Source organism: Oncorhynchus tshawytscha, linkage group LG08 (genome assembly GCF_018296145.1).
Source record: "Oncorhynchus tshawytscha isolate Ot180627B linkage group LG08, Otsh_v2.0, whole genome shotgun sequence".
In the NCBI taxonomy this organism is placed as follows: domain Eukaryota; kingdom Metazoa; phylum Chordata; class Actinopteri; order Salmoniformes; family Salmonidae; genus Oncorhynchus; species Oncorhynchus tshawytscha.
Window position 1 is genome coordinate 36,383,879 of NC_056436.1, and position 247,563 is coordinate 36,631,441.

Consider the following 247,563-nt stretch of genomic DNA (forward strand, 5'->3'; position numbering starts at 1 on the left):
ATCTGTATTGTGTTTTGGAAACAACACTAGATGAGAAATGTGTCCAGGAAAGTGTCTGCAAACTGCCCATCTACTCTTTTTCATTTCCAGTGCTGGGGCCCAAAGTGACACAGTCTGTTCCAACCTCATCCACAGAGTGACACAGACATGTTTTCAGTTCCATGATCAATCCTCAATCTATGGGGGCATCGTTACTGTCGCTCACAACATCCTTCAAATACCCAGCGATGATCCAAGGGTCCTTGTTTTGTCTTGCAGGCTTCTAAGCAATAGAAATTTATGCGAAAACCCTTCAATGCATCCACTGATACGGTACATATTCCGTAAGGTTTAAACTTGTCATAACCATCCCCGTGCCAAACATAATTTGTGCCACGACCGTTAAATACTCACCTTCTTAGGCGCATCCTTGCTCGCTGGTTGACACCGACGTTGACGGACAGTTTCCTTGTCGGTAACTATTCCGGCCTTTCAACAATTTTGGTGCATCCACCAGTAGTCATGTTGTCGACCTGACGTTTGAAGCTGCTTTTGCATGAAAGAGAGCACCTCTGCATCATCTGTTTGGTTTTTAACCCGCCAGAGCTGCTTCCTACTTAGAACTCTCTTCGGGGGTCCTAATACTTCTTGTTATGTTGTGTGATTCCTCCAAAAACATCAACAGTCCATTGTTTGTGAATCCACGGCGGACGCAGTCATCAACGATATTGTCCATTGCCTGTAGAACCATGTAGAACAATAGACACGTGGGTCTTAAGATGGAATAAGTAGGTACACCTCCTCTAATTACACATATTATTACAACACAATAACAGCTAAGCCATGGAAAAGAATAACCCACTTTATCATAAAAAGAACCACAATATTATGAACTCAGTCAGATAACATATACATCTTTATATTTATTGTCCAAAACAGGACACACACACACACACACAATCACACACACGCAGAAACATTTTCTAGCCTAATTGACTATAGCAGTGGTTACCAAACACTTCATAGTCCCTTACCCCTTCAAACATTCAACCTCCAGCTGCGTACCCCATCTAGCACCAGGGTCAGCGCACTCTCAAATGTTGTTTTTTGCCATCATTGTAAGCCTGCCACACACACACTATACGAGACATTTATTAAACATAAGATTGAGTGTGAGTTTTTGTCACAACCCGGCTCATGGGAAGTGACAAAGAGCTCTTATAGGACCAGGGCACAAATAATAATATAATAATAATCAATCATTTTGCTCTTTATTTAACCATCTTACATAGAAAATCTTATTTGTTAATCGAAAATTGTGAATAACTCACCACAGGTTAATGAGAAGGGTGTGCTTGAAAGGATGCACATAACTTTCCAATGTTTGGTTGTATTGGAGAGAGTCTCAGTCTTAAATCATTTTCCACACACAGTCTATGCCTGTATTTAGTTTTCATGCTAGTGAGGGCCGAGAATCCACACTCACATAGGTACATGTTTGCTAAAGGCATGAGTGTCTTAACAGCGCGATTCGCCAAGGCAGGATACTCTGAGTGCATGCCAATCCAGAAATATGTCAGTGGTTTCTGATTAAATTCAATTTTCACAGAACCGCTTGTTGCAATTTCGATGAGACTCTCTTGTTCAGATATCGGCAAGTGGACTGGAGGCAGGGCATGAAAGGTATAACGAATCCAGTTGTTTGTGTCATCTCTTTCGGGAAAGTACCTTCGTAATTGCTCACCCAACTCACTCAGGTGATTCTCTATATCACATTTGACATTGTCCGTAAGCTTAAGTTCATTTGCACACCAAAAAATCATACAATGATGGAAAGACCTGTGTTGTCCTTGTTAATGCAGACAGAGAAGAGCTCCAACTTCTTAATCATAGCCTCAATTTTGTCCCGCACATTGAATATAGTTGCCGAGACTCCCTGTAATCCTAGATTCAGATCATTCAGGTGAGAAAAAACATCACCCAGATAGGCCAGTCGTGTGAGAAACTTGTCATCATGCAAGCGGTCAGACAAGTGACAATTATGGTCAGTAAAGAAAACTTTAAGCTTGTCTCTCAATTTTTAAAAAAATGTGTCAATACTTTGCCCCTTGATAACCAGCACAGTTCTGTATGTTGTAAAAGCGTTTCATGGTCGCTGCCCATATCATTACATTGTGCAGAAAATACACGAGAGTTCAGGGGCCTTGCTTTAACAAAGTTAACCATTTTCACTGTAGTGTCCAAAATGTCTTTCAAGCTGTCAGCCATTCCCTTGGCAGCAAGAGCCTCTCAGTGGATGCTGCAGCGTACCCAAGTGGCGTCGGGTGCAACTGCTTGCACGCGCGTTACCACTCCACTATGTCTCCCTGTCATGACTTTTGCGACATCAGTACAGATCCCAACATGAGCAGCAGCTATGTTTGGCTACATACGGCCCGTTAGTGGAATTCCCGTGAGAGAGTAACGTTTAATGAGAGTAATTAGGCTACATGTATTTGACCTTTTGTTGTTATTTCGCTGAACACTAGATGGTTTCATTTTATTTTTGACAGTGATACAAGGCTACTCATGTGAGAACCTCTCCCAAATGTATAGCCCCGTTGGAAAATATAAATGGACTGTTTGAAAATGTGAAGAAAAAGTGTTACATTTTTTTATTTATTTGTATTCATCACATTTTTATATGGCGTACCCCCGACGGCATTGCGCGTACCCCAGTTTGGGAATACCTGGACTATAGCATGTCTTACCTGGAAGGTTTTTGCTGTGCTGATCTCTGCCACATAAATAGATGGAAATCACCACACAATTCTACAAATGAAGAAACATATCCTATGTCTCGAAATATTCTGATAGTATCTACACATTTTTTTAGAGTAAACTCAGCAAAAAAATAAATGTCCCTTTATCGATTTGGAGGTGGAGGGTCCGTCATGGTCTGGGGACGTTGTGCCACAGCATCATCGGACTGAGCTTGTTGTCATTGCAGGCAATCTTAGCACTGTGCGTTACTGGGAAGACATCCTCGCTCCCTCATGTGGTACCCTTCCTGCAGGCTCATCCTGACATGACCCTCCAGCATGACAACGCCACCAGTCATACTGCCTGGATCTCAATCCCATTGAGCACATCTGGGACATGTTAGATCAGAGGGTGAGGGCTAGGGCCATTCCCCCCAGAAATGTCCGGGAACTTGCAGGTGTCTTGGTGGTAGAGTGGGGTAACATCTCACAGCAAGAACTGGCAAATCTGATGCAGTCCACGAGGAGGAGATGCACTGCAGTACTTATTGCAGCTGGTGGCCACACCAGATACTGACTGTTACTTTTGATTTGAACCCCCCTTTGTTCAGGGACACATTATTCCTTTTCTGATTGTCACGTCTGTGAAACTTTTCATTTTATGTCTCAGTTGTTGAATCTTATGTTCATACAAATATTTACACATGTTAAGTTTGCTGAAAATAAACGCAGTTGACAGTGAGAGAACGTTTCTTTTTTTGCTGAGTTGATCTTTAAATTTCGAGATTTATAGTATCTATACTATCTAAAAGTTTCAAGATTTCAGGATATGGAAATCAAAATGTCGAGATAGTTTAAGTACTTACATTTCTTTTAGATACTAACCCACACTTTCAAGATACTAGAACATACATTACATATAGGTGTTTCTTCATTTGTAGTATTATGTGACAATTTCCAGTGGTGTAAAAATACTTTAAAGTACTACTCGTTTTTTTGTATATGCACTTTACTTTATTATTGTCACGCCCGGACCTTAGAGATCCTTTTTATGTCTCTATTTTGGTTTGGTCAGGGTGTGGGCGATTAGTCCTGGCTCGCAGTCAGCGTTCCATTTCATCCCAAAGGTGTTGGGATTGAGGTCAGGTCACTGTGCAGGTCTGTCACGTTTTTCCATACAGATTTCAACAAACCATTTCTGTATGGACCTTGCGTTGTGCAAGGGGGAATTGTCATGCTGAAACAGGAAAGGACCTTCCCCAAATTGTTGCCACAAAGTTGGAAGCACACAATCGTGTAGAATGTCATTGTATACTGTATTGTTAAGATTTCCCTTCACTGGAAAAAAATAACACACACACAAAAAACCGCCCCAGATACATTATTCCTCATCCACCAAACTTTACAGTTGGCACTATGCATTGGGGCAGGTAGCGTTCTCCTAGCATGTGCTAAACCCAGATTTGTCTGTCGGGACTGCCAGATGGTGAAGCGTGATTCATCACTCCAGAAAACGCGTTTCCACTGTGCCTATGACAGCGAGCTTTACACCACTCCAGCCGAAGCATGGCATTGCGTATAGTGATCTTAGGCTTGTGTGTGTGCGGCTGCACGGCCATGGAAACCCATTTCAAGAATCTCCCAGCGAACAGTTGTTTTGCTGACATTGCTTCCAGAGGCAGTTTGGAACTCGGTAGTGACGATTTTTACGCGCTATGTGCTATGTGCTTCAATGGTCGTGTTCTGTGAGCTTGTTTGACCTACCACTTCGCGGCTGAGCCATTATTGCTCCTAGAGGTGACCCTCCTCTTTACCCAAAATAATAATTAGAAGATAAAATGGATAGCAGATAACATGCCTACCATTTACCCTCACTCCTATGACATACCAGAGCTTTCGAAATGTAGTGTTAGAAACTTTCCAAACATTGTAAAGTAGCCACAAGGGTGTGGGCTCACAAACCACTGTGGACAAGGGTAGGGGTGAAAAGATCTCCATTATAATAAAAGTATTGCATGAATCTATCTTCCTTTGTACGGTCTGAGGAAAAATGGCCTTTTATAAACTCCAAGAGTGTGCAAAGCTGTCATCAAGGCAGAGGTTGGCTACTTTAAAACATCTCCAATATAAAATATATTTAGATTTTTTTTACACGGTTTTGGTTATTACATGATTCCATATGTGTTATTTCATAGTTTTGATGTCTTCACTATTATTCTACAATGTAGAAAAAGTCTAAATAAAGAAAAACCCTTGAATGAGTAGGTGTGTCTGGTACAGCTGATGCTCTGAAAGAGCTGCAAAATCTGGATCCCTACAAATCAGCTGGGCTAGACAATCTGGACCCTCTCTTCCTAAAATGATTCGCTGCCATTGTTGCAACCCCTATTACTAGTCTGGTCAAACTCTCTTTCGTATCGTCTGAGATTCCTAAAGACTGGAAAGAGGCCGCGGTCATCCCCCTCTTCAAAAGGGAAGATACTCTAGACCCAAACTGTTACAGATCTATATCCATCCTGCCCTGCCTTTCTAAAGTCTTTGAAAGCCAAGTGAACAAACAGATCACCAACCATTTCGAATCGCACTGTACCTTCTCCGCTATGCAATCTAGTTTCCGAGCTGGTCACGTGTGCACCTCAGCCACGCTCAAGGTCCTAAACGATATCATAACCGCCATCGATAAAAGACAGTACTGTGCAGCCGTCTTCATCGACCTGGCCAAGGCTTTCGACTCTGTCAATCACCGTATTGATTGCCTCGCCTGGTTCACTAACTACTTCTCAGATAGAGTTCAGTGTGTCAAATTGGAGGGTCTGTTGTCCGGACCTCTGGCAGTCTCTATGGGGGTGCCACAGGGTTCAATTCTCGGGCCGACTCTTCTCTCTGTATATATCAATGACACTATTCTGTATACATCTGGCCCTTCTTTGGACACTGTGTTAACAAACCTCCAAACGAGCTTCAACACCATACAACTCTCCTTCCGTGGCCTCCAACTGCTCTTAAATGCTAGTAAAACTAAATGCATGCTCTTCAACCGATCACTGCCCGCACCTGCCCACCCGACTAGCATCACTACTCTGGACGGTTCTGACTTAGAATATTTGGACAACTATAAATACCTAGGTGTCTGGCTAGACTGTAAACTCTCCTTCCAGACTCACATTAAGCATCTCCAATCCAATGTTAAATCTAGAATTGGCTTCCTATTTCGCAACAAAAAAACAAAACAAAGCCTCCTTCACTCATGCTGCCAAACATACTCTAGTAAAACTGACTACCCTACCGATCCTTGACTTCGGGGATGTCATTTACAAAATAGCCTCCAACACTCTACTCAGCAAATTGGATGCAGTCTATCACAGTGCCATCCGTTTTGTCACCAAAGCCCCATATACTCCCCATATACTACCCACCACTGCGACCTGTATGCTCTCGTTGGCTGGTCCTAGCTACATATTCGTTGCCAAACCCACTGGCTCCAGGTCATCTATAAGTCTTTGCCAAGTAAATCTCCGCCTTATCTCAGCTCACTGGTCACTATAGCAACACCCACCCGTAGCACACGCTCCAGCAGGTATATTTCACTGGTCATCCCCAAAGTCAACACCCCCTTTGGCCGCCTTTCCTTCCAGTTCTCTGCTGCCAATGACTGGAACAAATTGCAAAAATCACTGAAGTTATAGACTCATATCTCCCTCACTAACTTTAAGCGTCAGCTGTCAGAGCAGCTTACCGATCGTTGCAGCTGTACACAGCCCATCTGTAAATAGCCCATCCAACCAACTACCTACCTCATCCCCATATTTGTTTTTGTTTTTCTGCTCTTTTGCACACCAGTATTTCTACTTGCACATCCTCATCGACACATATTTCACTCCAGTGTAAATTGCTAAATTGTAATTACTTCGCTACTATTGGCCTATTTATTGCATTACCTCCTTACTTCATTTTGCACACACTGTATACAGATTTTTCTATTGTATGTTTGTTTATCCCATGTGTAACTTTGCGCTGTTGTTTTTGTCGCACTGCTCTGCTTTATCTTGGCCAGGTCGCAGTTGTAAATGAGAACTTGTTCTCAACTGGCCTACCTGGTTAAATAAAGGTGAAAAGAAAGAAAAGAAAGATGGTTGGCAGGAGTAGTGCATTTTTATCATAAGGAGACGTATACTTGGAAGAAAGAGGAGGAATGGAGGGAAAAAGAGAGGGAGAGGAGGTCTAAGAGAGAGAGGGAAGAAGAGGGTGAGTTTGAGGATAAAAATGGTGGATAAAAGGGAGATGGTTTGTTAAGACAGGAGGAGAAATGGAAGTGAATGAGGGTGAAGTATTGGAGACCAAGGTATGCATCAGGATCAGGAAAAAGAATAGTGGAGTAGGGTGGTGTTCATTTTATTTTAAATAATTGTGAAGTTAGTGAGTATAGTGTTAGATGCAATGGTATTTATTTAGTCCATTTTTATTTTTCAAGCTAAGTATAAGGGAGGACTCCAGCCTAGTAGGTGGCGGTAATGCAACAAATTCAATGCCAACCGCCGTTAAACCTCATAGAAGAAGAAGAAGAAGAAGAAGAAGAGAGGCACAATCAATGCGGAAGATAAGTTTGTGTGTGTCGACGCGGTGTGCGCTGTGGAGTGGGGTTCCCCAAAACACCAGTCAGCACATTGTACCGCCTGAAATATCTCTCTATGCCGGACAGTAGCCTAAACAGAAGAACACCTATTGCAGTATTGGAAAATACACTGAAAGTTGCACTCAAAAATAGTCCTGTAATTGAGATAACCACGTTTGACGGAGTGCGGTAAAATTCAATTGTAGCGCCCTACAATTTTGGATTACACGGTGTCGGTTGTGCACACTCCCGCCCGTACATCAGTCGAATGCCGAAGGAGAGGGAGAAGAGGCGAAAGACCTCCAAGGAGGCAGGGCTGTCTGGCGCTGGGATTGGTGAAGGGTTTTGTAAAGAGCGCAGAACAAGCTGCAAAGCATCTGAGAATTGCGATGAACTGTGCCAGATGACAGAAGTTAGGTTGCCTGAGGTTAACGCTGTTCCAGCGCAATCTAGTATGATGGAGGTGCGCCGTGTACCACAGGTGACAATAACCCCAGATGGAGGCTGCTCGCAGGAGATGGAACAGGAGGACTGGGCTGATGTGGACGGTCCTCTGCGACGGAATATGTCAAACTCCTCTATCTCCTCAACAGGTTCCTCCATAGAGTCAGAGGATGACATTCTGAGTGACAACGAGAAAAAGAGCAAGGGGAATATCACATTAGAACATTTGTGTGAGCACACGGGAGAAGTGAGTACAGACTATTCTTTATTCAATTAAAGTCTTCTTGTTATTGGGTCGTTCCACAAAAAGAGTGCCTTTGGGTCCTTTTCATATTTTAATGAGATTGTGCACCAATATAGAATTTTAAAAGCCTGTTATAGTAAATGAATGAATTGCCCTTTAATAAAGCTGGGTTGAGAAACTTTGTAACCTTTAATATAGACCACATGGAGAATTCAATAAATCAGCTTTTTTTAAATGAGGACTTGTGGCAACAAACAACAAGTGCCAACATTTTGCATTTTCATTGCATTCCAGGCACCCTCTGTGACTTCTAGGAAGATTTTAACCCACTTAACTCCAAATGTATCCAGGTTTTCACCGTCATGTAGTTAAGCTCAAGTTCTGACAGTTATTTCTGAAGATGATTTTTTAAATTTCATGTGATTAGTGATTCATTTACATATGTACCTCATTTTAAGGCCAACCCTGTTAAAGCTGCAATATTTACAATTTTGGAGCGACCTGACAAAATTCATTGACAGCAAGTCTAAGAAGCGGTAGCTCTGTTCTATGTGCGCATTTTCTATGGTTCCCGTTCTTAACTTTCGTTTTTGCAGTCTATTACTTTTGTCAACCCTGTTACCCATAGATACAGGCTAGAAATGTTTAGTCTACTAGTATATCTCAGATCTGGCAGTCATTTTGATATTATGACTGAGAACTCTGTCCTGTAATAGGGCTAGATTTTTTTCCCCCCTATGTACTGTACAGTACCAGTCCAAGGTTTGGACACACCTACTCATTCCAGGGTTTTTCTTAATTGTTTACTATTTTCTACATTGTATAATAATAGTGAATACATCAAAACTATGAAATAACACGCATGGAATCATGTAGAAACCAAAAAAGTGTTAAACAAATCCAAATATATTTGAGATTCTTCAAAGTAGCCACCCTTTTGCCTTGACAGCTTTGCACACATATATTTAACAGTGGTTTAAATGATAGAATGATTCTCTACACTATACTTGCTTGTTTTGTCATGTGAACTAGAATTTTAGCAACCAAGAAATGGCGGAGCGATTTCTGCGTAGTTCATCTTTCATGGATGTGAGCTTTCTGATGAATTTACTAAACATCCTTTCCTTAATGTATTAATTAATCTGTTAGAAACCCTTTCATACACAAGACCATTAAGCAACATACAGTACATGTGATACTGGTATAATCAGTTGTTTTTGAGGGTCTTTATAATGTTTTCTCATTTATAGTGCAGTAACGATGAATCACTGAGTGAAAAACAGGACATTTTCGTATCTAATCAACAGCCAAGTGATCAGTTAGCGCTAATTACAGACACTCTTCAAATGGTTTATTTCGTCTTGATTGGGATCATGTCAGATAGGCCTATAGTTAGCCATCTTAAAGGTCATTTCCTCTTTTGCGGTGCACTTCTGTGAGACAACACAGAAGTGGAAAGGATTTAGTTTACCCCCCCAATCTTAATTGAGTTAACTTGCTTCATGTCTGATGGACCCTGGTCTGAAGCAGCCATTTTGTTTTAGCCACGTCTTATAGTACATAATACAGGCGCTGCTGTTTGCTTGGCCTACAGTATAATTTAGGAGGGCTGAGGATGGTGTTGTATTTGACTTCAACACGCTTGATTGATGACCTGCTGTAGAAAATAGTGGCACAGTTGTGTTTGTCAGGACAGTACAGTAGTTTTAGATCCTCAAACTTAAAAGTAGCCGTGAATACCTAATATGATGATCCAACAAAGTTTCCAAACAATGTCACTTGCGAATGTAAAAGCACAATTCAATGTTTGACTTCTAAGGCCTCTCTGTTTCTCTACACCACTGGCTGAAAATTCTGTACGAAGTGAATAATAATCAACTTGTCAGAAGCCATATTTGACTTTGTCTCTGACAAAGGAGATCTGTGCCTCTGTGTAGCTCGTCAGAGCTCAGCCATCTCCATAGAAGGCTCTTAGCTGTCAGCTTCCTTTAAACACACTGCATACACATTGCCTGGCCCTGCAGGAAGGGATGGCTGGGCTGTGTACACTGCATAGTGGTTCACAGTGCTCTCCAACTGGGCCAGGTCAGTATGACAGGCCACTTGAAAGCTCTCATACTCAACCATTTTTATTGATCTTTCCAGTTATTGAAAACAAAAAAATGGTCATGGAAAAGGTTCCTCCCCGTTTATGAAAATAGAGATTTCATTACCTCGCTAACCTTTTTAAATGGTAGATGAAGTCTCCAGTCAGCCCCCACACTTACATTACAAGACACCCCCATAGTCTTATGACTTATGTGCACATTTGAGCCACATTGACATTTAGTTATTGCCCTTTCAACACAGAAAGAAAACTACTACTTTGTACACTAGGTTACCCATTCTGTGTTTTTCCAGTAGGGGAGAGTGAGGTAAGTAGATGATTTTTATTTTTTTACCCTTTAGCATTATTCCGTCAAGGGAAATATAGTATTCTTTCTAACAAAGATATCTACATATATTTCAAGATGTTGTGTATCCCTGGAAATATTCAGAGGCCATGGAAAAATTACAGTTTGAAAACATAGACAAGCTATCTAACACTTTTAACATAGGCCCTGTTGTTAGCTCATATACCAGCAATAATTCCTTGCATTACGCCTGGGAAGACAACACTTCAATTTGCTCAACTTGCCATTGGCTCAACTTACCCCAAGGCAAACATTTTGACTATATTAGCCCACACAGCTACAGTTGAAGTCGGAAGTTTACATACACTTAGGTTGGAGGCATTAAAACAACTAGTTTTCAAACACTCCACAAATTTCTTGTTAACAAACTATAATTTTGGCAAGTCGGTTAGGACATCTACTTTGTGCATGACTTTGTGCTTTTCGAACAATTGTTTACAGAAAGATTATTTCACTTATAATTCACTGTATCATAATTCCATTGGGCAGAATGGAACACTAAGTTAACTGTGCCTTTAAACAGCTTGGAAATTTTCAGAAAATGATGTCATGGCTTTAGAAGCTTCTGATAGGCTAATTGACATAATTTGAGTCAATTGGAGGTGTACCTGTGGATGTATTTCAAGGCCTACCTTCAAACTCGGTGCCTCTTTGCTTGACATCATGGGAAACTCAAAAGAAATCAGCCAAGACCTCCACAAGTCTGGTTCATCCTTGGGAGCAATTTCCAAATGTCTGAAGGTACAATGTTCACCTGTACAAACAATAGTATGCAAGTATAAACACCATGGGACCACGCAGCCATCATACCGCTCAGGAAGGAGACGCGTTCTGTCTCCTAGAGATGAACGTACTTTGGTGCAAAAAGTGCAAATCAATCCCAGAACAACAGCAAAGGACCTTGTGAAGATGTTGGAGGAAACACGTACAAAAGTATCTATATCCACAGTAAAACAAGTCCTATATTGACATAACTTGTAAGGCTGCTCAGCAAGAAAGAAGCCACTGCTCCAAAACCATCATAAAAAAGCCAGACTGCAGTTCGCAACTGCACATGGGGACAAAGATCGTACTTTTTGGAGAAATGTCCTCTGGTCTGATGAAACAAAAAACAGAACTGTTTGGCCATAATGACCATCGTTATGTTTGGAGGAAAAAGGGTGAGGCTTGTAAGCCGAAGAACACCATCCCAACCGTGAAGCATGTGGGTTGTAGCATTATGTTGTGGGGTTGCTTTGCTGCAGGAGGGACTGGTGCACTTCACAAAATAGATGGCATCTTGAGGTAGGAAAATTGTGGATATATTGAAGCCACACCTCAATGACTTTAGTCAGGAAGTTAAAGCTTGGTCGCAAATGTGTCTTCCAAATGGACAATGACCCCAAGCACACTTCCAAAGCAAACGGGCTTAACGACAACAAAGTCAAGGTATTGGAGTGTCCATCACAAGCCCTGACCTCAATTTTGTAGAAAATTTGTGGGCAGAACTGAAAAAGCGTGTGCGAGCAAGGAGGCCTACAAATCTGACTGTTACGCCAGCTCTGTCAGGAGGAATGGGCCAAAATTCACCCAACTTATAGTGGGAAGCTTGTGGAAGGCTACCCAAAACGTTTGACCCAAGCTAAACAATTTAAAGGCAATGCTACCAAATACTAATTGAGTGTATGTGAACTTCTTTACCCACTGGGAATGTGATGAAAGAAATAAAAGCTGAAATATATCCTTCACTCTACTATTATTCTGACATTTCACATTCTAAAATAAAGTGGTGATCCTAACTGACTTAAGATAGGGAATTCTAGGTTTAGGACCTCATTTTGAAGCTCATTGAGACCCCCGCTGATGTATAGAACATTCTTAAAATGATCTTCTTTGGTTTAGATGGAGCTTTCATGATGCTTCTAACACAATAAATTCATTTGACTTGGTGACAATCTTTAAAAAATTACCTAACTTGCTTACCACTTTTTCAATGTGGTTTCTTCATTCACAAACTCCATGAAATTATGACGTCTTCCTAAATATTTGGTCAAATTATTCATTTTGTGTATGGTTTACCCCTTTGGCTGAACTTACCCCACCCTCCCCTATGACAATTACTTGTAGTGAAAAAGAGGAATGAACATTGTCATCACATCAATTGGCAAAAAAAATAAATAAAACAAATGGTATGTTAATGATTGCTCATATTCAAATCTGCCAGGTTGAGAAACTGTTGCAAGTTAAATGAACAGCTTGAGTGAATCATTCAGTATTGTCACTCCCTTGTTCCAGTTCTTGTTTGCTGTTATGTCATTTTATAATTGGTCAAGTCAAAGTGTAGTGGGCTTTATTTGCAGCTGATCCCAAGAGCATTATTTTCCATCAGTCTGACAACCACACTAGGCACGGCTTTACATAGAGATGTGTCCCAGAACTCAACAGGAATGTATTAATAAAAGGTTAAAGAAGCAACAATGTTCACAAACATGAAGTGATTGTAGTTTGTGTGAGAGCGCGCCCCATACGGTTATGGAAATGTTGCAATCTTTTTTTTTGAATGAATTGAAATACCTACTACAATGTTGAAATTCAGACTAGCTTTTACATTACATCTATAGAATTGTGTGTAGCCACAAATGAAATGAACACAGACCTATCTCCTTGTCTTGACAGATGACATGGCTTTATTAAATACATGTTCATTTAATATGTCACTGTACACTGTTGGCAATGATGTGTTTGCGAGAGAGTTGAAGGACTGTGTGGACATATGACACCCACATAGCTGGCTATACCAACAAAGTCCATTTCATATGCCACATAAACAACACCAGCAAGTGTCACTTGACATTTCAGAGTGCCTGTCTGTGAGTTCTGTTACTTGTTTCCAGTGTATACAATCAATAGAATGAGTTAGTGTTCTTTCACTGCGGCCAATGATTAGGGCTTCACTTCCTTTTACTGCAATCTCAGCATACTGCATTGTGACCTCCGACCTCTGTTTCATTGCTTACCCTAAATTGTCAGTGTCACTGGATTTACAGTGCATTCGGAAAGTATTCAGGCCCCTTGACTTTTCCACGTTTTGTTACAGTACAGCCTTACTCTAAAATTGATTCAATTGTTGTTTCCCCCCTCAATCTACACACAATACCGCATGATGACAAAGAATAAAGCTGAGATTTTCTAAATAACAAAACGGAAATATCACATTTACATAAGTATTCAGACCCTTTATTCAGTACTTTGTTGAAGCACCAAGTACAGCCTTGAGTCTTCTTGGGTATGATGCTACAAGCTTAGCACACCTGTATTTGGGGATTTTCTCCCACCCTTCTCTGCAGATCCTCTCAAGGTCTGTCAGTTTGGATGGGGAGCATTGCTGCTCAGCTATTTTCAGGTCTCTCGAGAACCCTCCAAAGGGTTCAAGTCCAGGCTCAGGCTGGGCCACTCAGGACATTCAGAGACTTGTCCCGAAGCCACTCCTGCATTGTCTTGGCTGTGTGCTTAGGGTTGTTGTCCTATTGGAAGGTGAACCTTCCCCCCCAGTCTGAGGTCCTGAGCGCTCTGGAGTAGGTTTTAATCAAGGATCTCACTGTACTTTGCTCCGTTCATCTTTCCCTCGATCCTGACTAGTCTCCAAGTCCCTGCCGCTGAAAAAACATCCTCACAGCATGATGCTGCCACCACCATGCTTCACCGTAGGGATGGTGTCAGGTTTCCTCCAGACGTGACGCTTGGCATTCAGGCCAAAGAGTTTCATCAGACCCAATATTTTTTTATTCTCACGGTCAGGCTTTAGGTGCCTTTTGTCAAACTCCAAGTGGGCTGTCATGTGCCTTCTACTGAGGAGTGGCTTCCGTCTGGCCACTATATCATAAAGGCCTGTTTGGTGGAGTGCTGCAGAGATGTTTGTCCTTTTGGAAGGTTCTCCCATCTCCACAGAGGAACTCTGGAGCTCTGTCCAAGTGATCATTGGGTTCTTGGTCATCTTCCTGGTCAGCTCTAGGAATATTCTTGGTGCTTCCAAACTTCTTCAATTTAAGAATGATTGGGGCCACTGTGTTCTTGGGGATCTTCAATCCTGCAGACATTTTTTGATACCCTTCCCCAGATCTGTGCCTCGACACAATCCTGTCTCTATGGACAATTCCTTTGACCTCATGGCTTGGTTTTTGCTCTGACATGCACTGTCAACTATGGGACCTTTTATATAGACAGATGTGTGCCTTTCCAAATCATGTCCAATCAATTGAATTTACCACAGGGGGACTCCAATTTAAGTTCTAGAAACATCTCAAGGATGGTCAATGGAAACAGGATGCATCTGAGCTCAATTTGGAGTCTCATAGCAAAGGGTATGTATTCTTATGTAAATATTCTTATGTAAATAAGAATACATTTTTCATATATTTGGTATCTTGTGTAAATTGAGGGGGGAAATGATTTAATCCTGTTTAGAATGAGGCTGTAATGTAACAAAGTGGGAAAAAGTCAAGGGGTCTGAATACTTTCCGAATGCACTGTATCTCAGTACTTTACAAAAATATATGGTTTTACTTGTATTTATTCAGGGGATCCCTGAAACTAGAGGAGGATTTACCTAAATTGGTCGAGACCAGAGGGACCTCGAGTTAACCCATTCGCAGGGATGGTTTGGTAGCTCATTCTTTTATACTTTAGTAGCACAGTTAGGTAAGTTGGAAGCTTGTGTAGTCGAGCTTTGTAAACAATCTGCTTCCTGCTACTTACAGTGCCTTGCGAAAGTATTCGCCCCCCTTGAACTTTGCGACCTTTTGCCACATTTCAGGCTTCAAACATAAAGATATAAAACTGTATTTTTTTGTGAAGAATCAACAACAAGTGGGACACAATCATGAAGTGGAACGACATTTATTGGATATTTCAAACTTTTTTAACAAATCAAAAACTGAAAAATTGGGCATGCAAAATTATTCAGCCCCTTTAAGTTAATACTTTGTAGCGCCACCTTTTGCTGCGATTACAGCTGTAAGTCGCTTGGGGTATGTCTCTATCAGTTTTGCACATCGAGAGACTGAAATTTTTTCCCATTCCTCCTTGCAAAACAGCTCGAGCTCAGTGAGCTTGGATGGAGAGCATTTGTGAACAGCAGTTTTCAGTTCTTTCCACAGATTCTCGATTGGATTCAGGTCTGGACTTTGACTTGGCCATTCTAACACCTGGAGATGTTTATTTTTGAACCATTCCATTGTAGATTTTGCTTTATGTTTTGGATCATTGTCTTGTTGGAAGACAAATCTCCGTCCCAGTCTCAGGTCTTTTGCAGACTCCATCAGGTTTTCTTCCAGAATGGTCCTGTATTTGGCTCCATCCATCTTCCCATCAATTTTAACCATCTTCCCTGTCCCTGCTGAAGAAAAGCAGGCCCAAACCATGATGCTGCCACCACCATGTTTGACAGTGGGGATGGTGTGTTCAGGGTGATGAGCTGTGTTGCTTTTACGCCAAACATAACGTTTTGCATTGTTGCCAAAAAGTTCAATTTTGGTTTCACCTGACCAGAGCACCTTCTTCCACATGTTTGGTGTGTCTCCCAGGTGGCTTGTGGCAAACTTTAAACGACACTTTTTATGGATATCTTTAAGAAATGGCTTTCTTCTTGCCACTCTTCCATAAAGGCCAGATTTGTGCAATATACGACTGATTGTTGTCCTATGGACAGAGTCTCCCACCTCAGCTGTAGATCTCTGCAGTTCATCCAGAGTGATCATGGGCCTCTTGGTTGCATCTCTGATCAGTCTTCTCCTTGTATGAGCTGAAAGTTTAGAGGGACGGCCAGGTCTTGGTAGATTTGCAGTGGTCTGATACTCCTTCCATTTCAATATTATTGCTTGCACAGTGCTCCTTGGGATGTTTAAAGCTTGGGAAATCTTTTTGTATCCAAATCCGGCTTTAAACTTCTTCACAACAGTATCTCGTACCTGCCTGGTGTGTTCCTTGTTCTTCATGATGCTCTCTGCGCTTTTAACGGACCTCTGAGACTATCACAGTGCAGGTGCATTTATACGGAGACTTGATTACACACAGGTGGATTGTATTTATCATCATTAGTCATTTAGGTCAACATTGGATCATTCAGAGATCCTCACTGAACTTCTGGAGAGAGTTTGCTCTACTGAAAGTAAAGGGGCTGAATAATTTTGCACGCCCAATTTTTCAGTTTTTGATTTGTTAAAAAAGTTTGAAATATCCAATAAATGTCGTTCCACTTCATGATTGTGTCCCACTTGTTGTTGATTCTTCACAAACAAATACAGTTTTATATCTTTATGTTTGAAGCCTGAAATGTGGCAAAAGGTCGCAAAGTTCAAGGGGGCCGAATACTTTCGCAAGGCACTGTAGGGAGAGGCAATATCTATTTCTGAAAAATAAGCCCACTTTAAATATTTTTAACTCGCACATCTGTATATATATTTTTTAAAGCATGAAATCTTTGTCAATCCAAATGCCCAGATATTTATAGGTGGTGACCCGATCAACGGGAGAACCATTGAATTAATAAATATGTAGTCCAGCCCCCCAAATTTTACGAGATTAAGAGAACAACATATATTTGGTCTTGCCCGCATTAAGTATACGTTTTAAACCTACCGGAACATTTTTTGCAAGGCAACCAGGCCAGATTGCAGCTCTTACACAGCCTGGTTGTCAGTTGGGGCAATGGCATAGATACGTGTCGTCTGCATACAGCTGAACATTATAAAAACATGTATCTCGAAAACTAGACTTAACACCATTTAGAAATCACACACTGTGTCTTGTGTGACCGATAATTCTCAAACCACACGCAAGAAGCCTGATCCAGGCCTATGTCATTCAACCTTGGGATGGTCAACAGTGTTCGGTCTATAAAGAAGGCAGCATAATGATTTTTATAATCGAAGCAATTTAACACATCAGCTGAAACGGTGCCATGTCCATGGTCTTAAACCGGATTGGTGTGGAAATGTTTCCTTTTAGAGTGTAATAAAAGAATGTCTCACCTCTGTGTCATCAAGCCAGTGCTAAGACTGTGTAGCAGTTCTGCTGTGAACATGCTGTGTGACTCACTCAACGTCTCATCACAGATAGAGAACCAAAGTTGTCACGTCTCTGCCTGAATCATCCACATCTCGTTGAACAAGATCTCCATGACTGTCTTAATGCAAATCACATGGAAACAGAAAGCCAGTCAGGTGTGACAGTACACAACAGCTGGTAGTGAAATTTGTAAGTTCCACAGAAATGACAATATATAGCAAAGAAACTAATATGTTTGCAGATGAGGCCAAGGTTAGTGTTTCAAGTAATGGGTTAGGGGTAATGGCTAGGTTTTTATTTATTTTTATCAAAACTTTATTTAACTAGGCAAGTCGGTTAAGAACAAATACTTATTTACAATGATGGCCTACCAAAAGGCCTCCTGCGGGGACGGGGCCTGGGATTCAAAATAAAAATGTGGGATAAAACACACACACACATTACAACAAGAGACAACACTACATAAAGAGAGACCAAAGACAACACAGCATGGCAGCAGCACAACATGACAACACGGTAGCTGCACAAACAGGCTACAAAATTTTTGGACACAGACAACAGCACAAAAAGGCAGAAAGGGAGAGACAACAATGCATCACGTGAAGGATTAAGGTTTAGGGTTGAGCAAGAATGGGGCCATGAAGCTAGGGTTAGATTTGAGGTTTGAATTCGAGTTGAGCCGCGATAAGGATATGAAGCTACGGTTAGTGACTTAGATACATTGAAGCAAATAACCAAAGTCACAGTGGCCAAGTGATTATGACAGCTGTCCCTCGTATTTGAGTCAAATCATGATCATTATCGTTATACAACTTAATTGACGTCCACCCGACTGGTGAGCGCTGGCTTGAGGAGGACAGTGACTCTGCCTGGTTGATAATGAACCAGATACTCCAACGAGGTAAAGCTGACTGTTACTGTGCTTGGTCTTCTTTCCTCAGAGCATTCCCTGGTGGACGCTAAAGAATATTGTCGTCAACTGGCCTTTTGTTGGCTCCCAGAGAAGAAACCTGTCCTGGGTTCAACTAGCTGGACACAAAGGTAAAGCACAGTCATCATGGTCATGACCCCTCACCGATCAGAGCAGCGTACCACGAACCAATCACTAATGATACATACAGTGCACATTCCACACAAAATAAAGCACACGAGGCACAGACTACTGTATGCTATTAGTCACACACAACTGCAAATTCCATCTGAAACAATCTTCTTGACCCTAACCAGCTTCAAGACGGGTCACTCAGCTGAGACCGCTCTCCGCACTACCAAAGCTGACTCTCTCTCCTCATCCTCCTAGATCTGTCCGTTGCCTTCAACACTAAACCGTCAGATCCTCCTCTCCACCCTCTCAGGGCTGGGCATCTCAGGATCTCCACACTCTTGGTTTGCATCCTACCTGGCTGGCTGCTCCTACCAGGTGACGTGGAGAGGATCTCTGCACCATGTCCTCTCACTACTGGTGTCCCCCAGGGCTCCGTCCTAGGCCCTCTTCTCTCTATACACCAAGTCACTTGGCTCCGTCACATCCTCACATGGTCTCTCCTATCACGGATGACACTCAATTACTTTTCTACTTCCCCCTTTTGACACCCAGGTGGCGACAGGCATCTCTGCATGCCAGGCAGACATCTCAGCTTGGATATTGGCCCACCACCTCAAGCTCAACCTCAACAAGAAGGCCTGCCCGCTCCAAGACCTCTCCATCACGGTTGACTAACTCTACGATGTCTTCCTCCCAGAATGCAAAGAACCTTGGCATGATCCTGGACAACACCCTATCGTTCTTTGCAAACATCAAAGCAGTAACTCACTCCTGCAGGTTCATGCTCTACAACATCCGTAGAGTATGACCCTAGTACTTCACACAGGAAATGGCTCAGGTCCTAATCCAGGCACTTGTCATCTCCCATCTGGACTGCTGCAACTCGCTGTTGGCTGGGCTCCCTGCTTGTGCCATAAAACCCCTGCAACTTATCCAGATCTCCGCAGCCTGCCTGATGTTCAACCATCCCAAGTTCTACCATGTCACCCCGTACCTCCGCACACCCCACTGGCTTCCAGTCGAAGCTCGCATCCATTACAAAATCAAGGTGCTTACCTATGGAGCAACAAAGGGAACTGCTCCTCTACCTAGCTATATTCAAACCCTACACCCAACCCGAGCACTCCGTTCTGCCACCTCTGGTCTCTTAGTCCTCCCACCCTACAGAAGGTCCGCTCCTGCTCAGCCCAGTCCAAGCTCTTCTCTGTCCTGGCACTCAAGTGGTGGAACGAGTTCCACCTGAAGCTAGGACAGCAGAGTCTCTGCCCATCTTCTGACAACAACTAAAAACGTACTACCTCTTAAAAGATGATCTTAAATACAGTGCCTTCACAAAATATTTATACTCCTTGACTTATTACACATTTGTTGTTACAGCATAAAATGGATTCAATGTATTGTTTCCACTCATTTACACACAATATCCCATAATGACAAAGTGAAAACATGTTTTTAGAAATGTTTGCAAATGTATTATAAATGAAATACAGAAATATATAATTTACATAAGTATTCCCACCCCGGACTTAATCCATGTTAGAATCAGCTTTGGTAGTGATTACAGCTGTAAGTCTTTCTGGGTAAATCTCTTAAGAGCTTTGCACACCTGCATTGTACAATATTTGCACATGATTCTATTTCAAATTCTTCAAGCTCTGTCAAGTTGGTTGTTTATCATTGCTAGACAGCCATTTAAGTCTTACCATAGTTTTGACTTAAATCGATTTGAAAATAAAGCCACTCAGGAACATTCAATGTTGTCTTCGTAACCAACTCCAGTGTATATTTGGCCTTGTGCTTTAGGATATTGTTCTGCTGAAAGGTGAAATGGTCTCCTAGTATCTGGTGGAAAGCAGACTGAACCAGGTTTTCCTCTAGGTGCTTAGCTCTCTTTTGTTTCTTTCTATCCTAAAACAACTCCGTAGTCCTTGCCGATGACGAGCATACCCATACCCATTCAGCCACCTCCGTGCTTGAAAATATGATGAGTGGTACTCAGTGATGTGTTGTGTTGGATTTGCCCCAAACAGAACACTTTGTATTCAGGGCATGAAGTTCATTACTTTTACACACTTTTTTTTTTGCAGTTTTACTTGAGTGCCTTATTGTTGAATATTTTTATTCTTTACAGGCTCCCTTCTTTTCACTGTCATTTTAGGTTAGTATTGTGGACTAACTACAATGTTGATCCATCCTCAGTTTTCTCCTATCACAGCCATTAAATCTCTAACTGTGTGATGTCATTTCAGGGCCTAAGTATTTTCTGTCTTCGTGCTAGACTGCCGCTTGTCCCTGGTACATGTTTCTCCTAACAGTGTTGACTTGTTAACTTCGATTTGTTAGCTCTTAATTGTTCTGTTTTTTTGTCTACTTTTCAGCCTGTTTTTGTCCACTTGCCTTGCATGCTGGACTTTTACAACCTTGCTTTATTAGAGCTTGTTAGCTGTTAGTCTACCTCTGAAAAGGTTCTGCATGGTCAATCTGTGGTCTGTGCAGTGGCTGTACAGCATTTACTGCTGATACAGACGGTGCAGAAGTCAGCGCAAATGTTCTTTTTGCGCTTCACGGAGCTGTTGTCAAATAAAATACAATTATATTAGTCACATACACATGGTTAGCAGATGTTATTGCGAGTGTAGCGACATGCTTGTGCCTCTAGTTCCGACAGTGCAGCAATATCTAACAATTCCACAACAACTACCTAATACACTGAGTTTGTGTCTTATACAGGACCTCCCGTCCCCACCCACCATCAACCAATCATGCCAATACGGAGTCCTCCACATTGTTGCAAAATGTGAGAGGCACACAGCGATGTGGTACGGAGCTTGATTTGGCCTTTGCGTGCCTCTGGCAGCTCTGCAATTGTCACACCCGCCATACAAAGCCTCCAACCATGATTTTGGATCAAGCATAAATTGGATTTGAGTCTGGACTGCGCTGCTGTGACTTCCACCTGCCTGGGTTCTTCCTCTGATCGCTGGCCTGCTGCTTCACACCTGGCCTCCTATCAGATTACCCTCTTGACTCTCGCTGCCGGGTATGGCTTCCGCCTCCCCCTGATTATTTGCCGGTAAGTTCTATGGCAGCGGTCACTGACCATAAAGGCTTACACTCCTTTTTTTTTGTGCGAGTTGCGCTGTTGTTGGTAGTTGCATTTGATTCAGAAGCCCTGCGCAGGCAAAGTGTTCCCATTTTTGAACAATTTATTTTGTCTGAAAAGACAAACTCCGCCTACCAGGCAGTCCGGGAGATCTGTGGTTAAATTGAGTGTGCCTACTGCGCCAGCCAATTTGGATAGCTCAAATCACTTTGTCTACAGCTTCCCCAGCCACAAAGTTTGATGCTAGCCTCCATGAGGTTTCATAAGTTTTAAAACCATGACCAGAGAGACTCAAAGAACACATCAAAGAGCTGCTGTTTTTATGAGTGAGTTCATGTCTGCTTTTATTTGACACTATTATAAAACGGGCCTCTCCCAACTTCTCCCACTGCAATGAATGAGTAGCCAAGTCTATCGATAGCCCTGCATATGACTTATTATTAGCAGTTTGTTGTCTTTTATTAATAATGAGGACTTTCTCTGGTCATAGGAACAGCAGGAATTTGTGCTTGAGAAAGATGAGTTTCGCCATCAGGTGGAAGACCGTGTCCCCTCTTTCTGCTCAGTCTCACTGGAGGAAAGGAAGGAGAGAGCAGGGACGGTGAGAGGGGGAACCTCTGCTGCTCTCTCCTTCCCTCTGCTGATCAAGACAACTGGGAACTCTGGCAAAAACGAGATCTGACTGGTAACAATAGTTTGAACGGTCATTCAACTCAGAATTCCAAGTTGGAAACTCTAGAGCTCCGACTTTCCGTCCTGAAGATCATTGACGTCACGATTTGACCCCCCCGGGTCCCAGTTGTCATAAAAGCACCATTACCATTGGATGCAGGTACCATCAGTCCAGGAACAAAGCTAATCATTTCAATTTATGCTCAGCTGTTCCTTGCAAGTGCTACACCAACTGATCTATTTGTTATCAAATCTCGAGTTTTGAAATATAATATGGTCTGAGAAGAATATTGGCAAGCCAGGCCCACAGCCAATATGCTTTAGGTTTGGGCCTAGTGCACAAACCTCATTCCTACAGAACTGTTTTCATTAGGTTAATGCTACATTTTAAGTCCTGTTGAGAAAATATTACGAGCGGTAGAACTCTGCATGCTTTTTGACTGCAAAGGTTGGTGACCACTTCGCTACGGCCTTTCCCCTGAAGCGCCTCTTTCCCTGGCTCTGGTAACCCAGCCTCGACTCTTTTGCCATTGTGTGGGCCCCAGTCGTCAATCTCATTGAGTAAGCCTCTGCTAGCAAAGGTTTTGTTTCTGACTGTGGGTTATAGTGCTAGCTGGTTTAGAGTAGGCTAGTAGGGCTTTGGCTTGCTGCTTTGCCGACCATGGCGGTTTCCTTCCTCTACGGCAACTGAGTTAGGAAGGACGCCTGTATCTTTGTAGTGATTGCTGGGTGTAATTACACAAGGTGTAATTAATAACTTTTTCATGCTTAAAGAAATATTCAATGTCTGCATTTTTGTGGTCCTGTATGGCTCAGTTGATAGAGCATGGAGCTTGTGACGCCAGGATTGTGAGTTCAATTCCCATGTCTACTCACACATAAAAACGTGTATGCATGATTGTTATTCACTTTGGATAAAAGCATCTGCTAAATGACATTTATTATAATAATTATTAATTATTATATACAAAAAAATACCAATAGGTGCCCTTCTTTGCGAGGTATTGGAAAACCTCCCTGGTCTTTGGTTGAAATCTGTTTGAAGTCCACTGCTCGACTGAGGGACTTTACAATTATCTGTATGTGTGTGTGGGGTACAGAGATGAGGTAGTCTTTCAAACATCATGTTAAACACTATTATTGTGCACAGAGTGAGTCCATGCAACTTATAATGTGACTTGTTAAGCAAATCTTCACTCCTGAATTTATTTAGGCTTGCTATAACAAAGGGGTTGAATACTTATTGACTACATTTCAGCTTTCATTTTTAATTAATTTGTACAAATTTCTAAAAACATAATTCCACTTTGACATTACGGGGGTATTGTTTGTAGATGGTGTCACTCTCATTTTAATACATTTTTAAATTTAGGCTGTAACACAAAAATGTGGAAAAAGTCTAGGGGTGTGAATACGTTCAGAAGTCACTAAGTCATATGTCTTATTTCCCCCCTAAAATGTCAATATAAACTGTCAGTCATGAGTGGTTTGCTGTGGAATGTCAGTGTGTCTGTGCTGCTCTTTTCCAGGTAATTTCAAAGCTGGCGGCAAAGGCACCATTCTGAAGAAGTTCTCTGAGAATGAGAAGCTGTGCTTTGAGAGATTGCAGGGTGACGTTCTCCAGGGCTTTGTGCCAGGATACCATGGGGTGGTGGAGAGGGATGGGGAGCCCTTCCTACATATGACTGATCTACTGGTCAACTTTGATGAACCCAGTGTTATGGACTGCAAGATGGGAGTGAGGTAAGGTAGCAGCAGTAGGTCTGTTCCATAATAATGTGCAGAATACTACATGTCTGGCCCTTTAGGAGGGTTGGGTGAAAGGTGGTATTAAGCAATGTTGAGAAAATGGTGAACGAATCACGGTTGGAGTTATATAATTTAGCAGTATCAGAGAGCATTTTCCATCTTACACTTCAGTGCTCCTGATAGCAGAACATACACACTGTAAACTTGTTTCTTTTTCTCTTGATTAAAAAAAAAACAAAAACTGTTTCTGTGAGGATTTCCTGCCACAGTTGGTGGGGGTGTCATGTCACACAGAGGCCCTCACGTTTCCTGTACATAGACAAAGAACCACATACAAACGCACACACGGGGGGTTGCAGGCACAGGTTTCCCCTGGAGACTCCCTTCTGACAAACATACAATCCAATTCGTTACCCAAGCTCTCTCACTGTCAGCTAACACACCCTGTCACACAGTTAAACTAACAATCAGGCTGTGTACCCTGGAGTCTCCTCCTGACTTCCTCCTTTTATACAGAGGAAGTTCCATTAGCAGAATGAAACTGACCTTCATACATTGACTTTGCTTCTCTTTTTGTCTACCAAGTAAGACTTTGCATGCCGTTGTCTGTAGTGCCACCACACCAACTCCACTCTCATCATACACGACAAGACAATGACAAGTCACTTAGCTGTGAGGATTGTAAACCGTGTCATACGCCGCTCAGTGCGTTTTCGTTCTGTTGTTTTCCTCTCAGGACGTATCTGGAGGAGGAGCTGGTGCGAGCTCGGGAGCGGCCTAAGCTCCGTAGGGATCTGTATGACAAGATGCTGGAGGTGGACAGTGAGGCCCCCAGCCCACAGGAGCACCTCCAGAGGGCCGTCACCAAACCCTGCTACATGCAGTGGAGAGAGACCCTCAGCTCCACACACACCCTGGGGTTCCGCATCGAGGGCATCAAGGCAAGTACCAGTGTGTCAACATAAAAGAAGGAATTTGGTCAGTTTTCACTCAAAACGCCACCATAGAGATCCTTTCCCATTTAAACCAGAAAAGGTTTTTATTGACCCCCCCCCGTCCCCATTAACCGATTTTTAATGGTTAATGTTGCTCATAAGTTTTTTTTATTTGTAGTTCACTCCATATTCAATTTAGTCATGTTGTCTGTTCCTTCTCACAGAAAGCTGACGGTACATGTCATACGGATTTCAAGAAGACCCGGTCTAAGGAGGAGGTCACACAGGTCTTCAGGGACTTTTCCGGAGGCAATACAAACATCGTAGTAGGTTGACAGCTACGAGTCCTACCTGTTATGGTGTTACAGCCGCATTCATTTGCATGTTCTGCTGATTCATAGACAAATGGAGACATGCCTTGTCTCATGTAAAAGGCCATGCTTGAACAGTCAAACAAATTGGTTTACCTGTCTCGTGTAAGATCACATGAAAAGTAATACACACATTGGTAAATATTTGGATAGGATGAGAAACCCACATGGCAATATGAACTATAGTAGATCCTGTTGGAACGACAGCTGGCAAATGGAATTGAGCTACCTGTACACATAACCTCTTAATTTAATGGATTTATCAGGGGAGGCTCCCAAGTCTCAACTCTACAGCCAGAATTATCACATTGCCCCCTATTCTCTCCCTCTCATACAGAATTCATACCTCAGCAAACTAGCAAAAATTCAACAAGCCCTGAAGTCATCTGAATTCTTCAAGAGACATGAGGTGAATAGAGGAGCTTTAGTTCATCAGCACGTGTTTTCTATTGAAATTTGTTCATCACATTGTACAGTCGTGGCCAAAAGTTTTGAGAATGATACAAATATACATTTTCAAAGTCTGTTGCCTCAGTTTGTATGATGGCAATCTGCATATACTCCAGAATGTTATGAAGAGTGATCAGATGAATTGCAATGAATTGCAAAGTCCCTCTTTTCCATGCAAATTAACTGAATCCCCCCAAAACATTTCCACTGCATTTCAGCCCTGCCACAAAAGGACCAGCTGACATCATGTCAGTGATTCTCTAGTTAGCACAGGTGTGAGTGTTGACAAGGACAAGGACGCGGCTGGAGATCACTCTGTCATGATTGAGTTCGAATAACAGAATGGAAGCTTCAAAAGGAGGGTGGTGTATGGAATCATTGTTCTTCCTCTGTCAACCATGGTTACCTGCAAGGAAACACGTGCCGTCACCATTGCTTTGCACAAAAAGGGCTTCACAGGCAGGGATATTGCTGCCAGTAAGATTGCACCTAAATCAACCATTTATTGGATCATCATGAAATTCAAGGAGAGTGGTTCAATTGTTGTGAAGAAGGCTTCAGGGCGCCCAAGAAAGTCCAGCAAGCGCCAGGACCGTCTCCTGTTCAAGTTGATTCAGCAGCGGGATTGGGGCACCACCAGTAAAGAGCTTGCTCAGGAATGGCAGCAGGCAGGTGTGAGTGCATCTGCACACACAGTGTGGCGAAGACTTTTGGAGGATGGCCTGGTGTCAAGAAGGGCAGCAAAGAAGACACTTCTCTCCAGGAAAAACATCAGGGACAGAATGATATTCTGCAAAAGGTATAGGGATTGGACTGCTGAGGACTGGGGAAAAGTCATTTTCTCTGATGAATCCCCTTTCCGATTGTTTGGGGCATCCGGAAAAAAGCTTGTCCGGAGAAGACAAGGCGAGCGCTACCATCAGTCCTGTGTCATGCCAACAGTAAAGCATCCTGAGACCATTCATGTGTGGGGTTGCTTCTCAGCCAAGGGAGTGGGCTCACTCACAATTTTGCCTAATAACACAGCCGTGAATTAAGAATGGTACCAACACATCCTCTGAGAGCAACTTCTCCCAACCATCCAGGAACAGTTTGGTGGTGAACAATGCCTTTTCCAGCATGATGGAGCATCTTGCCATAAGGCAAAAGTGATAACTAAGTAGCTCGGGGAACAAAACATCGATATTTTGGGTCCGTGGCCAGAACTCCCCAGACCTTAATCCCATTGAGAACTTGTGGTCAATCCTCAAGAGGCAGGTGGACAAACAAAACCGCACAACTTCTGACAAACTCCAAGCATTGATTATGCAAGAATGGGCTGCCATCAGTCAGGATGTGGCCCAGAAGTTAATTGACAGCATGCCAGGGCAGAATGCAGAGGTCTTGAAAAAGAAGGGTCAACACTGCAAATATTGACTCTTTGCATCAACTTTATGTAATTGTCAATAAAAGCCTTTGACACTTGTGAAATGCTTGTAATTATACTTCAGTATTCCATAGTAACATCTGACAAATCTCTAAAGACACTGAAGCAGCAAACTTTGTAGAAATTAATGTGTCATTCTCAACTTTTGGCCACGACCGTATATATTAAACACAGCGAAGAGCTTTTGTGAGGCATACCAGTGAACAATATCAATGATTATATTGTAATGAGTACTAGTCTTTTTCTCCAAGGTGATTGGGAGCTCCCTCCTCTTCATCCACGACCACACTGAGCGAGCTGAGGTTTGGCTCATTGACTTTGGTAAGACCACAGGGTTACCTGAAGGACAGACTCTGGACCACTGCATACCCTGGCAGGAGGGCAACCGAGAGGACGGATACATGTGGGGACTGGACAACCTGATGAGGACACTGGGCTCTTTGACCAATGAATGCAATAGTGAAGGAACTAGTCAATTGACTAGTGAGTGAACTAGTGAGTGCCTCTTAGCTATGGCCACCCGGAAGGGAGATGGATTTTACATCATTCTAGCAGTTAGAGGACCCCGGGCGGTATTCTACAGTCTCTCAAGGGTCCTCTGTCAAAGTATACCTACTGTATGAATCACACTTACAGCTTACCTACCTACTGTATTCAGCACAACCAATTGTATCGCTGAATAAGTATTGTTGTAAGTATAATACAGTATTGTTGAAGCTATTGCAGCATGGAGGTAAGAGGAAGGTTTTTTTTTTTTTTTAGCATATCTGTGCCTGTTGAACCAATGAATATACAGAAACTTGATATTGTAAAGCCTGTACATTCTAGATGAGGCATTACATTACTGCTTACATAAGGGACAGTATTGCATAGAAATCTAACACGCTCCATATTCCAAGGTATCATTAGATATGATTGATTGAACTATTTGATAATCAAGCATGTCTTTTTTGGTTTCAAACGTTATTTAAGTAAATTGGGCATACTTTATTCTAATACAGTTACACACAGCCGTTTGTATTTAGGATCATATCATGGTGAAAGATGAATTTAAAATGAGTCTTTCTAGTATTGTATTTTGATAGTCCATGAGACTAACCTCAAAAACGCTATTGCCTTGCGTGAATGGGTTAGCAATGGTTGTGTATTGGGATTTCATATGTTAAAGTAAACATCTGTAATGCTGTATTATAAAACACATTAAATCGTTCATTTGTGTGGGGCAGAGAGATACAAGTTTTTAGTGTTTGTTCTTCTGTGTAGAGGCCCATATGAATATGGGCCTCTACATATGAAACCAATGTCTGCGGAAATTTTGAAAAAACGTTTTCAGACTGTTTTATAATTTTTTATTTTGGTTGGGGAAGATTGTATTTTACCAGGTAGAGTCAGGTGAAAGTGGGTTTCTTCACTGTAATTAATATATAGGCTTCAAGGCTTGTCCACTTGTCCACAAAGTGTCACTGTGTTTGACTGTAGCCTACATCATTGGAAACACAGGACATTATCGTAACCTAAAATATCCAGTCAACGATGTTTATTTCAGTGTAATAAGCTAACATGTACATCAGCAACCGTACCACTAACTGCAGCTCATAACATAAATACTGAGAAATCAAAAAAGGAAATGGCAAACAAGCCCTCAACTATTTGGTATTTCATATGAGGATGCTGACCCCTGCTGGGTGTAGGAGGTACAGTACAAACATAAATACACTTCAAATGTACGAAGTTAGTCCAGGTTAAGGAATTCCAATGTCAAATAATAGTATATCATATTTTGGTGTTGCCAAGGTGAAATTCAGTAGTATGGACACAGAGGAATTCCTACCACATGATCTGCTGTAGGTTTCTCTAAAACCCTCAGTAAAAAGTGAGAATAGCCACCATTTGATTAAATGCACGTAGAGAGGGTAAAGTATTAGTAGACGATAGTATTAAGAAAATAAGTGTGGAAATTACTACATTTAAACACTATCTACAAAATAACTGACAATACTAAACGAGATGACATTGGTCATGCACCTTGTAGGTGACAAGTCATTATAATTATCGCAAGGAGCTCCTACACTAGTCTAGACTGTACCCGTCATAGCATCCTCGCACAATGTAATTCTCCTTTCTGCCTTGCCATCACCTGCACAGGGGAACCAGAGATTCTTATGTCTTCACAGTATTGATTTAGCAGTCAATCCCAGTGTAAACCTACAATACAACTTTATTATCCATCGTTTCAGTGACGAACCAAACACTCCCCCCCCACAAGTCACACAGACGCACCGTTGAGAGGCGCACAGGGTCAAGCTGTAGTGCTCTCTCTGGATGGAGAGCATGTTATGGGCTCAAGGGTAGAGGATTGTTGTTGGGATAAAAAAGGTAATGGTAGAAACAGAGAAGAAAGGAATGGACTAACAAAAGAGCCCCGAAGCAGAGGAGACTGTGCAGATGAATCCAGCAAGGGCCTAGAAACCCACTGAGGCTTGGATGTGATTCTGTGCCAGTGACAGCCTTCATGGGATGTGTCATATTCCACATCAGGAAGAGAACATACCACCTGTCTCCTGGCAATGCAGCATCTCTTCCGGTCTGTAAACTCTTGTGTTTTCCTGCTACTGTGCCTTTCATATAATTCTCTCATTGCCTACGCTAACTAGAATGTATCAGTTGCACCAAAACTGTATAAAATAAAACAATGAATAGACAAAAGGGAGTGAAAATTATTTGGTCAAAATGGCTGCCGTCTCCAGTAGTGTGTTCCTGTGCGTGGCCATTGATCTGTGCGGTCTGTTCCGGGGTTCTGCTTCTCCCCCCCAGGAGCCACAGTTAGACAGGGGTGACGCTCAGGTCCTCCGACAGGGAGAAGCCTGAGTCTCTGTCCCGGGTGGGTTTCTCAGGTTTGGTGTGCTTCCTCACATCCTCATGTCCATAGCTGGCGTGGCGCTTCAGTAGCAGTTTGGGCATACAAGAGGAGGCTGCACCCAGGCCTGCCCCTGAGCAGGAGGAGAAAGAGCCGCTGGGGGCACAGCTGGTGCTGGGGCAGGGCTCTGGGCTTTTGGGCACCACCAGGGGCAGTCTCTCCACCTCGTAGCTCTGCTCATCGTAGGCATAGTTGACGTTGCCACAGGGGAAGCTCTGCAGCTTAGCCAGGTCCACTGCCTGGCCCCCACTGGCGCCTCCTGCTGGGCCCTTCCGGGAGGACACCAGGCTGAGGCTGGGTGCACCCTGGGGCGCAGAAAGGGTCTGGCAGGACGAGGAGGGGGATGAGGAGCACAGGCTGCTGGGGGCAGGGAGGCCGAGGCTGCCATCGCACCCAGAGTCGGTGCACTCGGAGGTAGGGGGTGCTGCCTGGAGGGCAGAGCAGCTGCTGGACAGGGGCATGGACTGGGTATGAGACAGTGCTGTCTTCCCCTGACCAAAGCTCTCCAGCACCCACGAGCCATAGGTTGGGTTCCACAGGTTCTTGGTCTTGTTTTTGAGCCTCTGGCTGCCTGAGAAGGAGCTGTTCCTGGAGCAAGGCTGGAGGAGGGGCTCAGGTTGGAGCCAGGCCCCAGGGCAGACCCCTGGAGCAGGGACAGGCTCAGCCCAGCAGGGCTCCAGGGCCTCACGGTATGAGGCCACCTCCTGAGGCAGCTGCTGGGGCCTATGTAGCAGCAGACGGGGCTTGTGTGGTTGGGGCAGCGGGGTGGGACCAATGCCCAGACCCAGGCTGCTGAGCTGGGGAGAGACCTCCTGGGAGGGGGCCACCAGCAGAGGGGTCAGACTGCCTGAGGTGTCAGGGCAGATCACAGTGGTCAAGTCCTCCTCTATTGTGGGGCCATACTCCACAGGCAGGGGTGTGTTGATCACATCAGGGTCCTGGGTGGGAGAGCAAGAATATAAATGGTAAATATAAAATGGTGTGTTATAAAGGAAATGCATCCCTGGCTGCCAGTGGGTCAGTACCTGAGTGCAGTAGTTGATCCTCTCCAGAATGGTGGAGAAATTGGGTCTGTGTTCAGGGCAGTGCTGCCAGCACTGAGTCATGATCCGGTAACTACAGAAGGGAAAGGGAGAAAAAAAACTCAATATCATGGATTTAAGTCTAAAATTGCATATAGGCCTTGCAACAACAGTAAATGCATTATAAATTCCCACCAAGAGTCAACTCTCCATCAGCTCAATCTGATCTACTCACACAGGCCCGGGACAGCTCTTCGGGGGGTCCATCCTCCCCCCACTCGTCACAAACTCCAGAACCTCTTGGTTGGTCTTGCAGGGGTAAGGCATGTAGCCAAGAGAGAAAATCTCCCAGAGCAATACTCCAAATGACCTGCAGAGGGAGAACAGAGCTCAGTTTAAAAAGTTGCTAAGAGAAATCAGTTGCTGTCCCATTTACACTGGCCGTATGTACTTATACCACTCATTCAACTTTGGATACATCAACTTTGGATCATGTAGAAGAGTAAACTGGTTACCAGGTGTCAGTTTTGCAGGTGAAGATGCCCTCCATGAAGGCCTCTGGCGGCATCCACTTGACGGGCAGCATGGCACGGCCACCCTTTCTGTAGTAGCTGGCCCTATGGGGGAGAATGAGTCATGGTTAGTGTCTCAAACTCCTCTAGGTATATAACTCAATGGGAATAGTGAGTCTTCATCACTGCATGGAGCGAGACCAGACTGATCCTACAGATACGTTGAGATTTCAACTAGGAAAAAAAAGAATAGAGTAATTAAAACAGCTCATGTCATGAAGATCAAGAGGCTTGGTAGATGCCGATTGTGCTATCGGGACAGATACTACTAGTGGTTTAAGTGTACCTGTATATATCACGCGCCATTCCAAAGTCCCCTATCTTAGCCACTCTGTCTGGCCCAGGGCAGGTCAGCAAACAATTCCTGGCAGCTATGTCTCTGAAACACACAACATTGAATACCTCTTAATGTAATATGAATACCGCATGCAAAAAGGTCATGCTTAGGTTGTGGTAGGAGGACATAGTAACCTGTGGATGAAGTGGTTCTCCTCCAAGTAACGGCAGCCGAAGGCGATGTCTCTGGCCACGTGTAACAGCTCCAGCATGGTGAGGGAGGAGCTCTGACTCTGAAAAGACACCATACAAAACCATTACTGCTGGCTTTTACCTACACAGACCTACAGGGCTGTTTAACAGTTGAGAGACACTCCACTTCTGACGGTTTTGGGTCAGTTCTGTCTAAGGGAGCTAATGATCGTTTTGTTTCTGTTCTGTCTCAGGAAGCTACTGACCGTTTTGGGTCTGTTCTGTCTCAGGAAGCTCTTCATATCTCCTCCAGTCATCAGCTCAAGGAGGATGAAGCGGGGCAGGATCTGCAGACTCACCCCGATGCAGCGCACTATGTTCTGGTGGCTGAACTTACTGTGGACACACAAGGACAGTGGTGGTGAATACACTGCCTCAGGCCAGACACCAGCTGTAATATCTTCAGGGTACACAGGATCCGGCACCATTCCGTTTTGGACTGTTTCATTCCTGAAACTATTTGGCCAGATCCGGTACCTCTTGGCAAAAAATAAACGTAATATGAAAAAGTAGATTTTCAGCCCTTACCTAATATTCTAAGAGTTGATTGGGGTACAGCCGGCCTGGGTTTATGGTTTGAGCAACATTATGTTTGAGACCAACGTGTGGCTGTGTGAGAAGCATGGCTTCATCGCTCACAGAACTAGAATGAGATTCATTTTCTATGATCTCTCTGCCTCTCTCTGATAGACATGAGCCTGCAACTCTCTGCTCTCCAGCGTTGTACTTAATTTATTTACATATATAATCACAACCACGAGAAGGGTTCTGGAGGAGCTGGAGCACCCCTGATTAATTCAAATACATTTGAAAAAGTTATAGAATTACTGCTGTTTGTCCAGAAATAAATGAAATAATTTAGAGTAGCCTACTAATTTAGCCACAGAGGATCAATAGCTTCTTTAAAAATGAAAAATAAATAGCCTAGCTGTGGATTGTGTATAGTAGCCCATTAACGAGGCATAGCCTACAAGTCGAGAACGCTCGGCAAATCTGTCATTTGCAATTTGTCAATTGCATGGAATTTGTTTATTGAAAGGCCACATTTTCCCCCAGACCCTAGGATACTAAAAATGTTCCCCATGTGTGCAACTTCTGGAAGTGCCTCTACTCTACTGCTCTATGTCACCACACAAATAAAATGTGATTACATGCAAGCCAGGCTTTATTATACAGGTGATGTGTTTTTTTCGCATGCGTTCCGGTACCTTAGAGCTCCCCAGCTCACCCACTAATTTTTTTGTTCCGACACCTCCCGATTTCCAAATTAAGCACGGATTGTTACAAAAGTATGTGTGATGTTGTGTGGTGGTGTCTACATTCATGCGTCTGTGTTTACATCTGTATGTCTAGGGTTATTTCATGGCCAGGAAACACTCCGGGTCCCAATTTACCCCAAGCTGCTTATTATGTACTCTGTTATGCCTGCTTTAGCCCGACAGCATCTGCTCGACAGATATGCTTTTTAATGCTTTCAGCAGAGCTCCATTTGGAGGAGAGACGAGGTTCTTCTGGCAACCAGCTGCTGTCTCCTCGATAGGGATGAATTACCTGACTCACTATGATAAATAGCTGGGGAGCTGGTTAACCAAACAAGCAGCACACAAAACAGGGCAGCAGACTAGCCTGCTGAGCGCTAAGTGATGGCATGACAGTGTTTGGGTCTCATCCGCCTGCCTCATGGTACGCTATGTTACAGTATGCATCCTGTGTGTGTGTGTGTGTGTGTGTGTGGTGCAGGAGGAAGTGGATGGGGCCGTGTGTTCCAGCCCAATGCACCTCATAATCAGGGCCTCCATCAGGAAATCCATCTCGTCCTGTTCAGAGCAGATCTCTGGAAGAGTCTGTGGAGCAGAGAGGTAACAATAGGCAGTCAGGCCAATCAGGTCCTATTCAGAGCAGAGCAGTGAGAGACACACCCAATGGCACAAATGTGTTTACGTCCCTGTTAGTGAGCATTTCTCCTTTACCAAGGTAATCAAACCACCTGACAGGTGTGGCATATTAAGAAGTTGATTAAACAGCATGATCCTTACACAGGTGCACCTTGTGCTGGGGACAATCAAAAGGCCACTAAAATGTGCAGTTTTGTCACAACACAATGCCACAGATGTCTCAAGTTTTGAGAGAGCGTGCAATTGGCATGCTGACTGCAGGAATATGCAACAGAGCTGATGTCAGAGAATGTCATGTTCATTTCTCTACCATAAGCTGCCTCCAACGTCGTTTTAGAGAATTTGGCAGTACATCGAATCGGCCTCACAACCGCAGACCATGTGTAATTACACCAGCCCAGGACCTCCACATCTAGCTTCTTCACCTGTGGGATCGTCTGAGGGGGAGTGCTGAGGAGTATTTCTGTCTGTAATAAAGTCCTTTTTCTGGAGAAAAAAAAACTAATTCTGATTGGCTCAGCCTGGCTCCCCGGTGAGTGGGTCTGCCTCCGAGTGGGTCTGCCTCCCAAGTGGGTGGGCCTGCCTCCCAGACCCACCCATAGCTGTGCCCCTGCCCAGTCATGTGACATCCATTTTTGAGGGCCTAATGAAGTTATTTAAACTCACTGATTTCCTTCTATGAACTGTATGTTACTCAGTAAAATCGTTGAAAATGTTGCATGTTGCGTTTATATTTTTGTTCAGCAGACATTGTTTACCGGGGGGCAGGGCTACCGAGATAAAGGCTAATCTGAAGATGGTGCTGGCTGAGGTTAAAACTGGTGAGTGTAGATGGTATAGGGATATTGTTATCCACATCAGCACAAATTAGGCTGAAACAGTCAGAGGTCATCAAGTGCAACATAACTTCAGCGTGTAATTTAACAAGAAATATATATTGGCATTGAATAATTGTCTCTGGCCCCCTCCCAGTAAAGGGGAGTGATGAGCTCTACAGCAGACTCACAAATGAATCAGTGGTTGAAAACGTATTTCTGTCCCTCACAAAAGATAGCACAGTCAGCTCAATTTTCTCCATTGAGACTGGGTATGTGCCTCAATCTAGGTCTGGTAAAACTAAACATGGCAGTGTTTGCCTTAGCAATCTCCCTGGAATAAAGACTTCCTCCATTCCTGTGATTATTGAAAGAGAGTGAAAATACCTCATCTCAAAATAGGACTACTTAATGTTAGATCCCTCACTTCCAAGGCAGTCATAGTCAATGAATCATAAACTTGAGGTGATTGGCTTGACTGAAACATGGCTCAAGCCTGATCAATTGACTGTGTAAAAGGAAGCCTATCCTTCTGGTTACTCTAATGACCATATCCATTGCGCATCCCGCAAAAGGCAGAGGTATTGCAAACATTTGACAGCAAATTTCAATTTACAGGAGGGAAAAAAAGGACTGCGTCTTTGTCTTTTGAGGTTCTAGTCATGAAATCTATGCAGACTTCTCAATTACTTTTTATAGCTACTGTTTACAGGCCTCCTGTGCCGTATACAGCGTTCCTCACCGAGTTCCCTGAATTCCTATCGGACCTCGTAGTCATAATAGTCCACAGACACTACAAAGGCTTTCAGAGCCATCGACTCAGTGGGTTTTGTGCAACATGTCTCGGGACCTACACAATGTCACAATCATACCCTGGATCTAGTTTTGAAGGAGGTCCACCTCCCATCTCCTGTGGAATAGATAGTGTATCTAAATGTTTTTCCTCATAATCTTAAACTATTGGACCACCAATTTTATTTGCCCAGACCCCTACCAAGGATTAACAAGAGCCACCCTATAGGTTCTCTGATAACGCAAAGATTCCTAGATGCCCTTTCAGACTCCACCTACCCAAGTACAAAAATCAGTTAACCACCTAACCTAGGATCTAAACTTAACTTTGCGTAATATCCTAGATCCAGTCACGTCACTGAAAACAAAAAAACATTTGTCACAAGAAACTAGCTCCCTGGTATACACAAAATACCGGAGCCCTGAAACAAGCTTCCAGAAAATTGGAATGGAAATGGAGGTCCACTAAATTGGAAGTCTTCCGACTAGCTTGGACGGACATTATCGAAAAAGCCCTCACTGCTGCTCGATCAGCCTACTTTTCAAAATTGATTGAGAAAAATTAAAATACTGACGCAACGCAAACTAAAAACAAGCATTCCCCAAGTGATAATGGCCTTCACTTCAGCAGTGATGAATTCATGAACTTCTTTGACGAAAAAATCATGAGCATTAGAAAGATAATTGCAGTCTCCTCTTTGAATATGTGTATTTCTCCAAAACCCAGTTGTCCTCAGTCTGTACAGAACTGCCAGGACCTTGGATCAATTGAGAGACTCAGGTTTTTTAAATCCTGTATTTCAACACATTCCACAGCAATAGTAATGGACTCTAAACCTTCCAGCTGCCTAATATAACCTCTTCCTACTAAACTACTGAAAGAGCTATTTCCTGTACTTAGCCCTCCTATGTTGAATATAATAAATGGCTCCCTGTCCTCCGGATGTGTACCAAACTCACTAAAAGTGGCAGTAATGAAGTACCTTCAGGCATTTGGAAATTGCTCCCAAGGATGAACCAGACTTGTGGAGGTCTACTATTATTTTCTGAGGTCTTGGCAGATTTTGTTTGATTTTCCCATGATGTCAAGCAAAGAGGCAATGAGTTTGAAGGTAGGCCTTGAAATACATCCACAGGTACACCTCCCATTGACTCAAATTATGTCAATCAGCCTATCAGAAGCTTCTAAAGCCATGACATCATTTTCTGGAATTTTCCGAGCTGTTTAAAGGCACAGTCAACATAATGTATGGAAATTTCTGACCCACTGGAATTGTGATACAGTGAATTATAAGTGAAATAATCTGTCTGTAAACAATTGTTGGAAAATTACTTGTGTCATGCACAAAGTAGATGTCCTAACCGACTTGCCAGAACTATAGTTTGTTAACAAGAAATTTGTCGAGTGGTTGAAAAACGAGTTTTCATGACTCTGATGTAAACTTCCGACTTCAACTGTACATGTACAGTAATGGCCAAAAGTTTTGAGAATGACACAAATATTAATTTTCACAAAGTCTGCTGCCTCAGTTTGTATGATGGCAATTTGCATATACTCTAGAATGTTATGAAGAGTGATTAGATGAATTGCAAATAATTGGAAAGTCCCTCTTTGCCATGCAAATGAGCTGAATCCCCCCAAAAACATTTCCACTGCATTTCAGCCCCGCCACAAAAGGACCAGCTGACATCATGTCAGTGATTCTCTTGTTTACACAGGTGTGAGTGTTGACGAGGACAAGGCTGGAGATCACTCTGTCATGCTGATTGAGTTCGAATAACAGACTGGAAGCTTCAAAAAGAGGGTGGTGCTTGGAATCATTGTTCTTCCTCTGTCAACCATGGTTACCTGCAAGAAACACGTGCCGTCATCATTGCTTGCACAAAAAGGGCTTCACAGGCAAGGATATTTCTGCAAAAAAAACACGCAAAAAAGGATATGGCTTTTTTAGTAAGATTGCATCTAAATCAACCATTTATCAGATCATCAAGAACTTCAAGGAGAGCGGTTCAATTGTTGTGAAGAAGGCTTCAGGGCACGCAAGAAAGTCCAGCAAGCGCCAGGACCGTCTCCTAAAGTTGATTCAGCTGCGGGATCGGGGCACCACCAGTACAGAGCTTGCTCAGGAATGCAGCAGGCAGGTGTGAGTGCATCTACACACACAGTGAGGCAAAGACTTTTGGAGGATGGCCTGGTGTCAAGAAGGGCAGCAAAGAAGACACTTCTCTCCAGGAAAAACATCAGGGACAGACTGATATTCTGCAAAAGGTACAGGGATTGGACTGCTGAGAACTGGGGAAAAGTAATTTTCTCTGATGAATCCCCTTTCCGATTGTTTGGGGCATCCGGAAAAAAGCTTGTCCGGAGAAGACAAGGTGAGCGCTACCATCAGTCCTGTGTTATGCCAACAGTAAAGCATCCTGAGACCATTCATGTGTGGGGTTGCTTCTCAGCCAAGGGAGTGGGCTCACTCACAATTTTGCCTCAGAACACAGCCATGAATTAAGAATGGTACCAACACATCCTCTGAGAACAACTTCTCCCAACCATCCAGGGACAGTTTGGTGACGAACAATGCATTTCCAGCATGTTGGAGCAATAAGTGGCTCGGGGAACAAAACATCGATATTTTGGGTCAGGAAACTCCCCATACCTTAATCCCATTGAGAACTTGTGGTCAATCCTCAAGAGGTGGGTGGACAAAAAAAAAACACAAATTCTGACAAACTCCAAGCATGGATTATGCAAGAATGGGCTGCCATCAGTCAGGATGTGGCCCAGAAGTTAATTGACAGCGTGCCAGGGCGGAATGCAGAGGTCTTGAAAAAGAAGGGTCAACACTGCAAATATTGACTCTTTGCATCAACTTCATGTAATTGTCAATAAAAGCCTTTGACACGTATGAAATGCTTGTAATTATACTTCAGTATTCCATAGTAATATCTGACAAAAATATCTAAAGACACTGAAGCAGCAAACTTTGTGGAAATTAATATTTGTGTCATTCTCCAAACTTTTGGCCACAACTGTACTCTTATAATCTCCACCGGCACAGCCAGAAGAGGACTGGCCACCCCTCAGAGCCTGGATCCTTTCTAGGTTTTTTCCTAGGTTCATGCCTTTCTGGGGAGTTTTTCCTAGCCACTGTGCATCTACATCTGCATTGCTTGCTGTTTGGAGTTTTAGGCTGGGTTTCTGTATTGCACTTTGTGACATCGGCTGATGTAAAAAGGGCTTCATAAATACATTTTATTGATTGATTTTCACACCCTGTTTTCTCGGAAAATCAATGAATTCATTAATATATGTAGCTGAATTAATTAATTCATTAATGTCAACGTCTATGGTATGTGTGATGCAATTATGTTACATTTCCCCTAATTGGAGAGGGCTGGATTGTGGTAATAGCTGGAGCGGAATAAGTGTAACGTTATCAAATACATCTTAACATATGGTTTCCATGGCTTCCATGTGTTTTGATGCCATTGCATTTGCTCCGTTCCAGCCATTATTATGAGCCGTCCTCCCCTTCAGCAGCCTCCACTGATTTTAACCCTACTCTTAAATGATCACGTAATCGCGCATTGTTTGACTTGCATCATGCATTTTTCCAAGCAGAAGCAATACATACAGACATGTTGTGTCACAGCGAAACAGAGAGACTAATAGAACGACATTTAGATCCGTGTTGAAGTCTATTTAAAGGTCACGAGCACAATCTCCTTTGTTCGATTACAGGTCTGCACGTCATTGTTGCTTACAACACAGAGGCAAAAAGGGGACCTTGTTATTGTCGACATCCAGACAGTTCTCAATGCAACAGACCAGCAGTACATATAATGAAGAAAATGTCAAGGAAAACTACCATAGAGGAATATATTTTTGGTCAAAAAGGTTACCAATATTCTCTCTACTCCTGTTTTTAAGACATTCAGTCATATGCACGGCCAAAAGCAATTACTTCATTTCAACTGCTATGTGCTAATGTGCTTCAAGTCATGGACGAGTACCGGAGACGGAGGAAGAGGAACTGACCTTTATGGCCACTTGCATGGCTGTGTTCTCGCCATTCATCCCTAGAACCTGGCCCTCATACACCTCCCCAAATGCTCCATGGCCCAACGCCCTGCAAACACACACCAAGCCAGACAGATGACAAAGAGCTTAATTCCAGAGTCCAGTCAAAACCTGAAGTGACTTGAACATAGCACACTACTACAAATAAATGATCATGTAATGCACTTAATAGCTTATAGGTCTCTGCTGTGTCAGCCTCGCTGTGTGTGTGGACTACCTGAGGAGGGTGATGTTCTTGCGTGGTACTTCCTTCAGCTCGCTCAGTGAAGCAGCCTTGCCAGCAAAGCAGTAGTTTGGGTTGTAGTCTGTCATGATGGTGGATGACCGGATCTTACTCAGCTTGTACTCTGGACTCTGGAGACGCAGCCTGACCGCATGCAGCTGGTTCTTCTTACGGTAGTATACTGTAGGGGAGAGAGAGACCAGGAAGATGGGGTTGGTTACTGTGATACAGCCCTCGGCTTCAAACTGTTGCTATACTGTAACTATCAGAGACAACATCCCACTAGCGCTGCATTAGACACACTACCCTGATGTCTGTCTGTCCTCTAACCTCTGGCCTCTGGCCCTGGTCCAGTCAGTGACTAGCTAACAGTCTGTGAGTTGAGGACCGAGGACTCACCCTCCGTGGAGGCGGCCCGCGGCCTCGATGCAGGTTGGTAGTCTGCCTGGAGGGCTGGGTGGGGGCCCTGGGGGGGCGATGCGTGGAGGTGAGAGGTGCCCTCTGCTGTGATGTCGAGCTGCAGGTGCAGACAGACGCGACACTCGGGGGAGGAGTGGGGGGCCCGTGGACAGACTACCAACCTACAATGGGGGAGAGCTCAGGTGAAGAGACACTGTTAAGTGTCTGAGGTCTGTCTCCACCCTGGAAGGGCCCTCTCCATGGGCCACTGTGGGGCTGCATAAACCATCTGGCCCAGGGCTAAGGATTTTGTGTTGGGTTGAGTGTGTATGTGTTGTATGTTGTGTGTTACGCATGTTGTGTGTTTAGGATATAGGGAAACTATTTACTGACACTGTACAGTATGTTTTCTGAATTAATAGCTCCGACATCACTTCCTCTGAGGCTCATGGGAACGTTCTGTCGTCAGATCCAGAGGGACTTTCACTTCACGGTGAAACTTTGTGTTAATTACGGGTTTTATTTATTTAGCATTGGGGGGGAAAGTACAGTTACACTTCAGTCATGGCACAGTGTGTTACAGTTCGTGCACAAGTCAAACTCTAAATATCTGTATCTCATACTGACATAGATGGATGGTTTGTTGCCTTCACGGACAACAGTAATCACATAGTTAATCGTTCATATCCCGACACTCTATTGTTATTGGTAGTATTAACTCCTCCGCGGTTGAGAGATGTACACTATATGAGAGAGGTATAGGGGATTAGAGAAGATCATTTCGCAGCAAAGCAGTAATGCTTGGATCCTGACAGGGCATATGCATAGTGATGAGTCACCACCACAGTGCTTTTAAAGCTTAAAAGTTGACATTCTGCCATGGTAAGACACTCCATGGTTAGACACTCCTTTAAAATCAGCACTGTCTGGAAAAGAAGTCTTCCACGTACAGAGCTGACCTCCGCTCTTACCGCAGCACACGGACAGAGCTGACCTCCGCTCTTACCGCAGCACACGGACAGAGCTGACCTCCGCTCTTACCGCAGCACACGGACAGAGCTGACCTCCGCTCTTACCGCAGCACACGGACAGAGCTGACCTCCGCTCTTACCGCAGCACACGGGCGTCAAAAAGGGGGCAGTGCAAACAGAAACATCCGATAATCCCTCACTGTCCTACATTTCTAGCCCCCCCAAAAAATAATAAGACAATTGGTTAAAAAAAAAAAATGTTTGCATGCGCACACATTAAGTACACACATAACACGGTAGCAGCATTCAATATGATATGGATCATTGCCTATTGGCAAGACAAAGTTAGACACTAATATTAGGAGAATCGATGATTATTCTCTCTTTCACTCTTCAAAGCAGAATAATCAAAGGTACAATTTAAAGGTTCATATCAGTCCTTTTCCTAATTCCCTAATCGTTCCTTTTAGCAGGGTAATTGTGCAATCATTAGCATTAAGCGGTGAAGCCATGTTTCACCTTGAATGTGATTATAAAACAAGTATACAGTAGAGGGTAAGAATTGTTACTGGAGATATGTCCAATGCGCCCTTTGAAGCATGAATAGATATACAGTATATGTTATTGCACGCAATCAGGACCATCAATCCCAATGTGCCACACAACTAACTGAATACTTAGCTAACCCCTTCACTCCAACATAAATGTCTTAGATTGTGTGGTCTGAAATAGTGTAAGAGTGAATGGTGGTTAGTCTCACTGTAATCCCTTAAGCCCCTCCAAAATGATGTGTATCACAGTTCAAATATGTCTAGTCTCCACCAGGCTTGAAATCTGAAATAAAGATAATGCCCAAGGGCTTGCAAGACAAACCCATTATTGTCACTGTGGAAAATGATAAGCCTACATTCCTAAAAGGCCACCTCATGTACTCTTTCTGTCAAGTCTCTGAGTTATTTTATATTCAAGCTCTGCCTTTCTCTACAATTAAGTATCTTGCTGGTTTTTGACTGCTGTGTTGAATCGTGGACTTCTGCCATTCACTCTCATCCAATGTCACATTTCCCTCAAATAGAACACATTAAACCACAGCTTGGTTTAAAATGCTAAGCGTCCTGCCTTTTTAGGATGCTTTCATTCTGAAAGTTAAATACAGTATCGTCGGCATGGAGAGAAGCTCACAGCTCACAGGCGGTGAAAGGTGGAGGGCACAGAGTCCACACAGAACTGGAAGAGTCTCTTACTGATGGTGAGGCTGGCGCAGGTCAGGACGATGCCCGTCACCACGATAGATGCCACCACGGCCAGGATGAGGGACAGGGACAGCTGGCCTTTTGGGGTGAGGCCCTGAGGGGCTGCTGGGGGGGGTCAGAGGTCAGGGTTAGCAGGGGAAGATGGAGAACCACTAAGATTATAAGAATGTTTCAAAGACAATGGAAATACTAGTGAGGTCGTTAACAACCATGCATTCCATTCCTCCGTGTATTTTATTCGATGATTGTACCATTTAATAAGAAACAGATTGGCAGAAATTCTCAAGGACTCATTTTTTAAATTTTGCATTCATGATCCCAAAACACATCCAGTAAATTAGGGTATTTCCATGACTGTACAGAAGTTACCTGTGCAGGTGACATTGTCACTGGCCAGCACCTCCTCGTTGTGACAGAGGCAGAGGATGAGCCGAGTGTCCTCGTCTCGTTTGCAGCTCTGGGTCTGGCAGTGACTGCAATTGAGCTGCACCTTGATCTCACATTCTCCATGGCTCTCCATGGCTGAGTGGAGAGGATGACAGAGGACATTACATCACCACATGAATCTCACAAGAACAATGCTGTAGCACAAGCACTGGTCAACCTAGCCATATGTATGACTAAAAAGAGATGACGTTTAACAATCTTTGTATCTTTGTATCTCTTCTTCATAACATCGTCAAACACTGGAGTTAAATTCTTAGCTATGGTCAACTAAACCTAATCATGTTTTCACTGTAATGTCGATACTGCATGACCATGGATCAATTGATCTGTTTTAGTTTGTGTTTTTGTCATGTCTTTCACTACAAAGAGAACTGCTTTGTATTCCGGGCAGCATTGGCAGCACATGCTTTGGCCACAAATGACATTGTCATGCCGTAAAGAATTGATTGGCTGCCTGTTTTTCAGCGGCTAAAAAGAAGACAGCATGGCGCCAGGATCAACAAGATCCGTGAGGCTATCAATTAGGTCACCGGTGTCTGAGGATTGAGGCGCCCTTCCCTACTTCTCCCACTGAATCAGTCAGGTGATAGAGACACACAGACCTCTGTTACGGCCAGGGCTCTTTCCTTGCGCCCTCCTGGCTTCCAGTGACACTGATGTAGTAGGAGAAAGCCTTACCTGCCAGCGGCTGGAGAAATATCTCCCCCATGGGATGAACAAAGGAGATGCCATCCTGACCGCCCGCTGTGATGTCATCAGTCAGCGCGGCATCGCCTCCTTGATTTAGATTAAACACGATATTAAAGATAAGTGCATGTTTGAGCTAATAATAATGGCTTATTATTGTCTGCACATCTGCTAACAAGTGGCAATCTTCCTTTTGAACAAAAAAGGTCTGGGTAGAGGGAGAGTATGTATGGTATATTAACGATGCTGAAAGAAATCAAATGTCTCTCAATCAATCTGTTCATATCTTGATCATTCAACCAATTCGGTGCCTTTTGAAAAGTGTCATTTGGTTTAAAAAATGTTTTCATAAAGAACACGTTCAACTTCATAAAAACGTTTTCCCATCTCAAGAGGTTACATTTTTAAAAATACGATAGTAAATGTCTATTAAGTACCAAATAAAGTAGCAGCATTGACCAATACAGGTTAATTATCAAATCAGCCATAAAGCCCCTTTTGACAGAGGGTATTGAATGTAAAAATCCAATAGTTGGCCTAATTTCAGTTTATGTGACAAAACAAGCAAGTATAGTGTAGAGAATCAATTTACCATCTAAACTGTGAAATATATTTTCCATAATCAAACATTTTGTAGTTTCAGCTGTTTGAAACTGGTGTACAAAACATCAAAGTAAAAGACACAAAAACATAGAAATAGCGCATATAGAACAGATCTACCGCTTTTTAGACTTGCTTTCAATGAGAATGACATACACTACATCACCAAAAGTATGTGGACAAGCCTTCAAATTAGTGGATTCAGCTATTTCAGCCACACCCTTTGCTGACGAGTGTATAAAATCGAGCACACAGCCTTGCAATCTCCAGAGACAAACATTGGCAGTAGAATGTCCGGTAATGAAGAGTTCAGTGACTTTCAACGTGACACTCTCATAGGATGCCACCTTTCCAAAGAATCAGTTCGCCAAATCTCTGCCCTGCTAGTCCTGCCTCGGTCAACTGAAAGTGCTGTTATTGTGAAGTGGAAACATCTAAGAGCAACAATGGCTTAGTCGCGAAGTGGTAGGCCACACAAGCTCACAGAACGGGACTGCCGAGTGCTGAAGTGCGTAACACGTAAAAATCATCAGTCCTCGGTTGCAACACTCACTAGCGAGTTCCAAACTGACTCTGGAAGCAATGTCAGCACAAAAACTGTTCGTTGGGAGCTTCATGAAATGGGTTTCCATAGCCGAGCAGCCGCACACCAGTCTAAGATCACCACGCACAATGCCAAGTATAGGCTGGAGTGGTGTAAAGCTCGCCACCATTGTAATCTGGAGCAGTGGAAATGCGTTCTCTGGAGTAATGAAGCACGCTTCACCATCTGGCAGTCTGACGGACTAATCTGTGTTTGTTGGATGCTAGGAGATTGCTACCTGCCCCAATGGATAGTGCCAAGTGTAAAGTTTGGAGGAGGAGGAATAATGGTCTGGGGCTGTTTTTCATGGTTCAGGCTAGACCCTTAGTTCCAATGAAGGGAAATCTTAACACTTCAGCATGCAATGACATTCTAGACTATTCTGTGCTTCCAACTTTGTGGCAACGGTTTGGGGAAGGCCCTTTCCTGTTTCAGCACGACAATGCCCACGTGCACAAAGCGAGGTCCATACAGAATGGTTTGTCGAGATCAATGTGGAAGAACTTGCCTGGTCTGCACAGCCCTGACCTCAACCCCATTGAACACCTTTGGGATGAATTGGAACGCTGACTGCGAGCCAGGTCGAAACGCCCAAATTCAGTGCCCGACCTCACTTATGCTCTTTTGGCTGAATGGAAGCAAGTCCCCGCAGCAATGTTCCAACATCTAGTGGAAAGTCTTCCCATAAGAGTGGAGGCTGTTATAGCAGCAAAGCAGGAACCAACTCCATATTAATGCCCATGATTTTGGAATGAGATGTTTGACAAGCAGGTGTCCATATACTTTTGATCATGTAGTGTAACATTTAATAAATAATATTCTTCAGAAATGACTTTGTCAAAATAACAAAATTAACAGGGCTTTATATTCATAGTGTATGTTGGAAAACGTATGTGAACCCCTAGGCTAATAATTTATCCAAAAGCTAATTGGAGTCAGGAGTCAGCTAACCTGGATTCAAATCAAATCAAATTTTATTTGTCACATACACATGGTTAGCAGATGTTAATGTGAGTGTAGCGAAATGCTTGTGCTTCTAGTTCCGACAAAGCAGTAATAACCAACAAGTAATCTAGCTAACAATTCCAAAACTACTACCTTATAGACACAAGTGTAAGGGGATAAAGAATATGTACATAAAGATATATGAATGAGTGATGGTACAGAGCGGCATAGGCAATAGTACAGTAGATGGTATTGAGTACAGTATATACATATGAGATGAGTATGTAAACAAAGTGGCATAGTTAAAGTGGCTAGTGATACATGTATTACATAAAGATGCAGTAGATGATATAGAGTACAGTATATACGTATACATATGAGCTGAATAATGTAGGGTATGTAAACATTATATTAGGTAGCATTGTTTAAAGTGGCTAGTGATATATTTTGATATATATATGAGACGAGAATGGAGATGTTGGTTAGAGCTGCCTTGCCCTATAAAAAAAACACTCATAAAATTTGAGTTTGCTATTCACAAGAAGCATTGCCTGATGTGAACCATGCCTCGAACAAAGAGATTGCAGAAGACATAAGAATTGTTGACTTGTATAAAGCTGGAAAGGGCTACAAAAGTATCTCTAAAAGCCTTGATGTTCATCAGTCTACGGTAAGACAAATTGTCTATAAATCGAGTAGGTTCAGCACTGTTACTACTCTCCCTAGGAGTGGCCGTCCTGCAAAGATGATTGCAAGAGCACAGCACGGAATGCTCAATGAGGTTAAGAAGAATCCTAGAGTGTCAGCTAAAGACTTACAGAAATCTCTGAAACATGCCAACATCTCTGTTGACGAGTCTACGATACGTAAAACACTAAACAAGAAGGATGTTCATGGGAGGACACCACGGAAGAAGCCACTGCTGTCCCAAAAAAAACATTGCTGCACGTCTTAAGTTTGCAGAAGTGCACCTGGATGTTCCACAGCGCTACTGGCAAAATATTCTGTGGACAGATGAAACTACAGTTGAGTTGCTTGGGAAGGAACACACAACACTATGTGAGGAGAAAAAAGGCACACCACCTCAAAACCTCATCCCAACTGTAAAGTATGGTGGAGGGAGCATCATGGTTTGGGGCCGATTTAGATGTTGTGGCATGACCTCAATAAAGCAGTTCACACCAGACATCCTAAGAATATTGCTGAACTGAAACAGTTTTGTAAAGAGGAATAGTCCAAAATTCCTCCTGACCATTGTGCAGGTCTGATCAGCAACTACAGAAACAGTTTGGTTGAGGTTATTGCTTCCAAAGGAGGGTCAACCAGTTATTAAATCCAAGGGTGTCACATAATTTTCCCACACTGCACCATGAATTTTTACACGGTGTGTTCAATAAAGACATGAGAACATATAATTGTCTGTGTGTTATTAGTTGAAGCAGACTGTGTTTGTCTATTGTTGTGACCGAGATGAAGATCAGATCAAATTTTATGACCAATTTATGCAGAAATCCAGGTATTTCCAAAGGGTTCACATACCTTTTCTTGCCACTGTACAGTTTGTGTGTGTATCCTAACTACTCATTTTTGTTTGCAGGACATCACCTGTGAAATCTCATGTAAAAAATATAAAGGTTATGTGATCACATGTGAAAATCCAAGTGAAACTTCATGTGAAATATCATCACGTGAAGTGTTCCAAAAACACATAGTTTGACATGATTTCACACAGGCCAAACATGGACATTCCACATGTGAAATCATGTGGTTTTTCCGTAAGGGATGAAACAAGTCTTTATTGATTTAAAAAATGAGACCTCATTTAATATGACAGGCTTTTAAAATGCAATATTGCTGCACAACATCTACTTAAAATATCAAAGGCATTCTTTCATGGAACGACCCATCTCCTCTCAATCATGTTTTGCAGAGGAGCCAAGTGGAACACCCAATCTTATCAATCAATGAAATAGAACGTTCTTTAAACTGTCTCATAATATCAGTACATTCAAAACGGCCAGTGAGTTATGTCACCAATCCACAACTAGTAAATCATACTAGATAAAGACCGAAAAGCAGTGAATGTTATCAATGTGCCCATTTCCTTGGGGCCAATGGAAATTCTCCAGCATAAATATCTTGTCAGATTCATCCTATAATAACAGTATAGTACAACACATAGGAAAGCAGTAAATAAATATTAGTATTATTAGTGTGTGTGTGTGTGTGTGTGTGTGTGTGTGTGTGTGTGTGTGTGTGTGTGTGTGTGTGTGTGTGTGTGTGTGTGTGTGTGTGTGTGAGCTTACCTCTGTATCCGCCGCCTCCTCCTCCAGCAGTGCAGGCTCCCCCTCCCCCTCCAAACCCCCCGAAGGTGGCCCAGGACAGTTTGGATAAGGCTTGGGGACAGGAGGAACCCCCCTCGGCCCCCTCCAGGAGAGACTTCCCTGCCCACAAGTGGCTGGAGGAGTCCTTCCAACCTCCACCTCCCCCTGCAACACACACACACGCAGGCACGCACACACACCCCTTATTTAGCCATCACGCTCTCTAAACACTTCTTCCATCAATGTTTGCATAAGATGTGTCGATAATAGCTCCATAAGACCCTGCTGGTCAAAGGTGATTTACTGGGAATGTTCCATGAAGCTTTTCCAAGAACACTGACATTGTACTGCCATATACAGTATGCCGTTTCTCCCTTTTCAACAGTTGTATAAGTCAAAAGGCTGCAACCAAGATTATAAGCAGACCCAATGGATAACCAGTCCAGACACAGGGCCAGCTTCTTGATACAAACACATGCACTCCTGCCCTTTCTCTGACACACTCTTGTCCTGTCTCCTGAAGACACTCAAGTAGGAGCTTTAGCAGTCAGAGGAATGAAAGCCATATGTTTTCAGGGAGCAGATCGCCAGCTCTGTGAAGAGAATCAGGGGAAGGGCCACATGGAGGGGGTGAGGTAAAGGCAACCCTACCAACCTGCTGCCCCAGTCTTGCCGTTGGAGCTGGCGGCCACTGTGTCATTCTCATACTGCTCCAGAGGAATCTGGTCCAAGCTGCTCTCTGGGTCCTCCAGGTAGGCTTTACCTCCACCACCAGCTGCTATGAGTAGAGGCACCAGTACTCCACCCTCCATCTGGCAGGGGTCACAGTCAATCACAGTAAAAGCTTTCAGAGCACCCCTCTACCCTCTGTCATAGTCCATCATGCAACTTAGGGGTCAGTCCAGCATTACAAAGACATACAACTTCTAGGTTAAAGGGCTCTTGTGATACAAACCAGTTAACATAACCTCTGATCTCTACTGCTTGTAACTACATCTGTAGAGAAAGACCATGATAAATTATCTTTTAGAATTCCTTCAGAACTGTTTTGAAGCTTACAAATCGGTTCATATCTAGCAGCTACAGTACATCTGCTGCTGATGGACAACATTGTGGCTTTCATTTTGTGTAGATGAGGTAAAGGCGGAAAAGAGTTGAATCAAGTTATGTTGAGATTAGGGACTCCTTTTAGGGACTCTTACGTTGTAAATATAGGTGGCTCCTCCGCCGCCTCCTCCACCACCTGCCCAATCATCACCAGTGAACTCATCTTCTATCACTGAGGATTCCCCCAGGCAGATCTTCTGTGTCAGAGGATTTCTCTACAGAGAACAAATGGATATGGTCAGATCAGAGAGAGAGAGAGTGGCTGCTACTCTGAAATTATATTTTCCTACCATCAGGAGGAAAATACTCTCTGGATGGCACCCGAGGTACCAGGAAGTAATCAAACGTTGAAAGAAAACTAAACACTTTGAAGAGCAGGTGATCCATCCATAATATCAGGTGGCCTAACTCTCCATTCTAACACTCACCCCTGGACAGGCATCCTCCCCTTGATGTCCCACCAGTATATAGACGATGTCTCCCTTCTCCAGGGGGAAGATGGCTGAGATGAAGACCCCGTGGGAACGCTTGTTGTGGTTCTTTGCTCCTTTGCCACCTGCAGCTCCATAGGCTGAGATCCTGAGGAGGGCACAGTAAACATGTGATGGGGCCACTGAAGGCCATTTTTGGTGCTTGGGTGACCTTATAACAGTGGCTACTCAATTAAGTAAAAGTGAGCATTGCAGAAAGGAGGCAAAAAAGCCATGTTGGTTTGGTCTCTATAGTGCATCAGACTGGCAATACCAAGGCTTTGCCTGACTGACTTGTATCATCAGCTTGTATCATCAGATGAAATCAGGGTGAATATTCTGTAGTTTTACTGTAATCAGAGCTCAGCTGAGCCCCCCGACAACAACATACCAATGCTAACAAAGAAGAGCAGAGAACTGATACCCACTTCTTGTCTTTCTGTACCCCTTTTATCATCTAGCGTTATGGAGCTCATTGTAAATGCCCCCATGACTAGACCAGCAACTACAATAAATGAGTTCAAAGCCCTGGCTTGGCAGGGGCCAGATTAGGAAGAGAGAGTGAGCAGTGAGCACAGACAGACTAATCTATGCCTCCAGCTGGTGAGTCACGCTTCTCACTCTGCCTCAGTCTTACAAACACACACACACACGGTCTGATCCCATGTAAGACCCCCCTCTCCTAACCTGGATAATGTAGAAATCAATCTTGACACTACAGAGACTTGCCTATATTCTATAGGTCTAGCGGATACGTGACATGAATGTGATACATGGTAGTATTTAACCTGTATTCATTCAGTTGACTGATGTCTCAGGCAAGGCTGCTTCCTGCCAGCTGTCAATACTGATGTGCAGATGCAATCATTGGTCAGGGGGCTTGTTTCAAGCATCTTTACCTGAGGGTTTAGTCTAGCGCAAGAGTGTTCCGATTGCAAAAACAGCTTTCATATTTCTACAAGATTAGAATAACAGCCAAATGTGCACCCACATGTATCTGTTGGTGGCTGGTACTCTCCAGGTCTGCACTCCTTTGAACGGACCCTCCTTGCCCACTGTGACACTGACATTGGTGTTGCGGTATGCGCTGTCACACTGGGCCTGGGTGGGACCTCGGGGGCCACTGGCCCCACAGGATGTGAACCACCAGGTCATCAGGGACACCTCTGAGGAGAGGAGACAGACACATGAGTCACATGTCAGTCTAACAAACAAACTCCCTGTGTTGCATGGAAAGGAGAGAGACATACATATAGTGGAGCAGCTGCGCAGGAAATCAAAGGAAATTACTTTAATGGATGCACCTGGTGTATTTTGCCAAATTGAGGGGAAAAGCTCTACGAAAATCAAATTGCAAAGGCCATTGGTCATAGAAAGGCGAAAGATATTCCATTAGAACAGCTGGTAGTGTACCTGAGGCAGAGGGCTCTGGGAGGGGGCTGAAGAAATCCAGTTCACTGATGGAGTCCATTTCATGGAGGAATCTGTGTCCGAGCAGCAGGGAGTTGAGATCTGAGAGGAGGGAGACAGACACATTTATCTCTACAGTCTACAGACGGACCTGAAAAGCATTCTCTTTCATACGACGTCTATTAATTATGGTTTCTTCAAAGACGGAGACAGAGATAGGATTTAGAGCATAGATGTGTTTTTGTGAGGGCAGGATACAGTCCAGTTGAGTATATAAAGAGGCATGAGGTGCAGGATTGAGGAGATAGAATAAGAAAGACAGACAGACTTGTGGAGAAAGACCAAGGCTTCAGGAGATAAGTAATAATTGTGAGGGAGGACATCGTGAAACTCTTAGCAGGAGACAATATAAGGGAGGTTATGACTTAGGAGCTGTAATTAGCTGTGGAATTCTGGAGATGTGCTACAGTAAAACGTAATAGGGCCGATAAATCTGCGTGCCGATCATAGCACGCCCAACTGGTGCCTGTCTGGCGTCGACAACCCGCAGCCACCAGAACCATTTGCCTTGCACCAGACTCTGCAAGCCCTCCCGCCTCTCTCCCAACATTTACCTAACCGCATTGTCAATTCCTATCAAATTAAACTAATGTTGGCAGGCTTCTCCAGAGTTCGGACCAAAGAGTTTCATGGTAGAGAAGAATCGATGGAGCGAAGAAGATGTGTCCTCGAGCGTGACAATAACTTGACACTGGAACCCATTGTTGGCGTACAATTTTATTGTCGGATTGCAGATTTCGAATCCCGGGGAGATGCATTCTACGTCGGTTTCCCTCTTTCAGAAGCAATCAGCCAGTGTGTGGATCATTGGGCCTCCTGGGGAGCACTCCAGCTGCGTTGGAAACCGTGGTTAGCCATCGCATCTGTGTGCATCATTCTTCGGTTAAGACTCCTCTCTGTCTTTGACTGTGCTTCAACAGCTCTATTGTTTCCAGTCATAAGAAATGCTCCATCAGCCGCAGGGCTCTCCAGAGGGTGGTGCGGTCTGCCCAACGCATCACCGGGGGCATACTACCTGCCCTCGAGGACATCTACAGCACCCAATGTCACAGGAAGGCCAAAAAGATCATCAAGGACAACAACCACCCGAGCCACTGCCTGTTCACCCCGCTGTCATCCAGAAGGCGAGGCCAGTACAGGTGCATCAAAGCTGGGACCAAGAGACTGAAAAACAGCTTCTATCTCAAGGCCATCAGACTGTTAAATAGCCATCACTGTGCGGCTTCCACACGGTTACGTAACCCTACACCTTAGAGGCTTCTGCCCTATATACATAGATTTGGAATCACTGGCCACTTAATAATGGAACACTAGTCACTTTAATAATGTTTACATATTTTTGCTTTACTCATTTCATATGTGTGTACTGGATTCTATTCTACTGTATTTTAGACTATGCCACTCCGACATTGCTCATTATATATTCCTTAATTCCATTCTTTTACTTTTAAGTTTGTGTGTATTGTGTGTATTGTTGTGAACTGTTAGTATTACTGCACTGTTGGAGTTAGAAACACAAGCATTTAGCTACACTGCTAAACATGTGCTAAACATGTGAATGTGGCCAATAAAATATTATTGGATTTGATAAAAGGTCTCATTTGCAACTTCATGGGGATGCATCAGTAGTTCTAATAGGGCGTTGCTCTCCACTGAATGTCCTTCCTAGAACTAGACACACATGCTTTGGACTGTATTCAGCTGCTCCTATCCAAACTTCATGGCATCCCTCAGGTGAATGCTACACTTCAGTGATATTGGCAATATGAGCTTATAGCCAACATCCAGTTGGCCTTTAACCCCCTAGAGTCGATGTCCGCGCCCCCTGTGTAAATCTAATTAGCATAACAAAAAATCCCCATCAAAATGTGGCAGTTTAAGCTCGAGATATCTGTTGTTGTTTTTTGCATTCGATGCGTCTCAATCCACCGCATCCGCCGATGTCGCACTTCCACATCTGGGGTGAAAGGTGACAGAACTGGAGTGGTGTTTGTCAGACCATGAGACATCTGGGGTGAAAGGTGACAGAGCTGGAGTGGTGTTTGTCAGACCATGAGACATCTCGGGTGAAAGGTGACAGAGCTGGAGCGGTGTTTGTCAGACCATGAGACATCTAGGTTGGGTGAAAGGTGACAGACATCTGACAGAGCTGGTGTTTGTCAGACCATGAGACATCTGGGGTGGGTGAAAGGTGACAGAGACATCTGACAGAGCTGGAGCGGTGTTTGTCAGACCATGAGACATCTAGGTTGAAAGGTGACAGAGCTGGAGCTGTGTTTGTCAGACCATGAGACATCTGGGGTGAAAGGTGACAGAGCTGGAGCGGTGTTTGTCAGACCATTCTCCCAAAATCATCTGTAGCGTCTGAACAATTTGCCCTACGAACAATTTGGAAAGGTGCGACTCTCACGAACAGGCACATGTCGGTTGCTCGTCTGAAGGTCCCCCGGTACCAGTAGAAAAAACAAATGTAAAAAAGTGTTAGAAAACATTAGGAACACCTGCTCTTTCCATGACTTAGACTGACCAGGTGAATCCAGGTGAAAGCTATGATCCCTTATTGATGTCACTTGTTAAATCCACTTCAATCAGTGTAGATGAAAGGGAGGAGACAGGATAAAGAAAGATTATTAAGCCTTGAGACAATTGAGTCATGGATTGTGTATGTGTGCCATTCAGAGGGTGAATGGGCAAGACACAAGATTTACAGTAAGCGCCTTTGAACGGGGTATGGTAGTAGGTGCCAGGCGCACCGGTTTGTGTCAAGAACCGCAACGCTGCTGGGTTTTTCACGCTCAACAGTTTCCCATGTGTCTACCACCCAAAGGACATCCAGCCAACTTGACACAACTGCGGGAAGAATTGGAGTCAACATGGAACAGCATCCAGGTGGAACGCTTTCGACACCTTGTTGAGTTGGTGCCCCGATGAATTGCCGCTATTCTGAGGGCAAAAGGGGGGTGCAACTCAATACTAGGAAGGTGCCCATAATGTTTGGTATACTCATTGTATGTAGAGACTGTTTAGTGACAAAAATAAGGGGTTGAATGTAAAAATATATAAATATATATACAAATGTTTCCGGATGTTTCTTAAATCTCTCAGACACTTCAGAGCAAACTTCCTTTTTTTGGGACTGTTGTTCCATGTAGTGAATCCTTTTCTATACTTCAAGGGGTCTTAAAATACACATTCAAATAGCTAAACGATCCTTGGTATGACCTCCTGAAAACTATTGAATACAGCTTAGTAATGGGTTAAGGAATCGTATTAGCTAAATGAAAGAGGCCCCTCTCAATCAGTATGTAATCTTAAGACATTTAGGGAGTTTTACTCTTTTCACTGTTTGTTTGAGAGATTATTCAATGACGTGCTAGGAGCCCTCCAAATGGTTGCCCACTGTACTCTAGCCACACAGTATGCTACCGTATCTATAATGAGAGCTGCCTTTGTTTTGTGTACAGATTGTGTTACATGGAGGGCTACCTGTGTCAAAGCATGCTGCCCCCAGGGCGATGTCATCTAGGGCGATGTCAGCATTGGAGCCTGGTCCCCACAGAGCCTTCACCTTGAGGTGGAACCTGGGGGAACACAGATCACAATGAATGGAGGGAAACACAGAGTGGCATTATTTTCATATTAGTTTAAGTACCAAAAAGTACCTTCAATTCTTTCACATATCAGCCTATGCATTTCCTATACAGTATACTACAAAAATATATTTTGTACTAACACAGTCATCATTTATTACTGAACTACAATCACTCAAGAAACAAACTTTGAGCTTTTATGTGCTCTATGTTTGACAATTCTGGTCAGTAATTTAGCAGTAAATGATGGCACTGTACCCATTGCGGAGGGCAGGTAGCTGCAGAGTGATGTCCTGCCAGTTGTCTTTCCACTGTCCAGACCTCTCCCACACCAACGGGGATGCAACAGTACTGTTATCCTCTAGCGACAGCAGCACGGTGCCATTAAACTCCCCATAGAGATACAGGGAGAAATGCAACTGCAGGCAGAGACATCGAGAACAGACGTTACGGTGAATTTCTTGACATACTATTTCAAGACTTGAATATGGCTTAACTGTATGATGTTTAATATTCTGCGTGTGGTACTAGAGGACTGCTCTTTGTTATAATCGACCCGCTGTGACCACCTGACTAATTACAAAAAATGTAAGACTTGGCTACGGTTGTGAGATTCTGGCATCTTTGAGGGTGTTTCTAAAACTTCCTTAGTGAGAACTCATCCGAGAGTCATCAGTGAGCATGTAGTTAGTAGGAGAGATTGCAAGGACGCCATTGGTGGAAAGATATGTCTATTTTTCTCACCTGACAGGCTATGGTAGAGACCGGTCGGGGGAATGAGGAACTACGGACAGACGCTTTAATACTGGAACTGTTCCCTCTCACCGCCAGGAACAGGAAGTGCCCTTGGGGGGAGACAATAACCGCAACACTGAGGGGAGTGAACACTGACATAATTTTGCACCACTCGAAAAGGCATGACTGATAGAGCTCTGAAGAGAACAGCCTTTCAGTCCTCATCAGCAAAACAATATATATTGCCTTGGTGCAGTGCTTGTCAGTTTGGAATGAAACCAATTGGAGCTATAAACTGAAATGCAGAAGTCAGTGACAGGAAATCAATTCTGCAGAAACATGGCACGTTTTACCTCACACCACATCATGCTGGGCTAGATAGAACGTATTCAAGTATTATAACTGATTGTAAATCATCTACAAACTTTCCAAAGGATGTTATTCAAATATATTCAGTGATAACCCCATAGGGCAGGATTATTCAACACTTACCCTACGAGGTCTGGAGCCTGCTGGCAGGAGTATTCAACTCTTACCCTATGAGGTCTGGAGCCTGCTGGCAGGAGTATTCAACTCTTACCCTACGAGGTCTGGAGCCTGCTGGCAGGAGTATTCAACATTTACCCTACGAGGTCTGGAGCCTGCTGGCAGGAGTATTCAACATTTACCCTACGAGGTCTGGAGCCTGCTGGCAGGAGTATTCAACTCTTACCCTATGAGGTCTGGAGCCTGCTGGCAGGAGTATTCAACTCTTACCCTACGAGGTCTGGCACCTGCTGGCAGGAGTATTCAACTCTTACCCTATGAGTTCTGGAGCCTGCTGGCAGGAGTATTCAACTCTTACCCTACGAGGTCTGGAGCCTGCTGGCAGGAGTATTCAACATTTACCCTACGAGGTCTGGAGCCTGCTGGCAGGAGTATTCAACTCTTACCCTACGAGGTCTGGCACCTGCTGGCAGGAGTATTCAACTCTTACCCTACGAGGTCTGGAGCCTGCTGGCAGGAGTATTCAACATTTACCCTACGAGGTCTGGAGCCTGCTGGCAGGAGTATTCAACTCTTACCCTACGAGGTCTGGCACCTGCTGGCAGGAGTATTCAACTCTTACCCTACGAGGTCTGGAGCCTGCTGGCAGGAGTATTCAACTCTTACCCTACGAGGTCTGGAGCCTGCTGGCAGGAGTATTCAACTCTTACCCTACGAGGTCTGGAGCCTGCTGGCAGGACTATTCAACTCTTACCCTATGAGGTCTGGAGCCTGCTGGCAGGAGTATTCAACTCTTACCCTATGTGGTCTGGAGCCTGCTGGCAGGAGTATTCAACTCTTACCCTATGAGGTCTGGATCCTGCTTGCAGGTGTATTCAACTCTTACCCTACGTGGTCTGGAGCCTGCTGGCAGGACTATTCAACTCTTACCCTACGAGGTCTGGAGCCTGCTGGCAGGAGTATTCAACTCTTACCCTACGAGGTCTGGAGCCTGCTGGCAGGAGTATTCAACTCTTACCCTACGAGGTCTGGAGCCTGCTGGCAGGACTATTCAACTCTTACCCTATGAGGTCTGGAGCCTGCTGGCAGGAGTATTCAACTCTTACCCTATGTGGTCTGGAGCCTGCTGGCAGGAGTATTCAACTCTTACCCTATGAGGTCTGGATCCTGCTGGCAGGAGTATTCAACTCTTACCCTATGTGGTCTGGAGCCTGCTGGCAGGACTATTCAACTCTTACGCTACGAGGTCTGGAGCCTGCTGGCAGGAGTATTCAACTCTTACCCTACGAGGTCTGGAGCCTGCTGGCAGGAGTATTCAACTCTTACCCTACGAGGTCTGGAGCCTGCTGGCAGGAGTATTCAACTCTTACCCTACGAGGTCTGGAGCCTGCTGGCAGGACTATTCAACTCTTACCCTATGAGGTCTGGAGCCTGCTGGCAGGAGTATTCAACTCTTACCCTATGTGGTCTGGAGCCTGCTGGCAGGATTATTCAACTCTTACTCTATGAGTGTCACGGATCCCTCCAGTACTTTCATTACACACACACCTGTCCTCTATTCCCACTGATTAGTAATTGAATAAGTGTGCCCTTGGTTTACCAGTGTCCTGTTGATTATTGTTACAATGTCCATTGGTTCGTGTGAGTACCTGTGCTGTCTGTTTTGGCTTTCGTGTCATTGTGGATTGCGCAGATGATTACGGGTCTCGTCCCGTGTGTTAATCATTGTGCGCGTGTGTTATTATTCGAGGTACTCCTCGCTCTTTTGTTTTGGTTTCAACCCTGTGTTTTGTATAGTGTTTGTTTGGTCTTCGCCACTGTGCCTTTACACGGCACGCTGTCATTTGAGCATAATTTTAAAAACCATTACGCATTCCTGCGCCTGTCTCCCAAAACCTTTATACCAACGTGACAACGAGGTCTGGAGCCTGCTGGTTTTCTATTCTTCCTAATAATTAATTGCACCCACCTGGTGTACCAGGTCTAATCATTCCCTGAATAGAGGGGAAAAGCAGTGGAACTTGACTGACTAAGCCAGTGTTTGCCAAACTCGGTTCTGGGGTACCCCAAGGGGTGCAAGTTTTGGGTTTTGCCCTAACACTAGACAGCTGATTTAAATAATCAAAGTTTAATGATGAGTTGGTTATTTGAATCATCTGTGTAGTGCTACGGGCAAAAAACTAAATGTGCACTCCTTGGGTTCCCCAGGATCGAGTTTGGGAAATACTGTTGTCATGACGTTGGCCTGGGGGTAGGTTTATGACAGTCATAAATACCTCTTCCCCCCTTTTTCCTCTCTCTACCCTACTGATGTTACATTTGCAAACCCTTGGTTAACATAGAGATTCTGGGAACATCAGAAGGTGGGGGAAAATGAACAATATTCTGGTAATCCGACCAATTTAACATATGCGGTGGTACTTAATGAATATGATGTCAGTTCGGTTGTCATCTGAGACATTCTCATCAATGATAAGATGACAAACTCTACAGTGGAAAGTCTACACATCAGAGTTATCGGATTCAATTTAAATGTTTGAATATGAAATTATTCGTGATTCGTGATTTGGGTTTTCATAAGGTAGGGCTCTGCTCAATCAGTGGCCCGCCCCTGTGAAGGGACATGGGCTATACAACTTTTCAAACACGCCCTCCTCTCCCTTCCTATATAATGCCTTGATGACAATATAACCTCCTGTTCCGAGGACGTGAGGATGACGGTCCGATGTCAGAATGGTTCAGATAATAACTACAGAACAAAGCCAACATCAGCGTGAGCTTTGGTTGCGAATGGTATGAACTTTGAACTCTTATTCACTACGGAAGTGATACCTCCTAGCCGTTGAGTTAGCAACAGCCCCTGCAAACAAGGGTTAGGAAGGAACAGACAGAGTATTCTCTCTATCACACAACGACGTTACTACAACGTATCCAATTGACAACCAGAGACATTCTTCAAAGGACTCGGTTGGGCAACACGGCCTTCCATCTACCACCAACCTACCGAAGCGCAACTCAGAGTAAAAATTTATTGCATTTTCCTTTTCCAAATGGCAGGTAATTTAGAATGCATAAGATACTGTATTTACGATAGCACAGCTTCGCCCTTTGTTCCTCAGTCTTCCCGCTCTTTCACTCAAACCCAGCCCCTTTTCTTTTGTGTAACAAGTTGTCATATCTGTTTCGCCCGCTAGGGACGTTTTCCTTTAATACGTAATTTGTAATCAAGTTATGATTTAATTATGTGTATGTGTAATTCTGTGTGATTAGTTAGGTATTTAGTAAATAAATTATTAAACCCAATTTTGTATTGCTGGTTCAACTTGTTAGCCAGGGTTTGTGCAGATAACCAAGAATTTACAACTTTCAGATGAGACTGAATTAAGTTTACGATTAATATTGACTGCTATTGATGTAAAATATTACTAGGTCTTTAAGAGTTTATTCGGAAGATAACAGCTCTATAAATATTATTTTGTGGTGTCCGACTCTCTAGTTAATTACATTTACATGATTAGCTCAATCAGGTAATATCAATTACGGAGAAATTATTTTATAGAATAGCATGTCATATCACTTAATCCGGCATAGCCAAAGACACGACACTGTACTAAGCCATTAGATTCCCAATACTCTGAAAACAATACTCAATTTACAGGATGAGGACCAGTCTAGAGTAAAATTGATACTTTATACAGCACAATGCAATACCCAACCTCTATTTATGTCTAGCCTGATAAAGGTGCCATGTATACCCCCTTCAAATAAAGGGTTAGCCAGCCATTTTAGGACTGGTACCCTTTGAGTGACCTGGTGTGTTTTGCACCATTTACCTTGGGTGTTTTGCAGAGCTGTCCCCAGCATGTCTTTACTGTGTTCCAGTTCCTCCCCACTGACCCTCCTCCAAGAGGACAGCTCACTGGACGTTGACCAGCCACAGGACCCAGGCTCAAAGGAACAGTGGGCTCCATAAGGCAGAGTGTCTGCAAGGGGACACAGTGGCTCATTCAGTACCCTATACTCTTATAAATTCAGATACAGCTTATACAAATGAAAGCTTCTAGAAAATTATAAACATAGGACATAGTGACTAGGTCCACAGACTCCCCTTTTCAAAGGCCACCTTGTACACCAATTTGAGCACTCCCAGCACATGATCTTTTCTTCTCAGAATGTAGTGGCTCTTGAGTATGCAAAAGAAAGGCTATTCTACTGTGCTGAACCCACAGTGTCTCCTCAGGGTCACACTATTTAATAGGTCTTATTAGGTCTAAGCAGGGTAGTGTGAACAGACTTGCCCAACATTCATACAATAGAAATACTAGTAGCAGAGCAATGCTTTTGAAACAGCTGAAATGTACGGCCATTTTCAGGATATTTGAGACTTGTTTTAATTGAGTTTTCACCTGAAATTGCAGTAACAGCTTACAGTTACATTCTGATATTGTCAACAAAGCTTTAAGAAAGGAAACCTCCAATGTGTTTTCACTATACTTTCAACCATCTAAAAGCACAACCAAATTCCAATGGAAAAACAATGTCTGGTTTTTGATTTAGTTGGCACCCAAATGTCTAACTGCGCTTTCATCCATTTAAAGGGATACTTTGAGATTTTGGCAATGAATCCCTTTATCTACTTCCCCTGAGTCGGATTAACTCATGGATACCATTTTTATGTCTCTGCATCCAGTATGAAGGAAGTTGGAGGTAGTTTCGTGAGCTAATGCTATCTAGCGTATTAACGCAATGACTGGAAGTCTATGGTATCTACTAGCATGCTAACAGCTACCATGCACTTTAAGTCATTGCGCTAACGATAGTTAGCAATTGTGCTAGTTAGTGACTTCCTTCAAACTGCACGCAGAGACATAAAAACTGTATCCACCAGTTCATCTGACTCGGGGGGGGGAAGTAGATAAATGGCTTAATTGCCAAAATCCTGAAGTATCCCTCTAAAAGCACACTAAAGTTCATGGGAATACAATGTCAGATATTTTGTTTATTTATATATCAGGTGAATCTGTTATTGCTGCACTTCGTCTAATGACAGATGCAAATGACCTGGATTGCAGTTGAGATTACATTAAAAGTACATGGTGCAAGTGATCAATGCAGTTCGAGATGCTGCACAGAATTTAACAGCAATTGTGAAGATCTCTACTGACCTGTGATGACCTATCTTGAACATCCACGCTTTATATACAGTAATAACATAAGAAGAAATGTATAGTTAGAGTAACCTCAAAACATGGCCATAGATGTGTTACTAATTTCAAAGTTGAATGTTACATTAGTTTGTTAGATAACCTTAACTTTAGGCTATTTAATATATTACAAAATGAGTATTGAATTGTGTTTGGTTGAGAACACAACCAAATATCAACTTTTAAATTAGATATATATCTACTGCTCAACCAAAAATACAAATTAAAGAATGGGATTAAGCCAGTGGCTCAGATGGATCTAACCAGCAGCCTCCACTGATGTACATATTATGTCAATTGAAATCTTGTCACGCTGCCTCTCCTTAAATGTTTGTCAATGAGAATAGCCTCTTAATTACCTACTGGAGGTACAAGTTGTATTCTCCATGTCTGAACCATTCTTTGCATTGAGTGTGTTCTGATAGGGCTTTTATGACTAATGGTGTTGATGTGAGCATTGATGCAACGGCTGCAAGCGTTGACTGCTACCTTCAACTAATCAATTCCCTTTGTATACATTCACAAAGCTGCCGTTTAAACGAGCATTTACATTCAAATGCCAGTTGAATAATGGTATTTCAGTTCCAAGTGGTGTCTTGGAGAAACAGTGCATGTATTAAACCCGCAGAGAATGGTCCAAAGAAAAATACTAGCCTTAGTGGAAGGACTCTTTTGGCACATTTCTGTCTCTTAATGCAATGTGGTTGCACAGTAGAGAGAATGAACTGACTGAGACACACAGAGAGAAGGAACTGACTGAGACACACAGTAGAGAGAAGGAACTGACTGAGACACACAGTAGAGATAATGAACTGACTGAGACACACAGAGAGAAGGAACTGACTGAGACACAGCAGAGAGAAGGAACTGACTGAGACACACAGTAGAGAGATAATGAACTGACTGAGACACACAGAGAGAAGGAACTGACTGAGACACAGTAGAGAGAAGGAACTGACTGAGACACACAGAGAGAAGGAACTGACTGAGACACACAGAGAGAAGGAACTGACTGAGACACACAGAGAGAAGGAACTGACTGAGACACACAGAGAGAAGGAACTGACTGAGACACACAGAGAGAAGGAACTGACTGAGACACACAGCAGAGAAGGAACTGACTGAGACACACAGAGAGAAGGAACTGACTGAGACACACAGAGAGAAGGAACTGACTGAGACACACAGAGATAAGGAACTGACTGAGACACACAGTAGAGAGAAGGAACTGACTGAGACACACAGAGATAAGGAACTGACTGAGACACACAGAGAGAAGGAACTGACTGAGACACACAGTAGAGAGAAGGAACTGACTGAGACACACAGTAGAGAGAAGGAACTGACTGAGACACACAGAGAGAAGGAACTGACTGAGACACACAGAGAGAAGGAAACTGAGACACACTAGAGAGAAGGAGACTGAGACACAGTAGAGAGAAGGAACTGACTGAGACACAGTAGAGAGAAGGAACTGACTGAGACACACAGAGAGAAGGAACTGACTGAGACACACAGTAGAGAGAAGGAACTGACTGAGACACAGTAGAGAGAAGGAACTGACTGAGACACAGTAGAGAGAAGGAACTGACTGAGACACACAGTAGAGAGAAGGAACTGACTGAGACACAGTAGAGAGAAGGAACTGACTGAGACACACAGTAGAGAGAAGGAACTGACTGAGACACACAGTAGAGAGAAGGAACTGACTGAGACACACAGTAGAGAGAAGGAACTGACTGAGACACACAGTAGAGAGAAGGAACTGACTGAGACACACAGTAGAGAGAAGGAACTGACTGAGACACACAGTAGAGAGAAGGAACTGACTGAGACACACAGAGAGAAGGAACTGACTGAGACACACAGTAGAGAGAAGGAACTGACTGAGACACACAGTAGAGAGAAGGAACTGACTGAGACACACAGTAGAGAGAAGGAACTGACTGAGACACACAGTAGAGAGAAGGAACTGACTGAGACACACAGTAGAGAGAAGGAACTGACTGAGACACACAGTAGAGAGAAGGAACTGACTGAGACACACAGTAGAGAGAAGGAACTGACTGAGACACACAGAGAGAAGGAACTGACTGAGACACACAGAGAGAAGGAACTGACTGAGACACACAGTAGAGAGAAGGAACTGACTGAGACACACAGTAGAGAGAAGGAACTGACTGAGACACACAGTAGAGAGAAGGAACTGACTGAGACACACAGTAGAGAGAAGGAACTGACTGAGACACACAGTAGAGAGAAGGAACTGACTGAGACACAGTAGAGAGAAGGAACTGACTGAGACACACAGTAGAGAGAAGGAAACTGAGACACACAGAGAGAAGGAACTGACTGAGACACACAGTAGAGAGAAGGAACTGACTGAGACACACAGAGAGAAGGAACTGACTGAGACACACAGTAGAGAGAAGGAACTGACTGAGACACACAGTAGAGAGAAGGAACTGACTGAGACACACAGAGAGAAGGAACTGACTGAGACACACAGAGAGAAGGAACTGACTGAGACACACAGTAGAGAGAAGGAACTGACTGACACACAGTAGAGAGAAGGAACTGACTGAGACACACAGTAGAGAGAAGGAACTGACTGAGACACACAGTAGAGAGAAGGAACTGACTGAGACACACAGAGAGAAGGAACTGACTGAGACACACAGTAGAGAGAAGGAACTGACTGAGACACACAGTAGAGAGAAGGAACTGACTGAGACACACAGTAGAGAGAAGGAACTGACTGAGACACACAGAGAGAAGGAACTGACTGAGACACAGTAGAGAGAAGGAACTGACTGAGACACACAGAGAGAAGGAACTGACTGAGACACACAGAGAGAAGGAACTGACTGAGACACAGTAGAGAGAAGGAACTGACTGAGACACACAGTAGAGAGAAGGAACTGACTGAGACACACAGAGAGAAGGAACTGACTGAGACACAGTAGAGAGAAGGAACTGACTGAGACACACAGTAGAGAGAAGGAACTGACTGAGAGAGAGAAGGAACTGACTGAGACACACAGTAGAGAAGGAACTGACTGAGACACACAGAGAGAAGGAACTGACTGAGACACACAGAGAGAAGGAACTGACTGAGACACACAGTAGAGAGAAGGAACTGACTGAGACACACAGTAGAGAGAAGGAACTGACTGAGACACACAGTAGAGAGAAGGAACTGACTGAGACACACAGTAGAGAGAAGGAACTGACTGAGACACACAGAACTGAGAGACACAGAGAGAGAAGGAACTGACTGAGACACAGTAGAGAGAAGGAACTGACTGAGACACACAGAGAGAAGGAACTGACTGAGACACACAGAGAGAAGGAACTGACTGAGACACACAGTAGAGAGAAGGAACTGACTGAGACACACAGTAGAGAGAAGGAACTGACTGAGACACACAGTAGAGAGAAGGAACTGACTGAGACACACAGTAGAGAGAAGGAACTGACTGAGACACACAGTAGAGAGAAGGAACTGACTGAGACACACAGTAGAGAGAAGGAACTGACTGAGACACACAGTAGAGAGAAGGAACTGACTGACACACTAGAGAGAAGGAACTGACTGAGACACACAGTAGAGAGAAGGAACTGACTGAGACACACAGTAGAGAGAAGGAACTGACTGAGACACAGTAGAGAGAAGGAACTGACTGAGACACACAGTAGAGAGAAGGAACTGACTGAGACACACAGTAGAGAGAAGGAACTGACTGAGACACAGTAGAGAGAAGGAACTGACTGAGACACACAGTAGAGAGAAGGAACTGACTGAGACACACAGAGAGAAGGAATTGACTGAGACACACAGTAGAGAGGGAACTGACTGAGACACACAGTAGAGAGAAGGAACTGACTGAGACACACAGTAGAGAGAAGGAACTGACTGAGACACACAGTAGAGAGAAGGAACTGACTGAGACACACAGTAGAGAGAAGGAACTGACTGAGACACAGTAGAGAGAAGGAACTGACTGAGACACACAGAGAGAAGGAACTGACTGAGACACACAGTAGAGAGAAGGAACTGACTGAGACACACAGAGAGAAGGAACTGACTGAGACACAGTAGAGAGAAGGAACTGACTGAGACACAGTAGAGAGAAGGAACTGACTGAGACACAGTAGAGAGAAGGAACTGACTGAGACACACAGTAGAGAGAAGGAACTGACTGAGACACAGTAGAGAGAAGGAACTGACTGAGACACACAGTAGAGAGAAGGAACTGACTGAGAGACACAGTAGAGAGAAGGAACTGACTGAGACACACAGTAGAGAGAAGGAACTGACTGAGACACACAGTAGAGAGAAGGAACTGACTGAGACACACAGTAGAGAGAAGGAACTGACTGAGACACACAGAGAGAAGGAACTGACTGAGACACACAGTAGAGAGAAGGAACTGACTGAGACAGTAGAGAGAAGAACTGACTGAGACACAGAGAGAAGGAACTGACTGAGACACAGTAGAGAGAAGGAACTGACTGAGACACACAGTAGAGAAGGAACTGACTGAGACACAGTAGAGAGAAGGAACTGACTGAGACACACAGTAGAGAGAAGGAACTGACTGAGACACACAGTAGAGAGAAGGAACTGACTGAGACACACAGTAGAGAGAAGGAACTGACTGACACACAGTAGAGAGAAGGAACTGACTGAGACACACAGAGAGAAGGAACTGACTGAGACACACAGTAGAGAGAAGGAACTGACTGAGACACAGTAGAGAGAAGGAACTGACTGAGACACAGTAGAGAGAAGGAACTGACTGAGACACACAGTAGAGAGAAGGAACTGACTGAGACACACAGTAGAGAGAAGGAACTGACTGAGACACACAGTAGAGAGAAGGAACTGACTGAGACACAGTAGAGAGAAGGAACTGACTGAGACACACAGTAGAGAGAAGGAACTGACTGAGACACACAGTAGAGAGAAGGAACTGACTGAGACACAGTAGAGAGAAGGAACTGACTGAGACACACAGTAGAGAGAAGGAACTGACTGAGACACACAGTAGAGAGAAGGAACTGACTGAGACACACAGTAGAGAGAAGGAACTGACTGAGACACACAGTAGAGAGAAGGAACTGACTGAGACACAGTAGAGAGAAGGAACTGACTGAGACACACAGTAGAGAGAAGGAACTGACTGAGACACACAGTAGAGAGAAGGAACTGACTGAGACACACAGTAGAGAGAAGGAACTGACTGAGACACAGTAGAGAGAAGGAACTGACTGAGACACACAGTAGAGAGAAGGAACTGACTGAGACACACAGTAGAGAAGGAACTGACTGAGACACACAGTAGAGAGAAGGAACTGACTGAGACACACAGAGAGAAGGAACTGACTGAGACACAGTAGAGAGAAGGAACTGACTGAGACACAGTAGAGAGAAGGAACTGACTGAGACACACAGTAGAGAGAAGGAACTGACTGAGACACACAGTAGAGAGAAGGAACTGACTGAGACACAGTAGAGAGAAGGAACTGACTGAGACACACAGTAGAGAGAAGGAACTGACTGAGACACACAGTAGAGAGAAGGAACTGACTGAGACACACAGTAGAGAGAAGGAACTGACTGAGACACACAGAGAGAAGGAACTGACTGAGACACACAGAGAGAAGGAACTGACTGAGACACACAGAGAGAAGGAACTGACTGAGACACACAGTAGAGAGAAGGAACTGACTGAGACACACAGAGAGAAGGAACTGACTGAGACACAGTAGAGAGAAGGAACTGACTGAGACACACAGTAGAGAGAAGGAACTGACTGAGACACACAGACACACAGTAGAGAGAAGGAACTGACTGAGACACACAGTAGAGAGAAGGAACTGACTGAGACACAGTAGAGAGAAGGAACTGACTGAGACACACAGTAGAGAGAAGGAACTGACTGAGACACACAGTAGAGAGAAGGAACTGACTGAGACACAGTAGAGAGAAGGAACTGACTGAGACACAGAGAGAAGGAACTGACTGAGACACACAGTAGAGAGAAGGAACTGACTGAGACACACAGTAGAGAGAAGGAACTGACTGAGACACAGTAGAGAGAAGGAACTGACTGAGACACACTAGAGAGAAGGACTGAGACACACAGAGAGAGAAGGAACTGACTGAGACACAGTAGAGAGAAGGAACTGACTGAGACACAGTAGAGAGAAGGAACTGACTGAGACACACAGTAGAGAGAAGGAACTGACTGAGACACAGTAGAGAGAAGGAACTGACTGAGACACACAGTAGAGAGAAGGAACTGACTGAGACACAGTAGAGAGAAGGAACTGACTGAGACACACAGTAGAGAGAAGGAACTGACTGAGACACACAGTAGAGAGAAGGAACTGACTGAGACACACAGTAGAGAGAAGGAACTGACTGAGACACACAGTAGAGAGAAGGAACTGACTGAGACACACAGTAGAGAGAAGGAACTGACTGAGACACACAGTAGAGAGAAGGAACTGACTGAGACACAGTAGAGAGAAGGAACTGACTGAGACACAGTAGAGAGAAGGAACTGACTGAGACACACAGTAGAGAGAAGGAACTGACTGAGACACAGTAGAGAGAAGGAACTGACTGAGACACACAGAGAAGGAACTGACTGAGACACAGTAGAGAGAAGGAACTGACTGAGACACACAGTAGAGAGAAGGAACTGACTGAGACACACAGTAGAGAGAGAAGGAAGGAACTGACTGACACACAGTAGAGAGAAGGAACTGACTGAGACACACAGTAGAGAGAAGGAACTGACTGAGACACAGTAGAGAGAAGGAACTGACTGAGACACAGTAGAGAGAAGGAACTGACTGAGACACAGTAGAGAGAAGGAACTGACTGAGACACAGTAGAGAAGGAACTGACTGAGACACACAGAGAGAAGGAACTGACTGAGACACAGTAGAGAGAAGGAACTGACTGAGACACAGTAGAGAGAAGGAACTGACTGAGACACACAGTAGAGAGAAGGAACTGACTGAGACACACAGTAGAGAGAAGGAACTGACTGAGACACACAGTAGAGAAGGACCTGACTGAGACACAGTAGAGAGAAGGACCTGACTGAGACACACAGAGAGAAGGACCTGACTGAGACAGACAGAGAGAAGGAACTGACTGAGACTCACAGAGAGAAGGAACTGACTGAGACACAGTAGAGAGAAGGAACTGACTGAGACACACAGTAGAGAGAAGGAACTGACTGAGACACACAGTAGAGAGAAGGAACTGACTGAGACACACAGTAGAGAGAAGGAACTGACTGAGACACAGTAGAGAGAAGGAACTGACTGAGACACACAGTAGAGAGAAGGAACTGACTGAGACACACAGTAGAGAGAAGGAACTGACTGAGACACACAGTAGAGAGAAGGAACTGACTGAGACACAGTAGAGAGAAGGAACTGACTGAGACACACAGTAGAGAGAAGGAACTGACTGAGACACAGTAGAGAGAAGGAACTGACTGAGACACACAGAGAGAAGGAACTGACTGAGACACACAGAGAGAAGGAACTGACTGAGACACACAGTAGAGAGAAGGAACTGACTGAGACACACAGAGAGAAGGAACTGACTGAGACACAGTAGAGAGAAGGAACTGACTGAGACACACAGTAGAGAGAAGGAAGACTGAGACACACAGTAGAGAGAAGGAACTGACTGAGACACACAGTAGAGAGAAGGAACTGACTGAGACACACAGTAGAGAGAAGGAACTGACTGAGACACACAGTAGAGAGAAGGAACTGACTGAGACACAGTAGAGAGAAGGAACTGACTGAGACACAGAGAGAAGGAACTGACTGAGACACAGTAGAGAGAAGGAACTGACTGAGACACACAGTAGAGAGAAGGAACTGACTGAGACACACAGTAGAGAGAAGGAACTGACTGAGACACAGTAGAGAGAAGGAACTGACTGAGACACACAGAGAGAAGGAACTGACTGAGACACACAGTAGAGAGAAGGAACTGACTGAGACACAGTAGAGAGAAGGAACTGACTGAGACACACAGTAGAGAGAAGGAACTGACTGAGACACAGTAGAGAGAAGGAACTGACTGAGACACACAGTAGAGAGAAGGAACTGACTGAGACACACAGAGAGAAGGAACTGACTGAGACACACAGAGAGAAGGAACTGACTGAGACACAGTAGAGAGAAGGAACTGACTGAGACACAGTAGAGAGAAGGAACTGAATGAGACACAGTAGAGAGAAGGAACTGACTGAGACACACAGAGAGAAGGAACTGACTGAGACACACAGTAGAGAGAAGGAACTGACTGAGACACACAGTAGAGAGAAGGAACTGACTGAGACACACAGTAGAGAGAAGGAACTGACTGAGACACACAGTAGAGAGAAGGAACTGACTGAGACACACAGTAGAGAGAAGGAACTGACTGAGACACACAGAGAGAAGGAACTGACTGAGACACAGACTGAGACACACAGAGAGAAGGAACTGACTGAGACACACAGTAGAGAGAAGGAACTGACTGAGACACACAGAGAGAAGGAACTGACTGAGACACACAGTAGAGAGAAGGAACTGACTGAGACACAGTAGAGAGAAGGAACTGACTGAGACACACAGTAGAGAGAAGGAACTGACTGAGACACACAGTAGAGAGAAGGAACTGACTGAGACACACAGTAGAGAGAAGGAACTGACTGAGACACACAGTAGAGAGAAGGAACTGACTGAGACACAGTAGAGAGAAGGAACTGACTGAGACACACAGTAGAGAGAAGGAACTGACTGAGACACAGTAGAGAGAAGGAACTGACTGAGACACACAGAGAGAAGGAACTGACTGAGACACACAGTAGAGAGAAGGAACTGACTGAGACACACAGTAGAGAGAAGGAACTGACTGAGACACAGTAGAGAGAAGGAACTGACTGAGACACAGTAGAGAGAAGGAACTGACTGAGACACACAGAGAGAAGGAACTGACTGAGACACACAGAGAGAAGGAACTGACTGAGACACACAGTAGAGAGAGGAACTGACTGAGACACACAGTAGAGAGAAGGAACTGACTGAGACACACAGTAGAGAGAAGGAACTGACTGAGACACAGTAGAGAGAAGGAACTGACTGAGACACACAGTAGAGAGAAGGAACTGACTGAGACACACAGAACTGACTGAGACACACAGAGAGAAGGAACTGACTGAGACACACAGTAGAGAGAAGGAACTGACTGAGACACAGTAGAGAGAAGGAACTGACTGAGACACACAGTAGAGAGAAGGAACTGACTGAGACACAGTAGAGAGAAGGAACTGACTGAGACACAGTAGAGAGAAGGAACTGACTGAGACACAGGAACTGAGAGAGAGAGAAGGAACTGACTGAGACACACAGTAGAGAGAAGGAACTGACTGAGACACACAGTAGAGAGAAGGAACTGACTGAGACACACAGAGAGAAGGAACTGACTGAGACACACAGTAGAGAGAAGGAACTGACTGAGACACACAGTAGAGAGAAGGAACTGACTGAGACACACAGTAGAGAGAAGGAACTGACTGAGACACAGTAGAGAGAAGGAACTGACTGAGACACACAGTAGAGAGAAGGAACTGACTGAGACACACAGAGAGAAGGAACTGACTGAGACACAGTAGAGAGAAGGAACTGACTGAGACACAGTAGAGAGAAGGAACTGACTGAGACACACAGTAGAGAGAAGGAACTGACTGAGACACACAGTAGAGAGAAGGAACTGACTGAGACACACAGTAGAGAGAAGGAACTGACTGAGACACACAGAGAGAAGGAACTGACTGAGACACAGTAGAGAGAAGGAACTGACTGAGACACAGTAGAGAGAAGGAACTGACTGAGACACAGAGAGAGAAGGAACTGACTGAGACACACAGTAGAGAGAAGGAACTGACTGAGACACACAGTAGAGAGAAGGAACTGACTGAGACACAGTAGAGAGAAGGAACTGACTGAGACACACAGTAGAGAGAAGGAACTGACTGAGACACACAGTAGAGAGAAGGAACTGACTGAGACACACAGTAGAGAGAAGGAACTGACTGAGACACAGTAGAGACAGAACTGACTGAGACACAGAAGGAACTGACTGAGACACAGTAGAGAGAAGGAACTGACTGAGACACAGTAGAGAGAAGGAACTGACTGAGACACAGTAGAGAGAAGGAACTGACTGAGACACACAGAGAGAAGGAACTGACTGAGACACACAGTAGAGAGAAGGAACTGACTGAGACACAGTAGAGAGAAGGAACTGACTGAGACACAGTAGAGAGAAGGAACTGACTGAGACACACAGAGAGAAGGAACTGACTGAGACACACAGTAGAGAGAAGGAACTGACTGAGACACAGTAGAGAGAAGGAACTTACTGAGACACACAGAGAGAAGGAACTGACTGAGACACACAGTAGAGAGAAGGAACTGACTGAGACACAGTAGAGAGAAGGAACTGACTGAGACACACAGTAGAGAGAAGGAACTGACTGAGACACAGACACACAGAGAGAAGGAACTGACTGAGACACAGTAGAGAGAAGGAACTGACTGAGACACACAGTAGAGAGAAGGAACTGACTGAGACACACAGAGAGAAGGAACTGACTGAGAAGGAACTGACTGAGACACACAGAGAGAAGGAACTGACTGAGACACAGTAGAGAGAAGGAACTGACTGAGACACACAGTAGAGAGAAGGAACTGACTGAGACACACAGTAGAGAGAAGGAACTGACTGAGACACAGTAGAGAGAAGGAACTGACTGAGACACAGTAGAGAGAAGGAACTGACTGAGACACACAGTAGAGAGAAGGAACTGACTGAGACACAGAGAGAAGGAACTGACTGAGACACACAGAGAGAAGGAACTGACTGAGACACACAGTAGAGAGAAGGAACTGACTGAGACACAGTAGAGAGAAGGAACACTGAGACACACAGTAGAGAGAAGGAACTGACTGAGACACAGTAGAGAGAAGGAAGACTGAGACACACAGTAGAGAGAAGGAACTGACTGAGACACACAGAGAGAAGGAACTGACTGAGACACACAGTAGAGAGAAGGAACTGACTGAGACACACAGTAGAGAGAAGGAACTGACTGAGACACACAGTAGAGAGAAGGAGCTGACTGAGACACAGTAGAGAGAAGGAACTGACTGAGACACAGTAGAGAGAAGGAACTGAATGAGACACACAGTAGAGAGAAGGAACTGACTGAGACACAGTAGAGAGAAGGAACTGACTGAGACACACAGAGAGAAGGAACTGACTGAGACACACAGAGAGAAGGAACTGACTGAGACACAGTAGAGAGAAGGAACTGACTGAGACACACAGTAGAGAGAAGGAACTGACTGAGACACACAGTAGAGAGAAGGAACTGACTGAGACACACAGTAGAGAGAAGGAACTGACTGAGACACACAGAGAGAAGGAACTGACTGAGACACAGAGAGAAGGAACTGACTGAGACACACAGAGAGAAGGAACTGACTGAGACACACAGAGAGAAGGAACTGACTGAGACACACAGTAGAGAGAAGGAACTGACTGAGACACACAGTAGAGAGAAGGAACTGACTGAGACACAGTAGAGAGAAGGAACTGACTGAGACACAGTAGAGAGAAGGAACTGACTGAGACACAGTAGAGAGAAGGAACTGACTGAGACACACAGAGAGAAGGAACTGACTGAGAGACACAGTAGAGAGAAGGAACTGACTGAGACACACAGTAGAGAGAAGGAACTGACTGACACACAGTAGAGAGAAGGAACTGACTGAGACACAGTAGAGAGAAGGAACTGACTGAGACACACAGTAGAGAGAAGGAACTGACTGAGACACAGTAGAGAGAAGGAACTGACTGAGACACAGTAGAGAGAAGGAACTGACTGAGACACACAGTAGAGAGAAGGAACTGACTGAGACACAGTAGAGAGAAGGAACTGACTGACACACAGTAGAGAGAAGGAACTGACTGAGACACACAGTAGAGAGAAGGAACTGACTGAGACACAGTAGAGAGAAGGAACTGACTGAGACACAGTAGAGAGAAGGAACTGACTGAGACACAGTAGAGAGAAGGAACTGACTGAGACACACAGTAGAGAGAAGGAACTGACTGAGACACACAGTAGAGAGAAGGAACTGACTGAGACACAGTAGAGAGAAGGAACTGACTGAGACACAGTAGAGAGAAGGAACTGACTGAGACACACAGAGAGAAGGAACTGACTGAGACACACAGTAGAGAGAAGGAACTGACTGAGACACAGTAGAGAGAAGGAACTGACTGAGACACACAGTAGAGAGAAGGAACTGACTGAGACACAGTAGAGAGAAGGAACTGACTGAGACACACAGAGAGAAGGAAGAGACACACAGAGAGAAGGAACTGACTGAGACACACAGAGAGAAGGAACTGACTGAGACACACAGTAGAGAGAAGGAACTGACTGAGACACACAGTAGAGAGAAGGAACTGACTGAGACACAGTAGAGAGAAGGAACTGACTGAGACACAGTAGAGAGAAGGAACTGACTGAGACACACAGTAGAGAGAAGGAACTGACTGAGACACACAGTAGAGAGAAGGAACTGACTGAGACACAGTAGAGAGAAGGAACTGACTGAGACACACAGAGAGAAGGAACTGACTGAGACACACAGTAGAGAGAAGGAACTGACTGAGACACAGTAGAGAGAAGGAACTGACTGAGACACACAGTAGAGAGAAGGAACTGACTGAGACACAGTAGAGAGAAGGAACTGACTGAGACACAGTAGAGAGAAGGAACTGACTGAGACACACAGAGAGAAGGACCTGACTGAGACACAGTAGAGAGAAGGACCTGACTGAGACACACAGAGAGAAGGACCTGACTGAGACAGACAGAGAGAAGGAACTGACTGAGACACACAGAGAGAAGGAACTGACTGAGACACACAGTAGAGAGAAGGAACTGACTGAGAGACACACAGAGAGAAGGAACTGACTGAGACACACAGTAGAGAGAAGGAACTGACTGAGACACAGTAGAGAGAAGGAACTGACTGAGACACACAGAAGGAACTGACTGAGACACACAGTAGAGAAGGAACTGACTGAGACACACAGTAGAGAGAAGGAACTGACTGAGACACACAGAGAGAAGGAACTGACTGAGACACAGTAGAGAGAAGGAACTGACTGAGACACACAGAGAGAAGGAACTGACTGAGACAGAGAGAAGGAACTGACTGAGACACACAGAGAGAAGGAACTGACTGAGACACAGTAGAGAGAAGGAACTGACTGAGACACACACAGAGAGAAGGAACTGACTGAGACACACAGTAGAGAGAAGGAACTGACTGAGACACAGTAGAGAGAAGGAACTGACTGAGACACAGTAGAGAGAAGGAACTGACTGAGACACACAGAGAGAAGGAACTGACTGAGACACACAGAGAGAAGGAACTGACTGAGACACAGTAGAGAGAAGGAACTGACTGAGACACACAGTAGAGAGAAGGAACTGACTGAGACACACAGTAGAGAGAAGGAACTGACTGAGACACACAGGAACTGACTGAGACACACAGAAGAGAAGGAACTGACTGAGACACACAGTAGAGAGAAGGAACTGACTGAGACACACAGAGAGAAGGAACTGACTGAGACACACAGTAGAGAGAAGGAACTGACTGAGACACACAGTAGAGAGAAGGAAACTGACTAGAGAGAAGGAACACAGAGAGAAGGAACTGACTGAGACACAGTAGAGAGAAGGAACTGACTGAGACACACAGTAGAGAGAAGGAACTGACTGAGACACAGTAGAGAGAAGGAACTGACTGAGACACACAGTAGAGAGAAGGAACTGACTGAGACACACAGAGAGAAGGAAAGGACAGTAGAGAGAAGGAACTGACTGAGACACACAGTAGAGAGAAGGAACTGACTGAGACACAGTAGAGAGAAGGAACTGACTGAGACACACAGAGAGAAGGAACTGACTGAGACACAGTAGAGAGAAGGAACTGACTGAGACACAGTAGAGAGAAGGAACTGACTGAGACACACAGAGAGAAGGAACTGACTGAGACACACAGTAGAGAGAAGGAACTGACTGAGACACAGTAGAGAGAAGGAACTGACTGAGACACACAGTAGAGAGAAGGAACTGACTGAGACACAGTAGAGAGAAGGAACTGACTGAGACACACAGTAGAGAGAAGGAACTGACTGAGACACACAGTAGAGAGAAGGAACCTACTGAGACACAGTAGAGAGAAGGAACTGACTGAGACACAGTAGAGAGAAGGAACTGACTGAGACACACAGAGAGAAGGAACTGACTGAGACACAGTAGAGAGAAGGAACTGACTGAGACACACAGTAGAGAGAAGGAACTGACTGAGACACAGTAGAGAGAAGGAACTGACTGAGACACAGTAGAGAGAAGGAACTGACTGAGACACAGTAGAGAGAAGGAACTGACTGAGACACACAGTAGAGAGAAGGAACTGACTGAGACACAGTAGAGAGAAGGAACTGACTGAGACACACAGTAGAGAGAAGGAACTGACTGAGACACAGTAGAGAGAAGGAACTGACTGAGACACAGTAGAGAGAAGGAACTGACTGAGACACACAGAGAGAAGGACCTGACTGAGACACAGTAGAGAGAAGGAACTGACTGAGACACACAGTAGAGAGAAGGAACTGACTGAGACACAGTAGAGAGAAGGAACTGACTGAGACACACAGTAGAGAGAAGGAACTGACTGAGACACAAGAGAAGGAACTGACTGAGACACACAGTAGAGAGAAGGAACTGACTGACACACAGTAGAGAGAAGGAACTGACTGAGACACAGTAGAGAGAAGGAACTGACTGAGACACAGTAGAGAGAAGGAACTGACTGAGACACAGAGAGAAGGAACTGACTGAGACACACAGAGAGAAGGAACTGACTGAGACACAGTAGAGAGAAGGAACTGACTGAGACACACAGTAGAGAGAAGGAACTGACTGAGACACAGTAGAGAGAAGGAACTGACTGAGACACACACAGAGAGAAGGAACTGACTGAGACACACAGTAGAGAGAAGGAACTGACTGAGACACACAGTAGAGAGAAGGAAACTGAGACTGAAGGAACTGACTGAGACACACAGTAGAGAGAAGGAACTGACTGAGACACAGTAGAGAGAAGGAACTGACTGAGACACAGTAGAGAGAAGGAACTGACTGAGACACAGTAGAGAGAAGGAACTGACTGAGACACACAGTAGAGAGAAGGAACTGACTGAGACACAGTAGAGAGAAGGAACTGACTGAGACACACAGTAGAGAGAAGGAACTGACTGAGACACACAGTAGAGAGAAGGAACTGACTGAGACACACAGTAGAGAGAAGGAACTGACTGAGACACAGTAGAGAGAAGGAACTGACTGAGACACACAGTAGAGAGAAGGAACTGACTGAGACACACAGTAGAGAGAAGGAACTGACTGAGACACAGTAGAGAGAAGGAACTGACTGAGACACAGTAGAGAGAAGGAACTGACTGAGACACAGTAGAGAGAAGGAACTGACTGAGACACAGTAGAGAGAAGGAACTGACTGAGACACACAGAGAGAAGGAACTGACTGAGACACACAGTAGAGAGAAGGAACTGACTGAGACACAGTAGAGAGAAGGAACTGACTGAGACACAGTAGAGAGAAGGAACTGACTGAGACACACAGTAGAGAGAAGGAACTGACTGAGACACAGTAGAGAGAAGGAACTGACTGAGACACACAGTAGAGAGAAGGAACTGACTGAGACACACAGAGAGAAGGAACTGACTGAGACACACAGTAGAGAGAAGGAACTGACTGAGACACACAGAGAGAAGGAACTGACTGAGACACACAGTAGAGAGAAGGAACTGACTGAGACACAGTAGAGAGAAGGAACTGACTGAGACACACAGAGAGAAGGAACTGACTGAGACACACAGAGAGAAGGAACTGACTGAGACACACAGAGAGAAGGAACTGACTGAGACACACAGTAGAGAGGAAGGAACTGACTGAGACAGTAGAGAGAAGGAACTGACTGAGACACAGTAGAGAGAAGGAACTGACTGAGACACAGTAGAGAGAAGGAACTGACTGAGACACACAGTAGAGAGAAGGAACTGACTGAGACACAGTAGAGAGAAGGAACTGACTGAGACACACAGTAGAGAGAAGGAACTGACTGAGACACACAGTAGAGAGAAGGAACTGACTGAGACACACAGTAGAGAGAAGGAACTGACTGAGACACAGTAGAGAGAAGGAACTGACTGAGACACACAGTAGAGAGAAGGAACTGACTGAGACACAGTAGAGAGAAGGAACTGACTGAGACACAGTAGAGAGAAGGAACTGACTGAGACACAGTAGAGAGAAGGAACTGACTGAGACTGAGACACAGTAGAGAGAAGGAACTGACTGAGACACACAGAGAGAAGGAACTGACTGAGACACAGTAGAGAGAAGGAACTGACTGAGACACAGTAGAGAGAAGGAACTGACTGAGACACACAGAGAGAGAAGGAACTGACTGAGACACACAGAGAGAAGGAACTGACTGAGACACACAGAGAGAAGGAACTGACTGAGACACACAGTAGAGAGAAGGAACTGACTGAGACACACAGTAGAGAGAAGGAACTGACTGAGACACACAGTAGAGAGAAGGAACTGACTGAGACACAGTAGAGAGAAGGAACTGACTGAGACACAGTAGAGAGAAGGAACTGACTGAGACACACAGTAGAGAGAAGGAACTGACTGACACACTAGAGAGAAGGAACTGACTGAGACACACAGTAGAGAGAAGGAACTGACTGAGACACAGAGAGAGAAGGAACTGACTGAGACACACAGTAGAGAGAAGGAACTGACTGAGACACAGTAGAGAGAAGGAACTGACTGAGACACAGTAGAGAGAAGGAACTGACTGAGACACAGTAGAGAGAAGGAACTGACTGAGACACACAGTAGAGAGAAGGAACTGACTGAGACACAGTAGAGAGAAGGAACTGACTGAGACACACAGTAGAGAAGGAAGGAACACACAGAGAGAAGGAAGACTGAGACACAGTAGAGAGAAGGAACTGACTGAGACACACAGTAGAGAGAAGGAACTGACTGAGACACACAGTAGAGAGAAGGAACTGAGAGACACACAGTAGAGAGAAACTGACTGAGACACACAGACTAGAGAGAAGGAACTGACTGAGACACACAGTAGAGAGAAGGAACTTACTGAGACACACAGAGAGAAGGAACTGACTGAGACACACAGTAGAGAGAAGGAACTGACTGAGACACAGTAGAGAGAAGGAACTGACTGAGACACACAGTAGAGAGAAGGAACTGACTGAGACACACAGTAGAGAGAAGGAACTGACTGAGACACACAGTAGAGAGAAGGAACTGACTGAGACACAGTAGAGAGAAGGAACTGACTGAGACACACAGAGAGAAGGAACTGACTAAGACACACAGAGAGAAGGAACTGAGAGAGAGAGAAGGAACTGACTGAGACACACAGAGAGAAGGAACTGACTGAGACACACAGTAGAGAGAAGGAACTGACTGAGACACACAGTAGAGAGAAGGAACTGACTGAGACACACAGTAGAGAGAAGGAACTGACTGAGACACACAGTAGAGAGAAGGAACTGACTGAGACACAGTAGAGAGAAGGAACTGACTGAGACACAGTAGAGAGAAGGAGAGACACAGTAGAGAGAAGGAACTGACTGAGACACAGTAGAGAGAAGGAACTGACTGAGACACACAGAGAGAAGGAACTGACTGAGACACACAGTAGAGAGAAGGAACTGACTGAGACACAGTAGAGAGAAGGAACTGACTGAGACACAGTAGAGAGAAGGAACTGACTGAGACACAGAGAGAAGGAACTGACTGAGACACAGAGAGAAGGAACTGACTGAGACACACAGAGAGAAGGAACTGACAGACACACAGAGAGAAGGAACTGACTGAGACACACAGAGAGAAGGAACTGACTGAGACACACAGTAGAGAGAAGGAACTGACTGAGAGAGAGAAGGAACTGACTGAGACACAGTAGAGAGAAGGAACTGACTGAGACACAGTAGAGAGAAGGAACTGACTGAGACACACAGTAGAGAGAAGGAACTGACTGAGACACACAGAGAGAAGGAACTGACTGAGAGACACAGACTGAGACACACAGAGAGAAGGAACTGACTGAGACACACAGTAGAGAGAAGGAACTGACTGAGACACACAGAGAGAAGGAACTGACTGAGACACACAGTAGAGAGAAGGAACTGACTGAGACACACAGAGAGAAGGAACTGACTGAGACACAGAGAGAGAAGGAACTGACTGAGACACACAGTAGAGAGAAGGAACTGACTGAGACACAGTAGAGAGAAGGAACTGACTGAGACACACAGAGAGAAGGAACTGACTGAGACACACAGTAGAGAGAAGGAAACTGAGACTGAAGGACTGAGACACAGTAGAGAGAAGGAACTGACTGAGACACACAGTAGAGAGAAGGAACTGACTGAGACACAGAGAGAAGGAACTGACTGAGACACACAGTAGAGAGAAGGAACTGACTGAGACACACAGTAGAGAGAAGGAACTGACTGAGACACACAGTAGAGAGAAGGAACTGACTGAGACACACAGTAGAGAGAAGGAACTGACTGAGACACAGTAGAGAGAAGGAACTGACTGAGACACACAGTAGAGAGAAGGAACTGACTGACACACAGTAGAGAGAAGGAACTGACTGAGACACACAGTAGAGAGAAGGAACTGACTGAGACACACAGTAGAGAGAAGGAAGAGAGAAGAAGGAACTGACTGAGACACACAGTAGAGAGAAGGAACTGACTGAGACACACAGAGAGAAGGAACTGACTGAGACACAGTAGAGAGAAGGAACTGACTGAGACACAGTAGAGAGAAGGAACTGACTGAGACACAGTAGAGAGAAGGAACTGACTGAGACACACAGAGAGAAGGAACTGACTGAGACACACAGAGAGAAGGAACTGACTGAGACACACAGAGAGAAGGAACTGACTGAGACACAGTAGAGAGAAGGAACTGACAGACACACAGTAGAGAGAAGGAACTGACTGAGACACACAGTAGAGAGAAGGAACTGACTGAGACACACAGTAGAGAGAAGGAACTGACTGAGACACACAGAGAGAAGGAACTGACTGAGACACAGTAGAGAGAAGGAACTGACTGAGACACAGTAGAGAGAAGGAACTGACTGAGACACACAGTAGAGAGAAGGAACTGACTGAGACACACAGTAGAGAGAAGGAACTGACTGAGACACAGTAGAGAGAAGGAACTGACTGAGACACACAGTAGAGAGAAGGAACTGACTGAGACACACAGTAGAGAGAAGGAACTGACTGAGACACACAGAGAGAAGGAACTGACTGAGACACAGTAGAGAGAAGGAACTGACTGAGACACACAGTAGAGAGAAGGAACTGACTGAGACACAGTAGAGAGAAGGAACTGACTGAGACACACAGAGAGAAGGAACTGACTGAGACACACAGTAGAGAGAAGGAACTGACTGAGACACACAGTAGAGAGAAGGAACTGACTGAGACACAGTAGAGAGAAGGAACTGACTGAGACACAGTAGAGAGAAGGAACTGACTGAGACACACAGTAGAGAGAAGGAACTGACTGAGACACAGTAGAGAGAAGGAACTGACTGAGACACACAGTAGAGAGAAGGAACTGACTGAGACACACAGTAGAGAGAAGGAACTGACTGAGACACAGTAGAGAGAAGGAACTGACTGAGACACAGTAGAGAGAAGGAACTGACTGAGACACACAGTAGAGAGAAGGAACTGACTGAGACACACAGTAGAGAGAAGGAACTGACTGAGACACAGTAGAGAGAAGGAACTGACTGAGACACACAGTAGAGAGAAGGAACTGACTGAGACACACAGTAGAGAGAAGGAACTGACTGAGACACAGTAGAGAGAAGGAACTGACTGAGACACAGTAGAGAGAAGGAACTGACTGAGACACACAGAGAGAAGGACTGAGACACAGTAGAGAGAAGGAACTGACTGAGACACAGTAGAGAGAAGGAACTGACTGAGACACACAGAGAGAAGGAACTGACTGAGACACACAGTAGAGAGAAGGAACTGACTGAGACACACAGAGAGAAGGAACTGACTGAGACACACAGAGAGAAGGAACTGACTGAGACACAGTAGAGAGAAGGAACTGACTGAGACACACAGTAGAGAGAAGGAACTGACTGAGACACAGTAGAGAGAAGGAACTGACTGAGACACACAGAGAGAAGGAACTGACTGAGACACACAGTAGAGAGAAGGAACTGACTGAGACACACAGTAGAGAGAAGGAACTGACTGAGACACAGTAGAGAGAAGGAACTGACTGAGACACACAGAGAGAAGGAACTGACTGAGACACACAGTAGAGAGAAGGAACTGACTGAGACACACAGTAGAGAGAAGGAACTGACTGAGACACACAGTAGAGAGAAGGAACTGACTGAGACACACAGTAGAGAGAAGGAACTGAGAGACACACAGTAGAGAGAAGGAACTGACTGAGACACAGTAGAGAGAAGGAACTGACTGAGACACAGTAGAGAGAAGGAACTGACTGAGACACACAGTAGAGAGAAGGAACTGACTGAGACACAGTAGAGAGAAGGAACTGACTGAGACACACAGAGAGAAGGAACTGACTGAGACACACAGTAGAGAGAAGGAACTGACTGAGACACAGTAGAGAGAAGGAACTGACTGAGACACACAGTAGAGAGAAGGAACTGACTGAGACACACAGTAGAGAGAAGGAACTGACTGAGACACAGTAGAGAGAAGGAACTGACTGAGACACACAGTAGAGAGAAGGAACTGACTGAGACACACAGTAGAGAGAAGGAACTGACTGAGACACACAGTAGAGAAGGAACTGACTGAGACACACAGAGAGAAGGAACTGACTGAGACACACAGAGAGAAGGAACTGACTGAGACACAGTAGAGAGAAGGAACTGACTGAGACACACAGAGAGAAGGACTGACTGAGACACAGTAGAGAGAAGGAACTGACTGAGACACACAGTAGAGAGAAGGAACTGACTGAGACACAGTAGAGAGAAGGAACTGACTGAGGACACACAGTAGAGAGAAGGAACTGACTGAGACACACAGTAGAGAGAAGGAACTGACTGAGACACACAGAGAGAAGGAACTGACTGGACACACAGTAGAGAGAAGGAACTGACTGAGACACAGTAGAGAGAAGGAACTGACTGAGACACACACAGAGAGAAGGAACTGACTGAGACACACAGTAGAGAGAAGGAACTGACTGAGACACACAGTAGAGAGAAGGAACTGACTGAGACACACAGTAGAGAGAAGGAACTGACTGAGACACACAGTAGAGAGAAGGAACTGACTGAGACACACAGTAGAGAAGGAACTGACTGAGACACAGTAGAGAGAAGGAACTGACTGAGACACACAGTAGAGAGAAGGAACTGACTGAGACACAGTAGAGAGAAGGAACTGACTGAGACACAGTAGAGAGAAGGAACTGACTGAGACACAGTAGAGAGAAGGAACTGACTGAGACACAGTAGAGAGAAGGAACTGACTGAGAGAGAAGGAACTGACTGAGACACAGTAGAGAGAAGGAACTGACTGAGACACACAGAGAGAAGGAACTGACTGAGACACACAGAGAGAAGGAACTGACTGAGGACACAGAGAGAAGGAACTGACTGAGACACACAGTAGAGAGAAGGAACTGACTGACACACAGTAGAGAGAAGGACTGACTGAGGACACAGTAGAGAGAAGGAACTGACTGAGACACACAGAGAGAAGGAAACTGACTGAGGACTGAGACACACAGAGAGAAGGAACTGACTGAGACACAGTAGAGAAGGAACTGACTGAGACACACAGTAGAGAGAAGGAACTGACTGAGACACAGTAGAGAGAAGGAACTGACTGAGACACACAGTAGAGAGAAGGAACTGACTGAGACACACAGTAGAGAGAAGGAACTGACTGAGACACAGTAGAGAGAAGGAACTGACTGAGACACAGTAGAGAGAAGGAACTGACTGAGACACAGTAGAGAGAAGGAACTGACTGAGACACACAGTAGAGAGAAGGAACTGACTGAGACACACAGTAGAGAGAAGGAACTGACTGAGACACAGTAGAGAGAAGGAACTGACTGAGACACAGTAGAGAGAAGGAAACTGAGACACTAGAGAGAAGGAACTGACTGAGACACACAGAGAGAAGGAACTGACTGAGACACACAGTAGAGAGAAGGAAACTGAGACACACAGTAGAGAAGGAACTGACTGAGACACAGTAGAGAGAAGGAACTGACTGAGACACAGTAGAGAGAAGGAACTGACTGAGACACACAGAGAGAAGGAACTGACTGAGACACACAGTAGAGAGAAGGAACTGACTGAGACACACAGTAGAGAAGGAACTGACTGAGACACAGTAGAGAGAAGGAACTGACTGAGACACACAGTAGAGAGAAGGAACTGACTGAGACACACAGTAGAGAGAAGGAACTGACTGAGACACAGTAGAGAGAAGGAACTGACTGAGACACACAGAGAGAAGGAACTGACTGAGACACAAGAGAGAAGGAACTGACTGAGACACACAGAGAGAAGGAACTGACTGAGACACACAGAGAGAAGGAACTGACTGAGACACACAGTAGAGAAGGAAGGAACTGACTGAGACACACAGTAGAGAGAAGGAACTGACTGAGACACACAGTAGAGAGAAGGAACTGACTGAGACACAGTAGAGAGAAGGAACTGACTGAGACACACAGAGAGAAGGAGACACACAGAAGAAACTGACTGAGACACACAGAGAGAAGGAACTGACTGAGACACAGTAGAGAGAAGGAACTGACTGAGACACACAGTAGAGAGAAGGAACTGACTGAGACACAGTAGAGAGAAGGAACTGACTGAGACACACAGAGAGAAGGAACTGACTGAGACACACAGAGAGAAGGAACTGACTGACACTAGAGAGAAGGAACTGACTGAGACACAGTAGAGAGAAGGAACTGACTGAGACACACAGAGAGAAGGAACTGACTGAGACACACAGTAGAGAGAAGGAACTGACTGAGACACACAGAGAGAAGGAACTGACTGAGACACACAGAGAGAAGGAACTGACTGAGACACACAGTAGAGAGAAGGAACTGACTGAGACAGTAGAGAGAAGGAACTGACTGAGACACACAGTAGAGAGAAGGAACTGACTGAGACACACAGTAGAGAGAAGGAACTGACTGAGACACAGTAGAGAGAAGGACTGAAGACACAGTAGAGAGAAGGAACTGACTGAGACACAGAGAGAAGGAACTGACTGAGACACACAGAGAGAAGGAACTGACTGAGACACACAGTAGAGAGAAGGAACTGACTGAGACACACAGAGAGAAGGAACTGACTGAGACACACAGTAGAGAGAAGGAACTGACTGAGACACACAGTAGAGAGAAGGAACTGACTGAGACACACAGAGAGAAGGAACTGAAGGACACAGTAGAGAAGGAACTGACTGAGACACACAGAGAGAAGGAACTGACTGAGACACACAGAGAGAAGGAACTGACTGAGGACACACAGAGAGAAGGAACTGACTGAGACACACAGAGAGAAGGAACTGACTGAGACACAGTAGAGAGAAGGAACTGACTGAGACACACAGTAGAGAGAAGGAACTGACTGAGACACACAGTAGAGAGAAGGAACTGACTGAGACACACAGTAGAGAGAAGGAACTGACTGAGACACACAGAGAGAAGGAACTGACTGAGACACACAGTAGAGAAGGAACTGACTGAGACACACAGAGAGAAGGAACTGACTGAGACACACAGTAGAGAGAAGGAACTGACTGAGACACTAGAGAGAAGGAACTGACTGAGACACACAGTAGAGAGAAGGAACTGACTGAGACACACAGAGAGAAGGAACTGACTGAGACACAGTAGAGAGAAGGAACTGACTGAGACACAGAGAGAAGGAACTGACTGAGACACACAGAGAGAAGGAACTGACTGAGACACACAGTGACACACAGAGAGAAGGAACTGACTGAGAGACACACTGAGACACAGAGAGAAGGAACTGACTGAGACACAGAGAGAAGGAACTGACAGACACACAGAGAGAAGGAACTGACTGAGACACACAGACTGAGACACACAGAGAGAAGGAACTGACTGAGACACACAGTAGAGAGAAGGAACTGACTGAGGACACAGTAGAGAGAAGGAACTGACTGAGACACACAGAGAGAAGGAACTGACTGAGACACACAGAGAGGAACTGACTGGAGGACTGACTGAGACACACAGTAGAGAGAAGGACTGACTGAGACACAGTAGAGAGAAGGAACTGACTGAGACACAGTAGAGAGAAGGAACTGACTGAGACACAGTAGAGAGAAGGAACTGACTGAGACACAGTAGAGAGAAGGAACTGACTGAGACACACAGTAGAGAGAAGGAACTGACTGAGACACACAGAGAGAAGGAGAGAGAAGGAACAGAGAGAAGGAACTGACTGAGACACACTGACTGAGACACACAGAGAGAAGGAACTGACACACTGAGGACACAGACACAGAGAGAGAAGGAACTGACTGAGACACACAGTAGAGAGAAGGAACTGACTGAGACACAGTAGAGAGAAGGAACTGACTGAGACACACAGTAGAGAAGGAACTGACAGAGAGAAGGACTGAGACACAGTAGAGAGAAGGAACTGACTGAGACACACAGTAGAGAAGGAAGGAGAGAAGGAACTGACTGAGACACACAGTAGAGAGAAGGAACTGACTGAGACACAGTAGAGAGAAGGAACTGACTGGACACACAGTAGAGAGAAGGAACTGACTGAGACACACAGTAGAGAGAAGGAACTGACTGAGACACAGTAGAGAGAAGGAACTGACTGAGACACACAGACTGAGACACACAGAGAGAAGGAACTGACTGAGACACAGTAGAGAGAAGGAACTGACTGAGACACACAGTAGAGAGAAGGAACTGACTGAGACACACAGAGAAGGAACTGACTGAGACACAGTAGAGAGAAGGAACTGACTGAGACACACAGTAGAGAGAAGGAACTGACTGAGACACAGTAGAGAGAAGGAACTGACTGAGACACACAGTAGAGAGAAGGAACTGACTGAGACACAGAGAGAGAAGGAACTGACTGAGACACACAGTAGAGAGAAGGAACTGACTGAGACACAGTAGAGAGAAGGAACTGACTGAGACACACAGTAGAGAGAAGGAACTGACTGAGACACACAGTAGAGAGAAGGAACTGACTGAGACACACAGTAGAGAGAAGGAACTGACTGAGACACACAGAGAGAAGGAACTGACACACTGAGACTAGGACACACAGTAGAGAGAAGGAACTGACTGAGACACACAGTAGAGAGAAGGAACTGACTGAGACACAGTAGAGAGAAGGAACTGACTGAGACACAGTAGAGAGAAGGAACTGACAGACACACAGAGAGAAGGAACTGACTGAGACACAGTAGAGAGAAGGAACTGACTGAGACACAGACAGAGAGAAGGAACTGACTGAGACACAGTAGAGAGAAGGAACTGACTGAGACACACAGTGAGAGAAGGAACTGAAGGACACAGAGAGAAGGAACTGACTGAGACACAGTAGAGAGAAGGAACTGACTGAGGACACAGTAGAGAGAAGGAACTGACTGAGACACAGTAGAGAGAAGGAACTGACTAGGAGACACAGTAGAGAGAAGGAACTGACTGAGACACACAGTAGAGAGAAGGAACTGACTGAGACACACAGTAGAGAGAAGGAACTGACTGAGACACAGTAGAGAGAAGGAACTGACTGAGACACACAGAGAAGGAAAGGAACTGACTGAGACACAGTAGAGAGAAGGAACTGACAGAGAGAAGGACACACAGTAGAGAGAAGGAACTGAGACACAGAGAGAAGGAACTGACTGAGACACAGTAGAGAGAAGGAACTGACTGAGACACACAGAGAGACAGACTGAGACACAGTAGAGAGAAGGAACTGACTGAGGACACAGAGAGAAGGAACTGACTGAGGACACACAGTAGAGAGAAGGAACTGACTGAGGACACAGTAGAGAGAAGGAACTGACTGAGACACACAGTAGAGAGAAGGAACTGACTGAGGACACAGAGAGAAGGAACTGACTGAGACACAGTAGAGAGAAGGAACTGACTGAGACACACAGAGAGAAGGAACTGACTGACACACAGTAGAGAGAAGGAACTGACTGAGACACACAGAGAAGGAACTGACTGAGACACACAGAGAGAAGGAACTGACTGAGACACACAGTAGAGAGAAGGAACTGACTGAGACACAGTAGAGAGAAGGAACTGACAGAGAGAAGGAACTGACTAGACACACAGAGAAGGAACTGACTGAGGACACACAGTAGAGAGAAGGAACTGACTGACACACAGTAGAGAGAAGGAACTGACTGAGACACAGTAGAGAAGGAACTGACTGAGACACAGTAGAGAGAAGGAACTGACTGAGACACACAGAGAGAAGGAACTGACTGAGACACACAGTAGAGAGAAGGAACTGACTGAGACACAGTAGAGAGAAGGAACTGAAGGACTGAGACACAGTAGAGAGAAGGAACTGACTGAGACACAGTAGAGAGAAGGAACTGACTAGGACACACACAGAGAAGGAACTGACTGAGGACACACAGTAGAGAGAAGGAACTGACTGAGACACACAGAGAGAAGGAACTGACTGAGACACACAGTAGAGAAGGAACACAGACACACAGAGAGAAGGAACTGACTGAGACACACAGTAGAGAGAAGGAACTGACTGAGACACACAGTAGAGAGAAGGAACTGACTGAGACACACAGAGAGAAGGAACTGACTGAGACACACAGTAGAGAGAAGGAACTGACTGAGACACAGTAGAGAGAAGGAACTGACTGAGACACACAGTAGAGAGAAGGAACTAGGACACACTAGAGAGAAGGAACTGACACACAGAGAGAAGGAACTGACTGAGACACACAGTAGAGAGAAGGAACTGACTGAGACACACAGAGAGAAGGAACTGACTGAGACACAGTAGAGAAGGAACTGAAGGAACTGACTAGAGACACACAGTAGAGAGAAGGAACTGACTGAGACACAGTAGAGAGAAGGAACTGAGGACACACAGAGAGAAGGAACTGACTGAGACACAGTAGAGAGAAGGAACTGACTGAGACACACAGAGAGAAGGAACTGACTGAGACACAGTAGAGAAGGAACTGAAGGACACACAGAGAGAAGGAACTGACTGAGACACACAGTAGAGAGAAGGAACTGACTGAGACACAGTAGAGAGAAGGAACTGACTGAGACACACAGTAGAGAGAAGGAACTGACTGAGACACACAGTAGAGAGAAGGAACTGACTGAGACACAGTAGAGAGAGAAGGAACTGACTGAGACACAGTAGAGAGAAGGAACTGACTGAGACACAGTAGAGAGAAGGAACTGACTGAGACACACAGTAGAGAGAAGGAACTGACTGAGACACACAGTAGAGAGAAGGAACTGACTGAGACACAGTAGAGAGAAGGAACTGAGAGACACACAGAGAGAAGGAACTGACTGAGGACACAGACACACAGAGAGAAGGAACTGACTGAGACACACAGAGAGAAGGAACTGACTGAGACACACAGAGAGAAGGAACTGACTGAGACACAGTAGAGAGAAGGAACTGACTGAGGACACACAGAGAGAAGGAACTGACTGAGACACACAGTAGAGAGAAGGAACTGACTGAGGACACAGTAGAGAGAAGGAACTGACTGGACACACAGTAGAGAGAAGGAACTGACTGAGACACACAGTAGAGAGAAGGAACTGACTGAGACACACAGAGAGAAGGAACTGACTGAGACACACAGTAGAGAGAAGGAACTGACTGAGACACAGTAGAGAGAAGGAACTGACTGAGACACAGTAGAGAAGAAGGAAGAGAGACACAGAGAAGGAACTGACTGAGACACAGTAGAGAGAAGGAACTGACTGAGACACAGAGAGAAGGAACTGACTGAGACACACAGTAGAGAGAAGGAACTGACTGAGACACACAGTAGAGAGAAGGAACTGACTGACACTAGAGAGAAGGACACTAAGGAGACACACAGTAGAGAGAAGGAACTGACTGAGGACACAGTAGAGAGAAGGAACTGACTGAGACACACAGTAGAGAGAAGGAACTGACTGAGACACACAGCAGAGATAAGGAACTGACTGAGATACACAGTAGAGAGAAGGAACTGACTGAGACACACAGTAGAGAGAAGGAACTGACTGAGACACACAGAGAGAAGGAACTGACTGAGACACACAGTAGAGAGAAGGAACTGACTGAGACACAGTAGAGAGAAGGAACTGACTGAGACACAGTAGAGAGAATGAACTGACTGAGACACAGTAGAGAGAAGGAACTGACTGAGATACACAGTAGAGAGAATGAACTGACTGAGACAGCGTAGAGAGAAGGAACTGACTGAGACACACAGTAGAGAGAAGGAACTGACTGAGACACACAGTAGAGAGAAGGAACTGACTGAGACACACAGAGAGAAGGAACTGACTGAGACACAGTAGAGAGAAGGAACTGACTGAGGACACACAGTAGAGAGAAGGAACTGACTGAGACACACAGTAGAGAGAAGGAACTGACTGAGACACACAGAGAGAAGGAACTGACTGAGACACACAGTAGAGAGAAGGAACTGACTGAGACACACAGTAGAGAAGGAACTGACTGAGACACAGTAGAGAGAAGGAACTGACTGAGACACACAGAGAGAAGGAACTGACTGAGACACAGTAGAGAGAAGGAACTGACTGAGACACACAGAGAGAAGGAACTGACTGAGACACACAGTAGAGAGAAGGAACTGACTGAGACACAGTAGAGAGAAGGAACTGACTGAGACACAGTAGAGAGAAGGAACTGACTGAGACACACAGTAGAGAGAAAGAACTGACTGAGACACAGTAGAGAGAAGGAACTGACTGAGACACAGTAGAGAGAAGGAACTGACTGAGACACACAGTAGAGAGAAGGAACTGACTGAGACACAGTAGAGAGAAGGAACTGACTGAGACACACAGTAGAGAGAAGGAACTGACTGAGACACACAGAGAGAAGGAACTACCTGAGACACACAGAGAGAAGGAATTGACTAAGAGACACAGTAGAGAGAAGGAACTGACTGAGACACACAGTAGAGAAGGAACTGACTGAGACACACAGAGAGAAAGAAGTGACTAAGACACACAGTAGAGAGAAGGAACTGACTGAGACACACAGTACAGAGAAGGAACTGACTGAGACACACAGTAGAGAGAAGGAACTGACTGAGACACACAGTAGAGAGAAGGAACTGACTGAGACACAGTAGAGAGAAGGAACTGACTGAGACACACAGAGAGAAGGAACTGACTGAGACACACAGTAGAGAGAAGGAACTGACTGAGGACACACAGAGAGAAGGAACTGACACACACAGAGAGAAGGAACTGACTGAGACACAGTAGAGAGAAGGAACTGACTGAGACACAGTAGAGAGAAGGAACTGACTGAGACACAGTAGAGAGAAGGAACTGACTGAGACACAGTAGAGAGAAGGAACTGACTGAGACACACAGAGAGAAGGAACTGACTGAGACCCACAGTAGAGAGAAGGAACTGACTGAGACACAGTAGAGAGAAGGAACTTACTGAGACACACAGAGAGAAGGAACTGACTGAGACACACAGTAGAGAAGGAACACTGAGACACACAGAGAGAAGGAACTGACTGAGACACAGTAGAGAGAAGGAACTGACTGAGGACACACAGTAGAGAGAAGGAACTGAGACACACAGAGAGAAGGAACTGACTGAGACACACAGAGAGAAGGAACTGACTGAGACACACAGAGAGAAGGAACTGACTGAGGACACACAGTAGAGAGAAGGAACTGACTGAGACACAGTAGAGAGAAGGAACTGACTGAGACACAGTAGAGAGAAGGAACTGACTGAGACACACAGTAGAGAGAAGGAACTGACTGAGACACACAGTAGAGAGAAGGAACTGACTGAGACACACAGTAGAGAGAAGGAACTGAGAGACACAGTAGAGAGAAGGAACTGACTGAGACACACAGAGAGAAGGAACTGACTGAGACACAGTAGAGAGAAGGAACTGACTGAGACACACAGTAGAGAGAAGGAACTGACTGAGACACACAGTAGAGAGAAGGAACTGACTGAGACACACAGTAGAGAGAAGGAACTGACTGAGACACAGTAGAGAGAAGGAACTGACGAGACACAGTAGAGAGAAGGAACTGACTGAGACACACAGAGAGAAGGAACTGACTGAGACACAGTAGAGAGAAGGAACTGACTGAGACACACAGTAGAGAAGGAACTGACTGAGACAGTAGAGAGAAGGAACTGACTGAGACACACAGAGAGAAGGAACTGACTGAGACACAGTAGAGAGAAGGAACTGACTGAGACACACAGTAGAGAGAAGGAACTGACTGAGACACACAGAGAGAAGGAATTGACTGAGACACACAGAGAGAAGGAACTGACTGAGACACACAGAGAGAAGGAACTGACTGAGACACACAGTAGAGAGAAGGAACTGACTGAGACACACAGTAGAGAGAAGGAACTGACTGAGGACACACAGTAGAGAGAAGGAACTGACTGAGACACAGTAGAGAGAAGGAACTGACTGAGACACACAGAGAGAAGGAACTGACTGAGACACAGTAGAGAGAAGGAACTGACTGAGACACACAGAGAGGAAGGAACTGACTGAGACACACAGAGAGAAGGAACTGACTGAGAGAGAAGGAACTGACTGAGACACACAGAGAGAAGGAACTGACTGAGGACACACAGTAGAGAGAAGGAACTGACTGAGACACAGTAGAGAGAAGGAACTGACTGAGACACAGTAGAGAGAAGGAACTGACTGAGACACACAGTAGAGAGAAGGAACTGACTGAGACACAGTAGAGAGAAGGAACTGACTGAGACACACAGTAGAGAGAAGGAACTGACTGAGACACACAGTAGAGAGAAGGAACTGACTGAGACACACAGTAGAGAGAAGGAACTGAGGACACAGAGAGAAGGAACTGACTGAGACACACAGAGAGAAGGAACTGACTGAGACACACAGTAGAGAGAAGGAACTGACTGAGACACAGTAGAGAGAAGGAACTGACTGAGACACACAGAGAGAAGGAACTGACTGAGACACAGTAGAGAGAAGGAACTGACTGAGACACAGTAGAGAGAAGGAACTGACTGAGACACACAGTAGAGAGAAGGAACTGACTGAGACACACAGTAGAGAGAAGGAACTGACTGAGACACACAGAGAGAAGGAACTGACTGAGACACAGTAGAGAGAAGGAACTGACTGAGACACACAGAGAGAAGGAACTGACTGAGACACAGTAGAGAGAAGGAACTGACTGAGACACAGTAGAGAGAAGGAACTGACTGAGACACACAGAGAGAAGGAACTGACTGAGACACACAGTAGAGAGAAGGAACTGACTGAGACACAGTAGAGAGAAGGACTGACTGAGACACAGTAGAGAGAAGGAACTGACTGAGACACACAGAGAGAAGGAACTGACTGAGACACAGTAGAGAGAAGGAACTGACTGAGACACACAGAGAGAGAAGGAACTGACTGAGACACACAGTAGAGAGAAGGAACTGACTGAGACACACAGTAGAGAGAAGGAACTGACTGACTGGACACACAGAGAGAAGGAACTGACTGAGACACACAGTAGAGAGAAGGAACTGACTGAGACACAGTAGAGAGAAGGAACTGACTGAGACACACAGTAGAGAGAAGGAACTGACTGAGACACAGTAGAGAGAAGGAACTGACTGAGACACACAGAGAGAAGGAACTGACTGAGACACACAGTAGAGAAGGACCTGACTGAGACACAGTAGAGAGAAGGACCTGACTGAGACACACAGAGAGAAGGACCTGACTGAGACAGACAGAGAGAAGGAACTGACTGAGACTCACAGAGAGAAGGAACTGACTGAGACACAGTAGAGAGAAGGAACTGACTGAGACACACAGTAGAGAGAAGGAACTGACTGAGACACACAGTAGAGAGAAGGAACTGACTGGACACACAGAGAGAAGGAACTGACTGAGACACACAGTAGAGAGAAGGAACTGACTGAGACACACAGAGAGAAGGAACTGACTGAGACACACAGTAGAGAGAAGGAACTGACTGAGACACACAGAGAGAAGGAACTGACTGAGACACACAGTAGAGAAGGAACTGACTGAGACACACAGTAGAGAGAAGGAACTGACTGAGACACACAGAGAGAGAAGGAACTGACTGAGACACAGTAGAGAGAAGGAACTGACTGAGACACAGTAGAGAGAAGGAACTGACTGAGACACAGTAGAGAGAAGGAACTGACTGAGACACAGTAGAGAGAAGGAACTGACTGAGACACAGTAGAGAGAAGGAACTGACTGAGACACACAGTAGAGAGAAGGAACTGACTGAGACACACAGAGAGAAGGAACTGACTGAGACACAGTAGAGAGAAGGAACTGACTGAGACACAGTAGAGAGAAGGAACTGACTGAGACACAGTAGAGAGAAGGAACTGACTGAGACACACAGTAGAGAGAAGGAAACTGACACACTAGAGAGAAGGACACAGACACAGTAGAGAGAAGGAACTGAAGGACACACAGAGAGAGAAGGAACTGACTAGACACAGTAGAGAGAAGGAACTGACTGAGACACACAGAGAGAAGGAACTGACTGAGACACACAGAGAGAAGGAACTGACTGAGACACACAGTAGAGAGAAGGAACTGACTGAGACACACAGAGAGAAGGAACTGACTGAGACACACAGAGAAGGAAGGAACTGACTGAGACACAGACACACAGAGAAGGAACAGACTGAGAGAGAGAAGGAACTGACTGAGACACACAGTAGAGAAGGAACTGACTGAGACACACAGAGAGAAGGAACTGACTAAGACACACAGTAGAGAGAAGGAACTGACTGAGACACACAGAGAGAAGGAACTGACTGAGACACACAGAGAGAAGGAACTGACTGAGACACAGTAGAGAGAAGGAACTGACTGAGACACAGTAGAGAGAAGGAACTGACTGAGACACAGTAGAGAGAAGGAACTGACTGAGACACACAGAGAGAAGGAACTGACTGAGACCCACAGTAGAGAGAAGGAACTGACTGAGACACAGTAGAGAGAAGGAACTTACTGAGACACACAGAGAGAAGGAACTGACTGAGACACACAGTAGAGAGAAGGAACTGACTGAGACACAGTAGAGAGAAGGAACTGACTGAGACACACAGTAGAGAGAAGGAACTGACTGAGACACACAGTAGAGAGAAGGAACTGACTGAGACACACAGTAGAGAGAAGGAACTGACTGAGACACAGTAGAGAGAAGGAACTGACTGAGACACACAGAGAGAAGGAACTGACTAAGACACACAGTAGAGAGAAGGAACTGACTGAGACACACAGAGAGAAGGAACTGACTGAGACACACAGAGAGAAGGAACTGACTGAGACACACAGAGAGAAGGAACTGACTGAGACACAGAGAGAAGGAACTGACTGAGACACACAGAAGGGAGAAACTGACTGAGACACACAACAGAGAGAAGGAACTGACTGAGACACACAGAGAGAAGGAACTGACTGAGACACACAGTAGAGAGAAGGAACTGACTGAGACACAGTAGAGAGAAGGAACTGACTGAGACACAGTAGAGAGAAGGAACTGACTGAGACACAGTAGAGAGAAGGAACTGACTGAGACACAGTAGAGAGAAGGAACTGACTGAGACACACAGAGAGAAGGAACTGACTGAGACACACAGTAGAGAGAAGGACTGACTGAGACACACAGAGAGAAGGAACTGACTGAGACACACAGAGAGAAGGAACTGACTGAGACACAGACACACAGTAGAGAGAAGGAACTGACTGAGACACACAGAGAGAAGGAACTGACTGAGACACACAGTAGAGAGAAGGAACTGACTGAGACACACAGTAGAGAGAAGGAACTGACTGAGACACACAGTAGAGAGAAGGAACTGACTGAGACACACAGAGAGAGGAACACAGTAGAGAGAAGGAACTGACTGAGACACACAGTAGAGAGAAGGAACTGACTGAGACACACAGAGAGAAGGAACTGACTGGAACACTGAGAGAGAGGAACTGACTGAGAGTAGAGAAGGAACTGACTGAGACACACAGAGAGAAGGAACTGACTGAGACACACAGTAGAGAGAAGGAACTGACTGAGACACACAGAGAGAAGGAACTGACTGAGACACACAGTAGAGAGAAGGAACTGACTGAGACACACAGTAGAGAGAAGGAACTGACTGAGACACACAGTAGAGAGAAGGAACTGACACTAGAGAGAAGGAACTGACTGAGACACACAGAGAGAAGGAACTGACTAAGACACACAGTAGAGAGAAGGAACTGACTGACACACAGAGAGAAGGAACTGACTGACACACAGAGAGAAGGAACTGACTGAGACACACAGTAGAGAGAAGGAACTGACTGAGACACAGTAGAGAGAAGGAACTGACTGAGACACACAGAGAGAAGGAACTGACTGAGACACACAGAGAGAAGGAACTGACTGAGACACACAGTAGAGAGAAGGAACTGACTGAGACACAGAGAGAAGGAACTGACTGAGACACACAGTAGAGAGAAGGAACTGACTGAGACACACAGAGAGAAGGAACTGACTGAGACACAGTAGAGAGAAGGAACTGACTGAGACACAGTAGAGAGAAGGAACTGACTGAGACACACAGAGAGAAGGAACTGACTGAGACACACAGTAGAGAGAAGGACTGAGAGACACAGTAGAGAGAAGGAACTGACTGAGACACACAGTAGAGAGAAGGAAGACTGAGACACTGTAGAGAGAAGGAACTGAGACACAGTAGAGAGAAGGAACTGACTGAGACACACAGTAGAGAGAAGGAACTGACTGAGACACACAGTAGAGAGAAGGAACTGACTGAGACACACAGTAGAGAAGGAACTGACTGAGACACACAGAGAGAAGGAACTGACTGAGACACACAGAGAGAAGGAACTGACTGAGACACAGACAGACTGAGAGAGAAGGAACTGACTGAGACACAGTAGAGAGAAGGAACTGACTGAGACACACAGTAGAGAGAAGGAACTGACTGAGACACACAGAGAGAAGGAACTGACTGAGACACACAGAGAGAAGGAACTGACTGAGACACACAGTAGAGAGAAGGAACTGACTGAGACACACAGAGAGAAGGAACTGACTGAGACACACAGTAGAGAGAAGGAACTGACTGAGACACACAGAGAGAAGGAACTGACTGAGACACACAGAGAGAAGGAACTGACTGAGACACACAGTAGAGAGAAGGAACTGACTGAGACACAGTAGAGAGAAGGAACTGACTGAGACACACAGAGAGAAGGAACTGACTGAGACACAGTAGAGAGAAGGACTGACTGAGACACAGTAGAGAAGGACTGACTGAGACACACAGAGAGAAGGAACTGACTGAGACACACAGAGAGAAGGAACTGACTGAGACACACAGTAGAGAGAAGGAACTGACTGAGACACACAGTAGAGAGAAGGAACTGACTGAGACACAGAGAGAAGGAACTGACTGAGACACACAGTAGAGAGAAGGAACTGACTGAGGACACTGACTGACTGAGACACACAGAGAGAAGGAACTGACTGAGACACAGTAGAGAGAAGGAACTGACTGAGACACACAGTAGAGAGAAGGAACTGACTGAGACACACAGAGAGAAGGAACTGACTGAGACACACAGTAGAGAGAAGGAACTGACTGAGACACAGTAGAGAGAAGGAACTGACTGAGACACACAGTAGAGAGAAGGAACTGACTGAGACACACAGAGAGAAGGAACTGACTGAGACACACAGAGAGAAGGAACTGACTGAGACACAGTAGAGAGAAGGAACTGACTGAGACACAGTAGAGAGAAGGAACTGAATGAGACACAGTAGAGAGAAGGAACTGACTGAGACACACAGAGAGAAGGAACTGACTGAGACCCACAGAGAGAAGGAACTGACTGAGACACACAGTAGAGAGAAGGAACTGACTGAGACACACAGAGAGAAGGAACTGACTGAGACACACAGTAGAGAGAAGGAACTGACTGAGACACAGTAGAGAGAAGGAACTGACTGAGACACAGTAGAGAGAAGGAACTGACTGAGACACACAGTAGAGAGAAGGAACTGACTGAGACACAGTAGAGAGAAGGAAACTGAGACACAGTAGAGAGAAGGAAGACTGAGACACAGTAGAGAGAAGGAACTGACTGAGACACAGTAGAGAGAAGGAACTGACTGAGACACAGAGAGAAGGAACTGACTGAGACACACAGTAGAGAGAAGGAACTGACTGAGACACAGTAGAGAGAAGGAACTGACTGAGACACACAGAGAGAAGGAACTGACTGAGACACAGTAGAGAGAAGGAACTGACTGAGACACACAGAGAGAAGGAACTGACTGAGACACACAGAGAGAAGGAACTGACTGAGACACAGTAGAGAGAAGGAACTGACTGAGACACAGTAGAGAGAAGGAACTGACTGAGACACACAGAGAGAAGGAACTGACTGAGACACACAGTAGAGAGAAGGAACTGACTGAGAGAGAGAAGGAACTGACTGAGACACACAGTAGAGAGAAGGAACTGACTGAGACACACAGTAGAGAGAAGGAACTGACTGAGACACACAGTAGAGAGAAGGAACTGACTGAGACACAGAGAAGGAACTGACTGAGACACACAGTAGAGAGAAGGAACTGACTGAGACACAGTAGAGAGAAGGAACTGACTGAGACACAGTAGAGAGAAGGAACTGACTGAGACACACAGTAGAGAGAAGGAACTGACTGAGACACAGTAGAGAGAAGGAACTGACTGAGACACACAGAGAGAAGGAACTGACTGAGACACAGTAGAGAAGAAGGAACTGAGACACACAGAGAGAAGGAACTGACTGAGACACAGTAGAGAGAAGGAACTGACTGAGACACACAGAGAGAAGGAACTGACTGAGACACACAGTAGAGAGAAGGAACTGACTGACTAGAGAGAAGAACTGAGACACAGTAGAGAGAAGGAACTGACTGAGACACACAGAGAGAAGGAACTAGAGAGAAGGAACTGACTGAGACACAGTAGAGAGAAGGAACTGACTGAGACACAGTAGAGAGAAGGAACTGACTGAGACACACAGTAGAGAGAAAGAACTGACTGAGACACACAGAGAGAAGGAATTGACTGAGACACACAGAGAGAAGGAACTGACTGAGACACACAGAGAGAAGGAACTGACTAAGACACACAGTAGAGAGAAGGAACTGACTGAGACACACAGAGAGAAGGAACTGACTGAGACACACAGAGAGAAGGAACTGACTGAGACACAGTAGAGAGAAGGAACTGACTGAGACACAGTAGAGAGAAGGAACTGAATGAGACACAGTAGAGAGAAGGAACTGACTGAGACACACAGAGAGAAGGAACTGACTGAGACACACAGTAGAGAGAAGGAACTGACTGAGACACACAGAGAGAAGGAACTGACTGAGACACACAGAGAGAAGGAACTGACTGAGACACAGTAGAGAAGGAACTGACTGAGACACAGTAGAGAGAAGGAACTGACTGAGACACACAGTAGAGAGAAGGAACTGACTGAGACACACAGAGAGAAGGAACTGACTGAGACACACAGTAGAGAGAAGGAACTGACTGAGACACAGTAGAGAGAAGGAACTGACTGAGACACACAGAGAGAAGGAACTGACTAAGACACACAGTAGAGAGAAGGAACTGACTGAGACACACAGAGAGAAGGAACTGACTGAGACACAGTAGAGAGAAGGAACTGACTGAGACACACAGTAGAGAGAAAGAACTGACTGAGACACACAGAGAGAAGGAATTGACTGAGACACACAGAGAGAAGGAACTGACTGAGACACACAGAGAGAAGGAACTGACTAAGACACACAGTAGAGAGAAGGAACTGACTGAGACACACAGAGAGAAGGAACTGACTGAGACACACAGTAGAGAGAAGGAACTGACTGAGACACAGTAGAGAGAAGGAACTGACTGGACACAGTAGAGAGAAGGAACTGACTGAGACACACAGTAGAGAAGGAACTGACTGAGACACAGTAGAGAGAAGGAACTGACTGAGACACAGTAGAGAGAAGGAACTGACTGAGACACAGTAGAGAGAAGGAACTGACTGAGACACAGTAGAGAGAAGGAACTGACTGAGACACAGAGAGAAGGAACTGACTGAGACACAGTAGAGAGAAGGAACTGACTGAGACACAGTAGAGAGAAGGAACTGACAGAGAGAAGGAACTGACTGAGACACACAGAGAGAAGGAACTGACTGAGACACACAGAGAGAAGGAACTGACTGAGACACACAGTAGAGAGAAGGAACTGACTGAGACACACAGTAGAGAGAAGGAACTGACTGAGACACACAGAGAAGGAACTGACTGAGACACAGTAGAGAGAAGGAACTGACTGAGACACAGTAGAGAGAAGGAACTGACTGAGACACACAGAGAGAAGGAACTGACTGAGACACACAGTAGAGAGAAGGAACTGACTGAAGGACACAGTAGAGAGAAGGAACTGACTGAGACACAGTAGAGAGAAGGAACTGACTGAGACACACAGTAGAGAGAAGGAACTGACTGAGACACAGAGAGAAGGAAAGGAACTGAAGGAACTGACTGAGACACAGTAGAGAGAAGGAACTGACTGAGACACACAGAGAGAAGGAACTGACTGAGACACACAGAGAGAAGGAAGACTGAGACACAGTAGAGAGAAGGAACTGACTGAGACACACAGAGAGAAGGAACTGACTGAGACACAGTAGAGAGAAGGAACTGACTGAGACACACAGTAGAGAGAAGGAACTGACTGAGACACACAGAGAAGGAACTGACTGAGACACACAAGAGAAGGAACTGACTGAGACACAGTAGAGAGAAGGAACTGACTGAGACACACAGAGAGAAGGAACTGACTGAGACACAGTAGAGAGAAGGAACTGACTGAGACACACAGAGAGAAGGAACTGACTGAGACACACAGTAGAGAGAAGGAACTGACTGAGACACACAGGAACTGAGAGAGAAGGAACTGACTGAGACACACAGTAGAGAGAAGGAACTGACACTGAGGACACACAGTAGAGAAGAAGGAACTGAACTGACACACAGTAGAGAGAAGGAACTGACTGAGACACACAGAGAGAAGGAACTGACTGAGAGACAGAGAGAAGGAACTGACAGACCCACAGAGAGAAGGAACTGACTGAGACACACAGTAGAGAGAAGGAACTGACTGAGACACACAGTAGAGAGAAGGAACTGACTGAGACACACAGTAGAGAGAAGGAACTGACTGAGACACACAGTGAGACACACAGAGAGAAGGAACTGACTGAGACACACAGTAAAGAGAAGGAACTGACTGAGACACACAGTAGAGAGAAGGAACTGACTGAGACACACAGTAAAGAGAAGGAACTGACTGAGACACACAGTAAAGAGAAGGAACTGACTGAGACACACAGTAAAGAGAAGGAGAGCACTTACTGTTGGCTAATCCACTGCCTCCAGTGAAAGGATTAACAATTCATCATGGCCTAAAACTTTAATACAGTTAATGCAGGTGGCATGCACCCTGCCAGTGGTACCACACTCTGTCTTTGTGGCTTGTCACATCACTCTCGTCACTTCTAATTGCATTAATTTAATCCAATGAGAATACCCAACCAAAAACGATGTGATTTAAGATGCTGAAACTCTTTTTCCTTTAGGGTTAGCTGTTTCAAACATAATCTGATCACTACGTTATAAGATTTACTTTGGTGAGGTTTATAAAATAAAATAAATCAAAGCTGGCAATGAATTATGGTGAAGGCCTATTTGAAATTTCAGAATGTTACACAACTTATGCAGATTTCTCAAAGTATGATGTTTGGATGAAATATACACACATATTCGACAACATCTTTCTTGGAAAGATCAGATGCAAGGTACACACACATAGGGCCCAGGATTTTTGTCCTAGCCACATGATGACCATGAAAAATCTGGACCCTGAATTCAACGTCAGTAATGTCATGTGACGTTGTTGCACTGTTGAAGCTTCTCTTAGGAATACTGCGAGATTCTGGTAATCAATAAATGTTTCTACTTTTCATCTGACTCTGTGTAGAAAAAGTAGAAAAACTGCTTAATTGCCAGAATCTCGCAGTATCCCTTTAAGGCCTTAGACTCACCACAGATAAATCCCTCATCCTCCCCTAGGGGGCAGTCACTGTGGAAGTCACATACTCTAGACTTGTCAATGCAGCCTCCTAGCTCACAGTGGAAAGAAGTGATCTCGTCACAGTCTGTGCCCAGCTGTAATTCATGGTGACCTGGAACAAGAAAGAGTTCACATTTAGTTTCCAGATTAGTTCCCGGAAAAATATTATAGCATTTTTATGTTTCTATTAACGTTCGGAGATGTAATTCAGAATTTACCCATGTCACAGTCTATGAGCTCCAGGGAGTCGAGAGCCAGAGTCCCCCTATCCTTCCCCAGGCAAGTGGAGTAGAGCAGGGTCACCTGGAAGGGCTCATCCACCTCTTCAATCACCGTCTCCAGCACCTCCCACTGGGCCCTGTTCCAAGCAAAGAGAGGGTTAACTGTGCATGTGTGTGTGGGTTGGCTCTTCTACGCTTGTGGGGACATAAAATCCACAAAAGTCCCCACAAAGATAGTAAAACAAGGAACATTCTCCCTTGTGGGGACATTTCCCACGTCTTCATGAGGACAAAGGCTATTTTAAACTTAGGGATTAGGTTTAGGGTTAGAATTAGGGTAAGGGTATGGGGTTAATGGTTAGGGTTAGGATTTTGAATGGAGAAAAAACTGTAGGTCCCCATGAAGATAGAAGAACAAAACGTGTGTGCATGTGCATGTGTGTGCATGTGCGTGTGCGTGCGTGTGCGTGTGTGTGTGTGTGTGTGTGTGTGTGTGTGTGTGTGCGTGTGTGCGTGTGTGTGTGCGTGTGTGTGTGTGTGTGCGTGTGTGTGTGTGTGCGTGCGTGTGTGTGTGTGAGGTTGTGGCATGTTTGTCTGGGCAGCAAAATCTTGAAAGGACTTTCTGTTCAAATAAACGTCTAAGCAGCCTTGTCTATGTCACAAACCGTCTCTGGTCATCAAACAACTTCACTTTTAATGGGAGGAGTGTGTTGCATCTTCATACCCAAGCAACCATTATACTACACTTAAAGATTATATTAGGACATTTTAAATTGAGGTTTATACATTTCCCTCTCAACTGAAGTCAGAATAACGTAACTCATTTAAACTATTTTTTAGTGCAATCTACAGTGGCACATTTTGGGATGGAAACGTGAATGTAATGTCTTTGTTTGTCATTTTGTCTAATCATTGCATGTTCCGTATGTTTTTACATCAAGGACCACTTTAGAAACAAGTGTTTTAATTAATAATGTGCTATCCTCTGGCGACACATGGTACATATTTTTGTATATCTTTTGCCCAAATCAAATTCAATTCAAACTGTCTAGATTCCATCCTTTCTTGACAACATATAGTATACACTGTTCATATTGGCTCTATGCTGTCTCTGCCATACAACAACCATCCATCCACGTGAGGTAAAAGCTCACTTCCCCCCTAAAAAAAAATGAGATGCTCTTAAAAGCTCACTTCTATTACTACCTCAGCTAATAGGTTCAAATGTCTCTGCACATTACGGTGAGTGCTGAACATTATACAGTACTGTACATTCTGGGTGAGTGCTGAACATTACACAGTACTGAGTGCTGAACATTATGTACATTCAGTACTGTACATTCTGTGGGTGAGTGCTGAACATTATACAGTACTGTACATTCTGTGGGTGAGTGCTGAACATTACACAGTACTGTACATTCTGTGGGTGAGTGCTGAACATTATACAGTACTGTACATTCTGTGGGTGAGTGCTGAACATTATACAGTACTGTACATTCTGTGGGTGAGTGCTGAACATTACACAGTACTGTACATTCTGTGGGTGAGTGCTGAACATTATACAGTACTGTACATTCTGTGGGTGAGTGCTGAACATTATACAGTACTGTACATTCTGTGAAAAAACAACTTGTCAAGCTGAAAGCTTTCATTCATTTATTCATTCATTCCATCTGTTTCTTCTATATTTCCACCCCTGTTTATACAGTATGTCTTGCTTCCAGTGGAGATTAAGGTGACCTGTCATCCCCAGTACTCACCATCTTACAGTCTGTGAGTTAAAACCTTTTTCATAATGGACAAGCACTCCATTACTCTCCAAATAAAGAGGCCAGGGTATAACCTTGTTGCATAGCCACAGCCCATCCCTCCACGCTACTGTCCAGGCCAATTATGTCCAAATTCATTTTCAGGGTCTGCATTTGGAAGCAAAATGCTTTTATCTGGTCCCAGAATGCCTGTGCCCAACATTGGATCAATATTAAGGACATTTGCCCAACAATAGTTACACAAAGATGATCTCTCTCCATGTCAAGGGATGTAGTGGTATTTCCATGCCATACTTAAAGCTTATTGTATGTCAAGTCCCTCTAGGCATCCCAAGGACCTGCACTTCAGTGCATTATAGCAGAATAATCCATGAATTTCTTAAAACAACCACTTCAATCCATCAACAGACTGAGTACCTTATAGTTACTAGCAGTGTTTCAATGCAATGCTGGCCCCTTTCTTTCACTACTGTATTAGGTGGATGTGTATAGGATTCTGAGTTCACTGCCAGATTTAATCACTAAGAACGTACTCAAGATACATTGTAGAGTACCGTAAGTACCGTAAGTGAGTTACACATGGATGCAGTGTAGAGCTAATACAGTAAATGCTACTACTGTAAGCATACAAAATAGAAATTGTTGAAAAGTTGTGTGGAATGTTCAAGTGAACTATCATACAATTGAAACATAAATGGCTAAACATGAGCATAAAATCTAATCATAAGGCCTTGCTGACCTGGTGCCATCTTGGGCTCTGCCACTGAGAGCTGTTGTGCTGATGACAGATGCCGAGTCGACTGGTTTCACTAAGACTGAGAGGTTTCCAGCGGTGGGCCCTGACTCAAAGCGGGCCAGCTGCAGACGGCACAGTGGACCACTACTGTAGACCACTGGACTAGTGATGTGGTATTCACACTTTCTAGATGCCCTGGAGGCCGCAGAGGCACTCAAAAGCAGGAAGTGACCTAGAAAGGGAGGGAACCAGACAATAATTTCCCAGAAGTAAAAAAAACAAACAGTTGATTATAGAGCGAAACAACATTTAATTTTTTTTCCCCTTCTCTCTTGCCTGTTTTCCCAGCACTCAACACCATCTATCTAATGACTCCATTACGTCTCTCTGAATACAGTATACTACACCATGCTCTCTGTGAGATAAAAGGAGTACCACATTAAAAGTGTGAGTGAAAAACACAATTTGTGACTGTGCTTCCTCCCTTACCATCAGAGCTCCCCTCCGAATGGTCGCTGACCGGTCTCATGGCCTGTGTGCTGGATCTGTGTTGCTGTGGTGATGTGACCCTCCAATCATATCTGCTGCTGTGATTGGAGAAGCTCCAGGAGCAAGGCGATTCAAAATCACAGGAGGTAACTGCAGGAGTGAGGATAAAGAGTTTCATTAGGTCTGAGACTGACTCTATGGACCTGTCACACATTCTTGCTCAACACTGGCCACTGTAACTGTATGATACCATTAACATTGTACTGTATTCATTGACGTCAACATGGAATTCAAGAGGGAAACTACATCTGAAATAGATTTGTAATCAAATGAGTTGACAGTATTTATACAAATGAATGAAATGGAGACACAACCCACAGAAATAATTATCCTTATCTGATGCCAATTTAGGCCAACATGGCATCCTGCTTCAGAAGTATGACGAGATTTTTTTATTTATTTTACTAAGCAAGTCAGTTAAGAACAAATTGCCCTATGGGACTCCCAATCACGACCAGTTGTGATACAGCCCAGGATCAAACCAGGGATCGATCCCAGGTCTGTAGTGACACCTCTAGCATTGAGATGCAGTGCCTTAGACCACTGTGCCACAACTCCTTAACTGTGTACTCCACTCCACCAATAGTTCCTTACATGGGAAGAAGAAACTCCAAATGCCCATGGGTGAAATGAGCAGAAATGAACCAAATCTCAGCGCAATTATCATTTGAAACCATTATGGTTTCAGTAAATTAGCTGCAGTATAGACTTCATCTTCAACGACAGCATAGAATTGGAGTGATAATCTCATGATTGCTGACACATCCTCGGTACAGATACCACAGTTTGTGGGCATTACTGTTTCTACTGTAATTCTGAACACATTCAGACAAGCAATGCAGAGTGATCCACATAAGTGGTAACCTCACAGGGGTCAGTGACATTTTCCACTTATACCAAAGGAGCTCTCTGACATGCATTATCTGAGAGCACATTTACCAGACTCCGATAATGGCAATAAACAGACAACTCTGCCTACCTCCAAGAACAGCAGATACCAAACCAGATACAGCATATTCAGTAGAAAATTTCTAGTTAGTTTGACATTGAAAACTCTTTATAAAGCATCTCTGAGCCTTAACAAAAGGCCATCATTAAATATCAAATCCAAATCAAATTTGCCACATGCTTTGTAAACAATAGGTGTAGACTAACAGTGGAATGCTTATTTACAGGCCCTTCCCAACAATGCAGAGATAAAACAAGATGAGGAATAAATACACAATGAGTAACGATAATCTGGCTATATACACGGGGTTCCAGTACAGAGTCGATGTGGAGGGGTACGAGGTAATTGTGGTAGATATGTACATATAAGTGACTAGGCAACAGGATAGATAATATGATAGATAACAGTAGCAGCAGCATATGTGATCATATGTGAGTCAAAATAGTTATTGCGAAAAGGGTCAATGCAGATAGTCTGGGTAGCTATTGGTTAACTATTTCATTAACTCTTTGGTGTCTGGAGTCTGCTACACTCACACAATCATGCACAAATTACTCATGTCAGTACAGTTTCTTCTCATCAACCAGTATTGACTAAAATGACCTTAGAAACCCTGCTTAGTGTTTGGAACTGTTATTGTCCATTTCAGACTAATTCCATTTGCGCTTGAACTTGCCTAAGGTGTAGTGCAGGAGATATCTAGCATTTCTCCAATAAGACACCAACAAAACAATTCAAAAGCATTTTATAGTTCAAACTAACAACGCTGCTTTGTGTCTGATGAAGCTAGTCATTTGCGAACGATCAGACATTGAAACAACTCCATTATCAGCAGAAGACCAGGGAATGTCAGTCTGGAAAAGGAAAATATACATTTTTAGGGGCTCCATAACTGGCATGGGGAATCTAACCAAGTGAATGTGTGAGGGTCCTGAAGGAGTGAAACCATTAATAAGAAAGCCATCTGTAACGGATTTCCTCCTCTTCTGAGGAGTATGAAAGATCGGACCAATATGCAGCGTGGTACGCGTCCATGTTAATATTTAATTCAACTGAACACACAAAAACAAAAATAATAAGAGAACGAACGAAAACGAAACAGTTCTGTCTGGTGCAGACACAGAGACAGAAAACAACAAATCATAGTGGGAAGACAGGCTGCCTAAGTATGGTTCCCAATCAGAGACAACGATTGACAGCTGCCTCTGATTGGGAACCATACCAGGCCAAAAGCAGAAATACAAAACATAGAACAACACATAGAATGCCCACCCCAACTCACACCCTGACCAAACTAAAATAGAGACATAAAAAAGGAACTAAGGTCAGGACGTGACACCATCCCTCTCTTCTGGGACGCAGAAATATCCTAATAGAAGTGGTTAGGTGGAAAATGTAATAAAATTGTTTTTATTGCATGCAGTTTGATGGGTTACTATAAATACAAGCATGCTTTTGTCATGAATAAACAAGGCAGATGAGGCTTTTTGTGTTAAACTAAATTTCAAGAGGAACACATTACAATGTTGTAAAAGCTGTGACAAACACTGTATTAGATTAGTGCTTTCAATGGTTTAATTCACTCTCTGCAGACCACACATACTACTGTCACAGCCGTCAAAAGAAGTGGACCAAGGTGCAGCGTGGTGAGCGTACATTTTCCTTTTTATTCAAAATGTCGCCAACAAAACAACAAACGAAAGACACAACCGTGAAGCTAACAGTGCATTAGTGCCACAAACCAAGTTAACTACCCACACTGAAGGAGGGAAAAAGGGCTACCTAAGTATGATTCCCAATCAGAGACAATGATAGACAGCTGTCCCTGATTGAGAACCATACCCGGCCAACACATAGAAACACAAATAAAGGACATAGAATGCCCACCCAAATCACACCCTGACCAAACCAAAAAGAGACATAAAAAATGCTCTCTAAGGTCAGGGCGTGACAACTACTTACTACCTAAGAGAAATGGCAGCCCTATAAGGCAAACAATGAATAACGACAGACACCCGAGCCTTAATGACCCTGACACACATGACCATTAATGACACTTAATAACACACTTTGTATATTTCACTAACGATAGGGGAGAGTATTCTACACAACTGTGTCAATAATGTCAATAAGTCAATAATGAATTCTTCTCCTGGTCTGCTAATGACAAACAGCTTGCTGTGGCTGTGTCTAAGTGAATAGTCTTACTTTGGCTCTCGTCCTCAGGCCTCAAGCGATGGGGGAACATGAAGTTCTCCTCCAGGGACTTGTCCAATAAAGCATGGCTGGAGCTGCTAACTGAGAGAGAGAGAGCGAGAGAGAGAGAGAGAGGAGAGAGAGAGGAGAGAGAGAGAGAGAGAGAGAGAGAGAGAGAGAGAGAGCGAGAGAGCGAGAGAGCGAGAGAGCGAGAAACAAGTGGTTAGATGATTGCTGTTATTGACTGTGTGTCCCGACACCAGAGGATAGGTGGCTTACTCAAGTGTTCTCTGACGAGGCCTTTACATATAAATTGCACTCTGACATGTTGAATATAATGCAGCAGATGAATGTGGCCAAATGCTTGATGTTTTTGTTGTCGTACAGTTTCAATAATGAGTGTGAAGGCCACAGAAGATAATTGCTTGTCATATAACTTTGGGAAGGATCCATTTGAGTTCACAACGAGTTGTTGTCGCCTACGCATATGAACAAGATGTTTGTAAAAGGTGAGTTTGTACTGTAATAACACAAGGTTCATAACATTTATAAGGCATTATTAACAGGTTGTAAATACAAAACTTAAGAGGTACAGTATAGTATTTTGACTTGAGCACAATTACCTAACATTACTTTAGAATGTTAGGTACCATCACTCATTCATATATCTTTATGTACATATTCTTTATTCTTTACCCCTTTACACTTGTGTGTATAAGACAGTAGTTTTGGAATTGTTAGTTAGATTACTCGTTGGTTATTACTGCATTGTCGGAACTAGAAGCACAAGCATTTCGCTACACTCGCATTAACATCTGCTAACCATGTGTATGTGACAAATAAATTTGATTAGATTTTTTTGATTTGATCATTTGTTTACATGGGCTGAAGTTAACAATCTGTCAACAACATGGCTTGAGTTCTACACAATAACCAAAAAGGGTTATTAAAAACTCCTTTGCCATGTTTGAAATGGGCACACATTGCTTTGGGTAGTAGGATCAAAGTAGATCAACTATTGGTACTATTACATTAAGCTCTGTTTTGAAATAAGTCATTTTTATGGAACCCATTTTTTTTTAATAGCCCAATTTAGCTCTCATGAAAAACCGGGACAATAAGTTCAATACAAGGTAACCATTACAGAACAGCTCAGAACCTTCTCTCTGGATTGCCATACAGTATATTGAGTCCTCGCATTGCTATATACATTATTATCACCACCTTTGATTAAACACAACCCCTGTCTTCGGGCCTGTTTTAATCTTGGCAATAAAACCTCCACTTGTTTATAGAGGATTGAACATTAAGATATGTATCTTAATCGTATTAGTTAGGAATGCCTCCTCCCTGAATCTGTCTGTCCTTAGATTTCAATAACATCAGCTGAACTTAATTATCAAGTAATCCCTTTGGCTACGGCTTGTCCACACTTACTCAGTTAAATGAGGGTGGAGGGGATCAGGCTTGAATTTATACATCCTGGTCCGTGAGATTTACATTCAAATAAAACACTTGGAAAAACAAATTCTGGAAACCATATTTAAATGCCTTTTAATCTTCTACCACAGGAAGCATACAAGGTAATCCGGGATCTCAAGGTAGCTAGGTTTTCAGAATGTGTTAAAAAGAAAAAAAAAATATATATATAAATAAACTATTCACAGAAGGGCCATAAACAAGATCAGGCAGCAGAGAATATTGCAAGTGTGAGAGCTCTGTTTTACCAAGGTACATACAGTAGGCCTACATTACAGTAGTTTCACAGAGTGAGAGGCAGCAGAATAAGAATATCTATGCAAACAACATTAAGAGTTGCCTCATACACAGCCCACAGAAAGCACTCCTCTCCCAAACACTCTATTTTATATGCATCGTGTTATTTCTGAACAGGGTGCAACATCAGCACTGTTACAGTAAACCCTCAGAGGCTTAGGAATTCTAACACAAAGACCTGAATAAAGCCCTACTCAAGTTTCCTGATCCCTCTGACTCAAGGCTCCAGGCTACCCTTTACACGCTTTACATCTCTGACTCGCCAAACAGGAACTCAGCCGAAGTGATTGAAACAAATCAAATGTGTATAAACAGATTAATTATAGACAACAAGCCCGATTCAAAACAACGATTGACGATTTTTAACTACAAAGTCACACAAAAATAAACTGGAGATGACAGTTTTAGCTCAATGGAGTAGAGGGCCGGAAACAGGACATAACGCCAACAATCAGAGCCCTGGGGGTTAATGGACAAATCATGTGACACACCCCACGGTCCAATTAGGATCAACACACACTAACAGGAATAGGGGTTTTCACTGGGGGTCAACATAACTCAACCTCACAAGACTGGACAAAAGAGACAATAAAAATAAGCCCATACTAGTATCGCGTCATTCTAAAGATTGACCCCTGTATGAAAAGCTCACATGACAATAGACAGTCTGTATGTTGCCAGATGCTGAAGAAAAACATATGAGACATGGCCATGCTTGTGAAATTGGATTATTAAAAAAAAGCCGCTCACTAAATGAAGTAGGCTGTAACTATATTGGTTACGATGCCATTTTTAATATTGTATAAAAACAGATGTTTCACTGCAAACACCAACATATTTTCTCAGCTTAGATGCCATTAGATGCCTTATTCGCCATTTGTCACACCAGCCTTCGCCAGCCTCCTGAGTACTTTACATTTTGCACTTTGGGTTCGCCCTGGGCCTTTTTGTATATGAACATATATTTTGAGCACAACAAAGTTTGGGTTTCGTCCCACTTTGATCTATGGTGCTTAAATAAATTCAGTAGTTCTAAACCTGCGACTGCCTCCTGCCTACTCCTCTCTACACCAGTGACAGAATAACCGACCCAAGAAAACAGAAAGCAGCAGGACATCCAGACCTCTCAGCTGTAGGAGCAAAGCTCCACCACCACAACTGGTGCCTGGAGCGCCTCGGGACTGCCATGGACGAGGTGCTTCGGGCTGAACGCCAAATACAAGCTACACCACCACCTTCCCAGCTCCCCGCGGTTGTTCCAGCCACCCCACCACCATCATCTAGTCCAATGAGAAACGTCCACCTGCCGTTCCCCAAGGGGTTTGACGGCACCCAAGCTCATTATAGGGGGTTTCTCCTACAGTGTGACCACCACCTGGCCCGTCATGCCGGGATGGCCTCTGAGAGGGACAAGGTGGTCTTGGTGATCTTGGTAATGACAGGCTGGGCTCTGGAGTGAGCGCACATCATCTGGGAGAGGGACGGACCAGAAGTGCAGTCCTATAAGCGCTTCCGTGCCGTCTTCAACCACCCTACAGAGGGCTGAGAGGGAGGTGAGTGTCTCCTCCGTATACGCCAGGGGTACAGGACAGCGTCAGAGTACGTTCTGTACCTGTTGCGATGAGGGCCTCACGCTGTACCAGCTCATCGCCATGACAATCTCCTGCGTGCCCTTCGCTGCCCATCCCGGGGGTTTGGGTATCTCCCAGGAACCTCCAGCGAGATTGAGCCCATAGAGGTGGGCACGACGCACCTTCACCCTGAGGGACGCCAACAGCAACATCAACAGGGTCTCTGCTCCTACTGCGAGACCACCCCTGGAACACCTGTCCCAGAAGGAGAACCAGGTGATTAAGCGACAGGCAGAGGAGCACTCCTGCACCTTCACAGGTAGGCGTGGACGTGCCTTGCTCCTCTCTGTCCACCCAGCCCGTCCTTCTCCCTGTCACCTTCCCTGACTATCCTGGCCCCCCACTGAGTCCTGCCCTAGTGGACTCGGGTGCTGCAGGCAATTTCCTAGACCGGTCAGTGGCCTTATCATTACGCACCCTTTTTAACTCCTATCCCAGTCCTTGCCCTAGACAACCGTCCCCTCAGAACAGGACTGGTGTGCCAGACCACGATTCCCATTTCCCTCACATTTACTCACAACCACCTTAAACTCTCCTGCACACCGTGCAGTTTTAGGTTTCAGGGGAGGTGTCTCTGTGTCAATCTGTTCCACCTCCGTGGAAACCACCCACGTCCCTAACCCTATGGAGTACCGGGACCTACAGGTGGCCTTTTCAAAAGACTAGTGCCACGTGCTTTCCCCCACATCGCTCATGGGACTATATATCGACCTACTGTCTGGTTCTAACCTCCCGTGTGGGCACATCTACCCTCTCTCGCATGCAAAGACCGAAGCCATGGAGGCCTATGTCCAGGAGGTGCCAGACTAAAGATTAATTCGTCCGTCCACCTCTCTGGCCGCCTCCAACTTCTTTTGTGTGAAGAAGGAGGGAGGTCTCCGCCCCTGTATCGATTACCGGATACTGAGTAAAGCAACTGTTAAATTCAGTTATCCCCTGCCTCTCATACCCACTGTGATCGAACAGATGCACGGTGCTAAGTACTTTACTAGATTGGATTGGCGCAGTACCTACAACCTGGTGCACATCAGAGAGGGGGATGAATGGAAGACCGCCTTCAGCACCAGCACTACGAATACAGGGTAATGCCCTACAGCCTGACAAATGCACCCTCAGTGGTTGAATCATTTATTAACGAGGTGTTTAGAGACATGTTGGGTTGCTGGGTAGTGGTGTACATAGACGACATCTTGGTGTACTCCACTACACGCGAGCAACAAGTCTCCAGTCAGGTCCGTTTTGGAGAGGCTGAGAGGGCATCACCTGTACGCCAAGGCGGAGAAGGGCTTTTTCTTTCAGCAGGCGATCTCTTTCCTGGGCTATCGGATATCCACTGCGGGAGTGGAGATGGAAGAGCAGAGGGTCAGTGCAGTATTGTCCTGGCCTGCTCCATCCAACATCAAGGCGGTGCAGAGCTTCCTTGGTTTTGCTAACTATTTCACGCGCTTCATTAGGGGTTTCAGCACAGTGGTGTCCCCTCTCACCTCCCTACTGAAGGGAGGTCCTCGACAGCTGTGCTATACTGGGGAGCCTTCCGTGCGCTCGAGGAACGTTTTACTGACGCACCTGTTCTGGCTCACCCTGACCCATCTCTGCCCTTCATCGTGGAGGTGGACGCCTCCGAGGTTGGAGTTGGGGCTGTTCTCTCCCAACGCACTGAATCGCCGCCTAAACTCCATCCATGCGTCTTCTACTCACGGAAGCTGTCTCCCGCAGAGCGGAATTCCGACGTGGGGGATCGTGAGTTGTTGGCCGTCAACAAGGCGCTGAACACATGGCAGCACTGGCTGGAGGGTGCTAAACACCCATTCCTTGTCTGGAAGGACCACAAGAACTTGTAGTACATTCGAGCAGCAAATAGGCTGAACCCGCGTCAGGCCAGGTGGGCCCTATTCTTCGCCAGGGTTGACTTTACTCTCTCCTACCGGTTGGGATCAAAGAACATTAAGGCCGATGCATTGTCCCGGGTGCATGACACAGAGGATCGGAGGGAGAAAGTGACACCCATTATTCCCTTGTCCTGCACTGTGGCTCCTGTCGTGTAGAATGTCGACAGGGACATTCGTCGAGCACTGTGACAGGAGCCCTCACCTAACCACTGTCCCGAGGGGCGTATCTACATGCCGTCTCCTCGCCTGGGCACACACAGCACTTTTGAGGCACCTGGGTATAGCCCATACTATCAACTGGCTCTTCGCCAAGTACTGGTGGCCCACCTTGGCCTGGGACGTCCAGGTTTAAGTCTCTTCCTGCTCGACCTGCACACAAAGCAATACACATAGGCACCTCCCCTATGGCAAACTCCACCCACTGCCGGTTCCACAATGACCTTGGTCCTATCTCTCCGTGGACTTTGTCACAGACCTTCCCCCTCAGAGGGGCACACCACCATCCTGGTTGTTGGGGACCGGTTTTCCAAAGCCTGTCTGGTTTCCCTACGGCCCTGCAAACCGAGGAGACTCTCTTCTCTCATGTCTTCCTGCACTATGGGTTCCCGGAGGACATCGTGTCTAACCCTAGTCCTCAGTTCACCTCCCACGTCTGGAAGGCTTTCATGGAATGACTGGGGGTCATGGTCAGCCTCACCTAAGGGTACTGTACTAAGGGTACTAAGGGTACTACGGGTACTAAGGGACTTCCACAGGCATCGTCCAACCGACAAGCACTGTGTCTCCGGGGTCATCCCCAAGGTCGGCAGCACACCGCTGCTGGAGCAGCGCCTCGGGGGAGGGGGGGAGGTTACTGTCACACCAGCCTTTGCTTTGGCTCCCCCTCCTGTCCAGCTCAAGCGTTCGGCAATAATCGACAGCAATATGGTGTTTAAAGGGCACATATACGCAAATACAAATAATGGGAATAGGGGCCAGGTGTGCGCAGTGAGGGATCCAGAGGGATCTGTGACTGTACCCCGTCGCAGCGTCGTCGGACGGGCCATTCCTGCTGTCTCCCTTAATGGTCGATTATTCTGTGACGTTGGCATGAAGGATCGGGAGACAGACGCAGACGTAATAGGGTTTTTATTTAGCCCAAATTACGGTGTGCCGTAGAAAGGCACGGGGACAAAGACCAAACAAACACGTACACAAAACACAGGGTTGAAATCCAAACAAAAGAGCCAGGAGTACCATAAAATAAATACAGGGCACAATGATTATCTCACGGGACAAGACCCGTAATCAGCTACACAATCCACAAGGGCACGAAAGTCCAAAACACACAACACAGGTACTTACACGCACCAACGGACATTGTAACAATAATCGTCAGCACCATGGTGAACAAAGGGCACAAAAACTCAGCACAAAAGAAACGTCCTCTCCGCTGGCAACTGTGACATAAACTGAACAAGTTCCACAGACATGTGACTAACAGAAGCGAGAAACGCGAATCGGACCATCACCCCTGGTGAGACAAAACCGTGACTCGTCAGCGAAGAGCACTTTTTGCCAGTCTTGTCTGGTCCACCGACGGTGGGTTTGTGCCCATAGGTGACATTGTTGCCGGTGATGTCTGGTGAGGACCTGGCTTACAACAGGCTCTCAAGCCCTCAGTCCTGCCTCTCTCAGCCTATTGTGGACAGTCTTAGCACTGATGGAGGGATTGTGTGTTCCTGGTGTTCCAACTCGGGCAGTTGTTGTAGCCATCCTGTACCTGTCCCGCAGGTGTGATGTTCGGATGTACCGATCCTGTGCAGGTGTTGTTACACGTGGTCTGCCACTGCGATGGCGATGAGCTGCCCGTCCTGTCTCCCTGTAGTGCTGTCTTAGGCATCTCACAGTACGTATATTGCAATTTATTGGCCTGGCCACATCTGCAGTCCTCATGCCTCATTGCAGCATGCCTAAGGCACGTTCACGCAGATGAGCAGGAACCCTGGGCATCTTTTTTTTGTGTTTTTCAGAGTCAGTAGAAAGGCCTCTTTAGTGTCCTAAGTTTTCATAACTGTGACCTTAATTTTCTACCATCTGTAAGATGTTAGTGTCTTAACGACAGTTCCACAGGTGCATGTTCATTAAACCCTTTACAAAGAAGATCTGTGAAGTTATTTAGATTTTTCCTAATTATCTTTGAAAGACAGGGTCCTGAAGAAGGGACGTTTCTTTTTTTGCTGAGTTTATATACAAATACAATCAGTTGGAATAGGGGCTAGGTGTGCGCCATGAAAGTTCCAGAGGGATCCATGACAGGTTCGCCCTGTGACTTTTTGTTTATGAAGATATATTTTGAGCACAACAGCGTTTGGTTTTTGTCCGGCTTTGATCTATGGTGCTTAAATAAATTCAGTAAACCTGCGACAGCCTCCTGCCTACTCCTCTCTGTACCAGTGACACCATTTGCCATTTGGCTTCAAAATAAAGCAATTGTTGGTTCAATTTAACAGTTGGCATGTTTTATTGAAGACACTAAAATGCATAAATTGATGTTTACTTTGGGGGCATTGGCTTCTTCGCTAGCTACTGACTATCAAAGGAAGCAAAGATGTTTCCAGAGTAAGGGATTGTTTGACTGTTTACCGTCACATGTGCGGTTCAAAGCTGAGATGACGCCCTAAGATTGGCTCTAAAAATGTAACAAAAGAAAAATATATTCAATCACAGGATATCTGGTCATCTTCAGAAATGAAAGGAATGGATGATCTGGCTCATTAGCTAATGCAGGCCCAGCCTCAAAGCAGAATCTGTGATTCAGGTCCAGGCTGTGTCGTGTGCTAGCTACTCCAGCTGCACAGGCGACGGAGCACATTTGACGGTGACAGCTGGGCCTGCTTAGCCAACCAGCTCCACGGCTCTACACTGCCAACACGCTCCTAAGCAGACCCGTCTCTCCTCTACTCCTCTTCTCAGAAGATCATGCAGCAGAACGACGTCTTCTTACATCCTCTGTTCCCTGCTGAGTCATCCACTGGAAGAGCATCCGCCTGCTTCCGAAAGGCTTTATCCCCTCTGGGGAAGAGTAACGCCAACTTACACTATAGCCCCATGATCTAAGACAACGCCCCACAGTCTGAAGACAAAGATGGTATTCCACAGCATTTCAACTCAATTACACAAACCTGGGTTCATAACCTCCCTGCCGTACTCCAGATTTAGTTCAACTTCAAAAGGTAGTGCCTGGTGTACCGGGCACGCACTACAAAAACCCCATACTTGGTAGAAATGTTTACTCTTGATAACAGCCTTTTGTGTATGTTTGAGCGATTTGAATGGTTTACATGTGTTCCATTTCACCTCACACCTTTCATGCTCTCAACTCACTCATCGTCACCATCTTTCCTAAGTCGCCAGAAAAGCCTCCATTTACTATCAAGGCAACAAAAAAAAAAGCTCTGGTAGAGAAAGAGTCCAAAATCATATCACAAATGTTCTGAGCATCAGCCTTGCCTTTTTCTAATCTAGTTTAAGAAAGTTCAATCAGGAAGGCTGGTCCGAATGCTCATTTAACTTCATCCAGTAGGCTTAACATAATTCAATAAGTTTCCTTTTCTACGGGCATATTGGGAATGAATACAAATGTATCATCAACATAGCGTCTTGTTTCTTCTCCTCGTTCCTATTAGCCATGTGTGGAATGTCTTTCACCTACTTACCTCATAGCCTTTAAGCACGGCACAATAATGCACATTCATCACGCTTGCTGTTTAACCTCCGGGCTCACTCTTGCAATTAGCACCTTCCTCTCTCTCAGCCAATGGGCTTAAATCTTGGGATGTATTTAAAATGTCCACCTACGCTCGTTCTCTCACTTTTCGACAACCATCCACCTCCTCACCACTATAATAACCTGAAGGCCTGTCATCAGCGGGGGAAAGGAGTTCCAATGATGGAAACCAGCAGATCCGCATAGGGCTACCTGCCATCACATCATCTGGCTCCGAGGATCTTCCCTTGGAGACAAGACCATTCCCCAAACCATTTATTAAAATGTCATAACGCATTCCGTCATTGTTGTTCATTCGGTTAGGCCTGTGCTCGATTGAATTAGCTGAAGGTCCAAGTAGGAGGCTTCATTTAGCCAACAACTACGACTTTGATGAACGTAACAAGGCTTGCCAAATGGAATCTTCAGTAATTCACAAAGGAACGTTTCTGTAGTGATGTGGCCAGGAAATTTAAACCTGACAAATGAGTTTGGTGCTGATCCGACACACTTCCTTCAAACACATTGAACCACAAGGGTATACTTTATCACCATTTAACGAAAACGAGGAGGGACAAGACTCCCATGAGCTTAAAATAGGAAGTAACTCTTGGACATTGGGCTCCCTTGTAAAAATAGATTATCGATTTGATTCCAAGTGTAATCCTTTTCTATTCTAAAATGTTATGATACTGTATATTGTGTATCCACGCATACTTAGGGACTCGTACAATACAGCTTCAGCATCAATATAATATCTACAGCATGATCTAACTCAGAGCCATTAGTGTCCTCTTAAGTGAAGCAGTTATGTTTGACCTTGAATTCAAACCAGCTCCAGAGGCTAAGGAGTATCTTGGAAGAAGAGGAGACAGACAGTGGAGTCACGGATAAACAGAGCAGCACATCTGTTGAACACATCTGTTCTCTTCATTAGAAGTGCTTGACATTCATTAGGTTCCAGGACAGTGAAACCGCACCGCGCTCTTCACCACGCCTGTCAACAGGAATGTTTTCCTCATTAACTGAAGGCTTTCGCATTCCTGTCATATTATATAGAGCTGAGATGAAGCAGTTCTGTCCCTTACCCTGTATAGAGGTAATAATGATCAAATATAACAAGGGATTATGTCCTGCAGTCAACTTCCTTCAAACACTATACTGTACATTAGTGGAATGAAAACAGGTTAATATGGCTCTTCCTGACTGGTATCTATTCAGGGAGGAATATTGCCCTTTTCATTTATTCCACTCCAGCAGGGAGACTGACAAAATCCAGCAACTTAACTGGTCAGCCTATGTTAATTAGGTCTACTGTTAGTCTGTGACTGGTACTAGATTTACTGTGGTTACAGACTTAAGTAGCTCTGGAGTCAACCAAAAACATATTTGCTGAAACTCATTGTTCTAAAAGACGAGGAAGATGTCAATCTGAAGAATTCAAGCCCTATTAATAGGAAGTTAGAGCACCGCATGTTTTTAGACATAGAGAACCAAACCTATGACAACAGAACATTGAATTTCAAAACATGGTCATGACCCCACCACAGGAAATTGTGTTTTAGGTTTTATTTTCTTGCTCATTCCAGACATATCGTATGGGGCTGTCCACCAGAACTCTGACGCACGCCACTGACACATCGAGGAGAACAGTGCTGCAGAAAATCAAATACACAGGAGACTGGGCTCTTGTGATTACAGATATCCTCAAGAGCCTAGAGGTAAAACTCAGCAGAATCTGCTCTCTGTTAATCAGCCAGCCAAAATACCACGACAGTGTTTTCATGCTAGTGAAAATTGGCAATTTCCAAAGGCGTTTGTTCAGGGGGAACCCTAGCTCTGAACAGACCACAGACAGGATGGAAATATCCAGGCCTCCAGCTGTAATAAGTTCCTCTTTGTTTTTCAAACTAAACACAACTGGGGACAGGGTCTGTGCTGCAACTTGTCTCATCCTTTTCTACCCAGAGAGACTATTTGACCACTAGGAAAAACATGGCTACCGCACCGCAAGACCATAACAAAATACAGGGTCTGTTGTTGGAGCAAAATGCTGGTCTTCTCCCTCCCCACTTCTAAGGACCTATTCATATGCAGTGAATCAGGCTTTTGGCATTTCCCAAAAATTACACCATAATTCAATTTATAATTTAATTGGTTGCAGCTAGGCTTGAATTAGATTCAGGGGTTCCTCAGACCTCAGACCCCTGTCCTTCCATTTACACTAAAAGCCCACATCATCCAGACATTCTGCCCCCCCCCACACACACAAACACATCCTCTCTATCCCCCATCCATCCACTCACCTCATCACAACCTCGCTTTCCCATTAATACATTGTAAAGTGAGGTTTTATATAATCTTCAGTTCTTGCCCCTGTCAGAGGAAATTGGCCATTTTTAGAGGACTTTGTTCAGGAGGGACAGGAAGGAAATATGAGCCATCACAACCACCACAACCTCACTTTCCCATTAACACATTGAAATCTATATGCTATGATGACATACATCCGAGATTCAAGATTGATAAAAACACATCTGGACAAATTCGGGAATAAGTTTGGGTGTGAGGACGAGTCGGAAATGGGTCACTGTAGCACCACTGCCGTATTCGCTTGTTACCTTAGCTAAACATGAGCACAATTCCCACCTGTATTTACAGACCCACCGACCCAAACTCGTGACTTCTTGAGAGAGTTGAGGAGTCTCCCCAGAATTCTTTTGCTGAATATCAGAGAAAAGCTGACATTCTCCCCAGACTTTGTGCCGTTGCCTATAGGCTTACGCTGCTCCAAGTTCGGGGATATCTGAGACTATGCATAATGTTGGTCAAATTGCATTATATGACCAAAGGTATGTCGAACATCTCATTCCAAAATCATGGGCATTAATATGGAGTTGGTCCCCCTTTGCTGCTATAACAGCCTCCACTCTTCTGGGAAGGCTTCCCAATAGATGTTGGAACATTGCTGTGGGGACTTGCTTCCATTCAGCCACAAGAGCATTAGTGAGGTTGGGCGATTAGCCCTGGCTTGCAGTCGCCGTTCCAATTCATCCCGAAGGTGTTTAATGGGGTTGAGGTCAGGGCTTTGTGCAGGCCAGTAACATTCTTTCACACAGATGTCGATAAACCATTATGGACCTCGCTTTGTGCACAGGGGCATTGTCATGCTGAAACAGGAAAGGGCCTTCCCCAAACTGTTGCCACAAAGTTGGAAGCACAGAATCGTCTACAATCTCATTGTATGCTGTAGCATTAAGATTTCCCTTCACTGGAACTAAAGGGCCAAGCCCGAACCATGAAAAAAAGCTCCAGACCATTATTTGTCCTCCACCAAACTTTACAGTTGGCACTATGCATTGGGGCAAGTAGCTGTCACACCCAGACCTGGTGGCTGCCCTTTTTCCCACCTGTGGTTGTGGGAAGTTGACTTTGTTTAGGGCACATAGCCTTTAGCTTCACGGTTTGTTTATTGTTGTGTTCTGCGTCATTTTCCAAATAAAGAGAAAATGTACGCTCACCACGCTGCACCTTGGTCCTCTTCCTTCAACAGCCATGACAGAACTTCCCACCACCAACAACGGACCAAGCAGCGTGGTAAGGAGGAATGGACGTGGGAGGACATTTTGAATGGCAAGGGATCCTGGACATGGGAGGAGATCCTGGCCGGGAAGGATCGCCTACCCTGGGATCAGGTAGAGCAGAGAGGAAGGCGAAGGCAGCAGCTAAAGCAGAGCGGCAGCGTTATGAGGGAACACGGCTAACAACGTTGCCCGAGAGGCAGCCCCCCCCAAAAAATTTGAGCCAGGCTTCCCGTGTGTCTCTCCACTCCAGTGATGATCCACGACACAAAGCCTTCCAGTGATGATCCATGGCACGAAGCCTCCAGTGATGATCCATGGCACGAAGCCTCCAGTGATAATCCATACTTAGACTGCCCTTTTTCCCACCTGTGGTTGCACATAGCCTTTAGCTTCACAATTTGTTTTTGTAGTGTTTATTGTTTTGTTCGGCGTCATTTTCCAAATAGAGAGAAAATGTACGCTCACCACGCTGCACCTTGGTCCTCTTCCTTCAACAGCCATGAAGCGTGATTCATCACTCCAGCGAATGCGTTTCCACTACTCCAGAGTCCAATGGCGGCGAGCTTTACACCACTCTAGCCGACACTTCGCATTGCGAAGTATTGATCTTAGGCTTGTGTGCGGCTGCTCGGCTGCTCGGCCATAGAAACCCATTTCATGAAGCTCCCGACGAACAGTTCTTGTTCTGATGTTGCTTCCAGACTCAGTTTGGAACTCGGTAGAGTGTTGCAACCGAGGACATCGCTTCAGCACTCAGCGGCCCCATTCTTTAAGCTTGTGTGTCTTACCACTTTGTGGCTGTGCTGTTGTCACTCCTAGACATTTCCACTTCACAATAACAGCACTTACAGTTGACCAAGGCAGGGCAGAAATTTTACAAACTGACTTCTTGGAAAGGTGGCATCCTATGACGATGCCATGTTGAAAGTCACTGAGCTCTTCAGTAAGGCCATCCTACTGCTAATATTTGTCTATGGTGATTGCATGGCTGTGTGCTCGATTTTATACGCCTGTCAGCAACGGGTGGGGCTGAAATAGCCAAATCGACTCATTTGAAGGGTTGTCCAGATACTTTTGTATATATACTGTAGATGGCATCATCTGGTTAGAAAAGGTGAGACCCTTCAAATTCTGCATTAAAATCAACAATTCCATAGTGAGTCATGCAATCTACGGTACAGAAGGTCATCATTTAATAGACGTGTCAGTCTGTATTCCATTCAGGGAGGCCTGCAATCTAACTGCTTCAATCATTCACTTAACATACATTTAGGGATTGTTTAACTGAAAACATGTTGAAAGTCTTTATCATTTAGAATAATATCTAAAAGGGGTAAATACATTTTCACAGCCTGGTTTTGATTATCCACCTGGAAATGGCTCATCACTGGCTTATGAAGGAGCAGGAGCATGCCATGGACAGTTTTGTACACTAAATCAGATGCTTACCTATTGGGAGCACTACTTTATTTAATAAAATACAATTTAATACAACTTTAATACATATTTGTTTAAGATAAATACATTTCCATCATCTTCACTCTGGTGAATTATCTTTCTTCCTGTTTTGTCTTTCGTTCTTTTATGTTTTGGAGTCTAGTTATTTTGGTCTGTTATTTAGAAGGGTTCTGTTGTTTTTTGGTTTAAAAATGATGTCTAGTAGGTCCAGGTATTTACAAAGGGGTCAGGTTTCAAGTGGATTTTAGCTGTTTTTGTTCCATATCTTGGATTTTGTTGGTCTAGTCCTGGATGGTTGGTATCTGAGGTGATAGCCAGTGTCTTGTTATTGCTTTCTTACTTCTGGCCAACAAGATGTTAAATAACGGGCCTCCTTAGTGGCACAGCAGTCTAAGGCACTGCATCACCATGCTAGAGGCGTCACTACAGACCCTGGTTCGTTCCCAGGCTGTGTCACAACTGGCCATGTTCGGGAGTCCCATAGGGCGGCGCACAATTGGCCCAGTGTCGTCCGGGTTAGTGGAGGGTTTGGCTGGGGTAGGCAGTCATTGGCCCAGTGTCGTCCGGGTTAGTGGAGGGTTTGGCTGGGGTAGGCAGTCATTGGCCCAGTGTCGTCCGGGTTAGTGGAGGGTTTGGCTGGGGTAGGCAGTCATTGTAAAATAACATTTTGTTCTTAACCGACTTGCCTAGTTAAGAAAAAAAATATTGGGCCATGTGTTTAGCAGATGTAAAGCACATCAGATAGTAAAACGTTGTCATTCACTACTTAAGAATTCGAACATGTCTGAACATGCCATCACTCATTATTTCCCTCTAATTGAGCTTTAGGAGCAACAAGCTACAAAATGATTTGCATGAAAGGCACCATCTGCAGTGTATTATTGTGTTTTCTAAAATGTCCTTGAGTCTTTAAAGGGTTTTCGTATTCTTCCTCTTTATTCAAATATATTCACACACCGCGTTAATTGCTAATTGAGACAGGATTCACAATTAGCTGCTTACTTAAATGAACAGCCCATCTGTTCAATTACATTGACGATTCATACAGTAAAAATAAAACTATTAATATGGCATCATAATAAACAGATTCAAATGAGAATCAAAGTATTGGAGGTTATAGAGCACAGCGTAATTGAAAAATATTCATACCCCTTGACCTTGAACACATTTTGTTACGTTACAGACTTATTCTAATGAATTAAAACATTTCTAAATCCACATCAATCTAAACACAATACCCCATAGTGACAAAGCAAATCCAGGTTTTTATACATTTTTGCAAATGTATTACAAATTAAGAATAGGAATACCTTGTTTACAAAAGTAATCAGACACTTTTCTATGAGAAAAGGTGCATCCTGTTTCCATTGATCGTCCTTGAAATGTTTCTACAACTTGATTGGAGTCCACCTGTAGATAATTCAATGATTGTACATTATTTGGAAAGGAACACACCTGTCTCTATACAATTTCCCACAGTTGACAGTGCATGTCAGAGCAAAAACCAAGCAATAAGGTCAAAGGAATTTTCCACAGCACTCCGAGTCAGGATTTTGTCGAGGCACATATCTGGTGAAGGGTACCAGAAAAAGGCACATGACATACCGCTTGGAGTTTGCCAAAAGGTACCGAAAGGACTCACAGACCATGAGGAACACGATTCTCTGGTCTGATGAAACCAAGATTGAACTATTTGGCCTGAATGCCAAGCGTCACGTCTGGAGGAAACCTGGCAACATCTTATGGTGAAGCATGGGGGTAGCAGCATCATGCTGTGGGGTTGTTTTTCAGCGGCAGGGACTGGGAGACTAGTTAGGTTTGAGAGAAAGATGAACGAAACAAAGTACAGAGAGATCCTTGATGGAAACCTGCTCCAAAGCGCTCAGGACCTTAGACGGGGGCGAAGGTTCATCTTCCAACAGGCCAACAACCCTAAGCACACAGCCAAGACAACGCAGGAGTGGCTTCGGGACAAGTCTCTGAATGTCCTCGAGTGACCAGCCAGAGCGAGCCCAGACTTGAATCCGATCTAACATCTCGGGACACCTGAAAATAGCTGTTCAGTGTCGCTACCCATCCAACCTGACAGAGTTTGAGAGGATCTGCAGAGAAGAATGGGATAAACACCCCAAATACATGTGTGCCAAGCTTGAGGCATTAGCAAAAAAACTCAAGTCTGTAATCGCTGCCAAAGGTGCTTCAACAAAGTACTGAGTAAAGGCTCTGAATACTTATGTACAGTTGAAGTCGGAGGTTTACATATACCTTAGCCAAATACATTTAAACTCCGTTTTTCACAATTCCTGACATTTAATCACAGTAAAAATTCCCTTTTTTAGGTCAGTTAGGATCACCTTATTTTAAGAATGTGAAATGTCAGACTAATAGTAGAGAGAATGATATATTTCAGCTTTTATTTCTTTCATCACATTCCCAGTGGGTCCGAAGTTTACATACACTCAATTGGTATTTGGTAGCATTGCCTTGAAATTGTTTAACTTGGGTCTAATGTTTTGGGTAGCCTTCCAAAAGCTTCCCGCAATAAGTTGGGTGAATTTTGGCCCATTCCTCCTGACAGAGCTGGTGTAACTGAGTCAGGTTTGTAGGCCTCCTGGCTCGCAGACACTTTTTCAGTTCTGCCCACAAATGTTCTATAGGATTGAGGTCAGGGCTTTGTGATGGCCACTCCAATACTGTACCTTGTCGTTAAGCCATTTTGCCACAACTTTGGAAGTATGCTTGGGGTCATTGTCCATTTGGAAGACCCAGTCAAGGGGTCTGAATACTTTCTCAATGCACTCTAAATATTCTTGCCAAGTCCAACATTCCCAAAAATCCAGTTTCCAACCTAATGTTAACTATATTACCATAGCATAAAGTTAGCATATTGAATCAGCTATGACAGCACAGACAGGTTTTCACAATGGCCTGAACAGCTCTTCCATAGAAGATCATCTTTACACTACACTAGTTTGACGACACATACTAGTTCCACAACACATAGTTTTGTAGTGTAAAGAGAGTGATCTAGCTTCAAAACTCTCTTTCCCAAGCCACTTTGGTATCTACAGTAGTGTGGGACACTCCTCTGAGTGGTATAGTATAAAGACAATGGCTCTCCAACGCCTCATGCCCCTGCAAACTGCACGCAGAGACAATAAAATGTTATACATGAGTTCTGACTCTAGGTATGTAGAAATTAGATAGATGACAAAATCTCGCACCATCCCTTTAAGTTGAAACATATTGAGCAGTGGTGCAAATTAGAGCCATGAGTGCATAGCCACTGCTTGCTCCTCATCTCCCTTACAGTCTATAAGTACGCATAAGTTATATTTCCGATTGGTGTCAACATAATTACATTTTCATGCTTTTGGGAGTAGAATGTAGTTTTTTATTTTTTAAATCAACAGAAATGTCCTTATCACAGTCGTTCTATAAAAAAAAATCTCACGGGAGGCAGTGACCCCCACTACTTACTTTGCCACCGCTGCTGAAATAAATCAGAGGGGAAACACTGCATCTATCTACGATAATATGATGTATAGCCTACTGTACATATGTCTGTACAAAGACTGTTTACAATAGCAGTATCCTACCCTAAAGGAGCTCCCTCCCAACTGAGATTTTCTCCAGTAGACATGTCGTGTAGGAAATGCGTAACCAATGTACCACTCTACTCATGTAACATGCCTGCTAGACGTCTCATCAACATGAGTTTATTATTTTATAGATTGGATCTGCCTCAAGAAAAAGGTAACTGGCACTTGCATTGAATTCATTCAGCTTGTATATCAATTCAAAACAATCAAATTAAGTTAGAGTACAAGTAATTGAAATAAATGTGAAGCTTCAGCAAGTATGGACAGTAGATTTCAAAGACAACATATAGAGAAATTCCCTTTGCTGTCTGCTGTTGGTGTTAATTTCACCTAGACAGAATACTAAGCATTACTGGAGGGGGGGGAACAGACGTTCATTGCGGTTCTTCTTATTAAAACACAAATTAAGTTAAGCCTCCTTTCTCTTCTTGGTTATTGAAAAGTCTACAGTGAACAAAAAGCCCTACAGTATAGCTCAATGATTCCAATGAGAGTGTCTCTGAGTCGTACATGGTTATTTTGATGAATCAATTCTATTTTCATAAGTAACCTCAAATCAGGTTTCGATTCCTTCCTTACTTTTGGCAGTTGCTTCTTCAATCATACTAAAAGCTAAATTCAAACCCATACAATGCACAGGCCTATTTAGACTTAGACAAAGAGGCATAATTCTGGTAATAGTTAACTGGCATTTCCAGGAAAACATTTCCGTCATCTTGCAGAACAACAAATGCTCAACCATGTTCTGCAAACTAAGTTGTAGAGGGGCTATTTTCATTAGTACGCTAGAATAAGAACTAATTGACTGTGCCACAGCGGTGAAAATGATACCAATATTTGCTCATTCAGAGTGAGTACTGTGTCCTGTTTTCCCTTACGGAATATATATTTTTTGTGATTTTACTGTGATGACCATTGGATAGGTTATCTAATCAGTTATGTGGATAATAAGGGCAGCGAATCAACTATGCACCAGAAAACCAATGCCATTGGTGAGCTATCTAAGCAATGCCAGGAAATAATACATAAAATCAGTGGAGAAGCATGGCTTCACTTTTAATGTCTCTTGCTTTATAAAACCAATCCAAATAGACCTTACCGTGAAATGCGTACTTTAGAGCACTTAACCAACAATGCAGAGTAAGTAAGAAAGATTTGCTTAATAAACTAAAGTAAAAACAGAAACACAATAAATGAACAATAACGAGGCTATATACAATGGATATCGGTACAGAGTCAATGTGCAAGCGTACGGGTTCGTCGAGGTAATTGAGGTAATGCATTATATATACAAATGTATGTGGACACACCTTCAAATTTGTGAATTTGGCCACTTCAGCCACACTCGTGTTGTTACTGTGAAGTGGAAACATCTAGGAGCAACAACGGCTCAGTGGCAAAGAGATATACACCACACAAGCTCAAAGAACCTGACCGCCAAGTGCCGAAGCGAGTAGCTTGAGTTCCAAACTGCCTCTGGAAGCAATGTCAGCACAATAAGTGTTTGTCAGGAGCTTCAAGAAATCGGTTTCCATGGCCACAGTCACACACAAGCCTAATATTACCATGTGCAATGCCAAGCATCAGCTGGAGTGGTGTAAAACTCACCGCCATTGGACTCTGGAGCAGTGGAAAAGCATTCTCTGGAGTGATGAAACACACTTCACCATCTGGCAGTCCGACAGACGAATCTGGGTTTGGCGGATGCCAGGAGAACGCTACCTTGCCCCAATGCATAGTGCCAAATGTAAAGTTTGTTAGAGGAGGAATAATGGTCTGGGGCTGTTTTTCATTGTTTGGTCTAGGCCCTTTAGTTCCAGTGAAGGGAAATCTTAACACGACAGCATACAATGATATTCTGTGCTTCCAACTGTGTGGCAACAGTTTGGGGAAGGCCCTTTGCTATTTCAGAATGGCAATGCCCCCGTGTAAAAAGCAAGGTCCATACAGAACTGGTTTGTCTAAAACAGTGTGGAAGAACTTGACTGGCCTGCACAGTGCCCTGACCTAATTTTTCCCAAGATGGCGGTGCAGTAGGTAGGACGTGTGTATGTGTATCTGTCTCTGTCTTTGTCTTTTGTCTTTTCCTGTGTAAATAGACGGTATTTTTTGTATATATCTTAATCTCACATTCTATCTATGAACTAAATATACTTTCCTGCAACCCGCCTCACCCAACGTGGTACAGATCTGTATTTCTATTTCTTATAACTGGAACTTCCAACAGGAGATAGCCAGTTAACTAGCTACTAGTCTGTGTTAGCCACGGCTAGCGGTCCTCGCCTTTTTCCTCCGTCATCAGCCAGCCTTAGCTCGGACAACACCAGCCAGTCTGCACAGCGCGATATCAACCCAGAGCATATCGGACTGCTTCTCTCTACCATATCACCGGATTCCTGCCGCTTTGGATCATTACACAAAATAATGACTCCGAATCATCACAGCTAGCTAGCTGCAAACGAGTGGCCACTGTTAGCTAACGCCTCTAATAGTGATTACCGATCAGCACCTTGACTCACCTATTGCTGCTCTTTTGACCCTGTGATCACTCATTTACACAGCTGATGCCCCCTGGACTGTTTCAATAACATGGTACCTCATTTTGTTTACCTGTCGCCCCCAGCCTCGAACTCAGGTCCTGTATGTACCTAACTGACCCATTCTGCCCATTAATCGCCATTTACCCGATGTTGTCTTAGCTCTTGATCAACACCTGTGATTGCTTTATGCATCTCTCTAATGTCAATATGCCTTGTCTACTGCTGTCTTGGCTAGTTTTTACTGTTTTTTTCACTGTAGAGCCTTTAGTCCCGCTCAAAATGCCTTAGATAGCTCTTTCGTCCCACCCCACAAACATGCGGAGAACTCACCTGGTTTAACTTGTCCCTCAAGAGACGAAACCTCTCTCATCGTCACTCAATGCCTAGGTTTACCTCCACTGTACTCACATTTTACCATACTTTTGTCTGTACATTATGCCTTGAATCTATTCTACCATGCCCAGAAATCTACTCCTTTTATTCTCTGTCCCCAACGCACATGACGACCAGTTCTTATAGCCTTTAACCGCACCCTTATCCTACTCCTCTGTTCCTCTGGTGATGTAGAGGTTAACCCAGACCCTGTAGCCCCTAGTTCTACTCCTATTCCCCAGGTGCTATCATTTGTTGACTTCTGTAACCATAAAAGCCTTGGTTTCATGCATGTTAACATCAGAAGCCTGCTCCTTAAGATTGTTTTATTCACTTCTTTAGCACACTCCGCCAACCCTGATGCCCTAGCCGTGTCTGAATCCTGGCTTAGGAAGGCCACCAAAAATTCTGAAATTTCTATCCCCAACTACAACATTTTCCACCAAGATAGAACTGCCAACGGGGTGGAGTTGCAATCTACTGCAGAGATAGCATGCAGAGTTCTGTCATGCTATCCAGGTCTGTGCCCAAACAGTTCGAGCTTCTACTTTTAAAAATCCACCTTTCCAGAAAAAAGTCTCTCACTGTTTCCGCTTCTTATAGACCCCCCTCAGCCCCCAGCTGTGCCCTAGACACCATATGTGAATTAATTGCCCCCCATTTATCTTCAGAGTTTGCACTGTTAGGTGACCTAAACTGGGATATGCTCAACACCCTGGCCATCCTACAATCTAAGCTAGATGCCCTCAATCTCACACAAATTATCATGGAACCTACCAGGTACCACCCTAAATCCGTAAACAAGGGCACCCTCATAGATATCATCCTGACCAACTTGCCCTCTAAATACACCTCTAACAGGATCTCAGCGATCACTGCCTCAATGCCTGTGTCCGTAATGGGTCCGGAGTCAAATGACCAACACCATCACTGTCAAAAGCTCCCTAAAACACTTCAGTGAGCAGGCCTTTCTAATCGACCTGGCATGGGTATCCTAGAAGGATATTGACCTCATTCCGTCAGTAGAGGATGCCTGGTTATTCTTTAAAAGTGCTTTCCTCACCATCTTAAATAAGGATGGCCCATTTAAAAAATGTAGAACTAAGAACAGATATAGCCCTTGGTTCACTCCAGACCTGACTGCCCTTGAACAGCACAAAAACATCCTGTGGCGTACTGCATTAGCATCGAATAGTCCATCCTGTGGCTAGCTTTTTGAAACAGAAATTTGCATCCTGTAACACAAACTCCCAAAAATTCTGGGACACTGTAAAGTCCATGGAGAATAAGAGCACCTCATCCCAGCTGCCCACTGCAGGATAGGAAACACTGTCACCACCGATAAATCCACAATAATTGAGAATTTCAATAACCATTTCTCTAAGGCTGGCCATGCTTTCCACCTGGCTACCCCTACCCCGGTCAACAGCCATGCACCCCCCACAGCAACTTGCCCAAGCCTCCCCCATTTCTCCTTTACCCAAATCCAGATAGCTGATGTTCTGAAAGAGCTGCAAAATCTGGACCCCTACAAATCAGCTGGGCTAGACAATCTGGACCCTCTCTTTCTAACATTATCCGCCGCAATTGTAGCAACCCCTATTACTAGCCTGTTCAACCTCTCTTTCGTATTGTCTAAGATCCCTAAAGTTTGGAAAGCTGGTGCGGTCATCCCCTCTTCAAAGGGGGTGACACACAGACCAAAACTGTTACAGACCTATATCTATTCTACCCTGCCTTTCTAAAGTCTCCGAAAGCCAAGTGAACAAACAGATCACCGACCATTTAGAATCCCACCGTACCTTCTCAACTACGCAATCTGGTTTCTGATCTGGTCATGGGTGCACCTCAGCCATGCTCAAGGTCCTAAATGATATAATAGCTGCCATCGATAAAAGACAATACTGTGCAGCCGTATTCATTGACCTGGCCAAGGCTTCGACTCTGTCAATCACCACATTCTTATCGGCAGACTCAACAGCCTTGGTTTCTCAATTGACTGCCTCGCCTGGTTCACCAACTACTTCTCTGATAGAGTTCAGTGTGTCAAATCAGAGGGCCTGTTGTCCGGACCTCTGGCAGTCTCTATGGGGGTGCCACAGGGTTCAATTCTCAGGCCGACTCTCTTCTCTGTATACATCAATCATGTCGCTCTTGCTGCTGGCGACTCTCTGATCCACCTCTACGCAGACGACACCATTCTGTATACCTCTGGCCCTTCTTTTGACACTGTGTGTTAACTAACCTCCAGACAAGCTTCAATGCCATACAACACTCCTTCCGTGGCCTCCAACTGCTCTTAAATGCACGCAAAACTTAATGCATGCTCTTCAACCGATTGCTGCCCGCACCCGCCCACCCGTCTAGCATCACTACTCTGGACGGTTCTGACTTAGAATATGTGGACAACTACAAATACCTAAACTCTCCTTCCAAACTCACATTAAGAATCTCCAATCCAAAATTAAATCTAGAATCGGTTTCCTATTTCGCAACAAATCATCCTTCACTCATGCTGCCAAACATACCCTTGTAAAACTGACTATCCTACCAATCCTTGACTTTTGCTAATGTAGTGTATGTACATGTAGGTGGTGGTGTGACTATGCATAGATAATAAACAGACTAGCAGTAGTGTATGTGAAGAGGGTGAAGGAATGTGAATGTGTGTGTGTGTGTGTGTGTGGAGAATTTAAAAATAAAAATTGTGAAACATTAAAAAATATAATTTTTTGATAAAACTATACTAAATTGCAATGAAGGTTTACAGTAGTCTCAACAGCACAGCACTCTGTAGGGTAGCAACATGTTGTAGCAGGAGGACAGCTAGTTTCCATCCTCCTCTGGGTACATTGACTTCATCACAAAACCTAGGAGGCCCCCCATTCCATAGACTTACACAGTAATTATGACGACTTCCAGAGGACCTCCTCCAACCTATCAGAGCTCTTGCCGCATGAACTGACATGTTGTTCACCCAATCCAAGGATCAGACAATGAATATTGTATTGAAAGCATACAGTACAGCTAGCTAGCACTGCGGTGCTTAAAATGTGGTGAATAATTGACTCAAAAAGAGAGAAAGACAATAGTTGAACAATTTTGAACAAATTCATTTCTTCAAAAATTAAGGAGAAACAATAGAGAGTGAGCTAGCTATTTTCATATTTTTTCACTTTCACTTTCACTTACTTAGCTAGCAAATGCAGTTAGCTAGTTTAGCATACTCAAACACCGGGCTCAAACAGAGAGGATGCTATGTTACCTAGCTGGCTATGGCTATCCAACACTGGAACTCTTCCAAGTCAAGGTAAGCTTTTGGTTTTATTAATTTATTGCCACAGGGGCCCACCGGTGTAACTGCTCAACTGCTTGCTGACTATACACTGTACTGCATGATTGTAGCGGATTTACTAACGTGTTAGTTCTAGTAGCTATGTTGACTTGACATTAGCTATTATGGTGGAAACAATGTAGTCAGTGTGTAGTGGTTAGTGTGATGATATGATATGAAGGTTTGGCTTGGAAAGCTGTTTGTATGTAGCCGCTATGAAAGTGAACTGTGTTTGCGTGTGATCAGGGATGTATTCATTCTGCCGATTCTGTTGAAAAAATATTTCTTAAAACAGAAGCAAATGGATAGAAACAGGGATAAACATACCTGAATTTGTCCAATAGAAGCTTTCATTTGCAAATGTTGGACTAATGATTAAACCCTAGTTTAGCTAAATTGTGCAAGGTGGTATTGAATGTGTCTATGTTTGTCACCTTGATTACTCAAATTTCTCTCGACCTGTGCACCTACTTTGTAGATGTTCATTCAGAGGCTAGGTTGTAGCAACCTCATGGCTGGGTACGGGGAGAATTTTAGAATCATGTAGTAGCCTAAACCTTTCAATGTTACATTGATCTGGGTGAATGAAATATGAATGACAGTCATCAAATATGCTGTAATATAAATAAGACCATGCTCACACTTTTTTTCTGTCCTCCCTCATCTTTTAACGGCACCGATAACCACTTTCAGTGTAGTACAGTGCATTTGGAAAGAATTCAGACCCCTTGACTTTTTCAAAATACTGTTACTTTACAGGCTTATTCTGAAATGGATTCAATTGTATTTTTTCCTCATCAATGTACATACAATACCTCATAACGACAAAGCAAAAACAGGTTTTTATTTAAATAAAATGGAAATTTACATAAGTATTCAGACCATTTACTCAGTACTTTGCTGAAGTACCTCTGGCAGTGATTACAGCCTCAAGTCTTCTTGGGTATGATGCTACAAGCTTGGCACAATTGTGTTTTGGGAGTTTCTACCATTCTTCTCTGCGGATCCTCTCAAGCTCTGTCAGGTTGGATGGGGAGCGTCGCTGCACAGCTATTTTCATCCAGAGATGTTAGATAGGGTTCAAGTCCGGGCTCTGGCTGGGCCACTCAAGGACATTCAGCGACTTGTCCCGAAGCCACTCCTGCATTGTCTTGGCTGTGTGTTTAAGGTCGTTGTCCTGTTGGAAGATTAACCTTCATTAACCCAGTCTGAGGTCCTGAGCGCTCTGGAGCAGGTTTTCATCAAGGATCTCTCTGTACTTTGTTTTGTTCATCTTTCTCTCAAACCTGACTAGTCTCCCAGTCCCTGCCGCTGATGCTTCACCATAAGATGTTGCCAGGTTTCCTCCAGACGTGACGCTTGGCATTCAGGCCAAATAGTTCAATCTTGGTTTCATCATCATTCTAAGCGGGCTGTCATGTGCCTTTTACTGAGGAGTGGCTTCCGTCTGGCCACTCTACCATAAAGGCCTGATTGGTGGAGTGCTGCAGAGATGGTTGTCCTTCTGGAAGGTTCTCCCATCTCCACAGAGGAACTCTGGAGCTTGGTCAAAGTAACCATCAGGTTTTTGGTCACCTCCCTGACCAAGGCCATTCTCCCCCGATTGCTCAGTTTGGCCAGGCAGCCAGCTCTAGGAAGAGTATTGGTGGTTCCATTTAAGAATGGTGGAGGCCACTGTGTTCTTGGGGACTTTCAATGCTGCAGCCATTTTTTAGTAGCCTTCCCCAGATCTGTGCCACGACACAATACTGTCTCGGAGCTCTACGGACAATTCCTTCGACCTCATGGCTGCTCTGACATGCACTGTCAACAGTGGGACCTAATATAGACAGGTTTGGGCCTTTCCAAATCATGTCCAAATCAATTGAATGTCCCACAGGTGGACTCCAATCAAGATGTAGAAACATCTCAAGGATGATCTCGCTCTCGTTGGCTGGGCCCTCGCTTCATACTCGTCGCCAAACCCACTGGCTACAGGTTATCTACAAGTCTCTGCTAGGTAAAGCCCTGCCCTATCTCAGCTCGCTGGTCACCATAGCAGCACCCACTCGTAGCACATGCTCCAGCAGATATATCTCACTGGTCACCCCCAAAGCCAATTCCTCCTTTGGTCGCCTTTCCTTCCAGTTCTCTGCTGCCACTGACTGGAATGAACTGCAAAAAGCTGGAGATTCCCATATCCCTCACTGGCTTTAAGAACCAGCTGTGAGAGCAGCTCACAGATCACTGCACCCGTTCATAGCCCATCTGTATACAGCCCATCTATCTACCTCATTCCCATACTGTATGTAATTATTTAGCTCCTTTTGCACCATAGTATTTCTACTTGCACATCCATCTTTTGCACATCTACCATTCCAGTGTTTAATTGCCATATTGTAATTACTTCGCCACCATGGCCTATTTATTGACTTAACTCCCTTAGTTGACCTTATTGGCACTCACTGTATATAGACTTTGTTTTCTTTTTTTCTACTGTATTATTGACTGTATGTTCATTCCATGTGTAACTCTGTTGTTGTATGTGTCGAACTGCTATGCTTAATCTTGGCCAGGTCGCAGTTGCAAATGAGAGCTTGTTCTCAACTAGCTTACCTGGTTAAATAAAAGGTGAAATTAAAAATAAAAACAGGATAAATGGAAACAGGATACACCTGAGCTCAATTTTGAGTCTCGTAGCAAAGGATCTGAATACTTAAGTAAATAAGTATTTCAGATTTGTTTTAAATAAATTTGCTAACATTTCTTAAAACCTGTTTTTGCTTTGTCATTATGGGGTATTGTGTGTAGATAGATCAGGGGAAAATATTTTAATAACAAAATGTGGAAAAAGTGAAGGGGTCTGAATACATTCCGATTGCACTGTCTAGTGGGGAGAACAAGTATTTGATACACTGCCGATTTTGCAGGTTTTCCTACTTACAAAGCATGTAGAGGTCTGTCATTTTTATCATACGTACACTTCAACTGTGAGAGACGGAATCTAAAACAAAAATCCAGAAAATCACATTGTACGATTTTTAAGTAATTAATTTGCATTTTATTGATTAACTGTTCAGCAGTTTTATGGATTGGTGGTAGAATCTGCCTTTTTGGTCCCAGACGGTCCCAAGCGGTGATGCAACCAGTCAGGATGCTCTTGATGGTGCAGCTATAGAACTTTTTGAGGATCTGAGGTCCCATGTCAAATCTTTTCAGACACCTGAGGGGATGTTGTCGTGCCCTTATCACAACTGTCTTGGTGTGTTTGGACCATGATAGGTCCTTAGTGATGTGAACACCAAGTCACTCGAAACTCTCGACATGCTCCACTACAGCCCCGTCGATGTGTTTGGGGGCGTGCTTGCCCCTTCTTCTCCTGAAGTCCACGATTAGCTCCTTTGTCTTATAAGGTACTGCATCAAGGTCAAAGATTGAACATATTTTACCTGATTTTAAGATATTTTTAAGATACCACTGTAGGTTGAAAATAGTCAAGACAGACATTTCAAGATAGGTAAACTTCTTATTATAAGGGGCAAGCTGGTGATTTGAAGTTTTAATATTGAGAAAATCTGTGTAGTTCTATGGTGGCAGCTGCCAGCACAGTCAAACGTGCAAACTAAATTATCTACAAATGTGCACACCACAAATCTGCATTTGTTTTGGTTGCTTTCAGACCCGATTAAATTATAAACCTGTTATCAAAATAATATATACATGCTTGGAATTCCCTGCCTCTATTTGACTAAACCAACAGTTCATCACAAGAAATACATTTTCGGGAAATAAATGAATATATTACAATAAGATGTATTGGATGAACTATGGGGACTGGTCCCATCTACAAGACATGCTTTCAGTTGTAATGAGCACATGGATGACTACCAAAATAATAGAATCTGTGAAGCTGCACTATTTCAAGTAATAAAGGTCTGTGAAAATAGTTCTGGTTCCGCTGATACCACTTTATTACAGTGTAGTTACTAATTTGTTCTGATGTAATTAACACATTTGATGTCAAATACTTCAATATTCCTCATCTAAGGAATATTCTGCCGTGATATATAGCAAGAGCGATTGCATTAAACATAAATAAAGAAGCCACTATAAAAAGGAGAGCAAAACCACCTACTATAATTTGTTAGTTAAGACAGTTTTTCATATATTTGTTCTATTTAAAAAGTTGAGAGTTTTATGCAAGTAAAACATGTTTTAAACCAAGCCAAAACAACATTATATAAATGATTCATATTGAACTTACATTTGAGCTTCATGAATCTTACATGAGTGTTTTCCTGTCATATTTATTTAACACAAATTGTGTTTTCCTAATGCATGATTTAGCATTAGGAACACATTAGCTTCTACTGCCACAATTACTTTTAAGTAAACAATTTTTTTTTTTTTAAATGGTATTTCAGTTTTTTATTTGTAATACATTTGTCTGGGAGTGCAGTCATACTTACTCATAAATCAGTGGGATGGCGTGTGTAAATGTCGTGTGCTTATACAGGTACAGTATATGCAGAAATGTAAACTACAGTTAAAACAGACATATTCAAGCAGGTTCCTCAGGAACTCTCTGATTGAGACATCATGGATTATGAAGATCGCGAAAATTTGCATATGGCTGTAAGGATAATGAAGGCTTACTCTTTAAGGAAATACAGTGAGGCATAGTCAAAGAAATATTGACAACATGGACTATCCATGTGAATATTGTTTTCAAATAATTCAGCACCATTCCAAATATTCAGGGTGCCAAGAATCACAATGTCAAATAGCAAAGAATTATTCAATGGCAGGAATGTTAATAATCACAGTTGATCTGAAGCTACAATAGGTCGCAAAATGGTTATCTGACCATCTCAGGCGATTATTCCTAAAAACCTATGATCACACAATAATAACAATATTCCTCTAGAGAAATCCGTTGAGTAAACAAGTTGACTGCCACAACCACAGAGCCCCTAACAAATGGAAATGTGTCGTTCTGAATTTTCCAGGTGCAAGAATGACTCTAAATGACTCTAAAAGTATGTTAACCTTAATGATTCGGTCAGGAATGTGTATTAATCTCACAATAAAATGAATTGATTAATATGCCTATCATAGAAGAAGAACATATCATGACCGTGAGGGGAACTGATACTGAAACTTCGAATGAAGTATATTCCTGTGTATCTAGACCAAACCAAAGAGATTTTAAAAAATTAAAAATAAACATTACTGAAATTGACTCCTCCAGTGCCGCAATATAGCTAAGGAAATTGTAAATAAATTACTATAGTCTACTTACCTATCAAAACGCTGACAGCGATATTAATAAAAGTGTGTCTTCTTATACAATCCATGGCTCCTTTTGGAAGGATCCTGGAAAGAGTTGCCACTTTTATTTATTAATGTTAACAAATGATAAACAACCAAAAACACGTTTTAGATCACCAGGTCCCAAGGACGTGCAGCCTTTTTGCGAGCGTAGTTTTTACTTCACCTTGCAGTAATAGTGGCGATGCTGATGCTGCAGCGTTTCGGTCTGAATTGGTGAACCAACTCAAACTCACTCCCGAATGAATGCCTTCTCCTTCTCTTTGGGTTACCACTGCCTACTTAGAAACTTGGTCCTAAAGCCTGCCTGGGGTACATGCTGTATATTACTGCTTTGCAGAGAGCTTTGTACATGGCGGTTGGTGTGGTCATGTTTTACTGTTGGCACAGCCTGGTCTCATACAATAGACGTAACATAGTAAATGTAAATCCAGGATACTTCAATTAGTATGAATCTCATCTTTAGCATTATTGTAATTAGCAACTTTGAACTACTTGCTACTTTTTAGCCATTTTGCAACTACTTAGCATGTTAGCTAACCCTTCCCCTATCCTTAATCCTTTTAGCTCACCCTAACCCTAACATTAACCATTTAACCTAACTTCTAAACTTAACCCTAAAACAGAAAACCTAGCCTAGCTAACATATAGTATGTTTTGCAAATTCTTAATATATAGTAAGAATTGTCATTTGTAACATATCATGTGAAATTATTGATGGACATCCACAAACATATCATACTAAATGGAACTTCCAAGATTTACACACAATAATAATACGAAATGCTCTGAGGCCAGGTTGATTTGCACGAAAAGCAAGAGAAAGCTAGAGAAAAACAATGCCTGTTTCACAGAATCTATATGATTTTTCCACAGTAGAGCTTTCTAGCTGTACTTGCGTGAATTAATTCCAGTTGTAGTATCAAGAGGAACCAGTGATGAGCCTAGAGTAGTAGCATTTGGGGTACTTCATTGAGCAGTTTTCAATCATGAGAGGCTCTGTAACTATACATTTTTACCAAAGGTGGGTACTAGTTATGAAATTAAAGGTTACAAGCACAGGAACTCACTGTTTCCCTTCTTGGACTGAAAGACATCCGAATTATGATTCGGTTTGAGACAAATAAATAGGAAGTAATCTGTTAGGTTTCACAAACCCACATTTCTGAACACCTGAAAAAGTCTCTATTGCAAAGTGCAAAAGTCCATTCCTCTACATGAACCCATTATGCCATTGGATTCTTCTTCTTTACTGTATCATATTTCATTCCTTTTCATTCACCAGTGCTCCTTTTCTTGTAACATAGAACTTGACTATGTTGAGCGTCCATGTGTCGTGTCTGATGTGTTTTTAATACAGGATATGGTTACGCCTGTCACCTCGTAATAACCTGCTAATAGAGTTTTCCTGCCTTTGATGTGTTTACAAAGATCAGTGAAGATCAAAGGCCACAGCTATCTCAGCATAACGCTAATAAGGGGTGTCTGAGTGTAACGACGAGGTAAAGACGATGCATGCTTAATCTGCATTTTTTCAAATGATGTTGGTGCATTACTATTTTAAAGCAATGGGCATATATTGTATATTAATAATCACATCACAGTGCTTTTGATCTATTGTATATGTTTGTAAAAAGAAGTTCATACAAGCTTGTCAAATCTTGTGTCAAATAAAAGCTAAGGGTCTATATATATTTTTTTTAATTGAGGCATATATGCACTCAGTGTCCAGTTTATTAGGTAAACCCATGTAGTACTGGGTCGGACCCCACTTTGGCTACAGAACAGCCTGAATTCTTCGGGCATGGAAACCTTGCTCAATTGTTATGAAGGGACCTAACATGTGCCAAGAAAACATTCCCCACACCATTACACCACCGCCTCCACCGCCACCATACCGTTGACACCATGCAAGATGGGCCATGGACTCTGCTTCACCAAATCCTGACTGCAATCAGCATGACGCAACAGGAACCATGATTAGTCAGACCAGGCAATGTTTTTTCCACTCCTCAATTGTCCAGTGTTGGTGATCGTGTGCCAACTGGAGATACTTTGTGTTTTTAGCTGATAGGAGTGGAACCCTGTGTGGTCGTCTGCTGCAAAAGCCCATCCGTGACAAGGACCGACGAGCTGTGCATTCCGAGATGCCATTCTGCACACCACTGTGATACTGTGGATCAGCTTTAATATTGCGTATAGATTGTCGCTTCCATCAATGTAATTGTCCGCCTCAGTTCCAATCCCCCATATTTTTGGGGAGTAAATATATATATTTATTTTTTTGGGGGTGGGGGGGGATATATATATATATATTATATATATATATATATATATATACTGTAAGTAGCACAAAACATTGTACAAACATTATCAGGCACACTCAAAAGCACAAAGTTCAAGAAGGTAGAGACAACAATACATCATGCACATCACGCAAAGCAACCAAAGCTGTCAGTAAGAGTGTCCATGATTGAGTCTTTGAATGAAGAGATTGAGATAAAACTGGCCAGTTTTAGTGTTTGTTGAAGCTTGTTCCAGTAGCTGGCTGAGGAGCAACCCACAAATGTGTGTGCTTTGGGGACCTTTAACGGAATGTGACTGGCAGAACGGGTTTTGTATGTGGAGAATGACGGCTGCAGTAGATATCTCAGATAGGGGGGAGTGAGGCCTAAGAGTGTTTAATAATGGTATACAGAGATTATCAGTTTAGAGAGGAGTATAGAGTGCTGTGATGTGTCCAATAAGGAGCATTGGTGGCAAATCTGATGGCCGAATTGTGAAGAACATCTAGCCGCTCGAGAGCACCTTTACCTGCCGATCTATAAATTATGTCTCTGGAATCTAGCATGGGTAGGAAGGTCGTCTGAATCAGGGTTAGTTTGGCAGATGGGGTGAAAGAGGAGCAATTACGATAGAGGAAACCAAGTCTAGATGTAACTTTAGCCTACAGCTTTGTTATGTGCTGAGAGAAGAGCAGTGTACCGTCTAGCCATACTCCCAAGTACTTGTATGAGGTGACTACCTCAAGCTCTAAACCCTCAGAGGTAGTAATAACACCTGTGGGAAGAGGGGCATTCTTCTTACCAAACCACATGACCTTTGTTTTGGAGGTGTTCAGAACAAGGTTAAGGGTAGAGAAAGCTTGTTGGACACAAAGAAAGCTTTGTTGTAGAGCATTTAACACAAACTCAGAGGAGGGGCCAGCTGAGTATAAGACTGTATTATCTGCATATAAATGGATGATAGAACTTCTTACTGCCTGAGCTATGTTGTTGATGTAAATTGAGAAGAGCGTGAGGCCTAGGATGGAGCCTTGGGCTACTCCCTTGGTGACAGGCAGTGGCTGAGACAGCAGAATTTCTGACTTTATACACTGTACTCTTTGAGAGAGGTAGTTAGAAAACCAGGCCAAATACCCCTCAGAGACACCAATACTCCTTAGCCGGCCCACAAGTATGGAATGGTTTACCGTATCAAAAGATTTGGCCAAGTTAATAAAAATATCAGCACAATATTGCTTAGAATCAAGGGCAAAGGCGACATCATTGAGGACTTTTAAGGTTGCAGTGACACATCCATAACCTGAGGGGAAACCAGTTTGCATACCCGAGAGAAGAGTATAGACATCAAGAAAGCTAGTCAGTTGTTTATTGACAAGTTTTTCCAACACTTTTGATAAACAGGGCAATATAGAAATAGGCCTATAACAGCTTGATCTCCCCCTTTAAACAAAGGATGAACTGTGGCTGCCTTCCAAGCAATGGGAACCTCCCCAGAAAGGAGAGACAGGTTAAAAATATTGGTGATAGGCTTGGCGATGACAGGGGCAGCAACCTTAAAGAAGAAAGGGTCTAAACCATATGTTTTTTTGTGGTCAAGTTTAAGGAGCTCCTTTAGCACCTCAGACTGAGTGACTTTCTCCAGAGATAAATGTTGTAGCGGGGCAGGGGAAAAAGAGGGAGAAGCATCAGGGATTGTCGCATTAAAAGGGGTGGGAGATGAGGAAATGTTTCACGGGCAAATAGGAATCCTGACTTAATGAAGTGGTGATTAAAGAGCTTAGCCATGAGCTTGTTGTCATTAACAACCACATCATCAACTCTAAGAGACATGGGCAGCTGTGAGGAGGAGAGTTTATTCTCCTGGTCATTAACCTTTTTCCAGAACTTCTTGGGGTTAGACCCACAGAGAGAGAACTGCTCCATAAAGTAACTAACTTTGGCCTTCCCTGATAGCCTGAGTGCACTTATTTCTCATTTGCCTGAACGATAGCCAGTCAGCTGAGCCATTCCCCAAATGTAATTCTTGAATTGGAGTGACTCCGCAATATCACGGTCTAACCAGGGGCTGAACCTGTTTTTAATTATCATTTTCTTTATGGGGAATGTTTGTTAACAATACCACTGAAGTATCAAAAAATAATGCCCTTACCTTTTCATCATTCTTAATGAAACTGATCTCAGGTAGAGGTCGGACCCTCACTTTTAATTTACACCTTTGGAGCCCTCTCATTCCCTTTCCCCTTACTATTGTACTGTCAATGTCTTTATTAAATGCTTTAGGTTAAAATAATTAGTCTCTGATGATTTTTGAAACACACTTTGTGGTCTCTACCATGTCTCCCATCCTCCTCAATATTTCAAGTCACCAGCCTCCACTGATATACAAATCTTTTTAAAATATATTTTCCTTTATTGTTCCCAGCAAACCCTACAACCCCTACCCTCATTGAAGTAATAAACAATAACACTTAGGCTTCTACTTCCAGCTTATAGAGTTCAATTCGCAAGTTTACATACACTTAGGTTGGAGTCATTAAAACTCGTTTTTCAACCACTCTACAAATTTCTTCTTAACAAACTATAGTTTTGGCAAGTCGGTTAGGACATCTACTTTGTGCATGACAAAAGTAATTTTTCCAACAATGGTTTACAGACAGATTATTTCACTTATATTTCACTGTATCACAATTCCAGTGGGTCAGACGTTTACATACACTAAGTTGACTGTGCCTTTAAATAGCTTGGAAAATTCCAGAAAATTATGTCATGGCTTTAGAAGATTCTGATAGGCTAATTGACATCATTTGAGTCAATGGGAGGTGTACCTGTGGATGTATTTCAAGGCCTACCTTCAAACTCAGTGCCTCTTTCTTGACATCATGGGAAAATCAAAAGAAATCAGCCAAGACCTCAGAAAATAAATTGTAGACCTCCACAAGTCTGGTTCATCCTTGGGAGCAATTTCCAAACGCCTGAAGATACCATGTTCATCTGTACAAACAACAGTACGCAAGTACAAACACCATGGGACCACACAGCCATCATACCATTCAGTAAGGAGACGCGTTCTGTCTCCGAAGAGATGAACGTACTTTGGTGCAAAAAGTGCAAATCAATCCTAGAACAACAGCAATGGACATTGTGAAGATGCTGGAGGAAACAGGTACAAAAGTATCCATATCCACAGTAATACTAGTCCTATATCGGCATAACCTGAAAGGTCGCTCAGCAAGTAAGAAGCCACTGCTCCAAAACCGGCATAAAAAGCCAGACTACGGTTTGCAGCTGCACATGGGGACAAAGATCGTACTTTTTGGAGAAATGTCCTCTGGTCTGATGAAACAAAAATAGAACTGTTTGGGGGCAGTTTTAATGTATGGGGCGGCAGGGAGGTTAGTGGTTAGAGCGTTGGATTAGTAATGGAAAGGTTGCAAGATCGAATCCCCGAGCTGGCAAAGGAAAAAATCTGTTGTGCCACTGAACAAGGCAGTTAACCCACTGTTCCTAGGCCGTCATTGAAAATAAAAAATTGTTCTTAACTGACTTGCCTAGTGAAATAAAGATTAAATAATGACCATCGTTATGTTTGGAGAATAAAGGGGGAGGCTTGCAAGCCAAAGAACACCATCCCAACCGTGAAGCACAGGGTGGCAGCATCATGTTGTGGGGTTGCTTTGCTGTGGGAGGGACTGGTGCACTTCACAAAATAGAAGGCATCATGAGGAGGGACAACTATGTGGATATATTGAAGCAACATCAAGACATCAGTCAGGAAGTTAAAACTTGGTCGCAAAAGGGTCTTCCAAATGGACAATGACCCCAAGCATACTTCCAAAGTTGTGGCAAAATGGCTTAAGGACAACAAAGTCAAGGTATTGGAGTGGCCATCACAAAGCCCTGACCTCAATCCTATAGAAAATGTGTGGGCAGAACTGAAAAAGTGTGTGCGAGCAAGGAGGCCTACACACCTGACTCAGTTACACCAGCTCTGTCAGGAGGAATGGGCCAAAATTCACCCAACTTACTGTGGGGAGCTTGTGGAAGGCTACCTGAAACGTTTGACCCAAGTTCAATTTAAAGGCAATGCTACCAAATACTAATTGAGTGTACCGGTATGTAAACTTCTGACCCACTGGGAATGTGATGAAAGAAATAAAAACTGAAAGAAATAATTCTCTCAACTATTATTCTGACATTTCAAATTCTTAAAATAAAGTGGTGATCCTAACTGACCTAAGACAGGGAATTTTTACTAGGATTAAATGTCAGGAATTGTGAAATTTTGAATTTAAATGTATTTGGCTAAGGTGTATGTTAACTTCCGACTTCAACTGTATATACATTTTACGGACACAATCTATTTTTACAATAGTTATATTTTGTTTGTTTTTAGGCCTTCCTTTATTTCCATCCAGTTTCTATTTGCCATATATTTGTAACTGTGTGTCACCCCCTGACCATAGTTTTCTTTGTATGTTTATATGTTTTGTTTGGTCAGGGTGTGATCTGAGTGGGCATTCTATGTTGTATGTCTAGTTTGTTTGTTTCTGTGTTTGGCCTGATATGGTTCTCAGTCAGAGGCAGGTGTTAGTCATTGTCTCTGATTGGGAACCATATTTAGGTAGCCTGGGTTTCACTGTTGGTTTGTGGGTGTTTGTTTCCCGTGTCAGTGTTTGTGAACCTATGTAGATTTTACAGACCCTATATGTTATTAATTTGTTATCTTGTTGTTATTCGTCTCACCCTTCAGCTCCATTCAACACCTCCTATCTATCTCTTAACATCATCCATATTGGATTTCTATTTGCTGTATATTTTTCAACTGTGCTGTGATGCTTCACAAAAGTTCTTAACCTATCTATTCTCATAGTTTCTACAGATTGCAAATTAAAGAAACTTTTTTGCTAAAATAATTATATTATTGATCGATTGACTATGACTTTTCAAATCACCCAGTATTGCTATCTGCAGCATTAGCTGTAGGTAAATGTTGCAATTCTTCAGCCATTCCTGAACCTGTGACTGAAAATGAGGTGCATATGGACAGTACCAAAAATAAATGATCTAATGACCCTGCCTCCTCGCTGAAAAATCTGCAGAGGTGGGAAGGTTGTATCCCCATATATATAACATTCTGTTGGTTGCAAGAATTGTCTATTATAATCTAAATAGAAAAATAGGTTGTTTTGAATCCGGTGTCGTTTTGCGTGTCAATTCATAAACTATGTGCCATGGAATCGGTACACTGAAAATCTCTTCCCAACTATTTTGCAATTTATATTGCACAGCTGTCGATTCTTTGGTCCTTAAATGAAACTGGTATATATTTTTATTTATCACCATTTTCATTAACCAATTTTGGTCTTTAATGCAGGGCCGACAGACAAGTTCCTTACCTTTCCCCCTTTCCACTATCCTCTTCCATTTTTGTGTTAATGCTGCAATTAGTTGCAATTAATACCCAATTAATTTTGGGTAGAGCAGACATGTCCATATGTCTGTGTTCGCTACATGCATGACATAACTCCACCAGTCCTATTTATGATATAATTCACAAAGATTATACCATTTAAAATAGGTTTATTCGAGTTTAACCACAATATTTGTTGTATTATTTGCTCTGTCTTTTCAGGTGGATTAAACTGAAATTGCAACCAACTTTCTATGGCTTGTTAAAAAGTAGCAATATTTTGTGGATGATTTAGTTTTCAAATAATCAAAAGTGAGCGGTTGTAATCTGAATAAAGGGAAAAAGGTCATTCTTGAACATGGGGTGAGACATTCTTACTAATTTACTAGAGAACCAGTTCGGATTTAAGTATAACTGTTGTATGACTGATGCCTTTAGTGAGAGGTCCAATGCTTTAATATTTTATTATTTCTGCCCTCCGAATTCATATTAATGATATAAATAGGCCCTTTTAATTTTGTCTGGCTTGCCATTCAAAATCAAATAGAATATCTTGTGCTCTTATAATTTCAAAACAGGTCGCTATGTGTTGGGAAAACTAGAAGCAAATAGGTAAACTGTGATATGACTAAAGAGTTAATCAGGGTGATTTTTCCACAAATTGACAGGTATTTTCCTTTCCATGGTAGCAAAATCTTATCTATTTTTGCCAACTTTCTATTAAAATGTATTGGAGTGAGATCATTTCATTTTTTCTGGATATGTATACCGAGTATGTCCACATCCCCGTCAGACCATTTTATTGGTAAACTACACAGTAATGTAAAAGTTGTATTTTTTTGTGATCCAATATCATAATTTGGTTTTAATCCAGAGAGGTTAGAAAAAGTATCTAGATCCTCTATGAAGCTGTGGGGGGATTCTAATTGTGGTTTTAAAAGAAAACATGAACCATCAGCGTACAATGACACCTTTGTTCTTAAGCCCTAGATTTCTAATCCCTTGATATTATTGTAGGATCTGATTTTAACAGCTAACATTTCCATGACAATAATAAATATATATGCCGATAGTGGACAACCTTTTTTTTACTCCTCTTGACAGTTTAAAACTTTCTGAGATGTAGCCATTAGTTACTATTTTGCACCTAGGGTTACTATACATAACTTTAACCCATTTAATAAGTGATTCTCCAAAAATGGAAAAATTCCAGGTATTTATATATAAATTACAATCGTACTTTATCAAAGGCCTTTTCAAAGTCAGCAATGAATACCAGACCTGGTTTCCCAAGATATGTCATAGTGTTCTTGTCATGAATACGCTCTCTCCGGCCTCTAGGTCATCAGGTTATCTAGGTTATATGATTATCCCGCACACCTGTCACCATCGTCAGGCACACCAGCATCTCATCACACTCACCTGGACTCCATCACCTCCTTGATTATCTTCTCCATATATGTCACTCCCCTTGGTTCTTTCCTTAGGTGTTATTGACTCTGTTTCATGTCGGTGTGTTATTTGTGTTTCGTTTTTATTGTTTTGTTTATTTATTAAAACACTTACTGTACTTGATTCCCGACTCTCAGTGCACTCGTTACAGTTCTATTGTTTCTAGTACCCGCAAACACCTGTCTCAACGTCAACAGTGAAGAGGTGACTCCGGGATGCTGGCCTTCTAGGCAGAGTTCTTCTGTCCAGTATCTAGTGAGGCGTCGGTTTCTCAAACTAGACACTAATGTACTTGTCCTCTTGCTCAGTTGTGCACCGGGGCCTCCCACTCCTCTTTCTATTTTGGTTAGAGCCAGTTTGCACTGATTTGTAAATTGAGTAGTACACTTATTTTTGTTCGAGATCTTCAGTTTCTTGGCAATTTCTCACATGGAAGAGCCTTCATTTCTCAGAACAAGAATAGACTGATGGGTTTCAGAAGAAAGTTTTATTGCTTCTTTAATTAGCACAACAGTTTTCAGCTGTGCTAACATAATTGCAAAAGGGTTTTCTAATGATCAATTAGCCTTTTAAAATTATGCCATTGGAACACAGGAGTGATGGTTGCTGATAAACTTTTGGTGCCAGAGTGAATGACACTAATTGAATATCCAGAGTGAATATCCACTAATTCCAATATATCCATGACATTCATGATTTCCTTAAGTGCATGAGGGTGATAGTTTGTAGTGTGATTCATAATCTCCCACCATAATAATAGAGTCTTGTGTTGCTTGTAGGTTTGATAAATTATTATATATATTTTCAGTGGCGCATCATTATTTTGACCGTACAGGTTAATACAAATTACATTCTGGCAAGAGATTATTATTTTAGAAAACAATTATTGTGATTCATCCTATATTGTCCTTAACATCTTTACTCCCTAGCAACAGTTGTGGGATACACACACACACACACACACACACACACACACACACACACACAACACCTTTCCCCCACAAACAACCATACCCTCAGATGCTCAACAGTTGTTCCATCCCAGAGCCCAACTCAAGAAAGGCCTTGATTTACGAATGCACATACAGTTACAGCTGTATGAGAAGGCCTGCAAAATTTAGCAAAAATGGGCAGAAATGGGGAGATTTAATTAACCATTGTCACATCCTAGGTGATGGAGATCAGATAAACTCCCTTCCCCTGAAACATACACACGTGGTCCCCCGTTGTGACCATTTTCCCAAGCATCTCTGTGCAGTCAGACCTTTGATGATTTTGTGCCACCAGGGCCACAATAATATGCCCCCTGTTTGAATGTCCGAGAGTGAAACACTCTCCATGGGTTACTGCAGCTAGTGTTGCCAGCACTGCCACTACCTGGGTGGGGGCACCCCACCGGAATCCACACCAGCTAGGTACAAGGTCGTCAAGGTTCTCATTGGTAGCTTTTTGAAACAATCTAAACGTCTATGTTTCACAAGTTTGGAGAGCACAGCACAGGACAGTACAGTATGAAAATGTATTCACTCACTACTGTAAGTCGCTCTGGATAAGAGCGTCTGCTAAATGACTAAAATGTAAAACAATTAAATGTTTCACATTTTAAAATTGTTATTTAAATTATTATTTTATTTTACCTTTATTTAAACAGGGTGTCACCATTGATAACACAAATCAAAAATCAAACACAATATAAAACAAGTAAAATGCAGCATGACAGAAATATTCAAGAAAAACAATTATGTTCCTCAATAAAAAGGTCCCCAATCAATATATTTAATTGCCCGAGCGGCACCAAAACTCCAATTAATGTACACTGAGCTATTATCCGTTATTGATGTCACTTGTTAAATCCACTTTAATCCGTGTAGATGAAAGGGAGGAGAAAGGTTAAAGAATTATTTTTATGAGACAACTGAGACATGGATTGTGCATGTGTGCCATTCAGAGGGTGAATTGGCAAAACAAAAGATTTACAGTGCCTTCAGAAGTATTCACACTTCTTGACTTTTTCCCGCAAAAAATTGTGTTACAGCCTGAATTTAACTATTGATTAAATTGAGAGGTTTTGTTATTGTATAAGGTCAAAGTGGAATTACATTTATCAGATTTTTACAAATGAATTACAAATGAAAAGCTGAAAAGTCTTGAGTCAATAAGTATTCAACCCCTTTCAAGTCTAAGATAGTTGCATGGACTCACTCTGTGTGCAATAATAGTGCTTAACAGTATTTTTTTTTATGTCTACCTCATCTCTGTACCCCACACATACAATTACTATCTGCAAGGTCCTTCAGTCAGAATATGAATTTCACAGGTTTTCCAATGCCTCGCAAAGAAGGGCACCTATTGGTAGATGGGTAAAAAAAAAAAAAAAGCAGATAATGAATATCCCTTTCAGCACGGTAAAGTTATTAATTACACTTTGGATGGTGTATCAATACACCCAGTCACTACAAAGATACATGCGTCCTTCCTTACTCAGTTGCCGGATAGGAAGGACATCGCTCAGGGATTTCACCATAAGGCCAATGGTGACTTTAAAACAGTTACTGAGTTGTGGTTATGCCACAATACTAACCTTATTGATAGTGTGAAAAGAAGGAAGCCTGTACAGAAGAAAAATATTCCAAAACATGCATCGTGTTTACAACAAGGCACTAAAGTAATAGTGCAAGAAATGTGGCAAAGCAATTCACTTTTTTCCTGAACACAGTGTTATGTTTGGGGCAAATCCAATCCAATACATTATTGAGTATCACTCCATATTTTCAAGCATAGTGGTATCATGTTATGGGTATGCTTGTAATCATTAAGGATTGGGGAGTATTTCAGTATAAAAAAAATAAACGGAATGGATCTAAGCGCAGGAAAAGTCCTAGAGGAAAACATGGTTCAGTCTGTTTTCCATCAGACACTGGGAGAGGAATTCACCTTTCAGCAGGACAATAAACTAAAACACAAGGCCAAATCTACACTGGAGTTGCTTACCAAGAAGACCGTGAATGTTCCTGAGAGGCCGAGTTACAGTTTTGACTTAAATCTACTTAAATCTATGGCAAGACCTGAAAATGGGTTTCTATCAATGATCTTGAAGAATTGTGAAAAGAATAATGGGGAAATGTTGCACAATCCAGGTGTGGAAAGCTCTTAGAGACTTACCCAGAAAACTCACGAATGTAATCGCTACCCAGGGTGCTTCTCCATAGTAATGACTCAGGTGTGCGAATGCTTACGCAAATTAGATATTTCTGTATTTAATTTTCAATGCATTTCTAAAAACCTATTTTCACGTTGTCACTATGGGTTATTGTGTGTAGAAAGGTGGAACAAAAATATGTAATACATTTTGACTTCAGGCTGTAACACAACAAAATGTATGTGTGTGGGGGGCAATGCAATATTAGGTAGGTGTTCTTAATGTTTTGTACACTCAGTGTATTTTGCAGTTGGTTCCAGCAATGAGGTGCTTTAAAAGTAAAAGTACATTCATCTACTTCAGTGGAGACTCGAGAAAACCTCAAAAGTTAACCAATCTTGTGAACAGGTTTGATATTTCATGTTTTTATATTTTAACAGCAAAGTGTGGTAAGTAGGAAAGCTTGTGTAGTAGACAAAGGTATTAAAACTATCACCTGTGATAAAGCGAAGGGTGTTATGGTAGACGGCATCCAAAGGTTTAAGAGTTGCAGCTGCTGCAATCTAGTAAATGGTGTCACCATAGTCAAGAACTGTCAGGAAAGTTGACAGTACAATCTGCTGCTTCCTGCTATTTAGGGAGAGGCAAAATCGAGAAAAAAAAAAGTATAGTTCAGTACAGTCCTGTACTGTAGAGTAGAGTTCAGTACAGTACACAGTAGAGCACACTAGATTTGAATACACTATAATGTACTCTATAGTACAGTACTGAACTATACCGTACTAAACTATACTCTACTCTATTGTGCTGTACTTTGATGACCAAATTTGTGAAACAGAGACGTCTATGACTGGTTAAAATTTGGTCCTGTCACGTTCTGACCATAGTTCTGTTATTTTATTCTTTGTTTTAGTATGGTCAGGGTGTGAGTTGGGGTGGGCAGTCTGTTTGGTTTTTTATGTTTGGTTTCTGTGTTCGGCCTGGTATGGTTCTCAATCAGAGGCAGGTGTCGTTAGTTGTCTCTGATTGAGAATCATACTTAGGTAGCCTGGGTTTCACTTTTGGTTTGTGGGTGTATGTTTCTGTGTGAGTGTTTGGGCCACACGGTACTGTTTCGGTTTTAGTTTTGTTCACATCGTTTATTGTTTTGTATTTCAGTGTTCAGTTCGTTTTGAATAAATCATCATGAACACTTACCACGCTGCGCTTTGGTCCGATCCTTCTTCCACCCAAGACAGCCGTTACAGGTCCGGTCAGGACCAACCAAATTTACTATTGTTTGGGGGCAGAGCTCATTAGTATAATAATACCCAAATATGCAAAGGAGGATATTGCATATTTCTACCTTTGTGTACCAATTTAGGATACATCACCATGAAGAGAATGACATTAATATCCATAATTATGCATTTCTGTGAAGCACAGATCAGAAACCCATGATGAAATTCTGTTAGCGCAATTTTGTTACCGTGTGTTATTCCACTTCACTTACTGCAATTCAATAAACAAAATGGATATTTTCAAAGTCAAGGTGTGGTGTCATAGCTGACACCCCATTCGTTCAGCAGACATCTTTGAATCTTAATTCGGAGCAAATATTTAACAGAGTTTTTGGAAACGTGGACACATACTTAAGAAGATTTTACTGAAATTCTCTTACCAAACTTTGATTAAAGTGTAAATGATTTAAAGTAGTCATTGTGCATAGGGTTGTATGGTTTGTTGAACTTTGAAATCAATGTTTTTTGTTTGGCTTTCATTTTAAAGTGAAACATCTGAGTCAGCGCAATTCCGTATTCCATGGATAGCTTTTCAGCAAAAACAAGTGGTCTGAGTGAGAGGCCTAATTGGAGGGGACAAATGGGAGGGACATGAAGACAGCTGAGACCACATCTACATCAACGGGACTGAAGTGGAGAGGATGAAAAGCTTCAAGTTCCTCTGCAGCCTGATACTGTGGTGAAGAAGGCGCAACAGCGCCTCTTCAATCTCAAGAGACCGAAGAAATTCGTCTTGGTCCCTAAGACCCTCACAAACTTCGACAGTGAGCATCTTGTCGGGCTGTATCCCCGCCTGGTTTGGCAATAGCATAGTCCACAACCGCAGGGCTCTCCAGAGGGTGGTGCTGTCAGCCAAACGCATCACAGGGGTCACACTGCCTGCCCTACAGGACATCTACAGCACCCGGATTCACAATAGTCACCACTAGCCGGCCTCCGCCCAGTAACCCTGCCCTGAACTTAGTCACTGTTACTAGCCGGCTATCACCTGGCACCTTAGAGACTGCTGCCCTTTGAACGTAGCAATTGAACACTGGTCACCTTAATAATGTTCACATACTGTTTTACCCACTTCATATCTATATACTGTATTCTAGTCCAGGCTTATCCTATATAACTACTGCTGTATACACCTTTTCTATTCATATACTGTCCATAATGTCGATACACACCATCATATACAGATACACGGTGCACAAAACATTAGGAACACCTTCCTAATAGTTGCACCCCCTTTTTTCCTCAGAACGGCCTCTACTTAGTGTCGAAAGCGTTCCACAGGGATGCTGGCCGATGTTGACTCCAATGCTTCTCACAGTTGTGTCAAGTTGGCTGGATGTCCTTTGGGTGGTAGACACATGGGAAACTGTTGAGCGTGAAAAACCCAGCAGCGTTGCAGTTCTTGACACACTCAAACTGGTGTACCTGGCACCTACTACCATATCCTGTTCCAAGGCACTTAAATATTTTGCCTTTCCCATTCACCCTCTGAATGGCATATATACTTAATCCATGTCTCAATTGTCTCAAGGCTTAAAAATCTTTCTTTAACCTGTCTCCTCCCCTTCATCTACACTAATTGAAGTGTATTTAACAAGTGACATCAATAAGGGATAATAGCTTTCACCTGGATTCACCTGGTCAGTCTATGTCATGGAAAGAGCAGGTGTTCCTAATGTTTCCTACACTCAGTGTATGTTTATATTCCGGACTGTCATAGAATGTTCTGATATTTCTTAATTCCTTTCTTTAAACATTTTCTTGTTAGGTATTACTGCACTGTTGGAGCTAGAAACATAAGCATTTCGCTGCACCTGCGATAACATCTGCAAAATATGTGCACGCGACCAATAACATGTCATTTGATTTGATGAGATGTTTGGAACTCTCTTTGTTATTGGTCTATTAACTTATACTGCCTGGTGAAGTCACAAAACTCCACGCATGCTAAATCGACTGATTCAAAGGTCATGTGTAAATTCTATTTTCAACCAGGAAATAACAGTGATCAAATTTTTCACACTTTTACCATGTTTAGTTTCATCAGCTGTTGTGCAATGATAGAAAACACGGGAAAAACATCCTTCAGACTGCACTAGGCCTTAGCAAAGCTGCATGGATATGTCAGTGGATCCAAACTCAAGGTCCTTGGTTCATGATAGAACTAGTTCTGCAATTTGAATATTGAATGTGTGCCCAGATCACACTAGATCACACCATCTGTCCCAGTTCCTGGATGGATGTGGACTGCAGTGTGAGAAATTGGCTGAGGCTTGCCTCGTAGGGGACTCTTCCAGACTGTCAAGATGTGGTGGTCTTTTCCTGCTGCTTTTAAAGTCGCTGAAGCATCTCCCAGGTGGGTGCTACATTTTGACAGAGGATGAGCCAGCCTACCTATGGAGGAGGAGACAGCGTGCCTGATGAACACCGTTTTCCCTCCGCTCCCTCCATTGCTATTGACTGAACTGCCTAAAGACATCTGAACCTGTGGAAGACCATCAACCATGAACTGCCGGAATCCCTAAACGTGTTTCTGTTTTTGTGTTCAAAGTGACTGAGATTATTTGTCTCTAATGAAAAGCGCTATATCAAAAAGACACTCGTTATTGTTTATTATTATTATATCTGGAATGTTAAATGAGTGATATACAGTTTGGATCTGGAGATGATCACTTCATTTCATATCAGGATTCCCATACGTGACAGGAAACCAGTGGGCCCAAACTGGGGTTTCATCACAATGCTACCATGACCTCCATAGGACTGCAGCCATCGCTCAGGATGACCGCAAAGTTAATCAGACAATTGAATTAGCAGAGCATCATTACTTTAAATTGCCTGCAGAAATAATGCTTTGTCTTAGGGCTCATTTTCGAACATTTCTCCTACCGTAGAGAGGGCCTCGTTTAAGACAGAAGAGGCAGATGTTCCCCAAAATAAGGTTTAAATCCTCAAACCCACGTCTGCCTATCTTAATTCTTTAATTAAAGCCGAATGATATTTCTGACAGCCACCAACCATTTTATATTTACCTCCTCCTCCTCCAGCCGTTCTGTGCTCTGAGCGATTTATGAGGCAACTCTCAGTATAGTGCCTCGCCATTCAAAGCTGTCCAATTCACTCAGCGCATTCCCCACCAAGTCATACAGTACTGAGCAGCTGCATTGGATGAACACGGGGAAGAATTTAAAATGCATGGCATGTTTATTGAGCAGTGTAAGAAATATTGATTCTGGAAGACCTTGGCTTCGCACGTGGCAACCACTGCCATCTGGCCATGTATAGAGTCAAGTCTAGAGAATATAACAAATCAATGCATAAGCCCCTGCACTTTTCCATAAAGTGTCTACAGTTGAAGTCGGAAGTTTACATACACTTAGGTTGGAGTCATTAAAACACGTTTTTCAACCACTCCACAAATTTCTTGTTAACAAACTATAGTTTTGGCAAGTCGGCTAGGACATCTACATTGTGCATGGCACAAGTAATTTTTCCAACAATTGTTTACAGACAGATTATTTCACTGTATCACAATTCCAGTGGGTCAGACGTTTACATACACTAAGTTGACTGTGCTTTTAAACAGCTTGGAAAATTCCAGAAAATGATGTCATGGTTTTAGAAGCTTCTGATAGGCTTGTTGACATCATTTGAGTCAATTGGAGGTGTACTTGTGGATGTATTTCAAGGCCTATCTTCAAACTCAGTGCCTCTTTGCTTGACATCATGGGAAAATCAAAAGAAATCAGCCAAGACCTCATAAAAAAATTGTAGACCTCCACAAGTCTGGTTCATCCTTGGGAGCAATTTCCAAACGCCTGAAGGTACCACGTTCATCTGTACAAACAATAGTACGCAAGTATAAACACCATGGGACCACACAGCCATCATACCATTAATGAAGGAGACGCGCTCTGTCTCCGAAGAGATTAACGTACTTTGGTGCGAAAAGTGAAAATCAATCCCAGAAAAACAGCAAAGGACCCTGTGAAGATGCTGGAGGAAACACCTACAACAGTATCTATATCCACAGTAAAACGAGTCCTATATCGACATAACCTGAAAGGCCGCTCAGCAAGTAAGAAGCCACTGCTCCCAAACCGCCATTAAAAAGCCAGACTACTGTTTGCAACTGCACATGGGGACAAAGATCGTACTTTTTGGAGAAATGTCCTCTGGTCTAATGAAACAAAAATAGAACTGTTTGGCCATAATGACCATCGTTATGTTTGGAGGAAAAAGGGGGAGGCTTGCAACCCGAAGAAAACCATCCCAACCGTGAAGCACGGGGGTGGCAGCATCATGTTGTGGGGTGCTTTGCTGCAGGAGGGACTGGAGCACTCCACAAAAGAGAATGGCATCATGAGGTAGGAAAATTATGTGGATATGTTGAAGCAACATCTCAAGACATCAGTCAGGAAGTTAAAGCTTGGTCGCAAAAGGGTCTTCCAAATGGACAATGACCCCAAGCATACTTCCAAAGTTGTGGCAAAATGGCTTAAAAGGTATTAGAGTGGCCATCACAAAGCCATGACCTCAATCCTATAGAACATTTGTGGGCAGAACTGAAAACGCTTGTGCGAGCAAGGAGGCCTACACACCTGACTCAGTTACACCAGCTCTGTCAGGAGGAATGGGCCAAAATTCCCCCAACTTATTGTGGGAAGCTTGTGGATGGCTACCCAAAATGTTTGACCCAAGTTAAACAATTTAAAGGCATGCTACCAAATACTAATTGAGTGTATGTAAACTTCTGACCCACTGGGAATGTGATGAAAGAAATAAAAGCTGAAATAAATCCTTCTCTCTACTATTATTCTGACATTTCACATTCTTAAAATAAAGTGGTGATCCTAACTGACCTAAAACAGGGAATATTTACTAGGATTTAATGTCAGGATTTGTGAAAAACAGAGTTTAAATGTATTTGGCTAAGGTGTGTAAACTTCCGACTTCAACTGTATATGGACCTCTTCAGCTCCATCTTTCAGCACCACCTGTGATTAAGACAGCTCCCCAGCGTCTGAGCAACAGGGAGGTTAAGAGAATAACACGATTCAAATCAAAGGGTTAACTGTGACAGAGCAAGGTCACCGAAGGAGAAGGGCGACATCTTACGAGTTTCAAACGAACTTGCTATTTAGTGACTTTAACAGAACGTTATCTTTAACAGAAGGTTCATAGTATTATCACATATGACTGGCAAGCACTTCTGTACATCAGATCGACCTTTAAGAACTTTGATTACCGACTTCAACTCCGACTCAACTGTTCCCTTGTTCATACCAGACCCCATTTCTTTGTTTCATGGGCTACCAAAACACCTCGGGCGTAGACGTGGCAGGCGAGCTGACATCCTGGTGAGAAAATTGACTGGCACTCCCTTCTGTTCTATTGACAAATGTCCAGTCACTCGAGATGGAAAAGCTTCGTTCAAGAATCTTCTATCAGAGACTTGAAAAGCAGCAATATTATATGCCTTGCAGGCACATGGCTGGATGACTATGTGCACAGAACTCAGTGGTTTCTCCATGCAGTGGCATGATCGGACGAAGTCGGCCTCGGGCAAGTCCAAAGGGGGAGGGGTGTGGCTCTTCATAAAAAACAACTGGTGCACTCCTTCCAGTGTGAAGGAAATCTCAAGCTTTTTCTCATCTGATATGGAATACCTCATGGTAAGCTGCAGACCCTATTATCTACCAGCTACTATCTTCTCAGCCGTAATTATAATGGCTGTCTACATCCCTCCACAAGCCAACACCACTTTGGAACTGAACAAACTGTATGGGGCTATAATCAAACAAGAAACCACTCACTCAGAGGCAGCGTTTCTGGTGGATAAAGACTTTTACACGGGGAGACTTAAAACCATTTTACCTCACTTCTACAAAGTCTCCTGCACCACTAGGGGCGCTAAATCTCTGGATGACTTTTATTCTACCCACAGAAACACATACAGAGACATCCCTCGTCCTCTCTTCGGCAAATCGGACCACAACTATATTCTCCTGCTTCCTGTTTACAAAGAAAAGCTCAAACAGGAAGTTCCAATGACACACTCAATACTGAAGTGGTCTGATGAAGCAGACACGAGGCTACAAAAGTGTTTTGCTAATACAGACTGGGATATGTTTTGGAATTCATCCGATAGCATTGAGGAGTTTACCACATCAGTCACTGGCTTCATGAATAAGTGGATAGACAACAACTTCTCCACAGGGACTATACAAACATATCCAAACCAAAAACCATGGATTACAGGCAATATCCACGCTGTGCTAAAGGCTAGAGCTACTGCTTACAAGAAACGGGACACGGGCATGGACGCATATAAGAAAGCCAGCTACGACCTCTGATGAGACATCAAACATGCAAAAGAATAATATAGGAGGAAGGTAAAATCCTATTGCACTGGCTTCAATGCTCATCATATGTGGGGCTTGCAGATGATAACGGATTACAAAGAGAAACCCAGTCGTGAGATGCCCAGTGAAGCAGAAAGCTTAATGCCTTTTTTGTTCGCTTCGAGGAATACAACACTGAGTCTTGCGTGAAGGCCCCTGTTGTTCAGGATTGATGTAGGATTAATTGTTCAGGATTAACACTCGCAAGGCCACCGGGACAGATGGAATAACAGGGCACATTCTCAAAACATGCGAAGACCAGCTGGCAAGTGTCGTCACAGACATTTTTATCTCTACTTGTCCCCGTCTGTAATCCCAACATGTTTCAAGCTGACCACCATTGTCCCTGGTAACTCGCCGCAAGTGGTGAGGGTAGGCAACAACACCTCATCCACGCTGACCCACGATACAGGGGCCCCTCACAGGTGTGTGCTTAGTCCCCTCCTGTACTTCCTGTTCACCCACAACTCAAATCAAATGTATTTATATAGCCCTTCGTACATCAGCTGATATCTCAAAGTGCTGTACAGAAACCCAGCCTAAAACCCCAAACAGCAAGCAATGCAGGTGTAGAAGCACGGTGGCTAGGAAAAACTCCCTAGAAAGGCCAAAACCTAGGAAGAAACCTAGAGAGGAACCAGGCTATGTGGGGTGGCCAGTCCTCTTCTGGCTGTGCCGGGTGGAGATTATAACAGAACATGGCCAAGATGTTCAAATGTTCATAAATGACCAGCATGGTCGAATAATAATAAGGCAGAACAGTTGAAACTGGAGCAGCAGCACGGCCAGGTGGACTGGGGACAGCAAGGAGTCATCATGTCAGGTAGTCCTGGGGCATGGTCTTAGGGCTCAGGTCCTCCGAGAGAGAGAAAGAAAGAGAGAAGGAGAGAATTAGAGAACGCACACTTAGATTCACACAGGACACCGAATAGGACAGGAGAAGTACTCCAGATATAACAAACTGACCCTAGCCCCCCGACACATAAACTACTGCAGCATAAATACTGGAGGCTGAGACAGGAGGGGTCAGGAGATACTGTGGCCCCATCCGAGGACACCCCCGGACAGTGCCAAACAGGAAGGATATAACCCCACCCACTTTGCCAAAACACAGCCCCCACACCACTGTGTGGCCAAGCATGACTCCAACACCATTATCAAGTTTGCTGATGACACAAAGGTGTGTCATCAGCAACTTAGAGGTGTCATCAGAGACTTAGCGGTGTGGTGCCAGGACAACAGCCTCTCCCTCAATGTCAGTAAGTCCAAGGAGCTGATTGTGGACTACAGGACAAAGACGGGGCAGTAGTGGAGCCGGTCTAGTGCTTCAAGTTTCTTGGTGTCCACATCACTAAAGACTTAATATGATCCCGGCACAGTCATGAAAAGGGCATGACAGCGTCTCTTCCCCCTCAGGAGGCTGGAAGATTTGGCATTGACCTCAGACAGCTGCACCATCGAGAGCATCTTGACTTTCTGCATTACCGTTTGCAATGGCAAATACACCTCCCTCGACCGCAAAGCGCTACAGGGGGTGGTGCGGACAGCCCAGTATATCACTGGGCCTGAGCTCCCCGCCATCCAGGACCTCTATATCAGGCGGTGTAAGGGGAAGGCACAAAAATGGTCAAAGACTCTGGCCACCCAAGCCAGAGACTGGTCCCTCTGCTACCGTCCGGCAAATGGTACCGTAGCATTCAGACCAAAAGGCTCCGAGACAGCTTCTACCCCCAAGCCACAAGACCGCTAAATAGCCATAAGAAAGCAAAATAGGGCCTCCCGAGTGGCGCAGTGGTTAAGGCTGCTGTACTGCAGCGCCAGCTGCATGCCACCAGAGACTCTGGGTTCGCATCCAGGCTCTGTTGTAACCGGCCGCGACCGGGAGGTCCGTGGGGCGACGCACAATTGGCCTAGCGTCGTCCGGGTTAGGGAGGGTTTGGCCGGTAGGGATATCCTTGTCTCATCGCGCACCAACGACTCCTGTGGCGGGCCGGGCGCATTGCACACTAACCAAGGTTGCCAGGTGCACTGTGTTTCCTCCAACACATTGGTGCGGCTGGCTTCCGGGTTGGATGGCGCTGTGTTAAGAAGCAGTGCGGCTTGGTTGGGTTGTGTATTGGAGGACGCATGACTTTCAACCTTCGTCTCTCCCGAGCCCGTACGGGAGTTGTAGCGATGAGACAAGATAATAGCTAGTAACATTTGGATACCATGAAATTGGGGAGAAAAAGGGGTAAATTCAAAAAATAAAATAAAAATAAAAAAAGAAAGCAAAATAGTTAATTAAAAATGGTTACCCAGACTATCGGCACTGACTCTATGCACTCTCACAAGACTATATAAGGGATACACACTATATACTGTACACACTCACTCACTCACACCCACTACACTGACACTCTCACCCAAAACCCACACACATTCCCCTACATTACATACGCACACACACAGATGATAAAGCATACCAACACAAACACACATACAGATGTAGAAACTTAAATTGATCACTCTTTTGTTGCTGATAAATTTCATGCACAGCAGGAAATGCAAACTTGTATTGTATTCAAGGTTTAAAAAGGCTTCTAAGGTTTGGAACTTCCACTTTAACATTTCTGACTGATTTGCCTAAAGAAAAAAAATTATTAACCCCAACCAAAAATGTCCATTAATTTTAATCCACATAACACAAACGCACTATATCGGCTATAAAATTGAGCACACAGCCACGCAATCCCACAGACAAACATTGGCAGTAGAATAGCCTTACTGAAGAGCTCAGTGTTTTTCAACGTGGCACAATCATAGAATGTAACCTTTCCAACAAGTCAGTTCGTCAAATTCCCGCCCTGCTAGAGTTGCCCCGGTCAACTGTAAGTGCTGTTATTGTGAAGTGGAAACGTCTAGGAGCAACAAGGGCTCAGCCGTGAAGTGGTAGGCCACACAAGCTCACAGAATGGGACCGCCGATTGCTGAAGCGTGAAGCGCGTAAAAATTGCCTGTCCTTGGTTGCAATACTCACTACCAAGTTCCAAACGGCTTCTGGAAGCAACGTCAGCACAATAACTGTTCGTTGGGAGCTTCATGAAGTGGGTTTCCATGGCGGAGCAGCCGCACACAAGCCTAAGCTCACCATGTGCAATGCCAAGCATGGTGGAGTGGTGTAAAGCTTGCGGCCATTGATCTCTGGAGCAGTGGAAACGAGTTCTCTGGAGTGATGAGTCACGCTTCACCATCTGGCAGTCCGATGGACGAATGTGGGTTTGGCGGATGCCAGGAGAACGCTACCTGCCCTGATGCATCGTGCTATTTGTAACGTTTGGTGGGGGAGGAATAATGGTCTGGCGCTGTTTTTCATGGTTCGGGCTAGGCCTCTTAGTTCCGGTGAAGGGACATCTTAATGATACAGCATACAATGGCATTCTAGACGATTCTGTGCTTCCAACTTTTTGGCAACAGTTTGGGGAAGGCCATTTCCTGTTTCAACATGACAATGCCCTTGTGCACTAAGCAAGGTCAATTCAAAAATGGTTTGTTGAGATCTGTGTGGAATAACTTGACTGGCCTGCACAGAGCCCTGACTTCAACCCCATCGAACACCTTTGGGATTGGAATGCCGACTTCGAGCCAAGCCTAATCACCCAACATCAGTGCCCGACCTCACTTATGCTCTTTTGGCTGAATGGAAGCAAGTCCACGCAGCAATGTTCCAAAATCTAGTGGAACGTCTTCCCAGAAGAGTGGGGACCAACTCCATATTAATGCCCATGATTTTTGAATGAGATGTTTGACAAGCAGGTGTCCACATACTTGTGTAATTCCATTTCCAGTTGCTGCACGATTATTTTCCTGCTGTAGCAAGATGGCTCAATTGAAGTTGCTACATCTGTACACACACACACGCGCATTCACACACATTTTTACGCTCATCATATTCTGTTGCTGCTCTGTTCTTCTTATTATCTATCCTGATGCCTAGTCCCTTTACCCTGCCTTCATGTACCTACAGTATCTACCTCAAATACCTCATACCCCTGCACATTAAGCTGGTACTGGTGCTCCCTGTACACTGGGTGTACAAAACATTAGTCTCACCTTCCGAATATTGAGTTGCACTGACTTTAGCCATCAGAACAGCCTCAATTCATCGGGGCATGGACTCTACAAGGTGTCGAAAGCGTTTATTGTTGAATCTAATGCTTCCCACAGTTATGTCAAGTTGGCTGGATGTCCTTTGGGTGGTGGACCGTTCTTGATACACATGGGAAACTGTTGAGTGTTGCAGTTCTTGACACACTCAAACCGGTGTACCTGGCACATACCCTGTTCCAAGGCACTTAAATCTTTTGTCTTGCCCATTCACCCTCTGAATGGCACACATACACAATCCTTGTCTCAATTGTCTCAAGGCTTAAAAATCATTATTTAACCGGTCTCCTACCCTTCATCTACACTGATTGAAGTGGATTTAACAGGTGACATCAATAGTGTATTTACAGGAAAATGTAATCGGTTCATCATAATTAACACAAGAATGATTTCATCATTAACAACAAATGAATAGTCCTGTCAGACCCAAGTGTCCAAAGAGCATATTATGCCGGGGGAGGAGGGGGGGGTTCTACTAAGCTATATGGAATTGTTTTAAAAGGTCATAAGCATTTTCTTTGGCCTTGCTGCTATTAGCCCATACAAACACATTGAATAACAGATTCACTACATCTAACAACAGACACCTCAGAAGTCCTCAACTGGCAGCTTCATTAAATAGAACTCGCAAAGCACCAGTCTCAAAATCAACAGTGAAGAGGCGACTCCGGGATGCTGGCCTTCTAGACAGAGTTCCTCTGTCCAGAGTCTGTGTTCTTTTGCCCATCTTAATCTTTTCTTTTTATTGGCCAGTCTGAGATATGGCTTTTTCTTTGCAACTCTGATGGGCAAAAGAACACAGACACTGAACAGAGGAACTCTGCCTAGAAGGCCAGGATCCCGGAGTCGCCTCTTCACTGTTGACGTTGAGACTGGTGTTTAGAGGGTACTATTTAATGAAGCTACCAGTTGAGGACTTGTGAGGCGTCTGTTTCTCAAACTAGACACTCTAATGTACTTGTCCTCTTGCTCAGTTGTGCACCGGGGCCTCCTACTCTTCTTTCTATTCTGGTTAGAGCCAGTTTGCGCTGTTCTGTGAATGGAGTAGTTCACAGCGTTGTATGAGATCTTCAGTTTCTTGGCCAATTTCTCGCATGGAATAGCCTTCATTTCTCAGAACAAGAATAAACTGATGAGTTTCAGAAGAAAGTTCTTTGTTTCTGGCCATTTTGAGCCTGTAATTGAACCCACAAACGCTGAAGCTCCAGATGGTCAACTACCGTAATTTCCGGACTATAAGCCGCTACTTTATTCCCATGCTTTGAACCTCGCGGTTTATACAATGACGTGGCCAATTTATGGATTTTTCCCGCTTTCACAAGATTCATGCCGGCAAAGAACTGAGCACCGTCACGTAATGTGACGTAAATCGAGCGCGCTCAAACCCCCCATCATTCTGATTACGGTAGTCATTTTGTCACCCTCATCATGGCAAAGACACGGAGAAATGCATATGATGCAGCTTTCAAGTTGAAGGCGATCGATCTGACTGTTGGAAAAGGAAATAGAGCTGCTGTATGGGAGCTTGGCCTTAACGTCGATGATAGGACGTTGGAAACAGCAGCGTGAGGAACTGACTCAGTGCAAAAAGACAACAAAAGCTTTCAGAGGGAAGAAAAGCAGATGGCCCAAAGTATTTGCAGCCACTCGACATCAGTGTAAATCGTGCATTTAAGGTGGCACTCCGTGTTCAGTGGGAGGCTTGGATGACAAGTGGGGAGAAATCCTTCACTTAAATGGGCCGCATGCGAAGAGCAACTTATGGTCAAGTCTGCCAGTGGGTCCTGACAGCGTGGAGCATTGTCAAAAAATCCACTATCATCAATGGGTTTCGAAAGGCTGGACTGCTGCATGTTGAAGAGGGCAGCATGAGCTCAGTGGGGAATTTGCCTCCGGATGAAAGTGACGAGAGCGACAATGAAAACGATCCAACATCGGATGAAGCAATTCTGAGGCTATTCAACTCCGAAGGAGATGATTTCAGTGGTTTCAGTGCACAGGAGGAGGAAGATAGAAGCCTACCAAGAAAGTCATTGGTCACTGTTTACTGCTATTTTTTTAAATTTTTGTTACAAGTGTTTCGTTAAAGCCTATTTATTTTTGTTACAAGTCGTGTTTCGTTAAAGCCTATTTATTTTTGTTACAAGCCATGTTTCGTTTAAAGGTCTTAATTTTTGTAACAAGCCGTGTTTCATTTAAAAGCCTGTGTAAAGTTCATTTTTTTCAATGTACCGGTAGGCACCTGCGGCTTATAGACATGTGCGGCTTATTTATGTACAAAATACATATTTTTAATAATTCAGTGGGAGCGGCTTATATTCAGGTACGCTTAATAGTCCAGAAATTACGGTAGTCTAATCAGAACAACAGTTTTCAGATGTGCTAACATAATTGCAAAAGGATTTTCTAACGATCAATTAGCCTTTTAACATTACAAACTTGGATTAGCGAACACAACGTGCCATTGGAACACAGGAATGATGGTTGCTGATAATGGGCCTGTCACATTCTGACCATAGTTCTTGTGTGTTTTCCTTGTTTTAGTGTTGGTCAGGATGTGAGCTGGGTGGGCATTCTATGTTGTGTGTCTAGTTTGTCTTTTTCTGTGTTTGACCTGATATGGTTCTCAATCAGAGGCAGGTGTTAGTCATTGTCTCTGATTGGGAACCATATTTAGGTAGCTTGTTTTGTGTTGGGGTTTGTGGGTGATTGTTTCCTGTCTTTGTGTCTATGCACCAGATAGGACTGTTTTCGGTTTTCACTTTTGTTGTTTTGTCATTTGAAGTGTTCAGTTGGGATTTATTATTAAAGAAGATTAACACTCACCACGCTGCTCTTTGGTCCTCTCTTTCCCAGAAAGAAAGCCGCTACATGGCCTCTGTACGCCTATGTAGATATTCCATAACAATCAACTGTTTCCAACTACAGTAGTAATTTACAACATTAACAATGTCTACACTGTATCTTTGATCAATTTGATGTTATTTTAAATGGACAAAAAAATGTGCTTTTCTTTCAAAAACAAGGACATTTCTAAGTGACCCCAAACTGGTGCCAGGGGACCTTCAGATGAGTCTTTTGAGGCCTGTGGGTGTCCTAGAGCAAAACTGAGAACTCACCTTCCCACAGAGGGGTCTTAATAGTTTTTTTGGCCAAACCATTAGGACGCCACAGACAATTTTATGAGAAGCAAGATTTTCGGGATGTCTCATGGTCTACCTCTGTCACCTTTCATCGCAGATGTCTCATGGTCTGACAAACAACACTCCAGCTCTGTCACCTTTCACCCCAGATGTCTCATGGTCTGACAAACAACGCTCTACCTCTCACCTTTCACCGCAGATGTGGAAGTGGGACATCGGCAGATGCGGTGGATTGAAAAAAAGAAATAAGATATCTCCAGCATAAACTGACAGATTTGTATTGGGATTTTTTTGTGATGCTAGTTAGATTTCCGTGGAGGCACGCACATCAACTCTAGGGGGTTAAACCTTTCACCCTCTGAATGGAACATATGCGCAATCAATGTCTTAATTGTCTCAAGGCTTAAAAATACTTCTTTAAACCTTCCCCCCCCCCTTCATCTACATTGATTGAAGAGGATTTAACAGGTGACATCGATAAAGAATCGTAGCTTTCACCTGGATTCACCTGGTCAGTCGGTTTCATGGAAAGAGCAGGTGTTCCTAATGTTTCAGTGTATATACTGTAGCTCCATCCTTGTGTATTTATTCATGTGTTACTATTTTTCTTTTTCTTATGATTTTTTGAAAAACTCTGCAATGTTGGGAAGGGCTCATAAGCAAGCGTTTTACGGTAACGTTTACACCCGTGGTATTCTGTGCAAGAGACAAATACAAAAAAAAAAAAATTTGAATTTTACCCCGTTTTCTCCCCAATTTCGTGGTATGCAATTTTTAGTGGTTACTATTTTGTCTCATCGGTACAACTCCCGTACAGGTTCGGGAGAGACGAAGGTCGAAAGCCATTTGTCCTCCGAAAGACAACCCGACCAAGCCGCACTGCTTCTTAACACAGCGTGCATCCAACCCGGAAGCCAGCCGCACCAACGTGTCGGAGGAAACACCGTGCACCTGGTGACCTGGTTAGCGTGCACTGCGCCCGGCCCGCCACAGGAGTCGCTAGTGCGCGATGAGACAAGGATATCCCTACCGGCCAAACCCTCCCTAACCCAGACGATGCTAGGCCAATTGTGCGACGCCCCACGGACTTCCTGGTCGCGAATCCAGAGTCTCTGGTGGCACAGCTAGCACTGCGATGCAGTGCCCTAGTCCACTGCGCCACCCTGGAGGCCCAGACAAATACAATTTGATATGATCAGCAACTGTCTCTTCCCCATTCATCACAGAGCAGAAGGGATGCAGATAGAGAAAGAGCCAGAGAGTGGGAGAACCAGTGCCATCTCCATGAGTGTGGCACTCTGAGTCTTTAAGAAATGCTAAATGACTCACTCAGAGCTCTGTAAGTCAATTCCTGAAATCTCTTTAGCATGCGGAATGATTTATGGGAGAAGTGCCCAGGGCTCTATCACTGGATAGATTGTTTCCAACTATCTTCAATAATGGTCCCCACTCTACGGTAAAGACATAAGACTTATGGTAGGTATCCCTAATAGAAGAAAAAAAATTACACATCAGTGCAAGGGGTACCTAGGGACACACACAAGATACCTTTCATGGGTGCTGTATTCACTTTAGATAGTTGCCAACCATCTACAGTGTTTGACCATTTCACAGGCAGATTAGCCTATTTTTATGCCAGAGGCCAGAAACAAGTAGATAAACACCAAATAAAGCAGGTATTTTTCCTTGCATCGATGATGATGTATGTGGAATTTACCCACCACTTTCTCGTCCAATCAGGCAACACCCTGGACAGCCTCAGCAAAAAAACGATTTTCTTTGTAACCACGAGAATCTATTGCCATATTTGCTTGTGGTTAAAGTCCATGTTCCGTCCCAACATGTAAAATCATTCATGCAATGTGACAAAAAAATGTGCCCATCCAGATGAGTTTTGCATTGTAGCCATATGCAGGAATTGGCACATAGTGGAAAACCCATAATTCTGGCATGAAACTCATTTAGCACATTGTTTAAAGATTCATATCTCATTTAGCTGGAGATAAACTAGATGATGCCTGGGGTTTCATTTAGATGGATTTGAACTTAATTTCACCCCATCAGTCATTTCATTGACACATTTGTTACGGTGAAGTACCACCGAAGTTCCTTGCTAAGAATAGTATTGTTCACAAAGATGGCTTGTGCCGCTATCATACTCTAGCTTCAGTAAAGATCATATCCTCTAGCTTTCAGTCAACAGTGGTAGACGACAGTCTGCTGTGACTAGGCAGCTTATTGAGGCCATTGCTCTCTCACTAACACATGCATGCATACATTCTACCAGAGACAGTCAACAGGAAATGTCTCTCTTGATGTTTAATTCAATAAGATTCAAAAGACAGTGCTGTCGGGATGTCTCCACCAATGTATTTCCCCTGCCTCTAAGGTTGAACTCAACACCCAAGATCCTCACAAGTATTGGAAAACAACACATACTGTTGTAGAAGTCCGTATTAATAGTTTCACATTGGCATAGATTTCAACTTCAATCTAAACCGAAAAAACCCCCACAGGTACGATGTAAGAAACTGGCATAAACCAAATTGCCAGAAATAAGTGATTTGGGTGCTTGGTCAGTATAACAATAGTGTATTGATAGGAACATCTAAGAGGTTTAATCATGAACAACACAGTAATGATTTCATCACCAACAACAAATGAATAGTCCTGTCAAGAGCCAAAAGTCCAAAGTGGGGGGGGGGGGAGGGGGAGGGGGGGGTGAATGAGCCAATTGGAAGTGTTGGCTCTAAACTATTCAATGACTATTTTTCCAACTAAAGCAGTGTGGATTCTGAAAAGAGAGGGCTGAATTCCCTCTTAGTAGCAAACAATGCTACACGCAATCAGCACAATATAGTGTGTTAAACATTTTCTTGGCCAAGTGGATACATCAACATTATTTCTTTACCATGTTTCATCATTGAATTTGTTTTAAGTTTCATGGTAAGGCATGTTACAATGATACAGTACTCGACATCTGTCACTGTCACAATGCCTTGTTAGATTAGTACAGTATTTGAATTTCTGTTTGGCATTCGCATCACACACATACTTGTTGTATATTAAAACAACTCAGTTGATGAATAGACGTAGGGAATGCAAAGGGCAGGTGCTTTATTTGCTGGCTGGTTCATTCTCTCTCGCTGTGGGATGATGTGACTGAACGGCTTGAATTGTTGAATCTGTTCATGGGTCAATGAATGCCAAAGAGATCAGGTTCCCCATCTTTAAATTACAGGGTGCACCTGAACGGACTGTGCTTAATCCACATTAGAATTACATCTGTCACATTTTCCAGCTGATTATACATAGGAGTTTAAAACGACATGTCCGATTTAGTTGTATTAGACTTACCAAAGTATCACGGGCCACAAACATTCTGGTGGTTGATTGAGACCTAGCAGGCTTGGATAGAAGACAAAGCGGCTTTCAAATGCTGTGTGTGAATTCAGTTTTTGGATTGTTTCAGAGAAATGGAAGAGCTACACATTTCAATTGGTTGTTGGGAGGATTATTTTGCTTCTTAGGTTCAACTTATCCAATAGCTGCTGATGCTCCCAATTTCTTGTTTGATTTGTTTGGAAATCGTTTGATAATATAAATACAAAGATATTATACCTAAATGGTAAGAATCGTTGAAGTCTCCATATGCCTTATTTCAAACAGCAAGAAATGAAGTTAAGATTAGGCTTATCAGAACAAACTTTTACACCTCGTTGATGATCTAAATCCATAAGAAGGAAACGTTTTTGGACGTGAGATAGTTGTGGTTCTTAATGGGCCAAATACTGGCTAATGAAAATGACTTGATTTCATTTCCTTCTGGCCACACAGTATTTGTCTTTGTTACGCTAACGTCTAAACCGAAGCAAATTCACAGAAATGTAGTACTAAATACAAGAAAGCTGATCCTTATCTTATTAGCTGGAAAGATTACTACTGAAAGACTTACAATTTACACACTTGAACAAAACACCAATGAAGGATATATTTTTCCACAAACCAGGCCTCCAACCCAAAAGTAGTGGGATCATACAAGAGGGAGTAAGGAGGCCCACCCCTGAGGGCATTTGGAGAGAAAGTTGTTTTGTAGGGAAGAGGGTCTCTTGACAGTGATTAAAAGTACTGTGTCACTTATTTGGGCTTGGAGGGGAGCTCAGTGCCCAAGGCAAGTCCATAGAGCAGCCCCACATCTCAAATTATTTTTGTTATTGGAGTCTTGTAGACTAGAGAGCCAGACAGTAAGAGAAAGTGTGTGTGTGAGTGTGTGTGTTTATGCACTTGTTTTCCTACATTATCCGGACCCCAATGTCCTAACATTTCACCCCAATGTCTTGAACAGGACGGAAAACAATAACTACAAATGCTATTAAGGGTTAGGTTTAAGGTTTTGGGGTTATGGTTAGGGTTAGGTTTAGGGTTTTGGGGTTAAGGTTAGAGATAGGGTTATGGATAGGGTTAGGTTTAAGGTTTTGGGGTTAAGGTTAGGGATAGGGTTAGGGATAGGGTTAGGTTTAAGGTTTTGGGGTTAAGGTTAGGGATAGGGTTATGGATAGGGTTAGGCTTACGGTTTTGGGGTTAAGGTTAGGGATAGGGTTATGGATAGGGTTAGGTTTTTACGGTTTTGGGGTTAAGGTTAGGGATAGGGTTATGGGTTTAGGATTAGGTTTAGGTTAGGTTTGGATAGGGGTTTTGGGGTTAAGGTTAGGGATAGGGTTAGGGATAGGGTTAGGTTTAAGGGTTTAAGGGGGTTAGGGTTAGGTTAGGGTTTAGGGTTATGGATAGGGTTAGGCTTACGGTTTTGGGGTTAAGGTTAGGGATAGGGTTAGTTTTAGGATTAGGTTTAGGGTTAGGTTTAAGGTTTTGGGGTTAAGGTTAGGGATGGGGTTATGGATAGGGTTAGGTTTAAGGTTTTGGGGTTAAGGTTAGGGATAGGGTTATGGATAGGGTTAGGTTTAAGGTTTTGGGGTTAAGGTTAGGGATAGGGTTAGGTTTAGGGTTAGGTGTTAGGGATAGGGTTAGGGTTAGGGTTAGGTGTTAGGGTTATGGATAGGGTTAGGTTTAGGGTTAGGTGTTAGGGAAAATATCATTTTTAATGGTCAAACATGTTTACACTCCAAAAAGTCCTGAAATTGGAGATGTGTGTTTGTGTTCAAAAACAGCCTTTGTGGACACAGACTACTAGAGCCAGACAATCATTCTGAGTATTGCTTCTGGCCACAGCTTGCAGCCAGAGGGCAATATAACTACTTGCTGGGTGGTGTGGATAACATTTTAACACTCTGTAATGGGGTATATTTTTAACTCCAACTTTTGTAGATTTGTATTACTGCAGAAAAACCGAAGGAGGGCAAAGACATGTCAATTCAAACCACAGTACATACACAGCTAATACAAAATGCTATCCCTCTGGATGAAAACTACTTTTGTGATCTTTACTTTAAATGAAAGCATATTGATGGATAGGATTTGTTTACTATTTTTTATATTAATCAGTCAATATCATCATTTGAAGTGTCTTTATCAAGCCTTTGAAATTATGTTGAAAAACGATTACATTTATGCGTTGCATTCTACACTCTTAATAAATAAAAAGGGTTCTTCGGCTGTCCCCATAGAATAGCCCTTTTTGGTTTGAGGTAGAACCCTTTTTGGTTCCCATGTAGAACCCTCTGTGGAACGGGTTCTACCTGGAACCCAAAAGTGTCCTACCTGGAACCAAATAGGTTATTAGCCTATATAAGGCCAGCATCCCGCAGTCGCCTCTTCACTGTTGACGTTGAGACTGGTGTTTTGCGGATGCTATTTAATGAAGCTGCCAGTTGAGGACTTGTGAGGCGTCTGTTTCTCAAACTAGACACTCTAATGTACTTGTCCTCTTGCTCAGCTGTGCACCGGGGCCTCCTACTCTTCTTTCTATTCTGGTTAGAGCCAGTTTGCGCTGTTCTGTGAAGGGATTAGTACACAGCGTTGTACAATATCTTCAAATGCTGATGCTCCAGATGCTCAACTTGTTTAAAAGAAGGCCGGTTTTATTGCTTCTTTAATCAGTGTCTGTTTCTCAAACTCTGCCTCCTCGCAGGAAGATCTGCAGAGCTGGGAAGGTTGTATCCCCCATACAAAAAAAAAATATATATATATATATAGCATTCTATTGGTTGCAATAATTGCACAATTCTACATATTGAGTCTGGTAGCACCTTTTTTTTAAGAGTGTAAATAATTATACATCAAGAGTGATGCACTTGTATTAGCTTCTAGTACAGAAAAGCTGTGCAAGTCTAAAGGAGCTGCCAAATGTTTATCACTTTTATGTCTCCATTTCCATCAAGCACTGAGGGGGTCGGCTTTGCACAGCCATTCACAAAGGCAGTAAAAAGTAATCCATCAATGAGAAAGGGAGAGTGATGGGGGTAAAAGCCTGCATTTTACCTGCTCTGGGCACCAAGCCAGAAGGCTCAGAGAACAGTGTATTTCATCCTGCTCATGTTTATGTCATCATGACAGTAGAGAGCCCAGTCACGTCAAATATCACTGGGACCACACATACAGGTATACCGACTCGAGCACAGACACCCATAGCACGCACAAGGAGACACACACACACACACACAAGAAATCACTTAAGCCTTCTTGTACTGCATGAGAAATACTCATCCAGTGATATCATTCTTGGACAAAGATGCAGCACTTAAAGGGACAATCTGTTGTTGCTATATCCATTTTTGCACTTATCAATGATATGTACCCATTGATTCTTGCAGAATAGAACTTCTGAATGCTTCATGAGCTTAGTTAAACTGTCGTACCCCATCAGAACCCAAAAGATAAGCTTGTTTTACTCTGATGTTTGTAAACAAAGTGAATGTAAGCAAACACTATATGGCCTCAAAACATAGTTAAAACTATAATTTTGATTGTAAGTCCGTGCATCCATAGCTCCGTCAATACATTTCATTTCTCCAGCACCAACCCTCAACTTTCTACAGAATCAGCGGCTGGTAGAACACTTTTTATTGTTTCAACTGCTGATTGCAGCTTTAAAGGTACATAACAATGGTATACGTAGGATCTTTGTGTCACGTTTGAAATATTGAAGAGATTTTGTTGGAGAACAGCAGATTTCCTGTACAAACAGCAAGCCAACTTACCTGCAGTAGGGACATTCTGACCTTTGAGTGCTTCTTGTCGAAATCTATCAACTGTAATTCAAATCAACATGAAAGGTCATTACATATGTCCATACTTAATGTTGTTTATTCAATGTGAAATAAACAGAAAATGCAATTGAAGTGTTCTTACCCTATTAAACATCTACGATGTGGACATAATGCACATGAGGAAGACACTATATAAATATATTAAGATACAGTCTGGCCCTTGAGCATATACAGTAATATATAATTAATGAGATTATTATGAACATTGAAGGTTACTGTGCGCATATATCAACTTCCTCAGTAAGAAATCTTCAGGCAATGTAGATCACATAAATACAGACTATAAGAAACTGCAAAAGCCATACCATATGAATCAATAACATCAATGAGGGCCGTCCTGAAAGACAGAACTGGAACGTACTGTTCTACTGTCTAAACAATGAAGGTTTGCTCATGCCTCTTTTCCCTTACCCATTAAATGAATGTTCCCACTCCACCACAGACTTGGTGGACCATCATCCATTAAACGTGACAGGTCCCCCTGCCCTGCTACAGCAGTCTGAATCCTATCCAAAGGCGTTGGATCATTATGGGAAAATGGCCAGAAGTAAATGGACAGCGTAGATGCAAAGGCATTAAAAAGACAAATGTTTTGGTCAATTACCACCAAACGCCCCCCATTTCTGATTGATCCAAATGGAGAATTTGCTTCGTACTGTACACTGTGGCGGTAACAGAGACAGACTGTAGCTAATACATATTTCTTCAGCTAGCTGTCCTAGTAGGTGAGTACACTGGATTGACAGGTGTGATCCATTAAAGCTGCGGAACTAATAGAAGGAGATTGGAGAGAGGGCCTACTGCTGTGACTGTCTCTCTTCAGTGTTCTCATCAATAATAAACCACTGTCACTTCCCTAAGGGGATTTCTGCTCGTGAGTAAGTTTCACAATGGACATTGAGTCAATGGATTAACCCAACTGCAACCAACTTTAAGGGTTTTACCATTCTCCTTCACTCTTGACTTTAAATAACTTTGTCAGTTTGGATCATTCATACACTGCTCAAAAAAATAAAGGGAACACTTAAACAACAATGTAACTAAGTCAATCACACTTCTGTGAAATCAAACTGGCCACTTAGGAAGCAACACTGATTGACAATAAATTTCACATGCTGTTGTGCAAATGGAAAAGACAACAGGTGAAAATTATAGGCAATTAGCAAGAAACCCCCAATAAAGGAGTGGTTCTGCAGGTGGTGACTACAGACCACTTCTCAGTTCCTATGCTTCCTGGCTGATGTTTTGGTCACTTTTGAATGCTGGCGGTGCTTTCACACTAGTGGTAGCATGAGACGGAGTCTACAACCCACACAAGTGGCTCAGGTAGTGCAGCTCATCCAGGATGGCACATCAATGCGAGCTGTGGCAAGAAGGTTTGCTGTGTCTGTCAGCGTAGTGTCCAGAGCATGGAGGTGCTACCAGGAGACAGGCCAGTACATCAGGAGATGTGGAGGAGGCCGTAGGAGGGCAACAACCCAGCAGCAGGACCGCTACCTCCGCCTTTGTGCAAGGAGGAGCAGGAGGAGCACTGCCAGAGCCCTGCAAAATGACCTCCAGCAGGCCACAAATGTGCATGTGTCTGCTCAAACAGTCAGAAACAGACTCCATGAGGGTGGTATGAGGGCCCGACGTCCACAGGTGGGGGTTGTGCTTACAGCCCAACACCGTGCACGACATTGGGCATTTGCCAGAGAACACCAAGATTGGCAAATTTGCCACTGGCACCCTGTGCTCTTCACAGATGAAAGCAGGTTCACACTGAGCACATGTGACAGACGTGACAGTCTGGAGACGCCGTGGAGAACGTTCTGCTGCCTGCAACATCCTCCAGCATGACCGGTTTGGCGGTAGGTCAGTCATGGTGTGGGGTGGCATTTCTTTGGAGGGCCGCACAGCCCTCCATGTGCTCGCCAGAGGTAGCCTGACTGCCATTAGGTACCGAGATGAGATCCTCAGACCCCTTGTGAGACCATATGCTGGTGCGGTTGGCCCTGGGTTCCTCCTAATGCAACACAATGCTAGACCTCATGTGGCTGGAGTGTGTCAGCAGTTCCTGCAAGAGGAAGGCATTGATGCTTTGGACTGGCCCGCCCGTTCCCCAAACCTGAATCCAATTGAGCACATCTGGGACATCATGTCTCGCTCCATCCACCAACGTCATGTTGCACCACAGACTGTCCAGGAGTTGGCAGATGCTTTAGTCCAGGTCTGGGAGGAGATCCCTCAGGAGACCATCCACCACCTCATCAGGAGCATGCCCAGGCGTTGTAGGGAGGTCATACAGGCACGTGGAGGCCACACACACTACTGAGCCTCATTTTGACTTGTTTTAAGGACATTACATCAAAGTTGGATCCGCCTGTAGTGTGGTTTTCCACTTTAATTTTGAGTGTGACTCCAAATCCAGGCCTCCATGGGTTGATACATTTGATTTCCATTGATAATTTGTGTGTGATTTTGTTGTCAGCACATTCAACTATGTAAAGAAAAAGTGTTTAATAAAAATATTTCATTCATTCAGATCTAGGATGTGCTATTTTAGTGTTCCCTTTGTTTTTTTTGAGCAGTGTATATAATTCATGGGGGTCTTTTAGCAAGAGAACGTTGCATCCTTTTCTCAGCACACTGTTATTTTCTATTCTTCGCCTGTCGAAGTCTCCCTCCACAAGTCACTTATCCCCCTTGTAAGACTCTCTCTCTCACACACACATACTATAACATTTGTTGAGCACGTGATACTTTCCATGGCTGGAAGTAGATATTGACTGTTTCCTGTTGCCCTGCAAAACAGGGTTGGGGTCAATTTGAATTTAAGTCAATCAATTCAGGAAGTAAACAGACATTTCAATTCAATAATTGAGAACATTTAGCCTCTATTTTCAATGATTTCTCAATAAGCTGAAAATAAGCTATTTAAAACATTTGACATGTTTTCATTGTTTTTATTCAAATCACTTCCAGAATTGAGTATCTTAAATTCAAATGGAGCCAAACCCGGGTTTGCAGGGCAACAGTAAACAGTCAATCTCATGCTCCCAACAAAATGTTTTTTTTAGTAAAAGTCAAAAGAAAACACAAATCAGGACAACATAACAAACATTCCTTGTACCGTGCCGGAGGTTCTTTTTAATGAAAAACGGAAATGTACTGCTGTCTTATATAAGTTATGTGGACTGTACTGTAATGTGAACTGTACTATAGGTATAAAGTGAGTTTCTCTTCTCCTTATAGAAGGCATGATGTGGGACACATGTGAGGATGAGAGCGTAATTGACCCGTTTGTCCTCATCCCTTGGCCTTGTCTAACTCTTGGCTTTGGAATAAAGCAAAAATCAGCAATAATTTCTTCCTGCCTTAAGTAATTAAAGAAGCAGAATAATATGACGCAATTCTTCATTCCTTGGCATGATGGGGGAAGTTGGAGGAGGAAGGTGAAGAGTGTCAAGTGCTGATTCTTGTCTTGGCATGGTGGTCACAGTTGCAGGCTGGACACTCACCAGTCAATCTGTGCATCTAAACTTACTGCATCGGAAATAGCCTCTATTTCTGTCCTTCCTCCAGGCTCCCGAGCGGTCTAAGGCACAACCGGCCGTAATTGGGAGTCCCATAGGGCGGCGCACAATTGGCCCAGCGTCGTCCAAGTTTGACCGGGTTAGGCTGTCATCGTAAATAAGAATTTGTTCTTAACTGACTTATGAAAAACATGTTAAAAAAAATAACACGTTTGAGCCATCTATCTTTTTGTAGGTGTAATGTGTCGGTGATTAAGGGCATGTTTGTTGTGGTTTGAAAAACTTGAGCCATGTTGTCAACGTTTTGCTGATTTGCATGAATCATTTTCTATAGATTCTGAAAGTCCTGGGAGTCCACAAACTGAACAGGCACAAACATTAAAAGTAGGAGGTAAACCTCCTGCTACGCTACACTGGTCATGTAAATTCATCAGAAAACCCATGAATCATTTCATGGGCACAAAGACGGAAATGATTTGTTTATTTATTTTACAGCAATTAGATATGTCAGTGGAGCTCTTACAGTACATTTGATGCGATCTGTTTGTTATTGCAGTGGAATGAATGAAGTTTGAATGAATGAAGTTTCTATACAGAATAGACATTGTTTTGAGAAGTTCCCCTTTTGTTTTATGACATTCTCAATCACATCATTGACAACTGGACAAGTCCGAAGGGTACTGGCACAGCACAAGAACATAACCTTCCTGTGAGATAAACTTTGACATCACAAAATAGGTTTGAGGATTTTAGATCTAACAATCTAGAGACTTAACGTAGATTGAGCGTTGATTGACAGTACATTTGTTTTGCATGGTAATTTACTTTCCAGTTTGTCATATTCATCACGATTCTTTTTCAGCTAGAGCCCTTTGCAACAATATTTCAAATTGAAAGCTTCAGAATGTGTGAGATCTTACATCACTGATTAACATATCCATTAAACATTCATGGGGTGGTTTCCCCTTGTTATCCTCTGTAACATCAGGAATAGGCATATAGGCAGAGCATTCCATTGAAGTTTCACTTTGTTTTATAATTCCTTTTACTCAAACATGCCAATGAGAGGGAGAGATGTACTTTTCCCACACAAATGTGAAGAATATACTCTGCGATCTTTGAAAAATGCCTCTAATACTGCAATAACAGAGGTAGATAGGCAGGAAGAGGCAGGAGACTTCCAAAGAACCATCACATTTACCATTCTCCATCACTCCTCACCCGGATCAAGTTTCAGCTCTGAGCCACTAATCTCATTTTTAATGGCTACTTTAAAAGTAGGACAACTTTCCCAGCGGAAACTGGTGAAATTGTACAATGGATTTATAAGCAGGGGAAACCCAGGGGCTAATGGTGGAGGTACATGCCAAAACCTCCCCGTATGTGTCGTTGCAGGTTTGGATTTGTAAAACAGAACTCAGACACGTCAGTGCACTCATCTCGTAGCTTTTCTGGAGAAAAGCAGGTATTCACAGTGATTTACTTGAGTGAATAAATACATAACCTTGGCTTCCCACAGAATATGTGACAGACACTAATGTTACAGTCTTTGTATTTATGGTCTTACATGTCTAATGTATTTCTCAATGTCCAGGAAAGGTAGAAAAGAAACGCATGCCGTACAGAATGTTACCTTCTCTAGAATTGTAATTAATAACCCCCTTCATTGTACACTTTTGACAGTGCAATGTAAGAATGTGTAAGTGATGCAATGACAAGCTTGGACTTCTCAAGAGCTGAAACCATTGAAAAATGTACAACAAACATTTAACTGTGACCATTCATTTCACGGAGACAATATGTAAAACCTCTGACCTTACTTCACCTTGCCTGTCACGCTCGTCGTAATGATTGGACCAAGGCGCAGCGTGCGTAGAGTTCCACATATTTTAATTAATAGAAACTAACCAAACAAGCACAAACGAAACGTGAAGCTACTGGTGTGCACACAGGCAACTATCTGTAGACAAGATCCCACAAAGCACAATGAGGAAAATGGCTACCTAAATATGATCCCCAATCAGAGACAACGATAAACAGCTGTCTCGGATTGGGAACCATACCAGGCCAACATAAACCATTAATCACCTAGATAACCCACCCTAGTCACTATCACGCCCCAACCAACAGAGAATAAACAGCTCTCTATGGTCAGGGCGTGACATAGCCTCCTTGTCCTTGGATCTTTGTGTGGTCAAACTAGCTAGTTATTAAGAATTATGTGAATATTATTATACCATTCGGGGGGGTCCAAATCACTTTTAAAGTCCAATCTAAACTGGATATTTTAAGAGTGGGACGAGGACAGCAAAGAAAACGGCAGGGGGCGGCAGGGTAGCCTAGCAGTTAACCGAAAGGTTGCAAGTTCAAATCCCCGAGCTGACAAGGTACAAATCTGTCGTTCTGCCCCTGAACAGGCAGTTAACCCACTGTTCCTAGGCCGTCATTGAAAATAATAATTTGTTCTTTTAACTGACTTGCCTAGTTTAAAAAAACAAGAGATAATACAAATGACCCCATATTGTATCACATGAGCTGCACAGCTTTGGGAACTCTTCCCAACTAACAATGTACTGGCACCTCTTCCCTTCAAACAATAAATCATTCCCACAATATGCCCAACACGTTTTCTCTGTCCCTGAAATCTACTACTGTACAATTAAACAATGGTGGTTATACTGGCCATCTCATTTCCTGGTTGAAATCAGAGTGAAATCAATCATGTGTTTCAAATATAACGAATCAGAGTTGCCATGGGATGGTGCACACAGTTGGAATTTAAAATAGTGCAGACATAAATAACCGCAAACAATGTGCCTTGAGCCAGCACCTAGAGGGAGAGGCTGCTGCTTGTGGTCCTGCCAGGGAACACACAGTGCTCCATACTGTCATGTCAGTGTGCACTGTGCTCTTCCAGCTCAGAACTAAATGGAGCAGTACAGCTTGAGTGTCAAGACCCAGCGGCAGGTTGTTCTGTTACTTCAGACCTTGAGCAACAGAGCAATGGAGCTCATGGGACATCTGAGTGAGATACAGAGGAAGGCGATGGGACTGCATTAACAAACTAAGGCAGCCAGTTGCAATAAGGAAGATTTTCAGGGAATTAACGCCAATTTTGCTATCAGAATACACACATTACAGTATTTAATTTTCTAGGGAAGTATGTTACCTAAGTTATTTGTACTGTGGACTTTTTCCAGACAGCTCTGTTCCAGACTAGACCAGACACAGGGAGCAGGACAGTCAGTGATTACCACAGACACTCAAGGGGTCTGTGCGTGCCAGGCAAGGCAGCAGTCCTAATTGGAGCCCCCAGTCTAATTCCAAAAGCATGATCTCCCCACAGCAGCTCTGATAAACATTAAAGCATACAGAGGATCAATGTATGTTGCCCGGGGAGCCTTCAGCTGGCACAGACTGTTCTTTACGTCTCCCACTGCAGTTTTACCATTCATTAACCTAAATTATCCCCCTGCCTGGAGGCTGGGGGGGTAAACAATTATACAATTAGCAATCTATTATGCCTAATGATCACTTGGATATTGACTAGCTTAATGGCTTGATAAATATTGATATGTGCGCAGAGCAAAACGGGTTGGGGGTGTGAGATGCTGATGTCGTCAGTCTGGATTATCTATTATCTGGGTGTTAATGTGCATTAACGCTTGAATTAGTCATCAGCCAGGGATTAGTTGTGTGATGTGTCATTATAAAATCAATGCAATGGCCCATTTAGAACGCTTCAGCTATGTCTCTCCTCTGTAACGTCGAGCCACGGGCGTTATGAGCAGACAGAGAAAGAGGGAATACATGCAAAGATCAGAATGTAAAAACGACCAACTATAAATGTCTCAGTTAAATAATCTGTATTCCTTGAGGTGGCTGAGGAGCTATCTTCTTAAGCTTTAAAAGCTTTAAAAAAAAAAAAACTAGTGCAGGCATATACTAATTTCCACAGCGACAGCTCGATCAAAACACCCCCATGAAATGTCAGGGTTTCAAATGTTTTTTTTTGTGGGAGAGAATCCACCAAAGAATGTCATTTCCAAATATCAGGGTATTTATGGATTGAAACAAAGGTTTTTTTGGGGTGATGATGAATGACTGGGCTCCAAACAGGACAGACACTGCATACCTGAGGGGTATACGAGGACAGTTCTATTGTATCTTTGAGGTTACCTGCTGTATGCCTTGTTTTGGCATAATTTCCTGCAGTAGCTTCATACAAGGGAAATGGCTAAATTCTCTGTGTGTGCTGCAGGTAGCTCCCACCACTCATCTGGGAGAGGAGTGAGACGGTAAAGGTTCAAATTCCATGTCTTATTATTGACTAGATTCTCCTCCAGCCGTGTGAAGTTGTAATCTGACAATCAGAACCATTTCATCATGAGCTCAGGTCCCTCTGCTCCCTCTCATAACCCTACTTGAAAAACATAGTGCCTTGTTAGCTAGCTGATAAATAATGAACAAACCCCAAACTACAGAGAGAGAATAACTCTCAGCGGACTGACGATCACCATGGCATTAGGATTCTGTCTGTCTGTCTGTTCTGGGCCTCGGGTCCAGCTATATCAGAGGCTTTACTCTTCTAAAATGCCAGCTAGGAAACTTGCGTCATGAATGGTTTAAACATGACCCTGTGTTGTGCAGATGACGTAGTTATGAAATTGACGGTTATTGACCATAGCATGTTCTTTATGAATAGCACTGGCATTTCTCGCTTGCAAATACCACTTGCATAATGTCTCATCCGTAAAGCACAGTAAATGAAGCATGTATAAGCATGTATCCTTAAAGAACACTGATAACTCATTCAACATATCAAACACAATTTTCCCTGCCATTCTGTTTTCACACGTTTCTGCCTCGTTAGCATAACACCACAGATTGTGCATAAATCAATACACTTCCGGATAAAATCTTACGGGCCTAAGAAAAGTATACAGGGCAGCAGGTAGCCTAGCGGTTATGAGCGTTGGGTCATTAACCGAAAAGTCGTTGACCCATCGCAACTGGTCACTTTGGACTAGTTGCTCTGGAGAAGAGTGTCTGCTAAAAAAAAAAAATATTTTAAATGTAAAATCTATACAATAGATAATGGAATGTGATCGATTGAGAATAAGCTATAGGCAATTTCGCAAGAGATCCTTGCATCGCTTAGATTAGCTTCTATTTAGTTAATATAAGGTGCTATGTAAATGCACTTGGTTCCATAGAGTTCAATCCTATGCCCAGCATGGCTTTAAGATACCATTTAACATGTTACTGAATGTGCCATTAATTGAGCTATCCTTTGCTGCAGCACTGAGGGACTCACAATTGATCGTATACAGACTATGCTACAAAGCTCACTGTGGCCAGAGACACAAAGTAATGTACTGTACAGTATCGTAGAGTTGTGTATGCAAAACATTCTCTGTGTGTTTTAGCCACTTGGTGGTTCTTAAAAGTCTGGTTTATCTGACACCTGCTGTCTGGCAAAAATGAGATATTGAGCGACTTTCATGTGCATTGTGATTATAGTGCCTGTTCAGTGGGCAATCAATGTTTCACATATCTAACACCCTCTAAAGTGTATGAGTGGTGGGACACTCAGCTAGTAATTGGAAGTCCTCCCATAATAATGATAACCTGGAGTGATAAGGAAAAACATTTTCAAATACATGCCAAACAAAAGGTAGATCAGGTGTTAGCGACCTGGTGTCTAATATATGTAGCTCTCTTTGAATCATTTTATAAAGATTTTATTGAGGATTTATATTCCTCACACACCAGAGGTAGAGAAGCTTGGTATACTGTCTCTCTCTGCCGCTCTCTTAGTTGCCTGAGAAGGCAAATTATTGCTGTCCTGGCCACTAACTAAATCACAATGCTTGTCTCACAATGCAGATAGCCCGGGTTAGCCAAAGTGCGGGAGCACTGGTTGGTCAGCCCAATTGAGGTAGTATGTACATGAATGTATAGTTAAAGTGACTATGCATATATGATGAACAGAGAGTAGCAGCAGCGTAAAAAGAGGGGTTGGGGGGCACACAATGCAAATAGTCCGGGTAGCCATTTGATTACCTGTTCAGGAGTCTTATGGCTTGGGGTTAAAAACAGTTGAGAAACCTTTTTGTCCTAGACTTGGCACTCCGGTACCGCTTGCCATGCGGTAGTAGAGAGAACAGTCTATGACTGGGGTGGCTGGAATCTTTGACCATTTTTAGGGCCTTCCTATAGGCCAGGTTGGTGAAAGACAATACCAGACAGAAGCCTGCCTGTATGTGGTCGAAAGCAAAATAAAGGGAAATATGCATTTTTCCCTGTCCTTGTTTTTCAGTCTGCAACAAGAACGACTTGGACTCAATGTGGGCTTTGTTGTGAAACCAAGCCATCGCCAGAGCATCATGTCCTCAAACTAATATAATCAGTCCCACTGAATTACTACTATGGGTAATGACATTAGGACCTGGTGACACCAATGTAGTCCACTTTTGCTGGGACTCACTATCCCTCTCACAGGACAGGTCAATCTGCCCGGTGGGCCTACAACCTCAGGGAGTTCTCAGATGTCTAAACAGCGCCTCCTACTGGACAACATTCACTTTACAACAGTGTGCAACTGGAGGTCCAAATGGTATTCAACCTTTTGAAGATAATTCACTATAAAGTCAGGTTAGTATATCTTCACGCCATTGACCCAGTTTAGGCTTAGAGAAAATAAAAAATATATTTTCTGGGTGGAAAACCAGAGTGATGGATCATTCAGGTGTCAAAGATAATGGGCATAAGCTGCTACAGTTGTACTATCTAAAGACAGACAGACCATATTTTACCCCATCCTGTTCTAACACACCCTGGGGGGCCTCTTTGATAGACCAATGTTCAGAGATGATGCCTGTTGGAACACAGCCTGCTGCACATTGGCCACAACATCATCCCATTGACAGAGTTCGCTCTATCTGTCTGAAACAACACACATGGCCAGCAGCTATTCCAAATGGCACCCATCCAGATGACCGGAGAGAAATACGACTCAGCCGTCACATATTATACGTGTTACATATATCACGGTCTTGTTTCAGTAATCCCAGGTATCATGTCTGGACCCTGCTCTCATCTCCAACCCGGACTCAGGGGTAGATGTAACATAGTAAACATAAATCTGTCTGCGCCCCAATTTGAATAATATATTATGTTTCCATCGTCAATTTCGTATGATGTGATACAGATCACAATTTGTGTGATATGTTATGAATTTCAATTTGTTGTGGCTAACGTTACCTAGACAACTAATGTTAGCTAGACTAGAGATTAGGGTTATGTTAAAGGGTTAAGGTCAGGGTAAGGATAGTGGCCATGCTACGTAGTTACAAAGTAGCTAAAAATGAGAAAGTAGTTGCAAAGTTGCTAATGAACTAAAACGGTAAAGTTGTCCATGATTCGAACACGCAACCTTTAGGTTGCTAGATGTTTGCGCAATATGCCCACCCATCCACCCTACTTTACAGGCGACCTGACAAAATTCACATAGAAATGTAGATCTGTCATTCTCATTTAAAGCAATTCTAAGAAGCGATAGATATTTTCTATGTGCACTATTTCTATGCTTCCTGGTCTTAAGTTTAGTTTTTGCATCTTTCACTTTGGGTTTTGTACACCAGCTTCAAACATCTGAAAAAACAATCTTTTGGTTATGGAAAACATTCCACAGCGGTTTAGATGGTACAAATGATTCTCTACGCCAGCGGTTCCCAAACGTTCTATAGGACCCGTACCCCTTCGAAAACATTCAACCTCCAGTTGCGTACCCCCTCTAGCACCAGGGTCAGCACACTCTCAAATGTAGTTTTTTGCCATCATTGTAAGCCTGCCACACACACACACACACACACTATATGATATCAAATCAAATGTATTTATATAGCCTTTCTTACATCAGCTGATATCTCAAAATGCTGTACAGAAACCCAGCCTAAAACCCCAAACAGCAAGCAATGCAGGGGTAGAAGCACGGTGGCTAGGAAAAACTCCCTAGAAAGGCCAAAACCTAGGAAGAAACCTAGAGAGGAACCAGGCTATGAGGGGTGGCCAGTCCTCTTCTGGCTGTGCCGGGTGGAACATGGCAAAGATGTTCAAATGTTCATAAATGACCAGCATGGTCAAGTAATAGTAATCACAGTAGTTGTCGAGGGTGCAAAAGGTCAGCACCTCAGGAGTAAATGTCAGTTGGCTTTTCATAGCTGATCATTGAGAGTATCTTTAATGCTCCTGCTGTCTCTAGAGAGTTGAAAACAGCAGATCTGGGACAGGTAGCACGTCCAGTGAACAGTTCAGGGTTCCATAGCCACAGGCAGAACAGTTGAAACTGGAGCAGCAGCACGGCCAGGTGGACTGGGGACAGCAAGTAGTCGTCATGCCAGGTAGTCCTGAGGCATGGTCCTCCGAGAGAGAGAAGGAAAGAAAGAGAGGAAGAGATCATTAGAGAGAGCATACTTAAATTCACACAGGACACCGGATAAGACAGGAGAAATACTCCAGATATAACAGACTGACCCTAGCCCCCTGACACATAAACTACTGCAGCATAAATACTGGAGGCTGAGACAGTAGGGCTCAGGAGACACTGTGGCCCCCCATGTATGAAACATAAGAATGAGTGAGATTTTGTCACAACCCGGCTCATGGGAAGTGACAAAGAGCTCTTATAGGACCAGGGCACAAATAATAATAACCAATCATTTAGCTCTTTATTTAACCATCTTACATATAAAACCTTATTTGTTCATCGAAAATTGTGAATTACCACAAGTTAAAGAGAAGGGTGTGCTTGAAAGGTTGCACATAATGCTGCAATCTTGGGTTCTATTGGAGAGAGTCTCAGTCTTAAATCATTTTCCACACACAGTCAGGGCCTGTATTTAGTTTTTCTTGCTAGTGAGGGCCGAGAATCCACTCTCACATAGGTACGTGGTTGCAAAGGGCATCAGTGTCTTAACAGTGCGATTTGCCAAGGCAGGATACTCTGAGCACAGCCCAAACCAGCAATCTGGCAGTGGCTCCTGGTAAATTACATTTTCACAATTTCGATGAGACTCTTTTGTTAAGATATTGGTAAGTGTACTAGTGGCAGGGCATGAAGGGATAACGAAGTCAGTTGTGTCATCCATTTCGGGAAAGTACCTGCGTAAATGCGTACCCAACTCACTCAGGTGCTTCACCAAATCACATTTGACATTGTCCATAAGCTTGAGTTCATTTGCACACAAAAAAAATCATACAATGATGGGAACACCTATGTGTTGTCCTTGTTAATGCAGAGAGAAAAGAGCTCCAAATTCTTAATCTTAGCCTCAATTTTGTCCCGCACATTGAATATAGTTGCGGAGACTCCCTGTAATCCTAGATTCAGATCATTCAGGTGAGAAAAAACATCACCCAGATAGGCCAGTCGTGTGAGAAACCCTTCATCATGCAAGAGATCAGACTAGTGAAAATGATAGTCAGTAAAGAAAACGGCAAACTAATTTCTCTAAACTAATAACCAGCTCACTTCTGTATGTTGTAAAAGCGTTTCATGGTCGCTGCCCATATCATTGCAAAGTGCAGAAAATACAGGAGAGTTCAGGGGCCTTGCTTTAACAAAGTTAACCATTTTCACTGTAGTGTCCAAAACTTCTTTCAAGTTGTCAGGCATTCCCATGGCATCAAAAGCCTCTCGGTGGATGCTGCAGTGTACTAAAGGGGCATCGGGAGCATCTGCTTGCACCAGCGTTACCACTCCACTATGTCTCCCTGTCATGGCTTTTGCACCATCATTACAGATAAACACATCTTGAACACCAAAGTCCATTTGATGTCACAAAGCTGTCCAGGACTTAAAAAATACCCTCTCTTGTTGTCCTGGTTTCCAGTGGTTTGCAGAAGAGGATGTCTTCCTTAATAAACGTAATGGACATATACCAGGAGCTGTGCCAGGCCCGCCACGTCTGTTGACTCATCCAGCTGTAATGCATCAAATTCACTGGCTTGTATGCGAAGCAGTAATTGTTTCAAAACATCTCCTGACATGTCACTGATGCGTTGTGAAACAATGTTATTTGATGAAGTCATTGTCTGTATAGTTTTTTGGCCTTTTCACCCAGCCATATCCCCGACAACAGGACGAATTAAGTCCTCCAAAATAGTATGGGGCTTACGTACCTGTCCTAGCCACTCAGTAACTAACCATATAAGACACTTCTAGCCCCTTCTTATTAATGGTATCTGTTGCTTTTATACATGTCTTACTAATCGAAAGTCGTCTTAATTCTCGCTCAAAAAACTCCTGTGGCTTATTTTTCAAATTGGCATGTTTTGTTTCTAAATGTCTGTACAAGAGTGAAGGTTTCATCGAGTTGTGAGATAGTACCTCTGCACATATAACATATGGACACAGGCCATACTTTTTAAAAATCATTTAACCATTTTCGAGCAAAGGGAATGAGCAGCAGCTATGTTTGGCTACATACGGACCGTTAGTGAAATTCCCGCGAGAGAGAAACGGTTAATGTGATTGGATGTTAATTATTTGACTAGGCTACCTGTACTTGACACTGTGTTGTTTTTTTCGCTGAACACAAGATGGTTTAATTTGATTTTTGGCAGTGAAATGAGGCTACTCAGGCCAGAATGAGGCTACTCACCCAAATGTATATCCCCGTTGGAACATATAAATGTACTGTTTGTTTGAAAATGTAAAGGAAAAAAAAGATACATTTAAAAAAAAAAAATTCAATCATGTGAACACGTTTTTATACGGCATTGTACGTGTACCCAGGTTTGGGAATACCTGCTCTACACTATATTTACTGGTTTTGTCACAAACTGAAATTAGGTGAACTTTTAAAATTTTAGCAACCAGGAAATGGCAGAGCCATTTCTGAATAGTGCATCTTTAATGAACCTTCTTTCATAGGTAACCACACCAAACGTAACAGATCATATTCAAACCCAGTGTCCCGGATATACGTATAATATGTTATGTCTAGTCTATGAGACCAGGCTGTCATCTCTGACCTTCAAAGACAAGGACGGGAGTATACTGAATTATCTACTTAATCACAATGAGACATCAGACACACAAAGAGAGGCATTATTACTGTATGGTTGTTTTGACATCTTTGAAAAGGTCCACTGAGTTCAATATGAGGTTGTTTGACAAACAGAAAATGTATCCTAGGATTCTTCTGCAGGAGGACTGTCACAAGGAGTACCAAGGACATGTTTACATGAAAGTTTGCAGCCGAGTAATGGCGGCTGCACAACTCCATGTAAATAATCAGTATACTGTTTATAACTATTATGTCTCTTGTTATTGTTAAAGGTCCAATGCAGCCGTTTTTATCTCAATATCAAATTATTTCTGGGTAACAATTAAGTACCTTACTGTGATTGTTAAAAAGAAACAAAAAGATCTTCTTAGCAAAGAGCAATTTCTCAAGAATTGTGCTAGGACTGTCTACTAGTGATCTGAGTGGGGAGGGGGAAAATGAGAAGGACCTGTTATTGGCAGAGGGGTTTGGAACTCTTTCTTATTGGTTTATTAACACATTTACCATGGCTAAAACTCCATCCCACCAAAATAGGCTGAAATGTCAGGTCTTTTCAAACAACACTTAAAAGGCACTATCATAATTTTCACAATATTATTCCAACCTGTGGAAATATATATAAAATACAGAAAATCAAATATTTGACTGCACTGGGCCTTTAATACATTTCCAGTGCTCTTGGCACCATATGTTTTTAATTTGCATTCATTGGAAGTATGCCCCCTTTTCCTACAGAAGCAACAGCAACTCTTCGGAATGTGTTTCTACTCTATAGCAACTGCTGCACAAAATCATAAATTGCTGAGCATTTAAGAGAATTCTACCCGCAATTGCAAGGTGTGTGGTGGGTTGGAAAATGTTGCCTGTGAGATATAAGCCTAATGCCATCCCACCCTAATTCCTGATTTCAGTAGAAATTCTTGACAGACAAAACTTCCTCTAAATTAGTTTGCTTAACATTTAAGTAACCTTCTGGAATGAACTGTTACCAAGTGCTGGAGACTGAGGTTAATGGTCCATATTCAGGTTCCTGGAAGAAACACGGGACAAATCAGGTGAGACTCGTTTCTGACGGAATGTTACAACAGCAGTGTGCTTAAGCTCTGTGTCTAGAGACATGTCTGTAGTCTGTCACAACAGGAACTCTGTCAGACTCTCTTTAACATGAGCAGCAGGAAGGAGAGAAAAAAATTGTGTTTAATAAAGAACACATCTGTGAATTTAGCCTAATTATCATAACACATCCTCAGAGAGAAATAATTGAATCCATGATGGTGACCAGTCTAATGGTGTCCAGAAAGAGAAACAATTTATCTGGTTGACGCTTAAATCATAGTGCCTTTGAGAGCATAGCTTGTGATATTCAATCTGGACTTACTTTGAAGGTGTTTTGTGGCCAACACATTACAACTTTGATTTCCCCAGAGACACATTTTTTCAATTACATCAACTAATCAAATGACCATCTTAAACAATGACATGTTGTGTAAATGCTCTGTAAAATATAAGGAGATGATTGTGGGAAACACATATAGTATATCATACCAGGCATTTGACCAGGGAAACAAATCAGGTGTGAAATTGTCTCTTTGCACGTTAGGTCTTGGAAGCCATGCCATTCAATTTTTTGTACCACAGCGATGGTGAACCTGGCGCAATCTTATGTTTGTACTGTACATGGCTTGCTTTCATATGAGAAACCAGTGTAAAACCATAGGGCACCCTGCTTGAGTAACAATGCAGACCAGATGTGGAGGGGACCATGTGACCAGTATTGAACAAGGCGACAGGAGGGTCAATTGTCTTCCTATACTGGCAAACCCCAAAGACAAGCATTCCTGAGGGAGCAAACAAGAACAACAACGAACCACACAATGACTGGTCTTCTTTCGGAAAGACCCACTGGGCACAGACGTCAATTCAACGTCTATTCCACATTGGTTCAAAGTAATTTAATTGAAATGACGCGGAAACAACGTGTGTGTGCGCCCAGTGGGGAGTTCCTCACAAACAGAGATAAAGACGAGAGAGAGAGAGAGAGAGACAGGAGAAAGAGAGAGACAGAGAGATAATTGAATGCGATCCACCAAGGCACCAGTCTGACATCATCTATGTACATGTTGAGTGTGAAAACCTGCACTGCAAACAATCACAGCCAAATCAAACTGTATGAATAATTGAAAGAGAATAGACTGGGAACGAAACAGACATTCTCATAGACTGTTCATTGAGTGGTGTACAACAAACATGAATGGAACTCTATTGGGAACATATGGTAGGAAGGATGGAGGTGAGACGTTTAGACAAATAAGGACAGAAGGGAAATGTTCTCATACAGTGCATTTGAAAAGTATTCAGATCCTTCCCTTTTTCCACATTATGTTACATCACAACCTTATTCTCAAATTATTTTATACAGATACAGTGGGGCAAAAAAAGTATTTAGTCAGCCACCAATTGTGCAAGTTCTCCCACTTAAAAAGATGAGAGGCCTGTAATTTTCATCATAGGTACACTTCAACTATGACAGACAAAATGAGAAGAAAAAAAATACAGAAAATCACATTGTAGGATTTTTAATGAATTTATTTGCAAATTATGGTGGAAAATAAGTATTTGGTCAATAACAAAAGTTTATCTCAATACTTTGCTATATTCCCTTTGTTGGCAATGACAGAGGTCAAATGTTTTCTGTAAGTCTTCACAAGGTTTTCACACACTGTTGCTGGTATTTTGGCCCATTCCTCCATGCAGATCTCCTCTAGAGCAGTTGTTTTGAGGCTGTTGCTGGGCAACACTGATTTTCAACTCCCTCCAAAGATTTTCTATGGGGTTGAGATCTGGAGACTGGCTAGGCCACTCCAGGACCTTGAAATGCTTCTTACGAAGCCACTCCTTTGTTGCCCGGGCGGTGTGTTTGGGATCACTGTCATGCTGAAAGACCCAGCCACGTTTCATCTTCAATGCCGTTGCTGATGGAAGGAGGTTTTCACTCAAAATCTCACGATACATGGCCCCATTCATTCTTTCCTTTACACGGATCAGTCATCCTGGTCCCTTTGCAGAAAAACAGCCCTAAAGCATGATGTTTCCACCCCCATGCTTCACAGTAGGTATGGTGTTCTTTGGATGCAACTCAGCATTCTTTATCCTCCAAACACGACGAGTTGAGTTTTTACCAAAAAGTTATATTTTTGTCTCATCTGACCATATGACATTCTCCCAATCTTCTTCTGGATCATCCAAATGCTCTCTAGCAAACTTCAGACGGGCCTGGACATGTACTGGCTTAAGCAGGGGGACACGTCTGGCACTGCAGGATTTGAGTTCCTGGCGGCGTAGTTACTGATGGTAGGCTTTGTTACTTTGATCCCAGCTTTCTGCAGGTCATTCACTAGGATTTAGGTCATTCTGGGATTTTTGCTCACCGTTCTTGTGATCATTTTGACCCCACGGGGTGAGATCTTGCGTGGAGCCCCAGATCGAGGGAGATTATCAGTGGTCTTGTATGTCTTCCATTTCCTAATAATTGCTCCCACAGTTGATTTCTTCATACCAAGCGGCTTACCTATTGCAGATTCAGTCTTCCCAGCCTGGTGCAGGTCTACAATGTTGTTTCTGGTGTCCTTTGACAGCTCTTTGGTTTTGGCCATAGTGGAGTTTGGAGTGTGACTGTTTGAGGTTGTGGACAGGTGTCTTTTATACTGATAACAAGTTCAAACAGGTGCCAAACAGGTAACGAGTGGAGGACAGAGGAGCCTCTTAAAGAAGAAGTTACAGGTCTGTGAGAGACAGAAATCTTGCTTGTTTGTAGGTGACCAAATACTTATTTTCCACCATAATTTGCAAATAAATTCATTAAAAATCCTACAATGTGATTTTCTGGATTTTTTTTCTCATTTTGTCTGTCATAGTTGAAGTGTACCTATGATGAAAATTACAGGCCTCTCTCATCTTTTTAAGTGGGAGAACATGCACAATTGGTGTCTGACTAAATACTTTTTTGCCTCACTGTATATACAGATATACAGATCTGGGGAAGGGTACCAAAACATTTCTGCAGCACTGAAGGTCCCCAAGAACACAGTGGCCTCCATCATTCTGAAGTGGAAGAAGTTTGGAACCACCAAGACTTTTCCTAGAGTTGGCCGCCCGGCCAAACTGAGATATCGGGGGAGAAGGGTCTTGGTCAGGGAGTGACCAAGAACCCGATGGTCACTCTGACAGAGCTCCAGAGTTCCTCTGTGGAAATGGGAGAATCTTCCAGAAAGATAAGCATCTCCGCAGCACACCACCAATCAGGCCTTTATGGTAGCCACTCCAGTAAAAGGCAAGACAGCCCACTTGGAGTTTGCCAAAAGGCACCTAAAGGACTCTATTACAGGGGCTGGGTCACTGGCTTGCTGGGGCTCTCTCATGCCGTCCCTGGAGGGGGTGCGTCACCTGAGTGGGTTGATTCACTGTTGTGGTCATCCTGTCTGGGTTGGCGCCCCCCTTGGGTTGTGCCGTGGCGGAGATCTTTGTGGGCTATACTCAGCCTTGTCTCAGGATGGTAAGTTGGTGGTTGAAGATATCCCTCTAGTGGTGTGGGGGCTGTGCTTTGGCAAAGTGGGTGGGGTTATATCCTTCCTGTTTGGCCCTGTCCGGGGGTGACCTCGGATGGGGCCACAGTGTCTCCTGACCCCTCCTGTCTCAGCCTCCAGTATTTATGCTGCAGTAGTTTATGTGTCGGGGGGCTGGGGTCAGTTTGTTATATCTGGAGTACTTCTCCTGTCCTATTCGGTGTCCTGTGTGAATCTAAGTGTGCGTTCTCTAATTCTCTCCTTCTCTCTTTCTTTCTCTCTCTCGGAGGACCTGAGCCCTAGGACCTGAGCTCCAGGACTACCTGACATGATGACTCCTTGCTGTCCCCAGTCCACCTGGCCATGCTGCTGTTCCAGTTTCAACTGACCTGAGCCCTAGGACCATGCCCCAGGACTACCTGACATGATGACTCCTTGCTGTCCCCAGTCCACCTGGCCATGCTGCTGCTCCAGTTTCAACTTCCACCTGACTGTGCTGCTGCTCCAGTTCAACTGTTCTGCCTTATTATTATTCGACCATGCTGGTCATTTATGAACATTTGAACATCTTGGCCATGTTCTGTTATAATCTCCACCCGGCACAGCCAGAAGAGGACTGGCCACCCCACATAGCCTGGTTCCTCTCTAGGTTTCTTCCTAGGTTTTGGCCTTTCTAGGGAGTTTTTCCTAGCCACCGTGCTTCTACACCTGCATTGCTTGCTGTTTGGGGTTTTAGGCTGGGTTTCTGTACAGCACTTTGAGATATCAGCTGATGTACGAAGGGCTATATAAATAAATTTGATTTGATTTGATTTGACTCTCAGACCATGAGAAACAGATTATCTGGTCTGATGAAACCAAGATTGAACTGTTTGGCCTGAATGCCAAGCATCACACCTGGAGGAAACCTGGCACCATCCGTACAGTGAAACATGGTGGTGTCAGCGTCATGATGTGGGGATGTTTTTCAGCGGCAGGGACTGGGAGATCAGTCAGGATCGAATGAAAGGTAAACGGAGCAAAGTACAGAGATCCTTGATGAAAACCTGCTCCAGAGTACTCAGGACCTCAGACTGGGGTGAAGGTTCACCTTCCAAGAGGACAACGACCCTAAGCACACAGCCAAGACAACACAGGAGTGGCTTCGGGACAAGTCTCTGAATGTCCTTGAGTGGCCCAGCCAGAGCCCGGACATGAACCCGATCGAACATCTCTGGAGAGACCTGAAAATATCTGTGCAGCGACACTCCCCAACCAACCTGACAGAGTTTGAGATGGTCTGCAGAGAAGAATGGGAGAAACTCCCCAAATGCAGTTGTGCTAGCTTGTAGCATCATACCCAAGAGGATTTGAGGCTGTAATTGCTGCCAAAGATGCTTTAACAAAGTACTGAGTAAAGGGTCTGAAATTCTGTGAATGCGATCTGTTTTTATTTGTAATACATTTGCAAACATTTCTAAAATATCTGTTTTTGCTTTGCCATTATGGGGTATTGTGTGTAGATTGATGAGGGGGGAAAATAAGGCTGTAATGAGACAAAATGTGGGAAAAGGTCAAGAGGTCTGAATACTTTCCAAATGCACGGTGTCTTATGGATCAGGCAAGTGGCAGTTTTTAAATCAAACTTTAGTCTGAACAAGCATAACAGGGAAGAGACAAACATGCCTTTGTTTGATATTGCTTGTGGGCATTTTCAAAATTAGATTTTACACAGGCACTAGTTAAGTAGCTTCAACGGAAAAGTAACAGGGGCCACACTGGTAAAAGTGGAAATTCACACAGTAAGCATTATTTGAATTGCAACTTAGTAATAACATGTGATTTGATAAGTGTTTCAGAGTTTTTCTGGCTTATATGATATTCAAGTAAAACTGGAGCCAGCATAATTATCTTCTAAACAAATCATTTGCAGTGACTTATAGACATATGTACCTTGTTTTGATTTGCAAAAGACCATGTGGAACATTACATGCTCTGCTGTGGCAGTGGACCAAAACCATTACTGCATATTCAGTTGTAGGTAGATCAGATAGGCAGAAATGACGTTTGTCAAACATTGAATGACTATGAAGATTAGGGCGGCAGGTAGTTTTGGGACAATATCGGGAGTCTGTATATTGGTTAGACTCCCTGAGTTGTGCATAGTTCTGGTGGCTGGCGACGGAAAATAACTCTAACACCAGGGTTGGGGAGTAACGGATTAGATGTAAATTTAAATTTGTTCCACCTGAGCGAGTCTGACCACAAGTCAGACCACTATGACGACACACCAAATGTGTTTGATGGGTCGCGGGAAAAGAGCAGGAATAGGCTTTTGTAGGCTACAGTCCAAGCTATGTCTTCCAATGGTGCGACTGCTGTCGGCATCCAAAGATTATCCAATTTGAATAAACGCTTGGAGGTAAGGATGACAGCAGTGTAGTCTACGATGATACGGATGTCACTTATTATTGGTATCTACATAGTACATTGATGTGAATCACACTGCTGCACTCTCATTTAGCTATTTGTGCCTTACGGATTGTGGTTGTTGTGGATGACAATGTGTATTTGAACCAAAAAATGGTTGAATTCAAGAAGTTTAAGCTGCCTATCAATCATTGTTTTTAAAACCAGTGGACAGCCAGTGAAAAATATGCTCTTGAAACAGCTGCATAGTGAGGATCTCAGCCTATGGAATAAAAGTGGGACCTTTATTGCTCAATCTAATTCATGCTGATAAAAAAAGAATCCAAAGGCCTAATGGACACATGCTCAAACTTGCACTTTTGATCGCCCTTTTAAGTCTGTAGTTGCTACATCCATTTTTGGATTTATAAATTATACATATTAATGTAAAGATATATTTTAATCATATTATTATATGTACTGGAAAGCGATGGGTTAGAAGAAGCCTACATAACCAACCCATAAAGTAAAATGTAACATCTATATGACCAGCTAAGTAAAATTTAACATTGATTTATCCTACAATAGATGTCGTTCAATTGGTAACATACATTTTTGTCTTCTAATGACTCTTAAGGGGAAAGTCATCTAAAAGTAATGGAATGTAATCAGATTGTTACTGAGTTTGGGTAATCCAAAAGTTACGTTACTGATCACAATTTTGGACAGGTAGCTAGTAACTAACGGATTACATTTAGAAAGTAACCCACCCAAACTTGCGCTACAACAATATAGCCGGCTTCATCAAGAAAATGTTTCCTGTCAACAAAGGCATATGAATAATCTCAAGAAGCTGTATTTGTAAAGTGAAATATGTCCCCCGGTATTAAAAAAAGCGTCTGAATCCAACTTTTGTCTGAACAGCACCATATTCCTTGAGTTAGACACCAAGCTGCCATTAGACCACGCACTTTACACGTATATGGTGTGGTTCGGACAAAAATTGTATTGAGAAGTTTATTTGATAGCAAGGGTCATTTCACTTTATGGCTGGTAAGTAGAGTTCATAGAGATTATACAAATGCCTTCGTTGACAGGATTTTTGTTGTTGACGTAGTCGGCTATATTGTGGTAGGGTTATTCTCGGTCACGACCCACCAGAACGATTCACAACTCAAGGAGTCCAACCAATACACAGACTCCCGATGTTGTGTCCCAAAGCTATGCCGCAGGTAGCCTAGCGGTTGAGAGCGTTAGGGTCACTGGTTCAAATCCCCGAGCCAACTAGGTGAAAAATCTGACGATGTGCCCTTGAGCCAAAGAGCTTAAATCAAATTGCTCCTGTAACTCGCTCTGGCTAAGATTGTCTGCTAAATGACTTAAATGTAATAAAAGACAAATTAACTTCTCCAACAGTGGTGAAGTTACATATACATACAAAAGCATCTTTATTCAAAATACAGACGCAGTTTTGACAGACAGTTCCAGGCACCTTTACAGCACTCTCTTTATCCTTACACACTGTTTCCAGTAAAGCCCTCTTGGACCTGGTACCCTTGGCATGACCACGGCGCTCCAAATGAGAGCCACGATCTGTCCCCCCTTCCTCTGTCCTCATTCCCCCTTGCTATCGCTCGTCCCCTGGGTCCCCAGAACACTCTCCAGCCTGCGTTGCCGGATGGGAGGCAGCTGGTCGTAAGTGTTGAAGCCCAGCTCAGCGTCTTTCTGGGGCAGCCTAAACAGCAGCAGGTGGCTCCTCAACACCTAGATAGGATAGGACAGATGTTAGGGGAGAGGAGGAATGGCAGGAGGATAAGAAGGCTGTGGGGAAGGAGTCAGGAGCAGTGGAGAGATGGAAGACCCCGGGGGAAGGCGAGTGAGTGTGTACCTCATCAGTCAGGTAGTGAGTCTTCCTCAGGAGGCTGCGACGGGCTGTTTCCACCTGCTGGTCCACACCCTGGGCCTGTGACGTGCTCTGTACCTGTGACGTTGCGTCCTGAGAGAAGATGAAGGTGTTAAGGTGGGACAGAGCCACCACGTAGAGCACAGGACACCAGCACAGCCTCAGTGTCCCTGTCACCAGCGCCCGGAAGTAGAGGCGCAGCAGAGGGAGAGAGTCCTCCGGGGGTGACGTGAACCTCTCCATAGGGATGGCCAACTAGGAGGAACAGAGAGAGGGGCTCATTTAGCCTCTCTTTATGTCACATGTTTTAGACACATTGTCAAATGGCACAACGTTGCAGCAAGTGACAAGAGCCCCAAGACCTCGATCTACTGGCTGTCTACACAATAATGTACCCTGTGCTCTCTACCGCAACATTCAACCCAGTGTGTTAACCAGCCTCCCTCTCACCTGTTCCAGAGTTACCCCTAGGGAGCGCAGAAGGCCCACGTGCTCCCCAAACAGAGTCAGCCTCATGGTGACACTGAAGCGCCTCTGCAGAGGCAGGAGGATGACGCAGCCAAACAGGGGGTCCCCGAATGACACCGCCTCAAACTGCCCCACCAGGGCAGAATAGAGGTCATTGAAGGAGGCCAGGCCTGTAGGAGGGGAGTTGAGGTCCAGAGCCTCCAGCTGAGAGGGCCTGGTGAGCAGCCTGAAGAGAGCCCAGGTCAGCCTCTGGACAGGCATCTCCATGAAAAGATCACTGGAGCACAGGAAGATACAAGCCAGACGGGCCAGCTTGGCTACAGGCAGTACCACCCTGAGGGCATCCTCCCTCCAGACCTCCAGCAGCAGCAGCCACTGCAGGCAGTGTGTGACCGACTGCACTGCCCCCGCAGGGAGCGACTCCACCTGCAGGCCCCCTCCGTCCGGTGCACCCGCCCGCTCGTACAGGCTGACGAGTGGCAGGAAGGGCCAATCGGAGGGGAGGAAGGGTCCAGAAAGTTCTGGGAGGAGCTGGGTGTTGAGCCAAGGCGTTCTGCCCAAGTGGAAGTCCCTGGAGGAGAGGACAGAGGGCTCCATGTGGGCCAGGTGGGAGAGGTAGCAGCCCCGGACAGAGGGCAGCTGGACACAGGCTTCCCTCAGCAGAGGACCCAGGGTCTGGAGGGGAGGGGAGGAGTGCTCCTGGACCCGCAGCTCAGACATCTCTGCAGCCTCAGGCCCTCCAATCTGACCCTCTCTGGAAGACAGGGAGAATGGAATAGTTGAGCTATACAGCACTGAGTTCAAATACAATAGGTCCTTTACAAAAATACTAATGAGGCAGGTTGGCAGTGGCATCAGAGGAATACCAGCTATGGAGCAGTGATCTAACTTAAAGTGAAAAGGTCAGGATATAGCTCCGGAGGCTACTATTTGGTGCAACCTCGATATAATGCGAGATGGCTTAGCATGATATAGCTTAATATCCTGTTGGAAAGGATTTATAGTCATAGTCCTCTCACTCAACACCGACAAAACACAAAAGAGATTACCATGTGTTCTAAATAGCCCATCTGCATAGCAGACCTGGGTTCAATAGTAGGTATAATTATTTAGTAGGTATATTTATTTTCTATCATATACTTGAGCTGGGTTCAAACACTGTTTGAACCCAGGTCTATACATAACGCAGAAAAGTCCCACCCTGAGGGGAAAAAAACAGTGCACTTTATGTGGACTTGAGATCAAAGCCCTTAGTCATGACCTTTTGAAAACCTGCTTCACATTTATTTCTAAAACAAATTAGATCCAGACAATGGAAATGTAAAAACAAAACAGAATGTCAGAATTTGTTTAAAGAAGAAAAAAATTGTGTGCTTAGCAGAACAGATGCGGTGTAAACATAAACCACTCTATTGCACATGATACACAATGCCCATGAGCAGCCCACCCCTGCCATAAACTACATACATTTGCAATGAATCAACAAGTTCAACATTCAACAACATTCATTTGCAATGAATCCCCCCCCCCAAACATTTCAATTTTGGGCATACGTTTAATGCACTGCAAACCACCCTGGCTGAAGTACATCTCCTCTTTCAACAACAATGTATCTTCTGGCCCTGCACCTCAACACAACAAATATTTCACTACAATGGAATTCCAGAGTTTAAGTTCTGTTTTATGAAACTTAACTGGAGGAGAACTCCTTTTGGGTTGGCAATGCTGCTGTGAGGAGAGGCCACCATGTATGTACATTTGGCCCGGGGAACCTTCCTAATTCCATAGACAACGCTCGTGAGAGCATTCGCTTTCAACAGAACTTGGCAAAAAGAAAATGAGAGAACCTCATTACCTTGTCACATATCATGTCTGTATGAAATGTGATAATTGTTTGAAAAAAGGAATTATAAAAAATAAATAAAAAAAAGCTTAATTGCCTCTGGGAAGACTTCTACCTCTAGTCTAATGGCTTCGAAACCTATGACCTATTGAGTAATGGAGACAGTATCACTAAAAGACTCACGGTATGAAGTCTTTGTTGAAGACCATGGTGGCCATGAGTTCATGGGCCAGGTATTCACTGCCAGGTAATAGCCAGGGAAGCATTACCAGAGACACGTGGTGAAACAGGGCAGCATGCTTGGCCACCTCTGGGTCAGTTGGAACCTGGAAGCATTGAGTACAAAAAGGTAACTCATCCAAAATGTCCAAATCACACAAAGATGATCATGGCAAACTATCTGTATCCGAAATATTTAACGGAGGAACTTGTCAAGTGACAAGCGGAGACATCAGATGTACATATGCACCTCTTAACAGAATCACTGGTCTGAGATACAAAGTGACTCAATGACAACACAAGTAGAGCCTACTGGGCGATGGTAAACAGCATGACCCTGAATGACTATATGGGTACCAGTCTGTTTGGCTAACATTCCACTCCTTGTACTCCGGGTCAAATGCCAAAGGTGATGTTTAGCATGGCAGGAGTGGAAAGGAGTGGAATGATAGCTAAACAGACTGGTACTCAGACTAGCCTAAGACTGAGTGATGGAAGTTGGGCTCTATACACTACCAGTCTACAGGCCAGCCTCAGCAGCAGGTAGAGCAGGTGGTGTTCATGACGCAGGACCCAATGAGACAGGGTAGGCTTGGCTTGGCCACAGCAACGCAGGTATCCTAGCACAGCCTCAAAGAGAAGGAGGGAGCTGAACTGAACAGAGACAGAGAGATTAGTCCTAGGCCCACTAGCCCACTGTAAGGTCAGAAGACAAAGACATGAATTGTTTCCTACACATCTCAGAATCAACCACTAGATGGTGGCAGATATCCATTCTGATCCACACAGAACAACACTAAACGCTTGTGGTTTACACCGGACAGATAAGTCACATTTAGAGAGTAACTACAGCTTCATAAGGACGTACTTTGCGGACCAGGCCTCTGTGGATGCTGGTGAGGGTGTCCAGGAGGTAGCACAGGGAGGTAATGAGGGGGAAGGGGGAGTTGGGTCCAGGCAGACCCCCAGCAGACGTCCACCCGGCACAGTGCAGACCAGGCAGACTGGGGATGGTCTCAGGGGCGGGGCAGCAAGACTGAGGGTTACACACTGCCGAACTACACCTGGGAACACAACACAGACAGATCACAACAGAGAGACTACACACTCCCAGAGTATCATCCTACAGCACTGGATCAGGGGCCAGACAGAAAAAGCATTAACCACACAGAAAGAGCAACATCCCCTCTATTAAGCTCTGCAGTAAGGGAGTAAATCACCACAGATGTAGCCCTATGCTTCTAAGTAGATGGGACTCACTTGAGGTTGTTAATCAGGCTGTGAACAGCCTCGTGGGACAGCAGAGGGAGAAGAACCTCTGAGGTCAGCATCTCCAGCTCCTGCAGACACTCCACTGGATTGAACGAGCTCTGAAAGGGTTGGCACACCAGATTAGAGACGATGAGTAAAAGCAATGATCTGGCCAATGATTTATTCTCTATTTTTGGAGTAGACTTGCTTGTGTGTTTTGGATCATTGTCTTGCCGCATGTCCCAGCTTCGCTTCAGCTCATGGATGGATGGCCTGACATTCCCTGATATATAGCAGTTTCTTTAATGATGGCAAGTCATCCAAGTCCTGAGGCAGCAACATATTCTTGACCGTTGGTATGAGGTTCTTACTGTGGAATGCAGTGTTTGGTTTTTCGGCAGACAACGTCGTCCAAAAAGTAGACTTAAGTTTGCCAAAAAGCACCTGGAAGCACCTTTCTGTTCTGTATCAGAGACTTTTAAAAGGGGATTGTCAGGCCATCCATCCGTGTGCTGAAGCACAGCTGGGTCATGCAGCAAGACAATAATCTAAAACAAACAAGCATGTCTATATCAGAATGGCTGAAAAGCAAGACATTTCACGTTTTTGAATGGCCTAGTCAAAGTCCAGACCTAAATCCAATTGAGATGTGGCAGAACCTGAAACGAGCAGTTCATGCTTGAAAGCCCACAAATGTTTCCAAGTTAAAGCAGTTCTGCGTGGAAGAGATGGACAAAATTCCTCCATAGTGATGTGAGAGACTGATTGACAACTACAGGAAGCGTTTGGTTGCAGTAATTGCAGCTCAAGGTGGGACAACCGGTTATTGAGTGTAAAGGGGGCAATTACTTTCTCACAAGGGGAATTGGGTGTTGCATAACTTTGTTTACTAAATAAATGAAATAAGTATCAAATGTGTTATTTGTTCACTCAGGTTCCCTTTAATATTAGGTTTTTTGAAGATCTGAAAACAGAACATCAGAAAGGGGGCAAATATTTTAATCACAGCACTGTAGTGTAGTGGAAGCCTATTTCCAGTCTGTACTGATGAAGGACGACGAGGACAGGCAGTTAGGACTATTTAGATACAATTCTGGTCTGATCTTTTAATTCCCTTGTTGAGTACTGCTATAGTTTTTATACAGTCACCTGGATGGAGAGCTGGGAGTAGAAGGCCCCCATGTAGACAAGGTAGGCCGGCACCAGTCTCAGGGTGCTCTCCCTCTGGACTGGCTCCCCCAGGGATCTCACACAGCCCTTCAGCAGCCCCAGCACTGTGGGCTGCAGACCTGTCACATGACCCCACGTCACCGGGGGTGGGGGAGGACACTCGTCCCCCTGGGAACTGTAGTGAAAGTAGAGGTTTGCCACTGTTGAATCCAATGGCTATCAATACAAAGCAGCACATCATGGAGTCGCATGAAACACGTCAAAGCTGCAGGAGTAAACATAGTTAGAAGTGGTAGAGATCCAGAGTGTGTGTTACCTGACCAGGCCAGCCTGCAGCTCCTGATGGCAGCCGGCGGTGTGTGTGACCTGTGTGAGCAGAGTGAGGAGGGCCTGGAGCCTGTGGAGCTCCAGGGGCAACAGGGGCTCTGAGGGGCGCCGGGGCCGGTGGGCAGACTGCAATACTCTCACCAGGATGGGGTACAGGTCCCTGGTAATGGTAGAGGGAAGAAGATGTGCTGCTGTACTATTCACCCTGAGGGACAGACTTGTTTTTGACACAGCTTTTCCTGCCATGTATAATCTAACACCAAGCAATTATACCCATCTGATCTGGGTTGTCTGTGGTATTGAGCAATACCTTTGAACATGAAATTAGGAGGAATACTATTTTTTTAACACAGCGTGTCCAGATGGCTCATTACGGCCCCACCATCCCCCAGGAGCCTAGAGATAGACACTGAGTGTACAAAACATTAGGGACCGTTGCTCTTTCCATGACATAAACTGACCAGGTGAAAGCTATGATCCTTTATCGATGTCACTTGTTAAATCCACTTCCATTAGTGTAGATGAAGGGGAGGAGATGGGTCAAAGAAAGATGTTTAAGCCTTGAGACATGGATTGTGTATGTGTGCCATTCAGAGGGTGAATGGGCAAGACAAAATATTTCAGTACCTTTGAACAGGGTATGGTAGTAGTTGCCAGGCGCACCGGTTTGTGTGTATCAAGAACTGCAACGTTGCTGTTTTTTTTAACGTTCCAACAGTTTCCTGTGTGTATCAAAAATGGTCCACCACTTAAAAGGACAACCAGCCCAACTTGACACAACTGTGGGAATCATTGGAGTCAACATGGGCCAGAATCCCTGTAGAACGCTTTCGACACCCTGAGTTCATGCCGTGACGAATTGAGGCTGTTCTGAGGGGGTGCAACTAAATATTAGGAAGGTGTTCCTAATGTCTTGTACACTCCGTGTAGGTGATGTTTGGGGGTTTGAAGACCAGTGACTCACGTGTACAGGTTACAGGCCTGTCCGTAGCTGGCTGCAACGGCCCACAGCCGGTAGGCCTCAGTGCTGACCCTCAAGGCCTCCTCTGGCTCCAGCAGCAGCTCGCTGGGCTCTGGTGCAAGCAGACGAGACAGACGCTCCCGCGCACCTAGAGAGTTCAGCTGGGGAACACAGTCAGGGTGACTTCATTCTACTAGTCTATTAGACAAGATCATATATCACATCAAGATCATTAAACACTTATGCATCACTCCATCATATTGAAGTTACCCAACAGAAGAAGGCTAAGTGTAGCATTACTACATGAGGTAAGCTGGCAGTTGGGTTTGAAAACTCTCTCCAAACTTACCAGCCTGGCACAGGCGTGCCTGCCAGTGGTGGCCAGGACGCGTAGCAGCTTCATGGCATTGGCCACGGGCAGTCCGTATGCAGACTGGGGCGTGGGTGAGGCAGGCACTGTCCAGGAGCAGGGCAGGAACTCTGACATAACAGTCTCCATCAGACGAGGGCAGTCCAAGACCTGCAGTGGCAGTCCAGATAGTAGTCATACTACAAATGTTAACTCATGTCAAGAGGCTTATAGCTAATAAAACCAGAGAGCGGCAGAGATATGCCAGAGGGCATTGTGGGCAGTGTAGTTGATGTTACCTGAGTGGCTGCAGAGGAGGAGTGTCTGGCGATTCGGATCAGGACTCCCAGCACGTCCTGGACCACCCTGGGTGACGGGCGGATCACCTCGAGGATGTAGCGGAGCCTAGGAAGCAGCTTCATCCTCAGTAAACCCTGAGACAGAGAACCAACACAGCCGACATCTTTACACAATGCATTTATCCCTAGCACTGCTCCACAGGGTGCAAAGACATTGAGGTGCCGAATCACAGAGCGAGCGATAGTGGAGAGATAACGGGGTGTTGGGATGATTAATCAGTCTGCTCTCTAGTCACCTTAATGACATCATTCCTGGCCACGTCATGATCAGTCTTCTTCTCTTCCTTCTCTTGAGCAGTCTCTCTCAAGACCTCGGGCAGCCCCTCGTCTTCCTCATCCTCCTCTTCCTGAGCAGTGGGCAGTAGAGGAAAAGAGGCCAGCCCACGGAACCATGAGAGAGTGCTGTCCAGACAATCCTGAAACAAGACAGGGACAAAGATCAATTTCTCTCTCTCACCGTGGTACACTCTAGTGGTGATGATACAAAGTGCACTGTAAGCAAGATCTCTTACCTCGTCGTCTGAGGACACCAGGAGGGCTCGGAGTGCGTGCACGGCGGCGGACACCACTCCCTCCACATTATCGTCCAGTGAGAAGCGCAGCAGGAAGAGAAGGCCAGCATCCAGCAGAGTGGACACCACACTGCCCCTGAGAGCGGCTGCAAACTCGCCAGCCCGCGCCTACAGGAACACCGATCTCCAATGTTAATTAAAGGAGATTCAACTGTCTTTTGATGTGATCGAACTGATTGACAGGCAGTACCTTGGTGAGGACGTGGGCCAGAGTGTTGAGTGCTAGGCGCCGCTGCTGGATCACCTGACTACGAGAGAGAAGGAAGAGCTCCTGCAGGGAGTAACCAGCCAGCTGAGGGAGATAGAGAGAAGACATCAACAGGCGTATTCTCAGGAAAAACTTCCAGGAGATGTGTGTGTTAGTGCACTATGCTGACCTCAGGCTCCACTCCGTGGTGGTGAAGACCAAGGTGAGTGGGCAGGTCCTCTGTAGGCGGGATCAGGGTTCCGGCAAAGTCAAAGCGAGCCAGCATGGCCTGTCAGCGCAGAGACACAGTGATAGTCACTAGGTGAGACAAACACACAAGCTCCTCGCATCTCTTGACAAAGTGTTCCGTGTAAACAGTAGTTAGTACCTTCTTGGTTCCTTTCCGTCTGGGGGCAGGCAGGTCCCTGATCCATTCCAGTTTCTCTGGCTCCAGCTTGTCCATGTGCACCCACTCCTTCTGAGGCTTGACTGGCAGGTCCTCCTCTGGAGAGATACACGGTGGTAATGCATCATTAGTACGATATTTAGCACTATTTGTAAAGCACTTCATGGGCTAAATATCCAAAATTATCAAGATCTGAATCGAAACCATGTTTTGGGGTAACTCTAATGCATCTAGAGTTACTCTAGCACCTCAGTCATACATTTCTCTCCTATCAGTGTAATGGATAATAAAAGCTTGTAATGCTGGCATTGCTGTCTGAAAACAATCCAAAATACAGTAGGCACGCACTGTGGTCCAGAAACTGACAATAATTCTTCCTCCATGTTCATACAGTATGTCTTGGGCTTTCCCCCACGATGTCCATTACACAAAGTGAATCTGAATTTGGCCAGCTTCCTTCTAATCAGGCAGATTTAAATCAGTGTTCAGCCCCGGTATTCTAGTCACGGAGCTCCAAGGCGTCTTTTTTCTGCAATACGAAATGACTTGTGCAATTAGCTGAAAGGAGAGGGGAAACAGTTGGCAGACATCCAGGTGTGCTAGGACTGACAGTGCAGAGGCAGGCTCTCTAGCTAATTCATAATGGAGTTACAGCACATTGGTATAATGTCTTCTACCTTTCATTGGCGGTTGGGGGGTTGGTTCGTCCTCCTCTTCCTCTCTCTCCATCTCTACCTCCAGAGGATTCTGCTCTGGCTTCTTGGCGCCTATCATGACGGTTTCTTGTAGACGCTGTTCCCCGAGTCTCTCATCCCGGGAGGTGGACGGCTGTGGGGCAGAGGCTAGCGCTCCCTGTGCCTTACGAGACCTCACAAAGTCAACACATCTGGGATCTGAGAGGTACACAATATGATTGAAGGTTTAAAAGGCTCACGTCATAGGCTTACCAAACACAGCACACAATCCTCAAATAGCAACATGTGCCTACCTAGCTGACCCAGCAGCCTTTTCTGCTCCTCCAGGATTTCGCCATTAGACATGGCCTGTAGTTTGGCCTGGTTCTCCTGATGGATCTTCAGCATTTCTACTGTACTGTCTGACCCACCAAGTCCCTGGCCGGATACCAGCTTGGGGCCCGCCATTGCACTGAATCCTGGAAGAAAAAGAGAGACATGAGCAAGTTTTCCCAACTGAACAGTTTAGTATTGGCTGGCAAGTGGGACAGTACAAAACCAAACAGGCCATCCCATTCAGTGCAAGCCAAGTTGGGCCTTCAGAGTAGACATCAAAGTACAAATTATTGTCTGCCAGGAATACATTCTTTTCAACTTTATAAAATGAATTACTGGAACTCTGGTACTTACTGTCAAGTCTAGAGGGAAGTTGATCCATCTCCATGGTGGACTCTGGAGAGAGGTTCAGCACCTTGGGTCCAGATGTTTGACCCCTGGATTCTGGTGCAAAGTATAAAGGGGCATTTCCCTCTTTTATTCTCTGTGCTGCAATCTGTCGGGCAAAAATGCTCCTCTTTTCACCAGCAGCTGGAACCTAGTGTAACATAACATAGTTTAGAGGAATAGTTTGTGTGTGTATCCATAACTTGTGAAGCACCATTCTGGATTAATTGTACCACATATAGTATGAGGTAAATTCTGTAGTAACTGATTGATCCTCATAACAAAACTGAGCAATTGAGCTCCTACCATGCTCTCCATCTCAGGCCGGTGAAATACTTTAGGAAAAGCAAGGCCTGTGAATGCTGGTAAGGACACTGGTGTAGTGCTAGTGTCCCTTTCCTAAGGGAAGAGAAGCAAAAGTGTAGGAGTTGAGGTTGAGACACAAACAGAACTGTGTGTGGCTCTGCTGAGCAGGAGATAGATGGCGAGAGTATCACTCACAATGATCTTAGATAGAACAGCACTGATGTGCGTGTCATGTCTGTCCAACCTCTCCTCTGGGTCCTCATCCTCGAAGCGAACACGATCGACTTTGAGGCGAGACTTTTTGGGAGGTGCAGGAGTCAGAGTGGGGAGCTCATCTGGAAGATCTAAAGAAAGAGATGCCCACATCATATTATTAACAATCAGAAAACCTAAAGTTGTGTTTGGGCTCCCCGCTACACACAATCAACTATCTTACAAAAAGGTGTATGACAGACTTACTATGGCTGCGTTTACAGAGACAGCCCAATTCTGATATATATATATATAATATATTTTTTTTTACCATTCAGACCAACTCTGAAAAAGATCTGATGTAAAAATATGTTATGTGATTGGTCAAAAGACCAATTAGTGGAAAGAAAAGTTCAGCAATCGGCTGACTGTTTACACAGCCTATGAACCTTGGATTGTGACCACATCTCTCTGGTCTCCTTGAGCCCCATTGGTGTCTCCTGATCTCTTGTCCGGCCGCCGGACCACATTGACAGTGGATGGGGTCCCCGAGGCAAGAAACCTCTCCTGCTCTTCTAGGAGGTCAGCCTCCGAGTCAGTGGGCTTGGGACGCCGTATCATCCCCTTACAGATAAAGGAACATCTTAGACAAAAGGATTTGACTACCTGTAAACATAGTGGGGTATCACACAATACGGTGTATGGCTATGTATTACTTTGTTTAGGTACAGGGCTGTGATATTATACTATTACCACATCAGAAAATAACATTTTAACTAAGCTTTCAACCAATTACATTCTCATCGTCTCTCACCTAATGGTACACCATATCATGTCAACACCTCTCCTGCAATTTGAATGTTAACTAGCTTCGCTAGCTGTTCAAGAACATTGTAATTTACAGGCAATGATCCAGCAGCTAATAAACAGAGATCGTGCCATGAAAACCTAGCTAATAGTGATCATGACATGTTCATGATCGCAAAGTGCTTAGCTAGCTAGCCAAAGTAGCTAGTTGGCGTTAGCTTGCTGGCTAGCTACAGCCGGAGCATTCCTGCTTTATTATATGGGACCGTTACAATGCCATACATTTAAAAACGACATGTATTTCAATGTATTTGTTGAATTCACCTTCAGTAAGAAATCCTCTGGGTTATAATTCACAGAAAACCGTACTCAACGTGAGTGCAAAACTCAAAAACATCCACTAACAAGGTGGCGGTTACTTCCTGTGAAAGTGTGACGCCCACAAATCCGACTTCAAAATAAAAGTTATTAGAAAGTCCACCATGAATGCACTAGAATAGAGTAATAACACAGCTAGAACAATGAGACAGATTTTTCACCGGATGTATAAATATGAAGCATCGGTTGACGTTTCTACTCACTACCAAATATGGTGATGAGAGGAAGCCCAGTGGTCGACAGTGGGAGAATATGGATTTTGGCCGACATTCTACCAATTTTTTGATTTTTTTGAACATTTGATCTCAATACAGTTCTGTTTCCAAAACAAACAGTTGTTACGAAATAGAGTGGACTATGTTTTGTAAACTTTACCCTTTGTCAACGTTTATAAAATTGCGTTCTTTTGGAGTTGCACATGCGCACTTCAAAGTTGGCGTTCCCTAACGGAAATATATATTAGAACGCGCCAATAGGATCACGCTATGTCGTGCTTGTCTCTGCCCACCTCCTTCAAATCAAAATCAAATCAAATTTTATTGGTCACACACACTTATTTCGCAGATGAAATTGTGGGTGTAGCGAAATGCTTGTGTTCCTAGCCCTGACAGTGCAGTAGTATCTAGTATCCTTGCTTGTTCTGCCCAGTCATTAGCTCACATTGGAAACGACAGGCTGTGGTCTATCTTGGGTTAGGTATACATTTTGGGGGGAAATAACGTTTTAAAAAAAAATATATATTAATATGATAACAGCGGATGTGGATATTTGTGTACCTATAGCAGGCTAGGGTTTTATAAATACTAGGAATAGGCTACTTTCATCGATATGATGATGAATGTAGGAATAATGATGAGGATGAATCAGTTTGTTAGGTCACAACGTAGGCTACATTAGAAGTCATATATTTATTTTCTATGGGTGCAGGATTTAGAAAAACATCTCACTTTTTTGAACGAGGCTTTCAGGCTGCAGTCGACAACTGGTGCCTAGAATTGCTCCAAGCCTTGCCTACTTCATGTAAAGTGATGTGGTGATTGAACAGTCGCATCTTCTTATTTAATTGGGAAACAGATGCTGATGCTGAACACGCACATCGTTGAAAGCTGTTGAAAAAAATATTATTGTAAAAAGCGAAAGACATCACTTTCTCTGTGCAAGGTAGCCTAGAGTCGAATATTTTGACATTCATTTTAGATATCTGTTTATTGCGCACGCATGCCCTTCAACCTGCGGCATTTCGGGGTTTCATGTATCTATTTTTTTATCTGCTCTTGAAGGTATCCGCATGCCTCTGCGGTCAAATCGTCCCCGCCCCCCGGGTTCAAAAGATTGGAGCTCCTAAAAGCGGGATCCCCATTCGCCTTGGCTCCAGACCAGATGATCTGAATCTGTTGGGGACCAGAAAAGAAAGGGGTAGCCTACTGGAAGCTTTGACTTGATTCTGCCATGTCCAGACAGCAGCATGTTCTCTCCCGATTTGGAAACGGATACCACTGCGGAAGACACAGCGCCCAACACCCCCAATGATGGAGAGGATGCACCTGCCAGCATTGATGTACTGGAGGAGGTGAGCGCTAGGATACGCGGTTGAACGTAGATTACATAATAGTAATGACAGCATCATCCTGAGAATGCGCATAATGATGTATTTTTTATGAAATAAAAGTATATGATAAATAGCCTTCTAGCCTACTGTATATATTTGGTGGAAAGGCAACTTTTTCATTGGTGCAAACAAGTGCAGCCCGCAGCCTTATGAGAAAAGGCACACAATGAATAGGCCTTACCTGTGGACCTATATCATTTTGATTGTTGCTATTCATGAGTAACTTGGCGGGGAAATGTATATTTTCTGACAGAAGTTTGATCAGATTTAGATATGACTATCCTTAGGCAAACACCTTTTTAAGGGAAAAGAGTGGGCAGAATTTTGGGGGGCGTTTCCCCCCATATCGGACAACCCCCTCTCTATGCGGAAAATGGCCCCTGAAGATTAATGTGTTCAAATCCATTTATATGTTTTTTTATGTAGGAGTGTTTTAGTAATTGATTCTTAAAAGCTAAAGTCTAGGTATATTATTTCAATCAAATAATGGAACAAAATGGGAGAGGGGGGGCAAAACTGGGGAGGCAAACATACCCACTTAATATTGTACTACTTTATTAAAAAACAATTAAAATTTTTCTCTCTAACCAAGTGGATTATTTGTATTCAGGCTCCCCTACTGGTATAGTGTATTAGGAAAGTATTTATACCCCCTTGACTTTATCCACATTTTGTTACATTACAGCCTTATTCTAAAATGTATTAAATATTTTTTTCCCGTCAATCTACAGACAATACCCCATAATGACAAAGCAAAAACAGGTTTTTCAATTTTTTTGCAAACGTATTAAAAATGAAAAACTTAAATATCACTTCTACATACAGTACGTATTCAGACCCATTACGCAGTACTTTGTTGAAGCACCTTTGGCAGTGATTACAGCCTTGAGTCTTCTTCAGTATGACGTTACAAGCTTGGGACACCTGTATTTGCAGATTTTCTCCCATTCTTCTCTGCAGATCCTCTCAAACTCTGTCAGGTTGGATGGGGAGTGTCGCTGCACAGCTATTTTCAGGTCTCTCCAGAGATGTTCGATCAGGTTCACTTGCGGGCTCTGGCTGGGCCACTCAGGACAATCAGAGACTTGTCCCGAAGCCATTCCTGCATTGTCCTGGCTGTCCTGTTGGAAGGTGAACCGTCGCCCCCAGTCTGTGGTCTCTAGCGCTCTGGAGCAGGTGTTTATCAAGGATCTTTCAGTACTTTCCTCAGTTCATTTTTCCTCTATCCTGACTAGTCTCCCAGTTCGTGCCACTGAAAAACATCCCCACAGCATGATGATGTCATTACCATGCTTCACCATAGGTGTAACAGTACAAATTTAGTCCGTCCCCTTGCCCCTACCCGGGCTCGAACCAGGGACCCTCTGCACACACAGACAACTGACACCCATGCAGCATCGTTACCCTTCGCTCCACAAAAGCCGCAGCCCTTGCAGAGCAAGGGGAAACACTACTTCAAGGTCTCAGAGCAAGTGACATCATCGATTGAAACGCTATTAGCGCGCACCACCGCTAACTAGCTAGCCACTTCACATCGGTTACATAGGGATGGTGCCAGGTTTCCTCCAGACGTGATGGTTGGCATTGAGGCCAAAGAGTTCAATCTTGGTTTCATCAGACCAGAGAATCTTGTTTCTCATGTTCTGAGAACATGCAGGTTGTCATGTGCCTTTTACTGAGGAGTGGCTTACGTCTGGCCACTCTACCATAAAGGCCTGATTGGTGGAGTTCTGCAGAGATGGTTGTCCTTCTGGAAGGTTCTCCCATTTCCACAGAGAAACTCTGGAGCTCTGTCAGAGTGAGCATCAGGTTCTTGGTCAGGGAGGTGACCAAGGCCTTTCTCCCCCGATATCTGTTTGGCCAGGTGGCCAACTCGAGGAAGAGTCTTGGTGGTTCCAAACTCCTTCCATTTAAGAATGATGGAGGCCACTGTGTTCTTGGGGACCTTCAATGTTGCAGAATTATTTTGGTACCCTTCCCCAGATCTGTGCCTCCACACAATCCTGTCTTGGAGCTCTACGGACTATTCCTTCGACCTCAAGGCTTGGTTTTTGCTCTGACATGCACTGTCAACTGTGGGACCTTATATAGACAGGTGTGTGCCTTTCCAAATCATGTCCAATCAATTGAATTTACCACAGGTGGACCACAATCAAGATGTAGAAACATCTCAAGGATGATCATTGGAAACAGGATGCACCTAGGCTTAATTTAGAGTCTCATAGCAAAGGGTCTGAATACTTATGTAAATAAGTTATATTTTTTGTATACATTTACAAAGAATTCAAAAAACTCGTTTTTGCTTTGTCATTATGGGGTATTGAGTGTAGATTGATAAGTAAAACATTACATTTAATCCATTTTAGAAAAAGTCTAACGTAACAAAATGGAAAAAGTGAAGTGGTATGAATGATTTCCAAATGTACTGTATAACGAAGTTTGGAGCTCTAACTTCATTAGATTATTTATATACAGTACCAGTCAAAAGTTTGGACACACCTACTCATTCCAGTTTCTATATTTTTACTATTTTCTACATTGTAGAATAATAGTGAAGACATCAACACTATGAAATAACACATATGGAATCATGTAGTAACCAAAAAAAGTGTTAAAAAAACTTTTACGTTACAACTTTATTCAAAATTAATTAAATAAAACAAATTCCTCAGCAATCTACACACAATACCCCATAATGACAAAGTGAATACAGGTTTTTAGAAATTGTTGTATTAAAAATAAAAAACAGATACCTTATTTACATAAGTATTCATACCCTTTGTTATGGGACTTGAAATTGATCTCAGTGCCATCCTGTTTCCATTGATCATCCTTGAGATGTTTCTGTGTATAACTTTTCTAAATGACAAAATATTTAGATCAATGTATCTCAAAATCCTTTGCTTGGAATGACTTAATTTGAGGAGAGATGAAACCCCACTCCAACCTATTCATCAGATGCAAGAAACTGTACTGAGTGCAATTTCTGTATCACAAAATATTCTGTTCTCTGGAGTCTAATAATGGCATCACAATTGATTTACCAGCAAAATACTATTTCATTTAATAGTTTCTCAGATTGGATGGAAGTGTAATCAAATTAAATGAAATGTATTTCTATAGCCCTTCGTACATCAGCTGATATCTCAAAGTGCTGTACAGAAACCCAGCCTAAAACTCCAAACAGCAAGCAATGCAGGTGTTGAAGCACATTGGCTAGGAAAAACTCCCTAGAAAGGCCAAAACCTAGAGAGGAACCAGGCCCCCCCCATGTCCTGCCTGAGTCAGCCCTTTCTGCCAGCCTCAGCATTGCTGACTGAACTCTCCCTTTATCACATATCAGTTCATTCAATGTTTCTCGCATGACGCAACAGTCCTCCTTATTGGTGAAAAGACCATGACACTTCGTCTATGTGGTCAGTTGATCATCATGGGTGGATGGCTGTTGTACACCTGAAAAGACCTGAATTAGGAGAAACAGTCAAAACATGTATGCTTCTTTACAACAGGACAAAAGTACAAATACAGTATGTACGTTTACCCTGCCTAAACGTTTTATGTCCAGTTGACTTAGGTCTGGGACACTATACTTATTGTACTGGAAATAAATAGAGCACCTCTGGGACGATGCCTCTGCTGAAGAGGACACATTTCATTGGCAGTCAGAATTGCAAATGTGAGCCATTTTGAAGATGCCAGGACAGACCGGGGTAGCCGCAATCAGCTCTTCACTTGACACTTAGCAGATATACTGTACAGGGTACGAAGAATGTGTAATCCAATTACCTGTGCGTTTGATTCTGTTGTGGTCAAGTTAAGTATAGAAAGTCAATGTTCATTTTAGCAGCAGAGTTCACTGGGGGATTGAGGAGACGCTTGCCCTGTCGGAAATGGCGCCTACTTACTGTAACCCATGCAAAGATGGTTGAAAGGTTAGCAGTAACATTGTGGTGAGGAAGGATTTGGGTGGAATGTTAGAGTTGTACCTAACGTTATTTGCAGTTGTTTTCAGTGGTGTAAAGTACTTAAGTAAAAACTACTTTAAAGTACTACATAAGTCGTTTTTGGGGGTATATGTACCTTAATTTACTATTAACATTTTGGGCAACTTTTACTTCACTACATTCCTAAAGAAAATAATGTACTTTTTACTCCCTACATTTTCCATGACATCCAAAAGTACTTGTTACATTTTGAATGCTTAACAGGATAGGAAAATTGTCCTATTAACACACTTATCAAGAAAACATCCCTGGTCATCCCCACTGCCTCTGATCTGGCGGATTTACTAAACACAAATGCATCTTTTGTAAATTATGTCTGAGTGTTGGGGTGTGCCCCTGGCTATCTGTACATTTTAAAAACAAGAATCAGTTGACAAGAACCATCTTGTAATAATAATTGAAATTATTACAAGAGTCATTTGAAATTATTTATACTTTTGATACTTAAGTATATTTAGAACCAAATACCTTTTTGACTTTTACTCAAGTAGTATTTTTACTGGGTGACTTCCACTTTTACTTGAGTAACTTTATATTAAAAAGGTATCTATACTTTTACTCCAGTATGACAATTGGGTACCTTTTCCACCACTGGCTGTTTTCATTGAGCAAAGTAGCCTTAAAATGAAATTCCTGCAAGCTACTGTACATGGTATCGCTTCAACCTAATTTACTGTACTTGGAGTTTCAAAAAGCTCAGCACGCTACAGCTCTGCTATATTAATTAGCATTTTGCCCGACAGCAATATTGGAGCACTGCATTTTTTTTTTAGGCTCATTGGTGTGTACTCACTTTTCATCATGTTTTACCATTCTCTTTCATATGCTACAGTAGATCTATTATTCATGTGACCCTGTTGCTTTCTGACCCGTTGAAAACCTTTCAATCTGTATAGGTAAATCTGTATAGGTAAAGCTGTATAGCTAAAGCCTACATTGTGATCCAGCTCTCCTTAAACACAGAAATATAGACAAACTGATCAGACATGGCATGGCAACGTAAAGAAATGGTTGTACTTTCATTAGAGATTCCCTAGGGAATTCTGGAAGCTCTTCAAAACACTGTTCTCCTTTTAATAACTCTGCTAAAAGCTATTTAAATGCAGCCATTTGTCATCCACAACTATCTTTTTCAAGTTAAGAGTATTGTATGTAAGCTTTTCTCTCGCTCTCTCCCTTTTCACTACTCTCTCTCTCTGCAGCAGCGGCCTGTGAAGCAGTCACTGAGTGCCTGTATGTGCCGAGAGTCCCACTGGCGCTGCCTTCTCCTCTCCCTACTCATGTACAGCTGCCTTGGCACTGTGGCTTGGTGCCAGCTCACCCGAGTCACAAAGCTCAGCTTCGACTCATCCGTCACCTCCCTGACGGCCTCGATTTCCTCACTCAGAGGGGTTGGCATGGGAGGCCGCTCTATGATCTACCATGACAGCCCCTGCTCTGACGGCTACGTGTACATCCCTCTGGCTTTCCTGTTCATGCTCTATGTCGTCTACCTGGTAGAGTGTTGGCACTGCCGGGCTTGCAGTGAGCTACAGTGTAAAGCTGACGTGGATAGCGTATATGAGCGGGTATTGCGGATGCGACAGGCTCGTCCGTGTGTTTGGTGGAAGGCCATAAGTTACCATTTTGTTCGGAGGACCAGACAGGTGACCCGCTACCGGACCGGGGATGCCTACACCACCACCCAGGTCTACCATGAGCGGGTCAACACACGCGTGAGGGAGGGAGAGTTTGACTACAGTCGCTGCGGTATGCGGGACGTCTCACGGGATCTACGTGGACTGGAGAGCCACCCGGCGACAAGACTCCGTTTCACCAAGTGCTTCAGTTTCGCTGGGGCCGGACCAGAAAATAATTACCTCAACCAACGTGCCAGGTTCTTCTCAGAGATTGAGGGTTTGGATGACTATATGGAGGCTCGGGAAGGGATGCAACTGAAAAACGTGGACTTTAAAGAGCACCTGATAGCCTACGTGGACCCTGACCGGTTGCCCTGGTATACTTCTCAGGTGGCGTTCTGGTTCACTGCTCTGCTCATGCTGTCCTGGCCCCTGAGGGTGCTTATAGAGTACCGTACAGCCTTTGTGCACTACCATGTTGAGAAGCTCTTTGGGCTGGAGTACAGCCACAGCAGCCCCTCTCCAACAGAGGAGGAGGTTCCCATCAGGGGTGGTCTCCCTCGGGTAGATACCGTGGACAGCACTGAGCTGGAGTGGCACATCCGCTCCAACCACCAGTTGATCCCCAGCTACTCAGAAGCCATGCTGATGAACCTGGGGGCTTCGGACTCTGGTACAGCTGATGACACCAGGTCCTCTAACTGCTTCCTGCTAGACAGCCACCCAGCCCAGAGCTATGGCACGCTGGTGCAGGACTGTGAGCACTGCTGCCAGCTTCAGAGCGAGGTTGGACAGAGGCGGGCCACCACCAGCTCCAGCTGTTCCTCTATCTTCTCCCATCATGCCTTTCACTCCCGCCTCTCCCTGGACACCTCACACTTCTCACTGTGCCGGATGTACGGCTCTCGGCGCACCATAGGCCTGTGGAGGAGCCGCAGCAGCACACAGACTGACCGCTGCTGCGTGGATGAGCAGTGTTGCCGTTCCTACTCCAGCCAGCTGGCTCTCAACGAGAGCCCACCCAGCTACCGGGACGCACGCTTCTTCCCCGTCCTCATTGTGCACCGACCCGAGGGCTGCGGTAGTGGGGACTCCACCACAGAGGTGCGGCGCTATTATGTCCGCCGGGGGTCCTGCTGCCTGGAGACCTCACTCTGAGGGACCAAGAGACATTTGACTGATTCAGTAACAATATATTCCAAATTATATTGAGAGTCCAAGAGCATATAAAGACTGTTCTGTTGACAGCCCTGAAATTGTGTTACACAACTGTCTGTGTTGTATGTTCAGATTCATATAAAAGGCTGCATAGTTCAGTCTCTTGTGCACGTTGGATCTGTATTGGTATTATCTCCTGCTGCAGACATGATTGTGAGTCAAACTAAAAGAGCTGGATTTGAATGTTTGATTCAGCGATGACCAGCTCTCAGTGCGGTGCATTTGGTATTATGTCATCGTGAAAAGTTGCCCTTTTCTGTTAAAAAAAAAAGACATTTGTATTGTCTTCATCCTGATGGGCCACATGTTTATTACTGTTACCCTGTTTAGTCATCATTGCCAATTTCAAAATGCCTTCAATGACACATTCTGAGTGTGTTTTCACACTTGGTCCCTTTCAGCCAATTTTTGGGAAATCAGTGCGGTTCGCTTAATTTTTTTTGTGCAGTGTGAACTCTCCAAAGGAACTCAGAACCCTCAAAAGAGTCCAAAGTGAACTGAACTGAGACCATCTCGAGATTCACTTTTTTAGGGCAATGTGAACACAATCTCCCCAGGTTCGCTTATCATTATTCACACACCACACACTAGCCACTGCAACACCATTTCCCAAGACATAACCCCTCACATTGGTGCCACAAAAGAGATGATGTGCAGGTTTGTGGATAACAACGTGTGCCGTTTTTGGATATTGATTAGCGATTGTCAAGGATGTACAGACATTCAAATATGTGTGTGGAGTTTAGTTCAGATTATTTGTTTGCAATATGTGATCTTTTGGTTAAGAGAGAGCTGTTTATTCGATTGTGAGGTTTGAACATTATGAGAAGGCAACAACATATTTGGTGAGAATCACAACATAGGACCTAGAATTGATTATGTACCCAAAAAGAAGAGTAGCGTTGGGTGTACAATTTTCAATTACAGCCTTATCGTCAGTTATTCTTCTGTTATTTATTATGTTACCAATAATATGAACATGTTAATACCTTCTGATTATTATTATTATTATGTCTCATCTTTTAACTAAATTAAATATATTAGCTTCCAAAATGTAAGTAGGTGTGTCTAGCTGTCCAATAACATTGATGGAATGGCTTGTCCTGCACTTTGTAAAAACCCAGAGTGCATTGAGTGAATGTTGAAAACAGGAACCAAAACCTGTCTTAGCAATGTGAAAGCAAAGACAACTCGGACCACAAAACAAGGGAAGTGAACTGGCAAAAGTGTTGAGTCCTCATTTAAAGGCAAGGGCAATGTGAATACAAAGATAACGGAGTTCTTTAGATTATTTTTTTTAAATCCTAGAGTTCACTTTAAAGAGGACTGAGATTGGTTCTTTTCAAGAGGACTATATGTGAAAGCACCCTAAAACAACACCAAAGTCACAGAAAAACAAACTGCCTGATCTACATTGAACACAATATTGAGAAGTTATTTTCTTTGCTTTTGCATGTTTCTAATGGAACAAAATGTATCTGTGTCAAGTAAGTGAAAGTAGCATACTATGTACACTACCGTCCAAAAGTTTGGGGTAACTTAGAAATGTCCTTGTTTTCGAAAGAAAAAGCACAAAAAAAAGTGTCCATTAAAATAACATCAAATTGATCAGAAACAGTGTCGACATTGTTAATGTTGTAAATGACTATTGTAGCTGGAAACAACAGATTTTGAATGGAATATCTACATAGACGTACAGAGGCCCATTATCAGCAACCATCACTCCTGTGTTCCAATGGCACGTTGTGTTAGCTAATCCAAGTTTATCATTTTAAAACTCTAATTGATCATTCGAAAACCCCTGTACTACTCCCTTCAACCCCTGCTCTTTGAAGGGAGTAGTACACAGCGCTGTACGAGATCTTCAGTTTCTTGGCAATTTCTCGCATGGAATAGCCTTCATTTCTCAGAACAAGAATAGACTGACGAGTTTCAGAAGAAGGTTCTTTGTTTCTGGCCATTTTGAGCCTGTAATCGAACCCACAACTGCTGATGCTCCAGATACTCAATTAGTCTAAAGAAGGCCAGTTTTATTGCTTCATTAATGATAACAGTTTTCAGCTGTGCTAACATAATTGCAAAAGGGTTTTCTAATGATCAATTAGCCTTTTAAAATTATAAACTTGGATTAGCTAACACAACGTGCCAATAGAACACAGGAGTGATGGTTGCTGAAAATGTGCCTCTGTACATCTATGTAGATATTCCATTCAAAATCAGCCGTTTCCAGCTACAATAGTGATTTACAACATTAACAATGTCTACACTGTATTTCGGATCAATTTGATGTTATTTTAAATGGACAAAAAAATTGCTTTTCTTTCAAAAACAAGGACATTTCTAAGTGACCCCAAACTTTGGAAAGGTAGTGTAGATTACTGTATTACATAATGGTACAGTAGTAATTATTGTGCCTTAAGGGCAGTATTGATGTGCATCTTTAAAATATACAGTTGAAGTCGGAAGTTTACGTACACTTAGGCTGGAGTCATTAAAATCTCATTCTTCAACCACTCTACAAATTTCTTGTTAACAAACTATAGTTTTGGCAAGTTGGTTAGGACATCTACTTTGTGCATGACACAAGTCATTTTTCCAACAATTGTTTACAGACAGATTATTTCACTTATGATTCACAGTATCACAATTCCAGTGGGTCAGAAGTTTACATACACCAAGTTGACTGTGCCTTTAAACAGCTTGAAAAATTCCTGAAAATGATGTCATGGCTTTAGAAGCTTCTTATAGGCTAATTGACATAATTTGAGTCAATTGGAGGTGTACCTGTGGATGTATTTCAAGGCCTACCTTCAAACTCAGTGCCTCTTTGCTTGACATCATCATCAAAACCAATAAAAATCAGCCAAGACTTCAGAAAAAAAATTGTAGACCTCCACAAGTCTGGTTCATCCTTGGGAGCAATTTCCAAACGCCTGAAGGTACCACGCTCATCTGTACAAACAATAGTACGAATGTATAAACACCATGGGACCACGCAGTTGTCATAACGCTCAGGAAGGAGACACGTTCTCTCAGAGATGAACGTACTTTGGTGCGAAAAGTGCAAATCAATCCCAGAACACCAGCAAAGGACCTTGTGAAGATGCTGGAGGAAACAGCTACAAAAGTATCAATATCCACAGTAAAACGAGTCCTATACCGACATAACATGAAAAGGCCGCTCAGCAAGGAAGAAGCTACTGCTCCCAAACCGCCATAAAAAAAGCCAGACTACGGTTTGCAGCTGCACATGGGGGACAACGATCGTACTTTTTGGAGAAATGTCCTCTGGTCTGATGAAACAAAAATAGAACTGTTCAACCATAATGACCATCATTATGTTTAGAGGGAAAAGGGGGAGGCTTGCAAGCCGAAGATCACCATCCCAACCGTGAAGCACGGGGGTGGCAGCATCATGTTGTGGGGGTGCTTTGCTGCAGGAGGGACTGGTGCACTTCACAAAATAGATGGCATCATGAGGTAGGAAAAGTATGTGAATATATTGGAGCAACATCTCAAGACATCAGTCAGGAAGTTAAAGCTTGGTCGCAAATGGGTCTTCCAAATGGACAATGACCCTAAGCATACTTCCAAAGTTGTGGCAAAATGGCTTAAGGACAACAAAGTCAAGGTATTGGAGTGGCCATCACAAAGCCCTGACCTCAATCCTATAGAACATTTGTGGGCAGAACTGAAAAAGCATGTGCAAGCAAGGATCCTTCAAACCTGACTCAGTTACACCAGTTCTGTCTGGAGGAATGGGCCAAAATTCACCCAACTTATTGTGGAAGGCTACCCAAAACATTTGACCCAAGTTAAACAATTTTAAAGGCAATGCTACCAAATACTAATTGAGTGTATGTAAACTTCTGACCCTCTGGGAATGTGATGAAAGAAATAAAATCTGAAATAAGTAATTCTCTCCTATTATTCTGACATTTTCACATTCTTAAAATAAAGTGGTGATCCTAACTGACTTAACACGGGGTGGCAGGGTCTTAGCCTAGTGGTTAGAGAGTTGGACTAGTAACCGAAAGGTTGCAAGTTCAAATCCCGAGCTGACAAGGTACAAGGGTTGTTCTGCCCCTGAACAGGCAGTTAACCCACTGTTCCTAGGCTGTCATTGAAAATAAGAATTTGTTCTTTAACTGACTTACCTAGTTAAATAAAAGGTCAAATAAAATAAAAAGACAGGGATTTTTTACTAGGATTCAATGTCAGGAATTGTGAAAAACTGAGTTTAAATGTAATTGGCTAAGGTGTATATAAACCTCAGACTTCAACTGTTGCATATCTTGATTTCAATGTGTTTTATACATTATATTGTCATGGGAAACGTATTGACTGTATTTCAAAGGTTCTCATAAAACGAATGTCCAAGTCGCTGGCAGAGTTTCTAATATCCTTATTCACCCAATCACAAAGATAATTGTCCGTTAAGACCTCTGGATGTTGCATTGCTTTTATTTATACTTGAATTCTGACACTTGAATCACCATTTATTTAATTATGTTTTGTCTCCCTGTGCTCAATCACATTTGGTCAATCACATTCCAGATAGTACCTTTTCAAATGCTAAAACACTATTGAAGTCACACGTAGATCTATTTATCTAAGAGTTTGAATGATACAGTTCCAACAAAAATGCAAGCTATGTTCGAGAGCTAAATATGCCTACATGTAATTAAGCCTATAATTAGTCTCAACGGTGCATGTCGAGATACACACTCCAATTCTCAAAGTTAGATTGAAACTAAAATTGTAGTCTAGTTGTGAGTCCGAAACAGTTAGAGTTAAAAATGTGTTTCATAGAAATCATGATGAGATGATCGGTTTATGAATAATCATTCAATTGCAAAATAACTTGGTTGGATGAAATGGAGATTGATAAAAAAGGTATTGACAACATGTAAAAAGCAAACAGAGAGCAATACAAGTGTGCCATTTTAAATTAGTGACTGTTAATAAAAAAGGCATCTAACAAAATCTTCTGGGTTTTGTGTAAGCATGAAATATGTTGGTTCTTGTTACATTGTTGCTACATTCACTGACAGCAACACAAACTCCCTGGCAAACTGTCAGCTGCCATGACAACATGTGGTCAGCAGCTCGTAAATGTTAGCAGCATTGGAGGTGTTGGTTCTTCCTGAATTGTGTCAACTACAACATTGGGTAAGTGGACAGACAACAAAATATGCAGGTAAGTCAGGATTTTCTGCTTTTTATGGTTTGGAATGTTTGAAGCATTTGAGGTTTGAATCATGTATCCTATACCAATAATTTACGTGGGCTGGTTAGCAGTCTGAAGATACAGTAGCCCTATCATCCCTGTTATTGTATTTTATGTACTTCTCAGCAACATCAACACAGCAATGTGAGGCTTTGAATTGCACACAATTTATTTATGTTATCCCCTCAGCAGCCTCCACTGCTCTGGACCTATGGCACCAAGTACCAAGCCGAAGAGCACAGGGAACAAATCATTCAAATGTATCCCCTTAATCCTTCACCCAGGATGCTGCTGAGAGCAGAGGCTCCTGAGAACTCCCTCTATGCTCCCTGCATTACAAATTCCCAACCTACCCCATTGACTGCCAAAGGCGCCTTTACCCTCCCTAGTCACCAAGGGGGGGCTCTTGGATTTCTTTAAAAGGACAGGACCAATGTTTACAACTGTCTCAAGGAAGCCTGTCTCAGGGAGGCAGTGGTGTGTATTCATGGACACCAAGGGAAGCCAGGCTTCCCAATTTTTTTTAAACCAAATATAAATACATAAAATGTTTGATCTTTTGTCTCTTATCATAATTTTTATTTCAATTCGCAAGAGGGCTGAATGTATCTCACAGGAGAAGGCATCCGAGCGAGCGAAACAGCGCCCCTCTGTCTCTATACGTGTAGGCCATCTATCTGATACTGTCTGGTCCAAAGGAGTATGACATTTTTGCCAGCAGGCATTAAATGCAAGGGAAGCCAGTGAGCATTTTGTTCTCCCTTGACACATTTTTTTTTTAAATTGCTAATTAGCTTTGAGCTAAACTGAGTGAGCTCAACTGTGAATGGTCCTGGCGAAAGGGGGAAAAAAGTGTAAAGGGAAGCCAGCTTGAATTTGGCATCTCTCCTATCAAATCGCTTTGAGAGCATACGTCATTATTAGAAACAACTTGAATTGTTGCATCTCGTTGTGTTGTTGTCCTCCGGTGGCTAGCTAGCTACATGTAGCTACGCATGCGCACACAAACAGAAATCAGAACCTTGGACAACCACACCATATTTAGCTTATGTTGATTGGATTAAATTGTTTTTGGTATATTATAGTTGTTCCTGTATTAGACTAAGCAGAGGTGATTTGATGATGTTGAAATGGTGCTGGAATAGTGGAAGCAGCTCATGTTTTCTTTGCGACTTGCAGTAACGCTCTGTGGTTCTAAATCAAAAGTTGTTTAGTGGTCCAAAAATGTCAGAAACATGAACTTGCTTAACCATGCTGTAGGTCATGTACAGTGCCTTCAAAAAGTAATCCTCCCTATGGCGTTTTTCCTATTTTGTTGCATTACAACCTGTAATTTAAATAGATTTTTATTTGGATTTCATGTAATGGACATACACAAAATAGTCCAAATTGGTGAAGTGAAAAAAAAAGAAAAAAAACCTTGTTTAAGAAAATTCTAAAAAACGGAAAAGTGGTGCGTGCATACAGTATGTATTTACCCCCTTTGCTATGACACCCCTGAACAAGATCTGGTGCAACCAATTACCTTCAGAAGTCACACAATTTGTTAAATAAAGTCCACCTGTATGCAATCTAAGTGTCACATGATCTCAGTATATATACACACACCTGTTCTGAAAGGCCCCAGAGTGTGCAACACCACTAAACAAGGCACACCACCAAGCAAGCGGCACCATGAAGACCAAGGAGTTCTCCAAACAGGTCAGGGACAAAGTTGTGGAAAAGTACAGATCAGGGTTGGGTTATTAAAAAATATCTGAAACTTTGAACATCCCTTGGAGCACCATTAAATCCATTATTAAAAAATGGAAAGAATATGGTACCACAACAAACCTGCCAAGAGAGGGCCGCCCACCAAAACGAGCAGACCAGGCAAGGAGGGCATTAATCAGAGAGGCAAAAAAGAGACCAAAGATAACCCTGAAGGAACTGCAAAGATCCAGAGCGGAGATGGGAGTATCTGCCTATAGGACCACTTTAAGCCACACACTCCACAGAACTGGGCTTTATGGAAGAGTGGCCAGAAAAAATACATTGCTTAAAGAATAAAATAAGCAAACACGTTTGGTGTTTGCCAAAGATATGTGGGAGACTCCCCCAAAATATGGAAGAACATACTCTGGCCATCAAGGAAAATGCTATGTCTGTCACAAACCCAACACCTCTCATCACCCCGAGAACAACATCCCACAGTGAAGCATGGTGGTGGCAGCATCATTCTGTGGGGACGTTTTTCATTGGCAGGGACTGGGAAACTGGTTAGAATTGAAGGAATGATGATAGCGCTAAATACAGGGAAATTCTTGAGGGAAACCTGTTTCAGTCTTCCAGAGATTTGAGACTGGGACGGAGGTTCACCTTCCAGCAGGACAATGATCCTAAGCATACTGCTAAAGCAACACGAGTGGTTTAAGGGGAAACGTTTAAATGTCTTGGAATGGCCAAGTCAAAGCCCAGACCTCAATCAAATTGAGAATCTGTGGTGTGACTTAAAGATTGCTGTACACCAGCGAAACCCATCCGCCTTGAAGGAGCTGGAGCAGCATTGCCTTGAAGAATGGGCAAAAATCCCAGCGGCTAGATGTGCCAAACTTATAGAGACATACCCCAAGAAACTTGCAGCTGTAATTCCTGTAAAAAGTGGCTCTAACAAAGTAATGACTTCGGTGGGGTGAATAGTTATGCACGCTCCAGTTCTGTTTGTCTTATTTCTTGTTTGTTTCACAATTTTTTTTTTTGTTGCATCTTCATGTTGTGTAAATCAAATGATACAAACTCTCAAAAAATCCAAGGCAACAAAATACAGTTGATGTCAGAAGTTTACATAGCCAAATACACTTACACTCAGTTTTTCACAATTTCTGACATTTAATCATAGTAAAAATGTCCTGTCTTAGGTCAGTTAGGATCACCACTTTATTTTAAGAATATGATATGTCAGAATAATAGTAGAGTGATTTATTTCAGCTTTAATTTCTTTCATCACATTCCCAGAGGGTCAAAAGTTTATATACTCAATTAGTATTTGGTAGCATTGTCTTTAAATGGTTTAACTTGGGTCAAACCTTTCGGGTAGCCTTCCACAAGCTTCCCACAATAAGTTGGGGGAATTTTGGCGCATTCCTCCTGATAGAGCTGGTGTAACTGAGTCAGGTGTGTAGGCCTCCTTGCTCGCACAAGCGTTTTCAGTTCTGCCCACAAATGTTCTATAGGATTGAGATCATGGCTTTGTGATGGCCACTCCAATACCTTTTAAGCCATTTTGCCACAACTTTGGAAGTATGCTTGGGGTCATTATCCATTTGGAAGACCCATTTGCGACCAAGCTTTAACTTCCTTGACTGATGTCTTGAAATGCTGCTTCAAATTATCCACATAATTTTCCTACCTCATGATGCCATCTATTTTGTGAAGTGTACCAGTCCCTCCTGCAGCAAAACACCCCCACAACATGATGCTGTCACCCCCATGCTTCACGGTTGGGATGGTGTTCTTCGGCTTGCAAGCCCTCCCCCTTTTTCCTCCAAACATAACAATGGTCATTATGGCCAAACAGTTCTATTTTTGTTTCATCAGAGGACATTTCCCCATGTGCAGTGGCAAACTGATTTTGGAGCAGTGTCTTCTTCCTTGCTGAGCGGCCTTTCAGGTTTTGTCGATATAGGACTCGTTTTACTCTGGATATAGATACTTTTGTACATGTTTCCTCCAACATCTTCACAAGGTCCTTTGCTGTTGTTCTAGGATTGATTTGCACTTTTCGCACCAAAATACATTAATCTCTCCTTCCTGAGCGGTATGACAGCTGCGTGGTCCCATGGTGTTTATACTTGTGTGCTATTGTTTGTACAGATGAACATGGTACCTTCAGGCATTTGGAAATTGCTTCCAAGGATGAACCAGACTTGTGGAGGTCTACACATTTATTCTGGAGTCTTGGCTGATTTCTTTGGATTTTCTCATGATGTCAAGCAAAGAGGCACTGAGTTTGAAGGTAGGCCTTGAAATACATTCACAGGTACACCTCCAATTGACTCAAATTATGTCAATTAGCCTATCAGAAGCTTCTAAAGCCATGACAAAATTTTCTGGAATTTTCCAAGCTGTTTAAAGTCACAGTCAACTTTGTATATGTAAACTTCTGACCCACTGGAATTGTGATACAATGAATTATAAGTGAAATAATCTTTCTGGAAACAATTGTTGGAAAAATTACTTGTGTCATGCACAAAGTAGATGTCCTAACTGACTTGCCAAAACTATAGTTTGTTAACAAGAAATTTGTGGATGGGTTGAAAAACTAGTTTTAATGACTCCAATCTAAGTGTATGTAAACTTCCGACTTCAACTGTAGGCAAAATGCCAAGGGGGTGAATACTTTCGCAAGCCACTGTAACTGTCTGTTACATGCAATATGCTGGACTTCACAGGACAGAGGTTGCTATCCGGTTTTGTGATAAAACAAAAAAGGTGTGGTTGAATTTATTCTGCCACTGTCTTCTTATTGTCTCGGCCTTTAGGCCTATATATCACGGTCGCAAGGCATATGAATTAACAGCAAACAACGCAATTATCACAACACATACAATGTAGGTTGTAATATGGCTTTTTGGGGGAGGGGGGGGGGGCTTGGCTTACCCAGTGGTTTTACCTACGCACCGCTACTACTGGGAGGACCATTCAAAGAGCTGCCACTGGGGTGAGTTTGTGCTAAAGAAGCTAACCAAGACCACAGCTTAGTGGATCGTGAGTCAACCGATTCCAAACCAGTCCCAGAATAAGTCACAGCTGCGGTCTCTGCATGGTTCAGCCAGCGCCACAGATCGAGTCAAGGACGAGCCATGTGCGAGGAGGATTTCTGCAGCTACCAAGATCTCCACGAGCAGACTGAGAAGCAGAGGGCCCTTCAGAGCATTATGGCTGAGACACCTCTTCCAGTATACTATAGGCAAGGAGACATAACCTGTACTAATATTTCATGTTGATTCTCCAGTCGGTTTTACACCTCAAACAAATACAGTTTAGCATACAATGCACAAAAGTTGGTGTTTTAAGTTAGTTTTTATTATGTGGATCACCAGAATTTTTATTCACGATTTTATACCACTGATCTCCATTTTCACTTGACATTCCTGCTGCAGGTTTTTTATTTAACCTTTATTTAACTTGGCAAGTCAGTTAACAAATTCTTATTTACAATTACGGCCTAACCCGGTGAAACCTGGACGACACTGGACCAAATGTACACCGCCCTACGGGGCTCCCAATCATGGACGGGTGTGATGCATCCTGGATTCGAACCAGGGACTGCAGTGACACCTCAGACTGACATGCAGTGCCTTAGACCGCTGTGCCACTCAGTTCTGATGAGCCTGGGGGTTTGAATCAGACTGCCAACACGGTAGCAGTCAAGCACATTGAAACCCCTCAACCTCCTTGTCTTCAGGATAGCCTCAACTCCCGTGCTGGAGGTCATGCCTTGCACACAGAGAACAACTTTGAACAGGAGCTATTTTCTGGTACATCCTTTCTCTCACTACATATTCTTCTGAAACAAATTATTTTCTACATTGGTTATTGATCTAAGCTCAGCAAAAAAAGAAACAGGACCCTGTCTTTCAAAGATAATTAATAAAAATCCAAATAACTTCACAAATCTTCATTGTAAAGGGTTTAAACTCTGTTTCCCCTGCTTGTTCAATGAACCATAAACAATTAATGAACATGCACCTGTGGAACGGTCATTAAGACACTAACAGCTTACAGACAGTAGTCAATTAATGTCACAGTTATTAAAACTTAGGACACTAAAGAGGTCTTTCTACTGACTCTGAAAAACACCAGAAGAAAGATGCCCAGGGTCCCTGCTCATCTGCGTGAACGTGCCTAAGGCATGCTGCAAGGAGGCATGAGGACTGCAGATGTGGCCAGGGCAATAAATTGCAACGTCCGTACTGTGAGACGCTTAAGACAGCACTACAGGGAGACAGGACGGACAGCTGATCGCCCTCGCAGTGGCAGACCATGTGTAACAACACCTGCACAGGATCGGTACATCCGAACATCAGACTTGCGGGACAGGTACAGGATGGCAACAACAACTGCCCGAGTTACACCAGGAACGCACAATCCCTCCATCAGTGCTCAGACTGTCCACAATAAGCTGAGTGTGGCTGGACTGAGGGCTTGTAGGCCTGTTGTAAGGCAGGTCCTCACCAGACATCACCGGGAACAACGTCGCCTATGAGCACAAACCCACCGTCGCTGGACCAGACAGGACTTTCAAAAAGTGCTCTTTACTAACGAGTCGTAGTTTTGTCTCACCAGAGGTGATGGTCGGATTCACGTGTATCGTCAAAGGAATAAGCATTACACCGAGGCCTGTACTCTGGAGCGGGATGGACTTGGAGGTGGAGGGTCCATCATGGTCTGAGGCGGTGTGTCACAGCATCATCGGACTGAGGTTGTTGTCATTGCAGGCAATCTCAATGCTGTGCGTTACAGGGAAGACATCCTCCTCCCTCATGTGGTACCCTTCCTGCAGGCTCATCCTGACATGACCCTCCAGCGCGTGATTTCCTGCAAGACAGGAATGTCAGTGTTCTGCCATGACCAGCGAAAGACCCCGGATCTCAATCCCATTGAGCACGTCTGGGACCTGTTGGATCGGAGGGTGGAGGCTAGGGCCATTCCCCCCGGAAATGTCCGGGAACTTGCAGATGCCTTGGAAGAGTGGGGTAACATCTCACAGCAAGAACTGGCAAATCTGGTGCAGTCCATGAGGAGGAAATGCACTGCAGTACTTAATGCAGCTGGTGGCCACACCAGATACTGACTGTTACTTTTGATTTAGACTCCCCCTTTGTTCAGGGACACATTATTCAATTTCTGTTAGTCACATGTCTATGGAACTTGTTCAGTTTATGTCTCAGTTGTTGAATCTTGCACAGTAATACACAATGTAAGGACACAAGCAAAGCTCAAGACTTGAACCCCAAAAAATACAACCTCAACCTCTATGTCAATGGCAAGGTTTTACTCATTCAAATTCCTTTGGGTAGAAATGCGAAGGGTGGGGAAAGGTGCTCAGCGGTGGATGGATCTGCCTACCACAGCTGACTATACCCCACGTGTGAGTCTGAAACCTGCCTGGGCAGGACAGAGGTGCCCAGGCAGCAGCCCCTCTACAACCATAGGCCAGAGCTTTCCTCTTTACAATACGCAGTGGAGGGAGGGAGAAGTGCCTGGAAGATCAGTAGATCTCCTTGTCTTTAAAGGGGTAGTGCAGTTCATGATATTTCCACACTATGAAGTTGAAATTACACTCTTAAATTGGGAAAATTATGATAATGCACTTTCAGTGTAAGACCTTTTTGTTCAGGTGGAATTTAGTTTTGGCCTATAGCATGACGTCACAATCTGACCTGATTCTGACCAATGACCCCGTCATCTTTTATTTACATATGTATCCTCCTACTTTGAAGGGATGAGCAGGGTGGTCACTAGTTACCACAGCCAGAAAGTCATAAACCCTGCCTATTTCTACAATTTATCTTCTTAAAATCAAAGAAATTTTAAACCTTAACTACATTGATTACCTCATCCCTATCCTTAAATTAAGACCATAAAGCAATCTTTGTTTACATTAATTTTTACGATATAGACCATTTTGACTTTATGGCTGTGGTAACTAGTGACGACCGGTAAGCAAGGGTACCCTGTATATTCTCTAGACAATCCTATCCGCCAATCAGGTCTGTGTACGTAAATATAACATTTGTATCAACACGCCCACACGATCAGAATGAGCATTTCAATGGCAAAAGGATGCTCAGGAAAATAAATGATATGAAATATATTTGGAGTTATTTTCATGAAATAAACTGTAATTTATGAGACATACAGTGACAATTTAAAATGAAATCAGAAAAAAATGCATAGGGGCTTTAAATACTGATGTTTTCTAAGCATTTGTCAATTGTCATTGTGCTGTTAAGCCTCATTTATTTCACAACCCGAATACATTTCACAGGTAAACTGTTCTTTTTTAATTTGTTTTGGTAATTGTGTGAGTCTGTACACATAGTGGACATGGACAAAAACATGTTTTTGGCAAACTCACCCCAGGTCAGTATGGGCATGTGTGGGACACCCAGGAAGTTCCTCAGGAGCTCCAGCCACTTCTTCTAGCTTTAGACGATCTAGTGAAGAGTTCAGAAGGCAGCAGCAGTGTGCCAGTACGTCATCACCGTAATGCACTACATCATGGTCAAATCAAATTTTATTTCTCACATGCTTTCGTAAACAACAGTTGTAGACTAACATTGAAACGCATACTTAAGGGCCCTTCCCAACAATGCAGAGAAAATTTGAAATATTATAGAAAATAAAGAGGAATAAATACAATGAGTAACAATAACCTGGCTATATACACGGGGTTCCAGTACAGAGTCGATGTGGAGGGGTACGAGGTAATTGTGGTAGATATGTACATATAAGTGACTAGGCAACAGGATAGATAATGATAGATAACAGTAGCAGCAGCGTATGTGATGAGTCAAAAGAGTTGTGTAAAAGGGGGTCAATGCAGATAGTTCAGGTAGCTATTTGGTTAACGATTTAGCAGTCTTATGACTTGGGGGTAGAAGCTTTTCAGGGTCCTGTTGGTTCCAGACTTGGTGCATCAGTACCGCTTGCCGTGCGGTAGCAGAGAGAACAGTTATGACTTGGGTGGCTGGAGTCTTGGACAATTTTTAGGGCCTTCCTATGACACCACCTGGTATAGAGGTCCTGGATGGCAGGGAGCTCGGCCCCAGTGATGTACTGAACCGTACACACTACCCTCTGTAGCACTATCTGGTCTGATGCCAAGCAGTTGCCATACCAAGCGGTGACGCAGCCAGTCAAGATGCTCTTAATGTAGAACCTTTTGAGGATCTGAGGGCCTATGCCAAATCTTTTCAGCACCCTGAGGGGAAAGAGGCATTGTCGTGCCTTCTTCTCGGCTGTGTTGGTGTGTGTGGACCATGTTAATTCCTTAGTGATGTGGACACCGAGGAACTTGAAGCTCTCGACCCGCTCCACCACAAGCCCACCAATGTGGCTGGGGCGTGCTTGTTCCTGTAATCCACGATCAGCACCTTTGTCTTGCAGACATTGAGGTAGAGGTTGTTGTCCTGGCACCACAATGCCAGCTCACTGACCTCCTCCCTATAGGCTGACTCATCGTCGATCAGGCCTACCACCATCATGTAGTCAGCTAATTTAATTATGGTGTTGGAGTCGTGCACAACAGTACTTCCTGGGTGAACAGAAGTACAGAAGGTAGAGCTCTGCTACCTGTCCCGAGCCTCCGAGGTCAAACATCGGGTTAGGACTGAGTAGGGTCTGTTTTTTCATCAACGAGTAGGGTGTCACGCCCTGACCTTAGAGCTTTTTACGTCTCTATTTTGGTTTGGTCAGGGTGTGATTTGGGTGGGCATTCTATGTTCCTTTTTCTATATTTTGTATTTCTTTGTTTTGGCCGGGTATGGTTCTCAATCAGGGACAGCTGTCTATCGTTGTCTCTGATTGGGAACCATACTTACAGTGGGGAGAACAAGTATTTGATACACTGCCGATTTTGCAGGTTTTCCTAATTACAAAGCATGTAGAGGTCTGTAATTTTATCATAGGTACACTTCAACTGTGAGAGACGGAATCTAAAACAAAAATCCAGAAAATCACATTGTATGATTTTTAAGTAATTAATTTGGATTTTAATTGCATGACATAAGTATTTGATACATCAGAAAAGCAGAACTTAATATTTGGTACAGAAACCTTTGTTTGCAATTACAGAGATCGTTTCGTGTAGTTCTTGACCAGGTTTGCACACACTGCAGCAGGGATTTTGGCCCACTCCTTCATACAGACCTTCTCCAGATCCTTCAGGTTTCGGGGTTGTGCTTTTCTGATGTATCAAATACTTATGGCATGCAATAAAATGCAAATTAATTACTTCAAAATCATACAATGTGATTTTCTGGATTTTTGTTTTAGATTCCGTCACAGTTGAAGTGTACCTATGATCAATTACAGACCTCTACATGCTTTGTAAGTAGGAAAACCTGCAAAATCGGCAGTGTTTCAAATACTTGTTCTCCCCACTGTTGGTAGCTTTTTCCCACAGGGTTTTTGTGGGTAGTTATTTCTGTTTAGTGTTTGCACCTTACAGGACTGTTTCGGTTATTCTCTTTGTTATTTTTGTTATAGTGTTCAGTTTTAATAAAGAGAGCATGACCACTTACCACGCTGCGCTTTGGTCCGATGATTCCTCATCTTCCGACGACGAATATCGTTACATAGGGTATGGGCAGGGTTCAGGTATCACTAACGTTTTGAAGCTGAGACATTTGCTAGTGATCTGATGCACATTTTAAAACCTAAACATCTAAAAACATTTAACAAGACTAAGCCAACGAAAGAGGACATAACATTTAAATATAACACTTAGCTCTCCCAACTGACAGGACCCAACCTGCCTGAACTCTTGGCTCTGCCATATATAGGTTTATCAGAGTCTTGCAAGGCACAGGTGAGAGGGATTAGTTCATTCTTCTTCTTCTATGGTATTATGGTGGTCCGCAAACAACTTTAAAGGTATACTCCACCACCCAGTGGATGGGGTGAAAACTGATAAACGTTAACGCAATAGGGAGAAGGGAAAGGTGCTAAAATATTATTCTAATTTTAAAAAGTAAACAAAATTAAAAACTGTACACATTAAGTTGAATTGAAATGTCTATTCAGATCCGTACACAGGCTCAAGAACCTCTTCATTCAGAAATCATTTTGGCTGTAAAGTCCTGGAGATCCAGAAATCTTTTTGCCGCCTTCACAATGATGTCTAGCTTCTTAGATGTTTTATCAGTTTGACTAGCGCAGTTTATCACTTGCGCTATAAACACAACAAAGTCCACCTTCTTCACTGTTAGTGTGTCGGGATCCTTCTCCTGAACAGCATTCACTGTAGGCTGTGGAACATCCAATACCATCTTATCTCGACTCACTCCATAGCTATTTTCACTGACCTGCTGGATGGTCAAAGATCCAAGGCCTCAGATCAGCTTGGCAAATGACTGACAGATAGCCAGACTGCCCTCTCTCCCACAGGAGAGGAGAGGGGTGGCTGGGACGGTCTCACGCCAATCGCAAATTGTATGCAGCAGATGGCTCCTTTTGGTCTCTGGTATCAAGATTGGAATGTCTTTGTTACAGAGACATTTTGCCACTCAAAAACTCTAACGTCCAAAGAGGGAACTTTGGAACAATATTTCTAAAATACAAATATTAAGAATGGTCAGTGGGAATCTAAAGAATAGTCATGTCATATTGCTTTTCATTTTATGATGTTATTAAAAACTGTATCACGGAAATACTGTAACTTGAAGAGCTTTCACACTGTGCATATCAGGTTTACATCCTTTATGTTGTGTAGGAAATATGAAGAACGATTAAACTATGTCTGTTAAGATAGGAATGTGATTTTAGTTTTCTAAAGAGATAGTTTTCATGTCCGCTGCACATTAACTAAGCCACGGCCCGAATGAGGTCAGAAGAGCGCGTAATTGCTTAAAAGGACTCGCTAAGAATTATCATACCAGACCAGCACACGTGAAGCGTGAGCTAAACGTTAAAAATGGTTGAAACTCTCAGACCAGAAAGCGTGGAGTTGTGGCTACACGTTGAAATGGTTGGAAACGTAGAACTTTGAATCTCAGCACGAGGTGAAGAAGATAAAGACTAGACTTTAACATTGACAGTCTGCAGCTGTTCATGTCAAAGTGGTCCTAGAACTTTGGCTATCTACCCGAGGAAGAGAAGAGGCAAGAACCTCATCTCAGATATTCACTGGTGAATCATTGAAGCCACAGACAAATAAGAAGGACATTGTGACCTCTGGTGGACAATCAGAGCCTTACACCCACGGGAGAGCCCACTGAAACAACCTTCCGACAGGGCTTGGTTCTGGCTGAGATAGATGACGAATGAAGGCATTCACCATGTAAATACATTCGTTACTTTCTTACCCATAAATGTCCCTTTCTCTATCTCTCTTTTCCCCCACCCCCTCTCCATCTGTGTAACAAGCCATCATATCTTGTCAGTCCACTAGGGACTTTTGTCTCATGTCAGTGTGTATGTGTATTCTGTGTTATTATTTAGTTGGTAAATAAATAATTAACTCAATTTGTGTAGTACTCAATAATCAGAAAAGGCTGAGGTTCTTGCAGTTTCAAGAGGTCTGCAATGTTCAGAATGAGACTGATATGAGGTAATGATTAATAAGTGAACTGTTCAGTCCATAGTGGACTGAATAAATAACAGTCATCAGATTGATGAAAGTCACGACAAAGGGCACTCCGGTAATGTGATTCCCATAATAATTACAGCAATGCGCTTCATCTGACTATTCAACGATGACATTTATTCCTTTGACAAACACTTACCTGGTGTCCAAACTTCTGTACACACAGTCTCACTGCATATCTCACATACCCAAGTTTTCAATGAGTTGGGAGAAACATTTCATCAAACGACAGTGAAACTGATAGACAGAAAGAAGGAGAAACGCCTATCATTCTGGTCAAGCGATGTGCGTCTACCACCCCTGGCATGTTATTCTAAACAACACAGCCTATATGTCCAATGAGATGCAGGAGATGACACCTTTAACTGGTGCACTACTCTGAAATTATAACTTTCCACATCACATCATTCCACTTTTCCCAATTCGTCATGCCCCCCCAAAAAACATCCTTAATCACGAATCGCACTCCAACCATAAACTGCTGTTAATTTCCAACTTTAGCCCTTTTTACTCCACTGTTCTTCACCATCGTCCACTCAGTCTCACCAGCTTCACTTCTGTAAGTCGCTCTGGCTAAGAGAGTCTACTAAAATGTACTAGGGGATTTTGTAGTTGTGAAGGGGTTGACTTATTCTCAGGTATTGATGGAGCTGGCTCCTCCACTGCAGAACCTGTTTGGAGAATTGTGTAACCTTCATCCATAGCTTCAGTAATATGTTTGGGCCTGCAGCAGATAAAATAAATTGGCCTGTGGCACACATCTAGACAGCTAGATCAATCTGCTAATACAGGACATGTGCAATAATGGATTTATTTTTTATTTTTTTCATTCAGATTTTTTCAGGGGGTGCTGCAGCACCCTCAGCACCCTTACTTTCCGCAGCTATGCCTGGCCTGGGAGCTGAATAACACATTGTTCTAAATGAAGGGCCAGAATAATAGCATGGACGAACCTGGGTGTGTATCCTCTGTGAATTTGGATATAATAATATTTTCTATCAGCCTTAACAATTCATATTGCTAAATATACCCGACAGGACTCTTATTTTGAAGGATTAAAAACATACAGTGACCAGGATGTTCACTACAGACACAGTAGTGAAGAAGGCACAATACCGACTCTTCAACCGCAGGATGCTGAAGAAATTCGGCCTGTCCCAGAGGGCCCTCACAGTGTTCTACAGGAGCACCATCGAGAACATACTGTCGGACTGCATCACAGCCTACGGCAACTCCACAGTCTAAAAATTAGGGGTTCAACTGGAGTCCTTCTAAGATCCTCAAAGATCATCGAAGAACCTTAGGGTTCTTGGCAATGAAAAACAGTCTGAATGGGTTCTTCAAAGAACTTCTTAGGAGGTGGGGTTCATCGAGGAACCCCCATTGTTGCTGGAGTTCTTCGGGGAACTTCGCAATTGCAACTGAAAATGGTGGTGCAAAGTTTGAATGCAACAACAGTTAAAAGGGTAAATTGGGTTGATGTTTGGTTCTCAATATGTATCGAAATAATTTATATAATAATATAAAATACTAACGAATAACGAAAAGGTTCCTGGAGTATCCTTTAGGGGTTCTTCAAATTGAAACTGTGGGGGAACCCCTAAAAGTTATTCGAAGAACCTTTTGTGGGAAACCCCATAAATTCTTCAAAGAATCCCGACGCTCTAACCACTAAACTACCTGCCGCACCATGGAAGTCACTAGATAGGTTTGCTTCCAATCGCGAAAGATTTTCATGCGACTATTCTAAAATCTGCATAAATAAAATATGTACATTTTCCCATTAGAGATGTGTTTCCATCAAATTGATTTGTTGCGGATTAAAGTATGTGCGTGATGACGTAGTGCACATGAAAATGTATTTTGCGGTTATATTCCCATGTTGGTTTCCATCGCATTTTCAACTCTACTGATGGTTTTCTCACAAAAAAATGTTGTGTTATATAGTGATTGTGCCCACTCTGGTATTGGCACATGCGCCATAGACACCATTTTGCAGTTAGGTTTACAGTGCGTGTATAGCCAATAATACATGATATGATTAGTATAGACAAAAGAGAGAGATTATTTTAATTAGTCAAATGGCAGTCAAGCATCGATCATCATGTCACCAGAATAAGACCCTCAATATTTATTGGAAAGGCGCATCAAGCTCATCATCACCTTGCACTTTCACTACCCTGTGAAATTCATCATCATTTATTTCATCTGTAGCCTTATAAATTGCGTGCTTTCCCGAGTCAGAGTGGGAGGTCCATGTGTTTATGGATAATTCCATCGCCTGACTCCAAGTTTACTTCCAGATGATGGTTATTATATCAATATTTGCTCATAGAGGCGTTTCCACAGCCAATTCCTTCATAATTAATTTTAGACACAAAAAGATTCCACCATGTCGAATGAACAAATGATCTGTCAGCATATACAATTGTACCAACACTTCCTTCAAACACAGCTGTCGTTATTATTATTATTATTTTTTATTAATTTTGACTTTACTCACATAAAAACAGTGGATGGAAATGTGGTTTCAGAGTGTCGAATTTAGACAACAAAAAAATGTAATTGCTAATTTGCTATGTGAGGTTTATTTGATCAATAGAAGTTTTGTTAGGTTGTTAATTAAGAATGTACTGGTATAAGTGGACGCACGTTCGCCATCTAAATAAATCGTTGTGCCTGTTATTCACACGCGTATCTGTCCTCTCATTGGCTAGAATGTTCCCATCTGATTGGGCCTCTTCCATATTACGAAATGTATTTCCAGTTTTAGAGAGGTCACTCGACTATCTTGTCAATATAATAGAACATCTTTGGGTCTGGCTACCTAGGTAACTAGTCTTGGGATGGCTGCAGAAAGGCTCATATCAGCGGTTTCTGACTACCCAGAATTATACAACTCAACTTTGACTTCATATAGAGACCCGGTAAAAAAATTAGACGCATGGAAGGCTGTGGGTAAACAATTGGGACTGAAAGGTATGATCTGATTCGCTAACAACGTTAGCATGCATTTTGACTAACGTTAGATAGCTAGCGCTAGCACGAGTTTACCTTGTCAATGCTCTAGTTAGTTATTAAATATGACATCAGACTATTGAATAGATTGCAAACAACATTCTGACCGGCCTCGCCATCGAGGGTAATCTCCAGGTATAGCTAGCTACTGTTTTGCCTGGTTAGTTTGTTGTTTGTAAAACATTTTTGCAACTGTTCCTCTGTTGTTCTGTTAATTAAAATAGTTTAGTTAGTTATATTGTATTAAATAGTATGCTGCGTGCCTATGTCAATATACCGTGGAGAGTAGCTAGTTAACATGCATTGTGGCAGTGTCTCACGATTTGTTTACTTGTTAGCTAGCTAGCTCATTAGCTCACCATCATATGTAAACAATGAATGGAGCAAAAATGCATTACATTTATACATGTAAATATCATGATTTATATCATTCGATAGGCTATGGTTATCAGCTGTGCAACGTTTGAATTCTGAGTCCGTTTTTTGGATGTCATTTGGGTGGTGGACCATTCTTGATACACACAGGAAACTAAGCGTGAAAACCCCAGCAGTGTTGCAGTTCTTGTTACAAACCGGTGCACCTACCACCATACCCCACTCAAAGGCACTTCAATGTTTTGTCTTGCCCAGCCACCCTCTGAATGGCACACATACACAATCCATGTCTCAGGGCTTTAAAAATTATATTTAACCTGTCTCCTCCCCTTAATCTACACTGATTGACATGGATTTAACAAGTGACAGCAATAAGGGATCATAGCATTTACCTGGTCAGTATGTCATGAATAGAGCAGGTGTCTTTAATGTTTTGTACACAGTGTGTGCTGCTGCTACTCTGTTTACTATCTATCCTGATTGCCTAGTCACTTTACCCCTACCTAAATGTACATATGACCTCAACTACCTCGTACCCCTGCACATTAACTCCTTGTATATTGCCTCTTTATTTTATTGTTACTATTGCAAAAAATAAAATGTTTACTTTTTAACTGCATTGTTGGGAAAGGGCTCTTAAGTAAGCATTTCACTGTGAAGTCCACCTGTTGTATTCAGCTCTTGTGATAACTAAGTTGATTTGAATTTAACTCTAATGTTGGCAATATAATGTCAATATAATATCCACTGACTGCGTAACTGTATACTTCAGAGAATTGGGGACCTTAACGCATCCATGGCTCTGATTTTTTTGAGAGTGGTTAAACCTATACTAGCCCTTGATCATGACTATTCCATTACACATAAATCATTGGACAAAGGCGTCTTCTGTAGGGGAATCTGAACATTAACACACGTTGCTTGCGGTACAGTATTGGAAGCGTAAGCGAGAAAGCAGAATGTCGCCTAGAATTTGAGCGTTATACCTACACCATCCCTCAACTTTAACCTATACCAAACTAGGCCGAAGTGGCGTGTTTCCATTGAGCCAAACAATAGACTCAGTCTTGTGTTTCAACTAACCAAATATGTAGACTAGGGGGTTAACAAAATTGGAAGACTAAATGTGTGTGAACACAGCTCATCAAAATGACCATGTCATAAACCATTTTTTACACTGTTATAGCCATAAAGAAAAGTACAAAACAGATTACTGTCAGATGGTAACTTGCATGTCCTTTTTGTTCCAGAGGAAGATGCCCGAAAGAAATGGAGAAATCTGAGGGATGTGTTTACGAGGAAAGTGAAAGCAGATCGGATTCGTGGTGGCAAAGGGAAGGCCCTCAAAAAATGGCGATACAGTGAATTAATGGCATTTCTGATCCCATACATACAGCGAGGTAGAGGCACTGGCGGCAACAATAGCACAGAGGAGTTTGATGATGGAAAAGATGACACAACTAGCAACTCTGATGTCCTGATTGATCTTGATGGAAGTGTGGTTGATACCAAGATGTCACCACCTTTGGACAACAACTTACATGAGATGACATGGAAAGATTCCTGGCAAACAGCTGGACAGGGAGACAATGAGGATGAGATGTTTTTCATGAGCCTTCTCCCTCACCTCAAGCGGTTACCTTACAAGAAAAAGTGTGCAATTAAGCTGAAATTCCACCAACTTCTCCATGATGCTGAATTTGAGGACGCAGATTAGTGAATCTATATTTTGTATCAAGGATTTGTGACTTTCTTAGGACAGAACATTTTGATGGAAACGCACACAAATCTTACAAATTTCTGAGTTTGAGCCCACCAATGATGTTTCAGTGTGGGAGTGATGGATGGGAGAGGGATGTAGTTTAATGACAACCGAACTGAGTTAGAAACATTTTTTTTTGTAGCCTAATATTTGTGGAGAGGGCTGCTGTAAACATATAGACCCTTTTTACATTATATATATACAGTGGCTTGCGAACGTATTCACCCCCTTGACATTTTTCCTATTTTGTTGCCTTACAACCTGGAATTAAAATAGATTTTTCGGGGGTTTGTATCGTTTGATTTACAACTTTCCTACCACTTTGAAGATGCAAAATATATATTTTTGTGAAACAAACAAGAAATAAGACAAAAAAACAGAACTTGAGCGTGCATAACTATTCACCCCCCAAAGTCAATACTTTGGATGGCCACCTTTTGCATGAATTACTTCTGCAAGTCTCTTGGGTTATGTCTCTATAAGCTTGGCACATTTAGCCGCTGGGATGTTTGCCCATTCTTCAAGGCAAAACTGCTCCAACTCCTTCAAGTTGGATGGGTTCTGCTGTGTACAGCAATCTTTAAGTCATACCACAGATTCTCAATTTGATTGAGGTCTGGGCTTTGACTAGGCCATTCCAAGACATTTAAATGTTTCCCCTTAAACCACTCAAGTGTTGCTTCAGCAGTATGCTTAGGGTCATTGTCCTGCTGGATGGTGAACCTCCATCCCAGTCTCAAATCTCTGGAAGACTGAAACAGGTTTCCCTGTATTTAGTTCTATCATCATTCCTTCAATTCTAATCAGTTTCCCAGTCCCTGCTGATGGAAAAACATCCCCACAGCATGATGCTGCCACCACCGTGCTTCACTGTGGGGATGTTGTTCTCGGGGTGATGAGAGGTGTTGGGTTTACTCCAGACATAGCATTTCCTTGATGGCCAAAAAGCTCAATTTTAACACTTGTGTTTTATTTTTTTGAATTTTTTGAAACAAGTAATTAAAAAAATTTCACTTTACCAATTTGGCCTATTTTCTGTATGTCCATTACATGAAATCCAAATAAAAATCCATTTAAATTACAGGTTGCAATGCAACAAAATAGGAAAAATGCCAAAGGGGATGAATACTTTTGCAAGGCACTGTACATACATACTCACTCCCGGTCAAAAGTTTTAGAACACCTACTAAATATAAATATATATATATATACACACACACAACCGTTCAAAAGTTTGGGGTCACTTAGAAATGTCATTTTTTAAAGAAAAGCAACATTTTTGTCTATAAAAATAACATCAAATTGATCAGAAATACAGTGTAGACATTGTTAATGTTGTAAATGACTATTGTAGCTGGAAACCAATGATTTTTAATGGAATATCTATGTAAGCGTACAGAGGCCAATTATCTGCAACCATCACTCTTGTGTTCCAATGGCACGTTGTGTTAGCTAATCCAAGTATATCATTTTAAAAGGCTAATTGATCATTAGAAAACCCTTTTGCAATTATGTTAGCACAGCTGAAAACTGTTGTTCTGATTATAGAAGCAATGAAACTGGTCTTCTTTAGACTAGTTGGGTATCTGGAGCATCAGCATTTGTGGGTTTGATTACAGGCTCAAAATGGCCCCCAAAAAATACCTTTCTTCTGAAACTCGTCAGTCTATTCTTGTTCTGAGAAATGAAGGCAATTCCATGTGAGAAATTGCCAAGAAACTGAAGATCTCGTACAATGCTGTGTAAAGCATGGAGGAGGTGTTTTGGTGTGGGGGTGCTTTGCTGCTGACACTGTGATTTATTTAGAATTCAAGGCACACTTAACCAGCAGGGCTACCACAGCATTCTGCAGCGATACGTCATCCTATCTGGTTTAGGCTTTGAGGGGCCATCATTTGTTTTTCAACAGGACAATGACCCAACACACCTCCAGGCTGTGTAAGGGCTATTTTAACAAGAAGGTGAGTGATGGAGTATCAGATGACCAGGCCTCCACAATCCCCCGACCTCAACCAAATTGAGATGGTTTGGGATGAGTCGGACCACAGAGTGAAGGAAAAGCAACCCGGGTGAAGCTGGTTGAGAGAATGCCAAGAGTGTGCAAAGCTGTCATCAAGGTTAAAGGGTGGCTATTTTGAAGAATCTCAAGTATAAAATATGTTTACACTTTTTTTTGGTTACTACATGATTCCGTATGTGTGATTTCATAGTTTTGATGTCTTCACTATTCTACAATGTAGAAAATAGTAAAAATAAAGAAAAACCCTTGAATGAGTAGGTTTTCTAAAACTTTTGACTGTGTGTGTGTGTGTATATATCGTTCAGAAGACTTAAATGTTTATAACTTTGAATTGTATTTGTAAAAAAAAGATGACTTGCATATTAACGTATTTTTTTGAACCATAACAGTCTATAGTTGGGGCACCTTATGTTCTTTCCTCTGGTCACGTTCATCTGATAGTCCTACAGGTATGCATTTTGTTCACTCCTGTAATACTCTACAGTCTGATTTGCAACTGAATTATTTTTTTTGTTGAGTAAATGTTCTCTAAGCTAGTGTAATGGCACAATGGTTTGTCTTTTTGTCAATTGATCTGTTTTTGTTTTTCAACTTTGAAGTTGTATATTTAATTTATGTTTTTTTAGACCTTTTGTTTTAGCTTAATAAAAGTTGTGGTTAAATGCTGCCCCATGCTTTACTCAAAGAGTTTCGTAGATCTGAAATTCTGCTGCATTCATTTCACTATGGCATTGTTGCTGTAATTTTTTAGCAAGTTAATTGCATTTGCTATATTCAAGTTTGACATTGCATTCAGATCACACTTTACAATTACACATTTGTATGGCCCAGGGGCACATTACCTGGTCCTGTCCAGTGGTAGGCCTGATCACCGACAACGATGAGATGGTCTATAGGGAGGAGGTCAGAGAACTGGCAGTGTGGTACCAGAACAACAACCTCTCCCTCAATTTGAGCAAGACAAAGGAGCTGATTGTGGACTACAAGAAAAGGCAGGCTGACCAGGCCCCCATTAACATCGACAGGAGCTGAAGTGGAGCGGGTAGAGAGTTTCAAGTTCCTTGGTGACACATCACCAACGAACTATCATGGTCCAAACATACCAAGACAGTTGTGAAAAGGGCAAGACAAAACCTTTTCCCCCTCAGGAGACTGAAAAGATTTGGCATGGGTCTCCAGATCCTCAAAAAGTTCTACAGCTGCACCATCGAGAGCATCCTGACCAGTTGCATCACCGCCTGGTATGGCAATTGCTCGGCATCTGACCATAAGACGCTACAGTGGGTAGTGCGAACGGCCCAGTACACTGGGGCCAAGCTTCCTGCCATCCAGGACCTATACAATAGGCAGTGTCAGAGGAAAGCCCATAAAATTGTCAGAGATTCCAGTCAACCAAGCCATAGACTGCTTTCTCTGCTACCGTACGGCAAGTGGTACTGGACCGCCAAGTCCAGGACCAAAAGGCTCCTCAACAGCTTCTACCCTCAAGCCATAAGACTGCTGAACAATTAATACAATCGCCACCGGACAATTTACATTGACCCCCCCTTCCTTTTTGTACACTGCTGCTACGCGCTGTTTATTATCTATGCATAGTCACTTCACCCCCACCTACATGTTCAAATTACCTCAACTAACCTGTACCCCGCACACTGACTCGGTACCGGTGCCCCCTGTATATAGCATTGTTATTGTTTTTCTTATTGTGTTCATTTTTCTTATTACTTTTTAAATGAGTCTACCTGGTAAATATTTTCTGCACTAAGGGTTGTCTTCAGACTGGGCCATCTTGTCCTCCACTTCATCATACATTTAAAAACCACTCAGGTCAGTTTTGACTTAACACTCCTATGCACAAGTTGATTCAATCTGTAACGCTGAACAGCTGTGCTACAGCACGATAGTAATGAAAGGCAATGTTCCTGCGTTAGCGGAGACTACATTTACGGTAAACACTTCATATGTCAGCTCAATCGTAAATGACCTTTCAAAGCTATAGAATCCTTCATGGTGAAACTGCTGCGTCCGCCTAGCGATATTACAACAACACCATTTTTTCCCTCTCAGACCTCATTGGACGCACAATAGAAGAGCGCAATATGTACTGCATTTTTTTTTTACCATGATGCTCCTCAGCTCGATAACAATAACGGTGGTTGGGGTGGCCAGTGGCTCTGTTTCAGCGATACGGATTGAGAAGCTGTTGCGAAGACTTCTTTGAAATTGCTCTTCATCTGACATTGGTTAAATTTAAATGTGCAGCTGCAAATTACATTTTCTGCACCTCTCCTCAGCTCGCCCTTTCAAGGAAAGAGATAAGGAGACCTCACACTTGTTACAATAGAGTGATCAAAGTTCACAAAATGCATGTATCAACCTTCAAACAAACCATTTACACAATCCATTCACGAACACAATCAGTGGGGCCATTGATTATTAGTAGTTGCAGCATCCCTTTTAAAGCCAATTTACGTTTGATCAGAAAATGTGGTCGGAGGCTCTGTACGGAGGGTGTGACGCACAGGATTGGGTAGGATACTTTCTAAATGTAATCCGTTAGTTACTAGTTACCTGTCCCAAATTGTAATCAGTAACGTAACTTTTGGATTACCCAAGCTCTAATGTAATCTGTTTACATTCAGTTACTTTTAGATTACTTTCCCCTTAAGGGGCATTAGAAGAAGACAAAAATGTATGTTATGACTAATGACAATCTATTGCAGGATAAATCAGTGTTAAAGTTTACATAGCTGGTCATATGGATGTAAAATTTTGCTTTATGGGTTGGTTATGTAGGCTTCTCCTAACACATCGCTTTCCAGTACATATAATATTATTAAATTATATCTTTACATTAATATAATTTATAAGTCCAAAAATAGATGTAGCAACTACAGATAGCCCCTTTAAGTCTATCAAATGTGTGCGAGTTTGAGCATGTGTCCATTAGGCCTATGGATGTATTGTTTTTATCAGCATGAATTAGATTGAGCAATAAAGCCCCACTTTTATTCCATAGGCTGGGATCCACACTATGCAGCTGTTGCAAGAGCATATTTTTCACTGGTTTTAAAAACAATGATTGGTAGGCAGCTTAAACTTCTTGATTTTCAACAATTTTTGGGTTCAAATAAACATTTAGATTTGTGAACAGCCATCCACAACAACCACAATCCGTAAGGTGCAAATAGCTAAATGAGAGTGCAGCCGTGTGATTCACATCAATGTACTATGTAGATACCAATAATAAGTGACATCCCTATCGTCGTAGACTACACCACTGCTGTCATCCTTACCTCCAAGCGTTTATTCAAGTTGGATAATCTTTGGATGCCGACAGCATTCGCACCATTGGAAGACATAGCTTGGACTGTAGCCTATAAAAGCCTATTCCTGCTCTTTTCCCGCAATCCATCAAACACATTTGACGTGTCATCATAGTGGTCTCTGAAAACAACCTCTCACTCAACATCAGAAAAACGAAGGAGATGATCGTGGACTTTAGGAAACAGCAGAGGGTGCACCCTCTTATCTACATCGACGGGACCGTAGTGGAGAAGGTGGAGAGCTTGAAGTTCCTTGGCGAACACATCACTGGCACACTGAAATGGACCACCCACACAGACAGTGTGGTGAAGAAGGCGCAACAGAGCCTCTTCAACCTCAGGAGGCTAAAGAAATGTGTCGTCACCTAAAACCCTCACAAACCTTTACAGATGCACAATTGAAAGCATCCTGTTGGGCTGTATCACCGCCTGGTACGGCAACTGCACCGCCCGCAATCGCAAGGCTCTCCAGAGGGTGGTGCGGTCTGCCCAACGCATTACAGGGGGCACAAACTACCCGCCCTCCAGGACACCTACAGCAACCGATGTCACAGGAAGGCCAAAAAGATCATCAAGGACATCAACCACCCGAGCCACTGCCTGTTCACTCCGCTATCATCCAGAAGGTGAGGTCAATACAGGTGCATCAAAGCTGGGACCGAGAGACTGAAAAATAGAAGCTCTCAAGGCCATCAGACTGTTAAACAGCAATCACTAGAACATTAGAGGCTGCCGCCGATAGGCATAGACTAGGCCAATAAGGAATGGAACACTAGTCACTTTAATAATGTTTACATATCTGGCATTTACTCATCTCATATGTATATTCTGTATTCTATACTATTCTACGGTATCTTAGTCACTTAATGTTTACAAATGGCATTTACTCATCTCATATGTACATACTGTTTTCTATACTATTCAATGGTATCTCATTCACTTATAATAATGTTTACATATCTTGCATTTACTCATCTCATATGTATAAAAGATTAGCATTTTGCCATGTCCTTTTAGTCTGTTTTGCCCTGTAGTCGCTGCCATTTCGGAAGCCTTCATTAAAGGCCTCTAGAAGGGCAAGCGATATAAAACACCAAATATTCAATAATATGCTATAATTTGTAAACATTTTATTTAGCAGCCAACCTGCTTGCACCATTCCCTTGTAATTACAGTAAAATACTGTGAAATACAAACCCCTCCCTTCAATGAATTTCAGAGCCCCACCTGTTTTGAGACCCATCTGTTAAGCCCCAAAAATATTTATTGCCTGATTTGCATGTTATTTTGGCATTAGAATTTTTGTTACATTGTTTGCAAACTGATCAGTGACATGAATTCACATATCAGTTTGCAGGTGTTTCAGCCTAGCTCAGTGCTTTCAATGGTGGTGGGGCAGACAGCAGAAAATACGGAGCGTAGGGGTTGGTAATGTTCTCTAGTGGCGCCGTGATTGGCTCAGTGTTCTGTCACTCATGGGGACACTACGTCACTGCAAAATCTACGGATAGAGCTCGAAAATTCAAGCACCTTGGGTGATGCCGTGGAGTTACAGTAGAAGTGCCCATCCAAGAAGGCTCAAGGTCATTGGCAACAGATAAAATGACATCAAATTACGTTATATCTACCGTAGCTTTGATTGGACTGATCTTGTCAACATCATAATTTCTAAATCTTAGCTAGCAAGCTAGCAGTCATCATCATGAAACAAATTGACAATCTACTGGCAAATCCTTTTCAATCCTTGGCAAATTAAGAGAAATTATAGATAAAACGTATCAGTGCTCATCGGCCATTGGACAACAACATTACACAACAAGTTGGAAATCGCAAATTCAACAATGAGTGGTTTGGAAGGAATCAGTGGCTGACTGCAAGTGTTGCAAAGCAATCACTAGCCTGCTATTCAGTGGAGTGGGTGTGTTGTCCAAGTCTGGATTTAAAGGTCTATTTTCCAAGCTTAAAAGGATAAACATTTAACACAGTGGGACATAAAGGTAGAATACATTTGCTATGCTGTCAATCAAGCATGACTTCTGCCGTGTTCAAAACAACTGTAAACTCGGAATTGGGAAATCTCAGACTTCAATGAGTTCAAGGCAAATGAGTTCAATCTGACTGGGAAAAAACGTTTTGAACGGTCATCCATTTCGGAATTCCAAGTCGGGAACTCTGGCCTCTTTCTAGAGCTCTGACGTGAAGATCACTGACGTCATGATTCAAAATATATTTTTTTCTGTTTCCCAGTTGTTTTGAAAGCACCATAAATCCAGAGAATGACAGACTTTGATGATAAAATTTGCCCACGAAGGACTGCCACACCACCTTCCTGTTCAAGTGAGCACCGCACAACATGGTGAGTCCAGAAATGTATTGTATGCTGCTGCATAAATTATGTAATATGCCAGGGAGATATGTATACTATAGCTAAGAGAGTAATTCTAAGTGTATGTTGTGTAGTAAGCTGTTAGTAGCCCATGTGCCTCAACCTATTCATTTAGTCTATTTACCCCTCTTCATTTTGCCTAAGACATCTGACTTGGTGGTGCACATGTAGCCTATAGCCTGTTTTAGAGAAATGTAATCATTGAATATTGTAAGAGCTTTCATTGTCTGTTTAAATGCCTCCTTTATTTATCTTAAGGTTTTGACTTGGTGTACAGGGAGAATACTGTAAGAACGGCCCATATTCTGAATTCTGTCACTGTACATTTCAAAAGTGCTGAAAATCATTATATTGACATTATCTGTCCTAGCTAGCTCATTGTCTTAATCGAAATTACAGATACTCTAATGCCATAGTTTTACATCTTAATTGTCAGTAGAAACCACATTTATTTAGGCAAGTCATCCATAACAGCTATGTAAAAAAAAAAAAAGATGGCTGAATTTACTGTTTAGCTGCCAGATAAGGCTCCGCTGATAGCCAGGTGTAAGTTTGTGGGCATCGTTTGTCACCGTTATAATGCAATTATTGTATTGTGTTGTGGCTTTTCTGGTATGCGTCCCAAAAAAATATTTGCGTTTGCCCCACCAGGGTTTACATGCTAAAATCGCCACTGATTACTGTAGGTGTACTGTAAAATGAAATACAGAATTTTAGTTGCCACTGAGCTAGCTGCCTGTAAGCTACTGTCAAATTCACGTTAACCCATTTTCAGTGTATATATAGATGTCTTAGCCTACCTCTTTAGGTAACAAATTCAATGCAGTTTAGCCTATATTTTGTTAATGAATGATGGGTTAATATGCATAAGCTTCTAACGTTTAACCTCTGTTTTCACTCTTGCACAATACGCACCTGCTCTCTGATGGCCTCTCTCCTTAGGTCTTGTGGAGTCCCATCAAAAATGGGATTAGAATAGTTTCTTGATAAAAAGAAAGTTTGAATTACTTATACTAATAGACTATTGGAAGAGGGAAGCAAAGCTTGCTCCTTGCTGAATGTTAAAAACGGCAACCAAAATAACTCGCGGGGAGTTTTAAATAAGAGAGAACGCTGAACAAAAAATGTAAATGCAACATATAAAGTGTTGGTCCGAAGTTTAATGAGCTGAAATAAAATATCCCAGAAATGTTACAAATGGACAAAAAGCTAATCTCCTAAAATGTGTTTACATCCCTGTTAGTGTGCGTTTCTCCTGATGATACACCCGACAGGTGACATTTTTATTTCTACTTTGCACATTCTTCCACTGCAAATCTACCATTCCAGTGTTTTACTTGTTATATTGTATCTACTTTGCCACCATGGCCTTTTTTTGCCTTTACCTCCCTTATCTCACCTCATTTGCTCACATCGTATATAGACTTGTTTCTACTGTATTATTGACTGTATGTTTGTTTTACTCCATGTGTAACTCTGTGTTGTTGTATGTGTCGAACTGTTTTGCTTTATCTTGGCCAGGTCGCAGTTGTATATGAGAACTTGTTCTCAACTTGCCTACCTGGTTAAATAAAGGTGAAATAAATAAATACAAAGGTGTGGCATATCAAGAATCTGATTAAACAGCATGATCATTACACAGGTGCGTGCACCTTGTGCTGGGGACAGTAAAAGGCCACAC

At 43.4% G+C, this 247,563-nt stretch overlaps 4 protein-coding genes across 6 annotated transcripts; 2 read left to right on the plus strand and 2 right to left on the minus strand.

Annotated features, from left to right (window-relative positions):
* Positions 1-7,316: 7,316 nt before the first annotated feature.
* Positions 7,317-28,478, plus strand: LOC112256528 (inositol-trisphosphate 3-kinase A). 2 transcript variants are annotated; one of them, XM_024429844.2, is made up of 7 exons: positions 7,317-8,023; positions 18,459-18,558; positions 23,867-24,080; positions 24,823-25,027; positions 25,246-25,347; positions 25,730-25,801; positions 27,520-28,478. In XM_024429844.2, the coding sequence occupies exons 1-7, from the start codon at positions 7,601-7,603 to the stop codon at positions 27,757-27,759; spliced, it is 1,356 nt and encodes a 451-aa protein (XP_024285612.1). In that variant the 5' UTR covers positions 7,317-7,600; the 3' UTR covers positions 27,760-28,478. The 2 variants fall into 2 exon arrangements, with proteins under 2 accessions (XP_024285612.1, XP_024285613.1); XM_024429845.2 differs by having other exon boundaries at positions 27,506-27,713.
* Positions 28,479-28,790: 312 nt separating this feature from the next.
* ltk (leukocyte receptor tyrosine kinase) lies at positions 28,791-138,183 on the minus strand. 2 transcript variants are annotated; one of them, XM_024428590.2, is made up of 30 exons: positions 138,013-138,183; positions 137,818-137,891; positions 108,615-108,704; positions 105,398-105,547; positions 104,912-105,140; positions 102,401-102,540; positions 102,154-102,294; positions 60,011-60,160; positions 55,701-55,801; positions 55,215-55,375; positions 54,853-54,947; positions 51,310-51,408; positions 50,888-51,062; positions 49,855-50,005; positions 49,522-49,641; positions 48,975-49,131; positions 48,302-48,484; positions 43,859-43,957; positions 43,103-43,255; positions 42,725-42,835; positions 40,105-40,291; positions 39,846-39,936; positions 34,087-34,151; positions 32,514-32,643; positions 32,251-32,348; positions 32,066-32,158; positions 31,723-31,824; positions 31,443-31,577; positions 31,211-31,301; positions 28,791-31,123 (listed from the first exon to the last, which is right to left on the minus strand). In XM_024428590.2, the coding sequence occupies exons 2-30, from the start codon at positions 137,870-137,872 to the stop codon at positions 30,092-30,094; spliced, it is 4,584 nt and encodes a 1,527-aa protein (XP_024284358.2). In that variant the 5' UTR covers positions 137,873-137,891; positions 138,013-138,183; the 3' UTR covers positions 28,791-30,091. The 2 variants fall into 2 exon arrangements, with proteins under 2 accessions (XP_024284358.2, XP_042181414.1); XM_042325480.1 differs by having other exon boundaries at positions 42,725-42,838; positions 138,013-138,182.
* A 57,116-nt stretch (positions 138,184-195,299) lies between these two features.
* On the minus strand, positions 195,300-207,065 carry rpap1 (RNA polymerase II associated protein 1). Its single transcript, XM_024429843.2, has 24 exons — positions 206,910-207,065; positions 206,228-206,402; positions 205,782-205,930; positions 205,587-205,679; positions 205,248-205,431; positions 204,872-205,036; positions 204,561-204,776; positions 203,866-203,981; positions 203,668-203,766; positions 203,481-203,582; positions 203,231-203,398; positions 202,955-203,134; positions 202,659-202,793; positions 202,360-202,530; positions 202,014-202,171; positions 201,039-201,209; positions 200,702-200,897; positions 199,562-199,671; positions 199,170-199,365; positions 198,818-198,955; positions 198,266-198,408; positions 196,222-196,993; positions 195,757-196,026; positions 195,300-195,632 (listed from the first exon to the last, which is right to left on the minus strand). Exons 2-24 carry the CDS (start codon positions 206,397-206,399, stop codon positions 195,483-195,485), a joined length of 4,254 nt encoding a protein of 1,417 aa, XP_024285611.1. The 5' UTR covers positions 206,400-206,402; positions 206,910-207,065; the 3' UTR covers positions 195,300-195,482.
* A 6,701-nt stretch (positions 207,066-213,766) lies between these two features.
* Positions 213,767-216,988, plus strand: LOC112257128 (transmembrane protein 151B; the record flags this gene model as incomplete). The annotated part of the gene is made up of 1 exon (XM_024430691.2): positions 213,767-216,988. A coding segment is annotated over one exon (1,587 nt), but the record flags the coding sequence as incomplete, so codon positions are not given.
* Between the last annotated feature and the right edge of the window lie 30,575 nt (positions 216,989-247,563).

What these genes read in the sequence shown, in the direction of transcription:
- LOC112256528 (XM_024429844.2), top strand. Translation starts at nt 7,601, where the DNA reads ATGCCGAAGGAGAGGGAGAAGAGGCGAAAGACCTCCAAGGAGGCAGGG. An exon ending in TGTGTGAGCACACGGGAGAA is followed by an intron (nt 8,024 to 18,458) that starts GTGAGTACAGAC and finishes TTCTTTCCTCAG; the next exon opens with AGCATTCCCTGGTGGACGCT. An exon ending in GAGGCAATACAAACATCGTA is followed by an intron (nt 25,348 to 25,729) that starts GTAGGTTGACAG and finishes CCTCTCATACAG; the next exon opens with AATTCATACCTCAGCAAACT.
- ltk (XM_042325480.1), bottom strand. Translation starts at nt 137,872, where the DNA reads ATGGATTGTATAAGAAGACACACTTTTATTAATATCGCTGTCAGCGTT. An exon ending in AGCTCTGCAAAACACCCAAG is followed by an intron (nt 55,802 to 60,010) that starts GTAAATGGTGCA and finishes TCTCCCCCCAAG; the next exon opens with GGCACTTCCTGTTCCTGGCG. An exon ending in CCAGCCACCAACAGATACAT is followed by an intron (nt 50,006 to 50,887) that starts GTGGGTGCACAT and finishes TGCCCTCCTCAG; the next exon opens with GATCTCAGCCTATGGAGCTG.
- rpap1 (XM_024429843.2), bottom strand. Translation starts at nt 206,399, where the DNA reads ATGATACGGCGTCCCAAGCCCACTGACTCGGAGGCTGACCTCCTAGAA. An exon ending in AGATGTGGTCACAATCCAAG is followed by an intron (nt 205,931 to 206,227) that starts GTTCATAGGCTG and finishes CTCTTTCTTTAG; the next exon opens with ATCTTCCAGATGAGCTCCCC. An exon ending in CCAGGAATGATGTCATTAAG is followed by an intron (nt 202,794 to 202,954) that starts GTGACTAGAGAG and finishes TCTCTGTCTCAG; the next exon opens with GGTTTACTGAGGATGAAGCT.